The following is a 288,358-nucleotide window of genomic DNA, read 5'->3' as shown; positions in this document are numbered from 1 at the left end:
CTCAAGTGCCAGGGCTGCTGAGGCCAAGCAGGGGCTGGCCCTGAGGCCTGGAGACACCCCACTTCTGCCTCCCAGGCCCCCCCAAGGCCTGGAGCCAACACTGCGGCAGTCTGTTCCTCCACAGGCCAGAGACCCCTTTGAGGATTTGTTACAGAAAACCAAGCAGGACGCGAGCCCAAGTCCGGTCCTGGCCCCGGCCCCGGCCCCAGACTCGGTGGAGCAGCTCAGGAAGCACTGGGAGACCTTTGAGTGAGCCAGGCCGTGAGGGCAGGGGATGCACCGAGGCCCGAGGGTCCCCGCCACGCTCTCCGCCCAGGTTCTGCTGGTGGGAAGGGATGGGACCCCTCTCTGCTGCCCCCTCCTCCCCTCCACACTGCCCATCTCTGAGGTCTGGCCCTGCGGAATGGCACCAGTTCCAGTCTGGGAATCAACCCAGTTCCTGAGTGCCCATCCCACCCCGCGGTTGCCCGTCCTCGGCACCCTTGACTGGGTTTTGCACTAAAGAGGTCAGCTGGGCCAATGATTGCCCCAGACCAAGTCCTACCCACCTTCCCCCTGGAAGTGTCCCGAGAGGCTCCGAGGGCCTATCCTCTGAGCCCAGCTCTCCTGTTCCACCACAGCCAGGCCCTGCACGCCCACCTCCTCGGACACAAGTGGCAGGGTTACCCTCTAGTGTGAGCTCCTCTGCACGAGACACAGGCGGCTTGGGGTTGAAGTTAGGACTCCTCCTGGGCTGGAGGACTTACCTGGTGGGGCACTTCCAGACTGTTTCTAGCAATATACGCACGTTCTTTCTTGCCTGTGTCTTCACCCCAAAACTTCAGTTGATTCTGACCTGGGAGGGTCTGGGGACCAGGGGGTCTGGACTGCCTTGTGATGCCCAGCCCCAGCCACCCTGCACGGGGACTGCGAGCACCAGCAGCATTGATTGATTGATTGATTTATAGAAGGAAAATAGAAACCCCATCTGAGTGTTTTGGGGGAGCCCCCACCCCCTCATCCAACTCTCTGGTACTCTGATACCTCCAGGTTCTCTTCTCACAGTCAAAGCTGGGTCTCAGCCTCTTGTCATCTGGAGCTTTGTGGGCAAAGCTGAGAAGCTGCGACCCAGACTTCAACTCGAATGTCGAGCTGAATGCCTCAGACTGATGCGGAGGCAGCTGTCCTTCCTGGGTTGGAAAGAGGCAGTGGCCCTGAGCCCCTTCTCCAGAGCCGGGTAGAAAGGACAAACTTGGTCTCCGCCTCAGAGAAGCAGGAGAAGGGCTAGAAGCCAGTCCCTCCCCACCTGCCCAGAGCTCCAGGCCAGCACAGAAATTCCTGAGGCCACCATCACCAAAGTTACAGTGAATGTTTTATTGTTTATCTTTTTCCTTTTTACCTTATTGATTTGATGAGTCTTGAAATTGATTCATTTCCATAAACCAAGTTAAAGTATGCCCTGACCATTTAAGAAAACAACCATCTGAGACACGCAGGAAATTGTGAGCGTTTCGACCCGAGCTCTCATTTCCTATTCGGGATGGGTCAGACACACAGTCTACCCAGGGGTGTCTGAGGGGGACAAGGCGGGGGGGGGGGGTTCTCTGGAGATCTGTCACCCAGGGAGCCCCCTCTGTGTCTAAGAGGCCACCACTGCTGCACATGGTCAGGGAGGCTTGGTGGCCATCCTGGCACATGGCTTTTCCTGGGCCAACGGTGACCTGTCTGCCTCAGGCATGGGCTCTGGCTGCTTGGGGAGCCGTGTCACTCCTGGGCCATGGGGGCACCTCCCGGGCACTTAGGTGTTTCACAGAGATTCCAGTTTCACTCCCTGGGCAGCTCCCCAGGCCCCATCCGGGATAGGGCAGAGGAGGCGCTGGCAGCCCCAGGGAAGGAGGGTGTGTACCCCAAGGCCCCCTGGCTGTGCTGGGGGACTGGGGTGAGCGCTCCATGTTCACATGAGCACTGCTGCCTCTTCACTTGTGGGACTGACTTTGCAAACCCAAGGATGAACTTTGTGTGCATTCAATAAAATCATCTTGGGGAAGAGGCTGGCATCCCCGTGTCCTTGAAGCTTTTGGGGTGGGGAGGCCCCGCATGGGCCTGAAGCCATCCTCACCACCCGCTCCTGTAGAGGCGGGGGCCAGGCGTGGAGCAGTTAGGGAAGGCGTCAACTTCCCACACCCTCCCAAGCCGGTGCCCACTCAGGGCTCTAAGCCAGCTCATGCTCTGCCCCTCATAGACCAAGCACGGGGTTGGGCTGGCAACAGGCCTGCTCAGCCCTACTGGGGCCATGGAGCAGACTGTAGGCCACCAACGATGTTGAGGGCACCCAGGAGCCAGGAAAAAGTTCAAGGGGACACCTGGCAAGTCGCCCCTACAGGTCTCATTAGCAAGAACAGAGCCTGGGAATCTGCCTCTGTTGGATGCTGGTATTTGGAGGGGGTGGAAATGCAGACCAATCGACCACCCATAGTGTGAAACATGCCCAGTCACACCACCCACCCCCTCCAACTCGCCCAGCATCTGACCATGCTCTCCCTTGCAGGACTGACAGGCCTGAACGACAGGCACCACAGGCACCCAGGCCAGGCACAGTGGCTCATACCTGTAATCCCAACACTTTGGGAGGCCGGGGCAGGTAGATCATGAGGTCGGGAGTTCAAGACCAGCGTGGTCAAGATGGTGAAACCCCTTCTGTACTAAAAGCGGGCACCTGTAATCTCAGCTACTCCGGAGGCTGAGGCAGGGAAGTGCTTGAACCCGGGAGGCGGAGGTTGCAGTGAGCCGAGATCGCGCCACTGCACTCCAGCCTGGGTGACAAAGTGAGACTCCATCTCAAAAAAAACAAAAAACCAGCTACCTGAACCAATAGGAGCCAGGAACAGAGGGCACAGCCAGCTTTCATCTACATGTTGGGGTTCCACATAAAATATCCTAGGAGTCACAGCTGACACAGGTTTTCCAAATCCCTAACTCAGTAAACTGACCCTGGAACCAGCTAAGGCGACGGAACCGGGTGCCTCCTCCCCCCGTTCCCAAGGGTTGTAGAGAAAGTACAGGGAAAGGTGGTTCCACCCCCTACAGGATAAGGACCAGGCAAGCCCCTGAGCCTGGCGTTCAGGGCCCTCTCTATCCCAGCCTCTGCTGACTTCCCAGTCCCATGTCCCAGTCCCCCAAGTTGTCACGTGGTTCCACCTTGTATTGGACACCCACACCTCTGGGACCCGCCGAAACCGAAAGGAAAAGCTGACTGTTGACCCAAAAGCGTAAACGGATCTCCTGGCCTGAGAAGCAGGAAGGACGAAAGGGCACATCTCCAGGTCCATGAAGCTGGAAGGAAGCCAGACCCTTAGGCAAGTGCCCTTCAGGGATCGGAGGTCACAGTGTGATGGGCATCGCTGGGGAAGGGGCTGCGAGCAAGCAGCGGAGTCTCCCCTGAGTCTGCCTCTGCAGGCCCAGCCCTGACACAGAGGCAGCGCCAGTGTTCACTGAGCTCCTCCACTCAGCAGACAACCCAGAGGACTTCCTTCGAGTCCTCTCGCCGAATCTGTGTAGAGGCAACTAGTCATCAGGGGAAGGAGCTCGCTCGCCAGGCTGCCAGGGAGGACCGGAGCTGGAGACCCAGAGGTGGTTGGGTGAGCTGGGGGGGTTTGGGGCAGGAGAAGGGTTGCTCTGTCATTCTTATCCCAGAAGGACACGCAGACGATCCTTCCCATCAGACGTGAGTTGACGACGTCCAGATTCTCTCCCCACTGTTGTCCTCTCCGATCCTCACAGCAGCCCTGTGAGGTAGGCGGGGGGGTGCCTTCCCCCTTTGACAAATGACCACAGCAGGGTGGGAAGCTCCAGGCAGCCCCTCCTCTGCTCCCTTGGGCTGCTCCGGCTGCGGGGGTGGGTGGGTCTGTGGTTCCCTCGCATGGCTGGCTCTGGCTTCTGGCAGACAGACCTGCCTGAAGGGACGTTTGTTCTAGGAGCCAGAAGCCCACTCGGCCTCTGCCAGTGGCCTCCCCTGACTTCCCAGCTGCCTCCACAGTAGAAGCAGCCCCCAGAGGCGGGGAAGGAGGCAGGAGCCCTGGCCTTGGTGCCTGGGCAACCCTGGCCTGGCCTCCTGGAGAACATGCAGCCTTAGGCCGCCCCTGCCCGAGGACTGTAATGGTTGACCCCATGGAGCAGCCACTGCCTCCTGAGATCAGCCACACCCATCACAGTCATAGACACAGCGCAAATGCAGCAGACACGCCCTGGAGCCCTGGCAGGACACACTCACACTAGCATCTGTAGACTAACACGGGCCCAGGTACACACTCAGACACACACTCCTCCGGAGACACACACTGTGTGCACCCACATGTGTCCTCCCACGCACAGCCGTACACCTGCCGAGGCAGAACCCCGAGGGTGGGATGAAGTCCGCAGCCTCTCTAGGCCTCTGTTTCCCTGAGTTGCTCCCCTCATCCTCCATCCACGATGGGGCAGAGGCAGAGGCTGCCAGCCAAGGGGACACTTCCATAGCAATGTCCCGAGCCCTGGCAGCAGCTTCCTTGGGTCTCCAGGTAGAAACCATTCAGGACCTCCAGGTGCTGGTGCCGGCAGCCAGGCTGGCCTAGATGAGTCTCTCCTCCGGTGGCACCTTGAGTACACTGTCCATCTCCAGCCGGGCCCCAGCCACCTCCTGCTGGCTTGGGCTGTAGGTGCCCTCGGACTGGCGGCGCTTTCGGGCTGCCAGGATCCCTGAAAGGAGGCCCAGGAGGAGGAGGAGGAGGCAGGCACAGGCTGCAGGCACGGCCACCTCCAGCAGCGGGAATGGCAGCGGCAGGGGCACGCCCTTCTGCAAGAGACACAACACCGAGGCCTGAGACCACAGAGAAGGGGAGGACCCTGGGCCCTCAGCAGTACAAGGACCTGCTCAGAGAAAATCAGAGCTGGGAGCAGGCTGCCCTGGGAGTGGTGAAGACCCAGCCCCAGGGGTGTACAGGCAAGTGCCAGGAAACCACCTGTCAGAGCCACTGCTTGGGGAGTCCTGTACAACAAAGGAGTTCTGGCTAAAAGGACAGAGACGGACACCTGGCAGGAGCTAAGCAGGGTGCGTGGGTTTCACAGAAGCCTACAAGGGTGAGATGAGGCAGAGCGGGAACAGGGGCAGACTGAGCGGCCCCCTGCCACAACAGCAAGGTCAGAATCCACTGGGGCCTGCCTGCCGGGGCGGGGTGGCACGGGGAGCAGGGGACTGTTCTGACAGCTTGTCCCTGCAAGCCCTGGCCCAGGCTTCAGGGGGCCCAGCAAACCTCCTTGCTGTCTCCAGTCACAGGCTCCCAGGATGCCCCATCAAAGCCTTTACATGCCTGGGACTCTGAAGTCCCAGGATGCGAGGATTCCAGAGGCACGGGCTCTGGGTCTCACCAGCCTCCCTCTGTACCTCCAGGCTTCTCAGTCTGCTGTGACCTGGGTCCTAAAACTAGAGAGGAAAGTCCCTCTGGTCCTGAGAGGGCCCTGCCAGCCTCCACCCCTGAACATTTTAGGGGAGGAGCTGTGAAGCCATTTCCTTCCCCTGCCCTGGGAGGTGGCTGGGTGGGGAAGCCAGAGGCTGTAAAAGTTCAACTTGAAAGGAAACATTCCCCCTAAGCGGAGGGGATTTGTGGTTTATGACCCAGGCTGCCAGAAGCCTGTGGAGATCAAGGCTGCTCCCCAGACTCCCCTTCCAAGCGTCTCCTCGCCAGCACCCACCTTCCCCCCACCACCCCCGCCCTGAGGAAGGGGTGTGTCAGGGAGGGTCACAGCTCCAGCCCCTGCCGCCTTCGCCTTCGACTTCGTCTGTCCAGGCTCCTCCCGGGCTGAGCCCCCTGGGGTTGGGGCCAGCCTGCACAGTGGCCGAACCTGCTCCGGTGCAGACTCCCAGGCCACCCCCCATTGCCCCGGGTCTTCCAACTCAGTCTGGATTCACCAACCTAAATCCTAGAACACCAACATCCTCTTGGCCCTGAGTCCTGGTTGGATTGGCAGAGACCATCTGTCCTCACTGCCACTGCCCTGGGCACTCTGGGGAAGCCCCTGACCCAGCCAGGAGCTTTGTGCTCTTGTCAATAGATGGTGGCAGCGCCCAAAGCTCTCCCTGGAGTGGAAATACCTCCCGTATGGGGGGTGTGGAAGGGACCTGAGGCTCCTCTCACTGCCCCACCCCATGACAGAGTGGCCCAGGAACAGCCCCACGGTGCTGTGCTCTCTCCAGCAGCAGCATCTCACCAAGGGCCCAGCAGGCCACGTCCACAGCCCCTCCCCCCGGCAACACTCACCACCACTTCACAGAACTGGCCGGAGAATCTGGCATTGCAGATACATTCAGACACCCCTCCAGCTGCCCGGCAGGTGCCCCCATTCAAGCAGGGGTTGGTTTCACAGGGGAGGGTGGGGACCTGACACCTGGAGAAGGAGGGGGGCTGAGAAAGCGGCTCCCCCATGGCTGCCTCTTGTGCTCCCAGCTGCTCTGCTGCCCACCCCCTCTTCAGCAAGCATCAGAGCTTATCCATTCACTGCCCCTGTGCGCTGCTCCTGCCCAGCTGGGCCCTGCCAGGTGACCACCCGAGCAGTCATGACTGAGAAGGACTTTCATCCCATTAGGGTGACTGGGGAGCCTGTGTGAAGGCAGGTGCCCCGGGAGCTGACGCCACTGTCTGCAGGGCCCAGAATCTGCAATTTTACGGTCTCCCACAAGTGGGCTGAGGCTGTTTCCATAACTGCTACCAGGCAACCACTGCCCAGCAGTGGTCTGTATCACGGAGGATGGTCTTGGAAGACATGGAAGGAAACTCAAGTGACAATGGTGACTGTGATACCAGGGAGGGGTGAGAAGGTGGGCAAGGACCCCCACCCCACCCTGGCTGGAGGAATAGCCCTTCACACTGGTTGGACCCCCTCACAGTTCCCTGGCCTCCAGACCCACCTCTGGCCAGCAAGACCCTCCAGGCAGCTGCAGTTGGCAGCGGGAGAGCCACCCTCACATGGGCTGCCATCGAGGCAGGTGACATTCAGGATGCATTCCTTGGATGGGACAGGCAACCTGGGGAGAGAGCAGAGGCTGGAGTGGATACAGGACGCCTGGGACCTGCCCTCCCCAGTGCTGTGACCGTGGGCCACCTGCGCCTGTGTTCTCATGTATCGACTTCAGGGCCCTCCTCTCTCGGTCACAGGATTGCAGTCCCTGGTGGGAGGGAAGGGTCACTTACTTTCCAGAATCTCAGAGGACTCTGAGGACAACAAAAAGTAGGGATTCTGAACAAAAGCAGCTCCTAAACGCAATGCCTGGACATTCCTTGAGGGGAGAGGGAGGGATCAGGCCACAGCCAGATCCCCCTTCCACAGGCTGGGCTCCAGGGAGAGCCACCGCGAGATGAATAAGGGAAGTGCTAAAGCCTGATCCCCTCCCTCCACCCCACCAGTGACCAACAGGGATGAACCTCGGTGTAAGTGGCAGGCGGCTCCCAGCCCCAGACCTCAGCGCTGTTTATCTGAAATTCCAAGCTAACTGGGTGTGTTTTGATCTGTGTTTTATCAGGAAATTTATCAAATTAAACTGTCCTCCTCATGTCACAGATAAGGACACGAGGATCAGGGAAGGGAAGCGACTCATCCACAGACCTGGCAGACTTCTCTGCCCCACCACAGTCCCAGGGGGCATTCGCAGCCCACCCCTGCCCTGGTCACCCCCCTCTCCCGGGCCCGCGCCCCTGCCCAGCCGTCCCACCTGCAGCGCGGGCCCCCGAAGCCGGGCGGGCAGTGACACTCGAAGCGGCCGTCGGGGTGCGCGTGACAGCGGCCACGGGCGCAGGGCGTGGAGTGACAGGGGTTGACGTGGGCCTCGCAGCGCGGGCCCTCCCAGCCCAGGCCGCAGGCGCAGGCGAAGGCATCGAAGAGGTCGCGGCAGGCACCGCCGTGCAGACAGGGCGAGGGCGCACACACCGGCGCGCCGCGGCAACCGAGGATGGGGTCGGGCGTCCCAGGCCAGGCCGCGAAGTGCTCTCGGGCGCCAGGGGCCACGCCGGGCCGGGGCCGCGCCAAGGGCAGGGGCAGGCCGCCCAGCGCCACGCGGCCCAGGCAGCCGGTGAAGTTCTCGGCCAGCAGGACGTGCGCGGCACCTGGGCCCTGCAGGAAGCCTAGGTCACTGGCCAGGCCGCGCAGCGCCACCGGGGTGGCCGCACCGTCCAACCACAGCAGCCAGCGCGAGGGAGCGGCCGCCGGGCGCTCCATGGCCAGGCGCACTCGGTGCCAGGCACCATCGGCCACGCGTGGCCCAGGTATGGGCAGCACAGCGCCGGACAGGCCGTGGCCTCCACGCACGCCCCCCGCCAGTGAGCCATTGCGCACCGCCAGCCACACGCCTGCCAGGGTGCCCGCCGCGGCACGCAGCAGCCAGGCCTCGGAGTCGCGCGTGCGGAAGGCCAGCGACAGGCCGCCAAGCGAGCGCCCGGACGACGCGTTGTGCCCGCTGAACGCGACGGGGGGACCCTCGCGGAACGTGGCCTCGGCCACACCTGCGGAGAGAAGGAGCCTCAGGGAATGGCCCACGGAGCCTTCTCCAGAAATGCCACCTCCCCACTTCCCCCAGCGAGTGGCAGACAAGCCACTTACTGGGGGCGGGGCACACACACCCACCTATCATCTGATCCTGGAAACTGCAGCTGCCCCCAACCACCCTCACTTCTACCCCCAATGTATTTCCTACCCACGGAGGAGCAGTTCTGGGCCAGTGCTGGGGGCGGGGGTTAGGGGGAGGGGTGCCATGCCTAGGTGACCCTCCAGGTCACAGGCTGACCAACAGCAACTCTTGGCAGAATCTGGCCCCTTCCCTCCTCTGTGAAGCTGTGCCACCTTAACCACCAAGGCTTGCCTTTCACTGCAGCCAGTCATCTTTGTAAAATGCAGATCTGGTCATGCCCCTGTCCTGCTTAAAACCCTCCGGAGGCTCCGCGCTGTCCTTGGGATAAAGTCAGAGCGGCCTGACTGGGTGTCCTCAAAGCCCCTACCAACTTTCCCACCCCGTTCCTGCTGGCCCCTTGCACTTCCGCTGCCCTTGCAGACCTCAGGGACTTTGCACACGCTATGCCCCTCCATAAAATGTCCTTTCCCCTGTGGCTCTCAGAGTCTGGCCTTGAAGCCCAGTACAGGCTCACCTTCTCCAGAAACTCTGTCCCTCTACATGCGGTGGCCCTGCCACACTGCCCTGGGGCTTGGCATGCCTGGTCCACCAGTATCCTCCAAGCCCTGAGAGTGCAGATGGGATCTAATCAGCTTGGGTGTCCAGCACCCAGCATGGGAGCTGCGCAGGACACACACTCACACACAAAGCCATCAGGGACCTCCTCACACGTGGCAGGTGGGAGACAGGGCTGGCCGGGACACCACAGCTGCTGGGCACATGTAGGCCCTGTGAAATTGGCAGGGCAGGTACAGTGGAAGTCATTCCAGGTGACGAGGCAAGTCCCACCATTGAAACAGGGGTCAGGCTGTGGGAGAGGTAGGGCAGGGGTTGGCTCAGGACTGCAGTTAGCATCACCCACCATAACCAGCATTGCAGCGCTTCTTCACTGAGCACCTACTAACAGACACAGTATCTCCTCACAAACGAGTGGAGAGGAAGTCGCTAGCACCCCCATTTTACAGAGGAGAAAACTGAGGCTCAATAAGGCAAAGCCACTTGTCTGAGTCACCCAGCCAATAAAGAGAGGAACCAGAGTTCGTGCCCAAGCTGTTGCAACTCCAGGGCTGGTGGAATTCTGTTCATGATCAAAAGGGTGTCCTGTTCCCCAAGTAGCTCCTGCAGAAAGGCTCGGGCAGCCTCTATCTCAGTCAGTGTGTCTCTCGCAGACCAGGACTGGCTGGGGGAGGCACAGGGACTGCTAGAGGGTAGGAGCAGCTGGGCTGAAGAGGCAGTGAATGCAAATCTGCCCTGCCACCCTCCTGTAGTGGGACCCCGGGCAGGTCACTTCACCTCCTGAGCCTCAGTTTCCTCATCAGCAAAAGGACACACTAAGCCCCAGTGATGTAGGACAGATCCTAGAAAAAGGACCCCCACCCTCACCCCCTGGACACTTACACTGCACATGTCCTCGGAGACACAGCCTGCGGTGAGGTTCCAGGACTGCCTGCCGCCAAGCTCGCTGGGCTGGCTTGAGTTATCCAGTGGCAGAGGAAAGAAGGGGAGGTGGCGGCCATCGAGTCGCAGGTCCTGGAGGCAGCCTCGGAAGGGCCCACCCCAGGGCTGGCTGTCGGCAGCAAGGAGCCTCCCACCCACGTGCATGTGCTGCCCCAGGTCCTGCAGCTGGTCAGGCCCGAAGCTGAGCGTCACCAGGTGACGCAGCCCATCATCCCAGCGCCCAGGGAGCACTACAGCAGGACCACCCGGCACCTCAGCCCGGATCCGACCCTCGCTCAGGAATACTGTCAGACCAGCTGCGGACTCATTGGCAAACTGGAGCAACAGGCCAGCGGGCTCCCGAGTACGGAGAAGGAAAGACACTGTGAGGTTGGGGCCTGGCAGCTCTTGAAGCAGAAAGGAGGCAGAACTTGGGGCGCCTCCCAAGCCAAAGGTGGCAGCAGGAATCTCTGCAGGGAGAGAAGGTGCCAGGTGTGAGGCCTGCAGGCTGAGGGAGCCAGATCTCAGGTGCTGCCTTCCCACCTGGCTTATTCCTCACCATCAGCACACGTGGGACCCCTGTGGGGCCGAGGACAGTTGCAACGGAAATGAGTCCACAGATCCACGCAGGACCCTCCATGGACACAAGGCAGAGGCTGGCACTGCTCTCGGCGCTCACAGCCCAGGAGGACGTTCTCGCCGAGATCCTCAGGCAGCAGGAGGTGCCCATCCACACGCACGTCCTGGAGGCAGCCTGCAAAGTTCGCGTCCCCCAGCTGGGCGGAGGAGATCCCGGCAGGCAGTGGAGTTGCTGAAGCCGTGGGAGCCAGGGCCACAGGACCAGAAGCCACACAGAGCCGGGCAGGGCAGCCCTCATGCCAGAGCCGTAGCTCCAGGGTCGCTAGGTGGAGCACCACCTCCACCTGGTGCCAATGGCCATCGTTTAGGCCCAGGTCTGGCAGTCTCAGGACAAGCACAGTGGTGCCATGGCTCCAGAGTGTGGCCTGAAGTGTGGCTGCCACCAGTGCCAGCTCCAAGCTTTCCTTGGTGTCACTGCGAGCGGCCAAGGTCCCAGCAGGCAGCGTAGTGCGAAACCTCAGTGCCAGACCCAGGGAGCCACCAGCTGGCACTGATGCCCGAATGGGGCTCCCAGCCATCACAGAGAAGGTGGTATTCTGGCCACAGAAAGGTCCATGGGTACCAGGTGGGCAGTGGCAGACATAACTGTGGACCCCAGACTCGAAGATAGGGATGCAGGTGGCAGCCAGTGGGCAGGTGTGGTCCTGGCAGCCAATGAGCTGCACAGAACAGTCGTGCCCGCCCCACGTGTCTGGGCACCTGCAGATATAGCCTGCCACAGTGTCACTGCAGGTTCCACCATGCAGGCAGGGATCTGACAGGCATTCATCCACATCTTCCTCACATGTCAGCCCTTTGGGAGAGACCAAGCCAAGGCTCAGTAATGTCTGGGGCCGGAACCACAGTATTGACCCAGAACTTACATGCCTCTTGTGATGGGGACCTCAGTACCTAGCAACCAAACCAATTCCCAAAGGATTTCTCATGGTCCCCTCAAGTCCCCTCTAGGCCAGAAGTCAAGATGTCCCCTCCCTTCCCACATCTGGTGAGTCTCCAGGCCCTATAGAGTTAATCTTCTAAACACTCTCCAATGCCCCCTTTCTCCCACCCTCCATCTCCTGCCTTACCAGCTCTCTGGACAACCATCCTACATCCTCCAGTTCACCAGCCTTCAGAAGCCCTTTCCCGTCCATCTCCACCAATAGCCGGAGGTCTGTTTCTAAAGCATCACCTGGCCAGGTTCCCCTGCTGCTTCAGGTCTACCCTGACATTTAAGACGCCCTCATGGGCTGGGTCCTACCAGGCTCTCAAGCCTCCATCCTGCTTCCCACAAACCTCGAACTTCCCATTCCTCCAAGCATTTCCTGGAAAGTCCTGACTCTGGGGCTTTGCTCATACTGTTCTACCTGCTTGGAATGCCTCATTCTCCCTTACTTGAAAGGAATGCCTCCTTCCTTTCAAACTCCTACTCATCCTGCAAAGCCCAAACTCAAAGAGCCCAGAGGCTTTCCCTAACTCCCAACCTCAAACTACTGTATCACTCTCCAGTAATAGGCACAGCTCCCCAGAACCCCATATTAAAGGTATTAAATGTATCTGTTTACTCAGCTAAGATCTTCAGGGACCTGAGTATGTCCTTGGTGCCTAGCAAAGGGCCTGGCGTGGCTTTTATGGACAGAGTGATGAAATGGAGGAGCTAGTGGGGTAGTGCACACACCTGAGGCACTCTGAGTGGCCCCCCAGGCTCCAACCCCTCAGTCCCTCTGCCCCGGGCCCTCACACTGGCTGTGAATGGGCTCCAGGGACCCCTTCAGGTGCTCAGGCCCTAGCTTGGGTCAAGAAGCCATAGCCCGCTGTAGCTCAGAAAGAGCCACATCCCAGCTGGAGGAACCCAGGCCCAGAGAAGCCACCAGGGTTTGAAGCCCAGCCCTGATCAGCTCACAAATACCACAGCTTCCTCCTAGGAACCACCACCCACCAACCTCCTCCTGCCCAGGGCCCACATTCCTCCATACCTGTCAGGAGCCACAGGTGGCCCAGGAAGGTCCACAGAGCCCCCGACTCCATTGCCATGCCCTCCAGACAGGTTGAGAGTGGTGGGCGGGCTCTGAGGCTGGGGAAGTGGGGAGGGACAGAGCTCCCTGCCTGGCCCAGCTGCCTCCTTCGAAGCCTGCTCAGGAATGCCAGGCACTGGCGTCCCCCACGCCCAGCACGGCCTAAAGGGAGGGAGGACAGGCAAAGAGCCTGGCCCTGCAGCTGGGATCCCCCCTCTCTGGCTCTGACCTCAGAGGTCTGCCTTCCCTGTCACCCAACAGCTAAGCTCAATCAGGTTCCCGCTGATACTGGTGAACCTGGGGGATGACACCCCCTCATCCTTTCAGCTGTAAGATGGGGTTTTAAACCCCTGCCTCATGGGGCTGTGGCAAGGAAAAAACAAGATGCAGAGCAAATGCTTCCCAGAGGCCAGACATGCTGTGTGGGCCCACTGTGTGCCAGGCACCCAGGAGGCCATGGCTCTTGGAGCAGGACTTGGGGAACCTCGGCCCATGGAGGCAGTGGATGGGCCTTCAGGGCTCCCAGGAGTGTCGGCCATCCAGGGCTGGGGGACACTGAGTCCCACCATCCATCCAGGGCTGGGGGACACTGGGTCCCACCATCTTCAGGTGATGGAGGGAGGGGGAGATGTGATCACCATCTCTTTCCCCTGGTAGAGGAGCCTGTGCCCAGGAACCTGCCAGGGAGAGGAGGCAGTGTGCCCCAGCAGGAATGCGGGCAGGCGTGAGGGAGGTGTCGCAGGCATTCCAGAGGGGGCAGGGACATTCAATGTTGGAGGTGGAGTTCCCTGGGCTCACCGGTGTCCTATGTCTGTGCATCTGCATGCACCCAAGGCAGGGGGAGACTTTCTGAACCCCCAACTCCTGCCTGACAGGCCCCAGCCCCCCAAAGGTCAGAGTCATCTTTCTACAGATGCTGCCCCCTAAATCTCTGCAATAGCCCCTATGTCCTTCTCTGTCCTGGCTGACCCACCTCCGTCTTTCCTGAAGACTGTCCCTCCACATGTTATCCCAGACAACCTCAGCCCACGATGGCCCCAGCTACCGGGACTACACACCTGAGCCCCAGTCTCACCTCCAAAGCGAGTCCTAGTTCAGCCACCCTCAGCGGTCACCTGGGGCCTCATATCCACCTCCTCCCCGATCTTCTTAACCCCATCAATCCACACATCCAGACAGAAGGGACCTTCTCACCCGAGGACCACCAATTCTGATGGTGCCAGGGCCCACCCCATCCCACCCCAGACACCTGCGTAGCCATCTGGACAGTGACACTGGAAGCCATTGGGCAGGTCCTGGCAGCGGCCTCCGTTGAGGCATGGCCGTGAGGCACACTCGTCCACCTCCACACCACAGTCGGCTCCTGCAAGAGGCCCAGCTGTGGGTCCCACCTGCACGCTCAGAGCCAGGCAGGGGCTGAGAGGGTCTATTCTATAGCTAGGGAGACTGAGTCCAAGAGAGGGCAGACTCGGGTGTGGGGTAGGGGGTGGCACAAGATCCCTCCCTGGGCATCTGGACACGGGCTGACCACTTCCCTAACAGGGGCTCACCCTCAAAGCCAGGAGGGCAGCGGCACACGAAGCCCGCAGCGTGGTGGAAGCTGAAGGCACCAGGTAAGGTGGCCTGGACGCCCCCGTAGAGGGCCGGGTCAGAGCGCTGCAGGCATCGGCCCCCATGCTGGCAGGGACTCGATGCACACTCGTCCTCGTCCACCTCACACAGCTCGCCGCTGTAGCCTGGGGGCACACACATGCAGACATCAGGTCTCACGGGGTTGCCAGGCAGCACCTCTTCACTGTCACCAGGCTAGCCAGGGCCAGCAAGGGACCGCAGCTCGGAATAAGCCACAAACGGCGAGGGAGAGATGCACTGAGGGCAGCAGGGATGACCATGGCAGCCTTCAGCAGCAGCGGCCTATTGCTGCTGTTACTGGTCTTACTACTATTTTTTCTTTTTCTTTTTTTTTTTTGAGACAGAGTCTTGCTTTGTTGCCCCGGCTGGAGTGCAGTGGCATGATCTCAGCTCATTTCCACCTCTCGGGTTCAAGCGATTCTCCTGCCTCAGCTTCCCGAGTAGCTGGCACTACAGGCACACTCCACCATGCTCAGCTAATTTTTGTTTTTTTAGTAGAGACGGAGTTTCACAATGTTGGCCAGGCTGGTCTCGAACTCCTGACTTCGTGATCCGCCTGCCTCAGCCTCCCAAAGTGCTGGGATTACAGGCGTGAGCCACCGCTCCCGGCCTAGTCTTACTACTATTACTAGCGTTAATTACCAAGCCCTTTGCAGCTGTCAGGCCCGTCCCAAGGGTTTCCCAGGCGTCGCAACTTCGCTCTCCCGGCAGCAACCCCAGGAGCAGGCGCTACGATCAGCCCTATTTTGTAGATCAGGAAACTGAGGCTCCGACAGGTTGCAATCACACACACACTCTGGTCCCGAGGACCCAGTGGGCACTCACGTACAGCCACACATCTGCCCCGCCGCCCCAGGCCGCACACGCGCACACCTACCCCTCCACCCCAGGCCACGCACGCATACACAATACCTATCCGGCTACCCCAAGCCGTGCACCTGCATGCACACACCTGGCCAACAGAGGCAGCGGAAGCTCCCGAGACCCTCGAGGCAGGACGCGTTGTGCGCACAGGGCGCCGATGCGCACTCCAGCACCTCCTGCTCGCAGCGCGTGCCCTCGTAGCCGGTGCCCGCGCAGTCGCACCGGAACCTGGGGAGGGTGCGCGGGCGGAGCTGAGCGTGCACCCGCCCCTTCTGCCCCGCGCCCGGGCCTCCCCGCACTGGGGCACCTGGCGCCCCGGCGCCCCGACCCCCTGCCCCGCCGCTCGCTCACCCATTGACCAGGTCGTGGCACATGCCCCCGTGCGCACATGGCTGGCTCTGGCACTCATCAAGGTCCATCTGGCAACGGGTGCCCCCGTAGCCCGGCGCGCACACACAGCGGAAGGAGCCCACGCCGTCCAGGCACGAGCCCCCGTGCACACAGGGCGCCGAGGCGCACTCGTCCACCTCCGTCTCGCAGGTCACGCCTGGACAGGGCAGGGGACACACAGGGCGCAGGATGAACACCCAGAGCAGGGAGGAAGAGGCCGCGCCAGGCCTGCTCCAGAGTTAGAGACTCGTGGGTTCATTCATTCAGAGCGGGGTGGTGGTGGTGGGGCGGGGTAGGGGGGTCAGGCCTGCAAAGGCAGGGAGATAAACGAGACAGACAACCCTGCCCTCATGGGGCTCACAGTCTAGGCCAGTACATGGTGGGGGTGGGTGGGATTTGGCCAGTAGTTACGTAAATGAGCTGGGTTTTGATGTTGTCAAGTTCAACAAGGAAAGGGGTTGGGGTCTTGGGAAAGCAATAGCCGGGGTCTGCTCTGTTCAGGGAAGGCTTCCTAGAAGAATAGGCTTTTGAAGGATTCAGATAGGGGACTGTGGGCAGTAGTTGGATTCCAAAGAGACTGCAGCAGGAGGCAAGTTCTTCTGGGGGCCAGGGCCATGATGCCCTAGGCGGGGTGCTTGAAGGGTTGGAAGCAAGGGAGAGGGTGGAGGAGGTGAGTCGGGTGGGAGGTGTTAGTGCCTTGAGGACCAGGTAACCTCCAGGTCCATCCTGGAAGTTTCAGACAGGTAAGTGACTTGGTCCCACGTACATTTTAGGGTTTTTTTTTTTTTTTTTTTTTTTTTTTTTTTGACAGAGCCTCGCTCTGTTACCCAGGTTGGAGTGCAGTGGTGCAATCTCAGCACACTGCAATCTCTGCCTCCAGGGTTCAAGTGATTCTCGTGCCTCAGCCTGCAGAGTAGCTGGGATTACAGGTGCCTGCCACCTCACCCAGCTAATTTTTGTATTTTTTTGTAGAGAAGGGGTTTCACCATGTTGGCCAGGCTGGTCTCTAACTCCTGGCCTCAAGTGATCCACCCACCTCGGCCTCCCAAAATGCTGGGATTACAAACCTGAGCCACCACACCTGGCCCTACCTACTTTTTAGAAGGTCCACTTTGGTGGCTTTCAGATCCCAGAGAGGCAGGAGATGCTTGAGTAGGGTAATCACTCCTCCCGGTGTCCCTGCACTGTCCTGGTTTTAGAACTGAAAGTACCAAGTCCAAGGAACCCTCACAGTCCTGGGCAAATCAAGACAGTTGAGTGGCTCTCCCATGGTGAGGGTGAAGAGGAAGGGAGATGGAGAGTCCCAGGGTTTCAGATACACTGCCTGAGATCATCCTGGACTCACTTGTCACTGTAGACTCCAGTGAGCCCTGCCCCCCTAAGTGGGTTTGGTGAAGAGGGGGCCAGAGGCCCAGCTGACTCCAGCTGGAACCCTCCCCCTTCTCAGTTCATTGAGCACAAAACATGGCCCCACCTTCCTGTGACCCTTCCCTCATCCCTCCCCATCCCCACTCCCACCCTCTGTGCCAGAGGGAGCCAGGCCTCGTCTGGAAATCCCAAACTCCCCCACCCGGCTTGGAATGGAAAGAGGAGAGAATGAGTCACGGCAGATGCTGCCCCCACTCACATCCACAGCTTACCCAGGAAGAGTCACCCGAAGTGCGCGAGCACTACACATCCAGGTGCGCAACCCACTGCCCGCGCAACCCACTGCCCACACAACCCACTGCCCGCACAACCCACTGCCCGCACAACCCACTGCCCACACAACCCACTGCTCACACAACCCACTGCCCGCACAACCCACTGGCCGCACAACCCACTGCTCACACATGCACTCAGACTGCAGAGACACCCCCAGGTACTGGCAGAGCTTTACGGATGCAAAACAGATCTTGGAACTAGGAGACACACAGATGGATGTGACCTCCACTGGCATGTACACTAATACACCCAGACACCGAGACACTGGAACGATGAGAAAGATGCATGGAACCAGCTTCCCAAATCTCTCTTCATCAGCTGCCATCGCTTCGCTATAGGCCCCCTGCCCTGCAACTCAGCCCCCCAATCTGTACCCCTTGCTCTGAAGTAACTTCAAACTGCCCCCTGCCCTCAGAGTACAATTGTCAGAATTCAGGATTGAAGTAGAATCCAGAGCATCTACACTGCAGACTCTAGACTGCCCCGGACTTAGCCTCGCTCCCAGACCTGTCCCCAGCTACGCCCTCCTTCCCGACTTCAGGCCTCTCTAGGAAACCGCTCCAGGATGCTCTCGGCTCAGACCATGGGTGGGCCTGGGACGGGCCACACTCTGGAGAAGGTACCCTCAGTGCCAGTCACTTTTCTGAGCACTTACGTATATATTATCCCACTCCAGACAGCAGCGAGCCCTGGGGTACGTCAACATTACAGTTTGAACGAGACCATGTATGTCTGTATGCTAGAACTCTGGGGGAGATCCAGAGGCCAGGGGTCCACATTGCATTCCAGACCACATCAGGAGTGTTCAAATGAGCTAATGGTGCTTGTCATGTAGACAGTGTCTACATGACAGCTTGGCACAGGCCTGAAGTGCTAGAGAGACTATCTGGGCATCCTCATTAAAGTCACCCCAGGCACGTCCACACTGCCAGAGATGTCTGAGGGGTATCTCCACCCCCAGAGCCAAACTGAACTCTAGGCTGGACTGAAATCACATTTATCGAGTGCCTGAGATGTGCCACACACCATGCCAGCACCCGCACATACATACTCTCACCCAGAGCTGCCAGGTAAGCCCGCAAAGCATTAGTTCTGTAGTCAGACCAAGTGGGTATACCCTAGAGCTGCCCAGATACCTAGGGGCGTCCCTACACGAAAGTCAAAGCTGAAGCCACAATGCTTGCACTCTGTGCAGCTCATGGGATCTGTATCACAGACCTCCTCCCAGGGCGGCCCAGGCTGTTACCTGCATAACCAAGGGGGCAATGGCACTCGTAGCGATCGGCCAGGTTGTGGCAGGTGGCCCCATGGTGGCACGGCCGGGATGCACATTCATCGATGTCCAGCTCGCAGCGTGGGCCCTGGAAACCCGGCACGCAGTAGCAGCGGAAGCCGTCGGGATCTGGACCCTGGGGCACACACAGAGCGCCGTGGTGGCATGGCTGCGTGGCACAGCCCCGGGGCTCTGTGGGCCCGCAGGTATAGCCACCACTCTTGGTAGCCTGGCACTCGGTCCCTGGAGCACACGGGTCTGAGGCACAGGCACTGGGGGGCTCTGAAGGCACCGTCCCTGTAGAAAGAAGAAACTGGCTGGGCAGGGCGGGCAGAGGTTACAAAGACAATCTCCTCCCCACCCTCTCAGGCCCACCCCAGACCCCGAAAGCAACATGGGTCTCTTCATGCACAGGATGGATGGAGGGTCAGGGGTCTGCAAGCCAGGTCCCAGTAAGCTGCACACATCTACACCCAGAACTGGCAATGGTTTTAGGAGAGTCTATATAGCAGAGAAATAGGACCAAGGACGCCTGCCTCCTGGGCAGGATTAGTGAGCAGAGGCTCCCTGACGCTGTGAGCTTCCCTCCACTGTCTTGTCCCTGTAGGCCCCCTTTGAGGTAGGGTCTGTCATGCCCATTGCACCAGACAGCAAAAGGAGGCCCAGGAAAGTAAGTGAAGACTTGCTGAGTCTGCTCGGCCCTGTCCACTTCACACAGCAAGTTAGTGTTCGCTGGGACAGGCTTCAAGGTCTATCCGGGTTATTTCAGCTCCACCTAGGGAGGGGTCTGCCTCCTGCAGGCCACATCCATCTGAGGAGGTCCAAGAGGGTGAGGCTCCTCCTACTGCCCCCTCCACCTCTTCTGTCAGGGGTCTGGTAACTCCATCCCTGGGTGAAACTGGAGATGGGCCCGACCTCAACCTCGGGAGGATGGGTGGACAACTTCAAAGGCAGGGATCGTGTGCTCCGCTGGTCTCATTCCTACCCCTTCTCCACCTCACTACCCCCCACACCCTCCACCAGCCACTGGCCTGGGAACTTCTAGAGGGTCCCTGGCCCTCATTCCACCCCCCATCAGCAAACACCTAAGCGGCCAGCCTGGCCGAGGTCGTGTGGTACAGAGCAGGTATTGAGATGGCTCACGGGACACCTGCCCCAGGCCACCGTGATGCTTCCAGCACTGGAGCTCTAACAGAGGGTCACCAACTGGCTTGGAAGCCACGCCCAGAGATCCTCATCCCCCTTCCTCTCTTCCTGCCTTCCTGAGAGCCTTGTCACCCCAATGCCCAGGCGAGGACTTGGGCTTTGAGGTGAAACAGCCTTGGGTTCAATTTCAGCTCAGAAAGTTACTATGAGACCCTGGGTAAGTCATTTCTCCCACGGAGCCTCCGTTTCTCAGTCTGAAAACTGGATAATAGAAGCCCCTCATCAAATGCTGAGCTAGTCAACCCCTCCGCACCGCAGTCAAGGGCTGCTTTTGGTAGGAACTCGGTAAGGATGGGGGAGGGGAGCCTCCAGAAGACACAGCCCCCCGTTCCTTCCCCCACCCCCACCTGCAGCTCCCAGAGGTGCCCCTCCCCCACCCAGGTTGTCATCTAGACACTAACCAGACCCCAGAATAGCTCAGACCCTGCACCCTTCCCTCCCCCATTCTGGTGAAGCCCCCCAGATAAGGCTGGCAGCCTCTCAGGCGTCATCCGCATTCCAGGCAGGGCTGTCCTGTGGCCTGACCCACACCCTTCCAGCTCCCTCAGGAAAGGGCACAGGTTTGGGGCATCGGGCAGTCCTGGTTTGTATCTGGGGTGCAAAAAGTGCCCATCTCGTGGAGGTGTTGAAAGGATTCACCAAGGTGATGTGGGGCACAGCCCTGAGACGAGTTGGGGCCAGCACTGCTCAGGAGGGTGCAGCACTCATAACCCACAGTAAAGGACCCCAGCTGCCGGCGCCTGTGCCCACAGGCCCCTCACTTAATCCCCACAGAGCACTGTCCCTCACCTGTGCAGTACAAGGGACCCCCCCGCCCCGCTCCCTGCCATCCAACCGGAAGCTTTGTCCCCTATCTCAGAGCAGTTGGGACCATGCTGGGGAGGCAGCACCAGGGAAAGGATCCGGGGGGTGGGGGAGGTGCCTTGTCACAAGGGATCTTCCCAGGACCGTGGGAGCAGATGGGCTCTAAATGACAGAGCCCTGGAGACAAAGTCCAACCCTATGGCAGGAAGGCGTTTCTCCAGTCAGAGCCAGGAGGGGAGGGAAGGGAAGAAGCTGCCCGTCCTGGGAGGCATGCAGTAGTGCCACAGTCCTGCCTGGGAGGGACAGCCATCTTTCTTGTGTCATCTCGGTTGATCTTGGCATTTACCCTCCGAGGCGGACAGTATTATGACCCCTGTTTTACAGCTCAGGAAATGGAGGTCCACGGCCCGAGTGAGGCTGGAATCCAAACCCAGGGCCTCACTCCAAGCTTCCCCGAATCACCGGGGTCCACATTAAGAATACAGATTCCTGGAGCCCACTCCAGACCCCACATTTAGAACTGGGCCCTGAGCCTGAGAATCTGCATTGCAACCTGCTCCCACGGGATTCCTTTCACTTTTAGGTGTGGGAACCGCTGACCTCAGGTTGTCTGTCTTCCAGGAGTGAGCCTAGGAGGCCACGATAACCCAGGCCAGACAGGAGAGGCAAGGAGGGGCGGGGTGTGGAGGGCAGCAGGGCGGAGGAGAGGCTCTCCCCGGGCCAGGCTGGAGGGGCGGGGCCTGTTGCCAGGGCAACGAGGGGCCTGTGCTTATCTTCACAAATCCCTCCTGACCTCAGGCTGCCTGGGCCGACCTGGCAGGGAGGGATTAACGGACACCGGCCCCTCCCCCTCGACCTGCTGCCCTGTCCTGGGGAGGGCAGGAAGACCCAGCTGTTTACTGAGTGCTTACTATGTGCTTGGGCCTGTGCGTCTATTATTACATTGTTATATTTGATTCAGACCAGAAAAGGTGGGTGCTATTAAGAAAATTTCTGTTTTTGTAACTCAAAGAGGTTGATAATTTTGCCCCAGGTTGAGATGAAGAATCAGATCCACTCCTGATTTCCCAGAGGTCCACATCTCCCAATGCATGTGAAATTTCCACTTTGCAAAAGCTAAATTGCCACCCACATATTGTCACTTTAGTACATTTTAACTGCCTCACCCTGGAAAAAAATCTCTAAAGGTTTTCACAGGAATACATCTTCCAGTATCAGCCTGGGCAGAGTGGGCAATCTTCCCCGTCTATCCAAAACCCAGCTGTTAGCAATCCCACTGTGTCTCAGGCCTCACTCATTAGTAATACCTACTTTTCATGCACTAATCATAGGCCTGTTTATAACAGCCAACCACTGATGAGAAGTGTTTTACTGAAGCCAGGTGTAGCGGCTCACACCTGTAATCCCAGCACTTTGGGAAGCCGAGGTGGGAGGATCACTTCAGGCCAGGAGCTCAAGACCAGCCTGGCAAACATAGTGAGACTCTGTCTCTACAAAAACAAGACAAAACAAAATGAGCCAACCGTGGTGTGTGTCCCTGTGGTCCCAGCTGCTTGGGAGGCTGAAGTGGGAGGATGGCTTGAGCCCAGGATGTTGAGGCTATGATTTCACCACTGCACTGCAGCCAGGGCAGCAGGGTGAGACCCTTTCTCAGACAAAAAAAAAAAAGAAAGAAAGACCACAAGCAAAAAAAAGAAAATGTTTTACTGGGGAAGCTTCCTGTCCCAACAAATCGAGAGAGAGAATATTTCTAAGAAGTGACCTAAGACCTCCTAAGGTGTGGGAACTTCTAGCATAGGGGAAGAAATTGTTCATCTAATATCCCTGGGCCCCAAGGCTCTACCCCTGCAAGGGTAGGGCTGAATAACCATGGAGGCTTACAGACGCTCACTCAGTCATCAGGAAAGGGTGAAATACTATTTTGGGCAGAATCATTTGGAATACTCTTTTTCAAAACTGTTTACCTTCTGAGGTTAAAAGACGTAATTCTGATAACAGTAATTGCAGCAATAGCTGTCAGGGACAGAGCACCTACCCTGTGCCTGGCACTGACGAACCCCTGAGTTTGGGCTCAGAGCACAGTTCCAGTGAGTTACCTCCTGAAGTGAGGGGGAGACAGAGCAGGCGGTGTGCCCCACCTGCCACCCAAACAGGCCACTTCTAACAATTTTACTATTAACTGTTCATGGGCTTCCATCTAAAATTTCCCTTGAAATTGGGGGTTCCATGCCAAAACCTGGGGTGGGAAACCACTCACTGCCTTCTCTTCGAATTCTTGTACTAGCGCTCAGAGTGAGCCAGTCTGTCCCCGTTTTGTGGAGACAGAGAAGAGAGGTGACTTTGCCTAGGCTAGTAGCACAGTGTACTGTGAAATCCCAGCACTGGCTCTGGAGCTGCCTGGCTCTGGGACTGGCCATCTCTGGGGCTGCCTGGCTCTGGGACTGGCCATCTCTGGGCCTTATTTACCTCCTCTGTAAACTGGGGGTATCAGAGCCGACTTCATAGGCTGTTAGGATAAGTAAATTAGACCTTGTTAATAGCACAGTGCCTGCCATGGAGTGGCTGATCTTATTCATCAACAATTATTTACTTGAGGCAGACACCCACTGTCCAAAGGATCCTGACATTGGGTTGAATGTGTGTGACTTTCTGCTCCATCTCTGCTTCTGTCCCGCAGGCTCCCACCCCCTTCTGGCTGGAGGAGGGGCCGGACTTGGGGCCTGTACTCACTGCCCCTTTGTCTGCTGGGCTCCCTGGGTGTTCGGGGAAGGGAGGGTGGATGTGAGAGCCCAGTGTGCCCCATTGTACTCCAAGATGCTTGGTCCTCTCCATGGCAACCAGCCGGGCCTTTGTGGCAAATTGGGACCAGGATGGAGGGGCCCAGCTCAGGGCCTGGCAGGGGTGGGGAGCAAAGCCAGGGGCCCATGGCCTCCAGAAGCCCCCATCCCCTCCAGGATGGAAAGTGGTTTTCAAGTGACAAAATCCCCAGTCACTCCCCTCCCGGCAGGCAGGCTAGGGTACCAGTGTGCAGAAATGGTCATGCCTGCAGTGTCCCCCACCAACTTTTAGGGATCCCCAGGGATGGGGCTCCCAGCACAGAAATGGCAGAGGAAAGACTGCCCGCTCCTGGGTGCCCCAGCAGGCCTGATGGGGTGAGTGTACACACAGTGTCCAGACCACCCACAGCCTCCATCCATGGTGTGCCTCCAGGTCCTCTGTGAGTGCACACAGTGTGAATGCACATATGGCCACACATGCGTGTTGGGGTGTGCACATGGGTGTGCAAGCACATGCCATGTGTGTGCAAATGTGTGTAGGTGCATGTGCTGGTAGATCCACGTGTCTGTGGCACCTGTCCCTGTGGCGCTGTGTGCCCTTGGGCATGCCACACAGGTGTGTGGAGTGTGGGTGTGTGAGCACAGGGCAGGGGACAGAGCCGGGATCCACAGACTGGGATCTCATGTGCTTTGTATGCAGAGAACAGAGAGGAGCAGCCACCACCCCCCACCATGCCCCGCCCCTCTACAGAGTCCAAGTCACCTGCCAGCAAAGCCCCGCTCATAAGTCTCCGTCCCTCTCTGAGCCTTGGTTTCCTTCATTATAAAATGGGGTCCACATCCTCCCTAGGGCCCCATAGAGAGGCTAGGAAATGAAAGCTTTGTGAGTGCGGGAAACATGAGGGTCCCCAGGTGAGACTGGGAGAAGCTTGGCCCCCACACCCTGCAGCCTGTGGAGCTCTGGGACAGGGAGGGCTCCCCCAGCCTCAGGAGAGCCCAGGCCCTCTTTGGCTGCCTCCCCAGCCTGTGGTGGTGGGGGCAGGGGACTTCCCATGCCCAGCCCCTGTAACTATAGTAACTAACACCAAGCTTTCCCTTGGACCCCCCAGGAGGAATTCCAGCCTCCGAGACCTTGGACAAAAGCAAAAAGGGCTTGACGAACGGGGTCTGGCCTCAGGGAGCCCTTTCAGATTGGCCTTGGCATGCTGGGGAGGGGGCGGCAGGAGACACACACGTTTCCAAATCCCCAGACACCCCGTAGGGACCCAAAGCATCCCCAGCAGCCCCCAGCGCGGGCAGGGCTACCGCACAAATGCAGGGGCGCGGGCAGGGCTACCGCACAAATGCAGGGGCGCGGGCAGGGCTACCGCACAAATGCAGGGGCGCGGGCAGGGCTACCGCACAAATGCAGGGGCGCGGGCAGGGCTACCGCACAAATGCAGGGGCGCGGGCAGGGCTACTGCACAAACGGAGGGGTGCGGGCAGGCACCCAGCTCCCTAGCGCTCCTTCCCGCTTCTCCACCCAGTCCCCTGAGTTGGGGTCTTCTGTGCCCATCCCACACCCCTCATGTTGAGAGCAAAGACCCAGTTCAACCCTGGACAACTTACACCCCACAGCGTATGCTGGGACACAGCTCACCACACCCAACTCCTCAGACACAACTCACGGCTCACCCCAGACAGCTCATCCACCTCCCAACTCTAACACACCCACAACCTGTGCCCCACAACCCAGCATGCGACTCAGAACAGGCTCTGGGGTGAGGCTCACGCCTCCTGCAACTCCCCAAACTCAGCCCCCAGAAACCCAGAAGTTCCCCAGCCCCAACCCCCAGCCCTTTACAGGATGCAACAGAGCACCTCCCAAAACATGCACCCCATCCCTCACCCGCATCCGCTCTCTCAAATCACGCCCAGCCCCCAATCCCCCAACCCCGAAACTTACAACCCCTCAACATGAAACTGCCCAAGTCTCAGAACACACTCACCTCCGTGGAGCCCCACAGAGTCTGGGGGCCCACAGCTGCTCACTCCTGCGCACCCCACAGCTCAGGCCTGCACCCACGCGGACCAGCCCACCCGCCGCCCCAGCAGCCAAGGCTTGGGGTGTCTGCCGTGGGGGACAGACCCTCTCCCAGGCCCCCCCAGACATGGGCCCCAACTCACCAGCCAGGAGGGAAAGGGCGGGGGCCCAGAGCAGCAGCAGCAGCAGCAGGACATAGGCCAGGGGCTGGGGGTCCCGGGTCCCAGGCCTGGCCAGCGCCATGGCAGCCCGCTCTGCTCGGCTGCTGTGGGAACCAGAGGGCGGCCTGGCTGGCTCGGCACCCCCCTCGTCCCTCCAACCAGCACTAATGCTGTGGACAGAGGCCCAGCCCCTCCCTCCCCTCCCCGCCGCCGCCGCCTCCTCCCACCCAGGCCTCCTGGGCTGCTCCACCTCGTGGACGTCCCCAGACATCAGCCCCAAGTCCTCAAGCCCCCCAGCCTGTGGTGCCGACCTGGTCTTGGCACCCACCAGTGTCTCCCTCTTGACCCCCTGCCGCACTCTCCTCCCACCCCTCGGGTCAGCCTCCTTGGAGAAATTTCTGTTCTGAGGGGCTGTTAAGAACTCTCTTCTCACCCAGTAACGCCAGCTACTCCCAAGTCCTTAGTTACCCCCTCTCCTGGATCTCCCCTCCCCACCTCTCCAGCCCAGGCCTCTCTGCCAAGCCCAGGCCTGTGAGTCTCCCTGCGAGACTGACCGACCCTATGTCTACTGGGAAGCTGCAGCCCCTCCCACCCAGCTCATTCCCCTACCTGCTGCTCCCCAGTGCTGCTCCCACAGGAGCCAAGGTACCTCCCACCCTGCAGCCCAACGCCCCCTCCCCACACCCAGTCAGCCTCCAGCTCCTGGCCATGCCACCTTTTCAGTGTCTCCTGCTGTCCTCACCCCGTCCCACCCTACCACACACAGCTCCTCCCACCATCAGCCTCAGGATCAGACCTAGGCACCTCAGCCCTGCACCACGGCAGCCCCTGCCTCCCTCCACCCTCTCCACCCCTCACCAGCCAAACTGAACCTTTCCCAGCTTCCTTCCACTTGACCTTGATCTCTAGCTCTGCCCTTTGCAACTCCAGAGATCTCACTGCAATCCAAAGCAGCCCATTCTACTGAACGGCAGCTCTAACCAAGCAAGCATTGCTCTCCCCTGCTGGGAAGTCCTTCTTGTTGTCTAACCTTATAGTCTCCTGCTGCACTCGATGTGTGCTTGCTCTCCAGCTGGCCTCTTGTTGGGGTGAACAGGAGGAGCTCTTCAGGGGAACCTGGTTCAGGAATCCAGGCCATCTCAGAGACACTACAACATAAAACAACATTACTTTCTGCCACTGCCCTCAGCCCCAGTGGGGAGAGAATCCTCTTGCTTGAAGGGACTTTCCTGAAATGAGCCACCGGCCCCTGCCAATGCATGCCTGTTTGTCCCTATTCAGTAACCGTGGATACAGCCCACGCAGGCCCTGGGCTCTGGGATGTGTCCCTGACATGGGAGGACACAGCCTGGAAAGACAGCAGGAGCCATCGAGGGAGGTCCAGACGAGCTAGAGGGATGGACAAGGGTCCCCTGCAGTGCACAGGAGGGAGCGGTGGGCACCATGCAGGGCCTGGTTGACCCTCTAGCCCGGGGCAAGTGCCGCAGCCCTGGGTGCCCAGGGACCCAAGAAGGGAACCCAAGAAGCCCTGGGCAGACCCCTTATCCACTGCCCCTACCCCATCCCCACCCTTGAGGCCAGTTCTCTGGGACAGGGATTGCCTCTTGGTTTCTGGGACCCTAACCTCTCAGTCCATCTTTAATCCCCTGCCTCCCCAATACAACAGGATGTCCCCTCCCTAGGTGGGAGAAGCCCCTCTCCATGCCACAGGAAAAGCAGAGACCTTACAGCTCAAGAGATCTGGGTTCGACCAGATCAGCCACTGATTAGTCAGTGACCTCAGCACGTGACTTCCTTCTCTGGGCCTCAGTCTCCTCACCTGTAAAACCATGAGGCATTAGTGAGCCCAGACAACAGTGCCAGCTCTCTTTATCCAGCTTCTCGGTGATTCCCCAGAGACCCAGGCAATCCCAGTGGGGGGTTGGGGGGAGCATGGCAAGTCAACCACAGCCCTCTGGTTCTCTGGATGCACAGACACAAACTCCCACACGTTCACAGAGCGGGGAGGTCACCGGGCGCAGGTCCAGGCTCCTCTGCAGCCCGGCCCCCAGCACTGTCCTGCAGCTGCCACGCTCCACCTTGTGGCCAGACCTGGAAATGTCCTGCGAGGTCCGGAGGGTGTGGAGTGTGGGCGGGGGGGTCCCCCGACAGCACCGGTGCGGGAGTCCCATGTGACAGGGAGGAAGCCAGGGAGTCGCTGGGCAGCAGGCAGGGTGGAGTTCAGACAGGGGCACACCTCCAGATCTGGAGAACGCAGTAGGAGTGGGCCAGCCCCTCTGGGACGGTCCCCCAGGTGCATCCACTTCCGCCGTCCTCCCCACCTGGGAAGGGAATCAATATAACCTCAGTTTACTGCCCCCCACCCCCACCAGCAGCACAGTAAGGTCAGCATTGGCCCCATTCTATGGATGAGGAAACTGAGGCACAGAGAGGTGAGGTCAGCCCAGCACCAGTGCCTGGCAGGATTCGAGTCGGGTCTGCCCGACTCCAACCTTTCCACTGGTGACCCTCTGAGGGCAGGTTACTAATTGCCCCTCCACTAGCCTGGCTATGACTTGCTGCCGCCTCCCTGGCTGAGGGGACGCTGTCCTGGGCCGGGATACTCGCCGACTCTGAAGCTGATGGGCAGATGCGATAGCAAAGCTCGGTGGTTGGGAGCCCCAACTTTGGCATCAGGCAGACCTGGGTTTGAATCCAGTTCCTGCTCTCTGCCCTTAAGTGAGTTTTTGTTGATCTGTTTCTTTTTCGCGTCTCAGTTCTCCTATCTGTAAATGGGATCATCACAGCATCTGCCTGAGAACATTGCAAGGGCTGGGAAGCTGCTGCCAGAGCCTCGTTGTGGGAGGATAGTGACCCTCCCCACCAAGAAGCCCACCAGAAGGAATCCCTTCAGACCCTTCCAGGTGACTCCTGCTCTGGATTCATCCCTCAGGGTCCCGCATCTCCCTTCTCAGGGTCTCAGTGGTTGTTCTGTTTGTCCCTACTCCCCACCCAGAGCCACCCTTGCCTTGCTGGCACCTGTGGGCTGTGTCACGCTGGCTCCCTTCCATCTGCTTTCTGGAAAGGTAGGCCAGTGGGAGGCACAGGCCGGAGATGCCAGGGAGAGAGGAGAGGGAGGACAGGGCATTTCTTTCCCTCCTTTGCCTGTGTTAGGCACTGAGGTGAGAGTGACTGCAGCTCCAACTGAGGCCCCTTCAGCTCTCACAGCCCAGGTGCCCCCTGCTCCCTCTGTGGCTGAGTCTGGGGCCACCATCAGCCCTGACCTCATTGGGTCTGAGGCCTTCTCCATTGTCACCCATGCCCTCCCTTCTTGGAACTCTGTCTCTGTGGCCTCCCCAACCCCTGCTACCCTGGTCTCTCTACCTCGTTAACTGTTCCTCACTCCTCCTCCCAGAATGTTGGGACCCACCCGGGTCTGTCCCCAGCCCCCTGCCCCCCTCACTCCACATTCCTCCCTGGGCAAGAGTGTCCATGCCCCAGCTTCAGTGACCAAACTTCCACTCCCTCCCAGCCCAGCTCTCACGGGCTCTCCACCAGTGGCGCTTAACCTTGTCTCAACATACGTATGCTTGTAGCTTCCAAAAGAAAAACCATCCCAGTGCCCTAACTGAAATATCAGAGGCAGGCACTATAGGCCAGTGGTGAGGTGCACAGATGCTGATTCAAATCCTGGCTTCTCCACTTCCCAGCAGCACTGCAAAGTCAGCATTGACCCCATTCTATGGATAAGGAAACTGAGGCACACAGAGGTGAGGTTGGCCCAGCACCAGTGCCTGGCAGGATTCGAGTTGGGTCTGCCTGACTCCAGCCTTGGGTAAGTCACCTCTCTGTGCCTCAGTTAGCTCACTGGTAAAAAAGAGACAGCAACTACACCTTACTGCATAGACTTGTCTTGAGGATTAAATGATAATTACACATCAAGCATTTAGAAAAGTATCTGGCAGTGTCAAGAGTTAAATGAATGTTGATTAAATTAATACATAAAGGGCCAGGTGCAGTGTCTCATGCCTGTAATCCCAGCACTTTGGGAGCCGAGGTGGGTGGATCACCTGAGGTCAGGAGTTCGAGACCAGCCTGGCCAACATGGCAAAACCCTGTCTCTACTAAAAATACAAAAAGTGTCCGGGCATGGTGGCACATGCCTGTAATCCCAGCTACTCAGGGGGTTGAGGCAGGAGAATCGCTTGAACCCAGGAGGCGGAGGTTGCAGTGAGCTGAGATCATGCCACTGCACTCCAGCCTGGGAGACAGAGTGAGACTCCATCTCAAAAAAAAAAAAAAAAATAGTATAATGAAGGTAATTTAAAGCGAACCATCATTTCAAATTGTAAATACTCCTGTTGAGCGCGCTTTGCTAGCAGACACAATAAAACAATGAGAAGTGTGCACCTACACAGAACTCCACTGAATGTGACAGCCACAGATGCAGACCAATGTGGAGAAGGTCCTGTTGGCTGCTCAAATCCCACGAGAACATCTGCCATGAAGTATGCAGTTTTTCAAACTGGTGGCAAATCTGGGTTAAGGCTCCAAACAAGATAAGGCACAACCATCCTACAACGTGCATGGAAGGCATAGTTCTGGCAAATCCAGTCTTTGCTAAAAATCGCGCAAAGATGCTCTCCGTTTCTAGGCAAGCCAGACACGTGCTCTAATCTTGGACTATTACAGACAGGTGTTTTCCCTCTGCACATGTGCCTGGCAGGAAATGCAAAAGTCAAATGGCACGTGGGCCAACCCTTCATGATGGGGACTGTCCCTAACATCACAGGGCGTTTGGCATCCCAGGCCCCATCCACTAACTTCCAGTAGTGCCCCTCAGTCATCATAACTGAAAGCACCCCCACAAATGCCCAAAACAATGCCCAGGAGGCCCCTGGGTTCTACACCAACTGCCCCAACTGCCAGAGGGATTTTTTTCAAACCTCAAATGGTGTCTCTTGCCTGGTGACCCCCAGTTGCACGAAGGCCAAGTCTAAATTCCTGAGGCTCACTCCCAGAGCCCTTTGTAACTCAGTCCCTGGCACAAACACAGATTGGTATCCTCAGCCCTCAGCTACTATGCCCACCTCTCTACCATTCAGCAGCTCTCCCTCTGCCCCTACTAAAACACACACACACACACACACACACACACACACACCTGGGCCAGTGGCCAAGTTTTGCTGATGAGTCTTTGATGCCAGGGTCTGCTCCCTGGAATGCCCGCCCCGCCCCACCCCCACCTGACTGAATGCCTCTTGATACCACCCTGATCCTTTCAGACTCCAGCTCTGGCATCATCTCCTCAGAGAAGACTTCCCTGCTCTTCACCCCACCCCCAGGCTTGGTCGGGGACTCTTCTAGGCTCCCATAGACCCCTGGGCTTCCCTCAAGGCCCCCAGCACTGATCCTACCCTGTTCTAGTCACCAGTGTAGACATCCGCACCCATCCTAAGGCAGGCATGTGGTAGGTGATGAATACACAGATGAGAATCACTCAGTCCTCACCATTGGGGAGCTCATGTCTAGAGGAACAGAGTCAAGGGCAAGACAGAGAGGGGCTGGATCCGAGCCCAGTGAGAACCCCAAGAGAAGGCCAGCTGCAAAAGAGCAACTCCCCAGGGGAGGTACCACTGTGGAGTGAGAATACGAGTTTTCAAGTGGAGAAGAGGCAGAAGGCATAGCTGGCTGAAAATCAAGCACGGGCCAAGGTCGGGTGTGAGAAGGCATTGTACCTTCAGGAACTGCAGACAGGTCATTATTACCCACGGTCGGGATGCAAAAGGGCAATGATTAGAAATGAGGCTGGTGGGCTGGCAGAGGACAGATGGCGCAGTCCTTGTAAGGTGCTAAGAATTTGGATTTGTGTCCTGGGGCACTGGGGAACCATAGAAGAGGTAAAAGAAGGGGAATGGCTTGGCCATGTTTGCATGTGGCAGAGTTCCCTCTGGGAAGAGTGTGAAAGCTGCACTGAAGGAGTGCATGCATGGAAATCACCCAGGGAAAGGCCACGAAGCCTGAATCAGGATGGGGTTGGGTGGAGTGGCAGAGAGCAGGAGTGGGTATTTGGGCATCAGGAATAGAATTTGGTGTCCGCTGGGGTTGAAAAAAGGGAAACAGTCCTAGTATGCCCCCAGGATCTCAACTTGGTGAACCCCCAGGAGTGAGGGTAGAGACTGGGGGCTGGCAAGACGGCTTGGGGAGGGTGGCCAGGACAAACCCAGTCCTCCCCTGGGTGAAAGCTAGGCTGCGGACCCCTCTTCAGACACTAGAGGGAGCTCCAGGATAGGCCCAGGCTCGCCTCTCACAACCAGCTTAGCTTCCACTAGCTCCGGGAGGGGATAGAACCCAGCTCACCATTCAGATGTAGGTCCTGGGGGTCCTATCGGAGCCCGGCCCACTGGCCTCACTGTCTCTGGGCCACCTCCTCCTTCAGCCACCGAAATGGCAGTGGAGAGGACTCTTTTTGAGGTGGGAGCAGGCGGGGGCAGACTTTAGGAACTGCAGACAAGTACAGACGGCCTGTGCCCTTCTAACCCTGTTCCCGCCCCCTGCCCCTACGGGAGAAGGGGAGTGGCTCACCCAAGGTCACATGCGCAGAGCACCCCAGGTGGGATGGAATAGACTCGGAAAGAGAACAAGCAGCCCTTCCAAACCCCTTCCTGAGCCTTCTACAAAAAAAAACGAGGTAAGGGGGAATTCCCATGAGCCACCCCCACGTAATCCTGGGACACCTTTCCCCCGCAGGAATGTTCTGGGGTTGGGATTAACAGCAGCTTCGTGGGTGGACCCAGAGCATGAATGGCTGCCACATTTTTTAAAATTTATTTTTCTTTTCTTTAGAAACAGGGTCTCTGCTGCCACCCAAGCTGGATTGCAGTGGCACGATCTTGGCTCACTGCAGGTTCAACCTCCCAGGCTCAAGAGATCCTCCTGCCTCAGCCTCCCAGATAGGTGGGACTACAGGTGTGTGCCACCATGCCCAGCTAATTTTTTAATTTTTTTTTTTTAGAGACGGGGTCTTGCTATATTGTCCAGGCCAGTTTCAAACCTCTGGATTCAAGTGATCCTCACACCTTGGCCTCCCAAAGTGCTGGGATTACAGGAATGAGCTGCCACGCTCGGGCTGGCTGCCATATTTCAATGGTGTTCTGTACTTTCTGGAGAGGCACCTATTTTGCTGTGAGGCTGAGGTCCAAGGGAACAGGACCTTCTGGGGTCACTCAGAGAATTGTGTCTGCAGAGCTAAGGCTCAAACTAAGCCCTCTCACTCCTAGCTCAGAACTCTCCCCAGCAACGATTTCATGGGAGGGGTTAAACTCAGTCTGTGGCTGGAGTCAAAGCTAAATGTCTCAGGTCAGGACTCAGTCTGAGGCTGAAGTCAGGGCTTAGTCTGAGTCCAGGATCAGGGCTCAGTCAGCCCAGGGTCAGTGCTCAGGACATTTTGAAGCTGGAGGCAGTCGCTTCTGATGGAGATGCCATCTGACTCCTCACCCTGGGTTCGGGTCTTCCGGCCACGGGAGCTAAAGCTGGACAGGATGTCATCCATTCATTCATTTGTTCGCTCACCAAGTGCTTATGAAATACCTCCTGTGTGCTGGGCAACATGGTAGGTGTTGAGATTACTAGGGAGAACCAGATTCCCCATCCTTGGGGAGCTCACCATCAGACCTGATCCTCCTCAGAGTTTCCAGAGGGGGAAGGATGGAGAGGAGTTAGCCAGAGGAAATGAGGGGAGAGACAGGAGTGGGGACAGCAGCATTCCAGGCCAAGGGAGCATCCCTGGGCAAAGGTGTGGAGGCAGGGGAGGCTGGCAGGGACACGGATGGAAGGGGACAGAGGGCGGCGTGGCTGCGGTGCAGCGAGCAGGGAGGCAGCTGGAGAGGAGGGAGCTACTGGGAGTCCACGGCCACCGGAGAGCAGGGGAACCTCGGAAGAACCCCCACAGGGCAGTGTCGGGGCAGCTTGGCATTTGGGAAGGATCACCGCAGCTGCAGAGCAGGGAGTGGCAGGATGACAATTTTAGGGAAAGTGACTGGTATCTCTACTTGTCTAAATGGCACAATCTTTTAACATTTTACAAAAACAAGAAATGAATAACAAATGGAGACACCAACACAGGAAACCCTTTTCCTATTAAATCTGATGGAAAAAGCAAGCCCAAGCCCAAATCCTGTCAAACGAGTTTGACAACCTGCAAGGAGACATGCCCGCGACACTGCCAGAGCTCCCTGGAAGCTGCCTCCTCCGTGGAGCTGAGCACCCCACATCGGAGGCCCCCTTGAACAACATGGTTCTCATTGCCCAGACAAGGAAACCGAGGCTTGATAGGGGCAGGGGCTGACCCACGTCACATACCAAAGTTGGAACAAAGATTCCTGATCTTCATGCTTGGACCTCTCTCTGTACACGCCACGCCTGTCCACACCCCCACACATCACACACACACATCACAACGCACACACACTACATACATACAACCCCACACATCACACACACAACACACAAACACCTGCCGATATCACACACACCCACGCACACGTCACACACCACACACCCACATCACAACACAAACACACCACACACACAACACATAATACACACCTGCAGATATCACACCCACCCACACATGCATCACGCATCACACACCAACATCACAACACACACTACACATATACAACCCCCACATATCACACACCAAACACACATAACACACACCTGCACATATCACAACACACCCACACATTACACACTCACATACATCACAACACACACTACACACATACAACCCCACACATCACACACCACACACACATAACACACAACACACATAACATACACCTGCACATATCACACCCACACGCATCACACACCACACACCCACATACATCACAACGCACACTACACATATACAAGCCCCACACATCATACCTGCACTTAACACACACCCACACATTACACACCCACATACATCACACCACACACACCACACACATACAAACCCCACGCATCACACACCACACATATACACACACCAACACATACAAAATACACTACACACCTGCACACATATCACACAACACACACACTACACACAACCTCCACACATCATACAACACACACACAACACACATAACTGCACATATCACACACACATGCATCACAACACATACAACCCCCACACATCACACACACCAACATACACATAACACACAACACATACCTGCAGACATCACACATCATACACCTGTACACATCACAACACACACACATCACACAACACATACGCACATACCACACACTCATACAACACAAACATAATATGCAACACACCACCACACACATCAAACACACACACATCATACACAGCACACACTACATACATCACAACACAACACACTACATACACCACACACCACACCCTCCACACACATCACACACCACACATACCACACACACAACATACACAACACACATACTACACACACGCAACCCACACATCACACAGAATATACACCTGCACACATCACGACACATAGACACATCACACACCAACACACACAATACCAACATACTACACACAACCCACACATCACACCACACCATAGACATACATCTAACACACAACATACACTACACACCTGCACACATCACAACCCCCAAACATCAGTGTACACATACATCACACACAATACCCACACATCATGCACCACATATACACACCACACACAACCCCCACACATCATACACCATATATCACATAAGCACACACATCACATGCCACACACATCACAGCACACATCACAACCCCTACACATCACACACCACATGCACACCATACACACAGCACACCATACCATACAAACAACACATCACACATACACCCACCCCCACAGACACCTACATCACACACACATCATGTAGCGCACACACACCCCCCACATGCCAGAAATGCTCCCCAAATTCAGATATGCAAATATCTGTATACATACAAGATTCTACAAACACACACAGATTGGCTCACACAGATATACACTTGTATGGATAGACGTGTGTGTACATCCACACAACCCCCTCCCCGAGCACCCAAATACACACACAGACATATTCACATTCACACACACACACACGCAGTCACACACCTATCCCATCACTCCAAATCGAAATACCCATATACAGACACCTGCACAGAACACACCCCCCACACAAATGCAAATATGTGTAGAGATACACAACACACCTACAAGATTCAAAAATATCCTCAGTACACATCTACAAACACACCAGTCCCACATCCACAGACACACAGACCCTATGCAATCACAAACACCCAAACGCACGCATACACAGTGTACCGCACAGCCTGGGAGGCCCGCCAGCAGCTGGTGGACGGGGCAGAGCTGCCGTGTCCCTGTGCTCACATCCAGGGAGAGGACTGGAGACCCCGCCACCCTCTGCAAGGGTCTGGCAAAGTGCCACTTCCTGTGGGAGGCCAAGGACACCTGGCCCCTCAGAAGTGCCTGGGTTGATTCACAGCAAGTGCCAGGCAGCCTGGCTTAGGGGCCACACTGACTCACCCTGGACAGGAGTGTGTGAGCACGTGTTCCATTGTGTGTTTTACTGGGGGGTGTGGGGAGCTATGGCAGGAACAGCATCAAGATGAAAAGAGACAGTTTACCTGCTATATCAGCCTGCCTGCCTCCTTCCCTTGTTCCCTGCTTCCGTTCCTCCCTCTCTCCTTTCCTTCCTCTGCTATTTAATAAGGACCTTTAGTGAATCAGGCAAAACCAAGACACAGCCTCTGCCTTCCAGGAGTGCAGTCTCGGCGTGAGCAGACACGCCTGGGGTTGAGCTGTTATAAGCTATATTGTGATCATTGCTAGGAGACCTGGCTTCCATCTGGGGCTGTGGGACATTGAACAATTCATGTCCTTCTCTGAGCCTCAGCTTCCTCAGCTGAGAGAGACCAGATATCCCTGACCACCTGTCGGGTTTGTTAATAGAATCAAATGTCATGATGAAAGTGGAAACGCTTTGGGGGGAAAGGGACATTTTTCTTAAAATAAGAACCAGGTGTGTGTTAACCTGTGCATTAGATCTGTGATATGAGACGGTGGGTAACTGCGTGGGCCCTGGAGTCAGGGAGGCCTGGCTGGGTTCAGATCCCTGCTTTGCCAGGACTAGCTGTCTGAGCTCCAGTTTGAGATTCTATTTTCTCATCTCTAATATAGATGTAATAATAGTAATATCCAATTTTCATGAGTGCTATGAGATAACACATGTTAAGCTCTTAGAACAGGGCCTGCCAGCCAGGCATGGTGGCTCACACCTCTAATCCCAGCACTTTGGGAGCCTGAGGCGGGTAGGTCACGAGGTCAGGAGATCGAGATCATTTTTGCTAACACAGTCTCTACTAAAAATACAAAAAATTTGCCGGGCGTGGTGGTGGGTGCCTGTACTCCCAGCTACTCGGGAGGCTGAGGCAGGAGAATGGCGTGAACCCGGGAGGTGGAGCTTATAGTGAGCAGAGATCGCACCACTGCACTCCAGCCTGGGTGACAGAGCGAGACTCCGTCTCAAAAAAAAAAAAAAAAAAAAGAACAGGGCCTGTCACAAAATACCTGCTCAATTAAGCTCCTGTTCTATATAAGCTCTCATGTATCAAACAACAAACACTTACTGAGCACTCTTTATGAACCAGGCATGATTCTAAGTGCTCTCCAAATTCTAACTCATTCAATCTTTTGAATAACTCTATTATTATCGCCTTTTTGCAACCAAGAAAACGGAGGCACAGAGAGGTCCAGTCACTTATTCAAGGACACACAGCTGATAGAAGGCAGAACTGGACTGAAACCCAGGTCTGTGGGACCCTCTGAATCTGTCTACAAGACATGCACTTCCCTTTTATACTTCAAAATCCTCCTTCCCTCTCACCAGCAGCAGCACCTGTTAAATAAATCATCCAGTAACGGTTCCTGATTCCCAGACTTGGTTGCAAATGAATTATTCACATGGTAAGGCCTGCAAACCGCCGGCTGGGCCTCATTACCCAAGAAAGGCTGCCCGCCTGCAAGATGCCGCTCCCTCCCCTGGGCATGGGTCCTGGTGGGCTGGCCAGAGGCAGCCAGAGTTGGTGGGCCCTGCTCCGGGAACTGGGAGAAGGGGCTTTCTTTTCCTTTCCCCCGGCCCTTGCTTTCTAATAAGCTCACAGTCTGATGTTGGTGAGAGACCATAAGCTCTGGACTCAGCCAGTCCTGTGTTCCAATCCTGGCTCTGCCCTGAGCAGCTGTGTGACCTTACGCAGGTGGCCAGCCCTCTCTGAACCTCTGTGGGAAGCTGAGCGATGGGCCCACACAATGGGGCACAGGGCACCACTTCACACTTCCTCTTCTTCCTCCATTTGCAGGCCGAGGCTTGTGCTGTCCCTCCAGGTCCTGTGCTAGATGCTGGGGACAAAGACCCTGTCCTGTGGGGACATCCAGTGTCTGACTGAAACACTGGTGTGAGTCTGAGCCTTGGGGTGGGTTGTGGGGACTACTCTGCGCTCCAGAGCCCCTCTTCAGGGCTGAGCTGTGGGGACTGCTGTTACCTCCCTGGGTTATGCTCCATGCCAGGGACAGCCTGTGGCCAGTGCCTCACCCATGTGTGACTGCAGAGGCACGGCTCCTTCTCAACTGGGAAACTCTAGGGAATCATCAGCTCCAGGGGTCCTCATAGGGACCTCAGTTGCAGCCTCACGGTGGGTCAGTCTCCTGCCCAGTCAGCCTTGCTCCTTCCTTCCAGGTGGATCTCCCAAGGACAAGCCCCAAGAAACACACACGCAGTCCAGAATCTGTTTCCAGGAACCCAGGCTGAAATACTTGTCACAGACAATCCTGGCATTGAATGAGAACCAACCCAGGTCATCCGCAGACTCCTCATTCCCAGGCAGACTGAACCTCAATATTGCTTACAGACGGAGCCTAGTTTCCGCCCCAGTCTAAGCTCAGATCCTAGTCCCAGACTGAGCCCAGGCCTCCCGTGGAAAGCAGAGGGCCATCTGAGACAGAACAGAGAGAGGCCGTGTGGGAGGTAGAAGATTGGGGTGTGGCTTACACTGAGAACTAAGCCAGACTCACCCGGTCAGCCAGGAAGTCAGAGTCACGGAATCTTGATTCACAGAGAGGTATTAAAAAAAAAAAAAAAAAAAAAAAAAAAACACCTAAATAGGTTCCTCTTTATGGAAGAAACAAAATCTACCATGACTGACAAGAAAAATCCTAATAGCTATGGGCGCCAAGCCACGGGAGCTACTTCCAGGTCCCTCTGCTTCTTCGGGACAACCCCATAGAGTTCTATTACCACTCATTTCCTTTTATTTCAGTGCTTTATTATTGTGTTGTATTATATTGTATTTATTTTGAGGCAGGGTCTTGCTCTGTCACCCAGTCTGGAGTGCAGTGGTGCAATCACAGCTCACTGCAACTTCTAACTCCCAGGCTCAAGTGAGCCTCCCGCCTCAGCCTCCCAAGTATCTGGGACCACAGGCACATGCCACCACACATCATCAGTTTTATTATTTTTTGTAGAGACACAGTCTCCCTATGTGGCCCAGGCTGTTCTCAAACTCCTGGGCTCAAGCGATCCTCCCACCTTGGTCTCCCAAAGTGCTAGGATTATAGGCATAAGCCACCACATTCATCCTATATTATCGTGCATTTTATAGATGAAGAGGCCAAGGCTCAGAAGCATGCATGACTTGGCCTCTGGCCCACACTGTAGTTCTATAGGATCTAGACTCAATCAGAGGCTCATCTCCCAAAGAGAGACCCATAAGGAGCGTCCAGGCCCCTCTGTCACCTGAACTAGCTAGTCACCAAGTTCCTAAGTCTTGCCCAGGGCAGCAGGAGTGTCAGGGGAAGGACAGTGAGTGGTGCATGAATCTGTGCAACTGATCCAGCCCCAACCTCTGGCAGGCCATCATTCCCTTCTGGGTCTCCCAATTCATATCATTGGATGCTCACAGTCATCTCCTCAAGGTAGGCATTATTATGTAGACATGGCATAGGTGAGGAAACTGAGCCCCCCAAAACGGGATCCCACCTGTCTGGGCTCACAGAGCTGAAACTCACCTCTGGAATCTCTGATCCTCGGTCTTCCCGCCTCTGCAGTTCTATATGGAAGAACAAAGACCACTTCCCCATGTGCTCCGCACCACGGATTCTTCATGCATCCGTCCATCCACCCGCACAGCAGCTGTGTGGCAAGTATCTCCTATGCACCAGGACCGGGCTGGGTGCTGGGGACTGAGTGGGGAACCAGAGGCAGAGCCTGGCCTCACAGAGTGTCCAGGCTGGCATGGGAGCCACGCAGTCAATAAACGTGCTCACAAAAAAAAAATGAATGCATCTCCATGTGCTCAGCACTGGGGAGAAGCAGCCTGGGAGAGATCATGAGTGGTGTGACAAGGACTATCTCTCTTGGGAGTGTTCTCTGTGCTCCAGGGAACTCATGGGCAGAAAATCTGCCGAGATGGACCCTGTAGGGTTGGCCTCGGGGGACAGAGGCTATGAGAAAGGGTGAATTATGCCCCAAAGGAGTCAGCTCACTTGCAGAGGCTGCAGCCACCCCACTTGGCTCCTCCAAGGAGATGGGGTCCTGGGGGCTTGGCTGCAGCAGGAGATAAGCAAGGAGTTTATTGAAAATCTACCCCAGATTCGCTTTGTGAGGCGTCCCAGCTGGGGCCTGAAGCCTCCAAGAACTATATTAGAGCTTTAGGAGAAATAACGAGAAAGATTATTTCAGGAAGAGGGAACGGCATGAGCATACGGCTGGAGGTGGAAAACAGTAGGCAGACCCAGGAAGGTGGAGCAAAGAGAGAAAAAGGAGGAGAAACTGGGTCCCGGCCCTCAGGGATTTCACGGCACCCTGGGGAGGCTCAGTTCCCACCATGCACCAGTAACAGTAATCGCTGCCCTGTTGCAAGCTGACCCTGTGCCCAGAAAGGGTCATGCATGATCTCACTGCATCCTCTCTAGATCCAGGAAGATGGTTACTGCCAGGTCCCACTTTGCAGATGAAAAACCAAGGTCAGAGGGGTTAAATCTGTCACCCAAGAGTGCAGTATTAGTAAGTAAAGGGTCAGCCTACAATTCCATGGTGCCGGGCTTCACAGCCCCTGCCCTTAACACTCCCCTATGTGCCCACAAAACAATCGGAGGAAATCTGGAGGTGATGGGCAAGGCCCATGCCTGCTCCACCCATGGTCTTGTCTGTCTCTCCTACTGAGCTGAGAGCTCATTTACTTCCGTCACCGCAGAGCCCCGCATGACACTAGGCACGGAACTGGTGCTTAGGAAATATTGTGAATAACTCATCATCATAAGAACAAACATTTTCAATGTGCTCACCATGGATGGTGTAACCATAACCCTGTGAAATCTATATGGCCATTATTCCCATTTCACAGATGGGGTCACAGAGTCGCAGCAAGTAGTGAAGCCGTGATTCACCAGACAGCAAGTAAATAAATTAACAAGCTAATTAACGAGTGAGCGTAATGATGAATTAATGAATGAGAGTAGAGGTGAGTAAATAAGTGAGAGGTTGAGGCCGGGCAAAGTGGCTCACGCCTGTAATCCTAGCACTCTGGGAGACCAAGGCGGGTGGATCACCTGAGGTCAGGAGTTCGAGACCAGCCTGACCAACATGGTGAAACCCTGTCTCTACTAAATACAAAAAATCAGCCAGGCATGGTGCCTGTAATCTCAGCTACTTGGGAGGCTGAGGCAGGAGAATCGCCTGAACCTGGGAGGCGGAGGTTGCAGTGAGCCGAGATTGCACCACTGCACTCCAGTGTGGGCAACAAGAGTAAAAACTCCGTCTCAAATAATAATAATAATAATAATAAGAGGTTGAGATGGGGATGGAGAGGGTGAAGATGAGGTGTAGGTCTTGGCAGGGTGGAGAAGAGGTGGAGGCCCTTCTTTCCATCCCCACCTTGTTCCCCTCCAGCCCCCGGGGAAGGCCCCTTTTTGTTTCCTTTCAGGGTGCCTGACACTCTTTGCAGACTGTTGCCTAGCAACAGTGCTCTCTATGGCCAGCTCCACCCATTTCAGATGCCAAGGCTAGGGGTACACAGCCATCTCCCAGGGCCCGGCCCCTGACAGGCATGGAATGGGGGGCCCTGGGCTCCCAAGTTGGGAGAAGGAGGTCAGAGAGCAGAGGGGAGCCTGGGTGGGCTCTGAGACTGGGGGCAGTGACCCGCAAGGAAAGGGAGCGTGTCCTGGGCACCAAGCCATGGATCTAGTTCAGGGTCCCTCTGCTTCCTCAGAATACCCTGTGGGGTTGCATGATCACTCACGTGACAGATTCTGAAGGCAACTCTGCCTTGTGTAGGGGAGGGAGGCCATGCCAGGCTGCGCGTAGCAATAATCACCAGGCCTTGAGTCTGAAGTCTGAGTTTGAGTAGAGCTGGGATGAGTCACTTCCCTTCCCGAATCCACTTCCACACCTGTAGAATGGAGACATGGTACCCACTTCCCGGGGAACTGTGTGAGGATAGAGCAGGAACATGGAAAGGCTTGGTATTGGGAGGGTACGGATTATTTTTATAAGCAAGGAGTGTGAAATCTATTTTTAGAGGAGAAAGAATTTCGGTACAAAGAACTCTCCTAGTCCCCTCCCAGAGAGGATGGGCTGAGGTGCGGGGGAGCGGTAGGCCTGGAGGACTCCCTGAAGAGGTGGCCTGGGGATTTCTGGCGGAGGGAAGGGCCTGTGCAAAGGCCTGGAGACACGCGACTGAAGCGCGCCTAGTAATAGCTGCCATGGATTTCTGGGCCTTTACACGGAACCCTCGAGGCAGCTCCAGGACGCTGGAGTTAGTGCTCCTGTCTCACAGGAAAGGAAACGTTGGCTCAGAAAGGTAAAGAAACTGGCTTGAGGTCACGCAGCTGGTGAGTAACAGAGCTACGTCGAGTTCGCTTTCCCCTGGTTATGCACTCAGAGAAGAAAGTGGCTCAGATGTGGGGAGTGAAGAGAGCCAGTGGCGAGAAACGCAGCTACGGCGCGCAGTATCATTCCTGCATGTAATCCTTCTCGGGAGGGCCTGGACCCATGGCAAAAGAGCCCGGGCTGTGGGCAGAGGGTAACAGGGAACCAATGATGGCTTCTGAGCTGAGAGATAAGTGACCCAGGCCGTCCCTCGGTGCTGTCCTGGGCCATCTGGCTCCACCTCCTACACTCTCCACTCTCTGCATCCATCCACCTCACCCTCCACCCCCGCTGCTTCTCAACCACACTGAGAAACCATGTGTGACGGTGGAAAATGTAAAAATATATATGCAACCGAAAAACAACATCGGGCTGACAGCACACAGCTATAAATACTCTGACGGGTGCAGAAACGCTCCTCCGATCCTGCTTCCTGCCGCCTGAGGAGCGGGGGCATGGTGTTTGACAGGTGGGGTGGGGGGACTCAGGAAGGGAAAAGGAAAAGGGACGACTATTTGTGGACCTACTCTGTGCCAAGCACTTCCCAAGCGTTACGTCACCGCATCTTCGCAGAACCCTCGAGTGAATCACTACCGTTATCCCTGTTTTACAGACAAGGAAACCGAAGCACAGAGAGGCAGGCTGGTCATCTGGCTGAGGTCACACAGCCCCATGGCGAGAGAGCAGTGAAAGTGGAGTTCCAGCAAGCTCCACCTGGTGAGAATTCAAGCCCTGCCATGGGCCACCTCTCTGGAGGAAGAGAAAGCCAGCTTCAGGCTCTATCTCTCTCAATCATTATGCAAGGCCAGAGAGCGCTTGACGCTTCCAGGCACTCCTATGCTTACACACCTTCCATGGCTCCCAGCTGCCCCCCAGATAAAGAACAAACTCCTCAGTGTGGCCCCTGAAGTCCTGTGATCTGGCCTCTGTCCACCACCAGGGCCCACCTCGCGCCAGATCTCTGAGCGTCAGCCACGCTGACCTGCTTCTCTCAGGGCCTCTGCTGCTCCCTTGGTCCAGCATGCTGTTCCCCTCTAGTTGCCTCTCCTTACCCTGGGGGCCTCCACTCAAACGTCGCCTCCTCCACTGGCCAGACATTGCCATTCACCTGCTCAAGTGCTTTCCCTGCAAAACTTAGCACAGGCCGGGCACAGTGGCTCATGCCTGTAATCCCAGCACTTTGGGAGGCCAAGGAAGCAGGACTGTTCGAGCCCAGGAGTTTGATACCAGCCTGGGCAACAAAGTGAGATCCTGTCTCTATTTTTTAAAAAATTAGCCGGGTGTAGTGGAGCACACCTGTAGTCCCTGCTACTCAGGAGCTTAAGGCGTGGGGATGGCTTGAGCCCAGGAGTTCGAGGCTGCAGTGAGCTGTGATCATACCACTGCACTCCCACCTGGGTGACAGAGCAAGACCCTGTCTCAAAAAAAAAAAAAAAAAAAAAAAGACCCATAGCACAATTGTAATCATGTGGGTCACTGTGGGGTGGCGGGTCACAGCTGGTGAGTGGCAGAATCAAGACTGGGTCCAGGTGGTGCAGACACAGAGCTGGTGCCTCCAAGTACTCGGCTGTTCACACGGGCCCAGAGAGGCCTCCTCACTGGCAAGAGGAAGAAGCCACCTCCTCTTGGAGGAATGAGCAGGGCTACAGTGGCACAATCACTGCTCACCACAGTCTCGAACTCCCCAGCTCAAGAGATCCTTCCACCTTAGTCTCCCGAGTAGCTGGGACTACAGTCGTGTGCCACCACGCCTAGCTAATTTTTTCTATTTCTTGTAGAGATGGAGTCTTCCTATATAGCTCAGGCTGGTCTCAAACTCCTGGACTCAAGCAATCTTCCTGCCTCAGCCTTCCAAAGTGCTGGGATTACAGATACGAACCACCATCTCCTGTAACCACTGTTTAAGAAAGTAAAAAGATGTAGAAGAAGTTAATCTAATGCTTTATGTAACCCGATATACTCCAAATATCATTCCTACATGTAATCAAGATAAAAAAATTATTAATGGCTGGGCGCCATGGCTCACACCTGTAATCCCAGCATTTTGAGAGGCCGAGGTAGGCAGATCACCTGAGGTCAGGAGTTCAAGACCAGCCTGACTAACATGGTGAAACCCCGTCTCTACTAAAAGTACAAAAATTAGCCAGGCTTGGTGGCACATGCCTGTAGTCCCAGCTACTCAGGAGGCTGAGACGGGACAATTGCTTGATCCTGGAAGGCAGAGTCTGCGGTGAGCCAAGATTGCACTGTTGCACTCTAGCCTGGGTGACAGAGCAAGACTCTATCTTAAAAAAAAAAAAAAAAAAAAAAAAAAATTATTGAGATATCTTACTTTTTTCTTCCATACTAAGTCTTCAAAATCCAATGTGTATTTCACACTCGTGTCACATCTCAGGTTGGAACAGCTCCAGTTCAAGTGCTCAACAGCCACATGTGGCCAGAGGCTACTGCCTTGGGCAGCACAGTGCTAGACTAGAAAGTCCATGAGGGCAGAGACCACAGTCATACCTACAATTATTAAATCTAGCATCTGACAGAGTGGACACTCAGGAAATGTTTGTTGACTAGCTGAATGAAAGGGTGAACGAACAAATGAAGGAAGGAATGAACAAATGGTCTAAGGCCTCCTCAGATCTGAAGCCACACTCCTAGCACAGGCCATGGGAAGGGCATGGAGATGAATTCTAGCCCCACCTCTGCATCCACTTCTCTGAGTGACTGTGAGTACCTCCACTTTTGGGGCCTCAGTTTCTCCATCTGGTCAATGGCTGGGGAGCTGGACCCTTGTGATTTTTCTGGGCTCTCACTTCAGGACTTTGCCCAAAAGATGGGAGTCGGGCCCTCAGCAAAGTTCCCTGCTCCATGCCATCCCATCACCCTACTCTCCCTCCACCTGTGTGTAAGACAGGAGGTCTCAGGAAAGGCCTCCATGTGGTCTTCTGTACAGAGTGGAACCACACCCCAGAAGGGAAAGCTGAGGCAAGGCTCCCAACACACAGTGACCTTGGCACAGACAGCAAGGCCAGTGTGGGGATGCTCAGGCTTGGCCTCGTCCTGCCACCGTCATCACCCCCACACCTCATGTTTGTTCAGAGTTGAGAAGAGAGCAGGGCAGGGCTTATCCTTTCAGTTCTGCAGAGAAGGAAAAAAAAAAGAGACCAAGAGACATGCCAAGACCAGTCTGAGGTCACACAGGGGGCAGGACAGAGCTGGGTACGGCCCTAGGCCTCTGTTTTTCTTGTCTGAAAAATGGATACAAAATGTGCTGTCATCCTATCAAACATCAATGCCTCAAATCCAAGCTCCACTCCTTAACAGCCCTGTGATCTTGGACAAGGTTTACCTGACTGTGCCTCAACATCCTTGTTTGTAAGTGGGTATGATAATAGTGGCAACCTTACAGGGTTGTTGAACCATTAATGTGTGAATGTATGTAAAGCGCTCATAAGAATATCTAGGACACTGTGAGCGCCATATGAGTGATAGATATTATTATCAGCCTTTATCACAGAGCTGTACTACAGTTTAAATAAAGGAAGAGGTGTGACCAGGGTTTGCAAACTCTCAAGACCCCTCTGGAGAGGTAAGCACCTTTTGGCTGCAAAGGATGTTGCAAACTATAAAATGCCCTGTGACTTGCAAAGCACTTTGTAAATGTTGCTGCAGTAAGGAGGCTATTGTAGGTTAGCCTTTTATAATCCAAAAAGCCCTTCAAAATCATAAATCACTTTGGGGACTGAAGAGCTCTTTGTAGGGGCTTTCTAGACTGTTGAGTGCTGTGCAAGTCAGAGGCAAGTTGCCTTTCAAAGACATGAGCAAGAAGCCGGGGGGAGTGGGGACAGAAAGAAACCAGCCCCAGAGGATAAAAACAGCAGTCGTTTTCCTCTGCTCTCATCACCTCCCGTGCCAGCCAGTGCAGAGAAATTCCAGCAGATCTGCAGATTCCTGCGATTCTGTGCTGAGGCCAGGGAGGCCTCCCTGCATCGCTGACTCAGCCAAATGGGAGGGTGTGAGTTAAGCAGGAATCAGCTCCATCTTCCTTGCTCCTGTACCTCTTCTTTTTTTCTTCCTTCTGCCACAAAGGCAATGAACCTGACACCATTTAAAGATTTCCCTCTTTGGCCTCCTGATGACCTTGCCTGAGGTCCAGACTTGGGCCTCCTCTGGAGACCCAGCCTGGGATATCTGCCACCCCCATCATGGAAGGAGTAATAGGACTGTGAGGGCAGAGGGCCAGCAGGGAACAGACCCTGGGCTCCAAGCCCAGTTCTGCTATTTCTCATCTATGACCTTGGGCAAGTTCATTTACTTCTCTGAGCCTGAGTCCCTCAGCCATAACATGGGGTTGACAATGCTCATCTTGTGTGTCACTGTTAGGTGACCTGGTGTGCATGCAAGTTCTGTCCCTTCCTCTAACCGCAGGCATGAGGGCCTTCTAATAAGGGAGAAATAGATACCAAGGCAGCTTCTACAGTGTAGGGGCTATGAGCACCACTTTTCAGATCATAAAACTTGGGTTCAAATCCTGGCTCTGGCCAGGCACAGTGGCTCACGCCTATAATCTCAGCATTTGGGGAGGCTGAAATGGGCAGATCAAATCACTTGAGCCCAGGAGTTCCAGACCAGCCTGGACAACATGAAAAAACTCAGTCTCTATAAAAAATTTAAAAATCAGTTGGGCATGGTGGCACGCTCGTATAGTCCCAGCTACTCTGGAGGTTAAAGATTAACACCTGTAATTCCAGAGTAGCAGGGAGGATCGGTTGAGACCAGGAGACGATGGTTGCCATGAGCCAAGATCACACCACTGCACTCCAGCCTGAGTGACAGAGTGAGACCCTGTCTCAAAACAAAAAACAAAACAAACAAACAAACAAAAAACACTTCTGGCTGTACAGCATACCAGCTGCATGTCTTTAGGCAGGTCATATTACCTCTCTGAGCCTCTATTTCCTCGATCCATAGAATAAGTATAATAGTCTCTATCTTGTAAAATGTTTACAAGGACTTGAGACATGATGCATATGGCATGTGTGGCACAAAACCTGGCACACAAGCATGGCTCAATGAATGGTCATGATGATTCCCCCCACCTCCCCAGGCTAGTTTGACAGTCTCATTGTATTCCATCATATCACACACATCTCCTTCGGGTGTTTCCTCACGCTTGCAAGTAATAGATTAAAAGCTTCTGGACCCAGCCAGACCCTGCCCCCCCTGCTATTTCTGCAAACCCCTCCAAGACCGCTTTTCTACAGCCCCCTCTCCTCTACTCATATCTCTATCTGCAAGATGTCGACCTCAATGTGAAACTCAACTCCTTGAGCCTGTCACAAACCAGGCATGAACAATGCACTCTCTGCTATAGATTTCATAAACAGGGGAGGGTCTACACTGTAGCCTCTCTTCTCAGGAACTGTGGTGAACATAGTCATCTTTGTCCAGTTACAACCATGGGTCTGTAACACCCCTTGAGGGATGCGGCAATGTGCCTTGTTCACTGTTGCTTCCCCAACACCCAGTGCAATATCTGGCCCCCAAGAGGCAGATCTGAAACATGCGGTGAGTAAAGTAATAAATGACAGGGAAAGGCGCTCTTGAGCTGGGGGAGAATCATGTGGTTGTCCAGTGCCCTCAGCTTTCAGGTCAGTTGTGTGGCAAGGGGCCTGATTTGGTCCCTGCTTGCAGTCAGGAAGAGGCTGATACTGATGTGTGTCCATTTCAGACCTCAGAAATAACCACCTGCCCAATACGGTCTTGGCCTTTTCAAAGGTCATGTGCATATTAGCACTTGGGGATCCTTCTTCACCCACAGGTCTGATGCTTTCCCATCAGCAATTGTCACCAAGGGTGACTAAGACACAGGACAGTGGTTCCCCAAACCAGCTGCACATCAGAAGCCCCTGGGAAGCTTTGGAACACCAGAGCCACTTGGAGGTCAGGTTCCCCTGAGATCCTGATTCAAATGGTCTGGTGTGAGGCCCGATAGTTTTTTTATTTAAAAATCGTAGCTAATTCAAAAATGTATCACTGAGGGCCAGGCATGGTGGCTCATGCCTATAATCCCAGCCCTTTGGGAGGCCGAGGCAGGAGGATCACCTGAGGTCAGGGGTTTGAGACCAGCCTGGCCAACATGGTGAAACCCTGTCTCTACTGAAAATACAAAAATTAGCTAGGCATGGTGGCATGTACCTGTAATCCCAGCTACACAGGAGGCTGAGGCAGGAGAATTTCTTGAACCCAGAAGGCGGAGGTTGCAGTGAGCCGAGATTGTGCCATTGCACTCCAGCCTGGATGACAAAGCAAGATTCTGTCTCAAAAAGAAAAAAAAAGAAAAAAAAAATCACTGAGGCAGAGAAAGGTACTTTTTTTGTTTTTTTTTTTTAACAAATGGGTCTATAAATGCCTGCAGGCTTTCCACCTGAAGCCCTCCATGAGTCAGGTAGTCTGTGGGCTGGGTGAGGGCCCGGCTGGATGCTAGAGAGGAAAGCATGTGGGTTTTGGAGCAACTGTAGATGTGGGTTTGAATTTTACAACATCCTAGCTCTGTGGCCTCGGGAAAGTCACTTCACCAATCTGAGCCTGGGCTTCCTCCTCCATCAATTAGCAATCAGAATTCCTGCCTCACATGTTGGCTGGGAATAATCAATGAGAGAATGTCATATGTAATTATCTGGCACAGGGCCGAGCCTAGGGTTGGCGCTTTGTAAAGTGCGGTTCTGTTGCCTTCCTGAGCAAGCTTGGGGTAGGAGGGAGGGCAAGTGTGGCTCCCAACATTGACCTGAGCCCTTGATGGGGAGAACACTGGACTGGGAGAAAGGAGGTGTGGCCCTGTCCTAGTTCTAGCCCATCATGAGGTGTGACCTTGGCCAAGTCACTCCCATCTCTGAGCCTCAGCGACCCCATTTGACTCAACCCTAGGAGGTAGTTAAGAGGTGAGCTTTAGGGGCAGATCAACCTGGTTCAGCCAATTATCTGGGGCAAGACACTCAATCTACCTCTTTGGACCTCAGTTTCCTCCTCTGTGAGATAGAGATCCATTGGTGCAGATTCTTCCCAATTCTGTGTTCAGTGATATCATATTGGTAGCTTGAAATCAACCATAGTGGGAGTATTTACACCAAGGAAATTGGCAAACATTACAAATCAGGAATCCTCCCTCACCTTCCCCCAGCAGTTTACCAGCACACCACTGGAACTCAGATAATGATACCTTCCACCATGCATGTTGGGAGTTTCAGAAAGCTATGGCCTGTTTTTTTAAACACTTAGCACAACACCTGGGCTATAGTGGGCACTCACACATGCTAATTAAACACTTAACATTTGTCAGCCATCACTTTGCTTGGTATAAAGTGTTCACATCTGTCATCTTATATAACTTGATCAGCCCCAGGAAGCTTCCAGAGGAGGAAATCCAGGCTCAGACAGGCTTGCTGACTTCAAATGCAATTACATTTTGCAGGCCTACTCTACACTGACTTATTCTTACACATCCATCCCATTTCAGCCTCACAACCCCCTTTCATTACAGATGAGGAATCAGCGGCCCAGGAAGGGCAAGTGACCTTCCCCAGGTCACAACGCACTGAGTCTGAGGCCTTGGTATCTATCCATTTTGATCCTCCTTCTGCCAGTGCCCATCTCTGCCAGGCACCCTCCCCACCCCATCTAGGTGCCTCCTCTCCAGTGAGGGCAAGCTCTGCCGATATGATCTCTCTGGCCCTTTCCAGCACTGACATCCTTGGTATTTAAATCAGCACATGAATATTTCACAAGCATCCCGGGTGAAAATAACCCCCCGCCTGGTTATGTCAGGCTGTGGCCCCAGTCGCTAGGCCACGGCTCTCTTGCTATTTGCGAGACATGCAATTCTGCGAGGCCTCCCAGCAGCAGCCCAAGGAATCGATAGTCCTTAAATAAGTAATTAGAGGAGCTGAAGACGTCGGCACAGCTAGAAGGGAGCAGGGGAATATAAACTCATAACTTTCCCAAGTTCACTGTGAAGAGCTTGGTTCTGTTTTTTGGTCAAGAAATGCGACAGGGCCTGGGGCAGGGTGAGAGATGGGGATGGTCAGGGGAGAATCAGAGGAAAACAGTCATTGTTGTTATTTATTGGGTGCTTCCTATGTGTCAGGCTTTGTGTCATGACTGCCTTACCCAATGTTCTCCTAAAGTCATTGAGGCACAGAGAGGGGAAGTCAGTTCCCCAGGGCCACACAGCTGGAGAGTGGCAGAGGCTGCAGCCCGTCTGACCTCTGAGCAGGGTTTCTCAACCTTGTGTTATTGACCTTTGGGGCTGGAGCATTCTTTGTGTTGGGGGCTGTTCTGTGCAGTGTGGGGTGTCTAGCAGCGTCCCTGTCCTCTACGTACCAGATGCCAGTAGCACCTCATCCCCACTTGTGACAACCAAACATGTCTCAAGATATCGCCCAATGTCACCTGTGGGGCAAAATCACAGATCACGGTATACAGTCTGTGTTCACTTTGCTGCTCTCTTCCTCTGCTTTTAGGATATGGATTAAAACCCTTCTCTCAGGCCAGGCATGGTGGCTCACACCTGTAATCCCAACACTGTGGGAGGCTGAGGTGGGTGGATCTCCTGAGGCCTGGAGTTTGAGATCAGTCTGCCCAACATGGAGAAACCCCACCTCTACTAAAAATATTTTTAAAATTAGCTGGACGTGGTGGCATGTGCCTGTAATCCTAGCTACTCAGGAGACTGAGACATGAGAATCACTTGAACCCAGGAGACAGAGGTTGCAGTCTCTGCAACAGAGATTGCGCCACTACACTCCAGCCTGGGTGACAGAGTGAGACTCCATCTCAAAAAAACCTTCTCTTAGCCTAGAGAGGTAGATCTGGAGACAAAGCTGGCTGCATGAGAACACCAACTTGGCTACTCACTGGCTGTGTGACCTTGGCCAAGTTCTCAACCTCCCTATGCCTCAGTTTCCCTCTCTGTAAAATGAGGGCCTACACAAAGGTTATCATGAAGCTTATACAAGTTAGTCAATATACCCATGTAACAAACCTGCATATGTACCTCTTGTATCTAAAATAAAAGCTGAAGTTTTTTTTTTTTAACGTTAGTGTTATATATCCAAAGCATTGACAACAGTGCCTGGCACGTATGTGTGAACCCCCGTCGTGATCCAAGAGCCTACCTGACCAAGCCTCAGCCCATCTCTGCAGCCATCCTGGTACCTCTCTCCCCTTGAGAATAAAAAGAGAAACTGTCCTAGAAGCCAGGGAAGAAGCACCTTTGGCAACTTCTGCTGTTCCTACCTTCCCTGATGCATGCTGCTTCCCACCATTCCTGGAGGAGTTGGAAAAACAGCAACAAGGATGGCGTTTGGTCCCAAAGGTTCCCAAGGTAATAACAAAAGCTGCCACTTCCTGTCTCCCTGCAGCGCTCTCTATGCATGGAGAGGAGGGTAGAGGCGCTGCACACCGATTTAACAAAAGCATCCGATTAGAACGCAGTTCCTTTTATTATCTGGGAAGCTATAAAAATACATAGAAACGAATATATTTTATCACTGGAGTTGGTCTTCACATTTTATGGGTCTGTAGCGGGTGTTTTTGTTTTACCGACATTTGTTAGAAACAAGGTTCTGGAACGCTGTCCTTGTTTGGGTGCTCGTGAGAAATTGCATCCAGAAAGGCATTTCAGGACCTGTCCCTATGGAAACAGCTCCACTGCAGGAGTGTGCGTGACCGCGTGAGTGTGAATGCGTGTGTGCGTGTAGCTAAAGTCCTCCTTTTTCCCAGGGGCAAGGGTGCCTAGGGATTACCTGGTCCAGACTCCTCATATAGTTGAGGAATACAAAATTAGCCAGGCGTGGTGGCGGGCGCCTGTAATCTCAGCTACTTGGGAGGCTGAGGCAGGAGAATAACTTGAACCCAGGAGGCAGAGGCCTGCACAGGGCAGTGCTTTATCCAGGATCACAGAACAACTTGGTTTGGCAACTATTTTCTGTGTATTAGTATCATCCTAGCTGCTCTAATAAACACCCCCATCCCAGTGACATGATAGACTTTTCTTGCTCACAGGACAGAGTTCCTGGTTGGTCAATGAGCCTTCCACTAGGTGATTCAGGGACCCAGGCTTCCTCCTTAATGTGGTGACACCTTTTCCTAGAACTCAGAATCATCTGCTTTCATCTGGATGAGGGAATAATTTGGAGGCTTGCACATTGAAGGTTTTCATGGGCCAGGCCAGAAGTGGCCCATGTCAGTTCTGCCCATGTCCCACTAGTCAAGCCTCAGTCCCATGTCATGCCTAGCCACAGGGAGGCCGGGAGCTGTTGCCTGGCTCTGTGCCCAGGAGGAAGAGAAAGGCTGGTGAGCAGCTGGCCAGGTGTTGGTGCTTGGGCTGGAAGCTGCATGGGCAGAGAAGAATGGGACAGCAGACCTGCCCTCCTAGAGCTCACAGTCTGGTGTTGCAAGGTGGGGATGGGGGAGCAACAGCAAACACAGGTCACTTATATCCCCAGCTTGAGGTTCAGAATAAGGACCATCTTTTTGCACCCCCATCCCATTGATCACCAGAAGTCCACTTACTTCTCACACGTGAGAACTCCCATGCCAGTATAAGTTCGAGACCAAGACTCCCAGTGTCCTTCCTAAGTCAGTCCAAAAGGTCCTGGTTTTTTCTTTTTTTTTTTTTTTCCAGACAGAGTCTCACACTGTCATCCAGGCTAGAGTGGGGTGGCACAGTCTTCGCTCACTGCAACCTCTGCCTCCTGGGTTCAAGCTATTCTCCTGCCTCAGCCTCCCAAAGTGTTGGGACTACAGGCGTCAGCCACCACGCCCAGCCAGCAGTCCTGGTTTCTAAAAGATTGCAGAGAAGAAGCTGGAAGGTCTGGTTTATTTCCTGAAAGGTCCTATTCATCCTATTCTCTGTCTCAAGCCCCACAGTATTTCCTTTTTGAGGGGAAAGGTGGGTGGCTCTTTCCTGAGTTTCATGTCATTAGATAATGCCACAGGCCTGAGATCCCAACAAAACAGCACTTAAGAGAGGACATAGCTTAGTTCACACACACACACAGACACGTACACTTTTTTTTTTTTTTAGGACAGTCTCACTCTGTCCCCCAGGCTGCCTGGAATGCAATGGCACAATCTTGGCTCACTGCAACCTCCACCTCCCAGGTTCAAGCGATTCTCATTTCTCAGCCACCCGAGTAGCTGGGATTACAAACATGTACCACCACATCTAGCTAATTTTTGTATGTTTAGTAGAAATGGGATTTCGCCATATTGCCCAGGCTGGTCTCAAACTCCTGGCTTTGATTATAGGCATGAGTCACAGCACCTGGCCCTGTGTACATGTACACACACTCTGTGTATACATACGATACATACATACACACACCTCAGAACCAGCCATCAGACATTCACCCCTTTGGTTGACCAGCATCTATTAGGATAATCCCAAGACAGTGGAAGGACCTCCACCTCTCCCCACAGAAGCCACCTGGGACAGATCTTCTGTACTTCCAGTGACTAGAATATAGGTGTGCAGCCTAGAGTGTGGCCAATTGGACATGCCCTCCCAGGACTTTGTAGAGTGACATCGAGGCACAGAGTCAGTCTGCCATTTAAAGGCCGCCGCCATAGGACGTCTTGTGCTGTGTGGGGGTCATCTCCATGGCTGGAGGTGTCAGATGGGGCCACAGTGACCAGCTGGCTGGCAGTCAGCTCCCAGGTGGCACCTTGGCAGATCTTAACTCTCTGAGTTCTCATCAAGCCTGTTTCTCCAGTTTCTCTGTCAATTGCATGAGCTACCCGATACTTTTACAAACCACTCCTTCAGGTTAGCTGGAGTCCGTGCTTGTGACCAGCAGTCAAGCTCCCTGACTGGTGTCATCTTTGTCTTGTAGTCAACCCACTCCCATTTCCCTTCACTACCAGCTTCCCCAGGGCCACCCCAGACCCAGATGGGTCCACCACCTTCCACCCTCAAGGGAAAGGCCGCGACTCCCACCACCTGCCTCCAGGAGATGTCTGAGCAAATCTCTAATTAACCTGTCTTTTCACACTCCTTCAATATTCAGAGTCCTCAAGAGGGCTGTGGACAGAACCAACGTAATTGGTATACTCTGTGATGCTAGATATTTTATTTGATGCATTTAAAAATATGATCCTGAGAGGTTTGGCACAGTGGCTCATGCCTGTAATCCCTGCACTTTGGGAGGCCAAGGCGGGTGGATCACTTGAGGTCAGGAACTCAAGACCAGCCTGGCCAACATGGCAAAACCCTGTCTCTACTAAAAATACAAAAATTAGCTGGGTGTGGTGGTGTGTGCCTGTAATCCCAGCTACTCAGGAGGCTGAGGCAGGAGAATTGCTTGAACCCAGGAGGCAGAGATTGCAGTGAGCCGAGATCGCGCGCTTCAGCCTGGGCAGCAAGAGCGAAACTCCGTCTCAAAAAAAAAAAAAAAAAAAAAAAAAAATCCTGAGAAAGGGTCCACAGGCTTCACTTGATGCCAAGGGGTCGAGGGCACGAAAAAGGTAAGGATCGCTTGGGACTGCAGCCTCCCAAAGGCTCCACAACAAGCACCCCTCTGGCCTTGTGAGACCCCTACTGGTTTGGGGGCCAACCCACCCTCCCCCCACCATTCCTTCTCAAAAGCACTTGCTCCTTTTGAGACCAGTTCCTCTCCCCACTCTGTCTAGGCAGGTGGTCCCTGCAGTTGTCACGTGTCCTCATGTTGCCATATGACCTCATGTTACAGGAGTTGGCACATGACCTCACCCTCCAGCCATAGCTACTGGCTCAGGAGGGGTGGGCTGCTGGCCCAAGCCAGGCCAACCAGGTCCTTTCCCGCAGCTGTTTTTGGTTTCGTTTTAAACTGGAACTTGGAGGAAAACAGTTATACTCTCCCTGGTGAGGCCTTTGGAGCTGAGAGCTGTCTTATTTTCCACAAAGTAGGGGAAGCCAGTTGAGTAGCAGAAGGATGCTGACGGGGAGAGGAGAGGTGGGGAGAAGAGAGGAGTGGGGGAAGGGAGGGAGCTGGCCGTGGCCCTGCCCTCCTGGCAGTATGGTTATTTATTGCCTCCTTGAGTTCCCCGCTTCTTGCCCCAGTTAGTTAGAAATGGAGTTTGCCACTGCCTGTCTTGTTTTGCTGAATCCCAGAGTCTGCACAGAGCCGGGCACATAGTATGTATATAGCTAACATCTGTGAACAAGTGACTGTACAAACACAGGCATAGGAAAAAATGTACAAGGTCGAGAGGAGAGAGGAATTAACTCTCCATAGGGGGATGTCAGGAACTGCTGGGGTGGGAGGAGACATTCAAAGATGAGAGGAGGTTTCTGGATGGCTACGGCGGGGGAAGATAGGGAGGGACGGTAGTTGAGGCTAAAGAAAACAGCTGGGACTAGATTGAAAAAAGGCTTAACTATCAGACTGGAAATGAGGACTTCACAAGTTGTGGCTGAACTAGGTCTAAAGCCCAGGTGTTTCTAAAAATAGCCAGAGCTTGGGTTGGGCATGGTGGCTCATGCCTGTAATCCCAGCACTTTGGGAGGCGGGCAGATCACCTGAGGTCAGGAGTTTGAGACCAGCCTGACCAACATGGTGACACTCCATCGCTACTTTAAAAAAAAAAAAAAAAAAAAAGCCAGGTGTGGTGGCAGGTGCCTATAATCCGAGCTACTCTGGAGGCTGAGGTGGGAGAATTGCTTGAACCCTGGAGGCAGAGGTTGCAGTGAGCTGAGATCACGCCACTGCACTCCAGCCTGGGCAACAGAGCAAGACTCTGTTTCAAACAACAACAACAAAAAATGGCCAGAGCTCCACTCAGACTGTCATCCACGGACGTGAAGACGTGGGTGCCTGTACGCTCCCTGTGTCTCCTCACCCCTAGAAATCCTGCTATTGAGAAAACCCGGTTCTCCTCCTGCACTCCGAACAACTCTCCTGAAACTGCCCTCACAGGGGGCACTGTGAAGCCTCCCTGTGGCTGGGTCCAGCCAAACCCTTTTCAGTCCTGATTCTTCCTGACCTTTCTGCTGCCTTCTACATTCTGACCTTGACCCACACTGTTCCTTCCCAGTGGTTCCTCTGTCCCTCTGTGTGTCTCCCTTTCCTGGGGCCATAACTGTACCTTAGAAGTTGGTGGCCTCCCAGTGTCTGTGCTGGGTCCTCTCCTGGCTCTATGTCCATGCTGTACAACTTCATCCATTCTTATGGCTTCAGAGACTACTTAGAGATGGGACTTCTAACCTTCTGCTTCCTGTCAGCTCCAGACCCAGTTATCCAGTGGCTGGACCTTCACCTCCAGGCTTCCCCATGGGCCTTTAGACTCAGACACATCCCAAACCAGGTTCATCCTCTTCCCCTCATTATGATGCACACAGCTCTTTCCCATTCAGGCTCCCCGTGAGGACCGGATTCCTAGCCACAGTGAAGGCAGAAGGAAGCAGGCTCAGAGAGGGACAGCTTGGAATCACACAGGTGAGTCCACCTAACGCCAACTCCACACCGTTTGATTAGGACTCAGGATGGGGCAATACTTTTCACCTCTGACCCCCGGGCCTCCCAGGGCCAGGGCAGTAAATGTTGACCAGATCGATTTCTGCCACGCCTGGAAGTCAGCGGTCAGCTGCTGACCACACTGTCAATTATTCAGGCGCCCTGGGATTTCACCGAGAGCCACGGTTTAACTAAAATACAGCTCCATTGTCCTCACACCCCCAACTTGCCCTCAGAGGCCTGGGCGCGGGTGGACAGCCAGGGCACCTCCCCGGGCAGCCAAGTACACATATGCCCCAGCCCTTCACTCCCCTTCCCAACTCACAGATCAGACCAGACTGGAGCTTCCCGGCCCTCAAATCCCTTGGAGGAGGTCCTGGACTGAAAGGGCTGAAGCCCTGAGGGCAGAACTGGGACCAGTCACCAGAAGTTACCTGAGGCAGGTTTTGGTTCTACCGTTCTGCAAGACCCAGACTCTTCTTTCTGTCTTTTTTTTTTTTTTTTTTTTTTTTTAAATAGAATCTCTGTTGCCCAGGCTGGGGTGCAGTGTCACGACCTCCTGGGTTCAAGTGATTCTCCCGCGTCAGCCTCGTGAGCAGTTGATACCCAGACTTTTCTTATCACCAGACAAAAACAGACACTCGGGGAGGCAGGGAGCTAGTCATCCACACAGGTGTGTGACCGTGCAGGTGGACTATCATTAGGAAGGCCATCTATCTATGGGGAGCGTCAAGGGCTGTTGATGGTAACAACTAGATTTTTAAATGTGCTTCACAATTCACCGTGCTGGTGGGGCATTGTGGCTCACACCTGTAATCCTTTGGGAGGCTGAGGTGGGTGGATGGCTTGAGCCCAAGAGTTCAAGACCAGCCTGGGCAACATAGCAAGACCCTATCTCTATAAAAATACTTAAAAATTAGCTGGATGTGGTGGCGCATAGCTGTGGTCCCAGCTACCTAGGAGGCTGAGGTGGGAGGATTGCTTGAACCTGGGAGGTTGAGGCTGAAGTGAGCTATGATCATGCCACTGTACTCCAGCCTGGTGACAGAGCAAGACCCTGTCTCAAAAAAAAAAAAAAAAAAAAATTCACAATGCTCCCAATGACATATGTCATCTTGCAGCCTCAAGTCTTTTTTGGAACAAGGTGGTGCATAAATAAGACACATTCATTCGACAGTCATTACTGAGCTTGCCAGGCACTTTGCTAGGTGCTGCAAAGTGAGGTAAGAATACAGATTTGACCCTGGCCTCAGGTGATAACAGTACTGAACGCCACTAGTAAAGGGACCTGCCATGTATCAGGGATGGCAGGTTCTAAATACCCCATGTATTTAGAACCCCGTGTATTAATACCCCATGTATTTAGAGCCCCGTGTATTAATACCCCATGTATTTAGAACCCCGTGTATTAATACCCCATGTATTTAGAACCCCGTGTATTAATACCCCATGTATTTAGAGCCCCGTGTATTAATACCCCATGTATTTAGAGCCCCGTGTATTAATGCCCATGTATTTAGAACCCCGTGTATTAATACCCCATGTATTTAATACCCCATGTATTAATGTGTGCTTCAACACACATTATCCTTACAACAACCCTGACAAGCAGCTGCCGGCATTGTCTCCTTTTTTTTTTTTTTTGAGACTAGATCTCACTCTGTTATCTAGCTACAGTGCAGTGATGCAATCATGGCTCACTGCAGCACCAACCTCCCAGGCTCAAGTGATCCTCCAGCCTCAGCCTCCTGAGTAGCTGGGGCCACAGGTAGGTGCCATTGTGTCTGGCTAATTTTTGTATTTTTAGTAGAGATGGGGTTTCACCAGGTTGCCCAGGCTGGTCCTGAACCCCTGGGCTCAAGTGATCTGTCTGCCTCAGCCTCCCAGAGTACTGGGATTACAGGTGTTAGCCACTGTGCCCTGAGTGTTATTTCCATTTTAGACAAGGAAAGATTTTACAGATGAGGCACAGAGAGGTACAAAGAGATGCCCAATGTCACACAGCCTGTGTAAACTGAGCAGAATTTGAGCCCAGGCTTCAGATTTCAAGCCCCTGCTCTCAGTCTCTGCTCAAAGTCATGTGAAGGAGATCAGTAGACATTATGTAGATGATCACGTAAGTAAGATCTAAAGACAGAACCATGGAGGAAAGATCGCAGGGAGTATAACAGGGAGGACTGATCTATCCAGGATGTGGGTTGCGGGAGGGGGTGAGAGTCGGAGAATGATTAGAAGGGTCCTGTAAGCTGAAGGCTGAAGTCTTCAGGAAGAGGAGTTTGCTGGGGGAAGGGACCAGGGAAGGCGCATTCCAAGCAGCGAGAACTGCAAGTATGGAGACCCTGAGGCTTCAGCCCTGTCACCAGGACCCCCTCGGAGCCTGGCCACAGGGAGCCGGCAGCCAGTGGCACAGGGCTGTGCTTCAGCTGCGCCCACTTCCTCTCTGTCTGCCGGCTTTATTTTTAGATCTCTTACTTTCCAATGCCATGAGTGGGCCAGCAAGGCCTGGGCCTTCCTCATCAGATTGTTTATGTTCTACCCCATCAGTGTCTCTATCATGGCCCCTCCCCTCCCAGGCGTGATCTGCAGGCCTGATTGGAAGCCCTGGTTTCTTCTCTGATGTTGTTATTGACTACTCCACTCCTCTTACTGGGGCCACTGGGTCTCCCCACCTCACCCTTCTGCCTGCTTTCTCTCCTTCTTCCCATCAGCTCAATTCCACTCCACTCCAACGATCCTATCTGTGCCAGACACTGGGCTGAGCGCTGACAAGACAGACCTAAAGGACACAAGGGTCTTTGGCATCACATGTGCTAGAATCCAGGTCAGCATGGATGATTCATAGTACAAACTGAGACAGGTGTGAAAGTGAAAGGGTGCTGTTAATAATTATTGGTGATTAATAATGCCAGCACCACAGTGCAAGCCCAGGCAACTGAGAAACATGGTCACCCAAGTTCATTAGGACAGAAAAATGAGGAGAGATTTGTCCAGTGGAGGACAAGTGGAAGGGAGTCTTGGCAGGAGGCCAACATGTGTTAATATTTGGCAAGTTTGGGGGGAGAATGGTGAGTTCATGGTGGTAATAACCTGAGACATGGGTCTTTATACCCCAATCCTGAGCCATGGAGAAAGGAAGGAAGGGGAGTCCAGCTGGATTCCAGGTGGGAAAATGTAGACAGTTTAATATGGCTAGCACAGGGTGACAAAAACCTTGCAGTTCTGCCACCTCTGCATCCATGGCAGGCATCACCAATTGATCACTGCATTCTCCTTCCCACTGAACCCTGATTCAACCTCACAGCCCTCAACACAGTGCTCTGGGGCCAGTCATTACCAAATGTCACACTGTGTGTACCTAGCTGGAGATGAGGGTGGAGATCACATCAAGAGAAGCCTAGAATTTGAGAGTAAGAAGTTGAAATATGATTCTCTGGGTAATAGAGAGCCATCAGACACGAAGGGGAATGATGAAACTAAGACTAAGGCTTAGGAAGGTCACTGCCAGTGGAGGGGAGGAACTTGGGCAGGGAAACCAGTGAGGCCCGTGCCAATGTCCAGGCCATGAACCTGAACCTGAACCAGGAGCAGAGAAGTAGGGCCTGGTGACCGAGGAGGTGTTGTGGGACAGGGAAAAGGAGAGGGCAGTTAGGATGACTCCCTGATTTCTGGATGTCTTACCCTGTGTCTGGGAAGATGCTGTGGGCAAGGCTGGTGTAAAGGCACAATGGGAGGTCCTGATAGGAATCTTCTGTTCCAGAGGTCACCAGTGAGAGCCACCCTGAGATTCTGTGCCCCCAGGGGGAGAAAGGCCAAATCGGTCTGGTTGAGTTTTACCCTGAGAGACACCAGAATTTGCACACGTACACCTTTTCAGTCATAAAAATGTCTTCTCTACCCCTCAGAACTCTGCAGAGCAGGGGAGACTTGATCTGCTGACCAAGTCTAGGGGTGACTGTAAGAAGGGGGGACTCACATGTCATTCCCTGGCCAGACATCTGCTCAGCCCCAGGGCCACCAGATGGGGTTGTGGAGAGCAGTGCCAGGGAAAGGCCCCTGGGGTTCCAGTTCCTGGGAGACATGGAGGTCTGGGAGCAGAAGCTATGGGAGGTAAGACTCAGGGGCTGCAGATTCTTGAACCCATGCTGGGACCCTCTCAGCATGGGTCCAAGAATCTCAACGTAAGGGAGGGGTGTGGTACAGGGGCCGGCCAAGGATTAACTGGAGGGTGTCGACTGTCTGGGGAGAAACCACCAGTGCCTGAGGAAGGGGCCTGGAATTGAGTCCCTGATTAGTGGGGCCTATCGGGGCCTTCACCTACAACCGCCAGGCGCCAGGCTTTGAGCTCAGCCCACCATAGCCATGGCTCACAGAAGGGGAATCACACAATCTTCTGGCCAAGGGTCAGTCCAGAGACAGCTGTGTCCTTTCTTCTCCCCAAGCCCCAACCCTAGGGGTGAGCCCAGAGAAGGGGTGTGTGTATGTTTGCGTGACCTTTGAACTCCCCAAACACACACACACTCACACTTCAAGCCCTTAGAGCTCCCAGCCCAGCTTGCCTTACAGAGGAAGATGAAAATTTTGAGACAAATCTGAACCTGAAGGTTTTTTGTTGTTGTTTGTTTTGTTTTGTTTATTTGTTTTTGAGGCAGAGTTTCGCTCTTGTTGCCCAGGCTGGAGTGCAATGGCATGATCTCGGCTCACTGCAACCTCTGCCTCCTGGGTCTGCGATTCTCTCGCCTCAGCCTCCCAAGTAGCTGGGATTACACGCACGTGCCACCACGCCCAGCTAATTTTTGTATTTTTAGTAGAGACAGGGTTTCACCATGTTGACCAGGCTGGTCTCGAACTCCTGACCTCAGGTGATTTGCCCGCCTCGGCCTCCCAAAGTGCTGGGATTGCAGTGTGAGCCACATGCCCGTCCTGAGCCTGAGGTTTTAAAATTACCAGGTCTTAACTAGAATAAGATTGTTCTTATAGCCAAAACCATCTGAAAGAAATGGAACCCAGGTGTGGTCAAAGACATGTAACTCCCAACCAGGCAGAGGGCTTCATGGCATCCTGTTGGTGGCAGTTACTGGAAAAATAAAATGGTGTCATAATTGGAAATGTAAGAGCTGAGGTCCTCAGCTGTTTATAAAGTAAATACAAAAGCAAGCATGGATTTGAATGGGGAAAGATGTTGGAGATAAGGGCAGAATGAGGTTTTGTTGAGAAGTTTTAGACAGAGGGACCCAAGAAGGTCTGACACCATCTTTCCCTTCATTCTTCCCTACGCAGTCCCCAAGAAGCCATCTCTGCAGGGAACAGACTATTGAAGGAAAAAGGTCCCTGTGCTGTTGGTTGGGTTTCTGTCCTCTGCCTCATGCCCTCTCTAGGTTGACTTAAAGCTCAGGGTGGCCTCTCCCTCCAAGGCCAAACCGAATCTCAGGATCCCCTCACCTTGCATTTTCCCGGGGAGCAGGGGCCATCACAGTGGGAAGGCAGCCGAGAGGGAGAGCCCAGATTGGATGGAAAGGAAGGAGAGCACCAGCATGAGGCAGGGAGGCGTGAGGCCAAGGATGGGGTCCGATTCTTGGGAAGCTGGCTCAGGCAGGGGGCTTGAGGCCTAGGGCGTTGCTCTCCCCTCTGCGGGCGGGGGTGGGGGGGGCGAAGAAAGGAGCACTTGTCACCTTTTGCTCCCTATCCCTAGGGTGGCAGAAGAATTCAGTTTGGGACCCCCTGAATTTGAGGGTCTGTGGCACAGCATGGGGTGAAGGATGCCAGATCAGGGGCTCTCAGGAGAGAACTCTGGGAAGAAGCTGGAACTCTGGAAGTCATCAGGAGGCAGGTGACACTGCAAGCCTCGGAGGGAGAGCATAGAGGGAGAGAAGCGGCAGCAAGAAGAACGAGCCTTGGAGAAGCCAACACCCAGGGAAGGGAGGGAAACTGGGAACTCACCTAAGAGCCCCACAGCTGCCAGATCCAGCTCCTGACTGTCTTCTGGGCCAGACCTCCCCTCTGGCAGCAGACAAGATGCATCTCTCACCAAGCCTGCTGCTCTGGGAAACCTAATGGCTTTTGAGTCTGCCCAGGTGGGCAGCGGGACAAGTTTACCTCCCTGCTTCCTGCCATCTCCCTCTTCCCAGCTCTGGCTGCTGCTCCGGCCGCCTCTGAGGCAGCCCCTCCAGGCCCGCGCTGCCCTCCCATTCCAGGCCCAGCGTTCCAGACTTTCTCCTCATCAGAGTTTACCAGCCTGCTCTCATTCCCTCCTCCCTGTCCCTTGCCAAGTTCTGCCTGGCTCCCTGCCCCTCTCTTCCCTTCTCCTTAGAACAGGAGCCAATTGAGGCCTGTCTTCAGAGTCAGCTCCACACCAAGCTCTGGGACCCTTCCACTAATGGCAGCAAAGCCAGCCCAGGATCTGGGAGCCAGCAACAAGGTACCCCTTAGAAGTTCATTTGACTGTCCTTATCCCCCAGTACCAATAAGAAGGTTTTTGCTCTGGGTCAGAAACTGAGACCCAAGGACTCCAAGCCCCTCTCTGGCCTTTTTCTTGCATATACCATCAGCCCACCCCATACCAAACATACCCTAGAGTCTTCATCCTCCAACTCCAGCCCAAGGGGAGGCATGGGGGTGTAGAGGGGTAGCTGATGTTCCCAGGGTTTGGAGCATCAGTTTACCATCTTTGTGTAATCCATTTGTCATCTGGGCCTCCCTTCCTCTTGACTATTTCAAAAATATCTGTTCAAATGCATATTTCACACCCTATGGAAGTGCAACGCTGTCCCCGATATTTTGGAGAGTTCTGGAATGGCTTGCCTTTTCACATTCCCCTCTGCATCAGAGCTGTGGCTTCTGCTAAATTCGTTTAGTGTCTGGCTTGGGCTGCTGACCCAGGCCTGCTCTTTCATTTTGACACAGCTCTAACTGAGACGTGGAACTCAGCCAGCACCTTCCTCTATTTCACCAGAAACCCATCTCAGAAGGTATTTGTGTATAAAGCAGGCAGAGGGAGATTTAGGGAGGTCAAAAGGATGGTTTTAAGAAGTGCTGCAATTCATACACCTTTCAACAAACACTGGACAATCCTGTTCCTAAAAGTTCTTTTGTGGCTGGGCGCGGTGGCTCATCCAACACTTTGGGAGGCCAAGGTGGGCAGATCACCTGAGGTCAGGAGTTCGAGACCAGCCAGGCCAACATGGCGAAACCATAGCTCCACTAAAAATACAAAAATTAGCTGGGTGTGGTGGCAGGTGCCTGTAATCCCAGCTACTCAGGAGGCAGAGGCAGGAGAATCACTTGAACCCAGATGGCAGAGGTTGCAGTGAGCTGAGATCGCACCACTGCACTCCAGCTTGGGCGACAGAGCGAGACTCCATCTCAAAAAAAAATACAAATAAAAAATAAATAAAAGTTCTTTTGTTAACTCCCCCTTCAGGAAGTTTTCCCTGGCTCCTTTACCTCCCACGGTGCCACAACTCCCAGCCTCCTCAGGCTTTTTCCTTCATCCTTTGTGCATTTCTCTCCCTTGATAGGCAAGACAGTGCTGTGGTTAAATGCAAGGGTTCTGCTCCCACATGACCTGACTGTGAACCTGGCTCTGCTTTTTTTTATTTATTTATTTATTTATTTATTTTTGAGACGGAGTCTCACTCTGTTGCCCAGGCTAGAGTGCAGTGGCACCATCTCCACTCACTGCAACACCCCCCTCCTGGGTTCAAGCGATTCTCCTGCCTCAGCCTCCTGAGTAGCTGTCATTATAGGCACCCGCCACCATGCCTGGCTAATTTTTTGTATCTTAGTTGAGACAGTGTTTCATTATGTTGGCCGGGCTGGTCTTGAACTCTTGACCTTGTGATCCACCCATCTCAGCCTCCCAAAGTGCTGAGATTACAGGCGTGAGCCATCGCGCCTGGCCTGGCTCTGCATTTTATCAGTTGTATGATCATAGGAGAGTTACCTAACCTCTCTGACCCTTAATTGCATCTGCAAGTGAGGATAATCGAAGTTGAAGATAGTAGGGTTGGTGGTGAGGATTTCATAAAACAGCTATGGGAAACACTTAACAGAGCGCCAGTTCCATCATGTTAGCTGTTGTTGCTGTTGTTGTTCACCCCTTCAAATTCTTCCCATACCCTTTCCCTAATCCTGCCTGTCTTTGCCTATTCAAACCCATGAAGAGGCAGGGTGTGGTGGCTCACACCTGTAATCCGAGCACTTTGTGAGGCCAAGGCAAGAGGATCACTTGAGGCCAGGAGTTCCAGAGTTCCAGACCAGCCTAGGCAACATTGCGAGACTTGCCCCTCTCTCTCTCTCTCTCTCTCTCTCTCTCTCTCTCTATATATATATATATATTATATATATATATATATATGTGTGTGTGTGTGTGTGTGTGTGTGTGTATATCATATTTAATATAATTTTATAATATATAAATATATATATTATTTTAAAATACAAGCCCATGAAGAGCTCAGAAACAGGAGGTTTCATTGTATAGGACTGGCCCTCCTAGTTGAGATTGTAAATGGACTCTGTCACTGTCACATGTAAATGGGCTTGACAGGGACTTCACATTGGTGGATGCTAAAAAAATGTCATGCCCTTCCTTCCTCTTTCTCTGTACCTTCCAACCCCCATCCTCACAGGGTTGAAAGCAAACAGCCATGACCAACAGCAGGGGAATCGACTGGACTTTGCCAAACTATTAGAGAAAGACGTGTGCTGTCTTTAAGGGGTTTTTATGTAAGCCTGGAGTTACTGGGGGCCATCTTTTCTACCTCATGGGAAAAAGCTAACAAATAATGAAGCCAACACAAAGAAAAACAAAAATAAGTGTCTTTTTTTTTTTTTTGAGATAGGGTCTCATTCTGTCCCTCACACTGGAGTGCAGTGGCAAACTCCTGGGCTCAAGTGACCCTCCCGCCTCAACCTCCCAAGTACCTGGAACTACAGCCATGAGCCACCACCGCATTTAGCTAAAAGACAATATCTTGGTGATATTATTCGAAGCCTTAGATCCAGCCATACCTGAATTCATCCCCTGAGTTTTCCAATTATATAAACCAATACGTTCCCCTTTTCTTGTTTAAATTTAATCTGAGTTTCTGTCATGTAAAAATTGAATGAATCTTGACTAATAGAGAATTTCAACTAAAAATGGAGGTTATTATTAAAGCAAAGGGGAAAGTCATGGACTCCTGCTGTAGGAAGAATAACCAGAAGTCACAGGAATGAGAAGGTTGCTTCTGCCTCCCTTTCTCTCTCTCTCTCTCTCTCTCTCTCCCTCCCCCTCCCTCCCTCTCCCTCCCTCTCCCTCCCTCTTTCTCCCTCCCTCCCTCTGTTTCCCTCCGTCTCTCTCCCTCCCTCCACATAATCTCCCATTTCTGCTTTTCTCTGCATGTCTGGTCCTTTTTCTCACCTCTGCAGACCATGTTTTCTGCTGACCCATTGGCTCATCTAGAAAAGGTCCCAGGGCTGACTGTCATTGGCCCAGACTGGGTCACGTGACCCCATTGACTTATTGCAATCCAAGTACTTACCTCTGTGTCTGAGGATTGGGGTCAGACCCACCTAAGCCAAACAGACTAAGATAGGGTGAAGAATCCTTTAAAAAAGGAAATCACAAGGCCGTTTTCAGAATGATGGGGAAAGAATCCAAATAGGCAAAAGCAACAGATGATCACTCCCAGGAGTTCAGTGAATTTCTGTTTTATGACCAACCAAGCCCTGACTAAGCACAGGGCCAGCACCTGGAACCAGGGGAGTGGCTCTAAAGGAAACTTACACCTGTGGCAACAGGTCGTGGGAGCTGGTTTTACTTAGGCTTTTTAAAATATCATCACCAGTCAGCCGGGTGTGGTGGCTCATGTCTGTAATCCCAGCACTTTGGGAGGCCAAGGTGGGAGGATCACGAGGTCAATAGATCGAAACCCCATCTCTACTAAAAATACAAAAATTAGCCAGGTGTGCTGGTGCATGCCTGTAGTCCCAGCTACTTGGGAGGCTGAGGCAGGAGAATCCCTTGAACCCAGGCGGCGGAGGTTGCAGTGAACAGAGATTGTGCCACTGCACTCCAGCACTCCAGCCTGACAACAGAGCAAGACTCTGTCTCAAAAAAAAAAGAAAAAATCTTCACCAATCACACCACTTTGCCATAGGGAAACTGGTTCTGACTTTGACCGTAACGTGCAACCCTTCTGTGGCATCATTTGAGTTGCAAATGCCACATTACATGATTTTTGTTGTGGGGAATTCCATTACACGGAATATTGTCTCCTAGGTCCTGCTGTGAGCTGTGAGCTCCACAGGAGCAGAGAAAACCAAGGCTCTAGGAGAGATCTAGTAGCAGCATGTCACTGCGACAGGCTCCAAGCCCTCTGATGTACGCCAGCTTCCTTGGTGTAAAGGACCTCGTCAGTGGTGTCTGCTTGGTCCTGAATGACCCCCTCAACCATTGCCCACTCCCTGTCTCAGAGGTGGGCTCCTGGCAGCTATGTTTGTACAACATGGCCCTTGGTTGTAGCTGATTATCTTGTGTGGACCTCTGACTCAAGCTCAATCAGTCATTGTCCCTTCTTTGGAATCTGAGACTTCGATAGAGGAAAAGTCCGTCTCTCCATGGGGCTGGAGTATGTGGACTAGGGGTTGTGGGCAGCCATGACCCCCTTGCCCATCCCCTGGGCAGGGCTGAGAAGAAGAGCAAGCTGGTCCCAGCCCTTTGGAAGGTTGTGGGTCCTCGGTGGAAGTAGCTCTGTAATGAAAGAACCTGGGAACCTTTGGGGCCTGAAGATCTGTGTACTTTGGGATGGAGGGAGCCCTGCGCCACCAGAGGAGCAACAGTGAGACAGGGAGGCAGGTTCAGAGGATTCTGGATGAAGCAGCTTTAACGCAGGGAGGCAGAGGGAGGCTGGGTGTCCCAGCAACGTTCCTGGAGAGAGTTTGGGAATCAAAGACCATGGCCATTGGTAATCACTGCCCTCGGCCCACAAGTTCCAGGGAAGCAAAACTTTCATTAGTAGCCACAATAATGGCTACATTAGTTATCAATAATTATCAACAATTATTATTATTTTGTGCCAATATAGCCTGTTGTACCTTCCAAAGCATATCCACCTCCACAATCTCATTTGCTCCTTTGCCATCTATATTAGGAAAGATGTATTTTTTTTAATTTTTAAATTTTGTTTAGAGACAGAATCTTGCTCTCTTGCCCAGGCTGGAATGCAGTGGTGTGATCATGGCTCACTGCAGCCTCGACCTCTCAGGCTCAAGTAATCTTCCTGCCTAAGCCTCCCAAGTAGCTGGGACCACAGACACACACCACCACACCTAGCTAATTTTGTAATTTTTTGTGGAGATGTAGTCTCCCTGTGTTGCCCAGGCTGGGCTCAAGCTATCCTCGCACCTTGGCCTCCTGAAGTGCTGGAATGAGCTGCAGGCATGAGCCGCAGCAGCTGGCTGGGAGAAAGACGTATTATGTTCTAAGAGTTGCCATGGGGGGGCAGGTGCGGTGGCTCAGGCCTATAAAACCAGCACTTTGGGAGGCTGAGGCGGGGGGATCACCTGAGGTCGGGACCAGCCTGATAAACATGGAGAAACCCCATCTCTCCTAAAAATACAAAATTAGCTGGACATGGTGGCGCATGCCTGTAATTCCAACTACTTGGGAGGCTGAGGCAGGAGAATTTCTTGAACCCGGGAGGCGGAGGTTGCAGTGAGTTGAGATCACACCATTGCACTCTAGCCTGGGCAGCAAGAGTGAAACTCAGTCTCAAAAAACAAACAAACAAAAAACAAAAAGGAATTACCATGCCCACAGCCCCTTCTAGAAAAAAGCTACCCGTGTGCCCACCCCTTGCACACTGGATTAAGGTAGGTGCTTGTTGCAAAGGCAGCCACCCTACGAACAGGGTTGTGACTTCTGGGGCAGCACTGCCGGAGTATGGGTGACCGGCTGAGCCCACACAGCCTCTGTGGCAGACTTTTGAGAGTGAGCCTCTGGAGGGAGGCAGGACTCTGGTTTCCCAAAGGCAGAAGCCAAATGACACAGACAGAAGGTAGTAAGAGGAAGCTAAGAATAAAGGAGAAGTAGAGGCAGAAGTCGGGAGGGAGGTGGGATGAAGGTAGGAGAGAGACATTAGTGGACGGGGAAGTACCCATGACCATCTGAGTCATAGAGGTGGAGGAGCTGATGGAGGGGCCCTAGAGCAGAGAGTGCCTCTGGCAGGTGGCGCCCCAAAGCCTGGAGGACACTAGAACAGCACTGGTCCCTGAAGGATGTTCCTGGTCCTGAACACCATTCTGAGCTCCAGAGAGAGTAGACAGGTGGCTTAGCTTCCTGTTCTCCGGTGACCTTGGCCATCCTCAACAGCAGCCACCAGAGTGGTCTCTATTCCTTAATGCAGCCACACATACCCCATACAATGTTTGGCTCAGCAGAGCGAGGCCACTCCTGGCCAGTGTCAGCACAACTCAGCAAGGTCCTTCCTCTCATCTGTCCCTGGACCCTCTCTTCCCCAGAGGGGGCGCTGTCAGGGGCTGATTGCCGGAAGGACCCTTATGCAATGCAATGGCATCAGTCGAGGCATCACCTGCCTTCAGCCTGGCAGTTCAGGGATATGTCCCAGGAGAGATGAGCAACATCTTGATTAGTAGTTGAGCAAATTAAATCAAAGCATGGTGAAAAAATCCTCCCTCCCTCCCTCCCTTCCTCCCTCCCTCCCTTCCTCCCTCCCTTCCTCCCTCCCTTCCTTCCTACCTTCCTTCCTTCCTTCCTTCCTTTCTTCTCACCCAAGGGAGTCATGCTGAAATCAGGGGAGAGTAGCCCTGAGAGGTGAGAGCTCCTGGAAAAATGTCAAATGCCCTAAGCCAGAGATGGGGGTCAAAAAGCATTTTCATCTGGAACCTCCTGATGTCAGGTAGCCAAGAATGGGGAGACCAGGCCCCTTTCAGCATGCGACCCTGTAGGTCCCACAGGCCAGGAGACACCCTGAAGACTTTTAGCAGGGAAATGCCTGGTTTCAGGAAAATGGATTGGAAAGAGGTCAAAGGAGAGCCAGGGAGATAAGTTAGGAAATTGGAACCAACATCTGGAAGTGAGGTGAACAAGAAGAAATAGGTTTATCTTTTAGAACTTTTAGTTGCTGCCTGGAAGGTAAACAATAAGCAAGTAAACAATACACTTATACCATGTGTCCAGGGAACAGTAAACATGTAGGAAACACGACTGCAAGAGAAAATAAAGCACAGCCAGGGGCTAGAGAACGGTGGGGACAGAATGACTGGCGCAGAGACTGTCAAAAATAAAGGTATGTTCAATGAATGGTTGAGTCTCGCGCTTTGATAAACACTGCTTTTCTCTTTACATCCTGAATTATGTTGTCTCGGTTTAGGTTTTAACTCTAGGGTCTTCTCTTGTTCCCTGGAACTAAGGTATTTTCTACTTTTTCCTTTTTTTTTTTTTGAGACGGAGTCTCTCTCAGTCGCCCAAGCAGGAGTGCAGTGGCGCGATCTCTGATCACTGCAAGCTCCGCCTCCCGGGTTCACGCCATTCTCCTGCCTCAGCCTGCCGAGTGGCTGGGACTACAGGCACCCACCACCATGCCCGGCTTATTTTTTGTATTTTTAGTAGAGATGGGGTTTCACCTTGATGGCCAGGCTGGTCTCGATCTCCTGACCTCGTGATCCCCCCGCGTCCACCTTCCAAAGTGCTGGGATTACAGGCGTGAGCCACCGCGCCCGGCATACTTTTTCCTTTTTTGAGAATCAGCAACTTGAAAGATAGCATGTTCCCACATTCTTCAGGAATGTCACATTTGATATGGCCACTGGATGTACTTGACTTCTTTATTTATGATTTCTGGCACATTTCCTTTGAGGACGCTCAGAATAGCCTCTGATCCGGCTCCCTCACAGAAACGGTGAAATCGAACCTTCCTGTACTAACCCTGAGAGTAAGAAACTTTCCTGATGCAAGCTGCCCCCGCCCTCCATGAGTAAATAACTGGGTGGTCACAGCCTTCCACGAGCAGGGCCGCATCCCGATTTCCAGTGCAGCTCTCTCCACAGCAACATCTTTGACTCACATACTATTTTTCTGGTAAAGTGCATTCACTTCCAGAAACCTCATTGCAATCAATAGGCGTGGTGTGCATGCTCCTAAGGCCAAGTTCGGGCCATTCGCTCTTCACCAACCTCTTTATAATCCGTTAAATGTTTCTGGTCTATCCCTTGGTAATATTCAAATCAATGTTCTCACTTATTTATTCTTTGGAAGCCTCATTTATCTCTCTCAGCATCGTGCCACTTCTGTTTTCCTCTCTTGAACTTTTGCACTCCGGACAAAGCAAAGGGCTCAAAGGAGCATTTGTTGTGCTGGTGCTGGCGTGTGTATGTGTGAATGAATTTACATGCACATGAGTGCGTGTGTGTGTGTGAAATAGTGGAAAGAGCTCTGCGTTCGAAATCTAACACATTTAGGTTAGAGGGACAGTTCTTTTGAGTTCTAGCTGGTAATTTTGAGCAGGTGACCTCTTAGGGCCTCAGTTTCCACACCGATAAAGCAAAAATATGGGTATATATCCAAGAGACATGTAAACATATGTACATACAGCAAAAACTTGTACATGGGCCAAGTGCAGTGGCTCTCACCTGTAATCCCAGCACTTCGGGGGACTGAGGCTGAGGCAGGAGGATCACATGAGCCCAGGAGTTTGAGACCAGCCTGGGCAACATAGCAAGACCCTGTCTCTAATAATAATTTAACTTCCGGGGACTGAGACTGAGGCAGGAGGATCACATGAGCCCAGGAGTTTGAGACCAGCCTGGGCAGCATAGCAAGACCCTGTCTCTAATAATAATTTAATAGCACTTGTACATGAATGTTCATGGCAGCTTTTTTTTTTTTTACAGGTGGGGTCTCTCTCTGTCACCCAGGCTGGAGTGCAGTGATGTAATCATAGCCCACTGCAGCCTTGAACTCCTGGGCTTAAGTGTTCCTTCTACCTCGGCCTCCCAAAGTATTGGGATTGTGGGCATGAGCCACTATGCACAACCGGCTTTTAAAATTATAAACCAAAGCTGGAAACCAATTAAATGTCATTAACTGATGAATGGATGAATAAAAGGTTTTATATCCATACTGTGGAATATTATTCATTCATAAAAAGGGATGAAGTACTAATATAGGCTACAACATTATGCTAAGTGAAAAAAGCCTTGTAAACATTATGCTAGCTGGGCGCGGTGGCTCATGCCTGTATTCCCAGCGCTTTGGGAGGCTGCGGTGGGCAGATCACCTGAGGTCAGGAGTTTGAGACCAGCCCGGCCAATGTGGCAAAACCCCATCTCTACTAAAAATACAAAGATTCACCAGGCATGCTGGTGAACGCCTGTAGTCCCAGCTACTCAGGAGGCTGAGGCAGGAGAATTGCTTGAATCTGGGAGGTGGAGGTTGCAGTAAGCAGAGATCATGCCACTGCACTCCAGTCTGGGCCACAGAGCAAGACTCCATCTCAAAAATAATAAAATAAAATAAAATAAAATAAACATTATGCTAAGTGAAAAAAGCCAGATACAAAAGACCATTATGTATTAGTTTCCCAGGGCTGCCATAACAAAGTAGCACAAACTGGGTGGCTTAAGCAACAGAAATTTATTGTCTCACAGTCCTAGAGGCTGGAAGTCTAAGATCAAGGTATCCAGAGCTGCTTCCCCCTGAGGCCTGTGAAGGAGAATCTGTTCTATGACTCACACATAGTTTCTGGTGGTTTGCTGGCAATCTTTGGCGTTCCTTGGCATAGAGAAGCATCACCTCAATCTCTGCTTTCATCTTCACATGATGTTCTCCTGGTGTGTATCTTCATATCTAAATTTCCCCTTTTTATAAGGACATCAGTCATACTGGATTAAGGCCCATTCTAATGACCCTCTCTTAAACTAATTGCATCTGCAGTGACCCTGTTTTCACATATAGCCACATTCTGAGACACTGGTGTTAAGACTTTGATTTATGAATTTGGTAGGGGTGGGAGAGACACAGTTCAATCCATAATACCACATGTTGTAAGAGTCTAGCTATTTGAGATGCTGAGGCAGGAGAATCCCTTGAACCCAGGAGGTGGAGGTTGCAGTGAGCCGAGATCATGCCACTGCACTCCAGCCTGGGTGACAGAGAGAGACTCCATCTCAAAATAAAAAAAAATTTTAAAAAAAGAAAATTCCAGAAATAAATAATTCATAAGTTTTACATTGTATTCCATTCTGAGTGACATGATGAAATCCTGTGTTGTCTCGGTCTATCCCACTTGGCATGCAAAACATTCCTTTGTCCAGCATCTCCACGCTGTATGAACACTCACTTGTAAGTCACTTAGTAGCCACCTTGGTTATCAGTGCCAGCATTGATACTGCAGTGCTTGTGTTTAAAATAGGGGTTTAAGTAGCCCTTTATTTTAATAATGCCTCCAGAGTGCAAGAGTAGTGATGCTGGCTTATTGTTAAAATTGTTCTATTTTATTATTAGTTATTGTCATCAATCTCTTGCCATCCCTAATTTATAAATTAAACTTTTTCTAGGTATGTACATAGAGGAAAAAACAGAACAAGTAAGTCTAGTGGTATCTACAGTTTCAGTCATCCACTGAGGGTCTTGGAACATATCCCCCACAGATAACGGGGACTATGATACTAAAATTCAATGAATTACACACTGTTTTTGTTTTTGTTTTGAAATGGAGTCTTACTCTGTTGCCCAAGCTGGTGTGCAGTGGCCCAATCTCGACTCACTGCAACTTCCGCCTCCTGGACTCAAGCCATTCTGCTGCCTCAGCCTCCAGAGTAGCTGGGATTACAAGCACCCACTGCCATGCCCGACTAATTTTTATATATTTAGTAGAGATGGGGTTTCACTATGTTGGCCAGGCTGGTCTCAAACTCCTAACCTCAAGTGGTCCTCCTGCCTCGGCCTCCCAAAGTACTGGGATTACAGGTGTGAGCCACTGCGCCCAGCAAATTACACACTTTAAATGATTGAACTGTATGGTCTGTGAATTACATCTCATTAAAGCTGCTTTAAAAAAAAAAAAAGATGCAAAGTTTACTATTCTTTTGCCATAATAAGGTCATGCAGATCACATGATATCATGGAAATGAATGTGTTTGGAAAACTCTGCAAAGACAAAAACAATTGTAGCCTTTGATTTTTAATTTTTAAATACCTTTGGTATTTCCTATGTGCCTTCCACCCTAACTGCATGGAGGATTCTCTATTCATTCTAAATCTTCCTAATGTAATAAGGAAAATTCCACCTCTCCTTAAAAGCTAACTTCAACAGTCCCTGCAAGGTTAGCCTCATATTACTTACAAAAACATCTTTCCTAAACCTGCCCTGTGATTCCTGCAAAATTTTTATCCATTCTGAACTGATGTCTCTTTTACCATTGAATTCATCTCACTGCAATCTTCAGAAAGCACCTTCAAGCTTTTGCATTTTAAGAGACAAGCTTTTTTTCTCCCCACTGCATCTGTGCTTTTGCCCTTGTTGGGTCACAGCTAGTTTTTCCCTAGAGGCCAAATCAAATTTCATAAAACAGTCAGGATCTAGATAGAGGCTAACAAAATCCTTGCTCACCCTCTGAGGTACCGCCGTGCACCTCTGTCCATCCCTGGGCCTCAGAGGGAGCAGACAGAGGCCCCCTATCTCCTGAGGTGTAACCCTTAGTGACCACTGTGCGGCTAGTCCACTCAGTGGCCTGTGGCCACAGAAGCAGTGGGCACCGTCCTCTTACTTGTGACCTTGGCTGGGTGTCTCATGCCTGCTCCTGAGTAATCTGTGTGAGTTGCAGGTCTCTCAGGCAGTCTGTCTCCTGTTCTGCAGGGTGAGGGATCTCTAGGTATAAACTCCATCCAGGTGAGTAGCTTGTAGGTAAACTGTGCAGTTGCCAAATCCAACTGGAAAAATCCTAATTTACGAATCCTTCCAATGACCTATTCTCCTCTCTGCCTGTTAGACTCTACGCTCTGGGACCTGATCAAACTGGGTCCCCATCGTAGCCCTCTAATCGCTCGCTGTGTCTTTGGCTGAATTGCTGAACCTCTCTGAGCTTCAGGTTCTCCAACTGTGAAAAGGAGATGATGATCCTTTTCTCTTAAGGTGTGATAAGGATGGAATTAATTTTTTTTTTTTTTTTTGAGACAGAGTCTCACTCACTCTGTTGCCCAGGCTGGAGTTCAGTGGCATCACCTTAGCTCACTGCAACCTCCACCTCCCAGGTTCAAGAGATTCTCCTGCCTCAGCCTCCCAAGTAGCTGGGATTGCAGGTGTGCACCACCATGCCCAGCTAGTTTTTGTACTTTTAGTAGAGACAGAGTTTCACTATTTTGGCCAGGTTGGTCTTCAACTCCTGGCCTCAAGTGATCCACCCACACTGGCCTCCCAAAGTGGTGGGATTAGACTCCCGGCAAGGATGGAATGAAATTTGTCTGGTATCCACTAATGTTGGCTCTCTCTCCTCTATGATCCCAAATGTCCTTCCAGGAAAGCAAGATCTGACCCACAAGGTCCATCCTGGCTGCACTGAGAGCTATGAGGCAGTGGAAAGAGTACTGCACTTGGGGTCAGACCAAGTGACCTAATTTGAAGTCCCAGCTCTGGCTCGTGATCTTGTGTAGACTCGTCTAACCCACACCTTCCCATGCCACCCAGGCTGGGGTGAGGTGAGAAGCACATGGGATTATGGGTAAGAAACTGCTTAGAAATCTGGAAGGCACCCGGGTGCAGTGGCTCACACCTGTAATCCCAGCACTTTGGGAGGCTGAGGTGGGCGGATCACCTGAGGTCAGGAGCTCAAGACCAGCCTGGCCAACGTGGTGAAACCCCGTCTCTACTAAAAATACAAAAAGTAGCCGGGCGTGGTGGTGGGTGCCTGTAATCCCAGCTACTCAGGAGGCTGAGGCAGAAGCATCACTTGGACCTGGGAGGCAGAGTTTATTGCAACAGAGTGAGTGAGACTGTGTCTCAAAAAAAAAAAAAAAAAAAAAAATCATTCCATCCTTATCACACCTTATGAGAAAAGGATCATTATCTCCTTTTCTCGGTTGCAGTGAGCTGAGATCACATCATTGCACTCCAACCTGGGCGACAGAGTGGAACTCTGTCAAAAGGAAAGAAAAGAAAAGAAGAAAAGAACAGAAGGAAGGAAGGAAGAAATTTGGAAGGGCCTGTGTGGCTGGGAGGGTCTACTGTCATGCCTGCCCTCCCAGCAACCATGCGGCCCAACACCCCTCATCCTGCACTTCACCCTCTGGCTGATCCTACAGGACCCCACACCCACCTCCTCAAACTCCCTGCTCACAGGTGGGCAGGCTCCAGGACCCTCCCTCTCTGCTGCCCCATTTATCTTCCTTTCTGTATATCCTCCCAGCAGATCCATCAGATCCTTTCCTAGCTCAAAGTAGCTGTGAAGAGCCATCGTGGGCCAATGGGCAGAGCTGATAGTCTCCTATCCTCGACTTGCATGCGGTGAGTACGGCGCTCCCAAGGGACTGGGAGGGGCCTCTCCATCACTCATCACTTGTGGGTTGCTGCTTATGGGTTGCAAGGTGCGGGGAGCGGGAGGCAGTGGTGCTGGGGCAAGTTCCTTTCATCCTCTGTGCTTCTGCCACCTCATCTGTAAGTCGATATTGACAGTAGCACCTACCTTGTAAGTGTCTGGATAGATTAAACAAGCATCATGTGTACGGAAGTTAGCTTAGAGTCCGGCACATAGTTGGTTATTACTGTTGCTTATTCATTCAGCTGTTCTTGTGCAGTCACTCACAGGACACCTTCTCTCTGCTGCTGCTAGGGGCACAGTGAATCGGACGGAGACCTCACCCTTGTGGAGTTCGCAGTCCAGGAGGCAGGCAGACAAGACCACAGTTGCCAGGTGATAACAGTGGGTGGGTGTTGTGGGAGCCACTGCACAAAGTGATAAGAGAAGAGGGGTGAGGTGGGAGGATCAATTGAGCCCAGGAAGTCAAGGCTGCAGTGAGCCAAGATCATGCCACTGCCCTCCAGCCTGATGACGAAATGAGACCCTGTCTCAAAAATAATAATAATAATGATGATAAAATAAAATATAAAAAGAGAGAGGAAGGGTGCTGTGGGAGTCCACAGGAGAGAGGCGCTAACTCTTCTGGGGTGGTCAGGGGAAGCCTCCCAGAGGGAGAACGTTTAGCTGGGCCTGGAAGGAGGTGTAGGAGCTCACTGCTAGTGAAGAAGAGACCTGGAAGAGGGCAGTTCAGGGATGGAATAGCACAGCAAAGGCACAGAGGCTGGGAGAGTGGGGGCCTGTCTGATCCCCTCCCACTCATCTGGAGCCTGCCCATGGGGTCCTGCTGCAAGCATCTGTGACTCTCACACCACAGGTGTCCTTCAGCCTGAGCCAGGAGCAGGTCACAGGTGTAAACACCCCAGGAACTGCCCTGAGCCAGGTGAGTGGGAGATGAGAGGTAAATACTTCAGCATCCTTTACTCTCCAGTAGGACAACTAGTAGTTGTACTTTTTCCCATTTCCCAGAGGACCCCAGCAGGATGGACCCCCAGGTGCTCAGAAAGGTGGCCACCCTTGAACATACTCTGTGTTAGTTTCCACCTCCCAGATATGCCATTTGGACCCCACCCTTTCCCTAGGGTCTGCTTCCTGGCAAACCTGTGAACCCGGCCTAACACATCAAGCTTTATAAGCATGGACTAGGCAGGTCAGTTGCCCAGGATCCTTCTGTGTTCCATCCTTCTGGCTACTGGATTCATTTTTCTGGTAGTTACTGAGCATGCATCCATGGCAAGCCCCGGATTAGACACTGAGGGAGATTCAAAGAAGTGGAGAAAATAGTCCCACAAGGAGCTATTGGATGAGACAAGACATATCTGGGAAAAAGAGAAAATATGGAAAAAGTAGGAAAGGCAGAGTTCACTTGGGGAAGAACAAGAAGGTTGGTGCATGAGATCCCAGGGGATTGCCACAGAGAGAAGTGGGGAAAGGAAGCTAAAAGGACAAAGGGAGGGTCTCGCTCTGTCACCCAGGCTGGAGTGCAATGGCACGATCTTGGCTCACTGCAACCTCTGCCTCCCGTGTTCGAGTGACTCTCCTGCCTCAGACTCCTGAGTAGCTGGGATTATAGGCGTATGCCACCACCCCAGGCTAATTTTTGTAGTTTTAGTAGAGTCGGGGTTTCACCATGTTGGCCAGGTTGGTCTCGAACTCTTGGACTCAAGTAATTCTCCTGCCTTGGCCTCCCAAAGTCCTGGGATTACAGGCATGAGCCACCGTGCCTGGCCTGAGACGTCATTTGGACTCTGAAGCCTGGAGTGCCTCGTCTGAATGCTTCTCAGTGGGGAGCCATGGAAGGGTTTTGGGACAGGAATAATCTATGTGTTGAAAGGACACTTTGGGTTCAAATGGAGGATGACAGGGCAGAGCGAGGCCCAAGTCAGGGAGGCCCGGAAGCACGCTGTTGGAGGAGTCTCGGCCAGGGCAGCTGTGACTCCAGCTCAGCCCTGGCTCAGCCAGCCCAGGCTCCTCCAAGACCTCCCCCTCAGACTCTGGAGGGCCGTCTTCTCATAAGTGCTCGGGATGCTTTCTGCCTTCCCACCCTTCCTTTCAGACCTGCTTCCTGCTTGGCCTCCAAGCCTAGTCTTCCTCTTACCTTCTCCCATTATCTCTGACTTCAGAATGTTTGCTTTGGCTCCCACTGTCTCCCCTCTGCTCTCTCCTGCGGTTAGTGTTGGATACTCAGCAAAATCTCTCCTTCCTACAAGCCAGCGCAGACCCATTGGGGCAGGGATTGTCTTCTTTCTACTTTAAGTAAACGGAATTGGAGCAACCTTGGCCTTGGAAGACAGACTTTGTCTTCTAACGACTTTCCTTCAAAACCACAAATGCATTTTGTCTCGATTTGAGGTGGTTCTTGCCTCTCATCTCAGCAACCTCAGGGTGAGTGTGAAGCAGCCTCTGGCAGCCTAAAGATTTCACAGCGGATGCTGCACTTTTGTGAAAAGTCGATTTTTCTGCAAACCAGCCGAGGGCAAAGATAGTGCAGGGCTCCTTCCATTCAGCAGACGTCTATGAGCCGGGCCTTGAGCTGTGTTGTGGGGAGTCGCTGAATAAGGCGTCTGCTCTCCAGGCCCGTGTGAGCTGGTGGGGGAAATGAACAAGGAGACTGTCCATGAGAAAAGCTTGTACAAAGTACCATGTGGTCTCAGTGGAGGTGCAATGCCGTCCACACTGACCTTGCATTTGCATGTAGCACCAGAGCTGTGCCACCTTGGGGAAGCATTGTGCCTTCCCCTACCTCAGTTTCCTCACCTACAAAATAGGCATAATGAGAGTTCTTCTCTTCCAGGCTTGATGTGGGGATTACACAAGGCACATGGGAAGTGCTTTGCACGGAATCTGGAGAAGGAAGTGCTCGCTATTCTCTCTTTAAAAAACATTCTCCCAGCACTTTGGAGGCAGAGGTAGGCAGATCACCTGAGGTCAGGAGTTCGAGATCAGCCTGGCCAACATGGTGAAACCCTGTCTCTACTAAAATACAAAAATTAGCTGGGCATGGTGGTGGGTGCCAGTTACACAGGAGACTAAGGCAGGAAAATCGCTTCACTTGAATCCGGGAGGCAGAAGTCGCAGTGAGCTGAGATCATGCCACTGCACACCAGCCCAGGTGACAGAGCAAGACTTTGTCTCAAAAGCAAAAACAAACCATTCTCCTATATTTAAATTCTTCCTTAAAGTGTTCACTTCAGTGGTTTTTGTTCTATTCTTAAGGTTGTGCACCCATCACCACTATTTCCAGAACATTTTCAATACCCGTGAAGAAATCTTGTACCCATTAGCTTTCCCTCTCCCTAACTTCCCCTGCTCTTATTTTCTGTCTCTATGGATTGGCCTATTCTGGACAGTTCATAAAAATGGAATCATACAGTATGTGACCTTTCGTGCCTAGCTTCTGTTTTCAAGATTCTTCTATGTCATAACATGCATCAGTACTTCATTCCTTTTTATGGCTGAATAATATTGTATTATATGGAAACACTGCATTTCGTGTATCTGTTCATTGGTTGGTGGCTTTGGGTTATTTCCATTTTTTGACTACTATGAATAACGCTGCTATGAACATTCATGTAAAAGTTTTTGTGTGAACATTATGTTTTCATTTCTGTTGGGTGTATACCTAAGGAGGGCAACTGCTGGGTCATATGGGGATGCTATGTTTAACTTTTAGATGAACTGCCAGACTGTTTTCCAAAGTCACACACCTGCTTTTGTTTTGTTTTGTTTTGTTTGAGACAGGGTCTCACTCTGTTACCCAGGCTGGAGTGTGCAGTGGTACAATCACAGCTCACTGCAGCCTCAACCTCTTGGGTTCAAGCAATCCTCCAGCCTGTCTCCAGAGTAGCTGGGACTATAGGCACACACCAACATGCCTGGCTAATTTTTTGTGTTTTCTGTAGAGACAGGGTTTTGCCATGTTGTTCCAGCTTGTCTTGAACTTCTGGGTTCAAGAGATTCGCTTGCCTTGGGTTCCCAAAGTACTGGGATCGCAGCTACTGTGGCCAGCTGACACCAGCTACTCTTGACTCTACCTCTCACACTTTTTCACACACCACTGCTCCACTGCCCCAAAGGGGGCTATTGCAATGCCAAAACAGAAAGTGATGTACCTGAAGTCCCAGGCAAGTCAGTGGTAAACCAGGACCTGAGCCGAGAACTTTGGGGCCCAGATTCACCTTGCTGCCTTAGGCACCTGGATTTTTTTATTACACTCCGGATAGATAAGACATGGTATGAGCCATTGCCTCTGAGCATGACAGCCCAGTGTCCAGCAAGTTAACAGAGACCAACCTGTCCTATCTGAGCCTCCGGGACAGCAGAAGCCCTGAGTCCCCCTCCTCCACCCCTGTTGGCACACACAACCCCACATGGTCCCTGAGTCCCAGGGCAAAGAACAATGGCAGATATGATTGAGAAATGTCTCTGCTGTCCCAGATGGGTGGGTAGTGTTTCTGGGGTGGAGAGGAGCCCTGGGAAGCTGCCTTTTCAGCCTGCACTTCTCCTGCCAGGATTAGAGCCCAGCCTTGGATCCCTGCCTCCCTGGTGGAGCACCCAGCCCCATTCCTCACCCACACCAGACTCTCACCTTCTGTGACCTTCCTATTCACCCAGTTCCTTACCCAGACCAGCATCTTCTCACTGCAAGCTTTCAGGCCCCTCTGACACTGTGTTAAAATGACCCTGAACTGAGACTTAACCTTGCCGAAACCCAGTTTTCTCATCTTTCCTGCCTATCCCACAGGGTGGTTATAAGAGCAGCACAGGGTAGGGATTAGGGGCATGAGGCTGGCAGTCAGACAAGGGTTGGTTTGAAACGAGGTACCACCATTTCCTTACTAGCTGTGACCTTGGACAACTCACTTTATTCCTCTGAGCCTCTCTTTCATACTCTGGGAAATGCAGATGCATATAAAGACTACAGTACCTGGCAAAGAAAAAGGACTCAATGATAGCTACGGTTATGATTTTTACAGAGTAAAGAAGATAGGCATGTAAAGTGCTGAGCATATAGCAGGTGCTTAGCACAGGAGAACTATGGTTTTTATCATCCCCTGTCTTTGTGTGGGTGAGTGGCGCAGGGTTTGAGGGCCTGGGGGAGATGGCTTTGATTATTATCTGGAGCATCAGTGCAACCAGAAGGTGAACTCCAAAACACATGCAGACCAGTGGTCAGGGCAAGGGGAGCCACAGGGTGCGGGAAGCATTGAGATGGAGCCAAGGCGTCTGAAAGCTGAGCATGAAGAACAGAGTGAAACCAGTTGAGTGGGAAAGTCTCCAGTGAATGCCAGAGGCAGGGGCTTCTGAAGGCTGCTGGGCTTTTAGGCACTCAAATACCTGCTTTGTAAGCAGCCAGATCTATTTAAAGAAACAGGGACTGAGCAGCCGCTTTGGGGATGCCTTAAGCTTCCTGGACTGATAAGTCATATCCCAGCAGGCTTTGGCAGTAAGTGTCACACGACCATGCAAGCAGACTGAAAGCTGAACGTGAGCTAGGAAGCCCAGAAGCCAGCAGAGATCATGGCAGACTTCCTGGAGGAGCTGGCTTTATAGAATACCAGGGTAGCCATGGATAGGTCATTGATCTAGGAGGGAAGAGGCACATAGGCAAGACTACAAAACTTGCTTCGTGGGAGGAATAAGCAGATGCATCTTCTTGAAAACAAATCAATACAATTTTTGTCTTATTCAAGGGATGCATTTTCATTGTAAGAAATTTAGCCGGAGGGAGTTGTGAAAATACAGCTAAGGAAAGGAGAATATGAAAAAAACAAATCCTATATTCTCAGTCGCTAGGGGTAATTAGCATGAACATTTTGGTGTGCTTTTCTTCTATTTTTTAAAAAAGTATATTACATATGTTTTTGTTTTTGTTTTTTGTTTTCGAGACAGGATCTCTCTGTCACCCAGGCTAGAGTGCAGTGGCACGATCTTGGCTCACTGCAACCCCTGCCTCCTGGGTTCAAGAGATTTTCCTGCCTCAGCCTCCCGAGTGGGTGGGACTACAGGCATGTGCCACCACGCCCAGCTAATTTTTGTATTTTTAGTAGAGACGGGGTTTCACCATATTGGCCAGGCTGGTCTTGAACTCCCAACCTCAAGTGATCTGCAATCCTTGGCTGGGATTGCAGGCATGAGCCACTGCACCCGGCCTAAATATGTTAAAAAACAAAAACAAAACTGGACTCATATAATATGGACTGTTTGTGACCTACTTTTTTTTTTTTTTTTTTTTCCCAGAGACAGAGTTTTACTCTGTCACCCAGGCCAGAGTGCAGTGCCATCATAATAGCTCACTGCAGCCTCGAATGCCTAGGCTCAAGTAATCCTCCTGCCTCGGCCTCACAAAGTACAGGGATTATAGGCATGTGCCACTGCACCAGGCCTGTTTGTGACCTACTTTTAAAAATGTGTCATGAACCGTGTTCCCTGCCATTAAATATGCCTTTTCACCACTACTTAATGACTTTATAGTATTCTCTCGTATGAATGGAACATAATTTATTTAAGTAATTTTCTATTCTTGGATACTTAAGTGGTTTCCAATTTTTCAGTATCATAGGCATCTTCTTAAATGAATATCCTTGTAGCTGAAACTCTGTGCACATCCTTAATTATGTCCTTGGGATAAATTTCTAGAAAAGGAATTGCTAGGATAAAGGATATGCAGATTTTAAAGAATGTTGATATGTTATTGTCAAATTGCTGCCTAGAAGGCTTATACAGATTTATTCTCTCACTAGCAGAATATAGGGTGCTATTTTCTTAGCATTTGTACTACCACTGGCTATGGTCTTTTCTCATCGTGAATTTGATACATTAAAGACCAGAATTCACGAATTCAAGTTTCCTGATATGTAAAATGGAAATGATAATAATGATATGTACCATGGGTCTGTTGTGACAATCAAACCACATAATAGATAAGATATGTTTAAAAAGAAAACACGATTCGGAAGCCCTGTGAGTCAGAATTGAAAAGAGAGTTGAGAACCAGCTTTACAAAGTGCTTTATTTTCTCTTTAACTTCAAAATTAATAAATGCTTGTAAAAATTGAAGCAATCCATATTTGTGAGAATAAACAATGAAAGTATTCCTTCAGTTCTTCCATAATGTGCTCCCTAGAAGTTAGATGTGTATCCTACTAGATCTTTCTTTATAGCTTTGCAAACTCTGTGTGTATGTGTATATGTGTGTGTGTATGTGTGTGTGTGTGTGTGTTCATGTATAAAGTTTTGTTGTTATTTTGCAAAATGGAATCCTGTATCAACTGTCACTTTCATCTCAGAACATAGGAATCTACCTTATTCTTTTTAACATTTCTGTGGATTCTGTAGTTGGATAAAGCTTAGATAGCTTGTTCTTACCCCAAGCAATGAAGTAACAACACATCATCATACCCATTTCCTTGCATATTTGAGCTGGTATTTCTGTAGCTCGGAATTCCTATCAGTAGAATGCTAGGTCAAAGTGGGTGCACATTGTCATACTATCACATTGCTCTTCAAAGAGATTGCCCTAATGTATTCTCCCAGCATCAGGGTAACAGTGTGTGGCGGACTGAGAACCGCAGGCTCGCGGAAAGTAGGGCAACTCTTCAGTAGCTTGGCCTGGGTCAAAAACATCCCTTATCTCCCCTCTACTCTTCTACCCCTAAAATTTCTAAAAGAAACGTGAAGTGAAACCCAGACCTGTCGCCAGCATAAGCTTCTTGCTGTCCTCTGCCGTGAGGCAAACCACAAAAGAATCTTTTTCTTGTTAATTAACTGGGGTTTTATTAAACACCTTAGCAGCTAGCCAACTGCTCTGACCCAGCCATTCCTGGGAGACATTTTGATGAGGAATTTTGTGTTTTAATTTATATGTCTTCAATGACAGCTTTTGTGTCAGAGTGTAAGCTTTATAATCAAATATTAAATTATCTGAGAGACACAGTTCTCTAACAAACATTTCTAAGGCCCTTACTCTCTGCCAGGCACTAGTCTATGCACCGGGGAGGTAAATGTGAGAACTAAGTTCCCACCCTTCAGGACTCAAAGTGTAGCAGAGGAGCTGGGAACACGCACAAATAATGACGAGATGTGAACATTGTGTTATGAGACACAGGGACAGGACCAAAGTGCTCTCTCTTTGGGGAAGCAGGAAAGCAGACATTGAGCTAAATCTCAAAGGCTCAGAAAGCCTTTGCCAGGTGAAAAAGAGAGAAGGTATTTCAGGCAAGGGGAACAGTGTGAATAAAGGCTTTACATCTGAAATAAAAACAGCAAGTAGTGGCCAGGCATGATGGCTCACGCCTGTAATCCCAGCACTTTGGGAGGCTGAGACGGGCGGATCACGAGGTCAGGAGATCGAGACCATCCTGGCTAACATGGTGAAACCCCGTCTCTACTAAAAAAATACAAAAATTAGGCGGGCGCGGTGGCAGATGCCTGTAGTCCCAGCTACACGGGAGGCTGAGGCAGGAGAATGGCGTGAACCTGGAAGGTGGAGCTTGCAGTGAGTGGAGATCGCATCACTGCACTCCAGCCTGGGCGACAGAGCAAGACTCTGACTCAAAAAAAAAAAAACAAAAAAAAAACAGCAAGTAGGAGTGATGTGGTTAATACATTAGTCATGGCATCAGGAAGGGGAGGTCTGGGGCACCTATAGGAGATGAGGCTGGAAAGGAAGGTTGAGGTAACACCATGAGGGCCTCAAATGTCAGGACAAGGAGCTTGAACTTAATCCTGTAGGTAATAGTGAGCCACTGAAGGTTGTAGGCAGAGGGGGTAAAACAATCAGGTCTGCGTTTTAGAAAGATCACTCTGATGATACGAGGAGAGTGACTTATAAGAGGGTGAGGCTGAAGGCAGAAAAGAATGGTAGGTTTTTAGTGAAAGGTATTAACATTACTAAAATTATTTTAAAATTCTAATTAACTAACAAACATGGTTTAAAAACATTTTGCCTTACTCTGTGACAAGTGGTGGAGGAAAAAGTCAAGCATAGAAAACCCACTTTCTCCACTCCCCACTGCTGCTCATTAGATTGGAAACCGAAGATGCATGGTCAGGCTCATTGTAAGCAAAGAAACAAACATGAAAATAACAATGAAGTGCCAAATTTCACCTAACATTTTAATACCCAGCTTGGCAAGAGTGCCACAAAACAGGCGCTTTTCCACTCGGTGATGACTGTGTATACTGGAATAGGGTTTGACGATATGTATCAAAAGCCTCAAAAAAAAACCTCTTCATGACTTTTTATATAGAAATGTTGCCTCCAGGAATTTATCCTGAGGCTAATAGTAAAAGATGAAAAAACTTGAGGATAAAGATGTTTATTGGCCGGGCGCGGTGGCTCAAGCCTGTAATCCTAGCACTTTGGGAGGCCGAGACGGGCGGATCACGAGGTCAGGAGATCGAGACCATCCTGGCTAACACGGTGAAACCCCGTCTCTACTAAAAATACAAAAAACTAGCCGGGCGAGGTGGCGGGCGCCTGTAGTCCCAGCTACTCGGGAGGCTGAGGCAGGAGAATGGCATGAACCGGGAGGCGGAGCTTGCAGTGAGCTGAGATCCGGCCACTGCACTCCAGCCTGGGTGACAGAGCGAGACTCCGTCTCAAAAAAAAAAGAAAAAAAAAAAAAAAAAAAGATGTTTATTACTCTGTGATTTACAAAAGCAAAACTTGGAAGAAATCTACAAGTCCAAGTTAGGACAATTATCAAGTAAGTTAAGATATAAATACATTCGTGCATATATTACAATCATATTTTAAAAACAATACCTAAAACAGGAAAATAACTGTTCTATAATTTAAAAGCAGTCTGTAAAGCTACAAAGGGCATAATATTATTTGGTATATGTGATAAGTATGTGATTTCTGTTTCTAAATCTCTCTAAAAAATCTACAATATGGCTGAGTGACTAAATTTTATTTCTTATATCATTATTTTCTAAATTTTCTGCAATGAACATACAATGCTTAAAAAGCTAAATAAAGTGGCTGGGCGCAGTGGCTCAAGCCTGTAATCCCAGCACTTTGGGAGGCCGAGACGGGCGGATCACGAGGTCAGGAGATCGAGACCATCCTGGCTAACACGGTGAAACCCCGTCTCTACTAAAAATACAAAAAAAAAAAACTAGCCTGGCGAGGTGGTGGGCGCCTGTAGTCCCAGCTACTCCGGAGGCTGAGGCAGGAGAATGGCATGAACCCGGGAGGCGGAGCTTGCAGTGAGCTGAGATCCGGCCACTGCACTCCAGCCCGGGGGACAGAGCAAGACTCCGTCTCAAAAAAAAAAAAAAAAAAAAAAAAAAGCTAAATAAAGCAACGAAATTATATTGTAAGTTTTAAAAAGGGAAAGGAAATCCATGAATGTAGAAATGATACAAATGGGTATTAAACATAATAAAGTACAACCTTGTTAATTATGACAATATAAATTAAATCAGAGTTGTGATGATACGTTTTAGCCTGTGAACTTTAGAATAATAAAACCTGCTAGAATGCAATATGTACTAGCAACAATATGGTAAGAGAAACAATTGTATATTGCAAATGTGAGTATAATTCTGTTAAGACTTTCTGAAGAACATTTTGGCAATATATATCAAAATGCTTTAAAATGTGTAATTTCTCAATGAAGTTTATTTTAAAGATATATAATTCTATTCCTTGGACATTTTAAGGAAAAAGCTAAAGAATGGTGTACAGGTATATGAGCAAGAAAGCCTATCACTGCATTTTCTTAATATACTGGAAAAAGGTTGTTTGATATTATGGAATTACATTTATGGATGTGTAAACATGTATATATTACTAAATTTTAAAATATAGATAAAAACTTGCATTTAGTGTAATCCCTTTAAAAATTATTCATTTTTTTATGTATACCAAATGCAAGTACACACATACACACACATATATATATGTATATATAGTTACAGAGAGAGAGAATAATTAGCTACACAAAACAGATTTCCAAGACACACCTAAGTGTCAATATTGGTCATATCTGATTAGATGGGATTATTGCTATTTTAAAATACCTCCAAAATAATCATCTCAAAACCAATTTAAGGCCAGACAAGATGGTTCACACCTGTAATTGCAGCACTTTGGAAGGCTGAGGTGGGAAGATTGCTTGAGCCCAGGAATTTGAGACCAGCCTGGGTAACATGGGGAGCTCTTATTGCTACAAAAAATTTAAAAATTAGCCAGGCATAGTGGTGCCCATCTGTGATCCCAGCTACTTGGGAGGCTAAGGTGGGGAGGATCTCTTGAGCCCTAGAAGTTGAGGATGCAGTGAGCTGTGATCATGCCATTGCACTTTGGCCTTCATGACAGAGCGAGACCCTGTCTCAAAAAAAAAAAAAAAGTCAATAAAAAGAATTAAATAGAGGGTTTTTTTTGTTTTGTTTTTGTTTCGTTTCTTTTTTGTTGTTTTTTGTTTTGTTTTGTTTTGTTTTTGAGACAGAATCTCACTCTGTCACCCAGGCTGGAGTGCAGTGGCGCGATCTCGGCTCACTGCAGCCTCCGCCTCCTGGGTTCAAGCGATTCTCCTGCCTCAGCCTCCTGAGTCGTTGGGACTACAGGCAGGCATGACGGGGTTTCACCATGTTGGCCAGGATGGTCTCCATCTCCTGACCTCATGATCTGCCCGCCTCGGCCTCCCAAAGTGCTGGGATTAGAGGCATGAGCCACCGTGCCCAGCTGAGAAATTTTTTTAAAAAGTCACCCACCACTTAACAGGCTGACCAAGTGCTCAGACCCAAGAGTGTGTGCTATTACAGGTTTCGCAGGATTAGCCTCCAGGAATGGGCTACAAGAGCTTCCCTGGATGACTGAGAGCCATCCTCTCTTGGTCCATGGGAAAAACACTTCATTCGCCTGCATCCTGGGTACCAGCCCAAGGAGACCAGCTGTTCCGTAGCGCAGGAGCGGGGGAGCTGGAAGAGGCCTAGACCACAAGGGCTGGCCTGAGGCTAGGGGCTGGGCCCGGTGCAGACTGCCATAATAGGACCCCTTGAAATCACTCAGCCCCCTTCTCCCTGTCTCCACCCCAGCCCCAACACTGCATTCCAGCATTCAGAGCTTCTGTCAGTTTCTCAGTTGAAATTTGCATTTTCTTGCAAATTTCAAATCCCAGAGCCTTAGCTAAAGGGTCCCTTCTCCCTCAAATATTCTTCCCTTTCTGCTCCGCCTTCACCTGCCCACTTCTGCTTCAGGTTTCATCTTAAAGGTCACTTCCTACTTTTGAAGATGATGGTTATACTTATTTACCTGATTGTGGTGATGGTTTTATGGGTGTACACATATGTCAAAATACATCACACTGTACACATTCAATATATGTGCAGTTTATTGCATATTAATTTTCCTTCAACGAAACTATAAAAAGAAATCACTTGCCCAGTGAGACAGGTCTTGAGATCCCCTAACCCTATCCCCAAATCTTCAAAACCTTGTTAGCCTTCTCTAACATAAACCATGAGAATGAGTAAATGATTGATGTCTGACGTGGTGATGAATGAATGAGTGAGGGCAGAGGATGTTCAGCCTATGGACAGAGAACAATGACCCTTGGTCACAGACCAAGTAAAGAGCCATAGAATCTCCAGGAGTGAGAAGGGGACCAGTCTGTAGGGAATGTGAAGTGGCATCTGAACAAGTTTAGGGAAGGATTCAAAAGTTGGAAGTCAAGCTTGAATCTGGGTGTCTCATCTTTTGGAGAGGGCAGGTACCCTGACTCAGTTTCCCCAGTCTGAAAATTGAAAGAAAAAAACTACCTTATTATTGTTGAGTATTAAATGTTAATATGTGTAAAGGGCTTCAAACTGAGCTTGACCTATTGGAGGTGCTACATGTTCATAATGGAGCCTTATTTGACTGTGACTAGTATGGTGATCAGTTGGTTGAGGGCCTCTGGTATAAATCTTTGGTTAATTTGGATTCAGGTTGATAGTGGATGGCTTGGGTTATCACCTCCCCCTAATAGGCCCACCTCATCCTCTGTACCCTTTCATCCAGCTATTGCTATTGGACACCCTCCACCTCATAACCTCTTAACCTTTCCTGAAATGCATGGAATCCCTGTCAATTTCTCTACATTCTTTTGCAAAGCTGTCTTTCTAAAGCCTCCTCTGTCTTAACCACAGAGAGGCACATATGTTGCACCTTATGCTTCTATTTAGAGTTGGGGATTTGGAAAGGGAGTGTGCACACATGTGGACAAGCATTTCTGCATGCCTGTATGGGCTAGTGGTTGTGAACATGTGTGTTTGCATATGTGCTTGCATGAACACACACGATTGTGCATTTACACATGTTCATGGGCACATGACCTTCTGAACACGTAGATAAATTTGTGTTCAGAGTGCATATACACACTTGTGAGCGTGCATATGTGTGTTTGTGTGTGTTGTGGTAGGGCTTATTTTCATGCACATTTAGATTCCTATGTATGTTTGTCCCTGTGTGCTTTTGTGTATTTGTGTGCATATGATGTGAGCTTGTCTTTCCTCATACCCCAGGAGGCACCAAAGCAAGTGCAAACTACAAGGAACAAAGGAATAATCTGCATAATTTAGCCTTTGATCTCTGCCACCCTGAATACTCCCTTGCTCTCACTCCAGATGCCAAGCTGTTTCCTAGCCTGGTGGACTCCATCTTTGAGCTTTGTCTTCCAGAAACCTCAGCCTCTCCTTGTCACCCCACAAGGGGAACAGGGCTATAAAAGGGTAATGAGCATTTATCGAGCACCCATGTTGCACCAGGTACCCGAACCAGATACTTTTCATCACTCTCACATCTTTGCAGCAATCCTGCAAAGTATAACAATTGTCCTCACTTGACATTTGAGGAAGCTGATGATCAGGGGGATTAGCTATTTGCCTGAGTGATGGAGTCTGAATTTGAACTGAAAGCCTCTGCTCTCTCCATTCCATCAGTGTCTTCCTGGAGTATGCCCAGCTGCTAGGTACTGAAAGTTGAAGCTGCAGCCAGAGCTCTTGGGAGATGCGGGAGTTCTGTGCTGAGAGTTGCAGACAGTCTGATGTAGAGGGAAAGGGGATGTGAGCAGGGAGTCAGTAGAGACCCCAGAGGGTTGTACTTGCTCAACTTTCATAAGAAGAATATAGTAGAGAAATCCCAGGTGTTTTGTATTGTCCACAAATGGAATGGGCAGAACAAGGGATGAACCAGTAGCAGAAACAGCAGAGATGAAAAAGCATCATCATTGTCGCTTCTGTCTTCAGGACCATGGACAGATCATATCAACTGCCAGGCCTCAGTTTTCTCATCTGTAAAATGTGCAGGGAGGTAGTGTTTTTTTTAAACAAGCTTATTGTCAAAAGTAATATTTGTGGATTTCTTATGGTGCTGACTCGTGTAGCCTTATAATAACTCTATAAGATAGTTAATATTGTTGTCCCCACATGAGGACAGTGAGACTCAGAGAGGTTACATTCCTTGCCCAAGTGACAGAGCAGGACACAAACCTGGAGCCTGTCTAACTCCAAAGTCCCCCAAGCCTTCCCTGTTTTAAGGTTTAGAGTGTGTAAAATACTAGGCACGAAATAGACATCCAACAAATAATAGCTACTGCTAATAATAAGATAATAAAAATTAAAACATTTTAATTTTAATTAAATTGTTTTACTGAGGGTTATGGTAGCATTAAATTCTTCAGGTGTCAAAATTGCTGGTAAATCCCACACTGTAAGTGATTGTGTTTAGAACAAGTATTGCTTTCCTCAGGGAGGATGGTGTTGTCTGTTTTTGATCTTCTGAGACAGCCAACCAGACTCAAAGCCCAGCAACCACTTTTTAGTGTGTGGCTCTGGGCAACCTAACTTCTCAGGGACTCATTTCTTTATGTATAACATGAGATTAAAAATGGTTCTACCTAGTTTCCTCCTTAAACATGGAGTTACCACATGACCTGGCAATCCTACTTCTAGTTACAGTCTCAAGAAAATTGAAAACACAGGCTCCCACAAAAACTTGCCCTTGAATGCATCATTCATAATAGCAGCATCATTCATAATGGCCAAAAAGTGGGAACAGCCCAAATCTCTACCAACTGATGAATGAATAAGAAAATATGGCTTGTCCGTACAATGAAATATTATCTAGCCATTAAAAGGAATGAAATCTGTCAAACCCACAATGAGATACCACTTTATACCTATTGATATGGCTATAATTTTTTTTAAAAAATGGAAAAATAATGGTGAGCATGTAGAGAAATCAGAACCCTCATGCGGACTAGGCACCGTGGCTCATACCTGAAATCCCAGCACTTTGGGAGACTGAGGTGGGCAGAGCGCTTGAGGTCAGGAGTTTGAGATCAGCCTGGTCAGCATAGTAAAACCTCATCTCTACCAAAAAATACAAAAATTAGCCAGCAGTGGTGGCACGTGCCTGTGGTCTCAGTTACTCAGAGGGCTGAGGCACAAGAATTGCTGGCTGGGGGCAGTGGCTCATGCCTGTAATCCTAGCTCTTTGGGAGGCTGAGGTGGGTGGGTCACCTGAGGTCAGGAGTTCGAGACCAGCCTGGCCTACATGGTGAAACCCTGTCTCTACTAAAAATACAAAAATTAGCTGGGCATGGTGGCAGGTACCTGTAATCTCAGCTACTCAGGAGGCTGAGGCAGGAGAATTGCTTGAACCCAGGAGGCGGAGGTTGAAGTAAGCCGAGATCACACCACTGCACTCCAGTCTGGGTGACAGAGCGAGACTCAGTCTTGAAAAAACAAAAACCAGAACCCCCATGCATTGCTGGTGGGAATGTAAACTGGTGCAGCCACTGTGTAAAACAGCAATTCCACTCCTAGGTGTACATCCAGAAGAATTAAAACCAGGGACTTGAACAGATAAGTGTCACCAGTGTTCACAGCAGCATTGTTCACAGGAGCCAAAATGTGGAAATGACCAAAGCATCCATCAGCAGGTGAGTGGATGAACAAAATATGTCACAGGCATGCAATGGAATATTATTCAGCCACAAAAACAAATTACATTTTGACATGCTACAATGTGGATAGGCCTTGAAAATATTATATGAAGTGAAATAAACCAAACCCAAAGAACATACAAGTATTGTATGATTTCACTTGTATGAAGTACTTAGAATAGGCAACTTCCGACCAGGCATGCTGGCTCATGCCTGTAATCCCAGCACTCCGAGAGGCCGAGGCAGGCGGATCACCTGAGATCAGGAGTTTGAGAACAGCCTGACCAACATGGTGAAACCCTGTCTCTACTAAAAATACAAAATTAGCCAGGCATGGTGGTACGTATTTGTAATCCCAGCTACTTGGGAGGCTGAGGCAGGAGAATCACTTGAATCCGGAAGGTGGAGGTTGCAGTGAGCCGAGACTATGCCATTGCACTCCAGCCTGGGCAAAAAGAGCAAAACTCCATCTCGGAAAAAAAAAAAAAAAGAAAGAAAGAAAGAAAGAAAGAAAAAGAAAAGAATGGGTAACTTCCTAGAGACAGAAAATAGTACAGATGTTATCAGGGCAGTGGGGAGAAAGGGACGGGGAGTTATTGTTTAATTGTTACTGAGTTTATGTTAGAGATTATGAAAAACTTTTTGATATGAATAGTGGTGATAGTTACAAAACGTTGTAAATGTGTTTAATGCTGCTGAATTGTATATTTACAAATGATTAAAATGATGAATACTTTGTATAATTTACTACAATTTAAAAAAAAACTGGCTGGGCGCAGTGGCTCACGCCTGTAATCCCAACACTTTGGGAGGCCGAGGTGGGTGGATTGCCTGAGGTCAGAAGTTTGAGACCAGTCTGGCCAACGTGGTGAAACCTGTCTCTTCTAAAAATACAAAAAAAAATTAGCCGGGTGTGGAGGTGTGCGCCTGTAATCCCAGCTACTTGGGAGGCTGAGTCGGGGAAATTGCTTGAACCAGGTAGGTGGAGGTTGCAGTGAGCCGAGATCATGCCACTGCACTCCAGCCTGGGTGACAGAGCGAGACTCCATCTCAAAAAACAAACAAACAAACAAACAAAAACATATTACAACATGGATGAACCTTGAAAACATTATTCTGAGCAAAAAAAGAATAGCCGTAAAAGACCACATATTTTATAATTCCATTTATATAAAAAGTCCAGAATAGGCAAATTCATAGAAACAGAAAGTAGATTCTAGATCATCATTGCCAAGGGGTCGGGGGTAGGGGAGAATGGAGAATGAAGGCTAATTTTTTTTTTTTTTTTTTTTTGAGATGGAGTCTTGCTCTTTCACCCAGGCTGGAGTGCAATGGCATGATATCGGCTCACTGCAAGCTCTGCCTCCTGTGTTCACACCATTCTCCTGCCTCAGCCTCCCAAGTAGCTGGGACTATAGGCATCCGCAACCACGCCTGGCTAATTTTTTTTTTTTTTTTTTTTTTGTAGAGACGGGGTTTCACTGTGTTAGCCAGGATGGTCTTGATCTCCTGACCTCGTGATCTGCCCGCCTCGGCCTCCCAAAGTGCTGGGATTACAGGCATGAGCCACCGCGCCCGGCTGAATGAAGGCTAATTAACGGGCACAGGATTTCTATATGCAGTGATGAAAATATTCTGGAATTAAATAGTGGTGATAGTTGCTCAGTCTTGTGAATATTCTAAAATCCGCTGAAGTGTACACTTTCACGGAGTGAATTTTGTGGTAAGTGAATTATATCTTAATTTAAAAAGTTTACCTTTTAGGGTTGTTGTGAAGTTTAAGTGAGATAATTTACATAAATTCCTTAGCACAGAGCCTGCCTTGTAGTAAGGACTCATTAAATGCTAAGTAACTCAAATAAATGTCATCTGTTATTAACATTATTACCATTGCTATTATTATTATTATTACTATTAGTAGCTGGTGATTTTCATCTGTTCACCTCTCCAGAGCATCGACCTCTCACCTGCAAGCAGGCATAACAAGACTTTAATTATTTAGGGTTTCGTAGTCACGAGCAACAGAAACCTACTCTGCCTCATGAGTCAAAAGGGGGATTAATAGCAAGCCTGCGGTGTAGATGACTGAATTAAAGGGACAGACTTAAGAACTAGACTCAGAAAGAAAAGGCCCAAAGGATAGAATCTACAGAAAAGACCAGCTGAGAAGCCATGGAGTGACTGCATAAGCAAGGGGTTCTGCATCGGGCTGTCTATGTTCAAATCTAGCTCTACCCATAAACCTGCATGACCTTGTTTTGTTGCCTTGGTTCATCCATCTGTTAGATAGGGAAGACAGGGAATATATCAGGGCCTCCTTGAAAGAACTGTTTGCAGGGATGAAATGAATTAACATATATACAACTCTCATTATGCTCACACTTGTAAATTCCCAATAAATACTATTATTACCATCAACAGGACTTTGTCCCTGGGATAATTAAACTCTATCCATTTTTTTTTTCTGACGACGTATAGCTCTGTTCAAGGTTCAGATCCCTAAAGAGTGTGATGAACACCTCTTGCCCAGAGAAGGGTGACGCAACTTGATTGACAGCCCTGCTAAGCCTGTAGGATGATACCCAGAAGAGAATCCAGAAGAAAGGGGAGGGGTGCCTAAGAGCAAAACCGACCCAGGCCCCCTGCAAATCCCCTCACACAATGTTGTTAGGAGGATTAGAGATAATATGTGCAAAGTGTCTGGCATGCAGTCACCCTTAATTACTGGGATCCTTATTCTCAGCTCTCTTTATTAGGGGGTTGTGGATTTTTTTTTTTTTTTTTGAGATGGAGTCTCGCTCTGTCACCCAGGCTGGAGTGCAGTGGCACTATCTCTGCTCACTGCAAGCTCAGCCTCCTGGGTTCACGCCATTCTCCTGCCTCAGCCTCCCAAGTAGCTGGGACTACAGGTGCCCACCACCATACTCGGATAATTTTTTTTTTTTTTTTTTGTATTTTTAGTAGAGACGGGGTTTCGTCATGTTAGCCAGGATGATTTCGATCTCCTGACCTCGTGATCCGCCCGCCTTGGCTTCCCAAAGTGCTGGGATTACAGGCGTGAGCCACCATGTCTGGCTTTTTTTTTTTTTGAGATGGAGTCTCACTATGTTACCCAGGCTGGAGTTTAGTGATACGATCTCGGCTCACTGCAACTTCTGCCTCCCAGGTTCAAGCGATTCTTGTGCCTAAGGCTCCCTAGTAGCTGGGACTACAGGCATGTGCCACCATGCCCGGCTAATTTTTTGTATTTTTAGTAGAGACAATTTTCACCATGTTAACCAGGATGGTCTCAATTTCCTGACCTCGTGATCCGACTGCCTTCGCCTCTCAAAGTGCTGGGATTACAGGTGCGAGCCACCGTGCCCAGCCGGATTTTTTATTACCATTGCGATATATGTTTGGGAAGAATTGCAAAAGGCTTCAAATGCCATATTAAGACATCTGTACTTTATTCTGAGAAACAAGCAGAAGGACCACCTCCTGACAACCCCATGGCATGCTCAGAGTCCCTGAGGACTGTAGTATCCTTTCCTCATGGTCACACAGCTCTGTCCTCACTCAGCTGTGTGACCATGACCCTAGGCAACTGACCTAACGTCTCTGCCTCAGCTTCCCACTGCATAAAATATGGTCACATTTCTGGTTGCTGTGGGGCTTAAATGAGATAGTATTTGTAAAGTACGTAGAACAGTGGTAAGTGCTCAGTAAGTTGTAGCAGTTACCGCACATAAAATGAAGTTAAAAAGCCTCACCTCACCAGGTTGATGGAAAGATCAATTGGGATCAAAGAAGTTACAGCACTTTGCACATGGAAAAATGCCATGTCCCAGAAAGATGTTTTTTTGATTGTGATCACTGCTGACAATAAGAAACAACTTTAGTGAAATTACTAGTTTTCCATAAAATAAAGAAGTATTAAATGCATACATTTAATAATAAGGTGGAATTTGATCAGAAACATTAGACTATGAAAAGAGTGAGTCTAACACTAAGGAAATAAAATATTGATAAATTGATGTTTCAAATAATTAAAGAATGTTCTCATAGCATCTATTACCAATTTCCCAAAACTTAGGACACAATATCGCTTACTTAATGCTAAAAGGCACACAGCATAATTTAGTCTTTCCTTGAAGCTTTTGAATTTCCTTGAAGGCAAGATCAGCAATTTTAAAACACACTTTTGGATCCTCTAGCTGAATGGTTCTCAACCCTGGCTATATATTAGCATCCACTGGGGAGCTTTTAAAAAATACCGTTGCCCGGGTCCCATTTCAGACCAATTAACTCTGAGTGTCTGGGGGTGGAGCCCGAGTGCTGGAATTTTTTGCAGCTCCACAGGTAAACTGTTCCTCCTAGTAGGGGACTAACTCACAGAGGCTGCCATGGTACTTGGAGATGAGACCGCAGAGGTCTGCAGAGGTTGGGTCGCAGAAGGTTTCATACACTACAATTCGGAGGCTCAGTGTTATCACATAAAATGTGGAGCCACTTCCTGTAATCCCAGTGACTCTGGAGGCTGAGTTGGGAGAATCACGTGAGGCCAAGAGTTCGAGATCAGCTTGGGCAACATAGTGAGACATCCATTTCAACAAAAAAGATTTCTTGAGTCCAGTTGATCCCACCACTGCACTCTAGCCTGGGGGACAGAGTGAGACCCTATCTCTAAACAAAAGGAAAAAAAAAGGAGAGCCACTGAAGACTTTTAACAAAATTTTTAATACAGTGACAGTTCAAGTTAGAATGACCATTCTGGTGACCTGTGGTGGTGCACTGGAGTTGTAAGACTGGAGAAAAAAAATCTAGAATGAAAGCCGCTGGAACTATCTAGATTGTATTAGTTATTTTTACTGTGAAACAAAACCACCCTAAAGCTTAATTGCTTTAAAAAACTATTCATCACCGGGCACAGTGGCTCACGCCTGTAATCCCAGCACTTTGGGAGGCTGAGGCAGGCGGATCATGAGGTTAGGAGATCGAGACCATCCTGGCTAACACTGTGAAACCCCATCTCTACTAAAAACACAAAAAATTAGCCGGGCGTGGTAATGGATGCCTGTAGTCCCAGCTACTGGGGAGGCTGAAGCAAGAGAATGATGTGAACCCGGGAGGCGGAACTTGCAGTGAGTCGAGATCTCGCCACTGTACTCCAGCCTGGGTGACAGAGCAAGACTCCGTATCAAAAACAAAAACAAAAGCAAAAACAATTCATCGTTTCTCATGATTCTGTGGAATGCCAGGGCAGTTCTTCTGCAGGTCTCTCCTGTGTGCCTCATACAGCTGTTTTCAGCTGGCGGGGTGGCTGGGGCCTGGGCTCACTGGCAACAGCTGCATCTCTCTCTCCAGCGCGGTCTTTCATCTTCGACTTCTTCTCAGCTTGGAGGACTCAGAGCAGTGTTGTAAGAGAGAGGAGGTAGAAATTGCAAGGATTCTTATTCACTTATTTATTTATTTTTATTTATTTATTTATTTTGAGATGGAGTCTCGCTCCCTCACCCAGGCTGGAGTGCAGTGGCAAGATCTCAGTTCACTGCAACCTCTGTCTCCCGAGTTCAAGCGATTCTCCTGCCTCAGCCTCCTAAGTAGCTGGGATTACAGGTGCAGACCACCACGCCTAGCTAATTTTTGTATTTTTAGTAGAGATGGAGTTTCACCATGCTGGTCAGACTGGTCTCAAACTCCTGACCTCGTGATCCACCTGCCTCGGCCTCCCAAAGTGCTGGAATTACAAGCGTGAGCCACTGACCACTCCCGACCCTATTTTTTATTTTTTTAATCGAGATGGAGTCTCACGCTATTACCCGGCTGGAGTGCAGTGGCACGATCTCAGCTCACTGCAACCTCCCAGGTTCAAGCCTCCAGGGTTCAAGCGATTCTCCTGCCTCAGCCTCCCCTGAGTAGCTGGGATTACAGGCACAAGCCACCACGCCTAGCTAACTTTTGTATTTTTAGTGGAGACAGGGTTTCACCATGTTGGCCAGGCTGGTCTCAAACCCCTGACCTCACACCCGCCTCAGCCTCTCAAAGTGCTGGGATTACAGGCATGAGTCACTGCACCTGGCCTCTTGCTTATTTTTGAGGCAGGGTCTTGCTCTGTTGCCCAGGCTGGAGTGCAGTGGTGTGATCATGGCTCCCTGCAGCCTTGAACTCCTGGGCTCAAGTGATCTCAAGTAGTTGGGACCACAGATGCATGACATGGCACCTGGCTAATTTTTAAATATTTTTTGTAGGGTTGAGGTCTCCCTATGTTGCCCAGGCTGGTCTCAAACTCATGTGCTCAAGAGATCCTTCTGCCTCGGCCTCCCAAAGTACTGGGATTACAGGCGTGAGTCCTTGGGCCTGGCCCAAGCGTTCTTAAGGTTTTCCTTGTGAGTCATATAATGATCACTTCTGCCTCATTCTATTGGCCAGAGCAGGTCACAAGATCAGCCCAGACCCAGTGGGTAGGGAAATAAGCTCTATATCTTTTTTTGTTTCGTTTTGTTTTTTGAGATGGAGCCTTGCTCTGTGGCCCAAGTTGGAGTGCAGTGGCTCACTGCAACCTCCACCTCCTGGCTTAGCTCATTGCAACCTCTGCCTCCCAGGTTCAAGCGATTCTCCTGCCTTAGCCTCCCGTGTAGCTGGGATTACAGGCACGTGCCACCATGCCTGGCTAATTTTTGTATTTTTTAAATAGAGACAGGGTTTCACCATGTTGGCCAGGCTGGTGTTGGACTCCTGACCTCAAGCGATCCACCCGCCTCGGCCCCTAAAGTGCTGAGACTACAGGACAGGAGGTAAGGCAACATCACATTGCAGAGGGGTGTGCATTTGGTAGGAGAAATTTGTGGCCATATTTTGAGATCTACTACACTGATGGAAGATGTTGAAGCCTGGCTTAGGGCAGGGACAGAAGAAAGACATGGACTCATTCAGTCAGATATTAAGGTAGTCATTCATTCAATAAATATTTATTGACTCCTGTATAGTAGGCACTTTTCTAGGCATTGGGGAGAAAGCTACAAATGACAATGCTCTTGTGGTGCTAACAATCTAGGAGGTGGATAAGACAGCCATGAAAAGCAAATCAAGGCCAGGTACTGTGGCTCATGCCTATAATCCCAGCACTTTGGGAGGCTGAAGCGGGCAGATCACCTGAGGTCAGGAGTTCGAGACCAGCCTGGTCAACATGGCAAAACCCCATCTCTACTAAAAAAATAAAAATCAGCCGGGTGTGGTAGTACACACATGGAATCCCAGCTACTCAGGAGGCTAAGGCAGGAGAATCACTTGAACCCGGCAGGCAGAGGTTACAGTGAGCCAACATTGTGCCACTGCACTCCAGCCTGGGCAATAGAGCAAGACTCTGTCTCAAAAAAAAAATTAAAAAAAAAAAAAATAAATAGCAAATTGATATACCATACAATGTGAAATTTCTAAGTGCTTATGAAGAAACATGAATCAGAGGCCAGGTGTGGTGGCTCACACCTGTAATCCCAGCACTTTGAGAGGCCGAGGTGGGCGAATCACCTGAGGTTGGGAGTTCGAGACCAACATGACCAACATGGAGAAACCCTGTCTCTACTAAAAATACAAAATTAGCCAGGCGTGGTGGGCCATGCCGTAATCCCAGCTACTCGCGAGGCTGAGGCAGGGGAATCACTTGAACCCGGGAGGTGCAGGTTGTGGTGAGCCGAGATTGTGTCACTGCACTCCAGCCTGAGCAATAGGAGTGAAACTCTGTCTCTAAAAAAAAAAAAAAAAAAAAAAAAAAACATGAAGCAGGATAAGGGATTAGAGAGTGCTATTTTAGATGGGGTGTTTCTATTGGGAGGCATCTTTGAGGAAGTAGAATCTGAGCGGAAACCTGAATGAAGTGAGGGAGTGAAGACCTGAACGTTCTTTCCTAATCTCCAAAGACTTGCATAGGAAAGAATGTTCAGGGCAACGAGAACAGCAAGTGCAAAGGCCCTGAGGCAGGAGTATGCTACATCTGTTTGAGAAACAGCAAGGAGTCCAGTGTGGTTGGGGCACACTGAGAAAGGGAAAAGGTAAAAGATGATGAAGTGAGAGAGGCGGGAAACAGAGCGTGGGACCTAGACCATGACAAGGATTTTGTACTTTATTTCATTTTAAAGGGAGAAACCACTGGTGCATTGTTTGTGGGATTGCTCCTGATCCTTTCTTTCAAAAGGCTCATCCTAGTGACTGGGTTGAAAAAGATTGAAAGCAGGGAGACCAATCAAGTGGTTATTGTTTGAGGCTGAGTATAGTGGCTCACGCCTGTAATCCCAGCACTTTGGGAGGCTGAGGCAGGCAGATCATGTGAGGTCAGAAGTTTGAGACCAGCCTAGGCAACATGATGAAACCCTGTCTCTACAAAAAAATACAAAAATCAACTGGGTGTGGTGAAATATGCCTGTAGTCCTAGCTACTAAGGAGGCTGAGGTGGGAAGATTGCTTGAGCCAGGAGGTCGAGACTGCTGTGAGCTGTGATCGCACTACTATACTCCAGCCTAAGCAACAATAGAGCCAGAGCCTGTCTCAAAAAAAAAAAAAAAGAAGAAGAAGAAAATAAAATGAAAAGAGGTTATTGTTTGGCAACAGTTGTAGCAGGGGAATGTGGCGAATGAAGATTAGATTCTAGGTATATTTTGAAGGTAGAGCCAGTACGATTTCCTGAAATACTGAATGTAGGGTGTGGAGAAGAAAAGATTAAAGAGGCCAGGTGTGGTTGCTCGTGCCCGTAATCCCAGTACTTTGGGAGGCCGAGGCAGGCGGATCACCTGAGGTCAGGAGTTCGAGACCAGCCTAGCCAACATAGTGAAACCCCGTCTCTACTAAAAGTAAAAAAATTAGGTGGGCATGGTGGCGTACACCTGTAATCCCAGCTACTGGAGAGGCTGAGGCAGGAGAATAGCTTGAACCTGAGAAGCAGAGGTTGCAGTGAGCCGAGATCACGCCACTGCACTCCAGCCTGGGTGACAGAGCAAGACTCTGTCTCAAAAAAAAAAAAAAAAAAAAAGATTAAAGAGAATTTCAAAGCTTTTGGCTTGAGCAACTGGGTGAACTGTGGTCTCCTTTATGGAGATATTGGGGACCCTCGTGAAGAAGTAGTGAATCACAAGTTTGGTTTTGATTATGTTAAGTTTGAGATGCCTTTTAGATCTCCAAGTCCAGATGTTGAGTAGGCACTTAGCCACTCAGAGTGGGGCAGCAGATAGAAATTTGAGTATTGTCCATGGTTATATCAAATCATGAGACTGGAAGGATCACAGGGAGTTTGATAGTGGGGCTGTCGGGAGACTGAGCCTTGGGGCACTCCAACGTTAGAGATAGGGATGACAGGGAGGATCATCCAACTCCTTCACAGCCATAGAGACTGAGAAGGAGTGGCCGGTGAGGTGAAGAGATGAGGAGGGGCTGTGGAGTCCTGGTCACCCAGGAAGAAAGTGTTTCCAGCAAAGAGTGGGATTAATGGTGCTGAATGCTACTGAGTCAGGTAAGTTGAGGCCAAAACCAAATTGACCATTTTGATGTGGCAACATGGAAATTACTGGTGATCTTGACAAGATTAAATGAGTGGGCAGAGTAGAGTGGGTTGAGCAGAGAATAGAATAAAGGCAGAGAAATGGGACTCTGTGTGTGTGTGCATGTGTGTGTGTTTGTGCTTAATTGGGAGAAGCACAAAGTATTTGTACATTGGTGGAAATAGAAAGGGTAAATTATCAATGACGCAGGAGAAAGGAGGATAATTGCAGGAACAAAGGGCATGGGATCTGGTGGACACAGGGAGCAGCTGGCCTTAGGTAGCATGAGGACAGTTCTTCCATTGTGAAGGAGTGAAGGCAGAGCATATGAGTTCAGAGGCAGGTAGACTGAAAGATTTGGCAGTAGAAGGGTATGGAGAGAGTCAGGAATCTTTTGCAAAGTAGAACGAGCGATGAAAGAAGTCATCTCAGGATTTAAGGCATCTCCCGCTGAGCCTGGAGACCATCTCTTATCAACAACCTTTGCCAATGCTCTCCCTGTGCCAGGCCCAATGCCAGGCGGAGGGGTTCACAGATGACTCACCCAGTGTCCCTGCTGGTGAGAAGCTCACAGCCTAGGAAGAGAGACAGACCTGTAAACTGACAACTTCAATACGATGTGCTAATAATAAAGACATGTACAAAGTGTTTTGAGAACAAAGAGGGAGTGAGAAACTCTGCCTGGAGGGGTCAGAGAAGGCTCCACAGAGGTGACATTTAAATTAGGCTTCAAGGAAGGCAAGAACATAATCAAGCTCACTGGAAGAGGAGGGTTGCCAGAGGAGGAAGGTCATTCAAGGTGGAAAGAATAGCGTGTGAAAGCCACAGAGATGAGAAAGAGCCTCCATGCCTTCTCTCTGCTCCACCTGCCTCTTCTTTCTGCTCCCCGGCCTCCCGTTTCCCAAGCTGTCATCTCTCAGGCTCCCTTAGTTCAAGAGAAAAATTTTCTTTTTGGGAAGTTTAATAAACTTCCATTCAGCCTGTACTGAGTCATGACAAAGGTGTGTTTCACACTTAAACAAACGTCTCAGATGTTATTTTTTGCACTTGAAGAACGAGCTATTTTTAAAGAAATTCAAACTCACTGGGACCCAGCAAGGACGATTTCTGTGACCTGGTTTTAAGAAGTGAGCTTTGCAAAGGAACATAGTGACCAGTGGCGGCAGAATCAGAGGACCTGGCAATTCTTTCAACGTTCAGTGAGTCTGTGAGCAGTTTCACCTTACTAGGTTGCTCGTTTTATCTGGGCTATCTGGCCTTCTGGAAAACTCTCAGGGAGTTTGCAAAAATTAGCCAATAACAGAATGAGGGGAGATGAGGACATCACTCTCCCGGAGTTGGACTAAGATAATGATGGGAGGGATGACGACAAGAGAATAGATTTGAGAGAGGTTTAAAAGGTGGAATGAGCAAAGGGGGAAAAGCATCTCCCTATGCTTCAGAATTGTCACTGCATGTCTATTGAGCTTGTCTCCTCTCCTCTCTGGAAGGACCATCAATTCCTTCCTTTTCTGTACATGCATAGAACTCCCCCACTGAGTCTGTTTCTCTACCCCCTCGAATCTGGGCTGAGTCTGTGACTACTTTGACCAGTTGAACTTAGGAAAAGTGACACTGGGCTAGTCCTAAGTATTGGTCTAAGCAGCTTGTCAACTATTGCTGTAAGAAGCTCAAGACATATGAAGAAGCTGCATGCAGGTGGTCCAGTGGGGATGTTTTAACTATATTACCTTGAAATACAGTTTATGATGGAAGGCAGGATAAATCCTTAACTTTCTTTTCTTTTCTTTTTTTTTTAGAAAACCAGGTTTTATTAAATTTGCAAGAGATAATTAAATGCCCTTTCCTAGGGCAATTCCTTGCTTTCCTTTTGTTTTTTTGACACGCTCTTTTTGCCCAGGCTGCTGTGCAATGGCCTGATCTCAGCTCACTGCCACCTCCGCCTCCCAGGTTCAAGTGATTCTCCTGCCTCAGCCTCCCAAGAAGCTAGGGTTACAGGTGTCCACAACCACACCCGGCTAGTTTTTTGTATTTTTAGTAGAGACGGAATTTCGACATGTTGGCCAGGCTGGTTCCCAAACTCCTGACCTCAGGTGATCCACCTGCCTTGGCCTCCCAAAGTGCTGGGATTATAGGCTTGAGCCACCATGCCTGGCCAGTTTCCCATTTCTTTAGCGATCCTCAAAGTAGAAGCAGTCTCCTTGCTCTTGCTGGTCTGAAGAGGCTTCTGTATTTCTCAGAGATACTGAGAACATCCAGATACAAGCTGTGGTGGACTTAAATGAAAAAAGGTATAGGAAAACACTCTGTAAACTTCAGAGCACTGATTAAGTGTCCACTATTATTATTAGGATTCTTCTTCCTGATAAATGCTTAACTCTTTTTTTTTTTTTTTTTTTTTGAGACGGAGTCTTGCTCTGTTGCCCAGGCTGGAGTGCAGTGGCCGGATCTCAGCTCACTGCAAGCTCCGCCTCCCGGGTTTACGCCATTCTCCTGCCTCAGCCTCCCGAGTAGCTGGGACTACAGGCGCTGCCACCTCGCCTGGCTAGTTTTTGTATTTTTTAGTAGAGACGGGGTTTCACCGTGTTCACCAGGATGGTCTCAAACTCCTGACCTCTTGATTCGCCCGTCTCGGCCTCCCAAAGTGCTGGGATTACAGGCTTGAGCCACCGCGCCCGGCCAAATGCTTAACTCTTTAATGATCAATTTTTAGATAACAAGTTGTTGCCTTAGAAACACCCAGTGGTGGCCAGGCACGGTGGATCACGCCTGTAATCCCAGCACTTTGGGAGGCCAAGGTGGGCAGATCATGAGGTCAAGAGATTGAGACCATCCTGGCCAACACAGGGAAACCCCATCTCAACTGAAAATACAAAACATTAGCTGGGCGTGGTGGCTCGTGGCTGTAGTCCCAGCTACTAGGGAGGCTGAGGCAGGAGGATTGTTTGAACCCAGGAGGCGGAGGTCACAGTGAGCCGAGATCACGCCACTGCACTCCAGTCTGGTGACAAAGTGAGACTCTGTCTCAAACAACAACAACAACAACAACAACAACAACAACAAAGAAACATCCCGTGGTATCTGGTAAATTATTTTGTTTCTTCTTGCCATTAAAAAAAATATGGAGAATCAGCATGACCTCATGGGTTTGTATATATATTCAAAGTCTTTGCATTGTTTGTTATAATTGTTCTTCCTGTCGGCCTCATTGTCCAGTGTTTGCTGGCTTAGGGACCCCTTAAGCTGGCTCTGATAGTCTTTTGGTGTGATCTCCTTGACCTTTGAGAACTTCCATGCTTTCTTACATGACAAGACATCCCAGGCTCACTTTATACATTTCTGGTATAATAGAATGTGGAAAGCCCTAGCCCATTTTTGTGTGGAATGGCATTTAGAGATTTCACTCTGTGCCTGCTGGGGTTATATGTTGCTACTGGGTTGCTATTGCTTCTAGACCTTTAAAGTGTAAAGAGCTAGAGATATGTATTTTTTTAACCAAGGGGAAAATTACTAAGTGATGCTGAGATTTCCAACTCAAATTTAAGAATGATAAGTTTTTTGCTTAACTGCTTTGATGTCACATTTGTACCTCTTTTGTCCTGACAATCTTGGATCCTAGCAACATTAATATAATTACTAATTTATTTTTTTCCCACAATAGACATACTTCAGAATAGTGGTATCAATATTATTACTAGCTGTCTTAGTCCATTTTCTATTGCTATCACTGAATACCTGAGACTGAGTAACTTATAAAGAAAATACATTTATTTCTTACAGTTCCGGAGGTTGGGAAGTCTGAGGTCAGAGAGCTGCATCTGGTGAAGTCCTTCTTGCTAGTGGGGACTCTGCAGATTTCCAAGGTACTGAAGGACATCATGTGGTCAGGGTACTCATGAGGGACAGCCAAACTGGCTTTTATAACAGAGCCACTTTTGTGATAATTAACTCACTTCTTCAATAACTCATTAAAACATTAGTTCATTAATCTATGAATGGGTTAATCCATTCATAGTCCATTATGAAATATTCCATATTTCAGTCCATATTCCAGCATGAAATATTAGTCCATTTTCATGCTGCTGATAAAGACATACCCCAGATTTGATAATTTATACAGGAAAAAACGGTTTAATGGACTTCAGTTCCATGTGGCTGAGGAAGACACACAATCGTGGCAGAAGGCAAGGAGGAGCAAGTCATGTCTTACATGGATGGCAGCAGTCAAAGAGAGAGAACTTGTGCAGAGAAACTCCCCCTTATAGAACCATCAGCTCTTGTGAGACTTATTCACTATCATGAGAACAGCATGGGAAAGACCTGCCCCCATGATTTAATTACCTCTCACCAGGTCCTTCCCACAACACATGGGAATTCAAGATGAGATTTGGGTGGGGACACAGCCAAACCATATCACCATCCATGAAGGCAGAGCCACCAAGACCCAATCACCTCCCAAAGGTTCCACCACTCAACACTGTTGCATTGAGGACCAAGTTTCTAACACATGAACTTTTGGTGGGGCACATTTAAACCAGTACACTAGCAATAAGACTATTGAAAGAAGTTTAAGATTTCTTTGTTGTTTTTTTCCCCTTTATCTTTAGAACATATCCCACTGAAGATACTTGACCCAAAATACTTTGTTTAAAAGTCAACTAGAGTATTTCTTTGTTTCTGTATGGTCATGTTATCAACCTGATATAAATATATGTCAGAGTTTTGGCTTGTTTTTAATTTTAGGAATTATTTAAAAATTTATATGATTTAATGATTTAAACATTTTCATGAATCATTTACACAATTTCAAAGTCAAAGCTATCTAACAAGGTTCATTCAGAGAAACCTCATTTTCAGTCCTTTCCCCTCCACTCTGTTCTTTTTCTCCTTATAGACACTCTTTTAAAGTTTGGGTTTTTCAACTTCACCCACAGTATTGATATTTCAGGCCAGATGATTCTTTGTTATGGGGAGCTGTCCTGTGTGTTGTAGGATGATTAGAGACATCTCTAGCCCCTACCCCGAGCTGCCAGTTGTTTCAACTAAAAATGTCTGGAGATTGCCAAATGTGCTAGGGAGAGGAAGTCAAAATCACACCTTGTTGAGGACCACTGTTTTAAAGGAATCAATTTCTTGCTGACCCTTGAAAATTTGGCCTCCAATCTAAGATATCCACATCTGTTAAACTGTATCACTTTAGGCGATCACTTTGCACAAACATCATCACTAAATTTTGGGGTGCCAGGGATTGTTTATAAGATGGTTGTCTTAGTGATTCCTACTCATATTATTACCATTTGTAGATTATAATTGAAACCAAGATACCTATTTATAAACTTTTCTTAGCACTTGTGGACCCCTGAAAATATGTCCACCAAGAAATCCACAGACACCTCAGCACTTTGCCTGGTCTGTGAAGTACTGGGGCTGGATGATTTCTTAGGGCTTTCCTGCTGCCTTAAGCCCTTCTTGTTCTAGAAGTCTAGGACCTTGCTGTTCAAACTGGAATGGGCAGCACAGTAATTGAGAACACTAAGCTGAATCCCACATCTTCCACTTATTGGCTCAGTGATGTAGTGCAAATTACTTGCCTTCTTGGAGTCTTAGTCTCCTCATCTATAAATTAAGATAAAAATTGTAGCAACTTCACAGACTGTTGCAAGGTTTAAAGACATAATGCATGTTAAGTGCTTAATATATTGCCTGGCACATAATAAGTGCTTAATAAATGTTGGCTGTTAGTATAATTACCACCAGAGCTAGGTGGTGGTATGCCAGGAATTACTCCGAGCCACAGCATAAACAAGAAATATCTTCCTGGAGTGTGAATTTCTACTTGAAGAGTTGGGAAAACAGGCTTTGAAATTTTCTCCTAAAGAGTGGTAATTAAAAACATTATTTTCATGTTAAAACGAACACGGGAATAAAACGTAAAATTTGCATGAATTTTAAAGATAAAATGTGAGACTTCAAAGAATTTTGTTTTGTTTTGTTTTGTTTTGTTTTTGAGACAAAGATTCGCTCTGTTGCCCAGGCTGGAGTACAGTGGCGCAAGCTTGGCTCACTGCAACCTCTGCCTCCTGGGTTCAAGCAATTCTTCTGGCCTCAGCCTCCCAAGTAGCTGGGATTACAGGTGCCCACCACCATGCCCAGCTAAGTTTTGTATTTTTAGTAGAGACGGCGTTTCGCCATGTTGGCCAGGCTGGTCTCGAACTCCTGGACTCAAGTGATCTGCTTGCCTCAGCCTCCCAAAGTGCTGGGATTACAGGCATGAGCCACCCTGCCCAGCCAGACTTCAAAGAAATTTTATGTTTGAGGTTGGTGCATCTGGGTCTCATTTCCAGACCTCCAAGGGGGCTGACTCAGTCTTCCAAGCCAGGCGAGAGTACTTTGGTGGGAAAGTTTAAGCAGTAGTTCTGGGTTTTTTTGCATCTTGGGCCAATATAATTATCAAGGATATTAGAAGAGATTCTGTAGGAAGCAGGGGCTTCTGAGTCTGTGCTCTCTTCTTGTAGATTTCTCCTCTTCCAAATTGCTTTGGGGTTTGTTACTCAAGGAAAGGGAATGGGAAATTTTGCTGGGTATTCATTCAACAAATATTTAATAAGTGACTACTACATGCCCAGCACTATTCTAAGGGATACAAAAAGAACAAATAAAAAAAATTCTACCCACATAGATCCTATAGTATCAGTAGCTATAATAGTCTCAATAAGGAAATTGACAAGCCTGTAATCCCAGCACTTTGGGAGGCCGAGACGGGCGGATCACGAGGTCAGGAGATCGAGACCATCCTGGCTAACACGGTGAAACCCCGTCTCTACTAAAAAATACAAAAAAACTAGCCGGGCGAGGTGGCGGGCGTCTGTAGTCCCAGCTACTCGGGAGGCTGAGGCAGGAGAATGGTGTAAACCCGGGAGGCGGAGTTTGCAGTGAGCCGAGATGGCGCCACTGCACTCCAGCCTGGGCGATAGAGCGAGACTCCGTCTCAAAAAAAAAAAAAAAAAAAAAAAAGAAAAGGAAATTGAAAATGAGGAACAGTAGGAGAACTGGTTTCGGAGTTTAGGAGAAAGATTAGGTAATCATGGACAGTTGAGTAGCATGTGACATCCAAGCAGATCCTGAGTAGGCTGTTGAATGAGATTCTAGAGCCATGGTTTTCATTGGGAGCTTTTAAACATTTGTGGTGGAGTTGGGTAATCATAATGGTGTTGATTGAGGGGGAAGAAGCCTGAGATGCTAGATACTATATGATGCATGGATAGCATTGCATGATTTTTTTTTTTTTTTTTTTGAGATGGAGTCTGTCACCCAGGCTGGAGTGCAGTGGCATGATCTCGGCTCACTGCAACCTCCGTCTCCCGGGTTCAAGCGATTCTCCTGTCTCAGCCTCCCAAGTAGCTGGGATTACAGGCGCCCACCACCATGCCTGGCTAACTTTTGTATTTTTAGTAGAGATGGGGTTTCACCATGTTGGCCAATGTGGTCTCAAACTCTTGACCTCAAGTGATCCACTTGCCTCAGCCTCCCAAAGTGCTGAGATTACAAGCACGAGCCATCATGCCTGGCCTCATATCACATGACTTTTGAACGTCCCACTGGACACTTACATGGGTGAAAGTCCCAGATATAATTATATGAGCTTAACAACTAACTTCCATTTTTAATATAAACACAAAGTACATTCTAGCATGATTTTAATACTCTGGGGAGGCAAATACTATGCAAAGTGAATGAAGATTATATCTTGTTTTGCTTAGACCCTACCAAGAGTTATTCAGCATTTCAGAACATCGTATCAGCAACAGCAATTCTGCTATGGCATTTAAGGCACTGATTGGCATCTGTACCTGCTGAAATTCGGTCTGTGCTTCCTGAATGGTAAGGTGCAGGTGAATCACCTGGATATCTTGTTTCTTTCTTTTTCTTTTTAAACAATGGAAGAGACTGTTTGGATAATAATTGAAATAATCCAGTAGAGAGGGAGAGGCTGGCCATACCAGAGAGGAGCAAACTAGGAAGTGTATTTCCTTAGAGGGCAGGAAAGGAGGGCATCCAGGCACTGGGGAAGGGATTTGGCCTTTGTTGAGAGGAGCTGATTTTGGTAAAAGGAGGGAAGGAGGACAGAATGACTGGAGATGAATGTTGATTTAGAAATGATGGCAAGAAGTTGAGGAATGTCACATCCCCCATCCTACCCCTCACCCACAGCACAACCAGGCAGCTTTTTGTCTTCAGCTTCTTTCTATAGAACTGGCATACAGTCGGGGGAGGGGTGGGAAATAAAGAGTAGAGGAGGCCAGACCAACCTCTCTACCTCCCAGGCCAGGTAGAGATATTCTTCTTGTGACTACTGCTATATAATTATTGTTCCTCTAGGTAAGTGCTGACCAATAGGCCTTCCTGCAATGATGAAAATGTTTTATATCAGTGCTGTCCAGTATGGTAGCCACTAGCCACACGTGGCTATAGAGCACATACAATGTGTCTCGTGCAGCTGAATTTCAAATTTTATTGAAATTTTGATTAAATTTAAATAGCCATATTTGGTTAGTGTCTGTTGGGCGGATAGCACAGTTCTAGATGTTTACTGCCTGTGTTTCAGTGTGGTTTTTTGTGTTTTCTTTTGTTTGCAATGGAGTTTCACTCTTGTTGCCCAGGCTGGAGTGCAACGGTGCGATCTCAGCTCACTGCAACCTCCGCCTCCCGGGTTCAAGCGATTCTCCTGCCTCAGCCTCCCAAGTAGGAGGGATTGCAGGCACCTGCCACCACACTCGGCTAATTTTTTTATTTTTAGTAGAGACGGGGTTTCACCATTTTGGCCAGGCTGGTTTCAAACTCCTGACCTCAGGTGATCCACCCACCTCGGCCTCCCAAAGTGCTAGGATTACAGGTGTGAGCCACCACGCCCCACCTTCAGTGTGGTTCTTTAAAGGTGAGCACCTTCTATAGAGGGCAGTGTGGCTTGGGACCAACAGCCTGGGACTGGGTGTTAGACCAGAGCCCACCTTCAGCTGGGGCAGTGTAGCTGTTTGCTTGCTTTTGTATTCCTAGGAACTAGCATGTCATAGGTTTTCAGTAAATGTTTGAGCAATAAATGGATAAAACAGGAGATGTTGGTACTTGAACTTAGGTGTGATTTCAAAGTGCACTGAGCTCAAGAGCTTTACAACATCTATTACTTTTCCCTGTTTATAACAGTGAAAATACTGGAAAGGACCCAACATAGGTACTTGGTTTAATTAAATGTTTCTTAAAATACAACATTACGCAGAAGAATATTTAGTTACACAAAAGGAAGTGTATTCATTATATATTAAGTAAAAACAATCAAAACAGAAGGCATACAATTATCTCACTTTGTAAAAGAGATATATTTATATGCATAAAAAAGGTTGGAACAATATACATAGGAAAAGCTTGAGTTATTATTACTGGGTGGGATTAGGAGGTGACAGTTTTATTTCTTTTTTCTTTTCGTTTTCTATTTCTTTTTCTTTTTCTTTTTTTGAGATAGAGTTTTCCTTTTGTCATCCAGGCTGGATTGCAATGGCGTGATCTTGGCTCACTGCAACACCGCCTCCTGGGTTCAAGCAACTCTCTTGCCTCAGTCTTCCGAGTAGCTGGGATTACAGGTGCCTGCCACCATGCCCAGCTAGTTTTTTGTATTTTTTAGTAGAGATGGGGTTTCACCACGTTGCCCAAGCTAGTCTCAAACTCCTGACCTCAGGTGATACACGCGCCTCAGCCTCCCAAAGTGCTGGGATTACAGGCATGAGCCACAGCGCCTGGCTTTTATTCTTTTTTTTCTAAAAGGTCTATTTGATTTTTCTTCTCTCTTTCTTTCTTTCTTTTTTTTTTTTTTTCTTTCAAGAGGTTCTGTCACCCAGGCTGGAGTGCAGTGGTGTGATCTTGGCTCCCTGCAACCTCTGTCTTTCAGGTTCAAGTGATTCTCCCACCTCAGCCTCCCAAGTAGTTGGAACTACAGGCATGTGCCACCACACCTGGCTAATTTGTGTATTTTTTGGTAAAGACAAGCTTTCACCATGTTGGCCAGACTGGTTTTGAATTTCTGGCCTCAAGAGATCCATCCGTCTCGGCATCCAAAATTGCTGGATTACAGGTGTAAGCCACTGTGCCAGGCTGAAAAAGCCTATTTTATTTATTTGTTTGTTTGTTTGAGTCTTGCTGTGTCACCCAGGCTGGAGTGCAGTGGCACGATCTCAGCTGACTGCAACCTCTGCCTCCCGGGTTCAAGTGATTCTCCTGTCTCAGCCTCCTGAGTAGCTAGGACTATAGGCACGTGCCACTGCACCCGACTAATTTTTGTATTTTTAGTAGAGACGTGGTTTCACCATGTTAGCCAGACTGGTCCCTAACTCCCGACCTCAGGCGATCCGCTCACCTCCACCTCCCAAAGTGCTGGGATTACAGGCATGAGCCCCTGGCACCTGGCCAGTCTATTTGATTTTTTTACACGAATGTATCAGGCCCTGTGCAGAGGCTCACACCTGTAGTTGCAGCACTTTGGGAGGCTGAGGAGGGAGCATCCCTTGAGCCCAGAGTTTGAGACCAGCCTGGGCAACATGATGAAACCTAGTCTCTACTAAAAAATACAAAAAGTTGGCCAGGCGCGGTGGCTCACGCCTGTAATCCCAGCACTTTGGGAGGCTGAGGCAGGCAGATCACGAGGTCAGGAGATTGAGACCAACCTGGCTAACACGGTGAAACCCTGTCTCTACTAAAAATACAAGAAAATTAGCCAGGTGTGGTGGTGGGCACCTGTAGTCCCAGCTACTCGGGAGGCTGAGGCAGGAGAATGGCATGAACCTAGGAGATGGAACTTGCAGTGAGCCGAGATTGTGCCACTGCACTCCAGCCTGGGCGACAGAGCGAGACTCCATCTCAAAAACAAAACAAAACAAAAAGTTAACCTGGCACAATGGCACGCCTGTAGTCCCAGCTACTCAGGAGGCTTGAACCTGGGAGATATAGGTTTCAGCGAGCCGAGATTGCACCACTGCACTCCAGCCTGGGTGACAGAACAAAACTCTGTCTAAAAAAAAAAAAAAGAAGTATCGGGCCGGGCACGGTGGCTCAAGCCTGTAATCCCAGCACTTTGGGAGGCCGAGACGGGCGGATCACGAGGTCAGGAGATCGAGACCATCCTGGCTAACACGGTGAAACCCCGTCTCTACTAAAAATACAAAAACTAGCCGGGCGAGGTGGCGGGCACCTGTAGTCCCAGCTACCCGGGAGGCTGAGGCAGGAGAATGGCGTAAACCCGGGAGGCGGAGCTTGCAGTGAGCTGAGATCTGGTCACTGCACTGCAGTCCGGGCGACACAGCGAGACTCTGCCTCAAAAAAAAAAAAAAAAAGAAGTATCAAATACACCAGAACAAGCAAAAAATAGAGACAGAGAGTAGACTGGTGTTTGCTTGTGGCTAGGGGTGGAAATGGGGATTAACACTTAATGAGCATGAGGGGTCTTATGGGGGATCCATAAGGTATGCTAAATGTTCTAAAACTGACTTATGTTAATGTTGCACCACTCAGTAAAGTTACTGAAAATCATTGGATTGTACATTTTTGAAATGCATAATTTTATGTGTAAACTATACCTCAAATACATTGTTAAAAATCTATGTGTAATTACATGCCTGTAATCACAGCACTTTGGGAGGCCAAGGCGGGAGAATCACTTGAGGCCAGGAGTTCAAGACCAGCCTGGCCCATCTCTACTAAAAATACAAAAAAATTAGATGGGTGTGGAGGCACACGCCTGTAGTCCCAGCTACTTGGGAGGCTGAGGCAGGAGAATCGCTTGAACCTGGGAGACTGAGGTTGCATTGTGCCACTGCACTCCAGACTGGGTGACAGAGTGAGACTCTGTCTCAAAACAAAACAGGCTGGGCACGGTGGCTCACGTCTGTAATCCCAATGCTTTGGGAGGCTGAGGCGGGCAGATCATTTGAGGTCAGGAGTTCAAGACTAGCCAGACCAACATTCTGAAACCTCGTCTCTACTAAAATGCAAAAGTTAGCCAGGCGTGGTGGCAGGTGCCTGTAATCTCAGCTACTCAGGAAGCTGAGGCAAGAGAATCACTTGAACCCAGGAGGCAGAGGTTACAGTGAGCCAAGATTGCATCACTGCACTCTAGCCTGGGCGACAGAGCAAGACTCCCTGTCAAAAACAAAACAAAACAAAAATCTGCGTATATATCCTTAAAAAATTAAAACAATGCAGAAATTTTGAAGTCCTCTATCCCCACACCCAATTCTATCTTCCACACATAACCAATAGTGGTTGGTGTTTAATCCTTTCTGACGTTTTTCTATGGAGAATCCAACATACACATTACAGATAAATAATTTTCTGCAACTTTATTTTTTCTTTGGACATGTAATGTGGTACATGAAAAATTAACAGTAGCTACTCTGGAGTTGGGATTGAGGTAGTGGGAGTGGAGTCAAGGGCAGGAAGGGAGAGGTACATTAACTTTTTTTTTTTTTTTCGCTCTTGTTGCCCAGGCTAGAGTACAATCATGCGATCTCGGTTCATTGCAACCTCTGCCCCTCTGGGTTCAAGCAATTCTCCTGCCTCAGCCTCCCTAGTAGCTAGGATTACAGGCACACGCCAACACGTCTGGCTAATTTTTGTATTTTTAGTAGAGATGGGGTTTCGCCCCATTGGCCAAGCTGGTCTTGAACTCCTGACCTCAGGTAATCCACATGCCTCAGCCTCCCAAAGTGCTAGGATTACAAGCATTTGAGCCACTGCGTCTGGCCTTTTTACTTTCTTTGCTTTTATATCCTTTGCATGCTTTTGTTATCAGTGTTTGGAGTTACAAACCCAATAAACATATTGAAACAAGAAATACTATTGAATCCTTAATGCCATGCTGTTCTTCAATTTTAAAAAAATTAAAAATTTAACCAAGTGCTGGACACCATGCTGAGTACCTTAAATATACTGTTGCACTGAATCCTAACAACCCTACAATATGCAATCCTATTAGTCTCACTTGATAGGTGAGTAAACTTAGACCTAGAGAGATTGATTTTCCAAGATCACACAGCTAGTGTGCAGTGAACCTGGATCTTTACAGTGCGGCACCTCTTCTCCCTCTGATACTTATAGACATCCTACAAAACCCAGCTTTAATGATTTCATCTCATGTGCACGTGTAGTCTTCCCGAACACACTTAGGCAGGAAGATGACCCTGTCCTCAAGGGACTGAGAGACCAGGGAGGAGACAGACAGCTAAACAATTACAATCTAGTGCCATGAGAATACATATAGCTTAACAGGACTCTGTTCAAGCCGAGGGAGCTTAGACCACATGTCTGAGGCAGCCAAGGATCTCCAGAGAATATACTTTGAGCTGATTGATAAGGATACCCAGGATTTTTTCAGGAGGGTCAAGGGAGGTGTGAGTGGTCAGAGGTGGGGAGAGGGTTTAGAAAGGGATTTGCGGCCTGGCATCTGTCTCAGGAGACTCAGGGCTCCTATACACCTGGGCATACTCTGGAAACAACAGTTCTGTAGTTCTGTGTGGCTGGAGGGTCAAATTGGCCTGAAGGAGGGGCAAAGGGAAGGACGTGCACCTTGAAGCTTAAGGCCAGATCACCAAGGCCTTTTCAGTTGAAACTGGGTTTTTACACTTTATTCTGTGAACGAAACAGAGCTGTTTGAATATTTGAGCCTGGTGTGTTAGAAAGATGAAGAGGGGCCCCAAGGGGGCTGTTGTGGGAGGTCCCTCAATCCCTGGGCTCTTCAAGGCCCTCTGTCTTGGCATTGAGCGGTCAGGTCGTTTCTGCCCCAAGCTGGGAATTGACTTAGGGCAAGGACATTGTCTCATTTGCCAGTTCATCCCCGCACCCTGCACAGCGCCAGGTATACAGAAGGTAATCAGTAGGGACTGAACCCGCCAGCAGAATGCTGGGCACCAAGAACGTGAGGCCAGGGACTGTAGGCTAGAAAGCGAACCTTTATTTCTTCCCCAGCGTCGCCCCTGGCACAGAGCTGGTAGGTGTTCAGTCAAAATCTGACCCAACCATAAGGAGGTCAGAGAGGTCCTGGGCTCAAACTCAATCCCAGGGAGGTTCATTACGGGCGGGTGAAGGAGAGGTGATTGTAGCAGCTTCTGTTCAGTGACTGCTGTGTGCCAGGAAAATTCATACCTATTGTCTTATGCTATCTTCCCAACAGCTCCTAAATCGGAATTATTGTACCAGCTTTCCTGATGAGGAAACTGAGGCTCAGAGCGGTTCTTTAACTTGGCCAAGGTCACACAGCCAGCAAGTAGGTGGGCGGAGGCACAAGTCAAATCCTACTGGCCTGCCCCTCCACCTCGGGAGGCAGAGCGACGCCTGCTCCGTTTGTGTGGCTGCTGGGGTGGCACCCCGCACTGGGGTGCGGGGCCCGGGGAGGGCGGCTCCCCGCCGCGGCTCGGCGCAGCTCCCAGGTTCGGAAGTTACGAAGTTTCCGTGCATTTCGCTAGCCTCCCAGCGCAGCTCGTCTCCGCTCCGCCGCAGTTACGCCGCTAGCGCAGCGGGACTCAGGTGCTGCAGCGGGCGGGGGCCTGGGGCCGGGAGGAAGGCGGGGACGCAGTTTACGTAACTGTCCGCTCGCAGGTGCATGCGGCCTCCGGCCGCGACTGCTCCCTGCGCGCTCCCAGGTGCGCAGTTGGCGCAGGCCGCGGCGCAGCACGGCGGCGGCGGGCGCTGGCCGGCGCTCTCAGGTGCGGCAGAGCGCGCGTGGAGGGGACGCGCGGCGAACGAGGGGGCGGGCTTTCCGTTCCCCAGCAGCCGCGGGGCCCGCCCCCTGGCCTGGCCAATGGGTGCGCTCGGCGGTGTCACGTGCTCACCGCCGCCGCTGCCGCCGCCGAAGCGGAGACCGGAGCCGCGAGCGCCACCAGGGCAGCAGCCGCCGCAGCCGCCGCCGCTGGGCAGAGGAGCCGGAGACGCGAGCGGGCGAGGTGGCGGCGGCGGCGGAGCGGGAGCGGGTACCGGGCGCGGGCAGAGCGCGGCGGCGCGGGTAGGCTCCGGCGGCGGGGCGGGCGCCTGCGCGACGGGCCGTCCCGGGCGGGCGGCGGTTAAGGCGGCGGTTGAGGCGGTTGGCGGAGCCGGCCCGGGCCCCGCATTGTTTGTTGTGCGTCCTTAGCAGCGGCGGCGGCGGCGGTGGCGGCCGAGAAGGAGAGCAGGGAGCTATCCCAGCCCCGCGGCTCCGGCATTGTGGCCGCCGCCGCCGCCGCTGCGGTGCGCCGGCCGCTTCGGGCAAGGGCAGCGGGCAGCCTTCCTCACCTTCGCGGGGACGGGGTCCCGGCCGAGCAGCGGAGGGCGTGGGCAGGGTGGGGGGACGCGGTGCCGGGAGGTCTTCCGGGACGGAGGGCGAGGGGCTCGGGGCAGGTGTTGGAGGACATTAGGGGCAGGAGCTGGGGAGAAGCTTCGGGGGGCAGGCGGAGGGTGTGGGCAGATTTGGGGGTAAATAGGGTGCAGAGGGATCCGGCCCAATAGAGGAGGAGAGCCTTCAGGCAGGTTTGGGGGCCCCCTGGGCCAGGCGAGTGCGAGATGGAGGACGTTCTGGCCGGTGGGGGGGCACTATATTGTGGGGTTCAAGAGGGAGTGAGGGGGCCTTTGGGGAGGGCTGGGAGGAGTGGGGTGGGAATGGAGGGAGAAGACTGGGGACTCGAGCAGAACTGGAAGGAGCACTGCGTGCCAGGAGCAGGAGTGGGGCCGGTATTAGGAAGGCCACTGGGACGCTCGTGAAGGGGAACGATGGAGGGAGGGGGTCGGGGCAGGGGGAAGTGAGGGCAGGCAGGGAGCGCCTGAAAGGGAGGGAGGGAAGCAGGGTGCATAGGCGTCTGGGGTGATAGGGAAATGAAGGGTAGGCCCAGGGGCTCCAGGAGACCTGCGAGGGGTGTGAGGGAGTGTGTGACCAGGAGTATAGGGGAGACTGCAGGGAGGCGGAAGGGGGTTGACATGTGAGGATAAAAAGGCAGGTATCTGGTGCTCAGGGAAGAGGAGTGTGGGGTGGAAGGGGGAAGTTGATTGGGGCAGAGACTTGAGTTTGAGGGCTTGCAGAGAGAGATGGGGACAGTAGGAGAAGGGTGATGGGGATGGAGAGCAGGAGGTGTGGGGCATTTAAAGGATTGCGGGAGAAGTGCGTGAAATGGAGGGTGTTTATGCAGGAAGTATGGAAGAAGGTGGGAGCAGCAAGAGAGGGAACTTTGAGGTAGGACGGAGGGTGAGGGGTTCTTGGCAAGTGTTGGAGGACATTAGGGTCAGGAGTTGGGGGAGAGGGACAGGTGTCTGGGGTGGCATGGAATGTGTGAGGTGGAGGGCAAAAGGGGGTGGGGAAAGGGAAGTGTTCTTGGAGTGGCAGGTAAAGTGTGGGGACAAATGGAATGAAAGATTTCTGAGGCAGGAAGTGTGGAGAGGCTGGGGAGGAGGGAGGTGGAGGGGAGTGTGTGAGAAGGAAATCAGTAGAGGGGGACAACGGGATACACTGGAGGGGAAGGTGGACAGGTCTGGAGTACAGTAGGTGGAGGGAGGGAAGCACAGGTTTGGCCCACTGAGTTTTGTGCTGTAGGGAGAAGGAAGGTAGACAGACTATTTTGGGGTAGAGAATGTAGAAGAATGCTTAATACCTATAGTGGAGTAAGAGAAAGGCAAGGTAGAGGTGTATGTGGACATGTCTGTAACTAGAAAGGCATAGGTGATGGATTGGAGTGGTGGTGGTGGAAGTAGGATGCCCAGGTTTAGGGCAGGAAATGACTTTAAGTTGGAGAGAGCTAGGAACACAGGTTGCTTGAAAGAGTATGGAAGATCCAAGGAATGGGAGTATGGGGAGAGATTCGAACACTTTGAGTTTCGAACACTTTGAGTTTCGAGAGATGAAAGGGGCCAAGATTTTTAGGTCACTGAAAGTATAAGGAAGGGCAGGCAGAGTGCAGAAGTTGGAAAAATAACTAAATGGAGAGGATTAAATTCCGTACTAAGAGAAACTGGAGATTGAGGGGTGGGGGGATCTGAATTCTGGAATGATATTAATGGAAAATGGAGGACATTAAACCCAGTGTCATATCTGAAAGTTTATACTCCTAGGGTCAGAGAGATCATTGAGCCTGCTTTTAATTCCAGAACCCAGTAAATGAGGAAGGGGTGAGGGGTAAGGGAGAGCTGAGTGCACATTCCCAAATTTGAAAGAGGTGTGTAGTGAGTATCATCCTAGCATATTGGTTTGACGAGTGGACAGAAGAGCCACACAGGGTCATGAGGAGTGCACCAAGAGTGGATGGAAATGGGATTGCAGCAGGTGCAGGGCAGATGTCTTTGTGAAACTGCAAGAGACCAGGCCCAGTAGCCAGTAGCATTTAAGGGCTATGTATAAGAGAGGGAGAAAGGGATACCTTGGTGCAGTGTCTCAGATATCCTGGTGCTTTCTGGGTAATGGGTCAGTATTCAGGCATGGGGTGATGTAATATCTGAGTCCCATGCTGTAGGCAGACAGAAGTAGTGTACACCAGCCTCCTAAAAGTGGCAGAATTGGAGCTTTCTGACTCTTTCAAGGTATGAATAACTGATCTGGATTGTTGACTAGTCCTCCCAAATAGTTCAGGTAAAATTTAGTTGGAGGCTTTTGGATTCTCTGGTATTTTGATTTGAGTTGGGAAGTGTAATGTTAGCTTTATTGAGGAGAGACACTTACGGGGTTGGGCGGACATATGGCTTTCATCTTGCCAAACACATGGGAAGTAACCTTTAGGGGTTTGAACACAGACACTTATTTCAGTGCAAGTCTCATTCACTGTTCTGTGGCTTGTGTTAGATTCTTAGGGATTTGAAAGGATTAAGCAAACTACTTTGAGACTGCTTCAGTAAGCAAGGTTTCCTAGAATCTTGGAAAACGACTTCCCTTTTGACAGTTGAAAATGAAGTCTTGTCAGATTTTGCTAAAAAATAAATTTCATCATGTTGCAGAAATAACTTCAATTATCACTCTGTGGGCTTCACGTAATGTGTAGTGTGGTACCTAGTATGATTTCAAATAAAAGGTTCGCTTTGGTAGCTTGGGAGCTTTCTGGGTTGATTAGTTTTCTTCTTTTGTCGATTTAGGAAGTATCTTAATGCAGCCATTGTATGTTTGAATAATAAGTTTGAGTGGAAGTGGTGGGAATCTTGCCTAAACATAATGAGGGCGGAGCAGAACACCAAATTTTAAGTAATCGGAATCTGTTAATAAAAATATTAAAAAATAAACTGGAAGCAAATGATTTGTAAAATCCAAATTTGAAGTGTGTCATGGCAGCAAAAGAATGCTCTGAAGGCGTTGCTGTGAGATTTTATTTTTGGAGGGAAAGATTTTAAAAGTGTAATGTCCCTTCGATTGAAACTCTTTGAGTATTTTGAGATTTGATGTATGTATACAGTATAATTATAGGGAGCATGTCTGACCTCATTTGCTTTTTGGCAGAGAATTTGAGCAGTAGGATATAAGATGAATAGAATGAGCTTTGAAAATTCTCTCTAACATAGCCATTGTTTCCTCCTTGTATTTTTTAAGTCCATTGTGTTCCTTTTATTGACTTGAGGTGCGCACTACTTTCTTGCTCAGAATACTCAGTTCTGGCATAGTGTTCTGATTATATGCATTGTTCTGTGAAGTTCTATGAATTGGTACAATTTGTAGGCACTTTAGATATCCTAAGTTTATGAACCAAGGAAAGCAGGTTATTTAGGCTTTGTAGGCTGAATAGTTGGGTTCTGGTTTTATTTTCGCTGGTGACTTGCTGGACAAGATATTTAATCCCTTCGTGCTGGTTAGAGCCAGAAACCTGACTCTATCCATCTCCTATGAGAATCAAGGTGGTTTATATAAAACAAATTTAAGTCTTTCGGGAAGACTAGAACTATGTAAATATGGGGATAGATGTTATTTAGTTCCTTTTTTCTCCCTTGTGGTTTTTAGACTGGTCAAATATTAGTACTTCATCATTTGCCATTAGGTGGATTAATTTGTGTGAAAGTTGAATAGAGATGAAACTTATGTGACTATCAGAGATGTCTGCAAATTGAAGTTTATTCATTCTTTGCTGTCTGCTTACCTTTCCAATTTCTCAGCTAAGTATTAGTGCTGGTTTGAATTCTTCAGCCTGAGCAGAAGCTTGTGAGAGACATTGGATTCTAGCTATAGCCCAAGATTGTTTCTAAGCAGGAGTTTCCAGAGACAGAGTACTTCTTTGGCTCAGTGAATTCAATTCTTTTTTTTTGCTTTTTTTTTTTGAGATGTAGTCTCGCTCTGTTGCCAGGCTGGAGTGCAGTGGCACAATCTCGGCTCACTGCAAGCTCCGCCTCCCGGGTTCAAGTGATTCTCCTGCCCCAGCCTCCCAAATAGCTGGGACTACAGGCGCCCGCCACCACGCCTGGCTAATTTTTTGTATTTTTAGTAGAGACGGGGTTTCACCATGTAGGCCAGGATGGTCTCGATCTCCTGACCTTGTGATCCGCCTGCCTTGGCATCCCAAAGTGCTGGGATTACAGGTGTGAGCCATTGCGCCCGGCCAAATTCAATTCTTATATCAGAAATAGTAAACATGGTACATTTTCCTATGTATTTTGCAGAAAATTGATTACTGACTGAGTGACTGGAACAGAAAAATAGTGACATCAAGCTGCTAGTGACATCAGGCTAGTGACATCTGCTAGTGACATCAAGCTTCCTTCTTCTGATTTACTGAATACTCCTTCCTTTTTCAAGTTTTAGTTATCAAATAATTACCCATCACTTGGTATTTCCATATGCGTTGACAGGTTTTGCTCTATCTGAGGGGGAATGATTTTTAAATGCTTTCTTAATGTTGTGTTTGGTTTACAAGTTGTAAAGAGCCTTCCAGGTGCTGGTCATGATTGACACAGCAAAAATGTAAATAGCAAATTGCTTTTTTTTTTTTTTTTTTTTAAGAGACAGAGTCTCGCTTTGTGGCCCAGGCTGGAGTGCAGTTGTGTGATCATAGCTCATTGTAACCTTGAACTCCAGAGCTCAGGTGATCCTCTCGCCTTAGAATCTCAGGTAGCTGGGGCTACAGGCATGTGCCACCACATCTGGCTATTTTTTTACTTTTAGTAGAGACCAGGTCTCAAGGGCTTGTTGTGTTGCCCAGGCTGATCTTGGACTCCTGGGCTCAAGCGATCCTCCTGCCTCAGCATAGGTTGCTTTATTACACATTAATTTGCCTTGAGCTTGGTAATACCCAGCTCCGATAGTGATCTTTCTTTGCTACGTGATCTACTCTAATAGTTTACTCTCTTAGGTAATATGCTTGGATGCTGTTACCCATTTTACTGCTTTTCTGTTTTTGTTTGTTTTGCATAGGTCCTTTTATGGGAGATTGGTTGTTTTTCAAAATTCGTTTAGCTACAGAAACTGTTTCTGACTAGTAATTCTAAGAGGCTGGTGGATCAAGTCTAATTTTAGAAAACTTTACTGAGAGATGTAAGTTTGATGTATGTATCAGTTAAAGTAGAAATAAAGTAAATAAGGCTAGATTAATGGTGATATAGATAATTAGGTGATTTGAGCCTGAAAGTTGTGTTAACCTTTAATATAGCTTTTAGTTCTTGCATTGAATAGTGAGGTGACCAAATGACCTGATTTGTAACTTTCATGTCTAATTTGAATTATTTCTTGTCCTAAGTGTCCATTAAGTGCATCCTATTTGAGAAGTATAGTGCCTGCCTCACAACAGACTCTCCACTTGTGCATGTGGCTGAATGAAGCAGTCCTAAATTTTATTTGGTATTCAAATTCTCTTCACTTCTGACATAACTAGCACTGTGTAAAACATCTGCTTTCTTTAGTTAACTTTAGCATAACTTGAAAGGGTACAGTTGATTACATCAATAATAAAATCACAGCCTTGCATTGTGTGACTTCATGGTTCATTTTCACTTGAAAAGTGAGAATTCTGCAGCAGGTTGTGTAATAAATTCTGAGGCATTTTTGGGTCATGGGTAAGATGTCGTTTCTTACCGCACCTGCAGAATTTCCTGTTCTTTGCGGTTTTCCAGGTGCCAGGATTTTCCACAATATCCTATTGGGCCGATCAGCATTTTGTTTATGATTTTAATTTGACCAATGTAGAGCTGTTGACATATAATGACTGGTAATTGTCCTAAAGGGCTCTGTCTAGATTTTTTTCTTACCATGCTTGTTTCAGTATGCCATTATTAAGCCTGTTTTGCCAGTTAATTCAGCAAGCATAAATTGACATTTAGGCTCAACAGCATGTTTTGTACCAGACCTAAGATTTCTTAGTATGCCTTGATAATACTGGTTTGAGTAAAAAATAGATTATTCTCTAGATATATTGGCCCTCAGTGTGAAAATGGAGTTTATAACTGGTTACTTATGTTTAGTCAGCCTAAATGGAAATCAGTACAGTTTAAGACAGCTAGGCAGTGACCTAATAAGCGGTTGGTTTGCAAAAGTTAAGATGGAGGCAGTTCATTTTTAAGATGTTTATAGTTCAAGTAAATCTGAAACTCATTAAACATTGCATATAATCATTGGCTTCTGTACAGCTTAGGCAACCTAAATTTTAACCTAATGAAGTTTTGGATACTGAATAACTCTTGAGTTAAATAAGTGTAACTCACAAAGCTAGTGAACTAGAGGGGAAAAGTGTTGCAGTTTTGATGGTTAAAAGCTGGAGAGAATAAAATCTCAAGCCTTTAGTGTGAATATTTTCAGTTGTTTTTGAAGTAAGCTGTGAATGAGCTTATAATGCCAGGGTTAGCATGGAAGGACAGATATCAAACATCGTGATGAGGCTTTTAAAAACACGGTATCTTAAAAATAAGTACTAATTGCGATTTTTTTAATCTGCCAGTTTCGTGGTAAATGTTGTAGAACTATACAAAATTGACTTTTGAAGTTGGTCAGCCTTATCGTTCCTTTATTTCTAGAGCTCTGAGTTGTATACCTGAACTTTGGTCCCTGTGATGGCTGTATAGTGTAGGTGAACAGTGGAATATTACATTTAGGGAAATGGAGGCACAAGGAGTTCACTTTAGAGCAGAGATTGGCAGACTATCAGATCACTCACAAGTTGCATATCAAGTTCATGTTAGTTTCTGAATTTGGCAAGGAAGATTGATGGCTGAGCAAATTTGAAATCTGCCTCTTTTAATCAAGCTGTTGAGTACAGGTCTTTTCATGGACTGAATGGGATAGTGCTTCGTCCTCCTAGGAAGCTCGGAGTCCCAGGATTATGGGGTAGTAATGAATCTGAGAAAACGTACTGGCACTGGGTGGAGTGTGGGGATGCCCACAGTGCCTGGTGTGCAACCTTAATTGCTGTATTAGAAGAATGTTTTTGTTACTAAAAGACTTAGCTGTGAGATCTGATCCTATTTACTAGTTGTAGATCTCTCTCCTTAAGTCTGAAATAGGAATAATACTCCTAACTTACAGAGTTGTATTGAAGATTAAATTTCCATATAGCCATCAATCAGCATCACCAATTATCAACATTTTGCTGCTCAGCCCTCACTCACAATTGGATTTTACTATTTTTTTTTGCTAGAGAATTTACAGCAAATCTTAGACATCATATACTTTGATCCATAAACACTTCAGTGTGTATTTCTGACTGATAAGAACCAAAAAAACCACATAACCACAACATTATTTTAACTCCCTAAATTAACAGTAATTCCTTATCTTCTACTCAGAAGGACGTGGATTTAAAACATAGCTCTTAGAAACCACTTACCAGCTTTGTGAGTTAAGCATATTATTTACTCTCTCAGAGCTTCTGGTTCCTTATCTGTAACATAAAGATAATACCTCATGAAGTTATTTTGTGCTTAGATGAAATAACATATAAAATGTTGAACACAGAGGTTTGTGGCAAGTGGTCCAGCCTCTCATCTGAGCCTCCTGTGACATGTGAATTAGAATTATGACCTTCTCTCCTCCCTTCTTTAGTATCACAAAGAGTAACAGTACTCTGGAATTATTGCCCACAAGCCTAGTGAAATTTCTCTTCATTGGGCTATTTGACTCTTGTAGTGAAATTCTATTAACAGCTGAAATGACGTCTCTGTCTCTTCTGCAACATCATTATTCCCCTGTCTACTGGCTCATTCCAGTTGGCACACACATACTATATTTCATCTATTTTTTTAAACAACCATTTCTTGACCACAGTGCCTTTTTTAGCTGCTACCCAATTTCTCTGCTCCCCTTTACAGCAAAACTTTTTGAAAGTTGTTTCGTCTATTCATCTTTAGTTCCCATGTTCTCTCCTGAAACCACTCGAGTGAAATTTTTAACCCCACCACTCTACTGAAACTGTAACTGTGAAAACTATGAAGTTTAATTCTTATTTGACCTATTAGCCGTGTTTGGCACAAATGGGTACCTCCTTTTGTGAAACACTTTCTGCTTTGGTTTCTAGGATACCAGACTACTTACTGGTTTTTCTACCTACTTGGCTTCATAGTTTCTTTTTTGGTTCTTCCTTATTACACCTACCTCTTAATATTGGACTGCCCCATGGGATCTCTGTTTTTTTTTTTTTTTTTGAGATAGAGTTTGACTCTTGTCGCCCAGGCTGGAGTGCAATGGCACGATCTCGGCTTACCGCAACCTCCGCCTCCCGGTTTCAAGCGATTCTCCTGCCTCAGCCTCCTGAGTATCTGGGATTACAGACATGCGCCACCACACCCAGCTAATTTTTTGTATTTTTTTTAGTAAAGACGGGGTTTCTCCATGTTTGCCAGGCTGGTCTCGAACTCTGGACCTCAGGTGATCCACCCGCGTCGGCCTCCCAAAGTGCTAGAATTACAGGTATGAGCCACCGTGTCCCGCCCCTCTGGTCGTTATTCTCATTTCCTTAGTGCTGTCACCCATTCTCATGGCTTTAAATGCATGTGATGATGATTCTCAAAGTTTCTTTTTTTTTTTTGAGTCGGAATTTCATTCTTGTTGCCCAGGCTGGAGTGCAATGGTGCAGTCTTGGCTCACTGAGCCTCCACCTTCTGGGTTCAAGTGATTCTCCTGCCTCAGCCTCCCAAGTAGCTGGGATTACAGGTACGCCACTACACCCAGCTAATTTTTTTTTTTTTTTTTTTTTGAGATGGAGTCTCGCCCTGTCGCCCAGGCTGGAATGCAGTGACCGGATCTCAGCTCACTGCAAGCTCCGCCTCCTGGGTTTACACCATTCTCCTGCCTCAGCCTCTGGAGTAGCTGGGACTACAGGCGCCCGCCACCACGCCTGGCTAGTTTTTTGTATTTTTTAGTAGAGGTGGGGTTTCACCGTGTTAGCCAGGATGGTCTCGATCTCCTGACCTCGTGATCCACCCGTCTCGGCCTCCCAAAGTGATAGGATTACAGGCTTGAGCCACCGCGCCCGGCCCAGCTAATTTTTTTGTAGTTTTTAGTAGAGACAGGGTTTCACCAGGCTGGTCTTGAACTCCTGACCTCAAGTGATCTACCTGCCTTGGCTTCCCAAAGTGCTAGAATTACAGGTGTGAGCCATTGCGACTGGCCAGCTCTCAAATTTTTATCTCTAGCCTGGAACTCCAGGCTTGTGTATGCTACTGCCTACCTGACATCTCCTCTTATATCTTTTATCCTTATTTCAAATTGAACTAACTTACCATGTCTCCTCTTCCCCTTGCCCCTTTTATAATCTTCCATATCTCAGTAAATAGCAGCTTCATCTTTCCATTTTCTCAGGTCAAAACATGGAGACATTCTTGACTCTTTCCTCACACATCACATCTGATCCCTTAGGAAATCTTACCAGCCCTGTTTAAAATATATCCAGAATCTGACCACTTCTCATCACTTGCACTGGCATAAGCCTACATTACCTTCTCCAAGTTTTTGCAGTAATCCCCCGCCTTGTTTTTTTGCCCTTTCCTCCTTATAGTCTATTCTTAATACAGTAACAAGAATGATCCTTTAAAAAAAAGTAAGTCAGATTTTGTCTTCTCTGGTCAAAACCCTCTAGTGATTGCCCATCTTGCTTAGAGTAAACACAAAGTCCTATCAAGTCCTTCTGTAATTGAATGCCTTCTTGGCTGTCTGATCTCATCTTCTCTTACTCTTCTTTTTGCTTACTCCATTCTAGCCACAATGGTCTTCTTACGAATTTTTTTTTTTTTTTTTTTTTGAGACAGAGTCTCGCTCTGTCACCCAGTCTGGAGTACAGTGGTGCGATCTCGGCTCACTGCAAGCTCCGCCTCCCGGGTTCATGCCATTCTCCTGCCTCAGCCTCCCGAGTAGCTGGGACTGCAGGCGCCCGCCACCACGCCCAGCTAATTTTTTTGTAGTTTTAGTAGAGATGGGGTTTCACTGTGTTAGCCAGGATGGTCTCGATCTCCTGACTTCGTGATTCGCCCACCTCGGCCTCCCAAAGGGCTGGGGTTACAGTCATGAACCACCCTGTCCGGCCTTCTTGTGGATTCTTTAACATTCCAGGCATATTTCTGTCTCAGGTCCTTTGCACTTGTTGTTTACCCTGTCCAGAATGCAGTTTTTCAGACATTTGCTTGGCTTCATCTTATCTCTCATTTTCAGTGAGGCCTTCTCTTACCACCCTATTAAAATGGCAGCTCCTCCATTTCTGGTTCTCCCTACCCAACCTTTCCCATCTTCTTTTTCTCCATGCCACTTTAAACCATTTCACTTATGATATATTTTGCTTATATTGTTTATTGCCTTTTTTTCCTCCATGAAAGCAAGGATTTTTGTTGGTTTTGTTTTCTGTAGATTTCAAGCACCTAGTAGAACAGTGCCTGGCATTTAGTAGGAACCTGAGTATTTGAATGAATTATTTTATTAATTGTAGTCTATTACTTGGAAAAGGTTTAATTTTTTAAAGTTTTAATTTCAGTTTTTCTTTGGAGTATTATGCACCTTGAAGTCATCTTTTTGCTGTATTTCTGTTTTTCTTCATGAGTATCCTTATTAGTTTATTCATCTTGAGTCCTTATTAAGCACTGTGCTAGTTGCCTTGGGATATACGAAGATATCAATATAATAATTATATACAATTTTATAAATAAATATAGAATATATAAATAAAATGCATAATAAAAATACATATCTTTTATATAATTTATATATTTAAAAAATTATTATTTTTTGAGACAGGGTCTTGTTCTGTTGCCCAGGCTGAAGTGCAGTGGTGTGATCACGGCTCACTGTAGCCTCAACCTCCTAGGCTCAACCAATCCTACCACCTCAGTCTGCTGAGTAGCTAGGACTACAGACATATGCCACCATGCCTGGCTAATTAAAAAAAAAAAATTATTTTGTAGAGATAAGTCTTGCTATGCTGCCCAGGTTGGTCTTGAACTGCTGGGCTCAAGCCATCCTCCTGCCTGGGTATCCCAAAGCCCTGGGATTACAGTCATGAGCCGCTGTGCCCAGCCAGAGATAAAGTATTCATAGACCCTGACCTTTATACTTTTATGAGCTTACAGTCTATTAGGGGAGTTGATAATATGATGCGTGTGTGTGTTTGTGTGTTTTAAAAAGGTAAGTACCCAAGAGAGAGTGGTCCGGAATTTAGAAGAACAAGAAATTATTTCTAGTGGAGGGGAATAATGACGGGACTTCAGTGAGGGTGTGTGTAGTGTATAGTATGAGCCACGGAAAACAAGTAGAACTGGATTATGAGAAAATGGAAAAGAGAATTCCATATGGAGGGAATAGCATTAGCAAAATAAGAGTGCTCAAGATTTGTATGGGAAATAACAAATGGTTCATGGGATATATGAAAGGAATTAGTGGAGTGTAAGTTTGGAGAGGAATGTTGGAGCTACTGATAGAAGGATTTGAATGCAGGAATCAGGAATTCAAGCCTTACTGTTTGAAAGCTCCAGTGATGAAGGACATTATTAGGACTATCTTTATGAGTTTGACAACTTTATGTGGAAAGACAGACTGAAATAAATATAACTGGTCCTCGAATAATGTTTCATTCAATGTCGTTTCATTATAATATTGATGAAAAAAAAAAAAAGATTCCTGGCCAGAGCCACTGTCTACATGGAGTTTTCACGTTCTCCCCATGTCTGTGTGGGTTTTCTCTGGGTACTCTTGTTTCCTCCATATCTGAAGGATGCTCAGTTTAGGTTAATTGGTCTGTCTAAGTGGTCCCAGGATGAGTGAGTGAGGGTGTGTGTGAGTGTGCGCTGTGACGGAATGGTGTTCTGTCTAGGATTGGTGCCCACCTTGTGCCCTGAGCTGATGGGATAGGCTCTGGCCACCTGCAGTCTTGAACTGGAATAATTAAGTAGTCATCTTGTTTTTTATTAACCTTTCTTACATGTATGTATAGCTCACATTTATTTCAGTGTTCAATATTAGAAGCATTTTGGTTTTTATTTAGAAGTTTGGTGATGTTTTTGTGACAAGAAGAACTTAACTGCTGTATATATCAATTAGCCTATGATAAATTGGTTTAATTATATGTTATTTCCCCTAATGTCACGGTTTCTAAGAACCTATCAAGTACATTAAGTGACAACTAACTGTACACTGATTAAAATGCTACTGTAATAATTTGGGGGAAAAAGCGATAAAGGTAGTGGAAATACGTATAGGTAGTGGAAGTAGGTATATATGTAATCTCAGCGTTTTGGGACACCAAGGCAGGAGGATCACTTGAGCTCAGGAGTTGGAGAACCTGGACAACATAGTGAGACCACATCTTTATAGAAAAAAAGTAGCTGGGTGTGGTGGTGCTTGCCTGTAGTCTCAGTTACTTGGGAGCCTGAGGTTGGAGGATTGCTTGAACCCAAGAGGTTGAAGCTGTAGTGAGCTGTGATCATGCCACTGCACTCCACTCTAGGCAACAGAGCAAGACAAGCAAAAAAAAAAAAAAAAAAAACAGAGCAAGACTGGCAAAAAAACAAACAGAAAACAGAAAGAAAGGATGTCTTGGAACTGTTGCAACTTGGTAACTACTGGATGTGAGGGCTGAGCAACAAGCCTGACAACTACAGGGTTTCAAGCCAGTTGATAGGCTGGGGTTCCCTCGATATAAGCAGGAACCTAAGAGAAATGAGATCAGGAGGAAAATTTCGTTTAGTTTTGGTATAATGTTTGCAGGTGTGATGATTGTATACAGGTGATGACGATTCTGATAAAAAAGTTAGTGATCTCTTTAGAAAGGATGTGCATCTGTTGCTTTCGTGCCTTCATTTTGATATAGCTAACTCCCAGAAAGAGAAGTAAGACTCAATTGCTGAATCTATTGCTGGCATCAGAATCTAGATAATTGATTTGGAAAACTTTGACACAGCACCTGAATTTTTCTTTTCATCTGTAAGTAGCTCAACTTACACTAAGTGTGCTAGATAAGTTGCTCTGGTTGTAAAAACACTTCATGTATTCTCAGAAGCTTGATACAACTTACATCCTTTGAACTCTCCTTTACTGCTGTGTCATTGGCTATGGATATCTAAGCAGTGCCTTTCTTACCTCTTTGAAGAAAACACAGGAGCAGATGAGTGTTCCCAACTAGTAACCTTGATCACCTTGAGATCAAGGCAGTGTTTATTTGAATTAAAAGGTTTGCATGATCTTGCCATACCATACTCCTGTTTTTCCCCTTAGGACTTAGAGCCACATTGGAAGAGGACAAGGCTTAACCTAATTAATGGTAGTTAAGGTGTTAGTTGCCAAAACATTTCTTTAACAGCCTACATTTAACAAAATACTGGAAGATATCAGAGGATGTAGCTTTCTGTGCCAGCCAGATTAAAGAACAGTGTAAGTTTCTTTTAGATTTTTTAGCACTTTCACAGCCTTGTAGCAGGAGGTGTTTGTAACCCAAAGATTATTTATAGGCAAAAAAATTATTTGCAAAATAATGATAATTGTGTACACTTTTTATTTATAGGCTAATGATGTATGATATTTACATTTTTATATTTAATGCATTTTTTAATAGTTGAAAAAAAGACATGAGTTTGTTAAAAACTTGCAGTTTACCAGCTACGTTTGGAAGGGTGACCTTGAGCTTACCACATTAATCTCTTTATTGTCTTTTTTCTTTGCCCTTAGATAATATTGTCAGTGAACGTTATTTTGACACTGTCATTGTGGAGCCTTTTGTTTTCCATTAAACAGGAGTCAGTAGGACCCAACTGTCCTGAAATGAGAAAATTTTCCTATTTAGTATAATTTATATTTTTCACCTCACTGGAGGTGTGATGGCTTTTAGTTTGTCAGATTTGGAGTATATTGTAAATTTTTTAAAAATCTGGGCAATTTTATTTCACATAATTCGTTTGCTAAGAATATAAAGTCTTACCCTTGTGAGAAACCTGTGAGATCGTTTTAGTCCTGCTTTGTTGCAGAGAGGTTAAAGCACTAGTTGAAAATCACACTTCCAACTAGTGGCAGAGTTGGGCCAAGAGATATATTTCTTTTTTTTTTTGAGATGGAGTCTCGCTCTGTCGCCCAGGCTGGAGTGCAGTGGTGCGATCTGGGCTCACTGCAAGCTCCACCTCCCGGGTTCACGCCATTCTGCCTCAGCCTCCCAAGTAGCTGGGACTACAGGTATCCACCACCACGCCCGGCTAAGTTTTTGTATTTTTAGTAGAGATGGAGTTTCACCATGTTAGCCAGGGTGATCTCAATCTCCTGATCGGCAAGAGGTAGATTTCTTGACCTTCAGTCTTGGGCTCCTTTAACCATGTCAGGCTGCTGTTTAGAAATGTGTACCAGGAAATCTTAAATAAACGTAGCTGAGTTGGTCACTAACCTGCTTAGTTGGTTGGTCATTGGATGTTATTACTAACACCTAATAGTGTTCAATAGGAATAATTAAGATTTTTTTCCCCCTCGTTCCTTCTGAAAACATTTTTTAAAAAGGCTAACTGTTTTAAACTGAACGATTCAGTGGCATTTCATTCACAATGTTGAGCAACCACCACTTTATGTAGTTCCAGAACATTTTCATCACTTCAAAAGAAAACCCCTTACCCATTATGCAGTTTGAAAAGTTTTTAAGCAATTAGAATAAAAATCTTTGCTGTGACAAGTAAGATCGACTAGGGCAAGTTTGTATTACAGCTCACTCCTAGTGCTTTGTTGCCCACTTCTGATTTGCCAGTGAGAAACAGAGACTCCTCCTTATGCTATTTAATAGTGATATATTACAAACAGCAATGTCAAAAAAGAATGTGTTAGGCACATAATGAATAATAATGCTGATAGCAGACATGCGTTATGCATATTATTGTTTTTTTTTTTTTTCTTTTTGAGACGGAGTCTCGCTCTGTCGCCTGGGCTGGAGTGCAGTGGCCGGATCTCAGCTCACTGCAAGCTCCGCCTCCCGGGTTCATGCCATTCTCCTGCCTCAGCCTCCCGAGTAGCTGGGACTACAGGCGCCCGCCACCTCGCCCGGCTAATTTTTTGTATTTTTAGTAGAGACGGGGTTTCACCATGTTAGCCAGGATGGTCTCGATCTCCTGACCTCGTGATCCGCCCGTCTCGGCCTCCCAAAGTGCTGGGATTACAGGCTTGAGCCACCGCGCCCGGCGCATATTATTGTTAATTTCACACTAGCCTTTCAAAGTGGTTACTATATTTCTGATGAGAAAATGAAGGCTTGTTCACTAATTCTAGAATCACTTAGCTGATAAGTGGCCAATGTGGGATTCAAATCCGTATCTATTTGGCTAGAAAAGTTGGGTGTTCTTGTCACTAAATTTGGGAATGAGCAGGCAAAAAGAAACACATGGAAGGAATCATCTTGTTTGAGGGATTCAGTGCTCTCTTAGCAGTACGGTGTGTAAGGGAAGGGGATTTGAGTTTGTTAGTCCTGTTGGTGTTTGTGTATTAGTTGCCACTTTCTCCTGACCCACTGTGATCTATCTGTATGCAAAGGAGGAAAAACAAAATAGGAAATAATCTTTGGAACTCTTTATAGACATTATCATAAACAATTAGAAGAAATTGCAATGTAGCTTCTGAAATTTGTTCTTAGAAATTATCTATTTCTTTTTTTTTGTTGTTTTTTTGAAATGGAATCTCACTCTGTCACCCAAGCTGGAGTGCTGGAGTGCAGTGGCACGATCTCGTCTCGTTGCAAGCTCAGCCTCCTGGGTTCATGCCATTCTTCTGCCTCAGCCTCCCAAGTAGCTGGGACTACAGGCGCCCGCCACTATGCCTGGCTGATTTTTTTGTGTTTTTTAGTAGAGACGGGGTTTCACTGTGTTAGCCAGGATGGTCTCGATTCCCTGACCTCGTGTCCACCCACCTTGGCCTCCCAGGGTGCCGGGATTACAGGCGTGAGCCACTGTGCCCGGCCTTTTTCTTCTCTTGTAATGAGTCTTTATATGATTTTATTTTAAAGTCGTAAATTGATGTGCTTGAGTGGTTAATGACTAGTCTTAGCAGTATTGGGACTTGATTGATTTCCCATTTTAAGATCCTTTTAAAAAATCGTGATTCAATTCCAATGAAGCATAACTCAAGTTGTGTGTATTGAAGACTTTTGTAATTACATTTTTGCCCCTATTAAAACACTTTATTTTAGCTTTTTTAAAGTTTGAAAGAAATTTTGGTAGACCAGTTGTCAGTCATTCCTTTGAATGCCCCTGGTAGGTCACCTCATAAACCTTGTCATTTTTCTACTGTGTTTTGGCCTGAATCATGTTACTTCCCTTCGGTAATAGGCCCTGGGGTAATATGTTCCAGTATGCTGGCTTTGGGTAAAAAGGATGGTATCATGTAAAATACAGCTCCCTGGCTACTTTGAACAAAGAGATTTTTTTAAGGTTACGTGAGCATGACAAGAATATAAGGTATAGCAATAGCGGCCATCTACAAATGTCTTGAATGTGTGTATTGAAAGTTATCCAAAGAAGTACAGATTTTTGACAGTGACCTTGTGACTTTTGCGAATATCTAAATACTAGGTACTTCCATAAATGGATTTTAAGCTTTTAAAAACTTAATGTTTTATAATGCCCTTGTAACTTGGCTCAAATATTACACATTGCTTTTCTGTTTTGACCTAGTGGTGACATTTCATTCTCTCTGGAACCAGCAGAAATGTGCCGTAAAGAGTACAGGCTTTGGAGTTGGTCAGATTTGTTTTCAAGTCTTTGTCACTTACTAGCTATAAGACCTTTCCTCTTTTATAATGAATATCTTATGTCACAACTCTGTGGAGTTAGAGGTGATGTCTCTAAAGGGCTCAGCATAGTATCTAGCACATAGTGAATTGTGTTCAAATGGTCGGTACTATAGGAAGAAGTGTAAATTTTGATAGCCTAGCCAACATCATTGCAAATATAGTAAAACCTCATCTGTATACTGTCCTGCAGTCAGCACATTTCTTCTTGGATTTGTGTTTTGTTTGTGTGTTGAAGTGCCATGTGTCAGTTTCCACCATTTCCTGCAACTTTTCCTTTTTCTCAGAAATGCTTGGCAAAAACCTTCATTGGTTATTGTATAATTTAGCTAAAAAAAAAAAAAAAATGATGGGGCTATGCAAGCTAATGATGAGGCATTTGCTCCCTCATAGCCATCCTTTTCAGTTAGGTATTCCTGTGTAGTGTGCTAACAGATGCTTACCACCCTTAGAGATGTCAGATGGCCGAATGCCTAAGCTTATGTCAAAGAAGGGAGCTTTTGTTATCTGGAATGAAAAGTATACAATGCTACTAAATGCTTATAGTGTATTTCATGATGATTGTTAATGTTAAAGCATGAAAAGTCGTATCTTAGCCTAACAGTTTTACTCATTACTTCCCCATTATTTGCATTGTTTCTCTTGTTCTGTTTAGAAAGACATACAAAAGGCCTTTTACACTATTAACTGTATGGTTGCGGTTGTGATGAATTGCAATCTAAGAATATTAGCTATGGAGGGGACTTTGGAGGTCAGCTATACTAACCCTCTTATCTTGTACATGAAAAAGCTGGCTGAGAGAAGTTGTGACTCACTCAAGGACATAGAAAGTAAGTGACAGGTTTGATTTCCAATCCAGTATTATGAAGGTTACCTGGTAAAGTGGAGAGAGCACTGGACTTTGGAGTCACATAGGCCTGATTTTGAGTCCTCATTCCACCATTTATTAACTGTGTGACCTTTGGCAAGTAAATCTGAGTCAGTTTCCTGCTCCGTGTTACTTTGCGGGGTCTTGAGGTTTATGGGATAATGTAAGTAAAGCACAGAGCCTGGCATTTGCGATGGGCTCAGTAAGTGCTGTCTGTTCTCTTGTACTATTTTTCTTTGAGAGAGAGAGAGAGAGAGAGAGAAAGAGAGAGAGAAAGAGAACAAAAAAAGAAACAGAGACAGACAAAGAGGGTCTCTCTCTCCATTGCCCAGGCTGGAGTGCAGTGGTATGATCATGGCTCATTGCTGCCTCGAACTCCTAGAGTTCAAGTGGTCTGCCTGCCTCAGCCTCACAAGTAGCTAGGATTACAGGATTACCAGACCTGGCTAATAAAAAAAAATTTTTTTTTTTTTTTTATAGAAATGGGGTCTCGTTATGTCACCCTGGTCTTGAACTCCTGGCTACAAGCCATCCTCCTGCTTCAGTCTCTCCAAGTGTTGGGATTATAAGTGTGAGCCACTGTAGCCAGCCCTGCTTTCCTTTAAAACAGATCATATAGCTAAGTGATTACTCGTATGAAATGGGAATTAAAGAGAATGGTTGATGTTTTTGCCAAAACCTTTCGCTGAAAATCTTGTTCATTGGGGGATTGCTCACTGCAAAATGAGTGCAAAACATTTGTCAAGAGCTTAGTGACCACTGCTCCAAGTTGTACAGTGTTGACATGGTTAATTCCTGAAAAATGTCTGCATTTCCCTAGTGAAATGGATAGAAAACCTAGCATTGGGAACACCAAATCAACCTTACATAGAGTTAGGTCAGCAGTTCTCAAAAAAAATTTTTTTTTTTTTAACTCTAGACCCTTTTACAATCTTAAACATTGTTGAGGACCCCAGCGATCTCTTGTTTATGTGAGTTGTGTCTGTTGGTATTTATCAGAAATTATATCTGATAAACATTTAAATATTTTAAAATGCTAATAAACTATTATATGTTAACACAAGTGATGTATTTTTAGTGAAAAGTATCTTTTCCAAGACAGAAGAAAACTAGTGAGAAGACTAGCATTGTTTCACATTTTCGTAATTCTCACTAATGCCTAGCTTACTAGAAGACAACTGAATTCGGATAGCTGCTTCTGCATTGTCTGTTTTAATATGTTCTCGATGAAGTATATGAAGAAGAAAATCTGCCTTCACACAGATATGTAGCTGGAAAAGGGAGAAATATTTTAATAGCTTTTTCAGATAATTTTGGATGTTCTTCTTTGATACTACACCAAAACTTGACAAATGATAGTATCTTGATAGAATCTGAAACCAGATCAGTGAACATTTTGTGTCCTGTTACATTAAAATCCACTGGTCTTTGCATTTTGATTGGATCTTTTATCTATACATGGTTTTATAACATTATGCATTGGCTATTGGAAAATATTTATTCATTGAATTATGTTGGTCTTCCAAATGTGACCTATTTCATTATGTTCCATCTTCAACGTTATGTAGCCTCTGGGAAACTCTGTACTCTGGAAAGAATGAGAGTGGAAAAGGAACATAATGCCTTCATACTACTTGGAAAATAGCTTTGGCCTTGCAGACCCCTGAAAGGGTCTTGAGGACCTCCAGGGGTTCCTAAACCACACTTGGAGAACTGCAAAGTTAGAAAAATTGGTAAATTAAAAGGAGTGACTCAATTGCTTTATTTTTTTAATTAAAAATAATTTAAAAACAGGTTTAAAAAAATAATTTTTATTTTGAGACAGGGTCTTGCTGTGCCACCCAGGCTGAAGTGCAGTGGTGCAATGATACCTCACTATAGCCCTGAACTCCTGGGCTCAAGTGATCCTCCCACTCCACCCTCCTCGGTGGCTGGGACTACAGGCATATACTGTCATGCCCAGCTAACTTTTTAATTTTTTGTACAGATGGAGTCTTGCTGTGTTGCCCTGGCTGGTCTGAAGCTCCTGGCTTCAAGTGATCCTCTTGCCTCAGCCTTCCAAAGCGTATTTTTATTTTTTTGAGACAGGGTCTCACACTGTTGCCCAGGCTGGGGTGCAGTGGCATGATCACAGCTCACTGCAGTCTTGACCTCCTGGGCTCAAGTGATCCTCCCACCTCAGCCTCCCGAGTAGCTGGGACTACAGGTGCACACCACCTTGCGTGGCTAATTAAAACATTTTTGTGTGTGTGGAAATGGGGTCTCACTGTGACCTGCAGTCTCCAACTCCTGAGCTTAAGTGATCCTCCTGTCTCAGCCTCCCAAGGTGTTGGGATTACAGGTGAGAGCCACGTGGCTCGGCCTGCAGCCTTAATAATAGATAATCTGGAAATGACTATGAAATGGATTGCTATATAAGCCTTAGTCTTAGAAACCGTCTTATTCCTTGAGGTAAAGAGCTGCCTAATTTTGAAATGCAGTGAATTGGTCATGAAATATTTGAGTGTTTTTTGTAGACAAAGCAGTGTATTAGGTACTGCTAAAGATATGAATTATGAAAAAAAGATTCCTTCTTTTTAGTAGTTTATAGTCTAGCTGAAGGGGTAAGACATATAACCTTGTAAAATATGACTAATGCAAGTTCTACATAACAGGGTGACATACAAGGAGAGAGGAAGCCATGCTTTATTATGGGGAAGTACAGTGCTCATTCAGGTAATCATTACATCAGGTTATACTGGAGAATTAATACTGAATAATTATGTTAGGCTTACAAAATTACGTTGCAATTTATATTTTTATTCTCACATTGTTACCCTATTTTTATAGGTTTATGTAGTTTCCAGTATTTTTACAGGTTTTTATTTGCCTTAAAAAAATAATTAGGCTGGGTGCGGTGGCTCATGCCTGTAATCCCACCGCTTTGGGAGGCCGGGGTGGGCGGAACACAAGGTCAGGAGTTCAAGACTAGCCTGGCCAACATGGTAAAACACCGTCTCTACTAAAAATTAAGAAAAAACAAAAACCAAAACCAAAAAACTGGGCATGGTGGCATGTGCCTGTAATCCCAGCTGCTCGGGAGCCTGAGGCAGGAGAATTGTTTGAACCCAGGAGGCAGAGGTTGCAGTGAGCCGAGATCGCGCCATTGCACTCTAGCCTAGGCAACAGGGTAAGACGCCATCTCAAAAAAAAAAAAAAAAAAAAAATTCAACACGATAGTGGTAGGACAAGTATGTTATTGCTATTTGATAGATGAGAAAAGACTGAGTTAAATATGCCAAGATCATAGAGATATGAGTATTATGTTATTTGCATTTATGTATCTCATTAGAATGGAATAGGAATACTCAGATACCTTGCTTTGGGAAAAAATATATACATATACAGAGTAAAGATCTACACTCAAGACTTCATAGAAATGTTTTAATGCTTCCTAAAGCACCTTGTATATACCTTGTGCTTAGTTGTTCCTTTACTGAATTATTATAACGATTTAAAAAAAATTACAAAGTACCTAGCAATAGAAGGCACTCATGGCAACTATTATTATTGTTGTTTTTTCAACTTTTTCAACTCAGCTCTAATGTTACTTAAGACATCCAAATTCTGCATCCATGTATGTTAGATATATTTTATTTACTTATGACATCTAAATTGTCCATCCGTGTAGAGATTCTGATTTCTCCATTTGGTGAATACAGTAATTCTGGCCTGTATTTATGGGGCACTTATTACTCTGTTCAGATACTGTGATACACATTTTACACACATTTTATCTTTAGATCCTCACAGCAGTTTCACTGTGAGGTGAGTAATGGTGTTTCCATTTTATAAATGAGAAAACGGGCCTGGACTCATCAGTTGCCCAAGGTGCTTACTAGTTAAAAGTACAGCTGGAAGGCTGGGCGCGGTGGCTTATACCTGTAGTCCCAGCACTTTGGGAGGCTGAGGTGGGTGGATCACCTGAGGTCAGGAGTTCGAGACCAGCCTGGCCAACATGATAAAACCCCATCTCGACTAAAAGTACAAAAAATTAGCCAGACGTGGTGGCGTGTGCCTGTAATCCGAGCTACTCAGGAGGCTGAGGCAGGAGAATCGTTTGATCGCGGGAGGTGGAGGTTGCAGTTAGCCGAGATTGTGTCACCGCACTCCAGCCTGGGTGACGAGCAAAACTCTGTCCTCCCACCAACCTCCCCGAAGAAAAGTGCAGCTGGGATTTGAATCCACTTCTCTGTCTTCTGTTACCTTTCCATGTGGGCAGTAAATTGAAAAAAACATTTTTGGATTGTAGAGGAGTTTTTGCTGTTTTTCAAAGGACAGCTTTTTGAGGGGCGTGTTGGGTAGTGGCTATTCTCCCCTTTTATAATAAGTTCATTGATTGGTATTGAGACTTCAAAACTGTTTTTATTTTTAATTATTGATGTTATTTAATTAATTGCCTGATGAAATTTTGGTAAAATAGTAATGAATTAACATTTTCCAAATCTCGATTTCCAAGTTCAAGGGGATATTTTACTATATTGGTGAGAAATAGTTTGTAGGTTTTTACAGGTTGTTTTAGACCAAGATTTGACTTACCTTTACTGTTTAATAACATTACTACTTGATTGAATAAGATGGTTATAGTCACTTTTGAAACAGTATTTTGGCTTACAAAGCTTTTTTGAGGGGAAAAAAATTTATTTGTATTGGCAGTCAGCCAATATTTTATAAGCTACAATTTTCCTTTGAATAGCTGGTGGTTTGTAGCTCCATAATTTGTGGTTCTTCTGAACTTGTAAAAAGATTACACATATTTAAAAGTGGCCTTATCACTTTAATGTACACAACTGTCAAATTCTGTTATGTTATATAGTATTGTTGTTTTACTTAATTTTCCTGGGCCGAGAATCTAAGTTAATAATTTATACAGTGTAATTGGAATCTCATCCCCCAACCCCCGATGAAACTCCAAACCTAAAAACCAAAAACTGCATTAGTAATGTAACAGGCACTGTTAAAGGCAAAGGAAATGTGAGCCGACTGTACGTCAGTCTGCCAAAATCCTTGCAGTATTCATGCTATTCCATTATTTAGCCACTGCTGCCCGGATGTGTTGAATTATGTGGTATGTGGGTTTGTTTGGGTGTATATGGTGTTCTTGTATGACATTTAGTTTTAAATTAAGGTTTTTGTGATGCTGTCAATGTTGCCTTTTCACATGCAGTTGGAAAAGAATACTTCATTCGAAATGTTTCATGTTCTGTACCTTGTTCTCATGGTTTGTGGGTAGTTAAATTTGTGAAAGTCACAAGGTTATTTTAAATCTTTCCTTTTGATTTTAGGTTAAATCTAAAATGGAATATGGTGGCCTTTTTGAATCAGAGATTTTGGAAAGCCAGATTAATAGTTCCATTTTTGTACTCATAGAAGTTTCACAGATAAAAGTGAACCTACCATTCAATTTCAGACTCAAACTCCATTGCCAAGTAGGAACATTATTTAAAAATAAACCATAATGTACTATTGTCTTTCTTGGGCTAAATCCTTTTGTTTCTGGAAGCTGAGTGAGGTTTGGGTTAAAGTTTCCATTTATTAGTGGAATAATTTTTGTGGCTAAGATTTTAGTGAATTGTTAACAGCCAGATCTTTAACAACTGTTAATTGTCTTATTAACATGTTTGTAAAGGTTGCTTTTAGAAAGACTCTGTAGCTTTGGAGGATACTGATTCTCACTCTTGATTGAACATTAGAATTACCTGAGAATTAAAAGAAATACAGATGCTTGGATTTCACCTTGAAGGATTCTAATTTAATTGGTTTGGGATGCTACCTAAGCATCTGGAGTTTTAGAGGTAATTCCAGCGTGCATGTGAGGCTTAGAACTCCTGCTCTGGGAAATTTGTTAGCTCACTCAAGGGGAAATAATTTGATTTTAGAGAATATATCTTTACCTTTGGAGTTTATAAAACTTTTTTTTTTTTGAGGTAGTTGTAGATTCACATGCTATTGTAGAAAATAACATACTGAGTAATCCATCTCTATAATTTTACCATTTCAAGAATTTTATGTAAATGAAATAATACAGTATGTAAACTTTTCAGCTTGGCTTTTTCACTCAGGCTCATTCCTTTGAGATCCATCCAAGTTGTTGCATGTATCAATAGTTTGTTCCTTTTTATAGCTAAGTAGTATTCCATAGTAGGTAGGGAAGTATCACAGTTTAGTCATTCACCTGTTGAAGGACATTTGGATTGTTTCCATATTGGCTATTACTAATAAAGCTGCTGTGAACATTTGTGGACGGGCTTCTGAATGGTCATAATTTTCCATTTCTTTGGGATAAATGCCCAAGAGTACACTTGCTGGGTTATGTGATAAATGTATTTTTAGTTTTCTCAGATACTGCTGTAGTTTTTCTGAGTGGCTGTATCATTTTACATTCCCACCAACAGTGTATGTGTGATCCAGTTTCTCTACATCTTCGCCAGTGTTTGACATCATTACTATTTTTTGAGAAAAATTAGTAGACTTCATTAGAGCAGTTTTAGGTTTACAGAAAGTTGGGCAGATTATTCAGAGAGTTCCCATACACCTTCTTCCCTCATGACTTTCCCCTTTTATTAACATCTGTTACCATGGTAAATTTGTGAAAATTGTTGAACAATAATGCAGTATTAATCCATTATTGTTAACTAGTCTATAGCTTATATTAGGACTCTGTAACTTGTACAGGTCTGTGCATTTTGACAACAAATGTATAATGACATGTGTCCACCCTTACAGTATCATACAGAATAATTTTACTGCCCTAAAATTCTGTTCTCTACCTGTTCAGCCGCCTGTACCCCCAGTTCATGGCAACCACTGATCCTTTTACTGTTAACATAGTTTTGCCTTTTCCAGAATGTCATATGGTTGAAAGAATATAGTATCTGGCCTTTTCAGACTGGCTTCTTTTGCTAGGCAATATGCATTTAAGGTTTCTCCATGTCTTTACATGGCTTGGTAACTCTTGCTCTCCCTCCATCTCTCTTTATTGCTGAATAATATCCTACAGTGGATGAACCACATTCAACTGTGATTCTATCACAATTTGTTTATCCATTCACCTATTGAAAAACATCTTGGTTGTTCCCAGTTTTTGGAAATTATGAACAGAACTGCTGTAACATTTGTGTGTGGACTTTTGTGTGGATGTAAGTTTTCAGATCATTTAGAAAAATATCTAGGGGCACAATTCCTATTGTATTGTGTTGTAAGACTACGTTTAGCCTTGTAAGAAACTTCTAAACTTTTCCAAAGTACCATTTTACATTTCCCTCAGCAGTGTATTATTTTTTATTTTAACCATTCAGATACATATGTAGTAATGCTTCATTATGATTTGATTTGCATGTCTCTGGATAATGACTTTGAACATGTTTTCATATGCTTATTTGCCATCTGTCCTTTTCAGTGAAATGTTTGTTCATGTCTTTTGCCCATTTTCTGATTGGATTGCTTATTTTTTAATTTTTATTTGTTTTAACTGTTGAGTTTTGACAGTTCTTTATATATAATAGTTGGAAGTCCTTTATTGGGTATGCGGCTTGCAATTACTTTCTCCTAGGCTGTAGCTTGTCTTTATATCCTCTTAATTGTGTCTTTCATAGAACAAAAATTAATTTTGACCAAGTCCAGTTTATCAGGTTTTCCTTTTATGAATCTTGCTTTTGGTGTCAAGTCTAAGAACTCTTCAACTGGCCCTGTGCCCCAAAGATTTTTTCCTAAAAGTGTGTTTATTGCTGAAAGTTTTATGGTTTTAAGTCTGTGATTCATTTCAAATTAGGTTTTGTGTAAGGTGTGAAGTTTAGATGAAAGCTTTTTTTTTTTTTTGGTCTTATTGATGTCTGATTCCTCTAGCTGCATTTGTTGAAAGGGCTATCCTTCCATTTAATTGCTTTGCATTTTTCTAAGAAATTAGTTGGACATGTTTGTGTGGATCTGTTTTTGGGTTCTCTATTCTACTCCATTGATCTCTGTGTCTGTCCGTCTACCAGTACCACACAATCTTGATTACTGTAGCTATATAGTAAGTCTTGAAATTTGGTAGAATTTCTCCCATTTTATTTTAAAAATTGTTTTAGCTATTTTTGGTCTTGTGTCTTTCCATATAAGTTTTGGAATAAGTTTGGTTATGTCTATAAAAAACCTTTGTAAAAATTTTATTACATCTATAGATCAATTTGGGAAGAATTGACATTTTTACTATGGAGTGTTTCTGCAATTGGATTTTAATAGATTGGAATGAGATTAGAAAGAAGTAGTTCTGTAGAGAAAATACTCAAATTACTTAAAATTGTATGGAGAGAATTCTTTGTAATTAGCAAAATGTTAAACTTTTTAGCCCTTCCTCCCTTTTTGATGTTAAAAAACTATCATTAATAGAGCTGTGAAAGTGGAAGCAATTGTTGATCCATTTCATTTCCTTTCGATTCTATTTATTTATTTGAGACAGGGTCTCACTCTGTCACCCAGGCTGGAGTGCCGTGGTGTGATCTCTGCTTACTGCAACCTTTTCGTCCTGGGTTTGAGTGATTCTCCTGCCTCAGCCTCCCGAGTAGCTGTGACTACAGGTGCATGCCACCATGCCCAGCTAATTTTTTGTATTTTTAGTAGAGACAGGGTTTTGCCATGTTGGCCAGGCTGGTCTCAGACTCCTGGCCTCAAGTGATCTGCCCACCTTGGCCTCTCAAAGTGCTGGGATTACAGGCATGAGCCACCACACCTGGCTATTCATTTATTCATAAAATTTTCACTCAACATCTTTATGAACTTCTGTTATGGGCCAGGCAGTGTTTTAGTCACCAGAATACAGTGGTAAAGGTCCCTAATCATTGACCTTACATTCTAATGAAGAGATAGTATATGAGTAATAACGATATACCTCAATTAAGTGCTATGGAGATAATCGAAACAGGTTGACCTTGAAATAGTGGGGTGGCTGATTGATTGATTAGATCAGGGACGGCCTCTGAAGAAATCTTACTTGTTTGTGGTGGTGAGATCTGAATGTCAAGAAAGAGCCAGCCTTTTGAAGAAAAGGGAGAAGACTATTCCAGGCAGAGGGAACAGCTAGTGGAACAGCTAGGGACCAGTGGGTGTGTGGAAGGAACTAAAAAGGAAGACAGGGTGTCTGGAGTGTAATGAGCAAAAGGGAGAGTAGTACAAATGAGGTTGGTGAGGTAGGCAGGGGCCAGATCACCTGGGACTTTGTAAGCCAAGGTAAGGAGTATGATTTTTTTTCTGAGGGTGATGAGAAGCCACTGGAATGTTTCGATTAAGGGAGTGAAAAGGTTGCTGTATGGAGAGGGACCAGAACAAAAGCAGGAGGATGAATTAGGAAGCTATTTCAGACTAGGTGAAAGGTGATTATTCTAGGAAAGGATTCAGGATATATTTTGAAGGTAGAGTCAACAGGTTGTGTTCTGTATTTCATGGCCACAGGAAAAGGGAATCAAAGATAATGCCTAGATTTTTTTTTTTTTTTTCCCTTTTAAAACTTGGGTGGATGATTATTGTTATTCAGTGAGATTGGTAAGACTTGGGAGAGGAACAAGGTATGTTTTGGAGAAAAAAAGAATTTTTTTTTTTGTGCCCGGTGACAAGGTCTTGCTCTGTTACCCAGGCTGGAATGCGGTGCCACGATCACGGCTCTCTGCAAGCTTGAGCTCCTGGGCTCAAGTGACCCTCCCACCTCAGCCTCTCGAGTAGCTGGGATCATAGGCATGCGCACCACCACACCCAGCTAATTGAAAAAAATTCTTTTTTTAGAGACAAGTTCTCCCCTTGTTGCCCAGGCTAGTCTTGAACTCCTAGGCTCCAGGGATTCTCCTGCCTTGGCCTCCCAAAGTGCTGAGATTATAGGCGTGCACCACTGTGCCCAGTTGATAGTCCTTTTTAAATCACTTTATTTTTTTATTTTTTATTTTTGAGACGGAGTTTTGTTCTTGTTGCCCAGGCTGGAGTGCAATGGCATGATCTTGGCTCACCGCAACCTCTGCCTCGCGGGTTCAAGCGATTCTCCTCTGCTCCCGAGTAGCTGGGATTACAGGCATGTGCCACCATGCCCAGCTAATTTTGTATTTTTAGTAGAGATCAGGTTTCTCCGTGTTGGTCAGGCTGGTCAGGAACTCCCAACCTCAGGTGATCTGCCAGCCTCAGCCTCCCAAAGTGCTGGGATTACAGTTGTGAGCCACCATACCCTGCCAATCACTTTATGTTTTAACTGATGTCTGCCATCAATTGGATATACAAATTTGGAGTCCAGGTGGAGGTCAGGATTATTGATACAGTGTGGTGATTTGTATATAGACATTATACAGAGTTACGAAACTGGGAGAGGCCGCTGAGAAGACAATGTGATACCAGAGAAGGGGGCCTGGGGCAGAGCCTTGGAGCATTGGCACATTACGAGGTCTGGAGGAGGGGAAGGCAGAGCCGAGAAAGCCTAGGATGTTTTAGCCATTGATGTTCTTACATGTTTGCGACTAAAGTTATAGAAAGATGAGGATATAGAAAAATGAATTCTGTCAGTGCCTGCTCTGAAACCCGAATTTTGTGATATCCATTGATTCTATCAATCCTGTTGAAAGGTAAGAGGAGACAAATAATAGAAACTACTTTTTGTGAGAAAATTAGCTAGTGATATTTGCTTTTAGTGAAATGCTAGTAAAATACGTCCTCTGTGTTTCTATCTCCTTTTGCTTTGCCTCCTTGAATTCAAAGACTTGGTAACATTAAAGAAAATGCAGGATCTCTAAATTTCAGTGTGGTGGGCAGACAGTAACATTTTTATACATAATAATGTAATTAATGGTTTCATCAAGAAAGCATCATATACAGTATATTAAGTGGTTGAGTAACTACTCTGGGTCTAGCATAATGCTAAATTGAAGGAGACAAAAGGAATGTTAAATATAGACCTTGCTTTCATTGAATTTTGATGAAAGGAGACGTAAAAAAATATAAGCTATGGTAGTTGAAAAGGATTTCTTGGAGGAGTTGGAACTTGAAGAATAAGTAGGACTTAGATGGGTAGAGGAGAAGAGCAAATCCCATAATAAAGTAAGGTATAGTGGAAAGAAAATGGGCTTATTTTTTTGATCAGAAGACCTGGTTTGAGTAAGGACTCACCTAATAGTTTGTGATGTTGGATGAATCACTTGACTTCTTTGAGCCTGTATTCCCTTAGGGGCATACCTGTGCTTGCCTCATAGGTCTGCTGTGAAGATAAGACTGTTTATGGGTTCAACAGTAATAGTAATGTAGTAGTTCTAGTGTCAGGTGGCTAGTTTGCAGATACTCACTTTAGGAACATTTCATAAATTCAGATGCTACATTGAGTCATTTGTATTTATCAAATATTTTATAACTATCCTTTAAAACTTATGTGTATAGTTCCTAGCTCAGTGCCAGACATTTAGTAAATTGTAGGTGATATTGTTACTCTGCTCTTGTTATAAGAATAGCATAGGAAAAAGAGATTACAGTCCTTGCCCTTCAGGAGTTCTTGCTTTCAGTAATAAGTCATATTCATAAGAAGTTGGGGGAAAATGCAAGACATTCTGTGCCCTGGTCCTAAATTGTGGTATCAGGTACAAATGAGGTCAGAGTAGGCTTGTCATTGGGACGGGCCTTTGTTTTGGCAGTGAGTCTAAGGAAAAAAGGCCCAGGAAAAAAGATAAGATTTGGATAGACAAGAGGAAAACCCAATAGGCATTCCATTGTAATTTTCTTTTTTTTTTTTTTTTTTTGAGACGGAGACTCGGAGTCTTGCTCTGTCGCCCAGGCTGGAGTGCAGTGGTGTGATCTTGGCTCACTGCAAGCTCCGCCTCTCAGGTTCACGCCATTCTCCCGCCTCAGCCTCCTGAGTAGCTGGGACTACAGGCGCCCGCCACCACGCCTGCCTAATTTTTTGTATTTTTAGTAGTATTTTGTATATTTTGGTAGTGTTAGCCAGGATGGTCTCCATCTCCTGACCTCGTGGTCCACCTGCCTCGGCCTCCCAAAGTGCTGGGATTACAGACGTGAGCCACCGTGCCTGGCCTAGGCATTCCATATTAAGAAGATGTTTATTTATTTTTATTTATTTTTTTGAGACAGAGTCTCACTCTGTCGCCCAGGTTGGAGTGCAGTGGTGCCATCTCGGCTCACTGCAAGCTCCGCCTCCCTGGTTTATGCCATTCTCCTGCCTCAGCCTCCTGAGTAGCTGGGACTACAGGCGCCCGCCACCATGCCCGGCTAGTTTTTTGTATTTTTTTTAGTAGAGATGGGGTTTCACCGTGTTAGTCAGGATGGTCTCCATCTCCTGACCTCGTGATCCGCCCGTCTCGGCCTCCCAAAGTGCTGGGATTACAGGCTTGAGTCACCGCGCCCGGCCAGAGATGTTTATTTTATGTATTTTTATTTTTAGGGTCAGCAAAGCATAATTGTTACTGCCACTGTTAAGGAAATCTTTAGTAATACTTAAAGATTCTCATTCTGAAACTTTTGTAATGTTATAATTGAATTTACCTTCCTGCCTCTACAGTTTACTGAACTTTTGCCTGCTCCCAGATGGTGTTCTAATGTAGAATTTATTTTGGGGGGGTGTCTCTTTTTAAAAAATATGGAACTGTTTTTATTATATACTTAAGTGTAATAGCTTATATACACTTTATATATAAAGTTATAGCTTTTCTCTTTTGTGTGTAAAAATAATAAAGCTCTGTTTCATGCTGTGAGATTTATTGTTAGAAAGGCAGGGCAAATTTCTGAAATTTCCTCGGGTAGTCTCCCTTCTCATCTTTAGCTTATTTGAATCTTAACTATTTATCAATTCATTTGCATATATGGGATGTTAGGATGACTCTGTTTTGAAAAACAGTGCTATCAGAGTTCCTGTACAGTCCGTGCTGAATTAGGGTGCCCTAGTACAATGTACTGTTCTCTCTTAGTCACTATAATGGTTTTGTAAGTAGCTAAACCCTAGGTCATGATGCTTTTATGCAGCTGTCTTCCTTGGTTACTGAAAGTTGGATGGCTCTTAGTTTGCCTTTAAGGGAATCTAGGTTTAATTGTATTATCTCCTAGAACACTTTGCACCACCAAGTAGGTCGTAGAGAATCTTTGTTAGCATTCTAGTAGCCTTATTGATACATGATCACCTCACTGAAATTGTGCAGTATCATGTATTCTTTCATTGTATGTTTTAGAAATGGGAGTCTTGCTATGTTGCCTAGTCTGGTCTTGAACTCCTGGCGTCAAGCGATCCTCTGGTCTTGGCCTCCCAAAGTGCTGGGATTACAGGCATGAGCTACCTCATTTGGCCAGATTTCCAATAAGAAAAACTAACATTTACTATTACTGCTGTGTGCTATGCACTTTGCTAAGCGGCTTTAAAATGTGGAGTTTTCTTTTCATTTAAACATCACAACAATTAAGTGAGGTGAGTCCTGCTTTTATTCTCATTTTACAGAGACAGAAAAGTTAAGTTCGGATCCCAAGGTTACACAGGTAGCAAGTGGTGGAGCAGGGATTTGAACCCAGGCAGTCTGACTTCAGGGCCTATTCTCTTTTTTTTTTGAGACGGAGTCTTGCTCCATCGCCCAGGCTGGAGTGCAGTGGCTGGATCTCAGCTCACTGCAAGTTCCGCCTCCCGGGTTCACGCCATTCTCCTGTCAGGGCCTATTCTCTTATCTACCGTGCTTCACACTCCCCTCAGGTAACACCTTTCTGGGAAACTCTGTCCTATTGACAACTTTACTTTTTATGTGTTACCTTGTGTGTGTTGAAGGCATTAGAAGCTTGTTCCTGTTTGGGATTTTATAGTTGCACCCTTCTCCCCCTGTAAGGGGTTTGCCATTGTATTAGTTAAGTAACCCAGTTGCTGAATTAGAGCCCTGAAATACAATGGCTGAAACCCCAGAATTCAGTGCACAATAGTTGAGGGCAGGTGTTCCATGTCAGCATGTGGCTGTCCTTTATAAATGAAGGCATTTGGGGATATAGGTGAATGGGGACTGTATCATCTTGAATGCACAGCTTTCAAGGTTGTTCTTGTTAGAAGCACAGGGTAAGAAATTTTATCTTAAGCAAGTGAAGAGAAAGTTGTACAAATATAATTTCTCCTCCCTTCCATTGCTGAAGGCTTAGTCTCATTGCCTCATCTAGCTGCAGGGGATTGGGAATTGGAGTGTTCTTTCTCTTTGCTGACACTAGGAGGTAAGGTGTCATTCTGTACTATTTTGAGTATTTCATCAGTGTTGAAATGTTCTTGGGAGTGCATTTTCTGTTACAGAATGTAAAGGTGAGAGTTTTGTCCTAGCTACAGCTCTGTTATTTGGAAGAAACAGGGTGGATGTTGGTAGTTAGCAATTCTCTGCCACAGCTGTAACACAGTAGATTTCAGTAGGAATGTTAGAATAGCTCACTGCTATGGTTTGCAAGTATTATTACACACATTAAACTCTTGCTTTTTTTTTTTTTTTTGAGATGGAGTCTAGCTCTGTTGCCCAGGCTGGAGTGCAGAGGCTCAATCTCGGTTCCCTGTTACAACCTCTGCCTCCTGGGTTCAAGTGATTCCCCTGACTCAGCCTCCTGAGTAGCTGGAATTACAGGTGTGCGCCACCACGCCCAGCTGATTTTTGTATTTTTAGTAGAGATGGGGTTTTGCCATATTAACCAGGCTGGTCTCAAACTCCTGAAGCCTCAACTGTTGCTGCTTTTTTTTTTTTTGAGATGGAGTCTCGCTCTGTCTCCCAGGCTGGAGTGCAGTGGCGCAATCTCGGCTCACTGCAAGCTCCGCCTCCTGGGTTCACGCCATTCTCCTGCCTCAGCCTCCAGAGTAGCTGGGACTACAGGCGCCCGCCACCACACCCAGCTAATTTTTTTGTCTTTTTTTTTTTTTTTTTTAGTAGAGATGGGGTTTCACCGTGTTAGCCAGGATGGTCTCGATCTCCTGACCTCGTGATCCGCCCGCCTCAGCCTCCCAGAGTGCTGGCATTACAAGTGTGAGCCACTGTGCCTGGCCTTGAGTATTTTCATATTCAAAGTGTGTTGAAATGTTCTTTCTAGTGTATGTTAAGTTGCAGAGTTTGTGGTAATCTGATTTAGAGATTGGAAGCTGTGGACTATGGCAAATATTAAGTATTTATTCAGATGGATTATTAATCAGAAAGTAAGGTGGAGCCTTTTACACATACCTATTTTAGTATAACAGGTAGCAGACTCATTCTGGTATTCTTATTTTTGATTATTTTTCTTGGAAGTGTGTTTTGCTGAGTGTGCTATTCCTAAGTCATTTCAGAAGTGACTTTGGTATCGCTGAATTGTGATAGATAGAAATAACATGATTTCCAATTAATTTTCCATAAACTACCCTTTAGACATTCTTTACAGCTTCAGTTTTGCTATGAAAGGGAAGAGATCAGACAAAGAAGTACCATTCTTTTTGCACGTGGTTAATGACCAGTAGCTCTCTGGGATAACTTTTTTTTTTTGGCTGAAGTTGTCTCTTCATCCAGATTCTACTTAGATTTTCAGTTGTTTCTGGGATAACTGTCTTTTTTTTTTTTTTTTTTTTGCTGAAGTTGTCTCTTAGTTCATACAGATTCTACTTAGATTTTCAGTTGTCTGACAATCACAATAGAAATAAAAGTGGCTGTATCATAAATTCAGTGAAGTCTAATCGGAACTAGCGTTCTTTCAATGGTTTTGCAAGAATACAGTTATCTGTATCTCTGTAATCCATTATTTTAACATATACATATTGATTTATTTACAAAATGAAAAAAAACCCCTGAATTAAAAAAGGCTCATCCTTCAAATTCTGTAGCTTTGTTTTGCCTACGTTTTAGAAAAGTTACACGTAAAATTTTGGCTTTCTACCACAGTCAAGGTATACTGACAAGTGTGTCGTTAAAATTCTGTCATTGCCTCTTTATTTGTCTATGTTGATGGAACAACACTTTCAGGTCATTTTAGTGAAGTTCAGTTACAGTGAGTTATAAGGTATGTCATTTGAATACTGGTTGTAATGTGTTTCCTTTGTTCACTTGTATTTATAACCTGAATGCCCAGTACCAAAAAAAAAAAAAAGAAACCAGTTGAACAGATACAAAAAAAAAAATTTTTTTTTTTTTTGAAATGGAGTCTGTTGCCCAGGCTGGAGTGCAGTGGCACGATCTCAGCTGACTGCGACCTCTGCCTCCCAGGTTCAAACGAGTCTCCTGCCTTGGCCTCCCAAGTAGCTGGGATAACAGGTGTGCACCCCCATGCCTGGCTAATTTTTGTATTTTTAGTAGAGGTGGGTTTACCAGGCTGGTCTTGAACTCCTGACCTCAAGTGATCTGCTTCCCTCAACCTCCCAATGTGCTGGGATTACAGGCATCAACCACCTTGCCCGGCCTGAACACATACAAAATGTTTATGCTGAGACTAGGCACTTTATGTACTATTACTTTTGGGGAAAAAAACGAAACAACAGGATTTAAGACTACAAACTAGGATGGGAGGAACACTAGATTTTTAGTGATAAGTCCAGGATTTGAGTCTGAGCTTTGCTACAAAGTTACTTGGTGATCTTGGGCAGGATAATTTACCTCTTTGGGTCTTAGTTTTCTTTTTGGGAAGTAAGGATCCTGTACAGTGTTAGTCTTTTTGACCAGTTTTAACAGTCTGTGATTCTCAGATTTTTCTGTCTTGTGAAGAGAAACTTAACAGTATTAAAGCTGCTAGCTCTCTCTTTTTTTTTTGTCTTATGAATAGTCTTAGTAACAGAAAACTGGCTTGAATTATCCTACCTAACTTTAATACGTTTTCTAAAACTAGTTTTAAAGGAGGCATGAAATTGGAAGTATTTCGTTTTACATTTTTTTTTTGAGATGGAGTCTCCTTCTTTTGCCCAGGCTGGAGTGCAGTGGTGTGATCTCTGCTCACTACAAGCTCTGTCTCCCAGGTTCACGCCATTCTCCTGCCTCAACCTTCCGAGTAGCTGGGACCACAGGCACCCGCCACCATGCCTGGCTAATTTTTTTTGTATTTTTAGTAGAGATGGGGTTTCACCGTATTAGCCAGGATGGTCTCGATCTCCTGACCTCATAATCTGCCCGCCTTGGCCTCCCAAAGTGCTGGTATTACAGGCGTGAGCCACCACGCCCAGCCTAGTTTTACATTTTAATCGTGCCTCACTGTTGTCACTTTAAAAGAAGCATGTGAACTGGAAAGACAAAACACTCTGAAAACATACTGTGCAATGAAAGGAGAGTCACCTACTATTAAAGTTCTTTGAATTCCCATTTCATGTCAGAGGGCAGCGCAATGAGCTAACGTGAGCATGTTTATTTATGTAGACTTTCCCATGTAAGTCAATGCAGATGTATTGCTGTTACATTTTTCTTCAAACATTTTATTATGAAAAAGTTGAGGCTGGGCGCTGTGGCTCAAGCCTGTAATCCCAGCACTTTGGGAGGCCGAGACGGGCGGATCACGAGGTCAGGAGATCGAGACCATCCTGGCTAACACGGTGAAACCCCGTCTCTACTAAAAATACAAAAACTAGCCGGGCGAGGTGGCGGGCACCTGTAGTCCCAGCTACTCGGGAGGCTGGGACAGGAGAATGGCATAAACCCAGGAGGCGGAGCTTGCAGTGAGCTGAGATCCGGCCACTGCACTCCAGTCCGGGCGACAGAGCGAGACTCCACCTCAAAAAAAAAAAAAAAAAAAAGTTAACCAAAAGTTGAAACATGCAAAAACTTGAAAGAATTGTATAGTGAACCTCCATATATTCTGCAATTAGCACAGCCTATATTCTGCAATTAACATTATCTTTCCTTAACTGTATCTTACATCTATCCATCTATTCACTCCAGTATTCAACCTTCATTACATCTTACTTTTTGCTTCATTTCAAAATAAGCTGCAGACATCCTTACAGTTTACCCCTAAACATTTTGACGTGCATATAATTAGCTGGAGTTCAGTACTTGTTAATGCTTCTTAAAGTTCAAATTTGTATACATAAGCCAGGCATAGGGGCTCAGGCCTGTAACACTAGTTACTCTTGGGAAGCTGATGTGGGAGGATTGCTTGAGGCCAGGGGTTTGAGACTAGCCTGGGCAACATAGTGAGACCCCCCGTCTCTAGAAAAATAAATTAGCCAGATGTGGTGGTATGCGCCTGTAGTCCAGCTACTTGGGAAGCTGATGTGAGAGGATCACTTGAGCCCAGGAGTACTAGGTTGCCGCGAGCTATGTTCACGCCACTGCACTCCCAGCATGGATGACAAAGCAAGACCCGTCTTTAAAAAGGAGGAAAAATTTACATACATAAAAATGCGTAACTGTTAGTGTGCCTTGAATGACATTCATTAACTGAGCACCTGTCATTTTTCAGGGTTTTTGCTAGTCTTGCAGATAGAAAGATGAGTAAGACACAGTTTCTGCCTTCATGGTGCTAGTAGGATAAATAGAAGAGATGTCTAAAGAAGTAGTGTTTTATTTGGAACTTTTAGTTGCAAATAAGAATCGGCTGTCTTCTACAGATAATCGGTGTTCCTTACAGAACCCGAGGGCAGGAATTCAGTGGGGCTTTGGGAAGGGCTGGAACCAAGGACCAGAAGGCTCACAGGACTGTTTTTTTCCTAACTCTGCCCATTTCATTCTTTTTCTTCGAAGATCTACTTTTTCCTCTTTTCAGTATAAATGGTAGAACATGGCTGTCCCTAGAGCTTTTCTTTTACATCTAACAATTCTCAGCCACATAGACATACCAGTTTTCTCTGTTAATTTCATTTCCAAATTCCTGGGAGGTAGAATATGATTGGCCCTACCCTGGTTCAGCTTGCTTGAGGGCTGAGCTGTTGGAAGCCAGCTTTTGTGGATGGAGTAAAGTAGAAGGGATAGAAGAGACAATTCCCAGAACAAGTATGGGGCTGTTGTAACCTGGGCTAACACTGAAAATGGTTTATAACTACAAATGTGATAAATACTGGTACAGACAAGAATAGGCTATAGAAATAGATGGAATAGGGACAGGGACAGCTTCCTGGAGAAATTGTTGGATAAGGTTTTTTTTTTGTTTCTTTTTTTTTTTTTTTTTGAGATGGAATCTTATTCTATCACCCAGGCTGTAGTGCAGTGTGGTGTGATCTCGGCTCACTGCAACCTCCACCTCCTGGTTCAAGTGATTCTCCTGCCTCAGCCTCCTGAGTAGCTGGAATTTCAAGCATGCACCACCACGCCTGGCTAATTTTTGTATTTTTAGTAGAGATGAGGTTTCACCATGTTGGCCAGGCTGGTCTCGAATTCCTGACCTCAAGTGATCCACCTGCCTCAACCTCCCAAAGTGCTGGTATTACAGGTGTGAGCCACTGCATCCAGCTGGCTAAGTTGAGTTTTAAAAGATGAATTCAAGTACAACAGTGGGAAGGAAGGATATTCCTTATAGAAGAACAGTAGGAGAAAGATAGGAAATGCCATAGTGTGTTTAGGTAACTGTAAGGAGATTGGTACATCTGCAGTATAAGTTTTGAAGTGGGGTAGGTTCATTAGAGACCAGAGAGAGAGGGAGATCCAGGCCAGTTTATGGAGAACCCTATCTTGTTAAGATATGGGGAGTCAGGGAAGGTGGGTGACAGATTTGTTTCCTTAAGAGATCATTTCATGGAATGAACTGGAGGCAAGTGGGGCACAGACAGAAAATCTTTTGAGAGCTTAGACTAAGAAATTGGCAGTAAAAAAGAGGAGGGGAGATACTTAGGTAGTAAAATCTTTAGTACCTGTGATTTATTTGATGTCAGGAGAAGGGGAGGAATCTTAAGATGATGTCCCTGGTCTCTTGACCTGAGTAACTGGATTAATTAGTGTACTAGTCAAGATTAGAAATATGGGAGACTGTGGTGTTGGCAGTGTTATATTTCTTGATTTGGCTGATGACTACAAGGGTACTGTTTAAGGATATTAAATTGTGCTTATATGGTTTATGCATTTTTCCATTTGTAAGTTATATTTCACAATCTAAAAGACCAGAAAGGAACAAGAGAAAATAAGTTTGGGAAAGAAGATGCTGACTTTAGGATTGGACTTTTGCATTTGGAGTGTCCATGCAGCCCTCCAGATGGAGATGTGTAGAAGGCAGTTGGAAGTGCAGTAAAATTGGAAGTGCAGTAGAGGAGTATGGGCTGCTGATACAGGTGAAAGGATTAAGTTAGGTCTATAGTTCTCAAGCCTCGTTGTACATTAAAATATCTGCAGAGTTAAAAAAATGTTGATAACCTGGATTCCACCCCAGATGAATTAAATTGACCTCTAGGGGTGTGAGGGTACCATGTCTAGCTTAAAAAGCTCCCTGTGCATTTTCTTCTAATACACAGAGTTGAAGAACCACTGGGTTACAGAAAGATCACTTACTCCCTACATTCTGTGACTGACAGAGTTCTGCAAAGAGGATTTTGTAATTGCTTTAGAACTCAATATAGGTTTAACCTTTTTGTTTTGGGTACAATTATTGTACCCTGTGCTTTCCCCCTACTAATACCAGAAATTTTAAAAAGTATGCATGCTTTTCATTAAAATAATGATGCACATGTGTTCTTGAAAAAAGTATGTGGAAGACACAAGCTGTTTAGTTAAAGCGATTTTAAAACAGAAACTTTCCTCTTATTAACTGAAATGGCCATGTCTTACCTAGTTTTAATTATTAATAGTGTATAGCTTTTGTAGCCAAATATAGATTGCCTCATCAACTACAGTGTCTTTGAAAAATAAATATGGAAGACAGTGATGGGTAAATGAATTGGGTGATGTAGTCTGGAAGGCAGATATCTGTAAATGGTGAGCAACTGTCTGTGATGTATCTGATACGGAAAGGACAATTGCTTACTTGTATGTCTTTTCATTCCCTCACTGCATGGCTTTATAACCCATCAGGGTCCTGTATCTGTATCCATCAGTAAGTATTTATTAGCACTTACTGTCTTCCCAGAAGTGTATTGGGAAATGTGTGTAAGTTACCAAATAAGTAACTAGATAAAATAGACAAAAATGCATGGGACTTGCACTACGTTTGCCAGTGTTTGAGTTGGGAAAGGCTATGTAAATTACAGTTGAATGTCAAGTTATGTGATAATTATAAGAATAGAGTTGCTGTTCAGAGACTGGAATTATTTCTTGTGCTTGAGAGTAAAGAATGATTCTTGCAACACATTGGCCTCCTATTTTCTTGAGCGCTATTCATCTAGTGATCTTGTTTTCTGTGGGCATCTATCAGACCATGGACCCCAGATCCGTTGATCCTACCACTTTTTCATCGCCCTTTATATCCTTGACGTTCACATTCCCTTCCTCACTCAGCTTAAATTCCGTAGTCATTGTGCTGACTCCTCTGTATAGTCCTCAATTGCCATGCTTTAATCATACTTACTTGGCACAACTTACAACCCTGGTTAAATCTGCCTCTCTTCCTAATCTGCACCTGTACCTGTGCATCTTAACATAGCTGGAAAACACATGCCTTCACACACCCTATGCTGAATGATCTTATTTATTTTTTAAAATTCATAACCTTGAACCTCAAATGGGTCCTTAATGCTCCTAGGCAATCATATGTACCTGGCCTATTCACTCTGTCACTCTATTAGACAGTTGTTTGGTTACCCCAACCCCTTCCTTTTAAAATCCATAATACCCTCTCTCCCATTCAACTGATGATCTTGCTTCTTCACTAAGAAAACTGGAGCATGTACTTGTGCATTCTGCCCTCATTCCTCTCACCATAGATAAACTATATGTGCTTCTCTGAAAGACAAGCTCTTCACTTGTGTACTAGATATTATCCTCTATCAACTACTCAAGGATATTGACCCGAGAATCCCTCTCCAGATTTTCCTACATCATCAATATTTTGTTTTCTGTGGGATCATTCATCACCATTTAAACATGTTATTTTTCCTATGTTAAAAATGTTTGATCCCACTTTCTTTGCCAGCTACTGTCTCATTTCTTTGCCCTTCTTTGTAGTGAAACATCTAGAAGGAGTAGTCTCTATTCAACTGTTTTTAATTTCTTTCGTCTCATGATCCCTCTTCTATTTCTTTATTGAGATATGTCACATGCCCTAAAATTCACTATTTTAAATGTATGATTCAGTGGTTTTTAGTATGTTTACAGAGTTGTGCCTCCATCACCACTGTCTAATTCCAGAACATTTTCATCACCGAAAAAGAAACTCTGTACCCTTTAGCGGCCACTCGCTGTTTCACCCTTCTTCCAGTTCCTGGCAGCTACTAATCTACTTTCTGTCTGTGTGGATTTGCCTATTCTGGATGTTTCATGTAAATGAAATCATACAATATTTGGTCTTTTGTGACTAGCTTCTTTCCCTTAGCATAATGTTTTCAAGGTTCATGCATATTATAATATGTATGAATGTTTCATTCCTTCTGATGGCTAATATTCCATTTATGAGTATGCCACATTTTGTTTGTCCGTTCATCAGTCGATGGACATTTAGGTGGTTCTACATTTTGGCTGTTACAAAAATGCTGCCGTGAACATTTGTGTTCAGATTTTTGTGTGGCTGTATCTTTTCAGTTATTTTGGGTACATACTTAGTAAGGTAGACTTTCTGTGTCATGTTATAGCCCTGTATTTAACATTTTGAGGAACTGCCAAATTGTTTTTCAAAAATGACTACCATTTTACATTTCCACCAGAGTTCAAGTTTCTTCATCTTGTTCTCTCTTAAGCCAACTTTAATCAGGTTTTTCCTCTATTTCCCAAACTTCTCAGCTGAACGTGCCCTTGACAAGGTCCTTAGTAACATCAAAGTACCTAAATTCAACAGTTAGTTCACAGTCCTCTTTTTGTTTGACCTATGCACAGCATTCGACACAATTATTCATTCCTTCGCAATATACTCTTTTCACTTTTGGCTTCCAGGATACTGCATGTTGTGTGCCCCCTCACCCCCGCTCCGCCAACACACACACACACACAACACACACACACACACATTTTATTGGTCAATCTTTGTCAGTTTCCTTTCTTATTTACTCCTTTCTCTCCTACCTTTAAAAATTGGAATGTCCATTGGAGATCTTTTTCTAGACTTACACATCTCTAAGTACTATCCTTGAACTGGCTCTCAAGTTGATATCTCTAACCTAGATCTCTTCTTTTTGTCCTTCCGAGCCATGTATCCTGCTGCCTACCCACCAGGATGTTAGATGTTTTAAATGGAACATGTCTAAAACCCAACTCCTTTTCTTTCTTTGAAAATATGCGCCACCCATAGTTCCCCCATCTCTGATCAAGGCAATGCCATCCTCCAGTTGTTCAGGCCCAAACCGATGGAGTTAACCTGCACTCCTTTTCTCCCATCCCACATCCAGTCTGCTGGGAAGTTTTGTTGACCTCACCGTAAAGTATCTGCAGTGTCATAACACTTCTTACCACCTCTACCATTGCCATTATCCTTGTCTCATTATCATGTTTCACCTGGATCATTGTGATGGTTTCCTAATCCTCTGCTGTATCTTTACCTCCAACAGTCTAGCTCAACATAGTAGCCAGAATAATACTTCAAAAATATGTCAGATCAGGCCGGGTGCAGTGGCTCATGCCTGTAATCCCAGCACTTTGGGAGGCTGAGGTGGGTGAATGACCTGAGGTTGGGAGTTTGAGACCAGCCTGGCCAACATGATGAAACCCTGTCTCTACTAAAAATATAAAAATTAGCCAGGTGTGGGGTGCATACCTGTAGTCCCAGCTACTTGGGAGACTGAGGCTCAAGAACAGCTTGAATCTGGGAGGCGGAGGTTGCAGTGAGCTGAGATTGCGCTACTGCACTCCAGCCCGGGCGACAGAGTGAAACTCTGGGTCCAAAAAAAAGAAATATGTCAGATCATATGCATTTTCTGCTCAAAACCCTGCACTGTCTCCCTGTTTTACTCAGTAATGGCCAAACTAGGCCCTACTTCATCTGACCCTGTTACCTCTCTGACTGAATCTGCTGTTGTTATCCCTTGGCTCACTGCATTCACCTCCTTGCTGTTCTTCAAACAGGTGTGTGTTAGACTCAGGGCCTTTGCACTTGATGTTCTTTCTGCTGGAAATGTTCTTTACCATTTTCAGATCTCCTCAAAGCTTACCATATTCAGTAGGCTTACCCTAGTTACCTTTAATTATGTAACTTACTCCTCCCACATTCTGGATTCCTCTTATTCTGCTCTTTTAAATTTTTGCATAATACTTAAAATTGATTGAGTACATTATTGACTTACGTTTATGATGGCCATGGTTTGAATGCGTCTCCCAAAAACCATGTGTTGGAAACTTAATCCCCAGTGCAGCAACTTGGGGAGGTGAGACCTAATGGGAGGTGTTTAGGTCATGAGGAATTTACCCTCATGAATGGATTAATGCTGATTATAAAAGAACTTGAGGGTGTGAATTAGATCTCTTACTCTGTCTCACCCATGTGATGCCTTCCGCCATGTTATGCAGCAAGAAAGCTCTCACCAGATGTGGCCCCTCAGTCTTGGATTTCCAAGACTCTAGAACCATGAGCCAAATATATTTTCATTTATTATAAATTACCCAATCTGTGATATTATGTTATAATAGCATAAAACAGACTAAGACAGTGATACATTATTCTTCCTCCCGCCCCACCCCCCCCACCCCCCAAGCTGAAGCTCCATGAGGGCAGGGATTTCTGTTTTGTTTACAGATGTAACCTAAGTGTCACAGTGCATGGCACATAGTAACTTTTCAAGATAATATTTGTGGAATAAGTAAATGGGTGGCTATATGGCAGAGGTGGGGGTCTGAGGCAGGCCTTGAAAAATTTTGATAAATTTTTGGGGAGAAAAGGACAACTTAGTTTCTCTTATCTTTCCCGATCTTCTCTTTTCTGTGCCTTTAGCAAGATCTCTTTAACCTTCAAGGCATGGCATCTGAATTAGAACCTGAGTTTGAATCTGCTTCTTAGTATATACGTGACCTTGAGGAAGATTTCTGGCCATTCTTGAGTCCCTTTTAATAATAAAAAGTCATTTTTATTGACATATACTTTGAATATAGTAAAATACATTCTTTTTGAGTATGCCGTTCTGTGAATTTTGACACTTAGTCATGTAACCACCATCAAGATATATTTCCATCACTACAAAATGTTCCTTTCCGTGCCATGTAGTCAGTTCCCTCCACCTCCTGCTCCTAGAAACCATTGATCTGATTTCTTAAGTGTGACTCATTTTTAGTCAAACCGCTTTCATTTAGCCTCTGTGCTTGTGAGATGCATCTGTGTAATTGCGTGTATCAGGAGTTCATTTCTTTTTATTGCCCAGAAGTATTCCAGTGTATGGATTTACCACAGTTTATTCATTTACCAGTTGATGGATTTTGGGGTTATTTCTAGTTTTTGGCCATTATGAGTAAAGTTGCTATAAACATTTTCATTTCTCTTGGGCAAATACCTTGGGTGTGGGAATGCTGGATTGTATGATAAGTGAATTTAACTTTATAAAAAACCACCATACTATTTTCCAAAATTATTAGTTTTTTTTCACATTTATCACATGGGGTAATAGTCAAGACTTTTAGTTGCGAGCAATAGAAATTGAGTCTGGGGAAGAAACTTATGAATAGGGTGTCAGGTGGCTCACAGAATCTCTTGGAGGGCTGGAGAAATAGGCTGAGAAGTTAGTATCCAGGAACAAGATTCTAGGCACAGACACTGGAGGTTGAATCGCCAATACCATCAGGGGGTGCTAGACACTGTAAGTAGAATTACTGTCTCTGGAAACTGGACGAAGCTGCTGTGCTTGCTGCTTTCACTTGCCAGAATAGATTTTCTGAGGACCGAGCTTCTTTGAATCACCATCTGGAGGTAGGCTCTGCCTCATAAGGTGGGGGATTCCCCAGACATAGGAAAGAGGATTCAGATGTGGGGCTGAAAAAAGAAATAACATGTGTATACCACAACCTCCAGAGGTGGCTGTGATTAGATAGAATAATTTTCATGGTGTCTAGGAACTTACTAGAATGTAAATGCTAGTTTACGTTTCTGTCTTTTGTAAGTAAAATTTTTGTTACAGTGTAAAACAAACTACATAAATCGTAAGTGTGTATAGCTTGATGAATTTTCATGAAGTGAATTCATCCTTATAACCAGTACCCAAAAGAGAGAGAACATTGCCAGCACCCATAAACTTCTCCCGTATCCTCATCTTCATCACTGCACACTCCCCACTCCACCACGCAATCACTGGTTTTGACTAGTTTTGCCTGTTTTCAAACTTTATATAATCAAAATTGTGTGTGTATGGTTTCTTTCTTTCAGCATTTCTTTCAATATTTGTGGACTTCATTTTTTGTTGATTTCATATTGTTCCATTGTGTGAGTATAGTACTATCCATTGTATTATTGATGGACACATGGGCTATTTCCAGTTTTTGACTAATACAAGTAAGTACTGCAATGAACATATTTGCACGTCCTCTGGTTTACGTATATGTGTTTCTGTAAGTAATGTAACATGGAGTGAAACTAATAAGTCATGGGTTCTGTGTATGTTCAGCTTTAGGAGAGACTGCTGAAAAGTTTTCTTAAGTATCTTTTTTCACTTTCCACTACTACCAGCAGTACGTGTAAGTTCCAGTTGGTCACATCTTTTTGACATCTTACTTTGTTTTCAGTAGGACTTTGTACCCCAGTGTAGTACTTGTTTGAGTCTACCTAATCAGTTACAAGTATCTCTTTCCTATAATGTTATTAACTCTTTGAGGTGGGATTTCTTGTTTTATCTTTTTCCTCTTAGTACCGAGTACAGGCCTAGAACACATAGTAAATGCTTAGTGAAAGTTGCGTGAAAAGATGAATAAAGAGTATGTCTGTGGGTGGAAATTATCTTGGCATTTTTTAGAACAGAGAACTCACTGCTCTGACTGGAATTAGAAGTGATGGGAACAATGGGTGATAGGGTTGAATTAAGTCAGGTGGAATCTGATTCAGTAAGTAATAGGTAGCCCTGTTTAGTTCCTGAACTGCAAGAGAGTTAATGAAAGTATCACTTTACAGATTACTTTCTACCTAATAAAGGGAAAATAATTTTACAATATGGAGATCTGTCATTCACCACCTTAATGGGGTGATTAAAACTTAAGATCAAGGAGCTGGCATTAAGTACCCCCTGACTTGATGCAGTAAGAACTATGCAACATCACATCTTTGTTTAAATCATTGCCAGAAATGAAGAAACAATCAGAGAAATCAGAATGTGGAGCATTCTATAAAACACTTGGCCTGGATTCTTAAAAAATACACTGAAGTATTTAGGGGTGAAGTCAAGATGTCTGTAACTTACTTTCAAATGGTTTCACAAAACACAGAGATACAGCAAATGTAGCAAAACGTTAACTATTGATGAACCTAAGTGGAGAGTACACAAGTGTTAATTGTAATGGTCTTTTAATTTTCCTGAGGGTTTTTATGTTTTCAAAATGTAGATTTTTAAAAGTTAATTGATAATAAAATATGACTCTGAAGGGTCTTAAGAGATCTTCTAATCCAACCCCTCATTTTACAAATGGGGAAAGTGTGACCCAGGGAGACTTGTCTGAGGACACATCAGCTGGTTACTGAGAGCGTGAAGAGCATGCCTGTTCTCTTTTGCTGCCACCTGTGGAGGATGTGAGTGGCAGGATGTGGGAGGGATGGCAAAGGGACAGAGAGGGTCTTTGGGAGGAAGGACTCTCCGGAGTCATGGTAGGAAAGGGGCACCCCTTAGTGGGAGCATGTTGTGGGTCACAGCCACAGCCAAGATGAAGGAGATTATGACCTAAAACACAGGCAGGCCCAAGAGACCCAACGCTTCACCCAGCTTAGCTCCTCTTCTTTTCTCTTTTTTAAAAATTCTTTGTTGTTTTCTCTAGTTACTCTTTCCACTATCTTAAAAAAAACAAAAAACAAAAAAAAAACTTACCTCTATTTTATTGTCAGTTGGTCATTTTGCTTTTTCCACCAAGAATTAACATGATGTCATGGAAATAATACAAATTTTGGAGCTAGACAGACCTGATTTCAAATTCCAATCCTGTGTACTAGCTCTACAGCTTGGAAGTCACCCAACCCTGCTAAGTCTTGGTTTCTTCATTTTTGAAAAGTTACTTCTTCCTGCTTTGAAAGAAAGTGGCATTGTACTGGGGTATTTTAAAAAATAAATCATGTTTTCTCCTCAGTTATTTGGAAGTTAGTTATACAGTCCTTTTAGTGGTTTTCTTAGAAAATACAATGATACATTGTTGACTTGTTGGAGTCTGTTGTTAATTGGTAACTGGTAGTACTGACAATGTCTGCATCTTAGAATACTTTACCTTCCTTTACCCTTTTTCAACTCACATGCCATTTTGGTTGTGTACATTATTGTATACATTTAAGCCCACAAGTTTAGTCATTCACTGTATAATGATGTTTCAATGACAGGCTGTACAATGTACAATGGTTCCATGAGATTATAAGATCATATTTTTACTGTACTTTTTCTGTGTGTGGATATATTTAGATTGTGTTACAGTTGCCTACAACAGTATTCAGTACAATAACTTGCTGTACAGGTTTGTAGCTTAGAAGCAATAGGCTTTAATAACCTAGGTATATAGAAGGCTATACCATCTGGGTTTGTATAAGTACACTTTATGATGTCACACGATGATGAAATTGCCTAGTGACACATTTCTCAGGTTGTATCACTTTTGTTAAGAGATGTGTCACTGTGTTAAGTAATATTTGTCATTTAAAAAATACTGTTATAACTGTTCATATTCACTTAGATTTACCCATATGCTTACCACTTTATTTGCTCTTTTTCCATCTGAATCTCTAATTTTTTATCTGTAATAATTTTGTTTCTGCCTGAAGAATACCCTTTATTTAGAATTTCTTTTAATACAGGTTTACCTGTGGCATACTCTGTTTTTGTTTATCTGAAAGTTCCTTTGCAATCATTACTGAAGGCTATATATTTACTAGATATAGAATTGTGTATCGGCAGTTATTTTCTTTAAGCACAGGGAAGCTCCCATTCCACTGTTTTCTGGATCCATTGTTAATATTGAGAGCTGGCAATGTGTCCCTCCTTTGAAGGTAATTGTCTTTTTTCTCTCATTTAAATTTTGTAGCAACTCTGTGAAATACAAGTTTTATTTTTGTTAGTACAGATGAGAATAAAAACTCGGGATAACTTGTCCCTTTCACACAGCTAGAAAATAGTGGATTTAAATCCAAGTCTGTGAGACTCAAAGCCTATACTTTCCCCCACTTTGCCTTACTGCGTCTCACTAAATAAAAAAGTACACGTTCCTTGATTTAACAGTATTTATTGAGCTTCTCTTATATGTATAACTTTGCCGTGAACTGAGGTGGATAGTGGATTTTGGGACATAATTCTGGCCTTCAATTTATAGTTTGGAGAAAAGCATGTTGAAAACATTTAATTTGTAGTACGGGCAGTATGTGATTAATAGCTAAAATGGTGATAGCCTGTGGTAATTACTAAAAGAGTTTAATGCAAAGAGAATTTTACAATTGACTGGATATGTCAGAGAATATCCTGTGAAGGAGGTGGGACTTGGTCTGAACCCCAGGCAGAGTTTGTGGGGGGTTGAAATCGTAGAGGCTCTTTGAGTCAGGGGGAAGTTACGTGAATAAAGGCTTGGGGACTGAATGCTGGATTTGGGGGAATGGCAGCAAGGTTGATTTGGCTCTAGCTGAAGTTTATAAATGTTGAAGATAAGGTTGTATGTGAGGTGGTGTCTCATGGAAATCGTAAACTCCTGTTCTCTGTCTTTTAGGGCATAGGGAGCCCTTGTAGAATTGTTTAGGGGTAGGGTGATATAGTGATTATTTACAGGGCAAGAGCTTGGCTTGGTTTTGTCTTCCAACCTAAATCTCATTTATGACTTTGTCACTTCCTCATTTATACTATGCGTTAGTTAAATTTTTCAGGCCTCTATTTCCTCATCCGTGAACTGGAAATAATAGTACTTATTTTATAGGGTTGTTGCAAGGATAAATGAAATGATATGTGCAATGTACTTAGAACAGTAAGCACTATGTAAATGTTAGGTGGCATTTTATTATTATTGTTATTGTTATTAAATTAGATTATATATGTTAGTATTCACCCTGATGCCTGGCACATGGTTAATCATAATTCTAGTCACCAATGGAATATATATGGGATAATTACTAACCAAATTATATTTTCCCACCCCTGCACCTTATATAGGAAATTTATGTCCTTTAAAAGTCATATTTAATATATAAATAAGCTGTATACTTCATTTAGGTCATTTCCTCATTGCCTTGTTTTTGATTATGTTACATATCATTCCCAGTCCCCTCCTCAACTCATTATATTTATAAAAATAATGGTGAAGAACACTGAAGAAAACATTCCATGCTAAGAATGTGTAGTAAGAAGAGACAGAAGGAGGTAATGTTAGTTAAATCTGTGATAAGACAGTGTATCATAGATAGAAGCTGTGAAGATGCCATGGGAAAGATGTAGGAATTGTGCTGGGTGCTGAATTTAGAAACATTATCTGTGGGCATTGTTTAATTTGGTTTCTTTAGGAATTGTTTGCAGTGTGAGGATGCTCACTGAGCTTCCACCGTAAGTATAAAGAATAAAAAACTGCCTTGTCTGTTAAAATTTTATTCCAAGAGAAATTGTATAAAGCCATTGAAGCATCTGGACTGACAAGTTAGAAATGCATTTAAGTGAAGGCTCAGTAATCTTTAAGAAGTTGAAAAGCAAATGTATGTGACAGAGAAGCTGGTGTGGATTTGCAATACTAAATGCCAGCATCTTCAAATATTGTCAGTAAAGGACAGTGGGAAATAAGAATGGACACCACTTACATGTTTAAGTTTAACATGGTTCAGCATTATATCAAATGCCTTTATTGAAAATAACCTAGCTAGTAGCTAATTATAATTTTAAGGGAGGTTTAACGTTATCTGGTGACTGTTTGCATTAATTAGAATGATTTCACGAGAGAATATCCCTTTATGTGGGCATGCTTTTAATTTCAGAGGAAGTAAACACATGGTGCTGTTTTTTAGGTTGTATTTCAGATCTTCTGTGATCTAATTGCCAATGTTTTAAACAAGTACCTTGTTTTAATTGACAACTTAGAAAAGACATTCTTTAAATACTGTCTTATTTTTCCCGTTTCTTTTTCACATTCTTTGTGTTTCTTATAAATTGGCAAGGGAGTATCTTTGCATATGGTTTGTTATTCTTGGAATAAGATGCTTTTTTTTTTCTTTCTGGTCTCTTTTCCTAACCTTTAACCATCCTGTTAACAGATGGTCAGATTATCCTTCTACTCTTATCATTTTGAATAACTTTGTTTTGAAAAAGCTCAACTTCTAATAGTGACTTAATTTTTTACATGATAGTGTCAGTAACTCGTTCATTATGTCAGCTTTGATTCTTGAAGTTCCTTTTATTTTTTGGGTTGAGTTTGTGTTTATATATCATACTAAATGGGAAGCCTGACTTTAAGTTATTGGGGGATTATTTCTTCCTGACACTGGTAGCTCAATTTTTAGTTGATTCATAGCATCTTGAGAAGCAGGTAAGGCAGGTATCTTTTACTTGAGGGCACTTAAAATTGTAGAGAACCATAGGTTTTGGCACCTGACAGACTTGGATTTAAATTGTAGATTTTCCCTTGTGTGCCTTTGGACAAGTGACTTAACTGAGTTTCAGTTTGTAAACCTTAAAATGGGGACTGATCATATCACATTTACGTTGTAGAGTTGATGTAAATATTAACTTAGATAATTAATGTGAAGTGTCCTGTATACTCTATGGAACATGGGAGATAAAAAATGAAGGCTCACTTGCCAAGGTAATCAGTTTTACAAGATGGGACATGTAATTGTACATGATATCCTAGCTGCATTTGCTATTTATATGGGTAGTTTTATCTGGGAATAAAGCATCTTCAGAATGAATCGTGGTCAGGACCTCAGTTCAAGTACACTCTGTTAAGCTTGGATTTGCTTCTTAGTGACTAAAGGGTGGTAAGCACAACAGCTGTGGTCACGGCATATATTTGCATGGAGCGTGATAGACATCTCTATGGCAAGACTGTCTGTTGTAAATTATGAGCCTAGCTGTGCTCCAGCTATAAAGAATGATGAGGAGTTGTACATATTCCCACCCTGAAGTATCAGGAGTTATAATTGGGTCATCAATCATTTATTCATTTGATTATTCACTTGACAACTGTTTGAGAGCTTACTATCTAGGCATTGTGATATATACTAGGAGTATACAGCAAAGAGCAAAACAGTATCTGCCTTCTAGGAACATGTAGTTACAGAGCTGGTAAAACATTAAGGCGAAATTAGTGCAGTGGGAGATAATGAGAGGTCTACTTAATTCAGTCCCTGTCAGGAAAAGAATGGAGAAGGGGGTAGAGGTACAGTTCAAGATGAGAGGACGCGTCCTGCGGGAGTAGGCACTGTCTTAAGTTGAATGCAGGATAAGGGTGGAGGGTTTAAGATGCTAAGGATGGTATTTTGAAAAATTTCATACCAGGGGTTAAACATCTTATTTCTGTGAGTAGGTTATTGAGTAAGCATGGTTGAATCTAATTTTCAGCGGAAGAGTGGGAAATCAGATTTCCGAAATCTTTGTTCACTGTTATCAGAGATTAAGAGTAGACCTAATTTTGTGCTTTGGAAAGATAAGAGTCCAGAATCTAGCTTGTAAGCTGAGGGCCTTCTTGTTCATGGAGTTTTAGAATCTTACCAACACTGTATTTATTGAATTTATTTATTTTATTTTTTTGAGATGGAGTTTCTCTCTTGTCTCCCAAGCTGGAGTGCAATGGCACGATCTCGGCTTACTGCAACCTCCGCCTCCTGGGTTCAAACGATTCTCCTGCCTCTGCCTCCCCAGTCTCTTGGATTACAGGCATGCATCACCATACCCGGCTAATTTTTATATTTTTAGTAGAAACTGGGTTTTACCATGTTGGCCAGGCTGGTGTCGACCTCCTGACCTCAGGTAATCCACCCACCTTGGCCTCCCAAATTGCTGGGATTACAGGCATGAGCCACCATGCCTGGCCTTATTGAATTTTTATGATTTGTATACAGTAGATATTTGTTAACTGAATAGTAAATGAGATTGGCATGGTTCTGGTTCTTACCCTAACCCCAGCTTTAAGAATTAAGATCAGAGTGGCTGTAATGATTGGGTGAGCTATGTAAGTAATGGGCTTCAGACTGGGCACAGTGGCTCATGCCTATAATCCCAGAGCTTTGGAAGGCTGAGGCTGGAGAATCGCTTGAGCCCAGGAGTTGGAAACCAGCCTGGGCAACATAGCGAGAACCTGTCTCTACAATAAAACAATTAATCAGTCATGGTGGTGCATGCCTGTAGTCCTAGCTACTTGGGAGGCGGAGGTGGGAGGATCGCTTGAGCCCAGGAGTTCGAGGCTGCAGTGATCTGTGATTGTGCCACTGTACTCCAACCTGGGTGACAGAGTGAGATCCCATCTCTTTAAGAAAAAAAATAGATACATAAACTGGGTTTTGGCATCAGGCACCTCCACTGACTTAGTTACATGCTTGCCTAAGACCACTAACCCAGGAACAGTGGAATCACTCCCCATACCAAGTGATTGTTAACGAGAGGAACAAAAATGTGGACACCAGAAACTATAATGTGAAGCAGTCTATAAAATTTTGTTTTAAAAAATCAGCCAGGATTTTGTACATACAGATACACCCACACACATATGAACACATGTACATAAATGTCAAGATTGATAGTACTAAGATTTTCATATTTGTTCATTCATATCTGTATGAATATAGTATAGGTAGGTACAGGTGTCAGAGAGGAAATAAAACTTTTTTGAGAATGAAGAGGAGGGAGAATTAATGTTACACTTGGGATGGGATGAGGGAAGTCTTTCTGGAGAGGTGGCGTTTGACCTGACTCTCGAGAAGGATGGTCTTTTTTGCAGAACCTTTCTTAGCATAATGAGTCATGAGGAGTCCCAGCTCTGTAGACAGGTGGTCTGATTCTTTTTTTTTCTCTTAATTTTTAATAAAAAAATTATTTCCATAGGTTTTTGGGGAACAGGTAGTATTTGGATACATGAGTAAGTTCTTTAGCTGTGATTTGTGAGATTTTGGTGCACCCATCACCCAAGCAGTATACTGAACCTGATTTATAGTCTTTTATTGCTCACCACCCATCATTCTTACGCCTTTGCATCCTCATAGCTTAGCTCCCACTTATTAGTGAGAACATACGATGTTTAGTTTTCCATTCCTGAGTTACCTCACTTAGAATAATGGTCTCCAGTCCCATCCAGGTTGTTGAGAATGTCATTCATTCCATTTTAGGACTGAGTAGTATTCCATTGTGTGTGTGTGTGTGTGTGTGTGTGTGTATGTATATGTGTGTGTGTATATACATGTATATATACCACACTTTATCCACTCATTGATTGATGGACATTTGGGCTGGTCCACATTTTTGCAATTTTGTGAATTTTGCTGCTGTAAACATGCATGTGCAAGTATCTTTTTCATATAATGACTTCTTTTCCTCTGGGTTGATACCCGGTAGTGCGATTGTTGGATCAAATGGTAGTTCTACTTTTAGTGATTCTTTTTTTTGAGACGTAGTCTTGCTTTGTCAACCAGGCTGGAGTGCAGTGACGCAATCTTGGCTCATTGCAGTCTCCGCCTCCCAGGTTCAAGCAATTCTGCTGCCTTGGCCTCCTGAGTAGCTGGGACTACAGGTGCGCACCACCATGCCTGGCTAATTTTTGTATTTTTAGTAGAGACAGGGTTTCACCATGTTGGCCAGGCTGGTCTCAAACTCCTGACCTCAGGTGATCCATACGCCTTGGCCGGCCTCCTAAAGTGCTGGGATTACAGGTATGATCCGCCCTGACCAGCCGCAGGTGGTCTGATTCTAGTCCTGGCTCTGTCACAGACTAGCTGCTTGATCTCAGGTAAGTGACTTCATTCCTCTAAACTATTGTTTCCTCTGTCCAATTGGTATAATCATATTCTCCACAGACAGTTTTTGAGGATTAAATGAAGTAATTCATGTAAAAGATGTAGCTGAGTATCTGGTCATTTTAACTATTACGATTTTGTGGGTAGGCCTTTTGAAGCTGAATTTAGTCAATTCTGTTCTCCTGCCTTAATAAAGTTATCAAGTTTCGAAAAACGAACCTGGTGGCTATACTTTTCCATTTATCAGTTACACACTCTGAATAACTGAGATTTTGTCAGGATTCTTCTTGAATTGAAGAATTTGTTGCAGACTGAGAAAACACCAGTCACAAGTTCATTGCGTTGTATTGCTCTGCCTTGAGTTTCAGTCCACTGATTAGGTTGGAAGGGTGAGCTTCCCTGCTTATGTAAGACTGTACTTTTCAAACTACTTCTGTGACTCTTAGTAAGTGGACCTTCATTGTAGCTTTGGGGAGCACATAGGCGGGTGATGATTATTTTTCGGGAAACAGAATCTACAGAGCCGGGGAAAAGCCTTTATGGCTAAGTGGTCATTTCAATACTATAACCCTGGTCTCCTGACATAGTTTATTTTTTTCTTTAATTTTCTGTGAAGTCTAGTCATCAGACCTGAATTTGCACTTAATCTCTGCCATTTACTAGTTGCATGATCTTGTAAGAGTTTTACAATTTATGAGTCTGGCCCTTTCATCTGTGAAACATTGAGATTTTGAACCACACAGGAATGTCTTGATGCAGAATTTATTTTGCTTAATTTTTAATAAGAATTGCTTCGTATAACGCTGTATGGGAATATGTATTTGTGTGTTTAAGACTCAAATTTATTCAGTTATTGGTGTCTTGCCTGGTAGGAAGTGTCTCTATTTCTAGATTGTCTTCAGTGTTCTTATCCTGCTTATCTGTGGATAATATTTTTGATAGTGATGTGAAGGATCTATCTTGAGAAAGCCAAGGACATCTGGGAATGTTTGACAGGCGAATAACAACTAAATAATTGAATCCGCTTCTCACATCATTACTGGCATTGCTTGTTCTTTCCCCTTTTTCTCTTTCTTTTTTGGCTAGGGAGGGGGCTTAGGGGTGTCAGTATTATTCAAATAGTTGGACAGTTTAAAATCTTGCAGCTAATAAATACACAAATTTTAGTAGTTTGAAGTTTGTTTTCCACTGGAAATTCAGGCAGGAGATCCTTTTTACATATGAAAATCATTCTACAAATGCTTATCAATTATTAATATATACTGTTTTTCTCCTGATCCCCTGTCCGAGGTAGGTGAATATAAAGTTCTGTAAGTACCATATTGGAAATGACAAAATACGGTAATTGAAACTCATTAGAGCAAATTCTTTTTATAGTCTTACCTTCCCCTGAAGTGTTAAATGTATAACCATGCTTTTATTTATTAAGTGGCTGAGTTGTTAGGAAAATCCTAATGTTGAGTTTTCTAATAACTGAGAAAAATCTGTATTAAGGAAGAAGTTTTGCATTTTACTTTTCTTTTTCAGAGCAAAAGATTGGGAAAAATACTAAGGTTGACTTGAAAGTGTCATTCAGGAGTAAGAACGTTCTTTTTGAGTTGGTGTCTATTTTAGGGGTTAGATGAGAAGTCATCTTGTAAAAAGCAAGATTATTTTCCATAGATTATGGAAGTTTTCTCTTTCTAGTATGTAGCAAACTGAGTACTTATTCAGTTGCAGTTTATTAATACTATTATATTGGATATACCATGAGTCAAATTATAGTCTGTAAATTATTACTCTGATGTGATAAGTTAGGAGGACACTATATTAGCAATTTAGTATTTTAAAGTTATCCATATTAGGAAAATAGTATAGCAGCTGTTTATAGTTGAACCGATTTGGCCTAAATTTAAAAAATTATACATCAGTCAGGAAGACCAAAACTTAATTTAGCAAAAATTTAATATAGGCTGAGAAGCTTTTTAAAGAATTGCGTATAATGTGCACAGAATTAGATAATGGATTAGTCATAATCCTTGTTTATGACAAAGTTTCATTGGTCTGCAATAAGCACTTGTTTAACCACCACTGGGAGGGAAAATAAGGTAGGTACTTACTGTAATAACCTATATGTGACTTCTAGGTTTCCCCAACTATCCTATCGCCATGGCTTCCCTCGACAGAATTCAAGCTTGAATTTTGTATTCATCCTCTTTCTGTTTTTATATGTCTTTATCACATCTTTATGGATTCTTAGAAGGAATCCTTTTTTATTTTGATTTTATTTTTTATAAAAAGGTTATTCTATGATGTAATTATTTGGGAGTTAGTGTTTTTACTTAGTGTAATGCTAAAATTTATTCATATTGTTGCATGTCATTGTAGTTCATTCACTTTGTCAAATAATCTATTATCTTAATGTACATAGTTTAATTCATTTACCTGTGAATGGATGTTTCACATTTTTTCCGGGTTTTTGCTATTGTGAACAGTTTTGCTGTGAACATTCTAATATGTGTCTCTTGTTTGTACATGTGTGAGTTTCTCTTGGCGTATACCTAGGAGTAAAATCCCTGCATAATAGGTTATGGGACTGTTAACAATTTGTGGAAGTAAAACTGAACATTTTTTCCCACCGTCAATACGTAAAAAGCCCCTGTGGGTTCACATTTTTTCCAGTTCTTGGTATTTTTAGACTTCTAATGTTTTTGGAACTTGAATAGATGTAAAAGGGTATTTCATTTTTATTGCATTTGGTTGATTTTTTTTTTTTTTTTTTTGAGACGGATTCTTGCTCTGTCGCCCAGACTGGAGTGCAGTGGCATGGTCTCGGCTCGGCTCACTGCAACCTCCGCCTCCCGGGTTCAAGTGATTCTTATACCTCAGCCTCCTGAGTAGCTGGGATTACAGGCGCCCGCCACTGTGCCCAGCTAATTTTTGTGTATTTTTAGTAGAGATGGGGTTTCACCATCTTGGCCAGGCTGGTCTTGAACTCCTGACCTCGTGATCCACCTGCCTCAGCCTCCCAAAGTGCTGGGATTACAGGCGTGAGCCACCGCACCCGGCCTGCTTGATCATTTTTTATAATAATGTTTCTTCTATTTTTATTGGTTTTGTGTTTTACCTTCTGTGAAATGCTTGTTCTTGCCTTTTTTTTTTTTCTGTTTTTTTTTTCTTCCCCTGTTTCTGGATTTTTTTTTTTTTTTTTTGCTTTTCTTTTGGATTTTAAGACTTCTTTTTATATTCTTGATGTTTATCTTTTGTTGGATGTATGTATTCCAAAAATCTTGTTTGTAACTTGTCTTTTCTCCATCTTAGGGTATTTTTTGATGACCAAAAGTTCTTGATTTTAATACTCAGATTTATTTTATAGTTACACTTTTGTGTCTTTAAGAAATAATTGACTTTTGTTTCTCTCATTTTGTATGCCCATTTCTGTTAACTCTATAGCTGACACTTATTTAAAGGCTTGAGATTGCAGTGGTAGAGTAGATGAAAAGGAAGAAGATAGTTTAAGAAAAATGAAACAACAGGAAGCATTTTCAAATATACTGATATGTATTACTACAAATTGCTCATTCCCAACCCCTGAATAGAAGAAAAGCCTCTGTTAAAAGTTAGATTCACATTTTTTTTTTTTTTTTTTTTTTTTTTTTTTTTTTGAGACGGAGTCTCGCTCTGTCGCCCAGGCTGGAGTCTGAATAAGGTTCACTGGTCTGCTGCCATGACTTTGCCCTAAACTCTCAGCAGCCTATATGTTTTTTGAATGATTTACCCTTTCTCTGAACCTTGTTTATACACACACACACACACATATATATATATATATAATTTTTTTTGGTATGGCAACCATTGGTGAGAAAAATGAGTATGACCTGTGTAATTTATCCAGACAAACTTATTACTTATTTTGAAAATTATTTTTATTGCTGAGTTTCATTCTGCTTATCAACATTAAATGGTAAATACCCATATCTCTTGTCACTTCCATGTATGCACTCTGTTCCCTAGCCGATTTGAAATCTGGAAACCTCCCTCACCAGCACACATACATGTACACTTATACCCCATACTCTTTTAGAGCCATCCTCTTTACATGTTGTTTCTGCTGTTGGGAAAGTGTACATGGTTAACTTCTTGTGGTTTACTAATAAGAGTATGATTGTTGCCATCACAAAAATAACATAATGTATAGTACTTTATCAAATGCTTTTACATTTTTTCATTTAATTCTTAGCACAAATCTATGTGATTAGCTGGGCAGGTTATCATCCCACTTTAGGGTGTGTTGTTAATACCGAAAGTTGAAGACATAAAGTCAAGTGCTTTCCTGGTATTTGTAGATGCCTAGTAAGTATTTGTTGGTTAGATGGATGAATAAATGGCTAGTTATGCTCACCCTAATGTTCTTTTGATTACACCATAGCATCATATTTAACTGTGCCCCAGCTGAGGTCTTGATATATAGTAGAAACTAGAATGTTTATTGACTAAGACTTCTAAGTATTATGAGTAACTAGTTCTAGACTAGCCTTCTTGCCATAAACAACTATGAAACTCAACAAAATATATGTGGGGACATTTTCAGGCTTTGGGCAACAGGCAGCACAGGATTGTAATCTTGACATTGATGATGAGGGCTCAGTGATTACTCCTGTTCTCTGCCTGAGGACAATTTGCTGAACTGGAGTGCAAGCAGAGCGTGGTCACCTAACCATGCCGAGGAGGCAGAGGTTAGAGTTTGGTACACTTGAGACAGCTAACGTCTTCGGGGAAGGGAACCAGACAAGAAGAAGCTGTACAAGAGAGGTTCCCAAATGTTTGTGTGTGAGCCTCTTGTGAATTCTTGGCAGAGTGTTGGGCTATCCATGATTGGGAAAGACTGTGGAGGGTTTATCAGGTGGCTGCCACAGGGTTGGCAGTGGAGCAAATACTAGAAGTATGTGGCTAGGGGATGTTATAACTTTGTCCCAGCCACAATTGAGAGACCTCCTAGGCATCTGGATGAAATGCTAGGGAGACCGTGTGGTAAAGCTGGGATAAGCAATACTATTAAATCGTAGCCATACTTACTAATGTATATATTGTTTATAGATGCTTTTATACTACAATGGCAAGGGTCAGTAGTTGCCACAGAGACTGTGTGGCCCACAGAACTACAATATTTACTATTTTGCCCCTTAAGAAAAAGTTTGCTGACTCCTGCCCTAGAGTAAGTCCTATTCTAGGACTCTCCTGACGACTAACTGTGCACTAGCTAAGGTCTGTAAGCAAATCCTGACAAAATCTGCAGGGAAGGCAGAACTTGGCGGCTGAGTTCTGCCAGGTTACAGGACTTAGGAAACATCTTGGGCTTTCCATAGATCTGTCCTAACAAAAGTATTACTGGAGTTAAAATTAGAATGTTTTGGAACAGTATTACCTTCTTTTGTGCTTTTTGCAACCTTCATAGTAGTGACAGTGACTTTAGCCAGCACCCTCTAATACTTTGAATGTCTTGTTTACTCACCTAGATAATTCTGTGTTGGAATATGTCTCATTCCACTTAAAAAAAAAAAGAAATCTTACAATCTTCTTTGATGGAGAACTTTATTACATCTTCTACTCAATATCAACATTTAGTTTACATTGAGTACTTATTTTGCTAGTACTGGAAGGCTAAAACCAAAGCTAAAGTAGCTTCTTGCTAAAGAGGAGCAAAGTTCGTTTTGTTTCTACGTATCTTAACATGTTCACATGATTTTAAAAATATTTTGAAATTAGAAATTGTTTAAAGCTTATAGACAGAATATGATAAACAACTGTGTATTCACCACAAATATATCTCTCATATTGTAATGTTTTACCAAACTTGTTTCATATTTTTTACCCTAAGAAATAGTAGCTCAGATATGTATTATGTGTATATCCCTCCTTGATGTGTTCTTTTTTTGAACTTTTTATTATACTTTAAGTTCTGGGATACATGTGCAGAAGTTGAAGGTTTGTTACATAGGTATGCATGTGGCCATGGTGGTTTGCTGCACCCATCAACCTGTCATCTACATTAGGTATTTCTCCTATTGCTATCCCTCCCCTAGCCCCCCACCCCGCTTCCCTGATGTGTTCTAATCCTTCTTTACCGAAGGTAACCACTCTCCTGAATTTTTTGTCATTATTTTGAATGTTTTTTATACTAAAAAAGTATGTCTGTATCTCTCTCCATAAATGATATGTAACATTATCTTACGTTTTTTGAAGCTTATATTCAGGGCATCACTTTGTTCATGCTATTCTGCAACTAGCTTTTTCCTCCAGCATTGTTTTTGACTTTAGATATGATGAAATGGATCACTGTCATTCATAAACCGTGCAGTGTATATCTTTACTCTCTTGTTGAAGGACATTTAGATTGCCAGTATTTTGTGATTATGCACAAAATCAGTGCTACAGTAAATGTTGTTGTCTGTCTGTCTTACTGGTTTTCTGTGTTGAAGTTGCTCTAGATGCTGTAACCAGAAGCAGTGTCTTTGCTTATAGGGTATCCACATCTTTGACGTTTTCAGTTATTATTAAATTGCTCCTCGAGCTGTTTTTTTTTTTTTATTCTTTTATAGTTTCACCTGCTTTGGTTTTATGCAATTAGACATAATGGACTTTCCGAAGCAGACATGCTGTGCCTGAAGAAAATATGACATGAAAATCTCATTTTACCACAGAAACATGGAAATTTGGTTGTTTAGATTCTTGATAAATTTGTTCATGTTTTAAAAAATCTTCTTTGCCGGGCACGGTGGCTCACGCCTGTAATCCCAGCACTTTGGGAGGCCAAGACAGGCAGATCTCTTGAGATCAGGAGTTCGTGACCAGCCTGACCAACATGGTGAAACCCTGTCTCTACTAAAAATACAAAATTAGCTGAATGTGGTGGTGGGCGCCTGTAATCCCAGCTACTCAGGAGACTGAGGCAGGAGAATTGCTTGAATAGGGGAGGCGGAGGTTGTAGTGAGCCGAGATTGCACTATTGCACTCCAGCTTGGGCAACCAGAGTGAAACCCATCTCAAAAATAAAAAAAAAAAAAGAAAGAAAGAAAAAATATCTTATTGTGGAAATGTTCAGACATACACAAGTAGCAAGAACCCCAGTGAACCGTAAAGAACCCCCTGTCATTTATTTTCGATACCTATCAACATATGGCCAATTGTATTTTACTTCCTTGCCCCTGCAACTGGATAATTTTTTTAAAATCCCAGATTTCCACATACGTTCATCTGTAAGTAGTTTGGTATGTATCTCTAAAAGGTATGACTCTCTCATCCCCAAATGAAACTCACATAATAACCATTATCACACTCCAGAATTAATTCCCAAATCAAATATTCAGTGTCCAAATTTCCCCAGTTGTCTGTTTTTTAGCTTTACGGTATTTAAAGTATGATTACATTGCAAAAACATATACTTTTAAGGAATAGTTTTAATTGATCTCATAGGAATATACTTGCAGATTTCTCATGTATCATAGAATCGTATTTAAGTAGACTTAAAAAAGTAGAAAGTAATCTAGGTATAGTTCACTCCTTTTCCTTTATAAACAATGGAATTGAGGCTCAGAATTGAGGTTTGTTCACAATTGGTGAGCACATTAGGAGTCGAGCTGGAACTATAATACAGATCTTTTGACCCTGATCTATTGCTTTTACACCAATTACATTGGATGGCCTATCTTAGATTCTTCTTTTGTCCGTTACCTCAGAATTATTTTTTCCAGTGGCTTTTCATAAATATCAGTAGTACTAATCTTGTGATTTATGTCAGGTTTTAAAAGGAGTTTGTGAAAGGGTTGAATTATAATATCAACACTTGAGCCAAAGATATTGAATTGTTCTGAAAAGCTACTTGTCTTTTCTGACCTAGATACACAGTTTCCAACTGTGGCAGAGGATGCCAGAAAGAGAAGAATACGTATTAGCAGGAGCCTGGAAATTAAATTACTGTTTTACTGAAGGATCTAATATACTTATTAATTTTTAGCACTTTTAAGTAGTATAAGAGAATTTTCCTGTATGGACACAATATTGGTGAATCTATGTTTTTTGTTTGTAGGTTAAAACCTATTGATTTTGCCAAGCTGAAAATAAAATGACTTCTACTTGTTTCAAAATTGGTAATTTGTTAACATTACTGCTTGCTTATGACTGGATTACAGGTTCTAAGTTCCTTTTGCAAACTTGCCTCATTAAGAGAAATAATTGTGTCCATTCTGTCTGCAGATTACGGGTTTTGTTTTGTTTCGTTTTGTTTTGCCATGCTTTGTGGTACAGAACGGCAACAGAAGGTCTTTTGAGAATCAAAGACACTGTTTTAAGCTTGTTTACAAGGGATTGGTTTACCCTTCAGTGTTAAGTGTGCTTCAGCAGGCAGAGGAGTACAGAGAATATTTGAATTCTTTTTGTTTTTGAGATGGAGTTTTGCTCTTGTTGCCCAGCTGGAGTGCAGTGGTGCGATCTCGGCTCTCTACAACCTCCGCCTCCCAGGTTCAAACAATTCTCCTGCCTCAGCCTCTCGAGTAGCTGCGATTACAGGCGTCTGCCACCACACCCGGCTACTTTTTGTATTTTTAGTAGAGACAGAGTTTTGCCATGTTGGCCAGGCTGGTCTCGAACTCCGGACCTCAGGTGATCCGCCCGCCTCGGCCTCCCAAAGTGCTGGGATTACAGGCGTGTGAGCTACTGTGCCCGGCCAAATATTTGAATTCCTAACTGTTTCTTGGCACGTTACCCCTTTTTCCTTTTGGTCAGATTGTCACAAAATCTGTAAATTCTAAAAATAGTCTGATGACCTCTATTACTCCCTTTTAGTTAGAAAAAAATAAATAGCTACAGAGTCATGTACTGTTCTGGTGCCGTTTCATGTTTGATCGTGGTTTAAAGGAATAGATGCCAACTTGAGCTTTTTAAAGATCACTGTGTGAAATCAAATATCTATCTGCTCTTTGATTTGTTTGTGGAGACAGAGTGATGTGAATTGGAAAAGATGATGGGGACCCCAATTCTAGGGTTAGTTCTGCAATTACTTCGCTGTGTGATCATAGACAAATCATTTAACATCTTTGTATATTTGTGCTTTCCCATTTTAAAAGATTATAAAACAAATTTGTTCTTTACTACTTTTCAGGATCATGTGAGCATTGAATGTGATCCTGTAAGGGAAAATATTTGAGAAATTCGTTTGTGTTTCTCCTTTATGCCAGACATTGTTCTAGGTGTGCAATACAGAGTAAACAAAGGCACCATCTGCCAGTGGTGTAAATCCTATGCAGAAAAATAAAACAGATGTGCTTTGGGAGGGGCTGCTGTGAGAGAGGTTGCTTTTTTTTTTTTTTTTTTTGAGACAGAGTCTTGCTCTGTTGACCAGGCTGGAGTGCAGCAGTGGCGCGATCTTGGCTCACTGCAACCTCCGCCTCACAGGTTCAAGCAGTTCTCCTGCCTCAGACTCCCGAGTAGCTGAGACTACAGGCGCCCGCCACCATGCCTGGATAATTTTTCTAATTTTAGTAGAGATGGGGCTTCACCATATTGGTCAGGCTGGTCACGAACTTTTGATATCAGGTGATGCACCTGCCTTTGCCTCCCAAAGTGCTGGGATTGCAGGTGTGAGCCACTGCGCCTGGCCAAGGTTGCTATTTTACATAGGGTGGTCAGAGATAGTCTCTTAAGATGACATTTGAGCAGACACCTGAAGAAGTGAGAGAAGGGGTGATGTGGATATTGGGGGCAAACTAGCAAGTGGAAAGGCTCTGAGGTGGGAGCCTCAGCAAGGATACTAGTGTGAATAGAGCACAGTGAGTGAGGAATAGTGATAGAGGTTGAGGCCAAGAAGTTAATGGGAATCAGATTATTAGGGCCTTATAGCCTTAATTATTATGAAGTATTTACTCAGAGACAGGAAACTATTAGAAGGTTTTGAACAGAGGAATGCCGTTACCTAATTTAGATTCTTTTTTTTCTTTTTTAGGGATGGGATCTTGCTGTGTTGCCCAGGCTGGCATGCAATGGAGTGATCATAGCTCATGACAGCCTCAAACTCTCAGGCTCAAGTGATCCTCCTGCCTCAGCCTCCCAAGTAGCTAGGACTAAAGGCACATGCCACCGTGCCTGGCTAAATTTTTTGTAGAGAGAGGGTCTTGTTATATTGCCCAGGCTGTCTTGAACTCTTGGCCTCAAGCAGTCCTCCCATCTTAGCCTCCCAAAGTGTTAGGATTACAGGTGTGAGTCACTGTGCCTGGATGCTAATATAGATTAGCAGGAATACTCTGGATGCTTTTGCTGAGAATAAACTCTGGGGAAGGGTTTATTTTCAGGTGGGGAAGTAAGATGACTAGTTGGAAGGCAACGTATAATCCAAGTGAGAGATGGTCATTGCTCCGACCAGGTTGGTTATAGTGGATGTGGTTAAAAGTCATCAGATTTTATTTTATTTTTATTTTTTAGATTTTTAAATTTTAATTTTCAGTGTTTAAGCGTGTATAGTAGGTGTATTTATTTATGAAGTAGATGTGATGTTCTGATAGGCATACAATGGATAATAATCACATTAGGGTAAATGGGGCATCTATCACTTTAAGTATTTTTCATTTCTTTATGTAACAGACATTCCAATTATACTCTTTTATTTATTTTTAAATGTACAGTAAATTTTTGTTAACTGAGGAAGGAAAGAATTCTAAAGCCAGTAAGACAAAACCATCAGATAACCTACAAAGGAAAACCTATCAAAGTAACAGCAGACTTCTCAGCAGAAACCTTACAAGCCAAAAGAGATTGGGGTCCTGTCTTCAACCTCCTTAAACAGAACAACTGTCAGCCAAGAATTTTTTATCCTACAAAACTAAGTTTTGTAAATGAAGGAGAAATAAAGTCATTTTAAACAAATGCCAGGGGAATTTGTCCCTACCAAACCAGCATTACAAGAAATGCTAAAAGGAGTTCTAAACCTTGAAACAAAAGTCTGATATGCACCAAAACAGAAAGCTTAAAACCCATAGGATCTATAAAACAATTACACAATGAAACAAACAAACTAGATAACAACATGATGAAGAGAATGATACTTCACATCTCAGTATTAGCATTGAATGTCAGTGGCCTAAACGCTCCACCTAACAGATGCAGAATGGCAGAATGGATACAGAATCCAAATATCTGCTATCTTCAAGAAATTCACGGAACATAGAAGGACTCCTATAAACTCAGAAAAGTAGAAAAAGGTCTTCCACATAAATGAAAACCAAAAGCAAACAGGAGTAGCTATTATTAGACAATACAAACTTCAAAGCAGCAACAGTAAAGACAAATATAGTCAGTATATAATGATAATCAATTCAACAAGATTTTACAATTTTAAAGTTATACGCACCTAACACTGGAGCTCCTGGATTTGTAAAACAATTACTACTAGACCTAAGAAATGATAGACAGCAAAACAATAGTAGTGGTAGATTTCAGTACACCACTGACAGCACTAGTCAGATCTTTGTGACTAAAAGTCAACTGAGAAACAATGGACTCAAATGACATGCTAGAACAAATGGACTGATATTTAGAGAACATTCTACCAAAGATCTGCAGAATATACATTTTTATCAGCACATGGAGCATTGTCCAAGATAGATCATATGATAGGCCACAAAGCAAGTCTCAATAAATTTTTAAAAATCAAAATTATATTCAGTATCCATGCAGACCACAGTGGCATAAAACTAGAAATCAACTTTGGTTTGTACTAGTCAAAGAAGTATTGTTCTGGAAGTACTAGTCAAAAAGGAACTCTCAAAACCATACAAATACATGGAAATTAAATATTCTGCTCCTGAATGATATCTGGGTTAACAATGAAACCAAGATGGAAATTTAAAAATTCTTTGAATTGAATGATAATAATGAGACAAGTTATCAAAACCTTTGGGATACAGCAAAAGCAGTGCTGAGGGAAAGCTTCTAGCACTAAATGCCTACATCAAAAAGTCTGAAAGAGCACAAATTGACAACCTGATGTCACACCTCAAGGAACTGGAGAAACAACAAACTAAAAGCTAGAAGAAGAAAAGAAGTAACAAAGATCAGAGCAGAACTAAATGAAATTCAAGCACACACACAAAAATATAAAAGATGAGTGAAACATGCTGTCGCTTTGAAAAAATAGAATTGGTAGATCATGAGCTAGATTAATCAAGAAGAGAGAAGACCCAAATAAGCTCAATTAGAAATGAAACTGGTGACATTGCAGTTGACATCACAGAAATACAAAAGATCATTCCAGACTACTATGAACACCTTTATGTGCACAAACTAGAAAAGCCAGAGGAAATGGACACATTCCTGGAAACATACAACCTTGCTAGATTAAATCAGGAAGAAATAAAACCTTGAATAGACCAATAATAAGCAGTGAGACTGAATCAGCAATTTAAAAATTGCCAACCAAAAAAAAGCCCAGGACCAGATGGATTCACAGCTGAATTCTACCAGACATTCAAAAACTTGGTAACAATCCTACTGACACTATTCCAAAAGATTAAGAGAAGGAATCCTCCCTAGATCATTCTATGAAACCAGTATCACCCTAATTAGAAAACTAGGAAAGGACACAACAAAAGAAGAAAACTGCAGATCTATTATTGTGATGAACATAGATGCAAAAATCCTCAACAAAATATTATCTAACTGAATCCAACAACACATCAAAAAGATAATTCATCATGATCAAGTGGGTTTCATGGCAGAATGGGTACAGAATCGAAATATCTGCTGTCTTCAAGAAACTCATCTAGTAGGAGTAGTTTAACATATGCAAGTCAGTAAATGTGATACAACACATAAACAGAATTAAAAACCTTATGATCCTCTCAATAGATGCAGAAAAAGCATTTGACAAAATCCAGCACACTTTATGATTAAAAACTGTCAACAAACTATTGAGAGTAGGCATAGAAGGGACCTACCTTAAAATAATAAAAGCCATCTATGACATACGCACAGCCAACATCATATAGAATGGGGAAAAGTTGAAAGCATTCCCCCAAGAACAGGAACAAGACAAGGATGCCCACTTTCACCACTCCTATTAAACATAGTTCTGGAAGTACTAGCCAGATCAATTAGGCAAGAGAATGAAATAAAGGGTATGCAAATTGGAAAAGAGAGAGTCAGATTATTGCTGTTTGCAGATGATACGATTGTGTGGCTAGAAAGTCATAAAGACTGTTAGATAAACAAATTCACTAAAGTCTCAGGTTACAAAATCAGTGTACACAGATCGATAGCACTGCTATACACCAACAGTGATCAAGCTTAGAATCAAATCAAGAACTCAGTCCCTTTTTATAACATCTGCAAATAAAATACAATACCTAGGAATATACCTAACCAAGGAGGTGAAAGATCTCTACAAGGAGAAGTACAAAGCACTGCTGAAAGAAACTGTAGATGATACAAATGGAAACACATCCCATGCTCATGGGTTGGAAGAATCAATATTGTGAAAATGACTATACTGCCCAAAGCAATTTACAGATTCAGTGCAATTCCCACCAAAATACCAACATGATTTTTCACAGAATTAGAAAAAACAATCCTAAAATTCATGTGGAACCAAAAAAGAGCCTGTGTAGTCAAAGCCATTCTAAGCAAAAATAACAAATCTGGAGGCATCACATTACCAGACTTCAAACTGTATTACAAGGATACAGTTACTAAAATAGTATATGGTGCTGGTATAAAAGTAGGCACATAGGCTAGGCGCGTTGGCCTGTGCCTGTAATTCCAGCACTTTGGGAGGCCAAGGCAGGCAGATCACAGGTCAAAAGATCAAGACCATCCTGGCCAACATGATGAAACCCCATCTCTACTGAAAAATAGCCGGGCGTGGTGGCACGTGCCTGTAGTCCCAGCTACTCGGGAGGCTGAGACAAGAGATTCGCTTGAACCCAGGAGGCAGAGGTTGCACTGAGCCCAGATCGTGCCACTACACTCCAGCCTGGCAACAGAGCGAGACTCGGTCTCAAAAATAAAAGTAGGCACATAGACAAATGAAACAGAATAGAGATCCCAGAAATAAGCCAGATATGTACAGCCAACTGATCCTTGATGAGGCATACATAAACATAAATTGGGGAACGGACACTATTTAATAAATGGTCCTGGGAAAACTATCAAGCCACACGTAGTAGATAAATGAAACTGTCTTTCACTATATACAAAAATCAAGATGGAACAAGGACTTAAATATAAGACCTGAGACCATAAAAATTCTAGAAGATAATGTTGGAAAAATTCTTCTAGACATTGGCCTAGGCAAAGAATTTATGGTGAAGACCCCAAAAGCAAATGCAACAAAAACGAAAATAAATAAATGAGACCTTATTAAACTAAAAAGCTTCTGCACAGCAAAAGAAATAAGAGTAAACAGACAACCCCCACAATAGGAGAAAATATTTGCAAACTACACGTTCAACCAAGGACTAGTATCCAGAATCTATAAGGAACTCAAATCAAGGGAAAAAAAAAAAAAAAAAATTCCCATTTAAAAGCGGGCCAAAGGCTGGGCGCTGTGGCTCATACCTGTAGTCCCAGAACTTTGGAAGGCTGAGGCAGGTAGATCACCTGATGTCAGGAGTTCAAAACCAGCCTGGCCAATGTGGTGAAAATGTATCTCTACAAAAATACAAAAAATATTAGCCTGGCATGATGGCAGGTGCCTGTTAGCTACTCAGGAGGCTGAGGTGGGAGATTTGCTTGAACCTAGGAAGTGGAGATTGCAGTGAGCTGAGATCGTGCCATTGCACTTCAGCCTGGGTGACGGAGTGAGACTCTGTCTCAAAAAAATAAAAAATAAGAAGTAGGCAAAAGACATGAATAGACGTTTCTGAAAAGAAAATATACAAATGGCCAGGATACATATGAAAAAAATACTCAGCATCACTAATCATCAGGGAAATGCAGATTAAAACCACAGTGAGATACCACCGTACTCCTGAAAGAATGGTCATTATTAAAAATACAGAAGGGCCAGGCTTGGTGGCTCACGCCTGTAATCCCAGCACTTTGAGAGGCCTATGTAAACAGGTAACTTGAGGTCAGGAGTTCGAGACAAGCCTGGCCAACAGGGTAAAACCTTGTCTCTACTAAAAATACAAAAATTAGCTGGACGTGGTGGCAGGTGCCTGTAATCCCAGCTACTCGGGAAGCTGAGGCAGGAGAATCACTTGATCCTGAAGGTGGTTGCAGTGAGCTGAGATTGCGCTGCTGCATTCCAGCCTGGGTGACAGAGCGAGACTCCATCTAAAAAAAAGGTGTGTTTCACAGCAACTTGTGTGGAGCTAGAGGCCATTATTCTGAGTGAAGTATCACAGGAGTGGAAAGCCAAGCTATGAGTAAGTGAAAACTGAGCTATGCGTACCCAAAGGCATACAGAGTGATATAATGAACTTTAGAGACTCAGAAGAGGGACGGCAGGAGGGGAGCCTGGGATTTAAAAAAATAACTACACATTAGGTACAACGTACACCACTTGGGTGATGAGTGCAGTAAAATTTCAGAATTTACCATTATATAATTCATCCATGTAACAAAAGCCACTTGTACCCCAAAAGGAATTGAAATAAAAAAAATTACTGACTGTAATCACCCTGTTGTGTTACCAAATACTAGACTGTTCCTTCTATTTAACTATGTTTTTTATACCCGTTAACTATCTCCACTTCTTCCCCACCCTCTTGGCCTCTGATAACTACCATTCTGCTCTCTATTTCTTTGAGTTTGTTTAATTGTTAGCTTCCACAAATGAGTGAGAATGTTCACAGTTTGTGTTTCTGTGCCTGGCTTACTTCATTTAACATAATGACTTCCAGTTGCATCCATGTTGTTGCAGATAACAGGATCTCATTCTTTTTTGTGGCAGAGTAGTACTCCATTATGTATATGTACCACATTTACTTTATGCATTCATCTCTTAGTGGACATTTAGGTTGCTTCCAAATCTTGGCTATTGTTTTTTTTTTTTTTTTTAAGTTCCTTTGTGTTTTTTATTTTATTTTATTTTTATTTTTTTATTTTTTATTATACTTTAAGTTCTAGGGTACATGTGCATAACGTGCAGGTTTGTTACATAAGTATACTTATGCCATGTTGGTGTGCTGCACCCATCAACTCGTTAGCACCCATCAATTCATCATTTATATCATGTATAACTCCCCAATGAAATCCCTCCCTACTCCCCCCTCCCCATGATAGCCCCCGGTGTGTGATGTTCCCCTTCCCGAGTCCAAGTGATCTCATTGTTCAGTTCCCACCTATGAGTGAGAACATGCGGTGTTTGGTTTTCTGTTCTTGTGATAGTTTGCTAAGAATGATGGTTTCCAGCTGCATCCATGTCCCTACAAAGGACGCAAACTCATCCTTTTTTATGGCTGCATAGTATTCCATGGTGTATATGTGCCACATTTTCTTAATCCAGTCTGTCACAGATGGACATTTGGGTTGATTCCAAGTCTTTGCTATTGTGAATAGTGCCGCAATAAACATACATGTGCATGTGTCTTTGTAGTAGAATAATTTATAATCCTTTGGGTATATACCCAGTAGTGGGATGGCTGGGTCATATGGTACATCTAGTTCTAGATCCTTGAGGAATCGCCATACTGTTTTCCATAATGGTTGAACTAGTTTACAATCCCACCAACAGTGTAAAAGTGTCCTATTTCTCCACATCCTCTCCAACCTGTTGCTTCCTGACTTCTTAATGATTGCCATTCTAACTGGTGTGAGATGGTATCTCATTGTGGTTTTGATTTGCATTTCTCTGATGGCGAGTGATGATGAGCATTTTTTCATGTGTCTGTTGGCTGTATGAATGTCTTCTTTTGAGAAATGTCTGTTCATATCCTTTCCCCACTTTTTGATGGGGTTGTTTGTTTTTTTCTTTTTTTTTTTTGAGACGGAGTCTCGCTCTGTCGCCCAGGCTAGAGTGCAGTGGCCGGATCTCAGCTCACTGCAAGCTCCGCCTCCCGGGTTTATGCCATTCTCTCGCCTCAGCCTCCCGAGTAGCTGGGACTACAGGCGCCCGCCATCTCGCCCGGCTAATTTTTTGTATTTTTTTAGTAGAGACGGGGTTTCACCGTGTTAGCCAGGATGGTCTCGATCTCCTGACCTCGTGATCCGCCCGTCTCGGCCTCCCAAAGTGCTGGGATTACAGGCTTGAGCCACCGCGCCCGGCCTGTTTTTTTCTTGTATATTTGTTTGAGTTCTTTGTAGATTCTGGATATTAGCCCTTTGTCAGATGAGTAGGTTGCAAAAATTTTCTCCCATTCTGTAGGTTGCCTGTTCACTCTGATGGTAGTTTCTTTAGCTGTGCAAAAGCTCTTTAGTTTAATTAGATCCCATTTGTTGATTTTGGCTTTTGCTGCCGTTGCATTTGGTGTTTTAGACATGAAGTCCTTGCCCATGCCTATGTCCTGAATGGTACTACCTAGATTTTCTTCTAGGGTTTTTATGGTATTAGGTCTAACATTTAAGTCTCTAATCCATCTTGAATTAATCTTCATATAAGGGGTAAGGAAAGGATCCAGTTTCAGCTTTCTACTTATGGCTAGCCAATTTTCCCAGCACCATTTATTAAATAGGGAATCCTTTCCCCATTTCTTGTTTCTCTCAGGTTTGTCAAAGATCAGATGGCTGTAGATGTGTGGTATTATTTCTGAGGACTCTGTTCTGTTCCATTGGTCTATATCTCTGTTGTGGTACCAGTACCATGCTGTTTTGGTTACTGTAGCCTTGTAGTATAGTTTGAAGTCAGGTAGCGTGACGCCTCCAGCTTTGTCCTTTTGACTTAGGATTGTCTTGGCAATGCGGGCTCTTTTTGATTCCATATGAACTTTAAAGCCGTTTTTTCCAATTCTGTGAAGAAAGTCATTGGTAGCTTGATGGGGATGGCATTGAATCTATAAATTACCTTGGGCAGTATGGCCATTTTCACGATATTGATTCTTCCTATCCATGAGCATGGTATGTTCTTCCATTTGTTTGTGTCCTCTTTGATTTCACTGAGCAGTGGTTTGTAGTTCTCCTTGAAGAGGTCCTTTACATCCCTTGTAAGCTGGATTCCTAGGTATTTGATTCTCTTTGAAGCAATTGTGAATGGAAGTTCATTCCTGATTTGGCTCTCTGCTTGTCTGTTACTGGTGTATAAGAATGCTTGTGATTTTTGCACATTAATTTTGTATCCTGAGACTTTGCTGAAGTTGCTTATCAGCTTAAGGAGATTTTGGGCTGAGACGATGGGGTTTTCTAAATATACAATCATGTCATCTGCAAACAGGGACAATTTGACTTCTTCTTTTCCTAACTGGATACCCTTGATTTCTTCTCTTGCCTGATTGCCCTAGCCAGAACTTCCAACACTATGTTGAATAGGAGTGGTGAGAGAGGGCATCCCTGTCTTGTGCCAGTTTTCAAAGGGAATTTTTCCAGTTTTTGCCCATTCAGTATGATATTAGCTGTGGGTTTGTCATAAATAGCTCTTATTATTTTGAGGTACGTTCCATCAATACCGAATTTATTGAGCGTTTTAGCATAAAGGGCTGTTGAATTTTGTCAAAAGCCTTTTCTGCATCTATTGAGATAATCATGTGGTTCTTGTCTTTGGTTCTGTTTATATGCTGGATTCCGTTTATTGATTTGCGAATGTTGAACCAGCCTTGCATCCCAGGGATGAAGCCCACTTGATCATGGTGGATAAGCTTTTTGATGTGCTGCTGAATCTGGTTTGCCAGTATTTTATTGAGAATTTTTGCATCGATGTTCATCAGTGATACTGGTCTAAAATTCTCTTTTTTTGTTGTGTCTCTGCCAGGCTTTGGTATCAGGATGATGTTGGCCTCATAAAAAGAGTTAGGGAGGATTCCCTCTTTTTCTATTGATTGGAATAGTTTCAGAAGGAATGGTACCAGCTCCTCCTTGTACCTCTGGTAGAATTCAGCTGTGAATCCATCTGGTCCTGGACTTTTTTTGGTGGATAGGCTATTAATTGTGCCGCCTCAATTTCAGAGCCTGCTATTGGTCTATTCAGGGATTCAACTTCTTCCTGGTTAGTCTTGGGAGAGTGTAAGTGTCCAGAAAATTATCCATTTCTTCTAGATTTTCTAGTTGATTTGCGTAGAGGCATTATAGTATTCTCTGATGGTGTATTTATGTCTGTGGGGTCAGTGGTGATATCCCCTTTATCATTTTTTATTGCATCTATTTGATTCCTCTCTCTTTTCTTCTTTATTAGTCTTGCTAGCGGTCTGTCAATTTTGTTGATCTTTTCAAAAAACCAACTCCTGGATTCATTGATTTTTTGGAGGGTTTTTGTGTCTCTATCTCCTTCAGTTCTGCTCTGATCTTAGTTATTTCTTGCCTTCTGCTAGCTTTTGAATGTGTTTGCTCTTGCCTCTCTAGTTCTTTTAATTGTGATGTTAGAGTGTCAATTTTAGATCTTTCCTGCTTTCTCTTGTGGGCATTTAGTGCTAGAAATTTCCCTCTACACACTGCTTTAAATGTGTCCCAGAGATTCTGGTATGTTGTATCTTTGTTCTCATTGGTTTCAAAGAACATCTTTATTTCTGCCTTTATTTCGTTATGTACCCAGTAGTCATTCAGGAGCAGGTTGTTCAGTTTCCATGTAGTTGAGCGGTTTTGATTGAGTTTCTTAGTCCTGAGTTCTAGTTTGATTGCACTGTGGTCTGAGAGACAGTTTGTTATAATTTCTGTTCTTTGACATTTGCTGAGGAGTGCTTTACTTCCAATTATGTGGTCAATTTTGGAATAAGTGCGATGTGGTGCTGAGAAGAATGTATCTGTTGATTTGGGGTGGAGAGTTCTATAGATGTCTATTAGGTCCGCTTGGTGCAGTGATGAGTTCAATCCCTGGATATCCTTGTTAACTTTCTGTCTCGTTGATCTGTCTAATGTTGACAGTGGAGTGTTGAAGTCTCCCATTATTATTGTATGGGAGTCCAAGTCTCTTTGTAGGTCTCTAAGGACTTGCTTTATGAATCTGGGTGCTCCTGTATTGGGTGCATATGTATTTAGGAGAGTTAGCTCTTCCTGTTGAATTGATCCCTTACCATTATGTAATGGCCTTCTTTGTCTCTTTTGATCTTTGATGGTTTAAAGTCTGTTTTATCAGAGACTAGGATTGCAACCCCTGCTTTTTTTTGTTCTCCGTTTGCTTGGTAGATCTTCCTCCATCCCTTTATTTTGAGCCTATGTATGTCTCTGCATGTGAGATGGGTGTCCTGAATACAGCAGACTGATGGGTCTTGACTCTTTATCCAGTTTGCCAGTCTGTGTCTTTTATTGGAGCATTTAGTCCATTGACATTTAAGGTTAATATGGTTATGTGTGAACTTGATCCTGTCATTATGATATTAACTGGTTATTTTGCTCGTTAGTTGATGCAGTTCTTCCTAGCCTCGATGGTCTTTACATTTTGGCATGTTTTTGCAATGGCTGGTACCGGTTGTTCCTTTCCATGTTTAGGGCTTCCTTCAGGGTGTCTTGTAAGGCAGGCCTGGTGGTGACAAAATCTCTAAGCAGTTGCTTATCTGTAAAGGATTTTATTCTCCTTCACTGATGAAACTTAGTTTGGCTGGATATGAAATTGGGTTGAAAATTCTTTTCTTTAAGAACGTTGAATATTGGCCCCCACTCTCTTCTGACTTGTAGAGTTTCTGCCGAGAGATCTGCTGTTAGTCTGATGGGCTTCCCTTTGTGAGTAGCCCGACCTTTCTCTCTGGCTGCCCTTAAGATTTTTTCCTTCATTTCAACTTTGGTGAATCTGGCAATTATGTGTCTTGGAGTTGCTCTTCTGGAGGAGTATCTTTGTGGCGTTCTCTGTATTTCCTGAATTTGAATGTTGGCCTGCCCTACTAGGTTGGGGAAGTTCTCCTGGATGATATCCTGAAGAGTGTTTTCCAACTTGGTTCCATTTTCCCCCTCACTTTCAGGCACCCCAATCAGATGTAGATTTGGTCTTTTTACATAATCCCATACTTCTTGCAGGCTTTGTTCATTTCTTTTTTTTTTTTTCTTTTGGTTTCTCTTCTCGCTTCATTTCATTCATTTGATCCTCAATCGCTGATACTCTTTCTTCCAGTTGATCGAGTCGGTTACTGAAGCTTGTGCATTTGTCACGTATTTCTCGTGTCATGGTTTCATCTCTGTCATTTCGTTTATGATCTTCTCTGCATTAATTAGTCTAGCTGTCAATTCTTCCGCTTTTTTTTCAAGATTTTTAGTTTCTTTGCGCTGGGTACGTAATTCCTTCTTTAGCTCTGAGAGGTTTGATGGACTGAAGCCTTCTTCTCTCATCTCTTCAAAGTCATTCTCTGACCAGCTTTGATCCGTTGCTGGCGATGGGCTGCGCTCCTTTGCAGTGGGAGATGCGCTCTTATTTTTTGAATTTCCAGCTTTTCTGCCCTGCTTCTTCCCCATCTTTGTGGTTTTATCTGTCTCTGGTCTTTGATGATAGTGACGTACTGATGGGGTTTTGGTATAGGTGTCCTTCCTGTTTGATAGTTTTCCGTCTGACAGTCAGAAGGACTGTCTGTTGGTCTGTTGGAGATTGCTTGAGGTCCACTCCAGACCCTGTTTGCCTGGGTATCAGCAGCAGAGGTTGCCGAAGATAGAATATTGCTGAACAGCGAGTGTACCTGTCTGATTCTTCCTTTGGAAGTTTCCTCTCATGGGTGACTCCACCCTGTGAGGTGTGGGGTGTCAGACTGCCCCTAGTGGGGGATGTCTCCCAGCTAGGCTACTCAGGGGTCAGGGACCCACCTGAGCAGGCAGTTTGTCCGTTCTCAGATCTCAACCTCTGCGTTGGGAGATCTGCGGCTCTCCCCAAAGCTGTCAGACAGAGATGTTCGCGTCTGTACCGGCCCCCGCTGCTTCCCCTATTGGACTTCAGCTGTGCGCTGTCCCCAGAGATGGAGTCTACAGAGACAGGCAGGCTTCCTTGAGCTGCTGTCGGCTATTGTTAATAGTGCTGTGGTAAACACGGGAGTGCAGTTACCTTTTTGATGTACTGATTCATTTTCTTTTGGGTATACACCTAGCTGTGAGATTGCTGAATCATATGGTAGTTCCATGTTTAGTTTTTTGAGGAACCTTCAAACTGTTCTCCAAACTGGTTTTTCTAACTTACATTGCTACCAACAGTATACAAGGGTTTCCTTTTCTATGTACCCTTGCCAGCATTTGTTATTGCCTGCTTTTTGGGTAAAAGCCATTTTAACTGGGATAAGATTATGTCTTATTATATTTTGCTTTGCACTTCTCTGATGGTCAGCGATGTTGAGTACCGTTTCATACACCTGTTTGCCATTAGTATGCCTTCTTTTGCGAAATACCTATTCAAATTTTTTGCCCATTTTTTAATTGGGTTGTTAGATTTTTTTTTCCTATTGAGTTGTTTGAGCTCCCTATATATTTTGGTTATTAATCCCTTGTCAGATGGATAGTTTGCAAATATTTTCTTCTATTCTTTGGGTTGTCTCTTTACTTTGTTGATTGTTTACTTTGTTTTGCAGAAGGTTTTCAACCTGATGTGATCCCATTTGTCCATTTTTGCCTTAGTTGCCTTTGCTGTGGGGCATTACTCAATACAGCATTGCCCAGTCCAATGTCCTGGATAGTTTCCCAACGTTTTCTTTTAGTAGTTTCATAGTTTCAGGCCTTAGATTTAATTATTTAATCCACTTTGATTTGATTTTTGTATATGATGAGAGATAGGGGTCTAATTTCATTCTTTTGCATATGGATATCCAGTTTTCCCAGCACCATTTATTGAACACCCTGTCCTTTCCATAGTGTATGTTCTTTGCACCTTTGTCACAAATGAGTCTACTGTAGATGTATGGATTTACTTCTGAGTTCTCTATTATGTTCCATTGGTCTTTGTGTCTGTTTTTATGCCAGCACCATGCTGTTTTGGTTACAACAGCTCTGTCGTATAATTTGAAGTCAGATAATGTGATTCCTCCAGTTTTGTTCTTTTTACTCATGATAGCTTTGGCTCGTCTGGGTCTTTTGTGGTACTGTATAAATTTTAGGATTTTATTTTTTTCTATTTCTGTGAAGAGTGTCATAAGTATTTTAATAGAGATTGCATTGAACCTATAGATCGCTTTGGGTGGTATGGACATTTTAACAATATTGATGCTTCCAATCCATGAACATAGAATATCTCTTCAGTTTTTTTGTGTCCTCTTCAATTTCTTCCATCGGCACTTTATAGTATTCATTGTAGAGATCTTTCACTTTGGTTAAGTTTAGTCCTAGGTATTTAGTTTTATTCAAAGCCGTTATAAATGGGATTATTTTCTTGATTTCTTTCAGAGTGTTTGCTGTTGGCATATAGAAATGCTACTGATTTTTGTATGTTGATTTTGTATCCTGCAACTTTACTGAATCTGTTTATCAGTTCTAATAGTTTTTTGGTGCAGTTTTCAGATTTTTGCAAATATGAGATCATATTATCTGCAATTAAGGATTTGGTGTCTTCCTTTCCAGTTTGAATGCCCCTTATTTCTTTCTCTTGTCTGATTATTCTAGCTAGGACTTCCCAGTGGTCAGATTTTAGATAGTGTTGTAAGGTATAGGTAACAGGATTTGATGATGGATCAGTTGTGAGATGTGGGAGGAAGAAAGGAGTCAGGAGTGACTTTCAAGTTTTTGGCATGAACAATTGAAGGGATGAAGTAGTTGCCTTTTCTTGAGGGAGGGAAGACCAGGAGGAGCAAAGTTGTGTGGTTTTTGTTTTGCTTTCACACATTAGGTTTAAGATGCTTATTAAACATCCAAGTGGATGTGTTGATTATTTATTTGAATGGGAATTTGGAACTCAGGTCCATATGAATTTGGGAGATCCTTAGTATATAGATGGTATTTAAAGTTTCAAACCTAGATGACATTGCCAAGGGGATGTTGAAGGTAAGATAAGAGAAGAGATGAAGTCTGAGGGCTGAGTCTTGAGGCACTTCAGCATTTAGAGGTTGTGGAGATAAAGAAGAAAAGGATACAAGGGAGTAATTTATAAAGTAGGAGGAGAACTAAGAGAGTGGGGTCTTGGATGGAAGCCAAGGGAAGTAAAGTGTAGGGAACAGTCAACTGTGTCACCTGTTGCTGAGAAGTCAACTAAGAGGAGGACTGAGAATTGTTCACAGCATTAAGTACCATGGAAATCCTAGGGGACCTTGACAAGAGCCGTTTTAATGGTGCATTGGGATGAGAGGCTGACTGGGGTGGATTTAAGAGACAATGGAAAGAGAGGAAATAAAAACCCAAAGTGTAAACTCAGTTGTGCTCTAAAATGAGAGCAGAGAATTGGGCTAGTAGCTGTAGCAAAGCAAGAGATCAAGGAAGGTTTTTAATGTTTTTTCCCTTTTTATTTTTATAGATGGGTGCTATTACAACATGTGGGAATGCTGATAGAAGTGATCCAGTAGAATGGGGAAAATTGATGATACAGGAGAGGAGAGAGAGAAGAGGGGATGATTACTGAGTGACATCCCAAGTAGGCAAAAGGAGGTGGGATCTAGTAGAGTTTGAGTTCAGGTATTTGCATTAGTTAGGAATGGGGACGGTTCATCTATAACAACAGGAAGGAAGAATATAAGGCTAATGATGCAGCAAGGTTGGCAATTTGCATGAAGTAGGAAGCAGGGTGACCTGTTGAATGTGAGGAGGTAGTAGTATAGATGTTTGAAGAGACAAGTGTGAGAAAATCATTAGGAGAGTGAGGAAGTGAATGAACATTTAACTTTTTCATTGAGGCTCCTACTTGCATTTTAGGTGGGACAGATCTTGGACATTGCAGGATATTTCACATTCCAGGGTACCAAATGGCAGGGTTACCTACCTGGTCATTCTTACAGCCAAAAAAAACTTGACCTCACATTTTCAGATCCCTTTAGAACTATTGATTATTGGGCCTTTTGAGGCTAACAGTTATGAAAAAGACTAATTAGCATCATTATGTGATACTTTTTTTTTTTCTTAGTTATATTTAATGGTACTTGGTTAATGGTGTGGTGTGGCCAAGAGGGTTGGATTTAACAAGGTTAGAGTTTTGCCAGGAGCAATTGCTGGTGTAAATGATAAATGATGGATCACGTAATTTCGGTTGGATAAGTACAGAAATGAGGGCATGAAAAGGATGAGGGACTGTGAAAGGTGGTAGCATTAGTGATTATAGGTCCTGGTGGGGCGTGTTTGTCTACAATAGGAAAGAAGATGAGAACATTGGAGGAAAGGAATACAAGGACTGGAGGAGCCAGAATTTTAGAAGGGTCATCTCTGCAGTTATTAAAATTCTAATATTTATGCCAGAAGTAAAGCTGAGTGTGTGTCACTGAGCTAAGTACAGTACTAAAGTCCTGAAGGAATGGAAGAGGGTTTGGGGGATTAATCCAACATGGATAAGTCAAATAAGTAATGAAATCTGTTGCTTATGGAGGATGAGTCAGAAATTCCCTGTTAGTCACTGTGGTGATGACTGCCGTGGAAATAATGGGAAGAGATGGTGACCTTTTGGATGGAACTTCCTTAGATTCTGTGGTTATGGCACTCTAAGGAAGGATAACTTTAGGGTTGAATTCAAATTCTGTTGAGCCTCTGCTGAGTGCAGGGTGATGTACTAGGTGCTGTGGAGATAATAGTAAATCTTATCATTAAAACTGAGTAACAGAAATATAAAGGAAGCTGAAAAAGTACTGGATGGCTCCAAGGAGGAAGAAATCATATAAACTAAAGAATTAGGTAAGGCTTCATGGAGGGGTAGATTTGAGATGGGCATTTGATGAATAGAACAATGACAAATCAGGATGGTGTAGTGGCTGCAGTCCAGGTAAGGGAATCGTTTAACTTCAAGCTTAGCAGTAGCACACTGCAAGGTGTTCTGTAGTAGAGTCATTATTCCCGTGTTGACTGGAGCTATGGTGGTGAGAGAAATGACAAGAATTATGTTAGGACCTTGGATGCCACTGAATATTTGAGTTTAGTGCCAGTTGCTTAGGTAATTAGTGGTTATCAAAGGTTTTGAAGAGGAGTCTGATGTTCTCAAGGTAAAATTTTCCTCAATGATGGGCTGAAATGGTAATAGTATAGTGTAGGAGAGGATGAATCCCCGTAAATGGTAAAACATAGTAAAACAACTTTACATAGTAGTATACAAGACTTCCAAATATGTAAATATCCTTGAATTATTACATATCTATGGTAGTAAAACAAGGATTAAAACAAGATTCCTGTTCCTATGCAGTATCCCCCCTTCCCTTTTTAAAAATTGAGACAGGGGTCTCTGTATATTGGCTAGGCTGGGTTTGAACTTCTGAGCTCGAATGATCCTCCCACCTCAGCCTCCCGAGTAGCTGGGACTACAGGCCTGTGTCACTCCACCCAGCCCTTTGTTTGTGTTTTAATTTAGACATCTTGCCTCCTTTGTAATTTTTCTTCAGTTGACTTTCCAAGCAGCAGTCTTGTTTTCCTCCCATCTCTCAGGTTACTCCTTCTCTGAGTATAGTTGTGCTTCTCCTTTTGCTTTTTATGTATTCATTGGTACTCCCTTGGCCATTTTGTGCCTTCACATACTAAACTACTGAAAACTACCAAATTTATATCCTAATCCAGACCTCTCTGCTGAACACTAGGTCCATCCAGGAAATTCTTGGATGTCTAATAAATACCTCAAATTCAATGTCAACATGTCCAAAGCTGAATTTCTGACCTATTCCCAAAACTGCCTCTCCCTGGTGCCTTCCTTAACTCAATTGCTCAGGCCAGTAACCTTGAAGTCAATCCTGATGCCTCCAGTTCCTTCACGTCTCGCATCCAATCTATTGGAAATGCTGTGGCTTTTACCTTCAGAATATATCCAGATCACTATACCTCCTTAAGTGGCCTCCTTCCTTCCACTCTTATACAGTGTTTTCAACATAGTAACCATAGTGATCTTTTAAAGATATGACTTAGATGTTGTCATTCTGTGCTGAAAACCCTTTAAGGGCTCCCCATCTCAGAGTAAAAGCTACAGTCTTCAAAGTGACCAGAAGGACCCTAAATTAGGACTTGACAAACTGACCCATGACCAAATTTGGCCCATTGCCTGTTTTTGTATGACCAGTGAGCTAAGAGTGGTTTTTATACTTTTATATTTTCACATCAAAAAAGATCAATAAAAATTGATCTTTTTTGATGTGAAAATTACATGTAATTCAAATGTCAGTGTCCATAGTTAAGTTTTATTGGAACAGAGCCACACCCATGTGTTCACATATTGTATATGGCTACATTTGCACCACAAAGGCAGAGTTGAGTAGTAGAGACCTTATGGCATGAAAAGCTTGATGTGTTTACTATCTGGCACTTTAAAGAAAAAGTTTGCCAGCCTCTGCCATATATGGTCTGGTCCCATCACCCCCACCTTTCTGACCTCTCTGCCCTCGTCTTCCAACCCACCCCACTGCAGGCACTTTGGACTCATTATTCTTCTTCCACTTAATGCAGGCACACCCTTCGTTGGGACCACTGCTTTAACTCTTTCCCCTCCAGAAGTCCTCAATTCATAGTTTATCTGCACGGCTAACTGTTCACCCCATCAAGTCTTTGCTTAGGTGCCGCCTTTGCAGTGAACCCTTAACTATCTGTTTAAAATTGCACTCCCCCTCCATGTATTATCTGTGTGTGCTTACTCCGTTGCCTTCTCTACTTCCTTGCTTTTCCAAGCATTTCACACCTTCTAACATACTGCTTAATTTTCTTATTTTTTGATTATTTCCCTCTTCTGGACTTAAACCACCAGGGCAAAGATTTTTGTCTGTTTTGTTCACTGTTGGTAGCCAAAGTGCCTAGGACAGTGCCGGGAGTATTACAGGTGTTCAGTAAATACTTGTTGAAATACATTGAATTTTTAGTTCTTTCATCAAGTGAGTCATCTGTCTGGCTGAATGTTGTTTTGTCACATAAGGTGCCAGTGATTGGGAAGGGCTAATAACTTTATTTTAGTGAAGAGATGTGTTTTTCTGTTATCTACTCCTTTGATTGGTTATTCAATAAGAGCTTTTCCATTTCGCTCACTGACAGTCAATATTCAGGAAGCTCATTCGGGTTGGACTTAGCTGGCTCATTCAGTATATTTTAGGTTTGGATTATAGCCATCACATCATCTTTGTACATACCGTTAGTTGAGAAAAGACCTTTTGTTCTCTGCCCATTATTGCAAGCCTTCAAGTGATATGGTAGAATAGAGCTTTTCCACCATTATAGGTGTTTTTGGGTGAGGAGGAATAGCTGGAGTTTGGAACTGGGTGAGGATTTTATATTAGCTGTTGATTAGTAATTGATAGGTTTAACCTTCTTGCATGTGCCTTTTTTTTTTTTTAACATAAAAAGGAAACTTCCAGAAGAAAATATGGAAAATCAGTGTTCTTTTCACATTAGTATTGCATAGAAATAATGCCACCATGTAGAGAAAGTTGAATTTATTTGAAGGGATTTGGGGAGAGTATTGGATTTATTATGTATTTGCTCTTTTTTTTTTTTTTTTTTTGAGATGGAGTCTCACTCTGTTGCCCAGGGTAGAGTGCAGTGGCACGATCTTGGCTCACTGCAACCTCTGCCTCCTGGGTTCAAGTGATTCTCCTGCCTCAGTCTCCCAAGTGGCTGGGATTACAGGTATGTGCCACCACATTTGGTTAATTTTTGTATTTTTAGTAGAGACAAGGTTTCACCATATTGACCAGGCTGGCCTTGAACTCTTGACCTCAAGTCAACCCACCTTGGCCTCCCAAAGTGCTAGGATTACAGGTGTGAGCCACCACGCCTGGCCCCTTAGTGTCTTCTGAGTTGATTCATCTTTGTATTTGCCATACTACCAGGCATATACATACAAATTGATAGGCAATTAGTAAGTATGTATTTACTTGTAAATTTCACATAATTTATCTTAAAGTGATCTTCTTGGAGAGCCAGTGAGGTGTCTTTTTCTAATTTTTTCTTGCCCATATTTAATATAGTAGATGTGTGGTGGTTCTTTCATAATGAAATAAAGCCTGTTTATTTTTACATAGCTTGTTTTAGAGAGGTGGCTTGTATTAGTATTAGCAAAATTGAAGGTTTCCTATTCAGTTACTGTTTTGAGAGTAAATTTACTGGATTCCATAACAAACTGTTTACAAAACATTACTTGGGATTTTTAAAGAAGGTATTTTTATATTCTCTCCATTGTATTTTAGGGAAAAAAAAATCCCTAAATATTTAAGTTTCATAGTTTGAATATAGATAGCATAGTTGTTTGTTAGTTTTCAGATGTTTATTATTTTTTTTGAGGTGGAGTTGCGCTCTGTCACCCAGGCTGGACTGCATTGGTGCAATCTCAGCTCACTGCAAGCTTCACCTCCTGGGTTCACGCCATTCTCCTGCCTCAGCCTCTCAAGTAGCTGGGACTACAGGTGCCCACCACCATGCCTGGCTAATTTTTTGTATTTTTTAGTAGAGACGGGGTTTCACCATGTTAGCCAGGATGGCCTCGATCTCCTGACCTTGTAGTCTGCCCACCTCGGCCTCCCAGAGTGCTGGGATTAACAGGCATGAGCCACCGCGCCTGGCCTAGTTTTGAGATTTACCCAAAAACTTGGAAAACTTATGTCTACACAGAAACCTGCACATGAATGTTTTTGGGAATTTATTCATAAGTGCCAAAATTTGGAATCAGTCAAGATGTCCTTCAGTAGGTGAATGGATAAATTGTGGTATATCCATACAACAGAATATTATTCAGCAATGAAAAGAAATGAGCTATCTATGAAAAGATGGAGAAACCTGAAATGCATATTGCTAAGTGAAGAAGCTAGTCTCAAAAGACTACATATGATATATAATTCCAACTATATGACATTCTTGAAAAGGCAGAATTATAGACTGTGGTAAAAATTAGTGGTTACCAAGGGCTTGGGGGTGGGGAAGGTGGGTCAAATAGGTGGAACACAGGGGATTTTCAGGGGCATTAAACTGAAACTGTTTTGTATGATACTGTAATGGTGAATGCATGTCATTTGTAAAAAATCCATAGAATGTACAATGCAAAGAGTGAACCCTAATGTAAACTATGAACTTTAGTTAATCATAATGTATCAACATTGGTTTATTAGTGGTAACAAATGTACCACATTAAGGTAATATGTTCAGAACAGGAGAAACTATGTGTGGTGGGTAGTGGGGAGAAGAGGTATATCGGAGTTCTTTCTACTTTCCACTCAACTTTTCTATAAACCTAAAGCTGCTCTAAAGAATAATCTCCATTAATTGAAAAAATGTGCTCAATTAAAAAGTGACACACATTCCTTTATATGTAATGCCACCTTCTGCGTAAGCTGTTCTTACTAAGGAGAGCATAGTTAATATTTTTCTAGGCTCAGTTTTTCAGAGAAATGTACATATATCTGATGTATAAACAAAATGTTTTTGTTTGACAGGAAATTTGAGATGTGTTTTTTCCCCTGAAACCATTTATTGAGTGTATACTATTTGTAAGATATTATTAGGTTTTTTGTATAACCTGTCCATTTAGTTTGGAGTAGATACTAGTCACCCCATTTCATGGGTGAGAAAACTCTGACTCAGATAAGGGAAGTGATAAAGCTAATACTTGACTCCAAAACCTCTGTGCTCTATGGCCACATAGACTTTTTTTTTTTTTTTGGAAATAGCTGAAGTTTGTCCTCTATAGGAAATGTAAGTCCTTTAGAGCCAAAACAATATTACAGAGGATTGTCTAGATATGAATCTTGGCTCTACTGTTTATAGTCTTATTTAGGTTGTGTTATCTGTTTATGCTTTAGTGTCCTTATGTGTTAATTGGAGACAGTAATTGAGATTGTTGGGAGACTTGAGTTAATATATGAAAAGTCTTAGAACAGTGCCAAGTAGAAGTGTCTGAGCTACATACATGTTATCTCCTAATTAATAGTGGAATTATTTCTCATTTTGTTGAGAAAGGAAACAGAGACCCAAGGAAATTAAGTGACTCTTTGAGTCACATAGCTTCTAAGGGCACATAGCTATTAACTAGCAAAGTTAGTTTTTTAAAAAATTTTAAGACCAGAATTTTATCCCCTAAGTTGACCTTTTTTTTTTTTTTTTTTTTTTTTTTAAAGAAAAACTCTTAAAAGCGAGTTTGTAGTTTCTTCATGTCAGTTTAGAGTAAACCAGATATATTATAAATTTGGCCTTTTTCTCAATCAGATTGATAAATAGTGGGGAAAAAGCATTGGTCTATAATTCAGATTCCAGACCATGTCTTGTCCCTGGTTTGCTGATTCTGTTTCATTTGTAAAATGAGGGTAGAGTTGGTCAGATGATTTTTACGTTTGTTTTAAAGCACCAATAGAACATACAGTGAAATTACAGTGAATAGAGATACAATTTTTTTTTTTTTCCTGAGTTATTGCACTATGCTGTCATACTCTGAAGTTCCCAGAGGTTCTTGATGTTAGGGTAGTTACCCTCCATGCTAAATGACTGTGGAGTGCTGTACTTTTTTTATTGGTGATCCATGATTTTTCCACTACATCTGACGCTGTTTCACATAGTATTGTTCTTCCTTTTCTTGCTTCAATCTGTTCAATTATTTTGAGACCAGGGTCTTGCTCTGTTGCTCAGGCTGGAGTGCAGTGGCGTGTTCATGGCTCACTGTGGCCTCACCCTACTGGGCTCAAGTGATCCTTCCACCTCAGCTTCCTCAGCACCTGGGACTACAGGCATGTGCCACTATGCCCACCTGACTTGTTAATTTTTTTTGTAGAGTTGGGGTCTCACTGCTTTGCCCAGGCTGCTCTTGAACTCCTAGGTTCAAGTGATCCTCCTGGCCTCAGCCCCCAAAGTGTTGGGATTACAGGCATGAGCCCCCATGCCTGGCTGGCTCCACTTTTTTTTTTTTTTTGAGACAGAGTCTTGCTCTGTCACCCAGGCTGGAGTGTAGTGGTGTGATCTTGGTTGACTGCAAGCTCCGCCTCCCAGGTTCACGCCATTCTCCTGCCTCAGCCTCCCGAGTAGCTGGGACTACAGGGGCCCGCCACCACACCCGGCTAATTTTTTTGTATTTTTAGTTTTTGTATTGTTAGTTTCACTCTATTAGCCAGGATGGTCTAGAACTGGCTTCACTTATACAAAGAAAGCTTGTGTACTTTCTTTCAGTTATTGACTGAACACATAGCAATCCTTTTTGGCTGCTGGATTCACAGCTAAATAGTGAATAGCCGAATCCCTTACAATGGAGTAGGATTGGGAATGGGAGATGCTGAAGACTTTAGTTATATAGTAAGGTCTTTATATGAAAGGTATAATTTTAGTATTATATTTAGTATTATGTTATTTAGACAGAGCATTTTTGAGCTATCTCTTATGGGATCATATTTTAATCCCTGTTTTTGTCCAAAAGGATCTCATGAATTGCAGCACTTGTGCATTCCTTTTTTTTTTTTTTTTTTTGAGACGGAGTCTCGCTCTGTTGCCCAGGCTGGAGTGCAGTGGCCGGATCTCAGCTCACTGCAAGCTCCGCCTCCCGGGTTCACGCCATTCTCTTGCCTCAGCCTCCCGAGTAGCTGGGACTACAGGCGCCCGCCACCTCGCCCGGCTAGTGTTTTGTATTTTTCAGTAGAGACGGGGTTTCACTGTGTTACCCAGGATGGTCTCGATCACCTGACCTCGTGATCCGCCCGTCTCGGCCTCCCAAAGTGCTGGGATTACAGGCTTGAGCCACCGCGCCTGGCCTGTGCATTCCTTCTTTAATGTGATGTGAGTAATAATAAAGTAAGTCCCATTTATTAGAACCTGTTCTGTTAAATAGTATCATTATTTTTTTAAAGAGAGAGGGTCTCGCTTTGTTGCCCAGTCTGGTCTTGAACTTCTGGCTTCAAACAATCCTCCCATCTTGGCCTCCCAAAACACTGGGATTACAGGCATGAGTCACCTCACTTGGCCTAACTGATAATATTAAGAAACTGTTACTGACAATAGGGTGTTTCCTTATTAAAGGACAGTTAGTTTAAAGGAAAGATATTTAAATGAAAAGAAAGTTTTTTTTTTGTGAATTTATCTGATATATGGTATGTAAATTATGTCATCTTATAGCCACATAGTTAAAGCGTGTGCTATATTTCGATGTTAGCTCTGCTTTTTTTTTTTAATAAATTTTTTTCTCCTATTCTTGTAGCTGAGTTTATAATAAGGTATTTCATCCGTGCTCAGAAAAGTTTACTTTTACTCTGTCTGGAATAAAATCTCATAAAAGTGGAACAAAATAGATAACAATGATTAGGCCTCTGGATAGAAATAATGCGGTGGAATTCTGGTGAGAGACATCCAGGGGTAATGAAGTCAGGATCTAGTGAATATTCAGGAGTCTGGCATAGCAGTGCATACAGGCCCAGGGATAAATAGGGTCTTTTGGGAGTTAGGGATTAGAGCCAAAAAAGCATGCTGAATTTTAGACTGAAAAAAAATTAAAGAACATTGTGCCAACATGTACTCTTTAACGGCAGTATCCACTGTAAAAGCATCATGGAGTAATCATTGGTGGTGGTGTATTTTCAGGTGTCTTTACTGAATTTTCAGATGGATCTGAGCAATGCCAATTTCTAATTGAAAATCTGATGGTTAATTGCAACATTGTTGCCATCAGTAGTAGTGTTACTCTTTCAGGTGGTGCTTTTTGACTGAATTTCTTTGCAGATGTATTTATCTCATTGAGTACAAGTCAGCCATCTGCCACATTGTAGCTATAGGAGGCTTGCTTTTCTGGCCATATCACCTAGGGTCCTGGGCCCAGACCTTCAAATATGTGTTAGCTTTTTGTTCAAACGGAGGGAATTTTCCTCTATTGAGTTTCTTTCTTTTTTATCAGGAACATGTTTATGGGCTGCACACTCAGATTGGAAGCTAATAGTAAATAAGCATTTTTGAAGTTGTTTTCCTCTTCTCTTGCAGGTGTGTTCGAGAGAACAAGCCTTCAAACATATTTGCTATATTGACACTGAGCTGTCAGGGGACTCAGGCTTATGAGGAGGTATTGTTACACAAAACAGTGTCTAGTGAAGACGACAAGAAAGAGGGGAAAAGATCGGAAAAAGAAGCTAAAATACTATAGAAAACCATGGTAGGTTATTGTGGATATTTTCATAATTTAGTTGCAAAAGACTCTAGTAATTTAAAATTGGAAATGTTAACGGTGAGGGCAAATGAAAAACAATGGTATTAATTTTTGGCTTTAGTGTATCATATAAAGATGGCACTCTACTATTCAAAGCGAATGAATTCAGATTTATTACAAGCCCTGTAAACCGCAAGGTAGGGCCCCGTGAGCCTGTAGACCATGAATTATTAAAGGAGGAAATGCTCATAAATAATATTTTCTAATAAAACTGGCATTAGCAAACTGATACAAATAGCTAAGTTTTTAAGTTCAGTTTTTTTCTTGTGGAAATTAAAAATTCTGAACCAGTCCTTTAGTTAGTGATATGAATGATGTAGAAGTTTGTAATATGTGTGAATGTTTAACTGAAAAAGCCACCTCTTTCACATACTTGTCAAATAATAGGGTCAAGTGCTGAGTATAGTAGGTGCACTGAATTGAGAATCAAAGAAACCTTGCTTTTTGTAAAGAGTTCACACCTAAATTGAATTTGTGATGTTAGATGAGGTCATAATCTCTGGTGCCTAGGCTTTTAATTGGTAAAATGTGCTGATTTTTTTTTCCCCTTAGTAATACTAAGTAATACTAAAAAAAAACCCTCATAATATGAGTTCTGGAGGGTGTTATGTGAATTTTTTTCTCCTAAGTATAAGTGAGAAAAGGTTTCTTTTTTTCTTTCTTTTTTTTTTTTTTTAAGACGGAGTCTCACCCTGTCACCCAGGCTAGAGTGCAATGGCGTGATCTCGGCTCACTGCAACCTCCATCTCCCAAATTCAAACGATTATCCCCGCCTTAGACTCCTAAGTAGCTGGGATTACAGGTGCCTGCCACCATGCCCAGCTAATTTTTTGTATTTTTAGTAGAGACGGGGTTTCGCCATGTTGACCAGGTTGGTCTCGAACTGACCCCAGGTGATCCACCTGCCTCAGCCTCCCAAAGTGCTGGGATTACTACAGGCATCAGCCACCGTGCCTGGCCAAGATTTTAAAAACACATTACAAATGAGAGAAAAAGCAGAAAATGTTAATCACCAGTATGTTTGGAATATGTTGTTTAGCTGGTCTGTTGGTGATTATGTTTTTTGATTTTTGATTTTTTTTTTTTTTTTTGAGACAAGGTCTTGCTGTATCGTGCAGGCTGGAGTGCAGTGACATGATCATAGCTCACTGCAACTCCAACTCTTTGGGCTCCCAAGTATCTTCTTTCTTTAAGCCTCCCAAGTAGCTGGGCCTTATAGGTGCATGCCACCACATCTGGCAAATGTTTAAATTTTTTGTAGAGACAGGGTTTTGCTTTGTTGCCCACGCTGGTCTGGAACGCCTTGGCTCAAGGAGTCCTGCTGCTGCCTTAGCCTTCCAAAGTGCTGGGATTATAGGCATGAGGCACCATGCCCAGCCTGTTGGTGTTTTTTTTTAAATGTTACTTGCTTTTAAAAATATTTGTGCCAAGGATTATAACTTAATCAGCTGACTCCTTGGAGAAGAAATTCTGATATTTTAGATCTAGATGGTGGGAACAAATGTTAACTTGGGATTTTCCCTGTCATTTAGTTATGTGGTGAAATGTGAAAAAACCACACTGATTCTTTTGTAGCTTACCATGTGAATTATTTTAGCTCTCATTCCGCTCATTTCTTATTATCTTGATATTCTTAACAACTAAAAGAAATGCTTTATTATTTGTCAGAGTGGATGAAGATGTCTTCCTTAGTTTATTCTTTTTAAATTCAGCTTAGATTTTCTGTTGTATAAATTTTGTGTTTTTATATAATTTAATTGATGAGTATTTTCTGGTTTCTCTTATTACTTGCCTTTTAGATCTCAGATTGCAATGAGAATTTTCTCTTTCTGCATAGTTCTTCTGATAAAATGTTTTGTCTTTTTTTTTTTTTTTTTTAAGAAAGGGAGTCTCACTCTGTTGCCCAGGCTGGAGTGCAATGGCACGATCTCGGCTCACTGCATTCTCTGCCTCCCAGGTTCAAGTGATTGTCCTTCCTCAGCTTCCTGAGTAGCTGGGATTCCATGTGTGCGCTACCACACCTGGCTGATTTTTGTTTTTTTTAGTAGAGATGGGGTTTCACCATGTTGGCCAACTCCTTGACCTCTGATGATCCATCCTCCTCGGCCTCCCAAAGTGTTGGGATTACAGGTGTGAGCCACTGTGCCCAGTCTGATTTATTTTTTTAATACTCAAAGAAAATCTGTAGTTTAGCGCTTATTTGAGTAAGTAAGATTTCTCTGCATTTCTTCAGTTTTTCCTGTCACGGTTTTGTTTTTGTTTTTGTTTTTGAGATGAAGTTTTGCTCTTGTTGCACAGGCTGGAGTACAATGGCGTGATCTCAGCTCACTGCAACTTCTGCCTCCTGGGTTCAAGCGATTCTCCTGCCTCAGCCTCCCAAGTAGCTGGGATTACAGGCATGCACCACCACGCCTGGCTAAATTTATATTTTTACTAGAGACAAAGTTTCTTCGTGTTGGTCAGACTGGTCTCAAATTCCTGACCTCAGGTGATCTGCCTGCCTTGCCCTCCCAAAGTGCTGGGATTACAGGCGTGGGCCACCATGCCCGGCCTGTCTACTGTTGTATCATAATGCTTATCCTGTCACATCCAGTAGAATATTAGATGTCACATTTTTAGATTTAACACTGGCAGTGTTATTTGTGTGTTAAATGACAAATGTTTATGTAATGTAGCAGTATGCAGTTTTGCTCAGGTGTGGCCAGTGTGCAGGACCAGGTAATTTAGCAAGTACATAAGCCTAGCTAACAGCCTAGCATGTCCAACTCTTTTGTTCTCTAGTACTTATTTTGGGTTATATGAATATGTCTCACTAAATGTTTAAAAAATTTGTTTCTTTGTGGCAAACTGCACCAGTTGGAAAACTGGTTGTAGACATTGAGCAGGAAAAACATCTGGACAGGTGATTTTTTTTTTTTTTTTTTTTTTTTGAGACGGAGTCTGGCTCTGTCGCCCGGGCTGGAGTACAGTGGCCGGATCTCAGCTCACTGCAAGCTCTGCCTCCCAGGTTCACGCCATTCTCCTGCCTCAGCCTCCCGAGTAGCTGGGACTACAGGTGCCCGCCGCCTCGCCTGTCTAGTTTTTTGTATTTTTAGTAGAGACGAGGTTTCACTGTGTTAGCCAGGATGGTCTCGATCTCCTGACCTCGTGATCCGCCCGTCTCGGCCTCCCAAAGTGCTGGGATTACAGGCTTGAGCCACCGCGCCCGGCCAACAGGTGATTTTTATTGAGAAAAAGAAAAGCTTTATAATCTGTTTTAGCTCTGTTTTTATATAATGATAGAGGTTTTCAAATGATTACCTTTTCGACCAAAGTTTTTTTTGCTTTATAGAGGACAGTGACACTATAGTGTTAATTTACTGTTATCCAAAAATAATGTGATTTTTAAACATAGATATTCAGACAAGAACAAAAGAGACAAGACTGTTCATAAACATTGAGAATGTTTTAGTTTGCGATGGACTTCAAAACAAAATATTTACCATGTACTAACACATAATTTCATGTAAGTAAAGACAGTATAACCAGCTTTTAAATAGAATATTTTAGGCTTTATGGAAAACTCAATAAGTTATCCTTGTTCATTTTGCTGTGTATTGGTATAAGTGTCTTCGTGATATTTGTAAATTTGGAAAAATTTAAAGGTTTTTGCATGTGTGACTCATGAGTGTATAGAATCTACTCTGTTAAATTTTCATGAAATTCCTTCATTTTCTGGGTGCTGGTCTGTTCCACTGATTTTATATTTCATTTTAGTTCATGGTACCACCCATCCATCTTTGTAGAGTATTTCTTGATACTCTCATTTATGTTTTTCCCCAAATGAGCTTTAAAATGATTTTTGTTGCGGTTTAAGTAAATCAATCCTGAGGAGATTTTGATTGAGAATATAATATATTTGAAAGTTAGCTTGTCATTTTGCAGTGTGTATTTTTCCCACTCTGCATTTGGAATGTGTCCCACTAATCTATTTAAAAAATTAAAGCCTTGCACCAAAGATTTGAATGTCAAATAGTGAACATTATTTTAATGTTTTTTAAATAGTTTTCTTATAGTGTTCACAGATAACTTTTTATTTTGTATTATTCTATATTGTGAAATCCCACATTCTAAAATTTAAATAGAGATATGAGTCTTACTCTGTTGCCCAGGTCAGAGTGCAGTGCCACAGTGGTAGCTCACTTAACCTTGAACTCCTGGGCTCTAGGGATCCTCTTGCCTCAGCCTCCTGAGTAGCTAGGACTGTAGGTGCCAGCTACCATGTCCAGCTAATTTTTTTTATGTTTTGGAGAGATTGTATCTTGCTACATTACTAGCCAGGCTGGTCTCCAACTTCTGGCCTTCAAGCAGTCCTCCCACCTCAGCCTCCCAAAGTGCTGGATTATAGGCATGAGCCACCATGCTCAGCCCTGAAATCTTAATTTTTTTAAGGTTAGAAGTCTTTGGCAGTTTGGAAAGGTTAGAAGTCTTTGGCAGTTTATGAGTCACTCACCATCCTGCATTTCTGGGACTCTGTTGAAGCTAAGAAGTATCTAATTCTTGTAGATGATGCATGATGTGGATGACATTTTTTGAAGTATTATTCAGGATATGTCAGTTCAGCTAAAAGATAACTTTATTCATTTATTTTAGAAACAGAGTTCACTCTGTTGCCCAGGCTGGAGTGTGGTGGCGTGATCTCAGCTCACTGCAACCTCTGCCTCCTCAGTAGCCGGGACTATAGGTGCATGCCATGACACCTGGCTAATTTTGTATTTTTAGTAGAGACGGGGTTTTACCACGTCGGCCCAGCTGGTCTCAAACTTCTGACCTCAAGTGATCTGCCCACCTCAGTCTCCCAAAGTGCTGGGATTACAGGCATGTGCCACCGTGCCTGGCCAAGATAACATTATTTATAAATAATGCCAAGAGTGACTGAGGTGAACCTTACCAAAACATGAGTGGAAGATCTCTTGTTTTCTGGTGAGGAGAGGAGTTCAATAGAATGCGGTTTTACTTCCCACTCTTGAGCAGTTTTTTCTTGTTTCAGTATTAACTCTTTCACAGTAGACAATCAGTGCTATGGATTGGCTAAAGATATAGTTGTATATTATCCTTTTCAGGTGATGTTTCTTTTGTTGAAGTAATTGTTTTCATTCTTCTTAACAGAGATCTATTCGATCTTTTGCTAATGATGATCGCCATGTTATGGTGAAACATTCAACAATCTATCCATCTCCAGAGGAACTGGAAGCTGTTCAGAATATGGTATCTACTGTTGAATGTGCTCTTAAACATGTCTCAGATTGGTTGGATGAAACAAATAAAGGCACAAAAACAGAGGGTGAGACAGAAGCGAAGAAAGATGAGACCGGAGAAAACTATTCCAAGTGAGTGTGGACTGACCTCTGGGACGCTGTGCTAGAGTGCACAGCAAAGCTCTAAGGTCTGCTGGATTGAGTGTGTGTTAATGCTGTTTTTTGGATTTTTGTCTTATGCTTATATAAGACTATAACCAAGGAAGTAAATGTTACATGGAGATTTTCTGAGTTAAATTTGAAAGGGAAGCAAGAAAAGAATAAAGATTAGAGCCAGAGAAAGAAAATGGACCTGTTCAGGATCCCTTTTGAGAGAACACCAAGTCCTTTAAAATCATTATGTTTGAAAGTTATGATCTTTTTCCTGTGTTCATTCAGCCTCCTAAATTTTGAAATAAATAGTAGTGTTTTTGATCTCTGGGGAGATCATAAAGTATCATTTTTGTAAGGCATTTAAAAATCCTTGTGTAGAAGAAAGAGTGTAGGAAAATATATTTTAAAGGTATTTTTGACTGTATCTACCTCATTGATTCCCAGGAATTTAGCAGTGTCTTGCATATCGTAATTGCTGTTTGTATATTTGTGGATTGGATAAAGATCTAATGGGAGCCACACCCTTCAACAATTATAGTAGCATATTCTAAGTGCTGTGACAACAATAGATTAGTGAAACTGAAATGGTACCTGGAGTTAGATTATAACCTTTTTATGCCAGGCTAAGCTTAAAGTTGCTGTTTTGAGCATTGTCACTATGATTGGAATAAGTGTCTAACTTTGAAAGATGGAGCTCATTTGACTATACTGTATGAATAAATTTAAAAACATTGCTTTGGCTACAATTTGTAAATGAAAGAGGTTACAAAGTTTTTGCAGCTTTTAACTTTAAATCAATGTGGTAAATAATAGTAGGAAAGTATTGATAAATGGATTTTCTTCACTGAAAGATAGTATAACCTTTTTTATCTTCAGATGAAAGATAATCAGTGTGTCAGTTTTATTGCTGAAGAGCATAATTTTTTTTTTTTTTTAACTACAGGCAGTTTATACATTGTGTGTGGTCATAGTCTTGTCAGTTTGAAGGTTCTTGGAAATGTAGTGTAATTTTTCTCATATATGATGTCTGTACAAATGTTACTGTTTGATTTAGAGTTCATGTTCATTAGTAGTAGTATCTAATTATTCAGTTCTATGTGTATCTCAGCTCTTGTGCAAGTTAAATAGTCATGCATTCCAGATTTAAATTGCACTTTGCTACATGTTTATGTCATGTTAAAAACTTTTTTTTATTGTGGTAAAATATATAACATAAGATTTGCTATTTTTACTAATTTTAAGTGTACATTTCAGTGAAGTTTACGTCTTTTTAATTTTCTAATTTTGTTGCTTCTCAAGCCTGGCGTATTTTGGAAAGCACTCCTATAGACTTGCTTAACTGGATGAGGTCTGTGATTTAAAGACTTTTACAGGATAATATGCTCCACACTTTTATTTGAAGTTTTATTTTTATTTTTATTTTTTTAGAGATAGGGTGCTCTGTTGCTCAGGCTGGAGTGTAGTGGTGTGATCATAGCTTATTGTAGCCTTGAACTCCTGGGCTCAAGTGATCCTCCTGCATCAGCCTCTTGAATAGCTAGGACTGTAAGTGTGTGCTATCAAGCCTCACTAATTTAAAAAAAAATTTTTTTTTTGAGAGACAGCATCTTGCTACATTGCCCAATCTAGTCTCAAATTCCTGACCTGAAGCAATCCTCCTGCCTTGGCCTCACAAAGTGCTGGAATTACAGATATGAGCCACCATGCCATGCCTGGATTTTAAAATACGCTTCTGTGTGTGGATGCTCTTGGTTGTCTATATACAGTCTTTCCGTTTTGTGGAACAGTCCCTGGTCCTTGCCTGTGATCCTTCCCATGTGGTGGAACTCAAGGAGTGCAGAATGATTCTATTCTTATATCAGAGGCAGGCATGTCTTCCAAGGACAGAGTTGTATTCTGGTAATAAACATATATTGTGCGTCTGGTGAGTGTTAACCACTCTGAAGGACACAGAGATGGGTGGGGGGTAGCTTGTATTTATTAAGCAGTTAAGCATTTTCCATTGCCAGGCACTGTTAGGCAGCTTTTACCTATGCTCTCTTAATTTGACTTAATGCTTTACCTTTTTAAAAATGGATTCAAAAGTCAACTTATACAAGGTCCTACAATATATATTATTAGGAATATTATAATTTTGTTAATTTTAAGAAATTTACATATACTAAATTCAAATACATTGGGTTGCTTGCTTTACAGTAATTGCTATGTTCCGGTTTTTAAATTCAAATTCAACTGTTTGAATTAGGAATTTATTTTCTGCTCAGTCATGCTGTCTTCTACCTGTGGGCTGTCAAGACCAAGTATATCATAATTATGGTTTAGAATTTAATAACTGAGCTAATAATAGCTACTGTTTATTGAGTGCCAACTATTGTACTACAGTACTTTTCCTATTATCTTGCAACAAATCTACTAGTCTCTAATATTATTATCTTCCTTCCTCCACTCTTGTTTTACTTGTGAAATTTCCTGTGCTCCAGACTTGGTTATAAAAAAACGAGTGACTCAGAATCATTAACAAACTTTAACTTGCTTAAGTCTGCTTAGTAAATATGTGTGGTTGAGCCAGGATTCATATTCAAGTTTCTCTGACTCCAGATCCAGGTTTCTTAGCATCTATGCTTCCATTTCCTGTGAATAACATGTGAAAGTACAGAGCAGGGAGAGACGATGATGTGCTGGTTCTGGGAGTCTGCAAAAGCTCTATGAAGGAGGTAGCACTTGGAATAGGCTCAGAGGATGGATAGGTGGATAGGGTTTTGGCAGGTGGTGAAAGTGAAAGAAAAAAAATAAATCTCAGCACTGATCTAGGTATGAGAAAGTGTAGGAATTGTTTGAGGAATAATAACTGTTACTTACTGAGCTGTATCTATTGGGCTCTGGCCAAAGTTTATTACATATATTCTCACTACCACTCTGTGAGAAAGGTATTATTCCTGTTTTACAAATGAGGAAGCAGGTTCAAAAGAAGTCAAGTTATTTGAAATTTGTCCAATGTCACACAGTAAGTAGCAGAGCCAGGATTTGAACCAGGAAGCGATGTCATTTTCTAAATTGCTTTCCAATATGGTAGGTGTCCAAGTGTTTAGTGGGACACCAAGGAAATAGTAGGTAGAGTGTTACCCAGTCTGTGCCTTTGGAAGATTATTCTGGTTGCTGTATACAGTACTTTGGAGATGACAGAGGTCAGTCAGAAAGGCCAGTGAGGAGGAGGTTATTGAGGTGGTCTACATGAGAGGTAATAAAAGCCTGAAGAAACTGGTTTGCAAGTTTGATGGTGATTATACAGGGAGAATTTATAAACCATTACAATATTAGATTTGGAAAAATGAGAGGACAAGGATACAGAGAAAGAAGAAATCAAAGATGACTGATTCTCTATTGTTAATATCACACAATTGCTTACACTTGGGTCACCTGCTTTAAAATGCTTTTTATGTCTATATTTTTACCACCTTTATCGTTTTTCATTGATTTAATGTTTATTGAATCTCTATAAGTGTGCCAGGCACTAAACCCATGGCTGGATTATTTGTAACTTCCTTTCTAGTTTCCACTGCCACAATTTGTTTCTCTCCTTTCTCCCTTTCCATTTTATTCTCAACTCTACTGATTCTTACCCAACTCTGCTGATTCTTTGCTTATAGCTAGAATGACTGTTTTCCATCTAGGCAGATCAAGATTCTGCTGAAGTCAGACTTTCAGTTTGCCTTGCTTGACATCTCTAATTTTGACCTCTCCCTTTTCTGAACTTGGGAAGCAATCATATAATGTAAGGGACCTGAATGTTGTGGTCAAAATAACTTAGGTTTGAATTTAGGCTTTGCCATTTTACTTTCGTGGTGAACTTGAACAATTAACTTTTCTGAGGCTCACATTTCTTGTCTTCCAAATGGAGGCTTGTGGTGAGATTTAAGTGAGAATATGTGACACCTGTTTGTGCTCAGATGTTACTTTCTTTTCCCCTTTTAAGCAGGGCACTTACACTGTTACTGCTTTTGTTGCTTAACTACAGAGTAAGCCTCAGGAGCAAGAGACACTGTAACTCGTGTAATATGTTTGCCATACTCAAACACTTGCTTATTTGTTGAAAGACAGTTAAGCTTAGTTAATATTTTCACTTGTGATTAAGGCAAGTGAACCAATAAGAAACTTTTAGAATTAAAATCAAGGATAGATGAGCACTCTTCTTACGCACCATTCATGAGTTGATGTTCTTTGAGTGTTTGCTTTTTTAGCTACTCCTGGATTTGGAATACATATGCTGGCAGTTTAATCTTTCCTTCCTTAGCTCTATACTTTTATCACATTTTTCTCCTTTCCCCATAAGCTGATATAGAATGGGAGGCACTTTAGAATGATATAGTTGGGAGGAACTTTAGCTCATCTAGCCAATAGTCATTTTACTGTTGTGGATACTGAGTCAGCAGGCACCACGAGTAGAATCCAGGTCTTTTCGATTTCTGTGTTGATGTTCTTTCCCAATATACCATGGTATTCATGTACCCCACAAATTTCCTAATTACTCCTAAAACAGAATGAAGTTTATTTTATTTTTATTTTTTGAAACAGGATCTCATTTGGTCACCCAGGCTGGAGTGCAGTGGTGCAAACATGGTTCAGTGCAGCCTGGAACTCCTGGGCTCAATCCTCTCTTCTTAGCTTCCTGAGTAGCTGGCACTACAGGTGCATGCCACTATGCCTGGCTAATTTTTTTAAATTTTTTTGTGGTGACAGGGTCTTTCTGTGTTGGCCCAGGTTGGTCTTGAACTACTGGGCTCAAGTGATCCTCCTGTGTTGACCTCCCAAAGTGTTGGGATTACAGGCATGAGCCACTGCACCTGGCCAGAAGGAAATTTAAAAAGAACAATTTGAAAAAATATTTAAGAGGATGCAGTATTTTTTAGTTTTCTTAAGCAATATGAATGTAGTAAAGAATTACAAGATCTGTAGTATGAAATATGTTCCCCATTGAATCCTTGAGGAAAGATAGATACTTTATAAGCCTCAAATCTGAGACTTAATTTTGTGGATATCTGGATGTCTGGATTTACATACTCCCTTATCAGTTCATAAGGATATTCAGGAAGCCAAGTGATGATTAAGTTATAGTTTGGGAAATAGGTTGTGAAAGTAATCATGCAGACTTTTATTTTTAGGGATCAAGGTGGTCGGACATTGTGTGGTGTAATGAGGATTGGCCTGGTTGCAAAAGGCTTGCTGATTAAAGATGATATGGACTTGGAGCTGGTTTTAATGTGCAAAGACAAACCCACAGAGACCCTGTTAAATACAGTCAAAGATAATCTTCCTGTTCAGATTCAGGTGAGTACAGTTTAACTGCACCTCTAGGCGAATTTGTAAAAAGGTGAAAATAGGTAGTGACTTTGAAAAAATTATTAACCAGAATTGATAATAGCAAGGATAGACACAGAGAAAATAAGTACTGCTACTCTGGGTCAATGACTGATTCATCACAGTTAAAGCAAACTTCTGGTGATTTGTACTCAGGATATATTTACTAAATTAAGATGGCCGTTAAGGACCTGTCTTAAACTTTTCCGTTGTGTCTTGCTGAGAATCTTCATTTTTTCCAGACTAGGTCTCACCATTATAAAGTTCTTGGAAGGGTTGGTATAATGCAGAAAATAACTGGAAGATTGAAAACAACCTAGACTAGATACTTTCTAGAGACTAAGAGACTTTCTTATCAATGAGAGACTTTCATAGAAAGTAATTTTTAAAACTGAAGACTCAGTTTTTTTATCACCTGTTAATGGGAAATTAACAGTTTTTGTTCTGTTAATGGGAAATCACTGTTCATTTCTTGTCTCCAAACCTTTTTTACACTGGGATGCATTTAGAAAAATTTGATGTTGGCATGTTCCCCGAAGGATGCTGCTGAAGGCTGAAGCCTCCTTAGGGGTGAAGGATGAAGGTAACCATTCTGGGGTTCTGGTCATCTAGGACCTGCCCTGCCAGCCTACCCCAAGGACTCATTGCATCACTGGGAATCTGTGATTATCTTTCAGTATCAGATGCATATTGTCTGTGGTCCAATTAAATTACAGCTTTTGATAATTTTATATCAGTTTGTCTTCATATCAATGTCATAGAAATACATGTTGGTCCATAGGTCCAAACTTGTGAATTGTTGAATGCTTCCCTCCACCACTCACTTTTTAAAATTTAGTTTCTTTTATTTGTATATCTTTTAAAAGCGGTCTTTTTAAAAGATGTATGAATTCTAAGTTTGTTTTTATTCGCTTTGTTACTAGATCATTTTCTTTTATATTCACCAACTGACCCTCAAAACCATCTCTGATTTTTTAGTACCATTCTTGACATTCAGATTTATTTTACTGATTGGCACATTCTCCTGTATTAATTTTGGAGACACTATTTTATCATTTTGTCTTATGGTTTGTCTTATGGTTTGTCTATATGGTTTTTAAAGTGACAGAACATACTTGGCTTTTCCACTTTCAATTTTGATGGAGAAATGTTTTCTGGTCTTTCATAGGGTTGAATTTATTTATCTTTCCCTCCCTTTTAAAAAAATCCTTTTGTGATCATTTGGGGGAAGGAGAGTGGAATATAGCTTTATGTATTAAACATGGAGTAAAGCTTTACTAAGTGGAAAGCTCATTAATGGGCTTTCTGGCTAACTATACTTGTAGTTTATTAGAATATTAATAAAGTTCCCATTTCAATTTTTTATGTTGTTTTAGCATTTAATCTGTATTTCTGCTGTTAGTATAGTAAACATCATTACTCTTAAATCTAGAATTATCAGAATCAGACATACTAGTGGCTTTTTCACCCACCTCACCCCCTTTCTGTTCTTTTCATGAATCTTGTTTCTTACGAGAATGATCATATTCCTCATCCTCAGATGTTGCAGCATTGAAAAGGGGTTGAGAACCAGTACAATAGTAAATTGGAGTTCATATTCAGAAAATCTGTCACATCTTTCCTGTTTTGAAGATACAGAAGATTGGGCCAAGCTTTAGTTGGCATTGTTCGAGCTTTCTCTGTGCAGATCACAACTTTGTGAACTCCACATTGTTTCTCTCTTGAGTGAGGGTGTTTATTTATGAGCACCACAGTTTAAAAATGTTCTTTTCTAGTTAGCACGTATTCAAGGGGGTTACCCTAGAGGGTGTACAGGGCATACACACCATCTCAAATTTTAGGAGACTGAAGGTTTTTAGGCTAAAGAAGACTGAAAACAATATAAATATCTTTAGGTCTTCGAAATGTTATCTGGCAGAAGGTAAAAGAGGTGTGAACTCTTAAGACTAATGGTGGAAATTAGGAGAAGTATCTTTCAATTTAACATAGCATAGATTTATTGTTGGATTTCTCCAACAATAAATCTATGTTTGGGTAAAGATACATTTTCTTGTAAAATGGGGATGATGATTGTACACTAATCTCAGATTAAAATATATACATGTACACACATGCCCACATATATACACATATGTGTACATGTATTGTTACTAATAATATTCATGAAATTGTTTTAAGTGTGACTTTTACAATTAAACCTTTCCCCCCGAGCACGCTTTGCCCCCGCCTCCCCCCGCCCTGCCCAGTTTTCATGTTGTTTGTGTGGAAAACCAGTATCTGATATGATATTATTTTCTTATGGACCAAAAATCTTTTTCCTGAGCACTTAACATAGCAAACCTTTCAGTTATCTAACTACTTTAGTTAGCTGAGGTTATACCTTACCTTTTCTCTTCATATTCTTTCCTAAGATGATTTTAGAACTTCTTTGAGCAAAGGAGGAGGAGGATGACTAAAACCAGAAATCACTTAAAATTAGTCTAGCACAAAATGCATATCATATTTATTATTTTGGGTGTGTCTTATGGTGATCGACATGCATAATTGAAAAATGAAGTTCAATTTATTCTTTGATAGACATCTTTAATGCTCTTTTAGTGACAAAATGAATGTGTGAGCTGTTTTTTGCAGTTTCTTTATATTCTGGTTCTTTTATCTACTGTATGGCCTTTCCCTTCCTTGGCTTCCTCTATTCAAAAGTAGGATAATGAGTTTTCCCTTTCCTACTTTTTTGGGATAGTTTAATGATAAAATGCTATTTTTATGTAAGTGACTTTGAATTCTTTGAATACACACTGATAAACAGGGACCTGGTAGTGTCTCCATTCAGCCTGGCTACTGTATGTCAGGTAATAGATACTGAATTTCAACACTAAGAAAAAAAGCCCTGTGTAACTTATTAAACCATATATTTAATGTATAATAATATAGTAAGCATAACTTAATATATAATTCTGATCGGGTGATTACTTTGTGGGAGGCCCCTACTTAAATTGTATATTTGTTTATATTTGTATGTTAAAAGAAGCAATGTAGGTTTTCTGTAGATGTCAGATGACTTGTCCCATAGCGGTAGGTCCCATTGGAAGATCTCTGAGACCTGTTATCAGAGAAGGGAAGAAGTTACTTGTTTATACTCATTGTTTCCTCCTGGTGAGTGACTGTGCAGAGATACTTTTTCATTGGTGCTTATTTGGTGCTCTTTGAAAAGCTCCATAATCTTATAAGTTTTTGCCAAGTAGGAGTTCCTGTTTAGGCTGTTCTACAAAAAGAGCTATTGTTTTGGAGAGCAGTCCCAGCTATTTATTATTTTGTAATAGTTCTCTGTATTAATTTTAAGAACAATAATTTACCATTTATCACATACTGATGCTTTTGGCATTTTACTTTCAAATATTAGAATGGTTTTAAATATTGTTTCATAATTGTATGGATGGTTGACATTGTGATTGCTTTGTAAAGAATGGAGAAAGAGGGTTTTCTTGGAAGTTGGGAGGAGAGAAAAGTGTTATCCCCAGTAAAGAACTAGTTACAGGCTTTCTTTGCCGTTTGAGCACGGTAATATTAATAGTTAATAACATTTGAGAACTTAGTACAACCATTCTTTTTTTTCTTTTGAGATTTCAGTCTAATTAACTGGGTGATTTTGAAATCTTGGTGACTTTCAGAAACTCACAGAAGAGAAGTATCAAGTGGAACAATGTGTAAATGAGGCATCTATTATAATTCGGAATACAAAAGAGCCCACACTAACTTTGAAGGTGATACTTACCTCACCTCTAATTAGGGACGAATTGGAGAAGAAGGATGGAGGTACACATGCATATATATGTATATATTTGTTGTTGTTGTTTGTTTTCTTCATATAAAAGCTATGTTAACAATGTTTTATGGATTTAGGAAATAACAGCCTTTGTTTGTTTTATGCCACTCTATTTAATAGTATTTTAAATGGCTTTGTTTCTACATAATCAGTATATTTTGCAAAAATGTATGAATTCAAAATATAAAATGTTATTTCAAAAACCTGTACTTGTCTTGTTGGTTTTAACTCTGCTTTAATCTTTATACCATTTGCTGTTCTGTTTTACTTAGTCTAGTATTGCATTAAGTTATTGGTATCAGCCAACTTATTCTATGTAGTTTGTCTTAATGGTCAGATTTCAGGATTAAATGTGGTCCAAAACATTTTATTTTCAAATTTACTCATTGTTCCAAAATTACTTGCATCCTGGTTGGGCGTGGTGGCTCATGCCTGTAATCCCAGCACTTTGGGAGGCCGAGGTGGGTGGGTTGCTTGAGGCCAGGAGTTCGAGACAAACCTGGCCAACTTGGCGAAACCCCGTCTACTGAAAATACAAAAAAATTAGCCAGGCGTGATGGTGGGCGCCTGTAATCCCAGCTACTCGGGAGGCTGAGACACAAGAATTGCTTGAACCCAGGAAGCAGAGGTTGCAGTGAGCTGAGATCACAACACTGCACTCCAGCCTGGGTGACAGAGCAAGACTGCACCAAAAAAAAAAAATAATAAAAAAAAAAGAATTACTTGCATCATATTGCTCTTGACTTCTAATGGCTATATAATCTTGTAAGATTTGTACATGTCTGTGTCTAGACTTGTTTTATAGTGTAAGGGATGTAAATTGGGTGATTGAATTTTTTTAGTGGATAATGTTGAGTAAATTTTTTCTAGGAGGTTTGTGACCCTGTTAACATTTTGAATATGATTTATGTGAGAATCATTCTTTAAACTAACTTTCTTCTGAAGTTAAGAAGAATTGCTGTCTGGCAATGTCATCCTCATAAAAGTAGAGTGAGAAATCTATTCAGTTATTGGTAGTTTTGAGAAGTTCATGATGGGGTTGTGGTGGGCTTCTATTTCTGATGTTTTTATCCTGTCAAGTTAGCTTGTTTCTGCCTCTCATTCCCTTGAAACTTGCCAGGTGATATTTCTCCTGTGTCAAACCTTTGACCAACTGGCCACTCTGTCATGACAGTTTAGAGGCAATGCAGCCTATCTGGGCCAGTGGGGACTCCCTGTTGCTATTTTTCATCACCAGACTTTCAACAAGTCCGTTGCTTACTCCCTTACCTGAAATACCAGTGCCACAATAAATATTGATCAGTTTCTTAGTTTATTTCAACTTGGTGATAAGGGTAGAGAAAAAGGTAACAGTAAAGTTGGAATTTTAATTTTTGAGAGACATGACTCATAGAATCACTTAAAGTGGTAGACTCTTTTTAAAAAAATGCTTTTTGGGTTAACTAAAACCATCTATATCATAACTCAACAGATACAAACCAGACACATTTATGAGTCATATTTTAAAATCAAAGGGCATCCAATCTAATTGAGCTTATGCCTATGCATTAAAATTTTTTGCTGTATGTAGTATCTATAGCACCTCTGAAGAACCAATCTTAAATGGCTTAATGTTTTTAATAGCTTTACAGTTCACCATTAACTGTAGAACTATAAAATGATTTCTGAAGTGTCAAGATAAATGTTAATTCTGGTAAGATGTGTTCTACTTGACCCTCTAGTATAAAACCAACCATTTCTAAGTAGTGTTGTAATTATAGGTATTATTAAAAATTATTTGAGTATATAGGGAGATGAGAAAAAGACTGAAGTTGCCAAAGGCTAGGTTAATTACATGTTTGCTTGTATCTGTCAGCATCCCTTTCATTTCTTTTTTGAAAATATTAAGGGAACTTCAGTCATCATTATTCCTGTGGTTTTGTGTACTTACATGAGATTTTGTCATAGCTTTCAGTGATACCTTTCAACTTGGTCTGTTGCCTTGAACTTCTGTTTAGAGAAGCTGACGACATTCCTAGTATATTGTACCCTTGCTAGAACACTATTATAGAGTAGATTTTGTAATAAAGTAAGAGAGTCATAGTCTCTGTTCAAGGTGTTTGAATTACTGAAGGATCCAGAGACCTCTATGAGCTGATTCTCATCAGCTGTTATATGGATCAGGTAAGGTGAAGAAATCAGCTTTGATCTAAAGTTTTATACATCTTACTTTTTTTTTTGAATGACAGAAAGATTTGCTTTGCTGTTGTCCTTAACATCCCAGCCCTGTTGACTCACTTGATACCTTTTATAGTTTGCTCATTTTGTCTAACCTGGGCTTTGTCAAAGACAATTTTATTTTTTTTTTTGAGACGGAGTCTCGCTCTGTGGCCCAGGCTGGAGTGCAGTGGCCGGATCTCAGCTCACTGCAAGCTCCGCCTCCCGAGCAGCTGGGACTACAGGCGCCCGCTACCTCGCCCAGCTAGTTTTTTGTATTTTTTTTTTAGTAGAGACGGGGTTTCACCGTGTTAGCCAGGCTGGTCTCGATCTCCTGACCTCGTGATCCGCCCGTCTCGGCCTCCCAAAGTGCTGGGATTACAGGCTTGAGCCACCGTGTCTGGCCGTCAAAGACAATTTTTTTTTTTTTTTTTTTTTTTTGAGGCGGAGTCTCGCTCTGTCGCCCGGACTGGAGTGCAGTGGCCAGATCTCAGCTCACTGCAAGCTCCGCCTCCCGGGTTTACGCCATTCTCCTGCCTCAGCCTCCCGAGTAGCTGGGACTACAGGCGCCCGCCATCTCGCCCGGCTAGTTTTTGTATTTTTAGTAGAGACGGGGTTTCACCGTGTTAGCCAGGATGGTCTCGATCTCCTGACCTCGCGATCCGCCCGTCTCGGCCTCCCAAAGTGCTGGGATTACAGGCTTGAGCCACCGCGCCCGGCCTCAAAGACAATTTTTGATCTTTGCTACTGGTTTGCATTTTCCTGGGCAACTTGGAGGATCTGGTCTATCGTTATGCACTTCAGACCTGGGCTGTATCATTCTGTTTTCTCACACTAGACAGCTCCTCATCCCCTTGATGCAATTCTTTTCAGCTGCATGGAATAAAAGCACAAAATTCATTCAGGTCCCAGGAATTTGTGGGGCTGAAAGTTATCCTTTTTTCTCCTAATTTATACTCTTTTTTTTTTTTCTCCAAGTTAAAAACAAATCTATTGTAACTTTTTTCTTGGAGACATTTTCCTATAGTATCTCAACTTTCCTTCACCTACCCCCACCCAAACAAACTGTTCACAATACATACACACTTCACATCTTTCTTTTCTCTCTCTTAACTTGCCACATATTTGGGTAAAATCTGAAAAAGAAAAAAAAAAAAAAGCGTGGTTGAGAGCAGACAGAACCAGAGGACTAGGGCGTGAAACTTCCTCAGAATTGTGCAGAATGGATCTAAGTACCTACTCCTTTCAAATCACGATTTACATTTTAAATTGCCATAATACAGAGTGAATCTCTTTGGTATTGTTTACTGTTTCATAGATAAGTTTCCTCCCATGTTGTCCGTCTTCTTTCTGTATTCTAACCCTTGAAGGCCCTGTAGAATAACCGTATCCTCATTACTACATGTTTCCTGCTAATGAAGGCATAGAAGCACAGATCTTGGTGTGCAGCAGTCTTTTGTTTGGCTTATTTTGTTGTTGTTGTTGTTGTTGTTGGAGACAGTCTTGGTTTGTTTCCCAGGCTGGAGTGCAGTTGCATGATTTCAGCTCACTGCAACCTCTGCCTCCCGGGTTCAAGCAATTCTCGTGCCTCAGCCCCCTGCGTAGCTGGGAGTATAGGCTCATGCCACCATGCCCGGCTAATTTTTTCTATTTTAGTAGAGACGAGGTTTTGCCATGTTGCCCAGACTGGCCTCGAATTCCTGAGCTCAGGCAATTTGCCCGCCTCAGCCTCCCAAACTGCTACGATTACAGGTGTGAGTCAGTGTGCCTGGCCTTGTTTGACTCTTAACTCCATTAGTTGCTATTGCGGTGTGACCCTGGGTAGGTTTCCTCATTTTAAAGTGTGGATTATAAATACCTTAGAAAGTTGTTTTAAGTGAGAGAATTTATGTAATGTGACTTATACAGTAACTGGAACAAAGCAGTTGCTCAGTAAATAGTAGTTGTCAACTTATTGAACCCACCTACTCAAACTGCCTTAACAGTGAAAATCATGTGCACATGGTGGGTCAGAAGAAGTCAACCCAAGCACAGTTAAACTCTTCAACACCCAGTGATGTGTAGTATTAGAATCAGTATACTGATTTATGCAGTGCTAATGATAAAAACCTGGTATATTGTAGCTTATAATTCAGGTGTCTTTTTGCCTGTCCTTTATCCTTAGCATTTCTAAGGGTACCTGATACATAGTAGATGATTTTTTAAAAAGCCCTATAAATCTGTTAAGTGAATTAACATAGTCAGCATATTGTCTGATTAAATAGGACTCTCCAGTGTGTAAGAAGTATTAATGGGCATCTCATAGCTCAAGTAATATATATTGAAGATTAATCTCTGTTAAGATATTTTTATAACCTACCATGTGATAAGCACTTCCTCATATATGATTTATTTTAAAAGCCCTCACACGGCCCTATGGGGTAGCTAATTGCCATTTTATAAATGAGGAAAATCTCACATTTTACCCAGCTCCCCTGACTTTACGTCTAGTATGCAGGCCACTTCCCATTATTGTCTAGGATTACTGCATGAGTGGTTAGGCTGATCTGGTCATTCTGAGCTTCACACAGAGTCTCAATTTCTTTTGTTGCTTGTGATTTTAAATTAGAAATATATTTGCTATTGAAGGGGGTGATAAATTATCTGCTTATTTATAATGCAATTTGAAACCAGGTGGATAAGGAAACTACAGAGACACTTGTGGCTTAGACTAAGACACACCTCTCTCCTCAGTACTGGGGCAGATTTTCAGGGACTCTCAGAGAAGTTGCCTCATAGTCCCTTCATATTGGTGCCAGTGCGAACTCGCTTTTCGTGGCAGAAATTCACTAGCATGTGTCTTGCTAGGGTCAAGGCAGTAGGTTTTACAGCACAGCCATCGTAACTGTGATGATAATGATGCAGCAGGCTTTATTTTCCTGCCTTCCCTAGTTTCTGGATCTATGGTATCCACGGCAAACTTTTTTTTTTCTTTTTTTGAGACGGAGTCTCGCTCTGTCGCCAGGCTGGAGTGCAGTGGCGTGATTTCAGCTCACTGCAACATCTGCCTCCTGGGTTCAAGAGATTCTTCTGCCTCAGCCTCCTGAATAGCTGGGACTATAGGCACCGGCCACCATGCCCAGCTAATTTTTATGTTTTCAGTAGAGATGGGGTTTCACCATGTTGGCCAGGATGGTCTCGTTCTCTTAACCTTGTGATCTGCCTGCCTTGGCCTCCCAAAGTGCTGGGATTACAGGTGTGCGCCACTGTACCCGGTTAATCCAGGGCAAACTTTTAGGCACTGTCTTTCCAGTGGCAGACTGCCACTGAAGAAAAGTCATACCAAGTGACGTTAGTCACATAAATTAGGAGAACAGTGCTTTCTCTATTCTACCTTATTGCTACATTTACCTATTTATATTATTATGTGCCCATGTTTTGCATGGACAGTGGCTTGGGACATGTCTTTTCTCCAGAAAGCGTCAAGGAATCGAGAGAGAAGGGGCTGCCAGGATATTCTTAGGCTAATTAGAAAATTCTGTCAGCATAGACTTGGTAGCTCCATTTCATCCTGATTGTCAAGGCGCCCCTCATGATACTGAGCTCAATTATTTTAACTTTGAAGAGCCTGGGTTCCAGACATATAACTCCTGTTTAATGCAATCATGTTTTGTTTTTTTGCCTGCTCCATCTCCAGGCTAGTGTTTTGTTAACAGGGATGGATAGCTAGCTTGCATGTAAGGCATTGAGAGAAACCAGCCAACATTTCCTGTAGTATAGTGTGATTCTGGTCACTGATTTAACCTCTAACCAAATGAACGTGGTTAGGCATAATAGACTTTCTAGTGCTTCCGTTGCCAGAATGTTGTATGTACCTTCATGCCCTGATGCTAGGTTACTGAGTAGTAGATTTTCTTAAAAGCTGTATTTCTGGCCGGGTGCAGTGGCTCACACCTGTAATCGCAGCACTTTGGGAGGCTGAGGCGGGCATATCACCTGAGGTCAGGAGTTTGAGACCAGTCTGGCCAACATGGTGAAACCCCGTCTCTACTAAAAATGGAAAAAATTAGCAGGGCATGGTGGCGTGCACCTGTAGTCGCAGCTATTTGGGAGGCCAAGGCACGAGAATTGCTTGAACCCAGGAGGCAGAGGTTGCAGTGAGCCGAGATCGCGCCACTGCACTCCAGCGGGGAGACAAGAGTGAGATTCTGTCTCAAAAAAAAAAAAAAAAAAAAAAAAAACCTGCTATATTTCTTTGTTTTTGGCATTTTTGTCACCTTCCAACCCCTGCCTCCCATGCTCGTCCTTATCTGTTTCACTGGTCACTGTAGGAGATAATGAAATGGCTCACAGTTCTATTGTTTCTAATTAAGAACTCCAAGATGTGTTATCAGAAAAGTTTTGATCCTTCTCAAAATTTAAACGCCTACATTAAAGTTCAGAAATAGTAAACTTGAGATTCTGCTACCAGGAGTAGCAGTGTTTTCCCAGCAGCAGCTTTGCGATTGCCAGATTAAATGAAGTTATTTTCAAAGGAATGAAAACATACATAAAACTGTATATTATTAATTATATAAAGGAAACAGGCAATCTATGCTTATAGATAGCACTGTACTACTGTATGAATTTATATTGTTTTAATATTAAGAACTTTGAAAAAATAAAATGAGATGAATTATTATATCTCCTCTACTGTTTTCTACCTCCTGAATATTGAAGCCATTTTGGATCTTTTGATTTTCTGACTATCAGAGCGTGAAGAAACATGGTCATTCTGATGGTGATGGAAGGGGGAACCTGGTGCAAGTCTTCTGTTCAGTGCCTGTCCCTTTCATCTCTTTTTCGTAGAATCTGTTGTCTTCAAATGTTGACTGTCTGTAGCAAGCTGCTGTCTCAGTTTTCTAAAATAAGAGTTTGTGGTTACAATCTGACTTTGGGATGAAATAACTTATCAAAATATTTTTGCCATTGTCTCCCATTAAAAATATCTGTGTTACAATCAGAGTAAGATGCTGATTACAAGCTCTGATCCCTGGATGAAAGTATTAGAAAGTACAATAAGAATTTTGGCTTACCTTGCCTTTTCCTATCCTCTGCCTTACTTCCCTCTTCCATTGTCTCCCTCTTCCTGACATTCCTACTTGGTAAGATGATAGAATAAAATTTAGCTTGTCATAGTATTCACTTAAAAATTGACTTCTTAAAAAATAAGATCCATACTGTTTATTGGGATTACATTACTTAGCAGTCAGTCAACCTTTGTCATATCTAACTTTTAAGAGATTCTAAACATTCATTTACAGTAGTTTGTTTTATCTGATATGTGAGCTTTACACAGATGCTTGTATTGACCACAGTTAAGCATTTTGACATAGAAACATTAAACTGAGCTACTTATATATTTTGCATCACTATAAAGACAAAATTGAGCTGTATCACCTATGAAATGAATACCCATGTTACATTTGTTTATATTTATAAATCAGAGTAATAATCCTTTTTGAGGCTTCCCATTTTATGAGTAAAAGGGAGTAATGAAACATTGTATTCTGATTTTGTTAGCAGTGGTTAATGGGAAACAATGCAAATAACTGGTGTAGAGCTCACCTGGTCAGAAAATAAGTGTGTAGCACTTCAGCCTTTACAGTGTCATGGCCAGTAAAGAGAACCACAGTTCTTCCTTTAATAAATTTGTTTTCTATTGGCGTTATGGCTTTTTAAGTTAATGACATTTCATCAATTAGAATAAACATTGACTAGGTGTGATGGCTCACGTCTGTAGTCCCAGCATTTTGGGAGGCCAAGGCAGGCAGATTGCTTGAGTCCAGGAGTTCGAGACCAGCCTAGGTAACATAGTGAGATCCCATATCTACAAAAAAATTAGCTGGGCATGGTGGTACATGCCTGTAGGGTGAGGTGGGAGGATCGCACGAGCCTGGGAGGAGGAGGTTGCAGTGAGCTGAGATCATGCCAGTGCACTCCAGCCTGGGTGACAGAGGAAGAACCTGTCTCAAAAAAAGGAAAAAAAAACAACAACAACAAAATAAACATTGATTGCTGTAGTAGGATCCTCTGATAATTGAAGGAATCAAAAAGTATCATTGTTCTTGCCTCCCATTTAGAAATACATACATTGTATTAGTTGGCCCACACAAATGCACTACCTCTATCCGATCTGTTACTGTCATGGCAATGCTGGGAAAAAGTGTTAGTGGGTTGTCTTATATTTAAGAGAATTCTTAAAGAGAATGGTAAATCTGACTTAATTGTATTAAACAAAGAATTATTACTCAAGAAGCACTTGCATATTGTGTACATTTAAGTAATGTACCAACCTCCAAAATTTAAAAGCCCATTTTTCAGTAGCTTAGAGGAGATAAATTTGGCTGTCTAAACTGGAATTTCGTATCATATGACGTCTTCTCAAATATGTGTATTTGCTGCTTTGGGCCATTTCATCCAACTAAGGCAAGCTGAATAGCCATAATTAAATAGTATTCTTTGTTGCTTTTTATTTTAAAAAGGCATATAAAACTTGAAACATAGTTCACTGTATTTTATATTTGTAATTTTAATAATTTTGGTTTAGAATGGGGAATTCCAAAGTGATACTTGAGTTCTCAATCATGGGGTGAAGTTTCTGTTAATGGTTACCTTGTTGAATGAGTTTAACTAGTGTAAAAAAATTGTCATCTTCAGTATATTCTCAATATAGCTCATTGATATGAGACATAATTGATTTCCAGTGTTCCTTAAAAATGGTTAGAGATTTCTTCTGTTAAAAAAGTTGTTAATGCTATTGGTCCCAGATTTCCCTTCTTTACATCCTGCCAAAGGAAAAAGTGCTATGTACTTATTTTGTGCCCTGAGATGTTATACATGCTTAATAAGATCCCAGACTGTAAGTAGCAGCTGTCATTGATTTGTTTATAGAATGAATTTTTCATGCTTCATTGTATTTGTGCACAGAACTACTCTGATGACTCTTAACTTAAAAAATAATCATAGTGCACATAATTTTTTAAAAAAGCAACACAGCCAAATCAGGAAATTTTCTGGGAGTCTTATTAGTTCACTCAAATGCTATTATTCTTTTTATTTTTTATTGTTTGATAATTTGATAGGAATCCCTTGGTCAAATTGTATCTGTCTCTCTTTATCCCATTTTACCGTTAGAAAATGTTTCGATGAAAGATCCTCCGGACTTATTGGACAGGCAGAAATGCCTGAACGCCTTGGCGTCTCTTCGACATGCCAAATGGTTTCAGGTTGGCTTTTTGTTACTATCTTATTGTTATTAAGCTTTGCGCAAGTTTCATTTGGAACACCTGCCACTTAATTGGTTTCTGTGTACTACATAAAATGAGGGATGCTTTCTAGCTCATAGTGTGGTTGTTGGAGTAATTGAGTTAATTTAGATATGTGCCTAGTATAGCTTCTGTAGTTCATGATGTTTTATTATCATATAATTCTTTTTGGCCTAGTATTCTGAATTTCAGATGGTTTCTTATAAAATCAAACATGAGTGAGAAAAGATAAAGATTAAATTAGTTGGTTGCCTGGAGTGGGGTTGCCATGAGACTAAGAAATTAATTTTAATATTATGGTCCTTTTATTTTAAAAATGTACCTTTTAAACCTCAATTTTACTACTTTTGATTAATTGGTTTTTTTTTTTTTTGGTTTGCTTGATAACTGATGAATAATTTGCTACTTAGTATTCACTTGAAAGAACCTGCCCAAAATGAAGAATAGATCTCAATAGGGATATCTGGAATCATTTTGTTTTAGGCAAGGGCAAATGGATTAAAATCATGTGTAATTGTTCTCCGCATTCTGCGTGATTTGTGCAACAGAGTCCCCACATGGGCACCATTGAAAGGATGGGTAAGTACTTAAATATGGCTAAAAGCAAATTTGGAAGCTGCAGCAGAGAAAATCCTATAGAAATGAGATGTTACTTTAAAATGACTGTCTCCTAAGTTAGCTAAGGCATGCATTATGTATGTTTGCCATGAAAAAAATAAAGCATCTTTTTAAATGAATCCTCCTTTTGTGCATATAACCTGCCTCTTCTATTTCATTGTATTCATGTTACAGAGCTTGAAATATTTTTTTCTGACAAAAAGGTTTTATACCTTTTAGAAGTGAGTGTCTTCTTACACTGGTGGTTAATCACTTACTGTTCACCTGCTGCCCACAAAAGCCTCTTTGGCTGACCCACTTCTCTTTTGGTGCCCCCTTGCATTACCATGAAAATTACCCAATAGGCCAGTATAAGGATCCTATACCTCTGTAGCTTTCTCTTTGAGTGGAGACATTTACAAATAAGTTCATGTTAGTAATTAAAGTCAAGCAAACAGTACACTTAACCCCATATGGATATCATTTCTATATATCGTAAAATTGACTTACTTGGAAATTATGCCTGCTCCAATCAAGACAACTTAAGAACATTATGAAACAATTTAAATAAAGCCATGAAAGATCATTTTATAAACGAATGTAGCAGTGATTACTTTGACAAAATATCATGAGTTCTTAGTTTATTGAATCTGGAGATTTGGTCCTTTGTTCTAATTGTAATACTTGAGACAGGCTGTCTGAAATGAAGTCTTATTATTATATTGAAATATTTGTGGTTTGTGTACTTCCTAAGTGGGAGATAGGTGGGCTGGGTTTTGCACACTGGCTAGTTATTAGCTATTACTAACTTATATGAGGGCTTGTTAAGTCTTTGTTAAATGAATTAGAGACCATAGTTTCTTTAGTGATCATTTCTGGGTAAATAAATATAAAGTTTTTGTTACAAAAATGTCTTCTGAAGATACAATCTTAAAAATGCTTGATTTAAAAACTCTGCCCAGGGTAAAGGTTGATAATCATGGGGAAAATGTTAAGTGGGCCCTAAATATTAAATTGAATTGCACTCTTTGGCCTCCCTTGTAGATAGAAATGTTAGCTCACATTTAACTGGAATCCTTTTAACCCTTGGTGCATGTACTAATTTGTAATTTAATATCTTCTAGCCACTAGAACTTATATGTGAAAAGTCTATAGGTACTTGTAATAGACCTTTGGGCGCTGGGGAGGCCTTGAGACGAGTAATGGAGTGTTTGGCATCTGGAATACTACTTCCTGGTAAGGGTTTCAAACTCTGGAAGCAGAACAATCAGCAAATGTCAGTTTAGTTTATTTTTCTAAATATATGCCAAGTTTGTCCTCTACACAGGAAAATGTTGCATAGGAGTTCTTTCGCTTGGAATTTTGACAACTAGAATGCGTGTTGGAAAAGTGCTATAAAACTGTTTTTCAATAATTATAATTTGTGTTTTATATGTACTAACATAAAGGGTACTAATAATATATTGTGTCTGCTTTGAATTTGCTTTACCTCGAACTCCGAATTTGAAATTGCAGATGTTTAGTTAAAATGTATGAAGTTCATTCTGTTTGTAGTCTGGTTTTAAATTTGGAAGAATTAAATTTGGTCTTATTTTCCATATGTAATCCCTTTTAAGATTTGGGCTGATTCATTGTGCTGTTTCTAAATTCTCAGAGTAAGACTCAGTTTTGGCCTTAGATATACAATGACTTCCAGTATAAAATAAGGACATGCAAGTGCTAACATGTTGAAAATGAGAGTGTGTCCTTTTTACTCCACTTAACTGAGCAGACTTTTAACTTAGTTCCTCAGTTTTTGTTTTCATTTTCTCTTCATTCTCCCCAACTGTCTCTCTCTTGTTTCAGTTTACTGAATTCTAAATTCAGTTCTAAATGATACTTGTGTTTTTCCTTTGCCAAAGGTGGTCCTGGTCTTCATGATCCTTGTGAGCGAGACCCAACAGATGCTCTGAGCTATATGACCATCCAGCAAAAAGAAGATATTACCCACAGTGCACAGGTAGAAGATTGAGCATGCCACTCTGACTTACTAGCGAGATAAAATAACTTGATTTTCTCAATTGTTGTGTTCGAATACTTTTTTCTTGTGTGTTGTTAGGGACTTCTGCTGTTATAATGTCAGAATTTATGAGTATCTTTTTAGCTAGATGTTCTAAGGGCTTTATGAATGGCTACTGAAATGTGATTAAATAAAATGCTTTGTTCTTTAGCACGCACTCAGACTATCAGCCTTTGGCCAGATTTACAAAGTGTTGGAGATGGATCCTCTTCCATCTAGTAAGCCTTTTCAGAAGTATTCCTGGTCAGTTACTGATAAAGAAGGTGAGTGTGGAAGTTTTTTATTAGGGTTGGGGGTTGGCACTGGTAGAGATGATCATGGGATGCATCTCTTGTTACAACTTGGGGAACTTAATAATTGTGCATCCAAATCATGTATAAGAAGCTTTCTTCCTGACTGATGTGGGTTGGCTGTGTCCCCACCCAAATCTCATGTTGAATTGTAGTTCCTGTAATCCCCAGAAGTTGTGGGACGGACCTGGTGGAAGGTAATTCAATCATGGAGGCGGTTACCTCCATGCTGTTCTTGTAATAGTGAGTGAGTTCTCACAGGATCTGATGGTTTTATAAGAGGCTTTTCGCCAACTTCACTCTGCACGTCTGCCACCGTGTGAAGAGGGATGTGTTTGCTTACCTTTCTGCCATGATTGTAAGTTTCCTGAGGCCTCTCCAGTTATGTGGAACTGTGAGTCCATTAAACCTCTTTCCTTTATAAATTACCCAGTCACTGAGGCCTCTCCAGTTATGTGGAACTGTGAGTCCATTAAACCTCTTTCCTTTATAAATTACCATGTCTTTATTAGTAGCATGAGAATGAACTAATACAGTAAATAGAACGGACTAATACACTGACTTTCTTCTCTTCTGTTCCCATCAGATAACATCAGCTGATGTAACATAATCATGTTTTCTTATTAGTGACTAACTCATTTGGCTATGTTGGCCAGATGCCATTACTGCATAGACTATCCTTTCAGAACCTCTGGTCTAAGGAGAATAAGTCAGCCATAAGCTAGGAGGAGACATTATCACGATCACTAATCTGTTTGATTATCTTTCTCATGCTTGGAAATGTTATCTAACGACAAAGGAAAGAACAAAAATACAGAGGAGAAGAAAAGCATATTGGAAAATTCAGGACTGTCTTCCATTTGTATTAGTCTGTTGAATTCAGAGTTTCAGTGGAAAGAATGTAGGTTTTGGGATCAGTATGACCTGGGTTCCAATCATAGCTCCACCACTTCCTAGTTTTAGGCCTTGAGCAATTAGCTTATCTCTCTCACTAGGGATACTACCCTCTTTCTTATTTTATTGACTCTTGTCCGGTTAAAATGCCTGACTTAGTGCCTAGAGTACAGTGGATACTCAAATGTGAATCCACTTACTGCCTTCCTTAGGCCTCAAAAATATTTTTCCCCTCCCTTTCTCTCCTTTTAAACTAGAAAGTGGAATATTTAATACCAGATATTCTTCACCTGGAATGCAGCCTACCTCTAACATTGGAAATTATTCTACTTTGGATATCACCAAAATAGTGCAGTTGCCCAGTCTGCTTATTTAGATGACAGAATTCCAGTGGGTCTGAAGACTTTCAGAGAGTCTACAAGATCAGAGCTGTTTAATAGTAATAATAATATTAAGAGTTTTTTTTCCCCCTTTTTCACTCTTTCTTTCCTAAGTGTATAGTTTCCAGAGGCTGCATGTGACATGTGATGAGATCATTGCTCTGATGGCTAATGGAATGTTTTCTTTTCTATATTCTTGTGTTTAAAATTGGTTTGTTTTATTTTCAGTATGCTCAATATTAACAGATATTACCCACAAAGCATAGCACTTTGGGTGCTCAATAATTTTTTAATAGTGTAAAGTACTCCTCAGCTAAGAAGTTTGAGAATCAGTGCTTCACTGTAAACTCCTCAGGGGAAAGAATCCTCCAGATTCTACCCTGTGATTATTACAAACCAATGCTCAATGTTACTTGAGGAGTGAAGGCCATTTTCTTCCAGCAGGTGCTTGCTTAGTGGTGAAGAAATTATTAAAAGGGATTTACATACCCATGTGACATCAAGCCTTGTCTGTGGAACGATTGAATAAAAATGTTACAAATATATCTAGACTCTTATGATTAGTATCAGCAAATTTTATTTCAGTCACCAAATTCACAACCACTCTTTTGGTTTTATATTTTCCCCTTCACTGGATAGTAAAAGTATGTTTACTATTATGTGACTTAGTTTTTTTTTTAACTTTAAAGATCTTTCTCAAAAGTTTGGGAACTGCTGGTTTGTCAGTTGATAGCGTAAAATAGAACCAGACTTACCCGTGTTCCTATTCTGGTTCTGTCAAAGTTACATGGCCTGGGCAAGTCACTTTACCATTTTGTGCTTTGGCTATACAATGATCTCTCCAATACTTTCATGCTTTCAGCACCTAGCTTCATGACATCCACGTTTAAACTTTGTTCCTGTTATTCTTGGTGATTTCCGTATGCATCTCAGGTGATTTTTTTTTCAAGACTCTAATGTCTCAGTTCTGTGACTTCTTCTCTTACACATATTTTATCTTCTGCCTTACCTTGGTTACTTATTCTATGGACATAGCCTAGTTCTTGTCTTCATCAGTAACTGTGCCTGTATTATTTCCGTAATTATGTTTTCAAGAATCCCACTTCCCAATCTCTTGTCATTACTGTGTCTCCTACCCTTATTTCAGTTCTGGAATCTTGTCATTGATTCCAGTACCTTTGCATAGTCTTTCATCCTCCTCGTGTTCTCTCTTCTGTCCTTACCGTGCTTGTAAACTACATGATCCTTGATTATCTCTCCCTAGCACATACCTTCACTTCCTTGATCCTCTGTTTCTGGCAAAATTCTAACTGTTTGAAATCCATCTCTCTACCTTCTCTGTGTCTGTAGTGGGTTGTTCAACGTGGTTGGAGAACAGCCATCTTGACTGTTCTCCCTTTAAGTCAGTGACACTAATCTAATAGGGACTATTTGTGTTGCCAGGCAATCCTGTAAGTTTGAGACTTCTCCAGTTTCCTAGATAACTGTTTCACATTTTCTCACATTTCACACCTCCTTCTCTGCCTCCTTACTCATCTGATGAGCTTGTTTGCTTCCGTTTTCTCAGATAAATAAGTAAGAGGTAACTTCTATATATTCTCATCACTGTCTCCAAGCCCCACTGCATCAACTCCTATCTTTGCTTTTCCCTCCCTTGCCTATGCAGAAACTGCCTTGCCTCTTAAGACTGACCTTTCTACTTATCCACTATATCACATCCCCTCTTGCCTACCAGTGGACATTATTCCAGAAATTATCTCTTCTCTCACCAGCGTCAGTTCCTCCCTGTCTACTGAATGCTTCTCATCAGCCTAAAAACCTGCTGCAGTGTCTCCCATCAGAAAGACAAAAGCCCAGCAAACTCTCCCTTCATTCCGTAGGTCCCGCAACAGAGTTGCGTTTCTTTCCTCTTTATAAGCAGCACTTTGGGAAAGAGCAGCCTTTTTCTCTTTTCTCCATTTCCTCACTTTGAATTCTCATTGAACCTGTTCTAATCAAGTTTTCTTCCTCACCACTTGCCTGAAGTATCCCTTGTGACCTTCATGTTACTGCATTCACTGGTTAGTTTTCAGTCCTCATCTTAGCCATTTTCAGCAACATTTGACACAGAGGAACACTTTTCTCTCCCATATTTATTTTATAATGAGATATAGTGAATATATAGAAAAGTACAAAAAATACAGTTTAAAAAATAATTATTTTTTTCAAACCCATAAAACCAGTGAACTTTATCAGTGCCCCAGAAGCCATCCGTTTTATCCTTCTCATTACCTTCCTGTACGAAGAAGTACCATTTCTGACTTTCTGAAAATAAATCCATTTCCTAGATTTTCTTTACCAATTTTCCACCTGTGTATGCTTTCCTAAATAATTTGAGTTTGCCTGGAACTTTCCAGAAATGGGTCCTAGGTTTAATCTTTTGTAACTGGCTTCTTTCTCTTCAGCATTCTTTGGGATTAATTTATGGCGCTGCACATAGATATAGTTCATTTTAATAGGTATGTAGTATCCATTATGAATATACTACAGGTTATTCATTCTACTTTTGAAGGACATTTAGGTTCTTTAGTTTTGACAACCACCTGCCGTGTTGCCATGAGCATTCTTCTGCATGCCTCCTAAGGTATACACAAAAACAACCTAGTAAATGGTTGCACATACTAATTTACACTCCCACCAGCAGTATATGAAAATTCTTTTTGCCCTGTATCCTCAACAACATTTGGTATTGCCACATTTTCTGAAATGAAATACCACTTTTCATATGACTTCCACGTCATCAGCTTCCTTGGTTCTTCTAGCTCTGTTGCCATCTCCTCAGCTATCTTTGTTCTTTCTCGTCTTCCTGACTTCTGAATGTTAAAGTGTCCTAGGGTTCAGTCCTCAGACCATTTCTCTTTATTTACACTGATGCTTTGGGGGACCTCATTTAGTCTCTTGTCTTCAAATACCTTTTTATACTGAAGATTGTCCCAAATTAATACTTCCATCCTAGACTACCAGCTCTTGAACTCAGACCCAAATATCAAAATGCCTCCTCAGTATAACTACATGATGTCCAGCAGTCATCTCAAACTTAAGATGTCTAAGATCTAAGCTCCTGCCCTTGCTCTCCCTTTGCTCTTCTCTTTCTATAGTTATCTCTGTCCCAGTCATTGGAAACTCTATGTTTGCTCAGGCCTGAATTCTTCGAGTTGCCCTTGAATCCCCTCTTTTGTTCACCGATATCCCAAACGTCAGCAAATCCTTTTTGGTTTTAAAGTGTGTCTAGGCCGGGTGGTAGCTCACACCTGTAATCCCAGAACTTTGGGAGGCTGAGGTGGGCAGATCACTTGAGACCAGGAGTTCAAGACCAGCCTAGCCAACATGGCAAAACCCCATCTCTACTGAAAACATAAAACTTAGCTAGGCATGGTGGCATGTGCCTGTAATCCTAGCTACGCGGGAGGCTGAGGCAAGAGAATCGTTTGAATCCGGGAGGCAGAGGTTGCAGTGAGCCCAGATAATGCCACTACACTCCAGCCTTGGTGACAGAGCGAGACTCTATCTCCAAAAAAAAAAAAAAAATAGAATTTAGCTTCTTCACTGCTAACATCCTTATCTAAGCTGCCATCATCTCTCACCTGGATTCTTGCAGTCACCTCCTGTCTGGTCTTTTTGCTTCTGTTCTTGCCCCTCTATCTGTTCTCCACAAAGAAGCAATTTTCTTTGTGGAGAACGCCACCCCCCCCTTCAACTTTTTATCTTAAAATACTTGCATATTCATAGGTAGTTGTAAAGATGATAAGGAAAGGTCCCGTTTACCCTTCACCCAGTTTCTCTTGATGGCTGTATCTATGTAAATTTATAGTACAATATCAAAACCAAGAAATTGACAGTGATACAATGTGTGTGTATAAGTTTTATGCCATTTGTTACATGTGTAGATTTCTGTAGCCACCACCACAATCAACATACAGAACTGTTCCAGCACCATTAAGATCTCCTTCATGCTGTCCCTTTATAGTCATACCTGCCTGTCTCTGCTCAGTCATCCCTAATCCCTGGAAACCACTAAGGTTTATCTATCTCCATAATTTTATCATTTCAGTGATTTTATATAAATGGAATTCTACAATAAGTGACCTTTTGCGATTTTTTTTTTTTTTTTTACACTCAGCATAATGCCCTTAGGGTCCATCCAGGTTGTTGTATGTGTCAATAGTTTGTACCTTCTTGTTCAGTAGTATTCCATGGTATGAATGAGCTAGAGTTTATTTAACTACTTACCCTATTGTAGGACATTTAGTTAGTTTCCAGTTTGGGCTTTTTACAGTTGAAGCTTCTATGAATACTCTCATATATATGTGTGTGTGTGTGTGTGTGTATATATATATATGTATAAAATTTATAAAACGTAGGTTTTTGTGGGCGAGTCACAAAAACACAGGTATTTGTGTGTGAGATTTGCCACCAATTCTGTGTTTTGGCTTCAAGGTTATGCTGGCTTCATAAAGTGCGTTAGGACATGTTCCTTCTTTTTCTATTGTTTGGAAAAGTTTACATAAATTTGATGTTAGTTTTTCCTTAACTGTTGGAAGAATTAATCAGGGAAGCCATTGGCATGTGTTTTCTTTGAGGAAATATTTTAAATTATGGATCTAATTCCCTTAATAAGCATAGGACTTCCGTCTTCTTATGACAGTTTTGGTGAGCTGTGCTTTTCTAAGAATTTATCCATTTCACCTAAATTTTAAAATATTTTGGAATAAAGTAATTTATAAGATCCTCATTTTATTGTCTGTAGTATTTGTAGTAATGTCTTCTTTTATATATTTTGTACCTTGTTCTTTTTTGCTAATGACTCTCACCTAGGGGATTATTATTTTTATTAGTCTTTATAGGAAAATTAACTTTTGGCTTTGTTCATTGTCTTCTGTTGTGTGTTTGTATTCTGTTTTATTGATTTATGTTCTTATCTGTAGTTTTCCTTCCTTATGACTTTCTTTGGGTTTAATTTGCTTCTCTTCTTTTTAAACTTTATGAGGTAGATGAATACATCATTGATTTTTCAGCCTTTTATTGTATATACTATTAAGATGGTAAATTTTCCTTTAAGCACAGATTTACATACATCACATTCTTTGGACATTTGTATGTTTATTATCATTTAGTTAAAGCTATTTTTTACTTTTATTCCTAGTTTTTTCACCGATGGGGTATTTAGATGTCATTGCTTAATTTGCGGACAAATGAAGATTTTGTAGTTAACTCTTTTGTTTTTGAGTTTTTACTTATTTTGCTGTCATTGAAGAACATGTGTTGTATGATTTGTGTCCTTTGATTTTCTTGAGACCTATTTTATGGCCCAGCACATGGTCCTTTTTTGCTCTGAAAATGTATATTCTGCAGTTGAAGGTCATAATACTTTTTTCATGTTAGGTCATGTCAGGTCACTTGTTCATTGTGCTTTTCAGATGTTGTTATTAATTACTGAGAGAGCTCTGACAATTCCCATCTATTGTGGATTTGTCATTTCCCCTTCAGGCCTTCCAGTTTTTAGTTTATATTTTTCACTTATAGATTTTTGGCTCTCTTATAGTTTCAGATTTTCTGCCTGGAATTATTTTTAAGAAAGTTTGTTTTTGAAAGGTCCATCATCTGGGGCCATTTTGGGTCTGTTTCTATTGTGTGTGCTTTCTCTTGATTTTTGATCATGATATCTTCATGTGCCTGGTTATTATGAAGCTGGATTTTAAAAATAAGCAATTGTAGATAATTTAAATTAGTGTAGAATAATGCTATCTTCCTCCAGGGAGGATTTATATTTGTTTCTGGGAGGTGGCTAATGGAACTGGCAGTCAGATCATTTCAGTGCAGTCAGGGATTAAGAAAATTTGAAGCTGGGCTTTCATCCTTGTGAGAGTCACACTATTTCCAGTTCATCTTACTTCTAGTGTATAACATTTCAGAGGCCCAACCCAGAGTGTGGCGTGTTCACCAGCCTTTCTCTGCTTGGACCTTGAACTTAGTTTTGGACTCCTTGAGACCTGGGAGTTTGTTAACATTACTCTCTTCAGTTCTTAGTGACCTCTTCTGGATTTGGAAGATGCCCCTAGGTTGTAACCCCCAATGCAGAGAATTTCTTTCACCTCCCATATCTTTTTTTTTTTTTTTTTTTTTAATTAAAACATGGCTTGGTAATGTTTCCCAGGCTGGAGTCCAGTGGCTATTTGCAGGTGCAGTCATTAAACCACTTTAGCCTCAAACTCCTGGACTCAGTGAATCCTTCTGCCTCAGCCTCCTGAGTAGCTGGGACTACAGGCATGTGGCACCGTGCCAGGCTCACCTCCCATATCTTGATTTTAAAATTCTTCATTGTCCAGGAACAGATATTTATTATTTGTTTTGTCCAGTTTTTCTTTTCCTTTTTTTTTTTTTTTTTTGAGACGGAGTCTTGCTCTGCCACCCAGGCTGGAGTGCAGTGGCCGGATCTCAGCTCACTGCAAGCTCCGCCTCCCGGGTTTATGCCATTCTCCTGCCTCAGCCTCCCTTGTCCAGTTTTTCTAATTGTGCTAGTCAGGAAGCCTTTTTGGACTTATTTACTCTCTCATACTGGAAGTGGACCCTTGATATTTTGTCAATTAATGGCACCGAAGTTTGAGAACTACTGCTTGGCTCTTCTCACCTACTGCTAGCACCCTCTCCTTGTTCGTTTCACTCCAACCGCTTAGGCCTTTGTATCATTTCTTAGCATGTTTCTGCCTTAAGACTTTTGTAATTGCTGTTTGTTTTTCTCTGCCTGGGACTCTTTCTCCAAACGGCTGAATAGTTCACTCTTTTATTTTCTCAGGTCTTCATCAAAAGGTCTCCTCATTAGTGATACCTTTCTGATGCGCATGACATATAAATTGTTCTCCATTACACTCACTTCCATAGTGTATGTTGTAATTAGTTTTGGACAGTATATGTAAGCTCTTTGAGAGAAGGGAGATTATTTTGTTACTTGCTGTGTGTCTAGTGCCTAAAATTGTCTTGCACATAGTAAATGCTCAATTAATATTTATTGTTTATTGTTGAATATGTGAATGAATTTATAATGGGGACAATAAAGGTAATGGCTTCATGAGGGTCCTCATGAGGATTAAATAAGTTAATACCTGTAAGATGTTAGCAGTGTCAGGCATATGGTAAATATGAAAATATTATTTTAAAAAATTGTTGCCTCAGAAACGATCACTTCTCATTACTAGATATTGTAAAGGTTGAAAACTACCTGCTTTTTGTAAAGCAAGCCCGTTTTTCTCCTTAGGTTGCTATTATGATTGGCCCCACATTTTGCATCCCTTTTCCAATGGCTGGAATGATAGAATGAAGCTTAATCCATGGAACTCTGTGTAGCTGGAGGATTTAGAGAAGAGATCTGTGCATTTAAGCTAGTTTGTGATGTCCAGGCAATCAAGGAACTGCTTTTAATGTAACTTAATGAGCAGAAGAGTGAATAGACATAGTTCTTTTTTAACTTTTATCTCTTAAAGACTGCATTCTGGGAGACTGGCATACTCATAGTTTTATATAATGCAAATGAAATATAATACTCAGCCAGTGTTGCCTTCTGTTGAAGAGAACATCAAGATTGATTGACCTGAGTGGTAAATATTGACCCGAGCAAATGCTGAAGTCAGTGTTTACCTCAAGGGAGAATAAATCTTGATCAGAAAATACATAATCTCATTATTATTATAGGCTTTCACTAGAAGAATCTGGAAATCTTGTGGCATGAGTATCTTGAGCATAATTTTCCTTAGGAAAAACAACTAACTTTTAAAGTGAAGACATAAAGAGATCTTTAAATTACTTGGATAGGTTGATGAACTTTTCTCGAATAATTTTTAACTTGGACAGCAAAGCTCCTGCCTTTTGTGACAACATTATAAACTGGTGGCTGCTTTATCCAAGAAACTGATTATTAATCAGTTCGGTTAGTTTTTGTTCAGTGCCCATTATGTTGCTTCTAAGTCTTGTGTTAAGGTAGTTTGTAAGATACAAGACAAGGAGAAAATATCTTTGACCTTCAAAGAACATTGAAGACACACAAGAAATATGAAATAGACAATGATACAAGACTTTACTTTTCTGATACCATAAAAACTCCTTGATATGAGAGAACATTTTTATAGAGCAGGTGAACTGTAAATACAGTTTTGAATAGGATTTGAAGAGGCAGAAGGATATTTATTTTTTTATTTTATTTTTTTATTATTATTATACTTTAAGTTCTAGGGTACATGTGCATAATATGCAGGTTTGTTACATATGTATACTTGTGCCATGTTGGTGTGCTGCACCCATCAACTCGTCAGCACCCATCAACTTGTCATTTGCATCAGGTATAACTCCCAATGCAATCCCTCCCCCCTCCCCCCTCCCCATGATAGGCCCCGGTGTGTGATGTTCCCCTTCCCGAGTCCAAGTGATCTCATTGTTCAGTTCCCACCTATGAGTGAGAACATGCGGTGTTTGGTTTTCTGTTCTTGCGATAGTTTGCTAAGAATGATGGTTTCCAGCTGCATCCATGTTCCTACAAAGGACACAAACTCATCCTTTTTTATGGCTGCATAGTATTCCGTAGTGTATATGTGCCACTCCAGTCTGTCACTGATGACATTTGGGTTGATTCTAAGTCTTTGCTATTGTGAATAGTACTGCAATAAACATACGTGTGCATGTGTCTTTATAGCAGCATGATTTATAATCCTTTGGGTATATACCCAGTAATGGGATGGCTGGGTCATATGGTACTTCTAGTTCTAGATCCTTGAGGAATTGCCATACTGTTTTCCATAATGGTTGAAGTAGTTTACAATCCCACCAACAGTGTAAAAGTGTTCCTATTTCTCTACATCCTCTCCAGCACCTGTTGTTTCCTAACTTTTTAATGATTGCCATTCTAACTGGTGTGAGATGGTATCTCATTGTGGTTTTGATTTGCATTTCTCTGATGGCCAGTGATGATGAGCATTTTTTCATGTGTCTGTTGGCTGTATGAATGTCTTCTTTTGAGAAATGTCTGTTCATATCCTTTGCCCACTTTTTGATGGGGTTGTTTGTTTTTTTCTTGTAAATTTGTTTGAGTTCTTTGTAGATTCTGGATATTAGCCCTTTGTCTGATGAGTAGGTTGCAAAAATGTTCTCCCATTCTGTAGGTTGCCTGTTCACTCTGATGGTAGTTTCTTTTGCTGTGCAGAAGCTCTTTAGTTTAATTAGATCCCATTTGTTAATTTTTGCTTTTGTTGCCATTGCTTTTGGTGTTTTAGACATGAAGTCCTTGCCCATGCCTATGTCCTGAATGGTATTACCTAGGTTTTCTTGTAGGGTTTTTATGGTATTAGGTCTAACATTTAAGTCTCTAATCCATCTTGAGTTAATTTTCGTATAAGGAGTAAGGAAAGGATCCAGTTTCAGCTTTCTACTTATGGCTAGCCAATTTTCCCAGCACGATTTATTAAATAGGGAATCCTTTCCCCATTTCTTGTTTCTCTCAGGTGTGTCAAAGATCAGATGGCTGTAGATGTGTGGTATTATTTCTGAGGACTCTGTTCTGTTCCATTGGTCTATATCTCTGTTGTGGTACCAGTACCATGCTGTTTTGGTTACTGTAGCCTTGTAGTATAGTTTGAAGTCAGGTAGCGTGATGCCTCCAGCTTTGTTCTTTTGACTTAGGATTGTCTTGGCAATGCGGGCTCTTTTTTGATTCCATATGAACTTTAAAGCCGTTTTTTCCAATTCTGTGAAGAAAGTCATTGGTAGCTTGATGGGGATAGCATTGAATCTATAAATTACCTTGGGCAGTATGGCCATTTTCACGATATTGATTCTTCCTATCCATGAGCGTGGTATGTTCTCCCATTTGTTTGTTTGATAGTCAGATTTCCAAAAGTATAAGATTTAACATGTGGACTTCTAAAGTTTATACAAGTTATAAATGTTAAATTTTAGAGATGTTTGAAATGATACTAAGTAAAAATAAATCCTACCAGAGGTAACTACTTTTTAACATTTTGATACATAGCCTTCCAGACTTTTTCTCTTCATGCTTATAATGTGAATATATGCTGTCTGTGCGGCTGCTAAAACAAAATACCTTAGACTGGGTAACTTACAAGTAACAGAAATTTATTGCCCTCAGGGGCTTGAAAGTCTAAAATCAAGGCTTCAGCAGATTTGCTGTCTCGTGAGGGCTCATTCCTCATAGATGGTGCCTGCTGTGTATCACCACATGGCAGAAGGGACAAACAGTCTCTCTCAGGCATCTTTTCTAATTTATAAGGGCTCCACCCTCATAACCTCATCACCTTCCAGGTTCCCCACCTCCTAATCCCACTGCACTGGGGATTAAGTTCAACATATGAATCTTGGGGGAACATATTCAGACCATACCATAGGCATAGATATTGGTGTGTATATACGAATAAATGGAAAAAAATAAATATAAAAAGTGTTAATATTGTTTCAAGATTTGCTTAAAAAAAATTTGCTTTTCTAGATTATAAATAATGGTAACTTAACTGATCAGTGAAAAAGCTGTATGATCCTTGGTGTGATTCCTAAGATTTTCCTACCTGAACATGTTAGATACATGTGGTACGGTAAGGGGATTGTTGTTTTGACTGATAATGAATCCTTCATAATTTTTTTTAGGTGCTGGGTCTTCAGCTCTAAAGAGGCCATTTGAAGATGGGTTAGGGGATGATAAAGACCCCAATAAGAAGATGAAACGAAACTTAAGGAAAAGTATGTAAAACCTTTATTCTTATAGATGCAAACTAGAGAGGACTTGTAGCCTCAGATAGAAAAATTAGAAGTGAAGGTTTTTGTTTAATGAGATCAGTTCTCACCGAGACTGGAGTTCTGTGGCATGATCTCGGCTCACTGCAATCTCCACCTCCTGGGCTCAAGTGATCCTTCAACCTCAGCCTTCTCAAATAGCAGGGATCACAGGTGCATGCCACCACACCCTGCTAAGTTTTTGTGTTTTTGGTAGAGACAGAATTTCGCCAAGTTGCCCAGGCTGGTCTTGAACTCCTGAGTTCAAGCAATTCACCCTCCTCGGCCTCTCCAAGTGCTGGGATTACAGGCATGAGCCACTGTGCCAGGCCAAAAAGTGAAGAATTTGATTGATTTTAATTAGAGTTTTCAGACTAGATCTTAACTGAGCAATTGATAATTGAATAACTTTTTTGTTTCCAAGCTTTTTTGCTTAGGATACATGAATATTGACAAGCGAAAGTTAATGTGTAGTTAAATAATGCATACCATTTTTATAGTGATGTTAGCATAGTAATTTTAGAATTACTTATGAGGTTAATCTGTGTGTTTTGAAATCCTCATTTTAAAACAATCTGGTGAATTTACAGTAATTATTGATTACTTTCTAGTTAATTTCTGACCTCATTCCTCTTTCTTTAACAGTTCTGGATAGTAAAGCAATAGACCTTATGAATGCATTAATGAGGCTAAATCAGATCAGGCCTGGGCTTCAGTATAAGCTTTTATCTCAGTCTGGCCCTGTTCATGCCCCAGTCTTCACAATGTCCGTAGATGTGGATGGCACAACATATGAAGCCTCAGGACCATCCAAGAAGACAGCAAAACTTCACGTAGCGGTGAAGGTACAGTATTTGTTTTACTTCGCAATGCTTTCTTATTTTATGTTCCAAATAATATGCTTATTTTCCTATAATAAATTGTCATTTTTTAAGCATTTTAATAGCAATATTATTATATATAGACTTTTGTTACTTCTGGATAACAAAGTTTTGTTGTTGTAAAATATTATGTGGTAATTATATAAAATTTGGAAAATACAGAAAGAAGTAAAGAAATTAAAATACGTCAACTGACCATTGTTGAGGCAAAGACCATTAGTATTTGTATCTAGTATGTTGGTTTATTTCCAATCATTTTCTATTTTGCTGTTTATTTTTTAAGTGAGCTCACAGTATGTATGTAATTTTATCTTCTGTTTTTTTCTTGTAATGTTTCATTACTGTTTTTCCTCATTATGAAAATCTTCATAAATAATTTTTAATGGCTGTATGATTAACATGCTGTGAGTAAACTATTTGTTTAAACATTCTCCTATCATTGGATATTTTGCTTATTCCAGATTGTTTCTATTATAAATTTGATCAGTATCTTTGTATATGGTGCTTCATCTGTATTTTTAGAATATTTCCATAGGGAATAATGTCCAGGATTGGACCAATTATGCATGTAGGTTTGTAGAAAATTTCCAAGTAATGGCATCTCTCTATGAGTATATTTGACCTCTTGCAGACTAGTGCAAAAATGTTAAAGATCATGTAGACTGAAGATCAGATTCACTTAAGAAAAGTTATTTTATGTAACAGTATGGCATACGATATAATTGGACTAATTTCATGGTCATTTTGTGTGTATTATTAATGTATATGCGAACACCATCCTAGCTACTGGGGATATGGCAGTTAATGAAACAAAGTTCCTGCTCTCATGGAGCTTACATTCTAGTGTGTATAGGATGGGAAGATAGACAACAAATATACAAAGAAGCGTGTAGATGTCAGATACTGATGAGAACAATGCATGCAGAAAAACAATCACTAAGCTTTAAAAATACCAAACACCACATAGTACTTATGCTCTGTCTTCACTAGAAAAGGGATATCTAAAGTATGATGAAAGAGTATGAATTTAAAATGAGGCAGAAAAAGAAAACCAACAATGAGGGGGAAAGTAAGTCCAGGAATAAGACTAAACATACAGTTTAATAACAACATACACTGAGAATGAGTCACAAGTTTAGAGCTAAGTTCTGTAGCAGCTGACACAAAAAGCTTGTGAAATATACAGTTCACTCTCTTTGTCTTAAGTACAGAGAATTTGGTTATGAGAGTCACAGTTGCGGTATTTGATCGGGTGGGCATTTCTCCTTGGGTAGATCTTCACAAACCAAGGATATCAGTGATCTCTTTTAAAGGCATCTATGATGCAGTGATAAATTTTGTGGGTTGTTTCGTACAGTAACCTTTAACATAAGCTAGTGGCCTCATAGCAAATTCGAATCCAGTAAAATTTGGGAGAGCGAGTAGAGTGGCAAATTTTGCAATGTGACAAGATTTGGATGCTGTTTTCATTTGATGCAGTGATATCTTTTTATGATGTAATGGAACTTGGTTGGACTGGGTATGCTTTTGTCTTAAATTCCAAATATTATGTTTTATTCACCTGAGCTTTTGGTAAACATGGAGGGGCTGTAAACTTGGGATTAAGTTAAGCTCCCTGACAAATTTTGGAAATGTAGATATCAGTTATAATCTGAATGACACTGGACCTGAGGAAATTGTTAATGGTTTCTTGTGACTGGTGTGGTGGGTAGATGGCCTTCATACTTTTATTTACCTTGAGTGGCATTTTGGGTAGAATGTGCAGTAACTGGTAAATCTGAAATTTATGAAGAGTTAAGATTTTCCCTTTTTGAAAATGGGATAAACTAAACTTTTGATCCATTTATGTAAAATGAATTATGAATCAGAGTAAACTGGCTTTGAAGGTTTGAAAAACTCTGCTTTGGTTTATCAGCTATATGATATGAAAACCTATTACTAGCTGTCAGTCTCAAGTGGCCTGCAGTCTTTTCTAGGCCTCTCACATCTCAGGTTTATGACACGATAGCTTTATTCCAGAATTTGCTATTTTGAGGTAGATTGTTCTCCCTAAGGTCTTCATAGATTTTTTATTTTATGTCTTGTTTTCTAAAAGTTACTTTTGGCTTTTTAAATCTTATTATAAATGCATAATGTGTGTTTGTTATAAATGGTTTAGAAAATGAGGGGAAAAAATTCATAGTTCTAATGCCCAGAAATAATAACCATTAACATTTTGGTATTTATTCTTCCAAGCCTTCTTGTTTTAACTTACAATTCTAACTTCAGAAAGCATTAAAAATGAAAAAAATTTCCCTAGGTTTGATGCAAATTACCTGTTGGCAAAATATGACCTGAATTGATAGGGAGCTATTTTTAGTCTTTAGTATTCTATTTAGTGTGATTATTTTATATGTTCCTTTGCATAAACATGGGGCAGCACCTGAGAATCCACTGGGGATTTGGAAAATATGTGGTATATGTATTGTATTAGCTGTCAGAATTGAAAAATTATGAATTCTCAAAACAACCTGGCACTAAGGGTTTCAGATAAGGAGTGGTGAACCTACATAATGTCTGTAAAAATGTATTTTTTAAAAATAGGATCTTTCTTTCTTTCTTTCTTAGATGGAGTCTTGCTTTGTTGCCCAGGCTGGAGAGCAGTGGCGTAATCTTAGCTCACTGCAGCCTGTGCTTCCCGGGTTCCAGTGATTCTCCTGCCTCAGCCTCCTGGGTAGCTGGGATTACAGGCACCTGTCACCACACCCAGCTAATTTTTATATTTTTAGTAGAGACAGGGTTTCGCCATGTTGGTCAGGCTGGTCTTGAACTCCTGAACTCAGGTGATCCTCCTGCCTCGGCCCCCCAAAGTGCTGGGATTACAGGCTTGAGCCACCGCGCCCAGCCGATACTCTCTTCATCTAAAAATGTATTATGAATTTTTAAATAGCTAACTCAAAGATTGCTCTTATTTTTAGTGATAGTCTAACATTTCATTATTAGCAGATGGTCTGTTACGTTATCATAATGTAACTAATCATTTTGGATTTAGATACTTCCATTTTACTGCTTTACAAAAAATCTTTTTGAACTTGTCTGATGATTCCTTAAGATACATTCTAGAGATAGAATTACTGGGTCAAAAGGTCAATACATTTTAGTGATTCATTAATTTGTTAAAAAAAATGCATTGGAATTCTTATTATATGCCAGGCATATATTGCCAAATTGTCATCCATAAAGGTTATATCACATGTTATACGTTGTTCATAAATGAGTGAGAAAGAATTTTCCATCTAACATGTTTATGAAAGTAGGTCCAACTGAATAAAAATCCTTTTAGTTCTTAATTGCTTGGTGAGGGTTGTGTACCTATTAAGACAAATCACACCAGAGAATCAAATCAAAAGAAAAGAAATCAGTCATTTCGCATGAGTCTGGCCTGGCTGCAGAGCAGCAAGCACCCTAAAGTGATGGAGAATTAGTGGCCAGTCTTCTCTTCACTCTTCCACTTCTCTATCCTGGCAGCCCCCCACAAAGGATACCTTTAGGGTCATAATCATCCATGTTACATGAAAAGAATCTTAGTCATTGTGAGGAAAAGATCAGCTAGAAGGGGGAAGGTGAAGGGAAGGCTCTTTGGAGAGGTTCTTAGAGACATCAGATTGCCTGAGAATCTGATGAAATCAGATTTCTATCATACATAAGCCATAGATGTTACTCTCTTTTGAGTAGAGACCCATGATGTGGAGGGCCATGTTTTCTTTTCACTCTTGGCCCCTAGTATTTGAGGATATCATCGTTCTCAGTCTCAGCCTTTGCTAACCTCAGCCCTCTTCCAGGAAGAAGGGGATTTGATTACACACAGGTGATTTCCCAGTCACCTTGTTTCCATGAGTGATCTTGTCATTTTTAAGCTCAATTGATGTATTAGGGTTGAATTTGTTTGCCAGATACTTGAAATTCACTTTTCTTTGGTATACTGGTTTTTTTTTAGAATTAACATGGATTCCAAACAAACTTAGTTTTGTCAAAGAAAACCAGAGCTGGACAGTTGTTAAAACAGTAAGAAAAAAAGTGTGTACTCAGGAACTATTACTGCAGTAACGAAAAGAGACCTCGGTATGGAACTGGGCTCAATTCCGAGTTCAACATGGACAAGTGAGGATTTGTAGCCAAGGAACAGGGGTGGATCAGTGGATGGAAAATTACTAAGAGGAAGCATCAGGATGAAGGGGGAATTTCTGGCTAAATGGGACCTATCAGGATTCTTGCTCAGAGCAGGCCAGGGTGATCACATACCACCTGGGCAGTGATGGGCATATTAGTCCATTCTTGCACTGCTATAAAGAAATTCCTGAGACTGGGTAATTTTTAAAGGAAATAGATTTGACTGGCTCACGATTCTGCAGGCTGTACAGGAAGCATAGTGACTTCTAGGGAGGCCTCAGGAAACTTTTAATCATGGTGGGAGGGGAAGCAGGCATATCTTATGTGGCCCGAGCAGAAGGAAGAGAGAAGGGTGAGGAGGTGCCACATACTTTTAAAACAACCAGATCTCTTGAGAACTCTGTCATGAGACAGCACTAGGGATGGTGCTAAACCATTAGAGACTGCCCCTATGATCCAATCACCTCCCACCAGGCCCTGCCTCCAACATTCGGGATTACAATTTGACATGAGATTTTGGGTGAGGACACAAACCATATCAGTGGGGGATGAGAGGAAATTTGATCAGATACCAAGGGTGATTAAGGGTGATTAAATATTGAGGGTGAGGGATTCTGGCTAAACCAATTTAGCAGGATTCTTGTTACAACATGGCTCTTAGGGACAAGGCCCAAGGATGGGGCCTAGATAAAAACATGGCTCAGAGGATCCTGTCTAGAGTTTGGTTAAGAAGAGAATCTTTATCAGTTGCAGAGGTCTGAGAACTCTGCTTTTTTGACTTCTTAGCATATGCTAGTAAATACTCTTAGAATAACTGTTCATAAAAAATGATTTAATTTGAATTTCTTGGTTACACTGTGTTGGACACCTACCTGAGATATAATCCACCAGTTATATAAAATATTTGTAAACATATTGAAATACATTGCTGTAATAATAATAAGCGAATCTGATATGTGAGAAAAGGGTGGAGAGAAGTGTTAAATAATGTATATTAGCCTATTTTTATTGTCTGTGTTAAGAAAAGATGAATGTCTTTAGCTTTTATTGCAATACACAAATCAAACTTATTTGTGATGTTTGCTTTTGACTTGCAGCCTGTGTTGGCTAGTGTTAATTTGGAATGATAGCTATTCTCGGAGATGAGATTTCTCAGGGAGAGCATACTTACAGGACTCAGACAGTGGAGAAGGTGTTTTTAAAATCAAATATTAATAAGGATATAAACAAATGATATTAATGTACTTAGTATAAAGTACTACCTGAGCACTTTTAGAACTTAAGATGTTAAAAAGAGGGTTCTTGGCTTTACTCCCAAGCAAATACAAGACATTTATTTATGATAAGAATGCCAAGTTATCCATATGAATTGTGTGAATTAATTTCAAGTTCTCTTGGTACAGACTTCTATGTAGGTCCATTTTTTGGTTTAGGGTAACACCGTTTTATTTATATTGGCAAAATCCTTTATACAAGATGTGATTGTTTATAAAGGGTGGCTTCTCATTTGTGTGGTCACCATAACCATTTTTTGGAACACCTATTACGTACAGTTGTTATTATAAAGAAATACGATGTTGCTTTTAAATCTCAGCAACTTAAAACAGTTAAAAGTGGAAACGAATGCAAGGGTCTTTAGGAATCTATCCCTGTATCCTCTGGCTTAAGCGTCTAATTAGTGACAAAGCTATATCAACCTCCTTTGAAAGAGGCTTACAAAATGTGAACATATTCTCTCGTAAACATCTAAAAAGCAGTATAATCAGGAAGGTATTAAAAGGCACTCACGTGTGTGGAGGTGTTGTGAGCATGCCTGTGCACGGTCATGCATGCACACACATTGTTCTTAAAGCTTTATTTCAAAAAAGTAAGAAAAATCCTAAGGATCGAATGAAAGTATAACAAACTTGAACATTGGAGGTAGCCATAATCAACCCTTGAGAGAGAAGGATGGAAATACAAGATTAAAATTGTTTCTGGCCTAGTTAGTATAGAGAATAAACCTAGAAACTGAATCTTGTTTTTTTTGTTTTGTTTTGTTTTTTTTTCCTGAGACAGAGCCTTGCTCTGTTGCCTACGCTGGAGTGCAGTGGCGCAATCTTGGCTCACTGCAACCTCTGCCTCCCAAGTTCAAGCAATTCTCCTGCCTTAGCATCCAAAGCAGCTGGAATTACAGGCATGCACCGCCACACCCAGCTAATTTTTGTAGCTTTAGTAGAGACTGGGTATTACCATGTTGGCCAGGCTGGTCTCGAACTCCTGACCTCAAATGATCCACCCGCCTTGGCTTCCCAAAGTGCTGGGATTACAGGCATGAGCCACTGCATCTGGCTGAGACTGAATCTTTTAAGTTTTGATTGTGGTTTATGTTGGAAGCAAAGTAGAAAGTTTTAGATGTTACTTTGTAATTGACAGGCAAGTTGGTTCGAAGATAAAAAAATTTCTTGATTGCCTTTCTGGGCCAATTTCTCCTAATGGATTGAGTCATAGAACTTAGAGGTCAACCAATACAGTCTTCCTGGTTTGTAGATTGGAAAATTGAGGGCCAGAGAAGAAATACAGGATTAGACGCTCAGATTTTTTCCTTTCTAGACCAGGGTACTTTTTACAGTATGCTATTTCTGTCTGTGTCCTATTGGTTTGAACCTAGCTATCCTGTTTATTTTCTCTACCTCTCACCTCCAAATTAAATGAACCAGGAGTAACGTCAGGTTTATATTTGTCATCCTGTATTTAAACTCAATTACCCTGAGGAGGTTTTCCCCATTTTTCCATGGTGCTACCCTGGTAGGTATACCCTATTTAACCAAGGACTTACAGATTTAGTACCATCTTGCTCTTCCTGCAAGGTGTTTTATGGTTCAAACGCTATGAGTTTGAAACTTTTGTTCTCAATATTTTGTCTATTCTCTGGTTTCTCGTGTCTGAATAAAACTGCATCTTAATGTAATTTGTACAGGTATTGCAGGCAATGGGATATCCAACAGGCTTTGATGCAGATATTGAATGTATGAGTTCCGATGAAAAATCAGATAATGAAAGTAAAAATGAAACAGTGTCTTCAAACTCAAGCAATAATACTGGAAATTCTACAACTGAAACCTCCAGTACCTTAGAGGTATACTTATTTTTTTCTCAGAAAAAAAGTAATATGTATGTGCATTGTAGGAAATTTGAGAGATGTAGAAAAGTATAAATAAAATCAAAAGCATATACAAACCTGTACATATATTACAGAGACAGACATAATTACTATTTTGGTTTATTTCCATCCAGTTTTTTAATGAATCTCTATAAAGGCAGTCATATTTTCATGCAGTTTTATATCTTGATTTTTTCACTTTAAAAATATCTGTAAACTGCACAACATTTGAGTATACTCTAATTGAACTAGTATTTCCTGATTGCTGGCTGTGGAAGCTGCTTCCAACATTTCATAACATACCAAGACTATCCGCGATAACTGATGGGCAGAAAACTACAAGATGTAATGGAGGAAACTGGGATTATTTGAAGTTTATGCTAAGCTGTGGGGTGCATTGGGTCATCATTTAGTTGGTCCAGCCCTGAAGGAAGGCATAGCCTGACATAGTATGTACCTCAGACCCTAATTAAGTCCTGACCTGTGAACTTATTGTCACCAATAGTAGAATGGGATGAAATCCAAGTACTGAGTATACACAATACATTGGGGAGTTCATGGAACCCATGTTTACTGCAGTCTATGTAAAGAACATTAGCTTTAAAGTCACAGCAAGAGCTTACATAAAAAAAAGTTTACTTTGTCATTTGTACAAATAAGTATTTATTAAGGACTTAATTAATAAACTAATTTTTTTCAGTCCATAAATCCTTTTTAATACCTGCTTAGTGCCAAGTGTTGCAGAAGTTGTTTGCAGAGCCTAGAGCTGCTCCCAGGCTAAAAGGGTAAAAAGACATGTTTATAACAAATGGCAATATAATGCGATAAGCACTGTGATGGCAAAAATGAATGTAATAATTTCAAATCTTGAAGGAGGAAGGGGTGGTGAGACTCTTAGACATACACTTACACAATCATGCAGAACAGCAAGGCTTCAGATGATGAGCTTTGCTGTGTGGGGAAGAGAAAGCATTCTGGACTGAAGGAAGAGGAGGAGTGATGACTTTGAGTTGTGAAAGTAAATGTTTAAGAAGTGCCAAGTGGGCCAGTGTGGACAGGACTGATGGGGCTGAAGCCTGAGAAAGCCACACTTGGCACTTTGTGGGATGCTATAGAGGACAGATGATGTCATGGCAGTCATTACAGGTGGCAGTCACAGGTCAAGATGTTGTTTTGCTGACAATGTTACATCTATTAAAAGAAAAAAGGGCTCGGCTGGGTGTGGTGGCTCACGCCTATAATCCCAACCCTTTGGGAGGCCGAGGCGGGCAGATCACGAGGTCAGGAGATTGAGACCATCCTGGCTAACATGGTGAAACCCCGTCTCTACTAAAAAAATATGAAAGTATTAGCCAGGCGTGGTGGCAGGTGCCTGTAGTCCCAGCTACTCGGGAGGCTGAGGCAGGAGAACGGCGTGAACCTGGGAGGCGGAGCTTGCAGTGAGTCGAGATAACGCCACTGCACTTCAGCCTGGGCGACAGAGCAAGACTGTGTCTCAAAAAAAAAAAAAAAAGAAAAGAAAAAAAGGGCTCATTAATTATGAGGTCCAGACCATTAAGTACAAAGGTAATTAAAAAGGAAGAGAGCAGTGTGGGCTGCACTAGTAGCAGCCACACTGACATAAAAAGTTTTGGTAGTGACTACATTTATATTTTGTTTCTGTATATTGTAGTAATGGTGGGAAGCAAGGAGAAAAGACAGCCCTTATTTATTTCCTCATTTAAAACAATAGTAATTTATTAAAATTCAGATTTTTTATGACTTGACTCATTTTTGTAGACATGATTTCAGGTTTGGAAAGCATAGAGTGATTACTATAGACCTAGTTTCAAAAATCACTCATTATCTTTTAAAGAGTGACTGGAAATTTGCCTTGAAATTCAAAAAATGCAGATTATAAAAACGCATCAGGAAGAGATGTTTATTGATGTTATTGATGTTTTTAAACTTGTCCTTAAAAATTGTCCTTTGATGGTTCACCTCTAAAGTGTTAACCACTTATCAGACCTGCACAGAATACTTTACTGATAGAATCTTGATTTTCATTAGGTTTATATATGTAATACTTAATACTTTGGGCCAGGCGTGGTGGTGCACACCTGTAATGCCAGCACTTTGGGAGGCTGAGGCAGGCAGCTCACCTGAGGTCAGGAGTTTGAGTGCACCCTGGCCAACGTGGTAAAACCCTGTCTCTACTAAAAATACAAAAATTAGCCGGATGTGGTAGCAGGTGCCTGTAATTCCAGCTACTTGGGAGGCTGAGGCATGAGAATTACCTGAACCTGGGAGATGGAGGTTACAGTGAGCCGAGATTGCACCACTGCACTCCAGCCTGGGCCACAGAGCGAGACTCCGTCTCAAAAATAAAAAATAAAAAAAAAATTAACACTTTTTGGCATGTATTTTGTGTGTTTAGCATTTCTTGTGTGGTGGAATTACAGACATGATCTCTGACCTCAAAAAGTGCCCTATCTTTTGGTTTCTCCTTTCTCAAAATTATAGTTGTCTTTTGTGGATTTGTTAGTTAGCTTTTGATGCTAGCCTCTGTTTTCATTTGCACCTTCATGCTCTTACATGAATTATTTCACTTCTATTCTTATCCTTCCTCAAATCAGTTATTTCCATAGCATTATCTGCTCTCTAACATGCGTTATTTTGCAGTGATGATATCTGTCCCTCCCACTACACTTTAGCTCCTTGAGGGTAGGGAGTGACTGCCTTGATTGTTATTTTAAAATTTCAGAATCCGTAGTCTATAGCCAACTGTCTTTACCTTAGGTCCCTTTAAATCTTTTTTTTTTTTTTTTTTGAGACGGAGTCTCGCTCTGTCGCCCAGGCTGGAGTGCAGTGGCCAGATCTCAGCTCACTGCAAGCTCCGCCTCCCAGGTTTACGCCATTCTCCTGCCTCAGCCTCCCGAGTAGCTGTGACTACAGGCGCCTGCCACCTCGCCCGGCTAGTTTTTTGTATTTTTTAGTAGAGATGGGGTTTCACAGTGTTAGTCAGGATGGTCTCGATCTCCTGACCTCGTGATCCGCTCGTCTCGGCCTCCCAAAGTGCTGGGATTACAGGCTTGAGCCACCGCGCCCGGCCGGTCCCCTTAAATCTTTAGAGTGACTGAGAGGTGTATAGGAACATTTCCCCTCTGACATCACAAATTGAGAATTATTTCTTCCTAACCCTAAAGAAGAAAAATGAACCCTCAGGCATCATGTGAATCCAAACTGTTCTCTTCTCGTTATTAGTAATTTAGAGTATTATTCTTAGATCATGAACACTACAGAGCAGAGCCTGGAGTGGCCCACAGTGGCATGGTTGCATTGGTCTTGAATACTACTTCGAAGGAAGGCTGGCCAGATGACTGCAATGTTTACTGCTTGTAGAGTTTTTACAGCTTTAATGATATTTTGCCATTTGTGTACAGAGGTGACTCATTCTAGCCCCTGAGTGCTTTAAAGTGAATTTTTGAGCCTCCTTCTTAGCATAATTGTATTAACAAGAAATGTAATATTCTAAAATCTTACTTGCTTGAACCTTCAGATTCCCTTTCTCTTATAGGTAAGAACTCAGGGCCCTATCCTCACAGCAAGTGGCAAAAACCCTGTAATGGAGCTCAATGAAAAAAGAAGAGGTCTCAAGTACGAACTCATCTCAGAGACTGGTGGAAGCCATGACAAGCGCTTTGTAATGGAGGTGTGTAGCCAGACACAACCCAGCCTTATCTTTCTTCTCAAAGACATAGGATATCCTGAACTTAATGTAAAGTTTTAGACTAAGTCAGTTCTTGTGGCACTGTTTGATTTTTGGTGTTTTCTGTGTCATAATCTATTTAAATTAAAAGCACATAGAGGAATTGCATGGGGGTAATTGCAAGGTGTTATTCTTGATTGTAGGTAGAAGTAGATGGACAGAAATTCAGAGGTGCAGGTCCAAATAAGAAAGTGGCAAAGGCGAGTGCAGCTTTAGCTGCCTTGGAGAAGCTGTTTTCTGGACCCAATGCAGCAAATAATAAGAAAAAGAAGATTATCCCTCAGGTATGAGTAAACATTAAACTTTTGCAGAACCTGTGAAAAATGTTATAGGAATTAAATTTTCTTTCCTGTCCACGTGCCATTTTAGCTTTTTCTGAAGTTGTTTCTTTTTCTTGGACTTGGCAACCTTTGCTTTGGGTTAGGTCATGAATAATATAAATCCGATTGGTGGTTACCTCTTCTATGGTCTTCCTAAACAAAATATATATATACATGTATATGTATATGTATATATGAGGCTATTAGCATTATTTGGAGGGTTGAAGTCATTCTTGATGAAGTCAAGTTTTGAGGTGATTTGGACCTTAATGAGTTATAAGCAGTTTAGTTTGGGGAAGCTGCCAGGAGCACCTGGGGCTTTGCTCTCATCAGCCTGCAGGCGCTTTTCCAGTTCCTTTGCAGTTTTGTCCTTTTGCATTGTTTACTTTGGGTTTCCGTGCAGACCACATAAAATTTGGTGCTGTATTGCTTCTGTTCGTTACTGACGTTGGAAATGTCAGCGCTACTGAATGTCCAGGATCTTAGCAAAGTATTTAGAAAAGATGGCCCCCTAATTACGTGCTTATGGATATGAGATTCTTCCATCCATTCATTTATGCATTCAGAAAACATTTTCTTTTCTTTTTTTTTTTTGAGATGGAGTCTTGCTCTGTCGCCCAGGCTGGAGTGCAGTGGCCGGATCTCAGCTCACTGCAAGCTCCGCCTCCCGGGTTTACGCCATTCTCCTGCCTCAGCCTCCCGAGTAGCTGGGACTACAGGCGCCCGCCACCTCGCCCGATTAGTTTTTTGTATTTTTTAGTAGAGACGGGGTTTCACCGTGTTAGCCCGGATGGTCTCGACCTCCTGACCTCGTGATCCGCCCGTCTCGGCCTCCCAAAGTGCTGGGATTACAGGCTTGAGCCACCGCGCCCGGCTTCAGAAAACATTTTCTAGTCATACACCATATGCCTGACAGTGAGGGAAAGAGTTGCGTAAGTAAATATAAGACACATTGTGCCTCATGGAGAGTCCTGGTATAATAACATCTGAATATATTATATGATAGAAATTAAAAATGCTTAAACTAATAAAAGGAAGCTTAGATTGTTTAATTCTACGTTAAACATTATATTTAGGTTCCGTTGTATATGCTAAGTCCATTGTAGGAGGGTAGAATTGATCTTATTTTACAGGTAAGGAAACAAGGCCCAAAGAAATTGAAATACTTGCCTGTGGTAACACAGTAATTGATGATAGGGGTTCCTTCTAAAACCAGGTGGTTCTTCCAATGGCCATGGACATTTTACTATTGTATCCATCTAAAATTTGTTTGGTATTCATTTAAATTTCTTGTATTTGCTATAATAAACACTGCCTATATTCTGAGATCCAAAAGGTAGAGAAAACTTAATTTTACTGAGATGAAAAAGTTTTTAAAGCCCTTAAGTTACACATGTCGAAAACAAGTAGATTTTTTTTTCTAAAATCTTCTGGTAAATATAGAACAAAGTATGTTCTAAATTAGTTGAAAGATGATTCTTGTTTTATGACCTTGTTTTATGGTGTTTTTTCCCACATTGCATCTTATATTTGGTCAGTTAATTTTAGTTTAAAAAGCCCATGTGCAAATATTTATTAGGTAGTTAAGTTTGTTTCTACTAGACATGAGCTAGATTAGTGTGGAATCACTCTGCTACTGCCAGATTGTTGCTTCCTGACTACTTTTGACTACGTCATATTAAAAAAAGAAAGATGTCTACTTGAAGTTCACTCATTTTTAGACATTTTCCATACTAGAAGCTATAAAACTCGTGTTCAATGTGCTTGCTGGCCAAGAAACAATCTGTTTTGGATATGTGGGTTGGTTTATTTCAGAGAAAAACAAAAACGGCAGTCCCTGTGCATGACACAGTTAACCTTGAAACTGTCTCCTGCCCATTCATACTAGAGGTAGAGGTTATCCTGGAAAGAATAAAGGATGGTACATTTTCAGAGTGAGATAAACATATGTGTATTCTGACTCTTTCAGCTCTTAGACATTGTTGACTTTATCATAGAGTACGCTTTGAGGCATTGCACCACTTTCTTGCACCTTGGTTTTAGTGGGGAATCTTGTTTCTAGCTTGAGTTTTTGTTGCATTTCTGTAAGTATAATATTCAATTTGAAACTACACACCTTTTGATTTTCTTAAAAGTTCAGTTTGGAAAAGGGGTTTTTCAACAGTCTTGTTTACTGCTACTCCTAGTATTATCTGTTGTACTTTTAGAATGTTTTTATATTTGTTCTCTCTTGTTCTTTCTACTCTAAGGAAAACAAAGTATCGTTATTCTCATAATTCTCGGTTATTCTTTCTGCTCTAAGGAAAACAAAGTGGGTATCATTATCCACGTTTTTAATCAGTGGGGAGATTTCCATAGATGATGGCATTTTAGAGCAAGAAGGGGCTTTCAAAGTGGTATTTATTTATTTAATAATGGGACCAGGCGCAGTGGCTCACACCTGTAATCCCAGCACTTTGAAAGGAAGCTGAGGTGGGCAGATCACTTGAGTTCAGGATTTCAAGACCAGCCTGGTCAACACGGAGAAACCCTGTTCTCTACTAAAAATACAAAAATTAACCAGGCGTGGTGGTGGGTGCCTGTAATTCCAGCTACCTGGGAGGCTGAGGCAGAAGAATCGCTTGAACCTGGGAGGCGGCGGTTGCAGTTGAGTAGAGATCACACCATTGCACTCCAGCCTGGATGATAGAGCGAGACTCTGTCTCACACACACACAAAAAAGATATTTAATAGTGGATACATGCATACACAAACAGCAGAGGAATCGGGCTCAAAGAAATCATATTACCTTCCCGAGGTCACAGTTACTTAGAGCAGGAACTGGCATCCTCATCTTTGGTCCTCCTGTCTTAGCTCTTTATGTTTTTCCCCCACTAGCCCCACTCAGATTTGCAGTTAATTCTATGTAGTTAGTTGCTGAGATATTTCTGCCTGTCGGCAGATAATTTAATGGATTTGGAACTTAGGTACCAAGTGTGTATGATTAGTAAGGCCTAAAATGACTTTGGTTATAAATTGATTACTAAAATTTGGTGTAGAAAATGAACTCTTTCTGGGTAACACTCAAGTGAAAAGAAGTTATTTGCATGTTCTCAACATCTCTGTAAGGTAGGTATCATTTTTGTTTTTCAGATGATAAATTGAAGGTTCAACATCACAGACAGCTCATGGTCTCACCCACGTGCTCACAGTTTCTCATAGTGGTTGTGCATTGAAGAGATGATAGAAGAAATGAGATGGTTCTTATTTCTTTCAGTAATGAAAATGTGTTATTTTAACAGGCAAAGGGTGTTGTGAATACAGCTGTGTCTGCAGCAGTCCAAGCTGTTCGGGGCAGAGGAAGAGGAACTCTAACAAGGGGAGCTTTTGTTGGGGCAACAGCTGCTCCTGGCTACATAGCTCCAGGTATAGTACCAACTGCAAGAGATTGGCCCCCTTTACTGGGCCAAAATTCAAAGAATAGCATCTCCTTCATTTTCTGAGCTTGTACAGGGTTTGTGGAAATATAAACACAGGCATGAATGTACACAGAAATTTAAAAGTAGAGAATTGACACAATGTCATAGGTGTTCTCTTGGAATCTGCTGAGTGAGGAGAGGCTATCTGGAGGGAGATGACAGATGAGCAATGTTGTATTTGGTTGTGGGACTGTATTTTGACAAGGAATTAAAGGATGTTCCATAGACTGAGAATGTGGATGTCTGAGTGGGGTGTATTCATTCATTGAGGACATAGATGACAGGTTGGGTATAACAGGAGAGAAAAACTACTAAGAGGTTACTTAATTAGGGTGAAGCCTGGCATTATTAGTGTTTGTTAAACTTGATGTTTGGGAACCATCAGAGACTAAAGAAGTACACAAAGGAAAAAAAAAAAAAAAAAGAAACATTTATCCAGAGCTTACTATATATACTAGATATTTCCATGTAAATAATTTTACTTATTAAATTGTTTTTAATTTAATTACTTAAATTGTTTTAAATCTTCGTCAGTGTTTCATCAGGCAGGAATTATTTTCCAAGGAAGGGAAGCTGGGATTTAGAGAGATAAGGCAACTAGCTCAGGGTGAAGCAACCACTAAATCGCAGAGCAAGGATTTGAATGTAGGTGTTTGCGTTTCCAAAGTTCATATTCTTTCCATTCCACCACATACCTTAAAGAAGATTTGGGAGAATGTCCTCTCTCTGCCTTCCCTTCTAATTCTTATGTCATTTTAATAATAGATTATCCAGCTGTCTTGTTAAAATCAAGTTCTTCATAATATCGAAAGTATAGTACTTTTAACTGGACAAGTAAACCACTTGTAGATATTGATCAAGATGAAATTATGAAGATTGGCTCTTATCCAGTCATTGTTTTTTAGGTAACATCCCTAAGGGTTCACTTTGTGCTTTCCTCTAAGAAAGAATAAGACTAGGCCATTTGGGAAATTTTATGATGTGGCTTTGGAGTGATTCTTCTAGAAGCTGATCCTAGTAGGTGAACTGCTCAAGGAGTGTGCCTGCTTTGGCACACAGCAGACATGGATTTTGTTCTCATGCAGCTTATAGTCTGAAGGGTGAGACATAGATTAATCAAGTAATAACAACGAGAAACTGAAATGAGTACAATGAAAAAGAAGGACATGCTGCTATTACAGCATGTAACAGAAGGAACCTGGTCTATTTTAGTGGGTCCCTGGAGGCTTCCCAGAAGAAGGGACACATTTGAATTGAGCTTTGGAGAATGAATAGGAGTTAACTCAAAGAAGACTGGGATGGGAGAGTGTTGCACACAGAAGGAACGGCATGTGCAGAGACCCTGTGTTGCTGTTGTTGGGGAATTTGGCTCAGTTGAAGAAGCAGAAGTCCAAAATGTGTGGAATGTGGAGAACACTGGGCGGCAGAAGTGGAGAGACTGGGGAATTATGTGAATTGAAGCTGGACGACTCAGTCCCAAACCTGGAGGCCGTTATTTGGATTTTGGTCTTAGAACCCAAAGCACAGTGTTAAGTCTTGATGGGTTCGGTTCTAAGGAGAACAGTAACAAGATCAGACTTTATTTGTGAAGGTTAGTCTTTCTATAGTGTGAAGAACAGGTTGTAGGGGTAGGTGTGAGCATTGCCAAGATCAGTTAGAAGGCATATAGTTTACAGTAATGTATTGTACATTTCAAACTGGCTAGAAGAGAAGAATTCAAATGGTTCTAGCATAAAGAAAGGACAAATATTTGAGATGATGGGTATCCTAAGTTCACTGATTTGATCTGTATAAATTACATGGGTATGTTAAATTATCACATGAACTCTGGAACTATGTACATCTATTATGCCTCAGTTAAAAAAAGGCTACTGAAGACTACTAACCCAGGCAAGAGACATTGATAGTATTGCTACTGGAGGCAGGGAAGAAGATAGGGGGAGACAAGAAGAGAACAGATGGGAGGAATATAAAGGAGGCAAAATTGATGTATTGAATATATAGAAAGAAGAGTGATATTTCAAGGATATCTCAACTCCTAGGACTTTTAGCTGGAGCACTGGGGGGAAAAAGGAAAAGATTATGAATTTCTTATGGTGTGATATAGTTTATGTGTCTAAAATTAAGACAGTCTTCTGTGTGTCTCACTCTTTCTACTGATATTTAATAATTTTAGCCTTATTCAATGTATTATTGAAAGGGCAAGGCTTTCATTCACAATAATGGGCAAGTTATAGAGATGAACCATCTTTGATGATGTGTTCTATTGGGGCTTAATCTGGTCGTGTCTCTTGTTGCTGCGGACCATTTACCGTCTGCTAGAATGGTAAATGGCTGTGGTCCAGTGGCAGTAATCATGAAAGGAACTGTTCATGGCCGCTGGTTGCCAGGCTTTACTCTATAGTAACTCCTCTCTTGTGTCATTGCATTGACCTCCCTGAAAGGCCTGTCTCCCAAAGCTTTTAAAAATGAAGTTATTTTATGGCCTAGAGAAGATTCAGATTAGGTGCCTTTAGATTATGAATAGGTTATATGCCATTTGCAGAGTATATTCTGTGCAGCAGGGACTTCTGTCAGTATATTTACATGTATTATTTAATTAAATTCCCCTGGCAACTCAGTTACTATACATAGAACACTGAAGCTCAGAGAGGTTAAATAACAGGTGCCATTCACAGACGCCTTTGCTAGTAAAAGGTGAAGTCAGAATCAGGACTCCAATGGCCTGATTAATGACCTAGTTAGTATTTACGGTCTCATTTCTTCTTAAGGAGGTTTTGGTATAATCCTTAGAACTGCAGCCTTAGCCAAACAGCTTCTGCTTTCTGGAATAAATTTGATAGCCACCCTTTTTTAAGCATTAATTTCTTTTTTGGCCTCTGATCTGTCTCCTCTTCCTACTGCTTATTTCAGCTACATATGTCCTCTTGAGTATGATTTAGTGAGCGCTCAGCCTGAGTTAAATGACTTATAACTGTAGACTAAAAATTTTTCATCCCTCAGAACTGTTTCAGTTGGTCCCTAAAAGCAGTTTACTTCTTCAGCATACATTCAAATGCACTGTCTCAAACAGGAGATTTAGAACTGGGCATTCAGAGAAGACCTAGCCTCTGTCCCAGTGACTGCCTGGGGTAGGACCAGATAATTGAATAAACACAATGCGGTATGATGCAAGTGTAACATGGGTTGGGCAAAAGAGAACAGCAAGCCTGGGAGACTTCGTAGAGGAGGTGATAATTGATCCTGGTCTCAAGGGTGAGTTGCAGTTGGTCATCCAGAGAAGGAGAGAATGAAATCATTCTGAATAGCAGAAATGGTTACAAAAAAAAGGAGTTGTAATGTGAAAAAGCGCCATTTGTTTTGGGTACTGTGTGAAAGTGCCATGGTGATTTTGTGCCCTTGTTCTACTTTATAAATTTTTTTCATTAATAAATGAATAATAAGTTGTTATTATTGTTATTATTGAGACATGATCTCTCTCTCTGTTGCCCAGCCTGGAGTGCAGTGGTGTGATCATGGCTCACTGCAGCCTCGACCTCCTGGGCTCAAATGATCCTCTCACCTCAGCCTCCTGAGTAGCCAGGACTACGGCATGCACCACCATGCCCAGCTAATTTTTTGTTTTTCTGTAGAGATGGGGTCTCACTATATTGCCCAGGCTGGTCTCTAACTCCTGGGCTCAAGCAGTCCTCCTGCCGTAGCCTCCAAAATTGCTGGGATTACAGGCATGAACCACCACACCTGGCTCCAAGTGATTTTTATTTATATATTACCTATATCTAAGCTCTTTCACTGAAAGAGTAAAGATTGCAGCTTCTGTTAATATAGATAATATTTCTAATCCCTACGAATAAGGTATAAAAACTTCTTTGTACTAGCTTTTACTTAATAATGTGGGCCTTTTTCATAGGTACCAGAGGCTGATGTCAAAGTCACCAGCATTTACAGAGAGACCCTGTACTTGGGCCAGAAATGGAAATATCAGCAAGTCATAGACCTTGCCCTTGGGCTCACGCCTGACTCATATGCCCGTTTTAATGACCATTGAGACCTCAGCCTGCTCTCTCACTACTTTCTGAAGAGGCTTGGAAAGTTCTGTTTGCCAACTTTGAGAAATTGGTAGTTTGAGTGCTTTTAAGTATTCTTTTGTTCAACAAAGTATATTTAGTGAGTGGCTACTATATGTATCATACATTCTGCTAGGTTCAGATGATGCAACGATGGATAAGGTTGGCCAGGTCTCTGCTACTCTAGTGGGGAACACAGACAAGGAACTGATAGTTAAAATAGAGTGTGGGGTCAGGGAGTGCAGTGAGAAAGAGATGTAGGAGAGTCTGGCATATCTAGGAGAGCCTTGTAGGCCATGGTGAGGAGTTCCCACATCTTAAGCAGGCACACAGAGAGTGGCCAGACTGGGACCATTCTGGCAAGTGGTTCTCATTCATCGAACATCTTTAAGAAGTCCTTCGGGCCTAGGGTGCTGAGCAGGTGGTGCTTGTGAATTGGGCCAGTGATGATTGCCCTGGGTCTTGGACTGATCTGCCTCCTTCTTCTTTGCACTAGGCTATGGAACACCATATGGTTACAGCACAGCTGCCCCTGCCTATGGTATGTACACCGTCTTACTGATATCTCCTCTTAGCGACTGTCACAGCAATCCAAAGCGCAGTTTCTATGTAGGGTTTTTGTAAATTAATTGGAGGATCTCAGATTTATTCATTCTAGTGACCCAACTTAAATTCTGTTTGAAAATGCCACAACCTTGTGGTTCTTGGTTTGGTTGGAGTTGCTCTTCTCTCTGCTTTGCCTGATTGAAGGACTGCTTGTTCTAATTGCCTGTTTCTGACCATATTGAAATTAAATATTTTAAGTAGTTCTTCTTACAGCCAACTGATACTCCATTCAAAGGCTACTGAAGGGCCATACCCAGTTGCTAGCTTGGCTGCCTACCAGTTATAAAGCCACACTTAAGTTTCTGGTTTGGAACCGTGTGAATTGTGGGTAACTTAAGTCAAGAATAGGAACTGCTTACTTCAAATTTGTAGTCTTCATTCTTTTCCATAACTTTGCTTTGGGGTTGAAGTAAATGGGTATCATTGGCCCTAGAGAGGAAGTGATAGTGGGTTTCACCAGCAGTCTTAAGTGCTCACTGCAGGAAGTCTGTAGTACATGCTAGAGTATCATAGGTGTTTCTCTCCTCCCCTCTAAAATAAAAAAATAAAAGCAAATGCATAAATGAACCCCCGTGGCCCTTTGGATAACTTTTGAATGAGGTTTATGTGGCAATGGAGGCAATAGGTTTGGAGTCAGTGATATGCTCTTAGACATTTTCTTCTACTCAGGTGCTACATGTTATAGAATCAGCCATCTGCAGGGTGTTGTCATTGAGAGAGGAGAGCATGAGAGAGTGTATGTGCAAGAGTGTGTGTGTCAGCATGCCCCAGGCTGGGTGTGCATGCACACAGAAGGGAAAGGCTCTTCCCATATTGCGCCAGTCTCGGCGTTAGTCCACTACATGAGCCTCAGACTTTCGCATTGTGCTTTTTCTCTTCATGCATCTGCTTTGCCATTTTTGTTTGGATGCAAATTGTGTTCCTAAAACACTGCTGAACTGAAGCTTCATCTGATTTTGTAACTGGATATAAGTAGAAAGTGAATAGTTTGACCAGTTTGACCATTAAAATAGTTTATATCCTAGAAAGATGTGAAGCTACGAGGGTCAAACATTCGGAGCAAATTTTCTTTTAGGCAAAGTGCAGAGCCTGGAGCTACATCCTTTAAATCTTCTGGCACACTCAGGTGTGGTCAAGGCTTCCCCGTATTTTGAACTGAGCCATATTGGGTAACTAGGAATTGGAGACTAATGCAATAATAAGCTTACCCAGATTTCCTTCTAAACTCAAACTCTCTAGTTCCTTTGGGTTTGGCCATTTGCTTTTAACTATTCAGCTGGCTTCTGGGTCTCCTGACCACCTCATCCTCTCTGTGATTTAGGTCTGGTCCGTTTATCCAAATACGTTTTGGCTCACTAGACTCACTGTACTATGTCTTGTATAAGTGCCAGCGCATCTGCTGCTTGAGGCATGTATTTAAATCTGTCTTTCTTTTAGACATACAGTAAGTTTCAGATTCTTCAGTAAAGGTTTGCTAGAGCTTGATTTTTTCTTTGAAAATACTTTTGTATCTAGATTCTAAGTTACATTCCTGTTTTTCCTCGGTCTTTTTTTCTCTCTTGTTCCTCCCTTTCCTCCTTTAACATTACACTTTCACCTTGTGGCCTCTGAGCCCCCACATCAGAAGCTCCTCTTTCCCATGTGCCATATAACTGACTTCCAAAGCTGGTGAAATTTGATGCCCCCATTTTTCACATAAAAGATTTGGTTTTTAAATGTTACTGTGATGCAAACCTACTAAAACGATGCTTTATTTGGCTGTGAGGTAAATATGTCTTTGGCCTTTGTGAAGCTGTTGCATGTGGGGTGGTCTCCCTCTGGTCATCTGGTGCTCTTGAACACCTGCTGTTGCTGCTTTGTGATTTCTCCGTAGGTTAAACAGTAGAATAGGGATAGGAGCAGATTTCAAATCATGCTTGAGTATGCAGAAGTTTGTGAGGCCACAAGAACGTATTAATTACAAATTCAGAAAGCAATTAATCTTTCCAGATTTGCCATGCTAATATTGGCCATAGCCATTAAGAAGTTAAATAAATGCCTGGCCATGGCTCCAGCTGGAGCTGAGGTCTGCATGGAAAGCTATGCTTTGAACCTTGACAACCCATTTCTCCTGGAATATGTGATAATGCCATATTGAGAACCAATATGGATTTCTACAGTCAATTTGGAACATCATTCAATAGCATTGCTTTTGATTTTTCAGAATTCATGGCAGCTCACTCAATGAAATTGCTTCCTAGATGTAGCCATCCTGATTTTGAGAGTGGAAAATATTATTTATCAAAATATTAAGAGCAATTTCAAAATAGATCTGTGAGCGATTTGTGGGCCTCTTGCAAAATGGTATACATGTTGGCTGACTGATCTGGAAAAGGTTAATGATAATTACTGTCAGATATTTTTTTACCTGAAATTTTTATTGGAGTATTACAACTTATTTGGAGTCCTCTCCGTTTCTTTTCTCTGTAGGTTTACCCAAGAGAATGGTTCTGTTACCCGTTATGAAATTTCCAACATATCCTGTTCCCCACTACTCATTCTTTTAGCAAATGACAGAAGCTAATTCTTATTGAACAACAATACAGTACAATACAGAATGTTAGAGAAAAAGCCTTTTTATCCTGCTTTCTTTGAACACATACTTGATCAAAATTATTTGTAAAGAACATCTTTCCTACTTTTTGATTTTAACAATGCAAATTTAGTTCTCTAAAACTTGAAAAAAAAAAAAAAAAAACCAGTTCTGTGAAAACGGTACCTCATTTCTGGAAAATAACTTATACCAGCCCTTCTGTTCTAGGGAAATAAAAGTCTAGCAGTTCAAAGTTTAAGTTTTAAGAGACGTATCAGATTATGTAAAATTAATTTGTGAAGGATGTATAGAGTCTCAAACACTGATCACAAATAAACTGCTTTGTTGTAACACAGAGTACTGCCTGGTTCCTGATGCAGTCACTGATTCTTAGTTGATTGATATGTATTTGCCCCAGGGCACTTTAATTTGGGCTGTAGTTATTTTTTTTAATACAATAGAGACTTTTCATTTAAACTTTAACTTTGTAAATATTGAAGTGTGTAATAAAGCCAATAAAATATGGGTTTGAATATTGTTTTAGCTTATTATTTTTGATATGTTTTGGTATCAAATTACAAGGAATTGAAAACTAATAACTTAGCCCTAGAAGCCCATTCACTTGTAAGCAAACTGCTAAAACAAAGCAAAGGTGATTGTTAGTTTGAGCCAGTCTACTTACTTTGTAAGCCCTTTGTCCTCCTGTTGTACAAGGGCATCCCCATGATAAAGGTTCCATTCTGTTATTCGAGCATCGCTTATTAAAATGATGGCACTACCCAGAGATGGGGAAGGAGAATGTGATTATCCTAGTTTATGAATTTCCAAGTTTTTAAAAATAATAAATTAATCAATCAATCACCCTCTCTTGTTCTTGTGGCCTTCTTCACTCTGTAAGATATTGTGTTCACTCCCTGGCTTTTTTCATGCAGATAGAAGATTAGCGATTTTGCTGGGATTCCTTGAAGGGTCTCCTTTCCTCTTCAATTACATCAGAATCTAAAGCAGCAACAGGGTCCCCATAAAAACTTGCTCTTCAATTGTCCCAGTTCTTGTTGAGTGCTGCTGTGAAAAGTGACAGGTTTCAGCCATGGGTCAGCATTTCTTTTTAAGACACCTGATGATGCTGGTGGAAATGGATCAGTGAGTAACATTGTGCTGTTCTGTAAAGGGTGCAGACATAAGTCCTCCACTTGCATTCTCACCTTGTTTGGAAAGCCAATGATGTTACTAGAAGGTAAATGGTTTCATTAAGGTACTCACCCCCATGAAGGAACAGCAGTGTGGTCCCCTGTCAATATTTATAAGGCACCATGTCTTAAAAATGTCTGTTTTTAGTATGAATTAGCTTTCGTTTTCCCTGTTAAATTCTGCTTTTGGGAACTTGACAGGGCCCATCCATGAGAATGGGCTTCACAAAACATGGCAAATTCATGTACCAAATTTCTCTGGGGCCACTAAATAAAGGTGAAACGGGCAATGTACAACAAATGTTAGTGTCACTGCTCAGATATATATTACACAATGATTAGTTTGTTTCTTCTCCTTGGTCTTTTGTCTTTATTGGTGGTGGGTGATACTTTAATAAAACCTCATCACTTGCTGGAAATAGCTGTAACTTATCATTCTCATCTTGTGCATTAGTGGCTAGACATAAACAAGAGGGCCCATTTCAGCTGGGAGTTTTCATGTTTCATTGATGCATTTTGCTGACCTATGGATGAAACAGAGCCATCACTGAGAAGAAAAAGCATGGCTGATAGTGTCCAGTTTTTATTAATTAAATCTTTACAGTAGTCCTCATTGTCTTTGGAATACTATTAATTGGCAGCTGCAGCTGTATTGTTATTTGAAATTGGTCATCAAATTTGGATTCCACGTTGGAATCTCTCTAGAGATTTCTCGTTAGAAAATTCTTTTGAAGTAGCTGACTCTGCTTCATAACTCACGCCCTCTGTAATGGTGAAAAGGGAGCTGTGCTGTTTTCCAACATGATGGCAGTCATTTCAAATGGTTTCTACCAAGTCTTTTTTTTTTCTTTTTTTAATTTTGTTGTTTGTTGGAAGTTACTAACCATGTTGTAAACCTGCCCAGTTGCTGCAAACTTTTACATTTCTCTGCTTTACTTAAAATAATCGAGCTGTCAGTCCTTTGTTAGAAGTGGTAACCATGCAAGTTCAACTGTTTAAATTCTGTAATGAATTAAGCGTCCCCCCTCCCCACCTGTTGCCCTTCCCACCCTTCCATTTTGTAATGAAAATTCCACTTACAGCTGAAAGAGCAGAGAAATATAAATGAAGCTCTTGGCTTCACCAAATTGCCTGAAATTAACATAAAGTTTTGCTTCTCTGCTCTTTTCTCCACTGTAGGTGGTTTTTTCATTGACAGCCCCTATTGCCAGCCTCTGAGCGTCGCACCATTTATTATTCACTTGGGCCCTCAAGATTTCTTCTCTGACTTCTAGAACCATCAGGTTGTCTGGCTTGAAATGGCAATTTCTGTGTCTTGGTCTTAAGAGCAATGTGACACCCTGAGGCTATCCAGCTTTCAGACACCACTCTGACACCTTCTTTTTGAAAGCAATGACTGATCATTTTAAAGAAGAGCAATACTCTGTTCAAAGCCACGGTGTCTGTTTTAAAACTTTTCCTTTGGAAACCTAGCAATATCTGTACTTAACCCCTTTTTGGCATAGTTTCTTGTCAGGGAGTTTATAGATGAGTGTAGAGCTTAAAATTCACGTGTGAGCTGTGCTATGTTTTCACAGTTTTTACACTTTTTAGCATATAAATAGTTACATTCCTGTTAGTGTTGTTATAATTTCTCAGAAACGGGGGTCCTCCTTGAAGCCATATCCTCTGCATGGGGACTGGTCCCATGACTAGCCAGGGATGTGGCTTGCAGCTTGTGTTTCCTCAGGCTGCAGGAGTACCCCATCTCTTGTGCAAGGTAATTGGTCCAGTAGATTTCCAACATACCTCATGCTGACTAGATGAAGTGCATGGGTGGGGAAGTAAGGAGTTGAGTTTACATAGTTCTGAAGTCGTTTGTAGTCTCTCTCAAATTGTTAGCCTGGGGAACCAACCACTGAGAGATTTTGCTGGTATTCGCCTTTTCTTTTCTTTTTTTTTTTTTTTTAATTTTGGGTGAATGTTTGAAAATCATGAATCAGCCACCGTTATTAATTGAAGAGCTAGGAATACCTCGTTAATGTATTTTTAAAACTGGTGTTGGACCCTCTGTGTATTTCAGGTTAATACTTTTAAGCAGTTTTCAGCACGTTTATCTCACTTTATTCTCGTTCTCCTCGGACCTTCGTAGCCATATCACTTGTATAAAATAGGCTGAGATATAGTGACTGTAAGCTGTGATCTCAGTATACAAAGGTAAGCTCTTTTATTTTCTGATTAAAGAGAAAAATAATTAACACAACATGCATATATGACAATCATATATGATGTATTTGATCTCTTAGGTCATATGTCATCACATTACCTTTAAAAATTGTATGGTCTAAATGTAAAATAGTTATTTTTCAACATTTGTTTTAATACCCTTGTAACTGCTTTTTATTCAAGACAGACATTTCACTTACACTAAGTGTGTGTGTGTGTAAAAACTTAGGATATAACATGTATGTAAATTACACACACATACCTGTTTAAATGTAAGAATTCAGTGATAGGAACAGTTCATCTAAGAAGATTTTAATGATAGGGCACTCTTTTGGCCAAAGCAGTGGAATTTCCTGAGCAGCAAGGTTGGTACCAGTGCTGGTGGGATCTGTGTGTGTAAGCTGTTACACAAGCTGAGGATCAAAGTGCCAATTTCTCAAGGGGAGAAACTTCTCCGAGAAATGAAAGTCTCTGATCTGTGTTGTACGCCCTAATACAACAACAGCAAGAAGCCATAAAAAAAAAGCAATAGAAAATGAAAAACAAAAACCAAAATATGATGGTAACTATGGAAAAGTGTATAATTGACTGAGCTAAGTTAATTATTTGCAGAACCAACTTCAGCAAGACTCGGGGTGGTGAATATCGAGTCTGCGGAGACTGAATAGACTTAAAGCAATCCATCTGTCTTTTCCAAGTTAGGTAGCTAGATTATTTATTTCCCATCTTACTCAACCATCATGGAGTTCATGTAACGATGTGAGGATTAGGCAGATATTTTAATAAAGATTTGCTTCATTTAGGTGTGTCCCATAAATGCATTTAATTGTGTTAGATGTTCTGTGCTAAGGCTGTATTTGATATATGTAGATTAAAATGAATTTCATGTTTCATATTTGTTTCTAAGTAGCAGTTTCTTTTGATTACTCACTTTAAAGTTGCTGGAACAACTCTTGTTTTTTCCACGCAGAATCTGTATGTACATTTAATGTGGCTTTGGCATCTATAAAAGGTTGTATGAGGTATAGCTAACTAGTACTGAGTGCGATCCAGTCGTGCTGAAACAGCCCATTGCCTATTAGGTGGCAGGTCCTCTTCTGGGTACAAGTGAACAGAGGCTGTGACCAGTGGAAGCATTTTAATTCTGACAGTCTCCTTGTTGTTGGAATTGGGCCTATTACAAATATCTTGCTTTGGGAACCAGATACCTTGTTAACTGTGGCAAAAAAGAATATTAGCCCAGTCATTAGTTTAATTGTAAACTATTTAATAATGTAGGCCCTCTGACATCAGTAAAATAGGTGTCACTTGGAAATTCACTCGTTTAAAATATTTCCCTGGCAGTTTTGAGAGCCTGAAACCTGCTCTGGTTTACGTTCATGGACCTCGGTCCAATAAGTGAATGTAATGAAATGAATAACAAATACTCCAGTCCTTTCCAGGTAGTTTTTATAGTAGAGCAAAGGACAAAGTGGTTAATTTAAACACTGAGCACATTTTTTTAATGACAAATGAGAAAGTTTCACCCTTATAATCAATCATTCACCATAATTTCCCTGTTTCCTAGATGTCATTAATAACTGGAGGAAAATCTTCAGTAGTGAGTTAGGGGAAAGAACTAAGGAGATCCCCCCTGCCTTCCCCGCCCCCACCCCAGGAATTAGATTTCAAGCAATCCAGAGCCCTATACACCAGGGTCATTAAGAGCAGTTAAAGCTGAAAACAACGTGCTCTGTACATGGTCTTCCCCTAATTCCCATTCATCTTATGCCAGTGCCTCCTGAGAGAGGGTGGGGCTAGCTCCGAATCTCTGAATGAGAAAGGTTCTGTGTATTGAAACTCATACTCTGTACAGTCTGACGCCATGCTGTCCAGTGAACACAGATTCCTCAGTGTTATTAGGAGTCCTGGAGAGGAGACGGGTGGTAAATAGATAACAACAGCAGAGCCAAGAAACTACTGCTGAGGTAGGTTTCAATATTGATGTGTTTCGCTCTAGCCCTTATTTACAGAGCACAGAGCTGGTACTTATATAAGAATGAGTCCCTTCCTTCCTTAATAGCCTCTTCCCGAAAGACTGTTTTCAGTCAATAATTCCAGTTGAGTTGGTTGTAAGAATAGATATCCTTTCCCACATTATCATTTTAGGTAGGAACTAACAGATCCCATTGATGCTTTGAAGCAGCAATCTTCGGAGGTTTTTAAAAATAGTACCATCATGCAAATTAGGTTATGTAAGCTTTACAGCACAGCTAGAAATAGAGACTAGAAACCATGTGGGAATCTGGGCCAAAGAATTTCTCTCCTTCCAGAACATTCCCATGGGGCTCAGGAATTAGATGAGTTAATACACATACTATGTTTTGAACAGTACCTGGTGCATAGTACGTACTCAATAATATGTTGAGTGTTGTTACCATGGTTGGCCGAGGTGAGGATGAATGTGGGGGGCGAGGCTGTGCCAATAGGTGTTGGAGGGGCGGGCGCATGGCCTGCTCAGGGCGGAGCTGTGTCGGTTCACGGGTGCTGATAGGCTTCACTGCCAGGCTTTGGGAGACGGCTCCTGGTATCTAGGGGTTAGACAAGAAACACACCCCAAGGACCTGGTGAGAGCTAGTGTGGTGGCGTTGCTGTAGATCCAAGCTTAAGGAAATTGCTCATGCCTCTGTTACAGTAAATTACCAGCCAGTCTGCTGCCAAGGGTTTGTAAATGCTTGTTTTTTTTTGAGGGGGGGGGGTTGGTATTTAAGGGTGCTTAGAACTTCATAAGGGCTGATCTTAGAATATCTACCTGCTGAGTCCAAGTGTCCAACCAGTGCATTAATAATTTTTAAAAAACGTATTTGGTTATAGCTGCCTCCAGAATCTAACCTTCGGGGCTTACCTGTGTTTAGTAGGTAGAAAGCAAGTTCCTTTACGGCACAGAAAGGAAAGGAGGAAACTGGTGTGCTTAAAAGGCTGTCGACTAGGATGCTTCCCTGAAAAGCACTCCTATGGTTTGTCTCTTCTATTTTGCTTTGATATTTCTGGGGGAAAAAATCTGCACTCATCACCATATGAGGCCTCCCTTCTGCCTATTAGTCTTAGAGAAAACCTATCTGCCTATCTATTCATCTTTCCTTTTGTCTATCCATTTACTTATCCATCTATCTAGACACAGTTGGGAAATTTCTTTTCGATAAAAGGAAAATGGGTACATGATGAAATTGGTGCTTTTGGATTAAACAGAGGGTGCACACCATCTTATCTTCCATTCCTTTGTGTGTCTACAAAGATTTCGGGGGCCTCTGCAGAAAGGTGGTCAGATGCATCCTTGGCTGTTGGTAAGAGGTGAGCTAAGTGGGAAACATAGACTGGAGCCCTCAGATGCTCCAAGTTTATAAAAACTGTGTATAGACAAGGACTGTTACCTTTAAGGAGGCAAATAAGATTTACCTCGTAGTCAAGAGGTTTTTCTTAAATCTAAGAAATACTTGTTTAGCTAATGTCTTGGCAAAAGTTAGTGCATTCCCCCCAGGGGAGGCTGTTTGGTGGAGTCTTTGCCTTGGTCAGCCAGCATTGAGGGAGGACGACTTTTTTTTGCCTTGACTGATCAGTTGTTAACATTCTAATTAATTACTCCTTCTGAGGAGGGTCTTGGTCTCTCTTGGTAGAACTTTGCCATTTCTGCAAATGAACTGTGCCATCCTGCTGGTGGGCAGGGTGAATATAGCCACCATTTGCCCAGGCAGTTTCACACTGGACTAAAGTTCTCTGCATTCAGGTGTCGGCTAAATGCCCCAAGTAATGAGGTGAACAGTAGCCCTCAGTGTAGGTCATTTGGGGCAGCAGTAGATTGAAGAAGTAGGAGGGGAAGGGGAAGGAGAGATGCCACCATTTGTATCTTGTGTGCCAGGCATTTGGACATTTTTCTGGATTCTCCAACTGCCTTCTTGGAAGTGGTAGTATCCCTAGTTTACAAAAGAAACTGATGCTCCGAGTTAAGTGCTAGAACCATTAATGGAACCTAGCTCTGTTCTAAAGCTTTTTCTGTTCCATCTGCTGTGGATTACAAGGCTGGGGTTGACAGGACGGGCTCTCCTGGAAGCTAGGCCCTCTGACTTGAGGTGCCTCCAGATCAGATAAACTGGCCTAAAATAGGGCTCTTTTCATTTAAATTGGTTGTGAAGAACGATCTAACATACTGGAAGGACAGACTGAACGGCTGCATTGCATCTGTATCAACAGAGGAAGCATTTTTATCTCAAGCTTGTTTTTCTCTGAATTTCAGTGAAATCTGAGGTATGTATTTTCACTTAGCTTATATTTTCTGAGTGCATGTTCTCTGCCTGGCCTGAGATAGGTCATGAGGATGTCTTCAACAATTGAAGCCAGACTCTGAAGGCAGGCTGGTGAGGCTTTGACTCATTGGGTACAAGGAAGAGGAGCACAGAGGGGCAGCAGCCCAGGTCTGGGGTATAAGTGCAAGGGGGGTGTCCCTGGACAAGTACTCAGCAGAGATGGGTGGTGACAGACTGCAGAGGTCAGTGGTCATTGCCAGGAGTTTTCCTTGAGTAGGCCTCAGGGCAGACTGCCAGCCTGGAGTTTGCTGTCTTTCCTCTAAGTTGGACCCGTGTATGGTAAGCCCTGCTTGGGATGGCTTTGGGGTCTCTAAATTGCTGCCTGTGAACCACCCTGTTGAACGTGTCGGATTCTTCTGCTGCTATAAACCACTTTACCAGCTCCTTGGCTAATGAATGACAGCTGGGTCTCTGCTTAGGCATGGGTGGGTGCAGGGATGGCTGTGGGATCCTTTTCAGGGAAAGGTATTCCTCATCCACCCCCCAGTCATCATCTTTCTTGGCACTTGGCAATGTTTCTGTGCACCCTGCTGTAATCCTGGAGGGGAACAGGAAAAAGGAACCTTTGAAACCCAGGTTGTCGTGTTCTAGATCATGACTGTGTCAGGGAGAATGAGCGCCTGGCATTCGTAGAACACAGTCCTCTCTGAAGCCCTTTCCCACTTGTCATCTCATGGCTTGCTGCACTGGTAGCCCTTGGAGAAGCGTAGTGCATAGATTGTCGTTCCCACTCTGTAGTCAGGGAGAGCGGAGCCCAGAGATCTCTCCAAACCACCCTGCTGTCTGTGGGAAAACATTGTGGCTCCTAACTAGTTTTTAACCACCAGAAGAATAACATTTCTTAGACTGTTTTTAGAGTTAACAGCAGCCCTTTCTGAGGAATTAGTTTTGAATTTCACCACAACTGGAATTAGGAATTTTCTCCTTTTACAGATGAGGAAACGGATGCTTAGATAAGGTGACCTGCCCCAAATTATAGTGCGGTGACTGGCAGCGCTCACCCAGTCTGAGGCTATGCTCTGAGCAGGTGGTTTGCGTTGCTAGTGCGGGCCAACGTCTGTTCTGTCTCCCAAGCCCACTTGGCAGCAGTGGCTTCTCTGTGATGTGTTCTGCTCACCTTTCCTCTAGGCTTCTGGGCTATCCCCTGTGCGCCTTGAAACCAAGCAAAAACCAACCCACGTCTCCCTGATCCTTCCTCAGGCTCCTAAAATCCAGACTTCCTGGCTCATTATGTTTCTGGTTCCTTTGTTAGTATGCTACTGGACAAGGTGACCAAATGGTCAGCTCTGGGCCCGGCAGCCTGGGTTTTTTTTTTTTCTTTTTTTTTTTGCCAGCTACACAGTTGGGGTCAGTTTCTACAGATCACCATTTCATGCTGTAACTGAACCCTATAATAAAGTGCAAATTCATTAATGGCCACTTGGAGAGCTCCTCAGGGGTGGGAAGGAGGACAGGGGATGTACTGTTGGAAGTATGTTATGTTCAGCCTCATCTACATTTTGGTTTTTGGCCACATCCTCCGTTCCTGGCTCGGCCTTCAAACATGTACTCTAACCCATGGGATCACGGTCACAGTAACACATTTTCCAGAGCAATCTGGTGTTGGGATCCCCTTGGATTCTTCTGTCATGAGACTTCTCGGAAGTCTCAGCTTTCTAAAATCCCTTGTTCCTGCAGAGGCTATGTTAAACGAATATGGTAGGTATCATCTGGGAGGTAAAAGACCTATGGAAATTGGCACCTGGGGAACTCAGGAAAGCTGAAAGCACCTTGAAATGAGATGGAAGGACCAGGTTAAGGCTGGCGAAGAGGAGACTGGAGAGAACGTGGGCACTCCCGCCAGGTATTTTTAAGGGATTATATTTATTTATTGTATGTAGTTCCAAAGCGTAAAAGACAATTATGGGAAGCCAGTGGGGCAATTTGAGCTAAAATACACCTGCCGCGATGACAGACGTGGCCTTGAGAGAACAGCTGAGGTGCGACATGAGCTCCCTGTAATCGGCATGTTCCAGCAAGAAGCCGGTTGTGTGGATGGCAAAGAGGAAATTCTGTGGAATGTCAGTTTGGACGAACTCTGATGTGATTGGTGATGCTGCCAAGACTGTGTCTCCCTTCTTGGGCACGTAGATTTATTGAGATAAAACATTCACTGTCACCTACTGCTTCTTACCAGGCTTTGTGTTGGGGCAGAAGGAGCAGTTGGAGAAAATGTCAGAATTTGCAGCTTAGACAACTGAGTAGAAGGTGAAATCATTGACCCAGATGGAGAGTACAGGGAGGGGAAGAAAGAGGCTCAGGGGATTTGAACAGAATGAGAGTCATCCTCTTCTGTGCAGGCAGAAAGGCTACAGCGGGTCTCCCTCTCCCGGCTAGGGCGCCTCCTTGTTGGCCCTGGGCTGATGGCTGGCAGTCCCCTTCCCAGGTCTCCCGCCGAGGGCAGCAGAGGAGCCAGGCCTCAGGAGAGAAGTGCTTACTGAGTAATTTACCAATATCTATAGGCTTCCCACTGAGACAGACAGGGGATCCCCAGGAGGGGAGTCAGAGGCAGGCCTGGCATGCACAGAGAGAGTGTGCCCACTTGGAGAGCGTGAACGGCCTTGCTGTCGGACCTGAGATGGTTAAGAGTGAAGTGGCAGGTGGGACACACAGTTTGCAGTCACTTCTTGAACGGCCCTGGGTGGTGTGTCCTTCATTGATGACCGTCGTCCATGATGGTAAGTTCCAGAGGGTCGATTGGGACAGTTGGATAGCCAAGGACCAGAGTCAGGAGGGAGGACTGATGAGCAAGAGGCTGTTGCCATCGGCCAGGTGAGGCATGAGGGAGGCTGATGGAGTGCAGCAGCAGAGGGATGGAGAAGCAGGAATGACATCTCACAGGCCAGGCTCCTCTGCCGGACTGGGTAGGGATGGGAAGATGACGGCCCCCAGCCCTGGGCCAAGGAACAACAGCACCCATCCAGGGGAGGGGTACCTGCTGGAGTACTTCTGGACCACTGCTCAGTGGGCAATAGAGAGAACAATGGTGTCTCTGACCAGGATGGGGGAAGGCAGGGGAGTGGAGGAAGATACTGACAGGGTACAGAGGAGGTCGAATGGAGCAAGGGCCATCTCCACTGGGCTAGGAAATGGGGCTTTGGTGGGCCACACTCCATTGTGCTGGAGCGCTCCAGCCTCTCCACTGGCAGTGGGTGGGTAGGGGTTTGTGATCTATCAGCATCTTCACCCTTTCCAAGTTTCTGCTGGGCTGGGCTTTCCAGCCAGGAGTCACAGGTACCGGGGTGGTTGTTCATACTGAGGCCTTTTGCTTGGCAAAAAGTTAATCCAGTTTTGTTCATTTTTAACCTAAGCAAGGGTTGGAGGTTGTTGGATTCAGCATCTGTGGAACACAGTCTGTAGCCCATGGGAAGGTGTGGATATTCTTTCCCAAGTTCTTGAAGGACGGAAAGGACTATGAACTTGTGACCAGAGGATTGGTTTTTGGTGTCAGATTTCTGTCTGTCCCAGTGCTGCCACTTGCTTCGAAATGGACAGGGAGAGCTGAAGGCCAGCGTGAGTTTCTGCACCTGTTTCCTACAGCTCTGCTGGGGACTGCAGCTCAGGTGGCAGCTGTGGACATGGATCCAGTCAGCCTTTGGGTGGCCAGAGCTCCAGGGCCAGGTGTCTCTTAGCTGCAAGCAGCCTTCACTGTTAATCAGCAGGCTACACAAATCTCACCTCTAAAGAGGTGAAATGTGAAAATACATGGGAAGCACCGCCTTAGACCTGTGTCCACAAATCTTTTCTGTAAAGGGCCAGATAGCATTTCAGGCTTTATGGACCATGTCGTGTCTGCTACAGCTGCTCAGCCCTGCCACTGTAGCACAAAAGCAGCCAGAGACAGTACGTAAATAGATAGCATGGCTGTGTTCTGATAAAGCTTCATTTACAAATACACAGGGCTGTAGTTTGCCAACCCCTGCAAAGTAGGGAGTATTTTGCCAAAGTTGGCTGTATTTTGCCAACCCCTTAGACTATAGAGATGACTTACCCTTTGGCTTAATCTTGACTGGAAACTTCCTTCCCATCTGCTGCCTGGACCCATCCACCTCTTCACAAAGGCTTCCTGAGCATCTCCTCTGTGTGAGCACTGGCTCAATGCATAGGACGGTGTAGTTCCTGCCCATATGGAACTTAGGTTTTGAGTGACATCATACAGAACAGGGCTTAGAGAAGTCCCGGGTGGTAGGGTCTCAAAGAGAAGGGCTGTGGGGGAATCAGGAAAGCTCTGAAGGCGGGCAGCTCTGGAGTCGGGCTCAGATGAGGAGGAGGCTGCAGTTCTCCAGGAAGGGAAACAGGACCGGATGACGGATGAGATTGTGTTGAATAATGAGGACTTCTGCATAGTCACACAGGCTCATGGGGTCCGCTCATAAAGGACCAGGAGGCCAGGCTCAGGAGCGTGGACTGGATTCTCTGGGCAGTAGGGAGCCATTGGACAGTTGTGCTCAGGAGGGTAATGTGATCACAAATGCTTATTAGAAATGTCACTGGCTATGGAGGACCATGTCTGTGGTTCTAAGTTACACCTTTCAGTTTAGTCTGGACTTTTTGGCCAAGGTACTTTTGGTGTTAGAGTGGGGAAGAGAGGCCCAGAGAGTTGGACAGATGTTCTGACCACTGGCTTGTAGTCAGTGAGCGCCCCACCTTTATTTTGACATGACAGAGCTCGACAGAATCTTCCTTCTTCAGGCTTTTTCTTTTCCTGCTATCCTAAAGATCATGTACAAGGGCAGGATAAATGAAACATTCTGTCTCCAACCTAAGGCTGGCTTGGGGCCTCAGAATATGAAGGTAAAGAGGCGGGGACGGGCTGCCCCTTGCTTCAGAATCCAGTCACATGGCGGCAGTGCTCTATGGAGCAGATTGCTTCCTTTGTACATGTCCTGGGCCTGTGGCCAGCAGGCCTCAGGGAAGAGGAGATGCTGACCTCTCGTCTCCAGAGGCTGCCAGCTACTAAGGGAGGTTAAACCGACTACCCTTGGGGGTGGACTGCTCTGGGCAAGGCGTGATGCCAGGCGTAGGGGACTGAGGTGAATCAGACATGGTGGTCGCATTGAGGAATGCCCAGTGTAGTTGGGGTGAGGAACAAACCCACGGGTGTTTGTGACGCTTTCTGCTGAGCATGGTCTTTCCTCGCAGAGGGGTTTCTAGGCATGTTGAAGGGAGCTCCCATTCAGCGCATCGGAGAGGTGCCAGGGACGTGAGCTGCTGCCAGTTTGACATGAACAGAAGCTGGGAGTAGCTACTGCTGCTGTGCATTGACAGGAGCACAGTGTCCACTGTGAAGGGGAGGGTAAGGCTGGAGAAGGATGGCCTAAGACAAGTGCCTCCACAGATGCTGAGTCAGTGAAGCCCCGTCAGCCCTGTGGGGGAGATGAGGATCACATGCAGCTCGGAGAAGGCAAGGCACTTGCCCCCCTGCCTGAGCTGGGAGGTGGTGGCCACTTCCACACAGCCCTGTCCCGTGATAGTGGCGAGGCGGGACCAGCTATGGGCTAGCAGCGCTGCACCGTGACCCCCCTTCCACAGGGCCCAGCCTTGTTTCTGGCCCTCCAGGACTGAGTCAGGAGGTGAAGCCTGTGGTGCTGTCCCAGCGCAGTCAGGCCAGGCATGGGGAAAGGCAGGAGGGAGATGTGTTGTGCTCTGAGCAGCCTGGCAGGCCCTGGAGAGGCAGGAAGCCACTGTATACTTCAGGAACTGGGTGCTGCTTACTCTCAGTGAAGTTGTGTTTTGCTCATCTCTGAGAATCAGGTGAGGGATACAGAAGAGTTGCACCTGGGTGGCTGCTGTCTTTAGACTTGTCGGGCTCCCTCTGGTACAGAAGTGCCTCTAGGATTTTGCTGCCTGGTCTCCTCTCTTATGGACATGGAGTGGCTCTCAGGTTCTTATGGTAGGTGTGGAACGTCTCAGCTCTAAGGAGGAGCACTTGCTGCATTTTCTAGAGAAGTTTCTGGGTTCATGGAAGGGAAACTGACAAACTGGAGCCTGGCACAGATGGACATTGGGTAAAGAGAATGCAGCCCATCCCTGGCTGCAGTGCCAGGCGTGGCCTTTCATGTGGCAGCAAGTCACTTGCTGTGTCTCCAGCTTCATAGGAAGGCTCTTGTCTGTCAGGCAGTGGAGTTCCAGACAAGAGCCTTGCTCAGGCCAGCCCTGCCCCTGCCTCTGCCTGCAGGCACAGGCGCTTTGCCATCTGCCCTGTTTTCCTGCTTAGGGAAACATGATGGTCAGAACATTTCTTGACTCTAACCAAAATATTTCTGCTGCTTTTGCAAGTCAGATTCTTTTTCTTTTCATTGTTCACGGAAATGGATCAAGAACAGGAGTTTTAGCGAGAGAGGTGGTGAGAAGTTCCTTCTCCACCTGTAATTTGCAAATTGTGTTTTAGGTTTCCAGCCTCCTTCCTCTGTTCTGGGTATCTTGTGCTCTCCACCCTTGAGGGATTTTGGTGTGGTGGGTCAGTGGCAAGACACTCGATCCAGACACACACATTTCCAAGGCACTTTCATGTCACTTACCAAGCCTCCTTGTGTGCAGGTCAATTCACTGGCTCCCTTAGGCTGCAGCCCTGACCCCCAAGGTAGTGATGGCAGCCGGTGCACGAGGTATGATTTGGAAGTAACCAGGCAAGCCCTGGTTGCCAAAAATACCTCTTCTGTCCCAACAGTAGGCCAGAGGTGCTGCCATTAGACGCATCCCTCTACCTACCCCCGATCACTTTTCATGCTCAGGCCAGCCTTGCACAATCAGGTTCCGTTCACTCTGCACCCCCATTTCTTAGATGGGGTACTGAGCACTGCTTTTCCTTTAGCTCAATTAATATGGCAGCTTCTCAGGGATGGAACCTACCATGGCTGTAGGAGATGCTTCGCTACTACTTACTACCTTTCCTAGGGAGGGCAGCTCATTTTTAGAAATGCTGCTGGGGAGCCAAATTGTAGGCATCCAACCAGAGGGCCTCACTCTCTTTGTCTCCCAGGAATCAAGGGTAGCTCTGGCTCTCTGAGGAGCTGTCTCCAGCCTCCAGGTGGACGTCCTTTCCAGCATACCAGGGCTTATGGAGGCAAAATGAAAGCTGGTCCACGTGGGAACTCCCTACTGTTGTCCTTTCCTTGGGCAGACATCATATACTTTTTAGCCCCTAGCAGTGTTCATCCTGTTTTCCCCAAAGCATCCTTGGACTCAGGCCTTTCATCCTGGACCCATCTGTCTGGCCTGTTGTGCTGAACCTTTGGTCTAAGTGGTTGGTTGGTCCCAGCCACTTCTTCAAAAGAAGGTTTCCTAAGGTAATCATCAGTTAGGGCAATTGTACTTCCAGGAACAGTGAGGCTGATGGGCCTGTTCCCAAGGGTGCCTTGGCAGGGGGTGCCAGGGAAGGGGCTGGCCTAGGGCCAGGTTCATCATACCGTTAGCCCTACAGCCCCATGCCTTTGTGTCCTGGTTTACCCGCCGTGTAGTGGTCCTGCAGGAGTGGAGCCTGTAGGACTTGCTTCTCACCCACTCCAAGCAGAACTGTCGGGGAAGGAGGTGGGAGGTGCAGCCAGTCTAGACCTGAAGCTCTCACACTAAGGAGTAAGGTAGGCCTGCTCAGCCTTAGCCCTTCGTCAGCTCCAAGGGTGGGGTACGCAGGAGGAGGCTGAGCGTAGTCGTGGATAGAAACCTTTCCCTACTGCACGGTCACACACATGGCATTGGACTCCTGGCTGTAGCTCACTCGGGTCTACTGAAGACCAAGTTAGTTTTTAGAAATCTATTTAAAGTATCTATCATATATCTATTTACTGTGTTTTTCTGAATACGCAAGTGTAAATAGTATAATTTGCAGTGCAAAGTCCTTGGCAATAAATTTGTGTATTATGTTTAAAAACACTGGAAACCACGACCACCATGGACTGCCCTTCCCCTCTGAGGCAATTATTACATGTAGGACTCTGAACTTTAAACCTTCAGCGTGACTGAAGCAGCAGCCTGCACATGTGGACGGTCATCAGTGCCTCGCCCAGAGATGCCTGGCCTTCATCCAAAGGGACCCTGCTGCCACAAGTCCTCCAGGCAGCACCCACACTGTGGCTCCTTCGCGCTGAGTATGTTGGACTCTGCCATAGACTGACCCTCTGTCTGGCTGCTGCAGTTTGTCTGTAATGCCCTGACATATTGCATTTTCCCCATTTGGATAAATAAAAACAAATGCTTCTGTCACACACAGTAATGGACTGTTCTGTGCAGGACCTACTCTGGTAAAATGAAGGATACAGCTTTGGTGAAAGGGTCAAGTGCAGGCTCCCTTTTCCTGGCCTTTAAGGCTCTAGTTCAGTACATGTTACAGGTTCTCCCATTCATGCAAAGGGATGGAGGGGCCTGAAGGGGGTGGATGGCTCCTGATAATGGACAGTGATTTGGGTAAGGCCAGGGCCTAATCCGTGCTCCTATTAATGATCCTTAAAACCCTGCCTCTCTGTGGTGTGAAATTTCCTCAGCATGAACCTGGCAGCCTGGCACAATGAGTGGTAAGTGATGTCATGTTGAGTGAGTGCTGACCTCTTAAATCGTCACACCTGTTCCCGGGGTCAGTAATACCCAGACAGACAATACAGATCGGGAACGGAGGCTCAGGGTTAAGGGACCCTGCCCAATGGTGTTGAGCTTCTAGAGGGCGGCAGCAATTGGAACCCAAAGCTGAGGCTCTTCCTCCTGCTGCCTGGTCCCCTGCAGGGCTTCTGCAGTTGAGCTGCCCTAGTAACTGAGAGCTCAAGACCACAATGTAGTCCCAGCCCACTTGGAGGGATGAGGACGAAGAAGATCCGGCAGCCCAGGGAAGTGGCCTGGTGGGGAATCGGGCCAGGGGCTGCTGCTGCTGCCTCCAGGTAAGTGGAGAGTTGTGTGGGCAATGGCGCTGCCTGTTTTTGCCTCACTGTAACTCAGGGCCCCGCCTTCTCCCTATACATCATCAGGCTGGATCTACAGTGAAGCAAGAATTGACTGAAAGAAGAGCTGGCCGGGCCAGCCCTCTGCTATTACCATCCTCATTCTCAGGTTTGCCTTTCTGAGATTGAGGGACAGCCAGGCTTTCTTGTTCACAATTGCCACAGGGCTCAGCAGCACAGGAGACAGGTTGTTGAGGTGGAACTGGGAGAGAGGAAGGGAGGGAGCATTGTCTTTCTTGCTCTTGGGCCCTGAAAGAGAAGGTGAAGGTGATGGTGTGTGGTAGGAAAGAAAGACTCAACTTCCCGATGGTGTGGTCACAGGCAGACCTTTCACTTTCAAATTTGGGAATAACATCACTGAACTCGGGGGTGTTCTGACTACTGGAGGGAGAAGAATACAGGAAAAGAGCCAAGGGCGTCACAGGAGAGCCCAGTAGCCCTGATGAGCCAGGTACCGGACTCACTGCACAGATCAGAACTTGGGAAGGTTAAGTGAAATGTGCGTTCAAGGGTATGGCCTGGCCTTGAACCCTTTTGAGTTTGTGTGTGTGTGGCTTGCAGTATAGTACTGACAGTTTATACCTACCTGCAGCCCACAGGGTCATCTTTAAGCAGCCACCCTGTGGTTACTGACAGAAGTACGAGTCAGCATCCCAGCCGTCTCTCTGAGCCCCTCTCTCTTCACCTATCAAATGGGGAGGGCAGAGAACTCAGCACTCACGTCTGTTGTTCTGGGAGTGCATCAGTGCCCATTTTGGGTGGCTCCAGTCCTCATGTCTGCCTGCTATAGCTCTCCTGTTCTTTCATCACCTCCTAAATGAATCTTAGAAGAGGATTTAAATCCCAATGTCAGAATCAGGCACGTCTCTAAGCAGTGAAGTGAGTCTCCAAGTCCACAAGGGGCCCATGCCCCCGCTGCGCCCCCTCCGCACAGGCTCTGCTCGTCACAACTGTTGGGTCAGCTCAGACATGGGAGCTGCGTTCTGGGCTTATTCCGGTAGCCCGTGGCTCTTTTCTTCACCCTTTCACTACTCAACCCCTGCCCCTGGGACTTGGAATTCAGAAGAGGTGCAGACACTTTGGGGCTGATAGCTCTTGGCATTCGGTCTGAGCCACTGCCTCCCCACTGAGAATTATCAAGGCCCTGGAAATCAGCTTGGTTTGCAGCAGGGCCTGCCAAAGAAGGTCCACTCAGCCTGCAGTGCATGCTTGCTGACCTCGTGAGCAGGAGACGACAGGTGCCCAAGGTTGGAACTACAGTCTGAGTGGCCCAGCACAACTGCGCTTCCTGCCAGTCCCCTCTGACCATTGGCCTTGCTTGCCCACTTCCCTCATAGCCAGGTTTCTTAAAATCTATACTTGCTTGTCTCTGCCTCCTGCCCTCCCACCTCAACTGTAGTGGCCACTGCTCTAACAACCTTCCAGCTCCCAAATCTAATGAAGCTTTTCCAGTCCTGCCCTCATCCCCACCCCAAGGTACTCCTGCTCTTCTCTGGCTGTCTGTGCTCCATTCTCCATGTCTTCCCTCCTGCTCCTTGGATGGCAGCTCCTAGCCCTTGCTTAAGCTGTACATTACCTAGGCAGTCTCTCCAGGCTCCTAGCTTCAGCTTGCTCAAGCAATGGTTCTCAATCATTTGGCCCCCTCAGGGAATATTCGGCAATACCTGAAGACATTTTTGGTTGTGCCAGTTGCAGTGGGGTATATGCACTAGCATCCAGTGGACAGAGGCCAGGGATGCTGCTAGGATTACACAGGACAGACCCCCTACAGCACAAAAGTATCAATCAACCAAACCATCAACCATGAGTTCTAGAAACCCTGCGCTAGAGATGCCTAACCAACAACTGAGCAGCTGCAGACTGCCAGTATCTCCAACTTGCAAGTCCCAGACTATGTCAAATCTCTACACTGACAGCTAAATTTATCTTCCTGGTGTGTCGTCACTCTCACCAAATTTCACTGACTCCGTTCTCCATTCCTTATTCTATCATGTATCACCTCTGCTCACACCCTTAATTTCTTCTCCCAATTTTCCTTCCTAAAGGATCAGCAGGGAACTGCTCAAAGTGCAAGTTAGCTTAACCCATTTATGCCTAGTGTTCCATTATTGGAACGCTAAGCTTGTGGGAATTATTTATGTCCTGCTGCTCAGGGTCATTGCCAAGGTCTGATTTTTCACACAAAAAAATTTGTAACCGGCCGGGCGCGGTGGCTCAAGCCTGTAATCCCAGCACTTTGGGAGGCCGAGACGGGCGGATCACGAGGTCAGGAGATCGAGACCATCCTGGCTAACACGGTGAAACCCCGTCTCTACTAAAAAATACAAAAAATTAGCCGGGCGAGGTGGCAGGCGCCTGTAGTCCCAGCTACTCGGGAGGCTGAGGCAGGAGAATGGCGTAAACCCGGGAGGCGGAGCTTGCAGTGAGCTGAGATCCGGCCACTGCACTCCAGCCTGGGCGGCAGAGCGAGACTCCGTCTCAAAAAAAAAAAAAAAAAAAAAAAATTTGTAACCTCTGGCATAAATGGGTTAAAACTCTCCAGTGACTCCTCATCAGCTCCAAACTCCCTGCCATGGCCGCAACCTAATTACCCAGTTTCATCTCTCAGTATCACCCCACCTCAAGCAGACTTAACTACTACTGTTCTTCCCACCTAAATGCTGCTGTCCTCTTGCTGCTCCTCTATCTAGCTAGCAAGTCCCTTAGTTGTCAGTCACAACTGTCACTACCACTTTTTCCCTCCTGCATTTACACATACCTTCCCACAGAATCCCATACACCTGTACACGACTTACCACACGGTGTCACTATTATTATTCTCAATCTCAGCCTCAACATAACCAGGGGACCTCCCCAAAAGCAGGACCCTCATCTGAGTTGTTTTAGGCCTGTGTGCCAAGACTGAATAGTATACGGACTCCTTTTCTTGGGCCAATACGCAGCTGCAGGGATGAGGATTTCTGCTGAGTCCCTACACTACTGAACATCGAAGCCATGTGACAGGAAAAGCATGGAGCAGGCTGATCCAGAATGTGGATCCCAGAAACATGTCCTCCAGCCTGCAGCCTGTGAGCATCAAAGGGACCTAGCTGTGCTCTGGAGCCACAGTCCTGGCTTCTGCAACAGTACCTGCCAGGGGCTGAGTCCTATGCTAGGAACTTTCCTAGTTTCCTGGCAGTGGAGAAAGACAGCACAGATCTACCATCTATCCATCTTATCTATTTAATCTCTCATCTATCTAATCTCCTTCCTCCTTCCCTCCTCTCTCCCTCCCCCCCACCCCTTCCTGCCTTCCTCCCTTCTTTCCTTGCAGGCATGAAGCTATGGTCTGTTCAGCCTGCATCCATTTAAAGGCTAGGCATAGGTGGGGTCCTGGAGGGCAGGTCAAGCGGGGAGGGGGAACCGTAAGATTAGGGAAGCATCATTCTTCTTCCTGCTATGGAGAAGGGGGTTGAGGTGGTAGAGGGGCAGCAGAAGGCCTGGAAGCCTCATCTGTGTGGTGCAGGGATGTGGAGGACAAGCAGTGGGAAGAAAGAGGCTCTGAAGATACAACTCCATGTCACTGCTTTTCCTAAAGCTTTTAGCAGACCACACCTGTCCCCCAGGTGCTCGGCCTGCCTTTCTACTCTTCAGCTATTTCCCCTGCACATGCACATTCTGGCCCTGGAATTCCCTCTTCCATCTCTGCTTGGTGAGATGCTTTTGCCTTTGAAGATCTAATTTGACCCTTACCTCCTGTAAGGCTTCCTTAAGCCTCAAAAACACCAAGTGTCCCTTATCCCTGCTACTACAGCACATTATTTCTCAGAGGGGCAATGTTCATCATAAACACAGAGGCATCAGTCATCTTGCCCCATGTGGCCTGCCACACCCTACCACTCCATATATCTGAACAGGTGGGTGAGGGGCTGCTTCGCACTCACACATGCCTCTCTGACAGCGCACATGGTGGTCTTCTCTGACTCTGCTTCTGTGTGCAGGGGATGGGGGGAAGAAGGGAATAGGGGGGAAGAAGGGGATGGGGGGGAGAAGGGGACGGGAGGGCAGAAGGGGAGAAGGGGATGGGGGAGAAGGGGAGGCGACAGGAGCACATGATGATCAAACTGGTTTTTACAAAGCAATGCTGCTTGTACCAAAATATTTAATGAATATGCTGTTAAAATAAAAACAACAAAAGAAATAGTAATACAATTTTACTGGTTTATATTTCAATTCATAAAGTTGACACACTGAAACTACCCTAGCACAATGTCCACACACCTAGCATTAGATAGGCTTACAGCTATTTTGGTAACTGAACAAGAAAGACACAGAAAGCAGCAAAGGGGATGGTTGGTGGGGAGGGGGTTGCCACTTGTTACCTCCTTTATTACAGATAACCTCAGCAAGCGTTAGTACAGCCAATAAGAAAAAGAGCTACAAAACAACCCGAGTGTCTTTATATACAAAACCAGTGCCTCTTGTAAGCAGCCACCTCAACACTGAACGCAGAGAAGAGGACAAAACCATCTGCGTGTCAGCCTGTCAGCATATCACTATATAAATTAGAAGTCAAAGTTTTTTTTTTTTTTTTTTTTTTTAAAGGTGCTAAAATCTCCATTCCATAGCTTTGAAGTGAGAACTTGCAGCCCATCTGAACAGTGAGGTTTGCACCCAGGCATACTTGAGGAGGGCCCAAAGGCCCAGCCCATCTGGGAGGGACAGGCCCGCAGCATGTGCACCCTGCGCAGACATTTAGACACGCAGCTCAGTCTTTCTCGCTTGGACAACCTGTTGTGCAAAAACACTAGGAATCTTGAAGTGAGGGAGCTCTGTCCACAACTCCTGCAATGGCAGGGAGGAAAGCAGAGCAGAGCCCAATGAACCTTGAGTGAAATTAAGTGCTCAAATAACCACATAATAAAATTGTGCAGATCGGCAGTCCTAGTCTGGAATTTAAACACTGTCAACTGGGCATATTGGGAAAGATATTTATATATATATACACACATACACACACACACACACACGACACATTAAGCAAAATAAGATTTGTCCATGTTATAATCCAGTCTCACAGTCAAGTCACCCACCCCCGCCTTTTTAAGTCATTTGGCAGCTAATGCTAAAAAATAACAGGAACTATGAGAGTTGCATAGAATTGATCAGAAACATGAATAATGCCAAACCCAAAACCTGCGCATGATATAGTTTAACAGAACCAGGTGCCTTCAGATGCAACTATGAAACCCT

At 44.3% G+C, this 288,358-nt stretch overlaps 3 protein-coding genes and 1 pseudogene across 16 annotated transcripts in view; 3 read left to right on the top strand and 1 right to left on the bottom strand.

The window, feature by feature from the left end:
- DENND1A (DENN domain containing 1A) overlaps nucleotides 1-2,028 on the top strand; it is a 555,596-nt gene extending 553,568 nt beyond the window's left edge. For 6 of the 9 annotated variants that reach the window (XM_033190596.1, XM_033190617.1, XM_033190606.1 and 3 more), the window contains one exon: nucleotides 1-296. This exon is cut by the window's left edge and continues 947 nt beyond it. In XM_033190596.1, the coding sequence (XP_033046487.1) occupies nucleotides 1-253 (253 nt within the window). In that variant the 3' untranslated portion in view covers nucleotides 254-296. The other 3 variants (XM_033190648.1, XM_033190640.1, XM_033190589.1) reach the window with 2 other exon arrangements.
- Nucleotides 2,029-2,877: 849 nt separating this feature from the next.
- Nucleotides 2,878-25,738, bottom strand: CRB2 (crumbs cell polarity complex component 2). 4 transcript variants are annotated; one of them, XM_033190546.1, is made up of 13 exons: nucleotides 25,558-25,738; nucleotides 18,578-18,901; nucleotides 15,589-15,784; nucleotides 15,326-15,465; nucleotides 14,292-14,477; nucleotides 13,991-14,104; nucleotides 10,668-11,540; nucleotides 10,070-10,578; nucleotides 9,314-9,479; nucleotides 7,721-8,507; nucleotides 6,920-7,036; nucleotides 6,273-6,399; nucleotides 2,878-4,810 (listed from the first exon to the last, which is right to left on the bottom strand). In XM_033190546.1, exons 1-13 carry the CDS (start codon nucleotides 25,655-25,657, stop codon nucleotides 4,586-4,588), a joined length of 3,864 nt encoding a protein of 1,287 aa, XP_033046437.1. In that variant the 5' UTR covers nucleotides 25,658-25,738; the 3' UTR covers nucleotides 2,878-4,585. The 4 variants fall into 4 exon arrangements, with proteins under 4 accessions (XP_033046437.1, XP_033046446.1, XP_033046467.1 ...); XM_033190555.1 differs by having other exon boundaries at nucleotides 9,341-9,479; XM_033190576.1 differs by having other exon boundaries at nucleotides 18,578-18,740; nucleotides 25,558-25,716.
- A 91,157-nt stretch (nucleotides 25,739-116,895) lies between these two features.
- On the top strand, nucleotides 116,896-282,407 carry STRBP (spermatid perinuclear RNA binding protein). 2 transcript variants are annotated; one of them, XM_033190512.1, is made up of 18 exons: nucleotides 116,896-117,076; nucleotides 204,184-204,352; nucleotides 209,555-209,775; nucleotides 214,956-215,121; nucleotides 218,820-218,964; nucleotides 228,326-228,417; nucleotides 228,940-229,035; nucleotides 230,178-230,289; nucleotides 230,955-231,052; nucleotides 231,264-231,375; nucleotides 243,357-243,449; nucleotides 244,128-244,327; nucleotides 251,472-251,630; nucleotides 255,211-255,345; nucleotides 255,546-255,686; nucleotides 259,004-259,127; nucleotides 263,744-263,788; nucleotides 266,323-270,363. In XM_033190512.1, the coding sequence occupies exons 2-18, from the start codon at nucleotides 204,350-204,352 to the stop codon at nucleotides 266,397-266,399; spliced, it is 2,019 nt and encodes a 672-aa protein (XP_033046403.1). In that variant the 5' UTR covers nucleotides 116,896-117,076; nucleotides 204,184-204,349; the 3' UTR covers nucleotides 266,400-270,363. The 2 variants fall into 2 exon arrangements, with proteins under 2 accessions (XP_033046403.1, XP_033046413.1); XM_033190522.1 differs by lacking the exons at nucleotides 263,744-263,788; nucleotides 266,323-270,363 and adding an exon at nucleotides 282,153-282,407.
- On the top strand, nucleotides 272,581-282,405 carry LOC117070854 (annotated as a pseudogene). The gene has a single exon (XR_004432073.1). The product of XR_004432073.1 is annotated as an uncharacterized LOC117070854 (transcript).
- Nucleotides 282,408-288,358: the final 5,951 nt, after the last annotated feature.

Source organism: Trachypithecus francoisi, unplaced genomic scaffold, assembly GCF_009764315.1.
Source record: "Trachypithecus francoisi isolate TF-2019V2 unplaced genomic scaffold, Tfra_2.0 Contig01585, whole genome shotgun sequence".
NCBI classification, from domain to species: Eukaryota; Metazoa; Chordata; class Mammalia; order Primates; family Cercopithecidae; genus Trachypithecus; species Trachypithecus francoisi.
The sequence above is the reverse complement of the archived record's forward strand: the minus strand, read 5'-3'. Positions and strand labels throughout refer to the sequence as shown.

Bases quoted from the DNA above. Each gene is read 5' to 3' on its own strand.
- CRB2 (XM_033190546.1), bottom strand. From the start codon at position 25,657: ATGGCGCTGGCCAGGCCTGGGACCCGGGACCCCCAGCCCCTGGCCTAT. The intron at 14,478-15,325 runs GTGTGTGCATGC...GTGTGCCCCCAG, and splicing joins CCGCTGCCTCTGTTGGCCAG to GCTACAGCGGCGAGCTGTGT. The intron at 6,400-6,919 runs GTGGGTCTGGAG...CTCCTTCTCCAG, and splicing joins GAGGGTCTTGCTGGCCAGAG to GTGTCAGGTCCCCACCCTCC.
- STRBP (XM_033190512.1), top strand. The intron at 209,776-214,955 runs GTGAGTGTGGAC...TTTTATTTTTAG, and splicing joins ACCGGAGAAAACTATTCCAA to GGATCAAGGTGGTCGGACAT. The intron at 243,450-244,127 runs GTATGTAAAACC...TTTCTTTAACAG, and splicing joins GAAACGAAACTTAAGGAAAA to TTCTGGATAGTAAAGCAATA.